The 211,891-nt window shown below is 38.7% G+C and overlaps 2 protein-coding genes across 2 annotated transcripts; one reads left to right on the forward strand and one right to left on the reverse strand.

Annotated features, from left to right (window-relative positions):
• Positions 1-13,711: 13,711 nt before the first annotated feature.
• ldlrad3 (low density lipoprotein receptor class A domain containing 3) lies at positions 13,712-183,392 on the reverse strand. The gene is made up of 6 exons (XM_020935200.2): positions 183,106-183,392; positions 123,029-123,175; positions 92,938-93,063; positions 90,350-90,484; positions 17,294-17,660; positions 13,712-15,729 (listed from the first exon to the last, which is right to left on the reverse strand). The coding sequence occupies exons 1-6, from the start codon at positions 183,221-183,223 to the stop codon at positions 15,534-15,536; spliced, it is 1,089 nt and encodes a 362-aa protein (XP_020790859.1). The 5' UTR covers positions 183,224-183,392; the 3' UTR covers positions 13,712-15,533.
• LOC129409455 (ornithine decarboxylase-like) lies at positions 63,522-65,126 on the forward strand. The gene is made up of 5 exons (XM_055155581.1): positions 63,522-63,583; positions 63,667-63,883; positions 63,993-64,064; positions 64,287-64,452; positions 64,893-65,126. Exons 1-5 carry the CDS (start codon positions 63,522-63,524, stop codon positions 65,063-65,065), a joined length of 690 nt encoding a protein of 229 aa, XP_055011556.1. The 3' UTR covers positions 65,066-65,126.
• Positions 183,393-211,891: the final 28,499 nt, after the last annotated feature.

A 211,891-nucleotide genomic window follows, 5' to 3' on the forward strand; every position in this document is an offset into this window, starting at 1 on the left:
GTTACAGAGTATATCAACATACTATTGCACTCCAGAAAAAACTAAAACTGTGCTAAAAGAAATAAGTAATTAAAGGAAACAAAAAGTAGACATAATTATACAAAATTAACTTTTATGATTTTTATTTATTTATATTTTATATTGATGCATGCATGTTTGAGTAATTCTGTATTGTCTTGTATCTAAGTCTTGGGCGCTGAAAATTTCTGTTTTAATGTTTTTAAACTTACCCCTTATGAGCCCAGTGCTCCATACTTGTGATTATTCAAAAGAATTGACATTCTTTTCCCAGGTCATACATACTGGCTTCAAAAGTTACTTTTCCAGTTGTTTTTAAAAACCAAAAAAATGTAAATTTGTTGTCTTTTGGATAAGCTAGTCTATTTTAAAAACATTGTTGCTTCACATGTAAAGTGTGAGGATACACAACTAATCATCAAAAGTCTCAGGGGGTGTCCATGACTATAAAAAGTTTGGGCACTGCCAGAGTCCTAATAAAATGTTCTGAGGCTTCAGAAACTCCAGAGAATACAGCATTACTGCAAAACTTTGTAAATGAAATTAAACTCAACTTTGGGCATGTTTTTGATTTGATGAAAACTTCATTGTAACTTCTTAGAAAGCTCAATGAGTGTTTGAGTGTTGACTTGCATAATAAACACGGCCCCTGCAAGCTTTGTGAAAACATTGCTTTTGACTCAAATCTCCTTGCGTTTGATATGTACTGTTCCACTTCAAAACGCACCCACATATCTGTGAGCCTTCCTCCTATGGTGTCCAATAGCCCCTGTACTGGAGGGCACAGGGGGTGTTCCGGGACAGCCCCGTATGACAGCTCTACACATGGTTTCTGCTGGTGACCAGGGGGCCTTCAAGGGGGCCACACTATCCCGCTTTAGATAGCACCACACCCATCTCCACCCCCAGTCTCCCCCAGTGCAGTGGGTGTGTTTGCCCAGCCGAAGAACACCGAACAAAAGACTACGCACTGTTCTGCATGGTAGCGGCCATACTCTTTTTTTCTTTTATTTTTTCTCTTGGGTGCTTTTGTGGAGATGTGATGATGCCTGGAGGGGGGCAGATATGATGGATGAAACCAGGGGGCACGGAGAAGCCGACAGGAGCATGGGGTCGTCGGCACAAAGGGAGGCGTCCACCAAGGGTCCCCCTGAGTCGTGCTCCCGGGCGCGAGGCGTAGGGGTGGCGGAGGCGGGCGGGCGGGTGCACTCGTGGAGCTCTGGATCATGACAAAGTGTGCATAGAAATGAGGGTTCAAGGGGGTACGCGTTGAAAACCCATGTGAGGTGTGGGGCACTGAGTTTAAGGCTCTGTGCCAACTTTTGAAATATGATATGATATGCACAGAAGATTTAATGTTCAAACACAACTTCAATAAACTGCACAATCTAACTTAAACTTATCTCTCTTTATATTAGTAATTCAGGAAAATAAAGCTTTTTATACTATACTCTTATATATTGTGTTATACAGTATTCTCTATACATTGCTGTAAAAGGAACTATTTGTGGAAATAAAATCGAATGATGAGTGAATGATAATGCCTTACAATATAAAAGGATTTTTGTTGGATGAGGACAATGTAGAATCAACTGCCGAAAACAATTTGATGCAAACCAAATATTGCTGGATGCAAACCATGTGGACACAGTTGTTTCTCTGACATGGTTCAACATCAGCGTTAAAAAAATGTCTACATGTGCGGCTCTTACACTTAATTCTGAAGACGCTAGAACATCCCAATTTTTCCCATTATTTATTGCAATTCAAGTCATGCAAGTCCAATGAAGAGCTTGAAATGGTACAAAAGTAAGTACTGAACAGACAGAGGTTAAGGAAAAGATAAAAGATAACAAAACACAAGTCCAAGCTCTGCCAAAACTACCTCAGGAAAAAAGAACAAGATGGTAAACTTGAAAACATGGAGTGTCTAGCACAGTCTCCAGACTTAAACCCTATTGAGCTGGTTTTGGATGAGCTGGACACAAGAGTAAAAGCCAAGCAACCTACAAGTGCCACACATTTATGGGAACTTCTGCAACAGATTTGGGAAGAACTTTCTGACAAATATTTGATTTCTATTGTAAAAAGAACGAGCCACAAGTGTGTTCAGCTGTTATATCTGCCAAAGGTGGACACTTTCATGAATCAAAAGTTTAGAATACCTTTTGGTCAACAGTAAACTATAAAAAATGGAAAAAGTGTGGTGTTCTAAAACGTTTGACCGGTAGTGTATGTTCTTCACTCATGGCTCAAAATGGGGTAAAGGTCCTTTAAAAAGAATGCATATGCATACAGTTACCCTTTTAGATCTGCTGATGATAAAGGTGCTTCTTCATTTTTTCAGTATTTGCAAAATGTGCTGGCATTATCTAAATTCAGATGAGCAATATATTAAAGTTGTTTTATTAACCTGTGAGACAAGAAACAATTAAACCATAGTTTCTAAAAAAAAGAAAAAAAAAGTGCACAATTAAATAAAAGAAAGATTAAATAAATATGTTGTCAGTCATATTTTGTCTGGAGTAAAAGTCAACTTTTCATCGATCACAGCTAGAAAACTTTAGAAGTTAGTTGCATTTTGGGCTCTGAAAGTTTTCAAAAACAACATAATTTACAACAAAAACATAATTTAATCAGTGGATGCCATTTTCAGCCAAGGGCATCCAAAATAGTTCACCAATTGCACTTCGAACTTATGATCCTACTCCAGTCCCAGCGCCCCGTGCATGCTTTCTTTGCCCACATATTCTGGGTGCTGCTGGCGAATATGGAGCTCAGTTCTCTGGGGGTAAGCCAAGACGAATGAGAGCGCACTTTTGGGATAGGGCCACCATCTTTCATCATAGACAGTATAGAACCAGGGCTAGACAAATTCTTTAAAATAATCATCTTACTGTACACCTTCGCTGGAAAAAACAGACATACCACACGCAAGCAACGCCCAGAGCTCCATCCATTCTCCAACCTCTCTCCCATCGTCTCTCTTGATCTCATCCCATCGTGAGGATTACACTTACCCCCATGAGATTAGCTTCGCCTGCCTCCTGTGTTGCCTCTTTACTGCACCTTGCACTGTGGAATGTCCTTTTAGCCTTATGCACCCCCAGGCCCACCTTGCACCACGGAATGCCCTAAAATCCTTACCACAGCAGGGGCAAATCTATTGGCGACTTCCATTTAACAGAGAAAATCATTGAACTCCCATTCAACATGTTTCCACTGGCTTTTTTCATGTGGTTTTAACAGGTAATTGCTAAAATGGATTAAGATGACTTGTGTCCGGCTTTACAATTTCAAAACACGTAACCCAATTATTCACGTTTTTCTATTTAAATTGCATACAGAGGTTAACAGGGGTCTCAAAAGGCTAACAGTAACAGAACAACCTCATGCCATTCCTACTGTAGTCCATAAGATTCAATAGAAGGCATTGTTGACCCTGTGGACCACCTGCTGCATGACAAATACACACACTTTTACACCCAGCACACAAAGCAGAAGGACATAGCATACCTCCAGCAGTGCATCACAGTGAAAGAAAGGGAAAAAGACCCAAAAACAAAGTGTGGCATGGAGAAACGCCAATCTAAAGCTCATCAAATGCCTATCAGGCCCTGGCAACCCGCTGCTATCCAGAAGGCAAAGGCTGAAAGATCAGTATCTGGCAAACTCACAGGCAGTCCATGGTAGCTGTCACCCAGAGCCCAGAGAGTTAGAGGGACAGCCCGGGACAAAGGTGGCTTGCTCCTCAGGGATTAGCCATTAGCATGCTAGTCTGTGTGCTTAACGCTAGTCTGAATGGGGCAGGACAAGAGGCATTGGCCCGGTCTATTCTTAAAAAGGGAAGTGTTTGTGTTTCAGCTGCTAATGCCACTGGCTTATGCATAGAGAACATACATGCATAAATATTAGATGTCTCTTAGGGTCTACTGGTATGTTGACACGCATAGCTACAAGATATGGGTGTTCTGCAGACAAATTAAAAAATTAAACTGTCAAAATACGAAACCACAATACACCAAGTCTAAATATTAAAGCTGGTGTATCTGAATTTCAACCCATGAAAGGAGAAAGTAGTAAAAATCTGTCTACATTTTCTAGTTGTGGCAAACTATTTGGCACATTGCTAGAATTCACAGCATTTGGCCAGCACAAGGTTAGAACTGAGTTTTTACATGACAACGTGAAGCAGACAGGACCTAGCCTCATTCATCAGCCGGTTTCACTTCATGGAAACCATCTGACCTCACAGCATTAGGATTCATTCGCTTGACAGTAGGCGGGTCCTTTTTTTATTTAACCATTCACTGCTATTTGGCCGTCATGTATGTAATGCACCAAATTCTGTAGGCAAGAAGGGCAGTAACATTTTTCCCCTAGATAAAATTCACCAAACATTCTCTTTGTTCTGGCTTTAAATCCTTGACCTCGAAAATTGTTGCCAACACAGAATGTATGGCTTCGTCTACATCCATCTCGACCGCTTTGTTTACTGTTGTGCTGTACCACAAAAGGGACCCAGACAGGTGCTTGAGTTTGATGTCAGGGCTTCACAGCTCTTCGCTGATTGGCCAGTAAGCGGTCTACAACTTCTGGGGTTCTTGCAAACCATCTAGTGTATTCCGATTCCTGACCTAGTCACAGGAGAGAAATGAAACTGAGCAGAGGCACTAGGTGGCGCCAGCCTGGCTAGACTGGACCATCCTCTCATCCCAAAGCATCATACTGGTGGTTATCAGATTCTTGAATGTGATTATGTCATACTCCCAAACAGTTTTAATTAGAATTAATTAAAAAGAATAAGGGCAGACTATGGGCAGAGGTATACAGCCTTTTTCAGATCTGTGATGTAGGCAGGAGCCTGGCCACGTAGGGCCCTAAATGTCAGCAAAGTGAACACAAAAAAGAACAGGGAGCTAATATAAGGACTGGATATAAGGATAGAAGGTTTGTGATATACAAATGGTTAGATGAAGATCCGCTTTCACAAAACTCATTGTGGGGGAAAACAAAATTTGGTGATTTATGAAAAGTTGGCTAACTGAGCTTAAAGATCATAGTTACACAGACGCAATAAATAGTCCTTCACGCTGCTCAATAGGTGTTCTGTTACAAAGTCTCAATCAAATAGAAGACATTTCTGCTTGTATATGTGCAACGACTGCCACCCATGATTTGTCGCATGTCGTGAAACATGTTAGAAGTCCATTGATTTCAGTGCCAAGAAATGTGTTTTACTTTCCTCCTCTGCAGAATTCAGTTTGAATGGGAAGGAACAAACATGAGCTGCACTTGTGTATTCCTGTATTTAGCGACAGAAAATCACCATGACAACATACTCTCTCCTAATGTCCTCACAAACAATGGCAGTTTAAATTAAAGACAAAACCCAAGGCTAAACAATACACAAGGAACTGTTCACTTAACTCTGTTTAAGTGGATAAAAGGAAGTAAACTGGTTCCTCATACTAACTTGTATATTAATGGTGTTGTGTCTTAAAACTGTACCTGATTTTCTCTTATTCACTGCAATGAGCTTATAAGCTCTCAAATACCAGAGTGGTGTTTTACTGTGACAGTAAAGCTAACAACTAGCAAGCTAATGCACACCTCCTGATCATCGGACAATAAATCACTTATGCAGACAGGTCACATCTTACTTATTATGATCTCTTATATTTTCTATATATATACCTCTATATATTTTATCAAGCTCTAATAAAATATTAACCAGGCTGGCACCACCTAGTGCCTCTGCTCAATTTAATTTCTCTCCAGTGACTAGGTCAGGAATCAGAATACACTAGACGGTTTGCAAGAACCCCGGAAGTTGTAGATCGCGCACTGGCCAATCAGCGAAGAGCTGAACCAACCCGAATTGCGATAGTAGATTGCATATGCTATCTTCCTTTGGACTTCCTTTTGTCAAATACAAACTTCACATTTTTTATTGCACCTTTAATTCGCAAGTTCATCTCGCAGAAACGACAATGATCCTTGACAGACTTGTTCACTCTCTGCTTTGTTTGTTATTGTGCCGGCAATTACTTGGACACCACCACGCGTTCTGGTGCATTACAGACGTCATGACCAAATAGCAACGACTGGTTAAATTAAAAAAAGTACCCACCTACCATCAAGCAAACAAATCCTAATGCTGCGAGGTCAGACGATTTACACGAAGTGAAACTGGCTGATGAATCAGGCTAATAAAATATATCTGTACTGAGGACAAATATTGTTCAAATACATGAGGAAAAATCTAAACCTGTCATGTCATGTTACTAACAGTCGTCTTCTTGAATGTTTTTCTTGTGATTTTCTGGTAAGTGGAGCTTCAAACTTCCAGAAACATTTGGTCTATTTCAATAACAATATCACCTTGTTTATCAGGTGGTTATTCACTCAGTAGAATCAACATCTGTAACTGTAAACTGTAAACTATAAACTGTAAACTGTAGTGTTGAAGTATTTGAACAACACCACAGAGTTTGGTTAGAGGAAGTTTGGTTAAACCACAGTCTGACATATGCAAATTATGCATGACAAAAAGAGGAATGTTTGTGTGTGCTGGTATGTTTACTGTTCTAATGGTAATGCAGGGAAGAAATAATACACCAACTTCACATTTAGATTCGAGTATTTGGGTGGTGTTGATTCTAACTTGTCTCCAAATCTACATGATAAATGCTGTTCAAAACAATATTTATTTATGGTGACAAAGCATAATATAAACCACAAAACACAAAAACAGTTAATTTGGGCTGCCATGTTTGTGTGTGGGTTTTAAAGGGCCACTGAGTTTGGTTAAAAGCTTTAGTTTACATGATGGATGACAAACAGACCAAACATCACAAAAGAAGTAAACATGTCTATTCATAATAATACACAAACTGTATTTTAATCATTTTGTCCGTCCATTTGATGTGTTAACCAAATTAAACAGGACTCTTGTTACAGAATTCTTTTTATGGTTTGTAGGCACCTGCTTCAAGCAAAGAGCATGAGGCAAATAGCATTTAACATTATGGTAATCAGTTAACCAATTAGTCTAATCTACTAATTGATATTATGGCTTCTTGAAATGTTAAGCCTCCCTGGTAAGGTCTAGTCCAGGGTACTGGAGAGGAGAATCCAACCAATAGTTGAACCCCGGATCTAGGAGGAGCAGTGTGTTTTTCGTCCTAATTGTGGAACACTGAACCAGCTCTACACTCTCCATCAGGTGCTCAAGGCTTCATGGGAGTTTGCCAAACCAGTCCACATGTGCTTTGTGGATCTGGAGAAGGCATTTGACCGTGTCCCTTGCGGTGTCCTGTGGGAGGCGCTCTGGGAGTACAGGGTACAGGGGCCTTTGCTGAGGGCTGTCCGGTCCCTGTATGACCGAAGCAGGAGCTGTGTTCACATTGCCGGCAGTAAGTCAGACCTGTTCCTGATGCATGTTGGACTCCGCCAGGGCTGCCCTTTGTCACCGGTTCTGTTCATTGTATTTATGGAGAGAATGTCTAGGTGCAGTCAGGGGCCACAGGGGGTCCAGTTTGGGGACTATAGGGTCTCATCTCTGCTGTTCGCAGAAGATGTTGTCCTGTGGGTTTCATCAGGCCGCCAGGACCTGCAATGCTCCGGGGCGATTGGCAGCTGAGTGTGAAGTGGCTGGGACGAAGATCAGCTCCTCCAAATCTGAGGCCATGGTTCTCGACCATCGAAATGTTAAATAATGTATGTAGTGCAAACATGATTTTTTTTTTCATCTAGTTTATTTACATGCCCTGAATTGTGAACTTTGTGCTTTTCCATCTTTACAACCAAATTACAAATTGCAAACACCATATACTTTTCTGAAGGTGACACAACACCAGCATGAAAATCGAAAGTTTAAACCATACGTCAAAGTTATGTTTTATAGAAGATTATAGCCACAGAAACAACATTTCTGTGGAAATAAGTAGGAAAAGACCCCCTACCAGGCCAAAAAAGAGTCAGCTTCATGGAAATGCAAACCCTCTTAGAGAAAGGAACACGTGTTCTTCAGTTCAATACACACAAAATGAAAAAGCATTATTTTATTTGTATTTATTTATTTTTGGCTAAAAGGTTACATGATGGGACTTCAAAAACAGACCTGGAGTTGTGCTTTGTTTCATTTACACGTCTGACACACAAACCCTGCATATTTAGAGTTCTCAAACACCTTGTGATATCATTTGGTAATACAGGAAGTGCTCCTCTGTGTTTTTTAAACTCCATACTACTTCACTAGAATCATTTGGATGATTTTAGACCTGGATTTGCCTATCACACTGCAAAAAAACTAAATCTAGCTAAGTTAAGATGACTTGAATTAAGAATGTTTTATTATGATTTGAGCAAATTTCACTTGACAAGTAAAATGATCTGCCAGTGGAACAAAACTTTTTGCACTTAAAATATGAAAATACATCTTGCTACACTTAAAATAAAAAAAACAACAACTCTTTGCACTTAAAATAAGAAACAATCGAATCGAATATTGCTTGAATTAAGAAAAACACATGGATTCCACTATTAGATCATTTTACTTGTCAAGTTGAATCTACTCAAATAAAGTAAAATGTTCTTAACTAAGTCATTTTAATTTAACTGGATGTAGTTTTTTCCGGTGCTCTTCTGAACAAAAAGTAAAAAGTAGCTGTTGACCTGAAAACTACCACTACATGACATCACAAGGTGGAATAGAGCATTACTCAAAGGTGTGAATGAAACAAAACACAACTCCATGTACGTTTTTGATGAGATAACAACATTATGACATCACTAAAAGTTACATTTTCAAGTCAATTTTGCTTTAATATTGGACCATTAAATAACTTTCAACAAATCTCAGTAAAGTAACGCATCTTATTTTGCTTGTCAACCTAATGTTATGTAAAGACGGCTGTATGGAAATGTCTGTTTGTCAAACCTTGCTCTCATAGATTACATTTAGAGTCCGATTGTCGCTCCGTTTCCATTCTCTTCCTCTCTCCTCTCCTCTTTCTCTCTCTATTGCGTGTGTGTGATTATGTGCTCAGACCCTGGCGACTGGCTGATAAAACACTAGAAGCCTGTGTCTGTTTGTGGATTTCTTTGGAGGAGGAGATTCCCACCGTGCCTGCTTGGTCTGGCCCCTCCATGTTTTGCTCCCTGCACGCGTGACTCAGGACAGCTGCTCCATTCTACCGCCCCGACCCGTCATCTCCTCTCCCCTCATCTGATAAGGCCGTAGGGGGGGTCCAAACACTGGGCAGATCTCCTCCATAGCGCCTAGCGGACTAACAAAGCGCCCTCCTCACACACAGGGAGCAGGGCATTACCATGTGAAAACAGCAGGTCTTATCTGCACTGCACTGAGAGATGGACTCAGAGGGAGTTATTGAGGTGTTAGGAGCGAGAGCGAAAGAGTGAGAGGGATAAACTTGAGAGACTTCAGGCAAAAGAATATATAATAGAAGCAGAAGTGGTACTAGAGTCAAAAGTATAGAGTTTTGCTGCTTTTTCAAAATATTAGGGCTCAACTTAAAGTAAGAAGTTGTTTTTTTAGTCTATCTGATCAATGCTATAACATTGGTTCCTCATCAAAAACATACCTGAGTTGTGTTTTGTTTCATTCATACATGTTTAAAACAGAAACTCTGCGAATGTTTTCTATCAAATGCTAAACTCTCATTACACCTTCACTAGAATCATTTGGATTTCAACATCTCTACCGAACCGAAGTTAAAACTTGTACCGGTTATCTTGAAAACTAACTAACTTCACAAAATGGAGCAGAGAATTTTGAGCTTTGGAGATGTAGGCAGACTAATAATGTAGGATTACTCAAACATTAAAACACAACTCCGGGTATGTTTTTCTTGAGGTAACAGCGTCATAACGTGGCTTAAATCTCAAATCATGTCAAAGTTGAGAAAGAAAAGAAAGATATATTTGACCATGGAGGAATAAATAAGCAATGAGAGAAAAAAAAGTATGTTGGGAATACACAAAAAATGAGTAAAATACAAATTACAGGCATATAATTTGAAAAGTAATTCAACCACAATGCATTTAACAGTCTTTTGGGCAAAAAGTTGATTATTTTCTTTGGCATTTTTGACCACCACAAATCACACAATAACGCCAAAATTTCAGTCCGACAGGTGTCAAGGTGTTTTTCTCAAGGGCACAACATTGTATAAAACCTGTGGAGGAACTAGTCAGCTGGCCCTGGGAACACCTTGGGGAGGAGCTGAAGGAAGTGTCCAGGGTGAAGGAAGTCTGGCAGTCCCTGTTTAGACTGCTGCCCCCGTGACCCGCCCCTGGATAAACGGAAGAAAATGGATGGATGGGAAATACCAAGCTTTTCATTGGCAATATTGAGAAGTTCCTGAAGAAAGGAAAGGTCAAAAGACATGTTAACTCCAGAACACCTCCACATCTGCAACGTGACATGAGGAAAACAACATGTGACAACAAAATACGTCCATGTTGAAAAAGTTAAAAGCTCAACTCGGTCTCTAAAAACCCTGATAAGACATTTCTGATGAGATTCTTACACCTGTTGCTGTAAGAATTAGACAACTGATTCCAAAGGTGAAGGTCACAAGTCACTGAGCTGGAGGTCGTGAGATGAATTGGACAATACCATTTTAAAATTATTTGTTCATTTAAAGATTTTTTAAACTGACAACAATAGCTTCGGAGAAATTTGGTCAAGCAACACAAATCTAAATCTGATTTGAAAAGATTTGCAAACTGAAATCAATAGGCTACAGATGTCAGTGTCATTTTGCAGTGGGGGTGGGCTGCGTGGATATTTGAGGGGAGTATTATTACCATACAGATCATACTATTGCACGACTTCAATATAACTTCAAACAGTCTGAACTGGTGACCACTCTCAATTCATTGCTTTATATAATTCGCCATTTTCCAGATAATCACCAGTCCACCATCTGGCATGAGAGAGACAAAGTGTGGAGCGTGCAGCCTTTTAATTAAAACCGTGTATAGTGAAGGGCCCGGGCTAAGCAAACACGGGCCTCCACATCAGAACTGAGATGAAGGAGAGGAGCAAGGGGCACCCACCAGTAGACAGTGGGTGGGGGTGGGTGTCATAAAAGACTGTGGGTGCTATAATGCTTTGGTGGGAGAGAGGAGACAGGTAGAGTGATGAGGAGAAGGCCACTAAGATTGTATCTGGCGGTATCTGATGGATCGTAACGTCATGCGGATATTACGGTGGGAGGGACGGGCCAAAAGGTTATTACGTTTAACTGGGAAGACATTTGTTACAGAGATAGAGAATAGTGGTAAACGTGGACGATGAAACTGACAATGAATACATGAACGAATGATTTCTTACATGAATGTTTATTGTTGGTGTTGTTATGGGTAATTCAGGGGAGTAGAAGGGGGTGTGCTTCATTTAGTAGGGGTAGGGTGACATCTGTTGGTGAAAACTGAAACTGCAGCTATGATTACTGTAAATTTGAACGTAAACTTCCGGAAGCTTGGGGGATTTGGATTATCAGAAGCAATAAAATGCAAAGTGAAAAATATGTAGACTAAATTGCAAGTCTCAATGACAATGATTTCACCCCACGCTTTTGTGAATAGATTAATTTCTCCCATGGGACATTATAACTCAATTAAAACTCTTCTTTTTAAGTACGTGGAGATTAGGGCTGGGTATCATTCAGAAGTTGCCGGTACGATACATATCTCAATACATAAGCCACGATATGATACATATGTCGATACAGTGGGCTTTCTATTCAAAACAATATATTTCAAATCGATTCGATACGGTTCATTAAAAAATAAAGGGTAAATCATGGCTGTGATACTAAAAGTATTTGTTAAACTAGGGTGACCATATTTCCGTTTGTGAAAACCCGGACACCTTGAGGCGCTTTGCGCGATCGGGCAACTGCAGAGTTTACCGCAGTGAGGTGCGGAGCTGAGCCGATCCATTCTCCTGCGTCACCTCAAAGCCCGTTCTGACGGTGAGTCCTGTTTCAGTTCTGGTTTAGTCCTGTTTTAGTTCTAGTTCAGTCGTGGATTAGTCCTCCCCTTCAGTCCTGGGTTAGTCCTGGGTTAGTCTTGGTTCAGTCTGTGGCGTAGGCAGGGCAAAAGTTTGATATAATCTCGGGTGAACGGGCAGGTGCGGTCCTGTACTACGTGGGTGCGGTGTTGTACTGCGGGTCTCCAAAAATGGACCCGTGCGGGACTCTGCGCTGTTGGGCTCCATTATGGAATAAATGAATCTTCAGTTTGTTACATAAAGAAGGAGGAAAATAACACAAGGACGACAGCAGCAATAAGTTTTAAGAAGGAAGTAAAAAGGGTTGCACCTGTCCTGTCTGAGAAAAGTGTATAAAGTTTGTGCTGAGGGGTTTTACAGCCTTAACACAGATAGAATAATTGTAAAATATAAAGTTGACTACTTCGCGGATTTCACCTATCGCGGGTTATTTTTAGAACATAACCCTCTCGATAAACGAGGGACACTGTACTCTCACCTCGCAACCTGTGCACATGTCCTCCCACTTGTCCTGACCGGGACGGAAAACGGAGAATTTCTTGTACAAGTCATTTTTAATGCGCATTTGTGCTTCGGTATGTTGCAGACTGACCGACTGTTTGTGTTTGTGTTTGCTCCTTCTGAGTCACAGACGCTACGAGAGACGCTCAGTTTAATGAACGGTACTGAAAACCCGGACATTTTGCATCACTTTATAAAAAAAAAAAAAAACCCGGACGCCCCGGACATGACGCAAAATACGGACATGTCCGGGGAAAAACGGACGTTTGGTGACCCTAGTTAAACCACTTCCTGTGCAAATTACTATGAAACATGAACATTTTAATTTTCAAAACAGTGAAAATCTCAAATGTGTCACATAATCAAATTTCCTTCCTCTAAACACGCAAGAAAACTGCAGCTATAACAAAATAATTTAGTAAAATATACCAAAAAATCCTATTGGTGATATAACAGTACAGCAGCCCACGATATCAATACTGTATCACTACATTAAACTATATGATATATCATTATCTCCATACTTTTGCACAAACCTAATGAAGATACTAACTTGAACATTTTTAAACAAATACGTGTTCAAAAAGATTTCTCACACTGACCAATGATGGAAATAGTTGTTGTGTCACTTGGCAAGGCACTTTAGCTAAGGCACTGGCAGCTATGGTTAAAGAAGCAATAAACTAACACAAAATAGTTTGAATAGTTCAATGGAGATGGATGAATAATACATTGTGAAGCACTTTGAGTATCTGGAGGCGATATATAAATCAAAGGCATTTGTACTTTTCTTAAAGGGCCCATATTATGCTAATATGCTTTTTTTTTCATCTGTTATAATGTTGTTGTTTTTTTCATTCACACATGATTAACAGAAAGCCCCCTTCACTAAAATCATATGGAGGATTTCAGCCCTGGAAATGTCAAACTCTACTAAACAAATAGGTAAAAGGAGCTGTTAACATAAAAAAACTACCACTACATAGCATCACAATGTAGAACAGAGTATTTTGAGCTTTGAGATGTAGAAAGACTAATAATAATTAAAAAAAATAAAACAAACAAAAAACAAAAACAAAAATCCTCAAATATGTATGAATAAAAAAAAAAAAAAAAAAACACCTCCAGGCATGTTTTTGAGGAGGTGACATTATAAGGATTATAACATTACACTAATATTTTTTGCATAATATAGGACCTTAAATTATGTTTCTTTCTTTTTTTGTTTGTTTGTTTGTTTTTGTTATTTTTAATACTGTAAATCTTGTTATCATAAATCTAACAATATCCACTGGATGCTTCACTGTACACACACCTTCTCAGTAAATGAAACACATGGACAAATGACAGATGAATAATTTTATATTACTTTAAATGTACAATACAGAAACTTTGAACATAATATTTTGGAAAAAATTATTGCATGTTTTGACAGAGCAAAACAGGTCCTGATGCTGTTTTCCAGTTTACCGCTGAAGAGATGATATGAAAACTGCGACACAGTGATTTGAAATGATCAGACAAGATTATCTTTGGTGTGATTGTTTAGCAGAAACAGCTATCACTAATATAAAATCATATTTACAATGATAGACATTCATTCTATTAAATACATCTCTTGACCCGCACGCTAGCTTCTATTTACAGTGTTGAACAAAAACAGTCACAAACACAGTTCCTTCAGATAAAGGCATCAGTCAGTTTTCTGTACTCTAAAGGCTGCACAGGGAAATAAACAACAGAAGTCAGTGGTTTAAAAGACCAATGTGAAACTCACCAAATCTCCCGAATATAATATCCATCAAAATGAAGGCACTTGAGGTTAGACCAGTACATAAATATCTCAAATGTCTTCTACAAAATGTAATAGGTTTGTGGCCAATACAATACAGACTATAGGAATGATAACAGATACAAACGTATCTGTATGTTACAAGAGGGTATCCCTAAATGTAGGTAAAAATAAGATACTAACTGCAACCACAAGAGGTCAGTAAAGTGACACATTTATGTAGTTATAATCTTACATCATTAGTATGTTCACATGACCCTTCTATTATAAAGTTAGTATAAAGTAAAGGCACATTTAAATTGGGTTGCATATGCATTTGCAAACAAAATTTGAGCATTTTTGTAACAAAACATCCCCTAAGATTGACATAGCATTTAAAAGGATTTAGTTCAATACTCGGTACTATAAATTGATATGTATTTCAACATAAGCTGCTCTTGTACCTCAAAGTGTTACAAAACGAGAAATAATTGATCTATTACAGTCAAAGAGGGCTAAAGATCATCATATACAAATCTGAATAAGTAACATTGGGTATAAATCACTCACAGAAAAGAGAGGCTCATTAATACAGAAATGTGAAGTTCTTCTAATTATGCTAAGTATAATTTGTTCTACAATGTTTTACTGTACTCTTATAATTAAACACTCAATTTACTCTGATGGTTTATATCAAGAATACATTCTTGTATAGTCACATCGATTCTCAGGAAGAACATGAAGAAATGCTGACCTAAGTATTGCTGTATTTGAACCATGGAAGATACGATTTGAAAAAGTGACATATTTAGAACAAATATGTAGATTCAGTCTTATATCACACTGAGTATTTTCTTCAGTAAAAGATTGTTTTTAGTAACAGTTACAATTTCTACTAGATTTTTCTTAAATAACAACATTTCTCCATACACTTTACATAGCGCTATGCTACTCAAATGTATAAGGAACAATAATGACAGGTATAGGAGACATGTTTCTGTAGATGTTTTGTAATTCTGCCTCACCTCCAGAAGAGGGCGCCATCACACCACTTCAGTCTTGCATATTGAGTCCAGTGCTTCTCAGAGCCATACAATAACACTCATTCTTCTCAGTCATTTTTTTTTTGTTCCACAATGCCCAGTCTATGGTCCTCAGTCTAACATATGTTTTTTTTTATGTATTTATTTACAATGTCTATGGCTGCTGGGCCTCTTGTCTGGAGTCAGTCCTTGTGTCCGTGGGCATGGAGACAGTCCTGGATGTGCATGGGGCAGACTCCGGCGATGAGTTGGGGTCCTGGGACGCCTCATACTGGGGAAGCTCACTCTCCGATGGGACCTCTCCGTCTGGGTTGTATGGAGGAGGGGGCAGGTCAAACCATGGGGGTCGGCTATGGGAAAGAAAATAAAATCAGGATACAGTAAAATAGTTTTTCACTTATAAGAGACTATTTTAACTTCAAAGTAATGTTTTCAATTGAGTTTGATGTTTACAACACTCTGGCCTTTGTATTCAAGGTTAATGGCACTTTTTATGTTCAATTGTGTGTAAATACTGTCATTTTCAGTTGTAATCAAGGCTCATTTTAGTTCCAAAATAGAAAACCATTATAAAGAACATCAACATGTTTGACAGATTCATTGAATTGTGTGATGAAAAAATAAATGGTTTTAAAAGGACCTATTGACTGCTGGCCGCAAAAGCACATCTATAGAAGAAGAGACATAATGGGGTGCATCAGAGCTATTGCACAGTTTGCACTTTAGGTTGGATTTGAGAGTGGAGTCATTACTGTGAATGGGGCCAAGCCATTAAAAACTGTACTTCTGGTATAATTACAATGTATTAGTTACAGTCGGCATTGTTCCTGTAGCTACTGCGAGCTATTTTTCATCTGCACTAGTGGAAAACAGCACAAAGATGTATGACTGTACAACACTTATATTTTTCATGTACTGTTGTACTGATTAATTAATAGATTGATTAATTTTACTGTGTGTGGAGGGTCTGGCACCTGCTTGTTTCCATGGAGATGTGCCCAAAATGTTCTGTGACATGGGACGAAGTACATTTCATGGATTTAACTGCTTAGTTTTTTCTGGTGTGTTTAAGGCTACATTGCCACGTTTACATCATGTTTTTTAAATTTGGAATTAATTGTGCTGAATATTCTCCTTCAAGTTTACATGGAAATAATAATTCCAAATTGAGGTTTACATGGAAAACACGTTAAATCGCCTTTATTTTATTCGCCTCAAAGTCTGTGGTTCGGGAAGGGTTCTGATTGGACAGAGACACAAACGTATTTACATCGACCGGAAGAAAATACACACACAAACTTTTACACTCAAATACAAACTTTTTTCGCAGTCGTTCCGATGATAATTAAGCAGCAGCTCCAGAATTGTCTAATCACGCTTTACGTCTGTCAACTGAGGAGGAGAAGGGAAGAGTGTCGGAGAAGGGAGGAAGAAGACAAACTGAGTCAACGGCTGCTCTACCTCAACCCACTCCTGCATCCCACTCGCAAATCCAAAGAGCAGTTGATCAAAGTCCGAAAGGCAACGCAACGAGCATGCGCTGAATGACCGGAATAATTTTTAAGAAGAATAAATGTTTAATTAATTCTGCTTTTAAATCTGAATAAGTCACACATTTACTTAGATATTTAATATTTTTCATAAGGAATTAAGTGTTAACATGGTGTTTTTAAAGCAGAATTAATTTTTATGCAGAGTTAAATAATTTTTATTCGGAATTAAGCTTTTCACGTAAACGTAGTGAATGAAATTTAAATTCCTGGACTAATACTAATAGTGCTGTATTAGCTTAAATGTAATTACTCAAGAATCGATTCATACCATTTAATAGTCTAGTGTGAAATGTTAGAACAACTGATCTAGATGTATGCCAACAGACAATATAAACTGGCAGTATTATATCTCTAGAGTCACCTGGCGTCCAGAACAGCCTGTGAGTACGACGGAGGAGAGTCCAGTGAGATTCCTGATGGGTAGAGCGTCCCTGACAGCAGCTGCAGGGCCTGGGGCGTGGAGCTGTACTGGCCCACGGCTGCACCACTGCTCGGGGACATGCGGTCCAAGATCACCAGACGAGACAGGAGCAGGGGCTGGTGGTGATGGGAGCTGCCTCGTACTCCTCTGGGAAGCAGCACGCTCCTCTTCCTCTGGTGATGAAGGACCAGAGCGAGTAAAGCCACAACCAGGACGAAGATGACAGCACTGCCAATGACTGCGTACGTGATGCTGGGGTAGTAACGCAGGCGGTAGTCCAGAGTCACAAAGTCCTGTCCTGGAGCCTCTGAAAGAAAGAAAATCAAAAGAGGTAAGTTATATTAGGTATCCAGAAAAACATATTACACAATGGAGTAACCAAGCAAAGGACATGGTGACATTATAAACTGAAACAGAGATCTAGTTATGAGATAATCACTCCCACTTTTGGTGCTGTCTTATTAATTTAAATTATTCATATATTGTATTGTTAAGGTTTATTGAAACAGCCATAAGCAATCACCATTATCTCTTATATTGACCATTTAGTCCATTCTAATGCACACTGGAGATGGATTCATTGGGCAGGTGTAACAAAATGTTCTTTTAGCCATTTTAATTCAAAATGGTCACTGAGTTTCGCTTAATTTGCCTCTTAATTAGACACTATAGTTATTAGCCTAAAATATTCAGGTTCATTTAAAAAAGAGGCCATTGCAGTCTACATAATAGTTTAACAAAGTAATTTATAGAGTCATCTGCTCTTTACTCATAATAAATGACTAATTCCACTGTACAATAATTAGTCACAGTTGGTGCTGGGAATGTATTTCAGAAAGGCCAGGTAGGGTAAATGTCTCGCCCTCACTGCACAATAACTGAACCAACGTTTGGATTACAGTTCAGACGCCACATTTCGGTGACAGTAGCTCAGTTCAGTGTGAGTGTTTGTCCACATCATTGGTTGAGCGGTCAAATCCACTGACCCACATGTTGGCGATTCCAGCTCCCACAGATGAATGCTGTTGTTGTCTCCTTGGGTAAGACACTTAACCACCCTTGCTTAAAGTGTTTGTGTACACTGGAGTATGAATATCTGTGTGAATGGGTGAGTGATGTGTCTTGAGTAAAGATGTAGTCAAGACCGTGCTAATCAAGACCAAGGCCAGTCCGAGACCACATGTTTCCAAGACCAGGACAAGACCAAGACCTCTGAGGGTCAAGACTGAAACAAGACTGAGACTTTTAAAAGCCGAGACCGAGACAAGACCGAGACCACGGTTCATCAAGACCAAATCAAGACCATCTTTGTAATTTTTGACATTTATTTGTATTTTCAGATATTTTGGCACACACTATATCAATATTTTTATAGATCTATCTCCATTTTGTTGTAGTTTTCAGCTTGTCCAAGAAAGGGTGGAAATAAAAGGCTGGAGACCAACTGGATGTCTTAAGCAGGAGAAGTTTATCTACCATCAATATTACAGACCCGGGGTAGCTGAAAAGTCAATATAGTATGATTTCAAAAGTGAACATTGTATGATCTTTGAGTGTTCAAGCCCCTTGACTAAGCTTCCAAACAAGGAGGTTTATAAAGCAAGTGTGGTGAGATTATGAAGGCCAGTAGGCACCAGTTAGACAGCAATATGCCACAATTTAGATAGTGATATGCCAGTGGTATGCCAAGGGAAGATCATGGTGTAAGTTTAGCTATTGTGAGTCAATGTTAAACTGAGATGTACGTGGAAGATAAATTACTTAAATTCTCTTACACATTTTATCACTCGTCAAGTGTCAGACCTCGTGACCAAGACTAGACCAAGTTCAAGCGCTTTCAAGCCCGAGACAAGACCGAATCCAAGCGCTTTCAAGCCTGAGACAAGACCGAGACAAAACCGAGTCCAAGCGCTTTCAAGCCCGAGACAAGACTGAGTCCAAGCGCTTTAAAGGCCAAGACAAGACCGAATCCAAGCCTTTCAAGCCCGAGACAAGACCGAATCGAAGCGCTTTCAAGCCCGAGACAAGACCGAGTCCAAGAGCTTTCAAGACCGAGACAAGTCTGAGTCCAAGCTCTTTCAAGGCCAAGACAAGACCGAATCCAAGCCTTTCAAGCCCGAGACAAGACCGAATCGAAGTGCTTTCAAGCCCGAGACAAGACCGAGTCCAAGAGCTTTCAAGACCGAGACAAGTCTGAGTCCAAGCTCTTTCAAAGCCAAGACAAGACCGAATCCAAGCGCTTTCAAGCCCGAGACAAGACCGAGTCCAAACATTTTCAAGATTGAGACAAGACCGAGTCCAAGTGCGTTCAAGACCAAGACAAGACCGAGTCCAAACGTTTTCAAGACTGAGACAAGACCAAGTCCAAATGCGGTCGAGTCTGAGATGAGATCAAGATCGCAAAACAAACAAACAAACAAACAAAAAAAAAGCCCAAACTGGAGTACTACGACACTAGTCTTGAGGGTGAAAAAGCGCTATATAAAACGATGACCATTTACTTTTTACCATCTTTGCCCTTTCTGTGTTTATAATAAAACATAAGCATGCCATTTAATTTAATCTGCACTTTTGCACAGGATTAGTTTCTCTGTCACTGTGCAACAAACACTAAATGGGGAGAGTCCACAGATCAAACTTGACTATGTTCCTCAATCACGGTTCAAACTCTGCTACAGCGCCTTTAATCTAAACACACGTGTGAAGCCATCATAATTTAGAGAGAATTGCAGCGGAGGGAAGATTGGAGGATGAGTTGTTGCACTGGAATGAGATTGGAATGAAGATGGAGGAGCCGGCGAAAGACATAAATAGTCCATAATAAATAGTTTTCAGGTTCATTTTTGGTGAAGTGTGCTTTGATTTAACACACACAGCTGCTCCGAGATGAGAGCAAGGGAGCGGTGGCACTTTACTCGACGACTACAAGGAGCAAAGGTTACTTGAGGGACCTTGCGATTTAACAAGCCCCAGCACTTTTAATACAAAAGAGGCAAAGCGGCGCAGACAGTGGGGGCTAAATAATTCCGTATGAGGCCAGGACAGTTTGCAGCCGATTGAGATAAAATGCGACAAGGAGCTGTTTCATTGGAGATGAGAGGAGGCGGAGTAGAGACCAGGGGCTGTGGCGGATTACAATGTTTGTCACAGGAAGGGCCCAGGGACAGCCATGATGAAAGCAAGCTGTGCCGTAAAAACACTGTGTGGATGTGGAGTCGAGGCAAGAGAAGGGACCACTGACTACAAGGGAGAGCTTATTATTCCAGATGGGAGCAGGGAATGGCACTTAAAGATTTGTGCTGACTGGTGATGCACAGTGGGAGAATTTCAATCAGGGAAGGCGATACACAACATGTAAATGTGTTTCACTTGTTTACAGCGCGAAACATTCTGAACATGATATGGAGATGAGATCCCAGAGTACAGATACAAGATATAGCAACATACATAACTTCAATCATGGCAACAACCAGGCAAAATGTTACAGCAAGCATGTTTTAATTACACTTACACACAGATTTGAACTATTTTATAATATTGTCAAGAGTTCATTTGCAAAAACAGTTTAGTGCCATTTGAAAAAGTAATTGGAGGCTTGCAGTTAACGTATTGCAGTTTAAGTACTGTAATATTTTCAAAAGCTGTGCAAAATTTGAAAAACAGACCCGCATCTGTTTTTGCTTCTACATAGTTTTTGTCTTTGGTCCCAACACACAGTTGCAACTTTTACTGGATGTGCATATCTTAAGGCTGTGCAATTAATTTAATTTTGATCACGATTTCATTTATTTTGGGATATTTTTTTATATAAACAAGTATATTTATTATATTTTTTTAAATACAGAGATTGTAGAATAGCTGGATATATAGTTTATTTTGGATACATTTATGTTTTTCTATGCCTTATTTCATGTACAGTACAAGTATATTTTATTCATTTTATGTTTTATACATGGCAAAACTGCTCTAAGGTACATATTTGTAGCCTATATTATTTTAATATTTATTTATTTATTTTATTTATTCATTTTCTGAGAAATAAATGCTGAATAAATGCATTGTGTAACTAAAATTACAGTACAGTATTGGTCATATCGGCTTGTCAAAGCCTGATCCCATCAGGTCTCAGAAGCTCAGCAGGGCTGGGCCTGGTTAGTGCTTGGATGGGAGGCCGCTGGGAAAATCAGGTGCCACAGGGGGGCGCCAGTCACAAAAACCGTCACTGTGTCCTTAATTAGGCCAGACACTTCACCCACATTGTGTATGCATGAGTGTTGGTGGTGGTCAGAGGGGCTGATGATGCAAATTGGCAGCCTTGCTTCTGTCAGTCTGTCCCAGGGCAGCTGTAGCTACAGTAGTAACTAGTAGCTTACTACCACCAAGTGTGAAGTGAATGAATAATGAAATGTAAAGTGCTTTTGGTATATTGAAAGGTGCTATATAAATGCAATAATTAATTAATAAAAAAATAATAATTGTTTGAATATTGACCAAAATGATCACGATAATAATTTTTTAATATCGCTATCTACCAATATTTTCAAAAGCCAAATCCATTTTACTGGTATTAAAATATAATTCCATCCCTTCTTGATAAAATCCATCAAACATTAATGTCATTGCTAATATCTCTAAAAATGGTATCAGAAAGAAAAACTTCTTTTGGCAATTTCTCAAAGCGTAGATATTGTTTTTTTGCTATTGGACTCATACTTTTGAACTCAAAAACATACTTTGAGTTTTATTCATTCAGGCAGTGATTGTTAATTCTCAGTATCCTTCTTAAGAATGCACTTTTGGCCAATAATATTTAATACAAACAAGAGAAGCTGAAATAAATTTGATTACAGTTCTTTGGTCTAGTCACTAAAAGAAATCAGACCAGGTTCAACATTTGTGATATTTCTTATGAGAATACAAAGTAAGAAATGCATCAAATTGACTCTTATTCCCCATCTGAGAGAATCATACACATTACTTCAAGTTATATAAAGTAAAATGCAGATACTATGGCTGTGAATTCAAAAGCCATATCGTTTTCCTTTCTGAGTAGCCCTTCCTCTCTCCAGGCAGTGTGAGGGTTAAGGAGGTGGAGCAATAACAAAGCGGAGAGCTGCTATTTATTAAAACACTGTAGTGAGTCTGTGCTAATGAGGAACTAGAAACATAAAAGTACAACTCAAATTACACCAACGCTTCAGGGCCCTGTAAACATCAAATCTCTGCGTGCCTCATAAAAGTTCAAAATGATCTGGATGTTGTCTGCATTTCCTTTTTACACGCTTCGGTTTAAAGGAGGACATGAGGCTTTTTTGAAGCCCTGTGTAACTTTTCGGTTGGAGGTCCGTCACCTTCTTGTTTCTATGGGTATGTCATTGCTCTGCTTAGAATGTTCCACAATATGACATTAAACAGATCTCATTTATGTAATTACATGAGGTTTTATAGCCCAAAATTACCTAGATAAACAGGCAATCTGACTGTATGTAGGGTTGCCTCTCCACATCTGACCTGTATCTTGGTCTGGTTTGGTCTCCATGAAGATAGAAAACAATAACATCTCCATAAAGAAAAGCATTTGATTGACCCTCAACCAAAAAAGTTACACAGTGCATCTTTAAGAGTTGATGTCAGTGCTTCATAGATTTGACAGAGCCAAATGCAGGTTTAAATAAATGAAACAAAATGTGACTCTACTGTAGGTATGTAAGCGCACTGTATAACTTCTCTAATTATCTCCATGTGATTTGCCTGGAATGTTTCACAGCATGGCATTTAACTTATCTACATCCGTGGGGAAAAGAAGGAGACACTGCATGGACAGAGTTACAGGCCAGGTCTGTTACAGCTCACAGTAAGAATGTATGTTTCTCAAGGCCATTTTGAAAGAGTTTAGTGTGAAGTTTACTGCCAAGCTTCAAATCAGAAAAGTTACGCAGGAAAAGTTACACAGGGCAGCTTTAAACACCCTATATTACACAAAAATGACTCATGAGCTTTTAGTCATGTTAAAAAGTTGCTACCTCATCAAAACATACCTGGAGTTGTGTTTTGTTTCATTCAGTTTTCAAGTTAACAGCTTTTACCTTTAGTTCAGTACAGATTGGCAATTCCAGATCTGAAATTATCTAAATGATTCTAGTGAAATTATATGGAGTTTAAAAACGCAGTGGAGTACTTCCTCTTATCACATGACTGAGTGTTTTCTGTTTGAGAGAAGAACACAGCCTAAATATGCAGGATTTGTGTGTTAAACATGTGTGAAAGAAACAAAACACAGCTCCAGGTATGTTTGTGATGAGGCAAACAATATCTGATCAGAAAATGGTGTAATATGCCCTTTAAGAAACAGCAATGTAACATGGCAGAAAGCTAAAAATATGCCTTTACTTTGAATGTACTTTGACAAATGTAATTTTATCTAAAGCAATATAAAGACTTGCTTCCAGGAAACAACATCTGAGGAGAAAAAAAGACTCTGCCAGAAAACCTCTTTCTAAGTGCTATCACAGAGTTCAATCAATAGTCTGTATACTGGTATCTATAAGAGTTAGACTTTCCAGAAAAAGCATCGGTGCTTAGCATTCGAAACATTTCTGAAGTATTTTGAGTCTCACAGCTCTTGGGGGATATCAGGTTTAGCCCAATGGAGGGATTACTGCGGCGTATACAAGTCAAGACCTTGAAAGCTTAGAGAGAAATAAACCAAAGTGAAAGTTATGGATTTCTACTTTGTATCCAATAACATGACAACAAATAGCGTGTTGTAATTATGGATTAAGTTGGTTAAAATTAAACCGTAACTGACAGTGAACCATTCTCTCCCTCATTTCACCAGTCTTCCCCAATATAGTCTTAAAATTGTTAGAATTAAAACACATATTCCTGCCTGCTTGAGTGTTCCTGTATTATCTGACTCTGAGTTTCTGAAGCTTTGAGTGCTTTTTGTGAGTTTTAAACCACGTTAGAATCGTAGCGCTGACAAAAAGCAAGTCGACAATATCCATGTGACTGAACGAAAAACAAAGCTGTGTATTTTCACCGATTCTAACAGAGCACAAAAAGAACTGCACTTAGACTTAGACAAACTTTATTGATCCACAAGGGAAATTATTTGGACACAGAACTGCCCTTTGTTCGCCCCTGCCCCTGGTTATATATGACACCAGTAAAGTACCTATTGAAAATGTCCTTTACAATACACAAGGGCTGACCACAAACAACTCACAAACATACACACAGAACTAAATTTAACTCCAATGCGTCAAGGAGGGTGCACTTTGTAACAATTCTGCTGCAGGGCATTTCTTTTGGTTGCCATGGAGATGTTACTTTTTCTAGAATGTTCCACAGTAAGGGATTAAATGTATTTACCTTGAAAAAACCTTGAAAAAACTCTCTTACTCAAAATTGACTCTTGTGAGCATCAAAAACATACAATGAGCTGTGTTTTGTTTCATTCACATATGTTTGAGTGGCCCTTTATTATTAGTCTGTCTGCATCTCTAAGGCCAAAATGCTCTGTTCCACCTTGTGATGTCATGCAGTGGTAGTTTTCAAGTTAACAGCTTCCTTTTGCCTTTTGTTCAATAGAGATGAATAATTCTAGTTATGAAATCATCCAAATTATTCTAGTGAAGGTGTATAGAGTTTAGGGTTGCCAGCTCCCTGAAAAATAAATAAGGGGCACCTCATTGGCAGGGCCGGTGTCCTGTTGATTTGAGCTTCCCGTTGATTTGAGCTATACAGCCCTACTGCACATGCCCACTCTCCCCAAGCGCTGTTCCAGTTTAAATGCTGCCAATTTGAGCTCTTGAGGCAGAAGTGGACTAACAAGTCACATTTCAAAAGAATATTGGTTTTATTGTATGTTTTGACCAGTTAAGCACATAAGCATGGACATGTCCGTGTTAGATTTGCAGCAGAATACCTATGTTAGGCTGCAGGTAGCTCATTTTGATGGGACAGCCCATTTCGACAGACCACCATAAAGCACTGTCTGCGCCACTGTCGTCCATGCTGCTTTGTTGTTTTCTGGTATCTTCTTCGCAACGCAAGCATCCTCGACCAGTGAGATCATGAGAGGGATGTGAGTGTACTGTCAGCTCACTGGTCACAGAACAGGAGAGGCTGAGAATACGTTTACTGTAAATTTTTTTATAAAGCGCCATTCCATTTACCACACACTATTTTTGATTCTCACAGTAATCTGGGACAAAGTGCATCCTTTTTCAGCTCAATAAAGAATGCGTACTTTTGTTTCTGAAGACGGGACGATTCCATTTTTCAAGGGGCGGTTGGCAACCCTAATAGAGTTTAAAAACACAGTGGAGCACATCCCGTATTACCTCATGGCATCACAAGGTGGAACAGAGAGAAGAACTCAGCCTAAATATGCAGGATTTTTGCATTAAACGTGTGAATGAAACAAAACCCAACTCCAGGTATGTTTTTGATGAGGAAACAACATTATAACAGATCAGAATATAGTATAATATGGCCCCTTTAATGCCATAGTGTGTAACATTACAGGCAAAAAAAAAAAAAAAAATCCTTCGTACTTTAAATGAGACTTCTTATGCTACAGACAGTTACTTAATCCATTAGTGGTTTTTTTGCGTCTCTTTCATTACTGTATCATATCTTGACATACCACGCCCCATGTTCCTCTTTGAGTCCCTGACCTTCAAGGCCTGGGGGAATATTTTGCAGCGCGCACTTTGAATCTACAACAAGAGGCGTCCTGGAACACAGCCCATTGATATGTAACTGTAGTGTGTAGTCCGAGCGGGGGCCCACGCCTTAATTAAATCTAATCTAATTCAGACGCTCCTCTCTCCTAGTGCTCCGGACCTGCCACTAGCCAATAAAACAAGCCCCCATAACCCCTCCCCAGTGGGTTTAAATTGGCCGAGTCCTTCACGCTACCAATTAATTATAAACTGGACGCGCTGCAGAGAGTAGCCAAAACAAAGAAGAATTATTTTACATAATTACCAAGCAAAAAGAAGCGCAAAAAGATACCAGTGCTGTGCCAGCCTTTGCCACAGAGACTCTTTGGGGATAGAGAAACTAAAGTAACTGCTATGTCTTTTGAGTGTCCTAGTACTAGTGGCAGTAATGGTGCATTGTGTATATAAGGGTGTAACGATATCCAAGTGCCACGATACGATATCATCACGGCATGAACCTCACGCTACGATATTTATTGTGATATCATGGGAAAGCTCACGATATAGTGGTTAGGCTCACGGTTAGGGATGTAACAATATCCAAATCTCTCTGTAAAATATTTTCATGATATACATCTCACGGAATTTATTGCGATATTTGTGGCGGTTAAGAAAGCTGTTAACATGCTACTTTTTCCTCTTAAAATGCCTTGACAAGACTTAATCCAAAGATCTAAGACTTAAAAGTGCTTAGAACTGTTATTTCTTATTGTAGTCTGAAATGGAGCAAAGGATCGTGGTCTATGTAGTTCCCTCTGTCTTTTTTAGCTATTGCATCTAGTGTATCTGAATACACTAGATGGTTTGTAAGAACCTCGGAAGTTGTAGACCGTGCACCGGCCAATCAGAGAAGAGCTGTGAAGCCATGATGTCAAACTCACGTGCCTGTCTCGGTCCCTTTTGTGGTACAGCACAACAGTAAACAAAGCGGTCAAGATGGATGTAGAGGAAGCCATACATTCTGTGTTGGCAACGATTCCTGAGATCGAGCTTAATATACCAGTTTGCCCTGTTAGCGGTGCATTACATATGTCATGACCAAATAGCAGCAATTGGTTAAATAAAAAAAGCACCCGCCCACCATCAAGCGAACGAATCCTTATGTTGCGAGGTCAGATGGTTTCAAAGAAATGAAACCGACTGATGAATCAGGCTAGATCAAAAATATTATTGTGAGAACTTTGACGATGATATCGATGATATCACGATATTTTGGTTATTGTTACAACCCTAATTGTGTAACTTTTCTGATGGAGGGTCCATCAAGTTCTTTTCTCCATGGAGATGTTATTGCTTTGTCTGGAATGTATCACAGTATGGTCTTAAACCTTTCTATCTCTATATGTATCTAAATAAATGTAAGAGCTGTTTGACGTCATCAGGCAGATGAATAACATGAATAGAAACAACCCCCAACCAAAAAGTGACACAGTGCACCTTCATACTCAAAAAGATGAAATGTAATGGGGAAAAAAATACACGTCTAGTTCTCAGTTGGGTGTTGGCTTGCCTGCTGGGCTGATGATTGAGTCCTGGGTTTGCTATGTGAGCTCACTCCCTGTTGTCAGATGTGGTGAGGTGTAATCATGCAAAAACTGTTCTTGACAATAGAAGTAAAGCATATGGAAAGTGCTGTACAATCCAGAAATGACAGAAGAGAAAAGACGTCATGCTGAGGAGAACTGAAAGATGATCTGTAATGTATGCGCAGTAAGAGCGTGGGCTTGTGAGACTATGGTATACTAAATTGAAAAAGGCATAGTATACATTTTGTTGATTTCTATTTGTAATTTTAAGCACCTGGTTTGGAGGGTAAGCCACCTTTTTCCATGGAGATAGTATTTCCACCATGACCAGACAAGAAAGCAATAATCAAATCGTTTAGATGGTTCAGAGAGTTTGAGACATCGATTTCACACATGGATTTGACACCACAGCCAGTACACAATTTTACAGTACATGCAGTGATTAAATCATATAAAAATGTTTTTGTTGAGCTGAAACACACACAACACACAAGTCTAAAGGGATAAACACCTAAACTCTGCCTACAACCACATTTCAAATAGGCTGCGTTTCTCTTTCCTCGCTTTCTTCTCCTTGATTCTTCTCCTTGACTCTCCTCCTTGATTCTACAGGAAATGGGTGAAGAAGTCCCACTCACAGAGGAGACACAAGGAGAAGAGAAGATGTAAACTCCTCACTGAGATCAATAAAGTTTGATTCTTTTATCTGATGTCTGCCTTCTGAAGCCTCTCTCATGTTTACTCCTTCCTTCCGTGGTTTTCTTTGGGACACCACTTAAAGGGACAGTTTGGAATTTTGGACATAGAGCCTCATCAGCAAGAGTGTTAGACGTGTGGAGACACTTTTTAAAATATTCCATCCAGTCCTTGTATTTGCAGAGGTCACTGGTGCTAGGCTAGTGCATGTCAATGGTCATAGTTAGTCTGCCGTTAAAAACAGTCTTACCCACTCCACAAAACACCAGAATCAAAGCAATTATTACCCCGGACTATCGATGTAAATGTCTGTGTTGATAGAATAACTTTTGAAATCGCATGAATCGTTGCATGTTGAGGGACTATTTTCTCATATATCAGTCCGCCACTGCCAAGCTTTCTATCAGGAAGTACAACTCGCTGCTGCTGCTCAGACCTAACTCCATCAGATGCAAGGTTGGTTTTACTTCTAAAATTATTCTATCGACACAGACATTCACATCGACAGCCTGGTGCTATAATTGTTTTGCCTCGGGTGCTTTGTGGATTAGAATATAAAGATTAATTTTATCTTATAGGTGTTTAATTTGTGAAATCGAAATCTTAAATCAGTGCAATATAAAATAAAGTCCCTGTCTGTGTGTCTCCACTCTGTCCTCCAATCCTCTAATTCATTCACACCTGTTTGAGTAACCCTGTGTCATTCGTCTCTAAAGCTGAAAATGCTCTGTTCCACCTTGTGATGTCATGAGAAGAACAGCTTAAATATAGAGGTTTGTGTGTTAAACATGTGTGAATGAAACAAGAAACAACTCCAGTGGCATGTTTTTGATGAGGAAACAACACTGTAACATAAATCAGAAAATAGCATAATATGGGAAAGTAAAAAAAAATCTGCTTCTACACATATAATGGCATAGATTCTTGGAAAACACTGTGACCATCCCTTTGCAGAGGGCTTTATGTGTATAGTCCAAACCAACAGTCCTTGAAGATAGCGCGCCTCCTCAGACACTGTTGCTCTAGAGTCATTTGATGTGGCGATCAAAGATAAGCATCAAAGTTCACTGGGGATATTCTGTCCACTGGGCCCAACATGAAAGACTCCTGTTTTAATACTGGGGAGTTGGTGTGACATGGCTGACCTCACAAGGGCAAAGTTCAAAGTGAGGAGGAAGCATTCGTTTTAACTCTGTCCAATTATCGCAGTCTTCGGGGAGCATGAAGAACAGCTTGTTCCTTGAGGCAGGTAGTAATGACTTTCGATGAATAATGGTGAATATGGATAAGGGCAGCGGTGGAAGTTTTTAGGTACTGTGCTTTTCTTAAGTGCATTTTACAGTGGATACTTTTTACTTTTACTTCACTACATTTGAGAACATGTATCTATATTTTCTACTCCACTACATTTTAGCTCTGGACTGAAAAGTAAAAAGTATATTTTTCTTTATAGTGTGAGACCTGTTGAAATGGCTAAGACTTATTTTTAGCACATTTAATTTGAGTTAACAGCCCCACTTTGATCCTCCATGTTTTTAAAGTTCATTATATATTAGATATATCCAGGCATGTGGCGAAGGGCTTGACCAACGCATTTAAAGCTGCAACAACTCATCGATGTAATCGAGGACGTCGACTCGGGAAGTTCGTCAATGGCTGTAGAGCGTGTCAATGTGTCACCTTTAGAGCTGAGTCTTTGATTAAAGTGTCAGATATAATAGGAACAAGTGTGCTGGATTTCTAACAAATGCTTATGAGCTAATTTCTGCACAATATAGAATCAAACTTAAAAATGGCTAAGGACCAGATATACCCATACACCTGACCAGCAAAAAAATAAAAACATTTTTAAGCATGGCTGCTCAACCATAAAAAAGGGGGGTGGGGAACGACATAAGGCGAACTGAGAAACTGCACAGATTTTTAACAGAAAACAAGAAACTATTACTTATTTCTGTAAAATAAGTTAAATATTTAGTTCAGAATGTTAGTAGGACTTCAGAGAGGCGATATCTTCCACATCTGAGGCTATGGTTGGATCGTTTCAAGATTTTTCAAATTTTAAAGTCCAATTCTATTCCTTCTGGATTGTAGAAGAGACTTGCTGGTCAGGCTACTCAGCGCTGAATTAAAAGGACCATCCATGTTGAATTGGAAGAAAACATATTACTAACAGATTATAGCTAACATAAAGTGAAAAGAGTTCATCATGTGTTGGGGCTGTTTAGCAACTAACATCCCATAAAACCATTCTCACAGCTCAGAAGCAAAATGACCAATTCCAAATCAGGGTCCAGGGGAATTGCACACTGCCATTGTTGTACAGGCCCGCCACTCATTTCCAATGTCTCCCAAAATGAAAATAAAACTGGTTACATTACATTATATCCAACTATTTGCTGTCATTGCTTTCTGGGAAATGTAAAACTGTCTCTGAAACTTCCCCCCCAGGCTGTTTCTGGCACAGTTGCGAGAGTTGCGACAGTCTCTACACTGCAAAAAGCAATATCTAGTTAAGTTAAAATGCTTAAAGTTTAAACATTTTACTTTATTTGTGTAGTTTCTACTTGACAAGTAAAATGATCTACCTATGGAATAAGTCTGTATTTCTTAATTCAAGCAGTATTAGATTTGTTGTTTCTGTTTAAAGGTTGTATGGAGGATTTTTTTTGTTTCAAGTTGTCAATGATAGCATTATAGAGGTGCAGTAGCCTTGTAATTATGATGACCAAAAAAAAGAGAATAAAAATTCATCAACTCTGGACGTGGTGGGGCTAAACATTTGCCAATAGATAACGACACTGCCTCGTTATCTGTTAGCTGACAGGCTGTCAATCAATCTCCCTACGTTTCTAGCGTAACTGACTTGCCTGCGCGCCGCCGGTACGTGGTTTACGTACGCCTGTCACGCAGTCCACAGACGCAAGCCGCACAGACGCTGTTTACTCCACCAACGCAACAGTTCTTAGCGGCTTTTTTTGACCTATATCTTCCTCGCAGTTAGCACAAAGTTTGTTGCAATGGCAGACAAGAATCCAGGAGCAGTTAGCCGCAAAAGAAAGTCCGTTTTTGAGGTCGCTGAAAGAAGAAGACAAGGGGAAAAGCAGCGAAGCCAAACTAAGGTGATTCTTATAGATTCATTCCAGCGATGGCGCGACTGAAGCAGACGCAGGGTCTAAAGACTGACGCATTGGTCGCCAAATTACTCCTGGACAGGAAACTTCTGCTTATTATGAAAACGTACTTTATTTCCAAGAGCTAGTCAAACGTTTTTCAGGACACGAAAGCGATATCCTATGTCTGAAAACGTAATTTTCAAGGCAAAGAAAGAGTCCGCTTGCTGCTGCGTGTTGTAGCTAGTTCATTCGCACGGAATCTCCGCGCAACCTTCTCTGCACCCCTTTCCTGCTCCTGTCCCCGCTGCCCGTTCCGCTCTTCCCCCTGCTCCTCACTTCTCCGGGCACGGAATCTCCGCGCACCGCTCCCTCTCCTCTCTCCTCTCTCTCTCTCTCTCTCTCTCTCCCTGCTCCGCTCTTCTCCCTGCTCCTCCCTTCTCGTCCGCGAACGAAATGTCCGCACACCCGCTCCCCCCGCTCCTCACTTCTCCGTCTTGCCTAACCAACACTGTAGTTAGTTGTTTACAAGTCATGTGCAGCGCACCGGCTGTAAACAAACCTGTTTCTGGCGTAAGGAGGAGGCGGGAGGAGGCGTTTCTACGTAGGGAGCTGTAGGGGAGGGGGGGTGGTTTCACGCATGCGCAACATTTGAAAAAGGACAAACAGTCGCTGGATTTCTCGTTCCTTGGAAAATCCTCTATACAACCTTTAAGTGCAAAGAGTTGTTTTTTCACATCTGTGTGGAGCTAAATGTATTTTCATATTTTAAAAAGCTACTTACTTGTGAAGGTACATTTACTCAGATCATGACGGTGCACTATTTAACTTTTTGGTTGGGGGCCACCTGCTTGTTTCTATGTCATTGTTCTTCCTGGAATGTTCCACACCTCTACTTTACATTTATTCAATTAGGTGCTTTTATAGCTCAAATTCTGACTGTGAACGGGGTTACCTCTCCACATATCTGACCTGTAACTTGGTCTGGTTTGGTCTCCATGAAGATAGAAAGGTTTAATACCATACTGAAATTAGGGATGTAACGATATCCAAATCTCATGGATATTATCATAATATGCCTCTCACGGTATGATAATTATTGCGATATTTTGGAGGGATTAACAGAATTGTACATACACTATTTTTAACTTTTTAAATACCGTGACCAGTCTTCAGAGTGAATCATGACTGCAATATTCCAAAGAAATACGATTTAAAGTGCTTAATGAAGTTCCCTCTTTTTTAATACTTTTAAGTGAAAAACCTTGCAATTTGATATATTGTCATGGACCACGATATTATTATGAGAGTTCTGACGATACGATATCACAATATTTCGGTTATTGTTACATTTCTATGTGAAACTTTCCAGAAAAAGTAATAACCTCTCCATGGAGAAAAGCATTTGGAGGGCGCTGCACCAAGAAAGTTACACAATACAGCTTGAATTTGAGTCATTTTAACTTGGCTAGATTTTAGTTTTTTGCAGTGTATCCGCTAACACTGGCACCTCTTCTCTGCTCCCATACTCAACATGCAGCATTCATAAAGTGTCCATATGGTCCAGATTGGAAATGGGGTTTGGTCTTTCAACTTGGGCACTTTAATTACAGCCAAGTGCCTTCTCTGCGCAGCTCCGGGGCTTTTGTTCGGCCTCTTGTTTATTCTCCCAGTGTTGGATCTGTCTCCCTCCCCCTTTAGCATGGAGCGCTCTTTCCTTTATCCATGCTTCATTGTGTACAGCTATCCCCTTGTTGGTAATTTTCTGTCATGGAGAGGGCATGTAGCATCCTTTTATGATCTATAATGGCACTCCCAGGATTAGAGGCTGCATTAGCAAAGAGAGAAAACTAAATAGAGAAAAAAATCAGTTCTGGTTTATGTTTGATGGATTTTGGGTGAGCCACTTTTCTGTTACATTAGCTCATTAAACATATCGTATTTGCAATAAAGGGAGAGGACATAGAACGGTTAGTGACGGAAAGGTAGAGAAGAATAAAACTGTGCATGAAATTAGCCTGTGAGTGTGCATAGAAGCTGTTTCAAAATCCATTAAGCAAACCATTATGTTTTCATCTGGGATATTCCACAGTGTCTCATTATATTGAATTGGAAGTGTTTTTTATTGCTGGAAAAATGAAATCAAAACAAGATTTGTAACTTGGCCTGGCAGCGTCACCGTGTATCTGTGGATATTCAAAATGGACTCTCGAGCTTTAAGCCATATTTATAATGCTGTTACCTCATCAAAAACAGACATGGAGTTGTGTTTTGTTTCATTCACACAAATGTATTCTTTGTCTATCTACATATCCAAAGCCCAAAATGCTCTATTCCACCTTGTGATGTCATAGTGGTAGCCAGGCTGGCACCACCAAGTGCCTCCGCTTAATTTCATTTCTCTCCAGTGATTAGGTCAGGAATCAGAATACATCAGACAGTTTGCAAGAACCCTGGAAGTTGTAGACCGCGCACTGGCCAATCAGCGAAGAGCTGTGAAGCCATGATGTCAAACTCAAGCGCCTGTCTGGGTCCCTTTTGTGGTACAGCACAACAGTAAACGAAGTGGTCAAGATGGATGTAGATGAAGCCAGACATTCTGTGTTGGCAACAATTCACGAGATCGAGGATTTAAGGTGGGAACAAAGAGAATGTTTGGTGAATTTTATCAACAGGAAAGACATTATTGCCCTTCTTCCTACGAGATTTGGCACTTTACATACGTCACGACCAAATAGCAGCAACTGGTTAAATAAAAAAGTACACGCCTACCATCGAGCGAATGGTTCCCACGTCCTCATCATTTCCCTCATTAGACAATTTCCACGAAGTGGCTGATAAATCAGGCTAATATAGTGGTACTTTCCAGCTACCTTTTTACCTTTTGATCTGTAGAGATTGCAATTCCAGGGCTGAAATTATCCAAATGATTCTTGTGAAGGTGCATAGAGTTTAAAAACACAGTGGAGCACTTCTTGTATTACCACATGACATCACAAGGTGGAACAGAGTGTTTAAAGTTTGAGAGAAGAACTCAGCCTAAATATGCAGGTTTGAGTGTTAAACATTTGTGAATGAAGCAAAACACAACTCCAGGTATGTTTGTGATGAGGAAACAATGTGGCCTAGATCAGACAATAGCACAGTATGGGACTTTTAATGTCATACAGTGGAACATTCCAGTCAAAGCAATAACATTGACAGAGCCAAGCAGGTGGTGTGCCCTTAAACAGAAGAATTACATCACTTTCATGTTTAGCTTTAACAAAGAAAAAGAGCTTATATTGATAGACAGTGAAAACTAGAAGGCAATTTAACTCCACTTCTCATTTCTTGCTTAAGACATCCACTTAAATTACATTACATTCAACATATCCTTTTATAATTTCTTTGACTTCTCCCAAGATATATTGCCTGGGATATGTCTAGACCGTATACATGGACTCTGATGTACGATTTTCATCAGAGCAAACTTCATAAGAGGGCCTTCGAATGAAAATATTTCCTATTTGAAATGAAAGACAACTCCATGGAGAGATCTGGTAGAACAAGATGAGACAGAATATTAGTGTACCCCTGCATGCCCCCGTCGCATTTCAAAATTTCTGTTACTGAAGCAAATCTGAGGGGCTACTGTGAGCAAACAATAGACCAGTGAGCAGTAATTAAAACAAGCACAAGCACTTCTTTGTCTCATTTTAATCAACAGTACCTAGTTGCCGAGAAACACGCTTTTTTTCCCCCCAATTCCCCGCTCCCTCATTGGCTACTGGCAACTGAATTATGCAAAGTAGCAACTGTCACAAAAGCGCATAGATGAATAGGCAAAGAAATCCCACTAATAAAAGCCCCCACATATCTTAATTGCCGCTCTTAAAGGGAACGGGCATAAAAGGGACGGAGAGATATTCGCCTTCCCCTGCAGTTTTCTCCTCGGGGGGATGATATGGCGTGTGCAGATGTGCTGTGAAGACTCATTCCACATTCACAAAGTGCCATCTTTAAAAGAGTCCAAAATGGAAACGGGAAAGAACGAGGAAGAGCTAATCATCCCGCTGCGCCACCTCGGTCCCAGAGTTGTATTTTTATCTAGTGAGAAGTTTTGTGGTTGTGTCGGAGGTAGTCATGGGAATGGAGCTGATACTGGGGAGTGATGTTGTGCCATAAAAGCCAACAGTGAATGAAATATGACCTGGTTAGATAATCAAATGGTAACTGAATTTCATGTTTATTCAGAACTCTATAAACAACTTGGAGATTTTTTTCAGGGAACGATGGCCGTTTAGACCGAGGCGAGGTGAAATAGTAACTTTACTGCAGTGAGAGTTAAAGGAATATCTATAGCAATTCATCCACTTCCAAATTTTATGTTTGTACTTTTTTTGCTCTAGTCTCTAGGCAGTAAAACATTTCATAATATATATATATATATCTATATATATCACGGTGGCTGAGTGGCTAGCACTCATGCCTCACAGCAAGAAGGTTCCGGGTTCGATCCTTGGGTCACCCGGGCCTTTCTGTGTGGAGTTTGCATGTTTCTCCCCGTGTCTGGATGGGTTTCCTCCGGGCACTCCGGTTTCCCCCATCAACCCAAAACATGCTACAGGTCTCCATGAACAGTTGAGTGTCAAGGTCAGTTAAATACAATCAATCAATGAATCTGTCCAGGGACTACAGGCGGAAATTAGCACTGATGCTACAACCTGATGTACAATGCATCTCTCCTGTTAAGGTAAAATGCTAAAATTGTGTGCTGTCCCTGTCTCAAATAAAATAAAATAAAATAAAATATATATATATCTATCTATCTATCTATATCAATATATCTATCTATCTCTCTCTCTCTCTCTATATATATATATATATATATATAGATTCAGTTCAAATATTAAGTAATGTTTAATACGTTTAAAGCAGGGGTCACCAACCTTTTTGTAAATGAGATCTACTTCATGGGCACTGAGTCATACGAAGGGCTACCAGTTTGATACGCTCTTCAGAAATGAAACTTAAAACCACATGACTCATTTGCATAAACCGTATGTGCAAAAAAAAAAAAACAGAAAAAAAAACTGCTTGCTCATCTAAATCGCTTATCTAAACTTCATGTATAATAACATATTTTTAAGATATTGTCATTTTTAAATCTATATAAATGCAAGGATGAAAAGAATAGCAACAGAATAAAATTTAATTTTAGATGCAGCGCACTAGTGAGTTATGCTATATTTAGAACCGGCCTGCGGGCAACTCATGTAGTCCTTGGGGGTGACCTGGTGCTCGCGGGCGCCGTGTTGGTGACCCCTGGTTTAAAGAGTGGGTATTTTACTTCAAAGAGGTATTAACTGCTATCACATACTATACTTAGATCACCACGTACCTTTTGTTGTTTTGAAAATGCTACATTCACCAGAAACAACATATTAAGTTAATATGTAAACATAAGTTTTACTTTTGTTTTCTACCCTCCCTTTACCCTCTAAGTTACTCTCCCTTCAGAGCTGTTGTGTACTGTTGTATCATGCTTTTGTTTATTTCTGAAGAACCCGTGTAGGAGCATGGATGATGTAGGGTAAAGAGGGTTTGAATAAGGCCCGGGAGAGATCGCTAAATTATTTAAACATGCATGGATGTCATCTAAAACCTCTTCAGACATGTTTTTTTGATGAGGAAACAGCACTATAACATTGTAGAAAGCAAAGAGTTAACACTAAGTAAGCAAGTAATGTTTATCGGTTTTGTTCATTCATTCAATATAAACTGTAAATAACCCATGCAGCACATTGCTATTAGAGCTAAACAAATATGTTCCATTTCATGCTCACAAAGCACAGGCCTGTAATCTGGACAGTAGATTATATTGCACTGTTCTTCGGCCCATTCTTCTCCTGTGTTTAGATTGAGAGGTGACCACAAGGGGGCAGACATCTCACATGTTTCCCTCCTCCTGTCTGCTCCTCTATCTTTCACACACACAGATCCCATCGCACACGCGCACACACACACACACACACTGACACACACAAAAACACACACAGTTGTCATTAGACTTGGCAGACTGTCCAGAGAAAAGGAGGGAATGCATTAGCTGCGTGTTGGAAGTGACGAGCCATCTGGCCTCTGGTACATGCCATTAACACAGAACCACACTTAGGACACACGCTTGCTTTAGGCCCTGGGATCACACACAAGTTGAAAGAAAACCAGAGCGTATACAAGTTCAAACAGACTACTCTGACGTCCAAATAAAAAAAATCACACACACAACATTCTTTAATCGGTTTCCAAAGCCGCCGTACTAAAAATGCTACCACATGGGGAATAAGTGTGTGAAAAATTGGAAAAGGTTGGAGTGATGCTAGATTGAAAGCTCAAGTAGAACTAAAAAACAGAAAAATATTTTGGTCAGCGTCAGATTTTCAAATATGAATTCTACAAAAGTTTATCTCTATTACACAAGCTTTAAGTTCAATTTCAAGACGCAGAACCAATGAGAGACGACACACCACAGATTTGACCTGAACTTGACCAATTAGCGTCCCCTGCATGTTTTCATGAGATAGATATGATTAATGCCCAACTGTGGAACATTCCAAGCAAACCACATGTCCATAGAGGCATATGGAAAAGCTGAAGATCCAAGTATCACCGAAGATTTTGTTTTTGATTCCTTTACTTTTGTTCTTTTCATGCTAAATTGTCAAAATCCAATAAAAAACAGCAGGACAAAAAACATCTCCATGGACACTATTTCTTACTGATCAGTATAGAAATGTTGAAATATGTCATAGATATGCAATAGTTTCATAACAAAATTGATGACATAGCTTTACTAGTACATCAGAGAATACAATGAGCTCAAATAATGGGCACATGTTTGCAGATATAATCCTTAATAGAGTTTCTTTTGCTTATTTCCTAAACCTAAAAATAACATGCAAAATCACTAATATTACAGTCAGAAAAAGTATCTGCTTTTTTTAGTATAAAATGTTCAGTTTGCTTGTTCTTTTTGTTTTGGCTTGTGTATAGAAATGATTCAGAAGCTTCTAAAAAATCAGGTTGCCACTGTGATATTTTGTGCTTTTTAAAATCTGATCAGTTCTTTGTAATAACATTTGTGTGCAAGGAGCTGTATGCTAAAAACATCTCCTGTAGGTGTGTAGGTGGGAGGTCATATCATTGTTTGCACAGAAAAAACTGCCTTAAGCATAGAAATGGAGTTTTATCCTTATAAAAAAAAAAAAAAAACACACACACTGCAAAAAGTAATATCTGAATAAGTTCCCATTACTCAAATTAACATGATTTGAGTATTATAAATAAATTATCTACTAATGGAATAAGTCTTTTTTGTTCCACTGGTAGATAATTTGACTTTTCATGGGAAATTGACTCAAATCAGTATAAGACGTTCTTAATTCAGGTCATTTTAACTTAGCAATTCCTATTTCTACATCACCATCAGATACCGTTTGATACAATCGCTGGAGGGGTCTTGCATGATCTGGTCACATGCTTTTAGCTCTGCACTTTCCCATTACCATAGCCGCCTCTCCATCGAGATAAAACAGCCAGCCGATAACTATCAGCCCTTAATCCTGTGTGTAAATGAAATCTATGGTCTGCTCTGGCCTTGCACATGTATCCACCCCTGCACCCAGAGCGATGTATAGCCAATGCTAGTCGCACTGGACCTTATAGTGAAACATGTCCAGCCATGCTAATAAATATAAAGAAGGATATAGGTTGTGCTCAGAGCGTCGCAGTGGGCTTTATCTAACAATGAAGTGGAACGCTAGATGTTGTCGCTGCATGAGGCACAGAGATTACTGCTGTTACCGTGGAAATGGTCTGTTTTATTACAGCTACAACCACCATATGTGTGTTAAGCTTATGGCCTTGAACTAGAAAGGAACAGTGAATGTAATTGGGACTATAGGCGGTAAAGGAGCTGGCTGTTTAAAGTGTGAGTTCATACTGACGTATTTAATACTGTGGGCAACATTTTAATAGGAGATTTTTTCATGTAGGATTAGCTATCACGTAGGTATTCTATAAATGCAATTGGTACTCTGCATTGACATCACACTGGAGGTATTCTATATGTATCTGTATGGTGGATTGTCCAGCAGTTACCATGGAGACATTAGCAAACACTGTGGAAAAGATTTACGATAGTCTGAAAAGGGAATGTTGAAGACATCAGCTGCAAACTCAGCAAACTTCATCAAATAACTTTTTTAAAGAATAAATGGAATCTATATGTAACCATATGTAATACTGCTATAGGTCCCAATAATTGTATTTCTCACCCCATAGTGAAACCACAGTGCTAGCCTTAGTTTGTTAGAAGGTGTCAGCGCTAGAAGAAAGGTTGGATATGTTTCTGGTGTGGAGAGAGAGACTGCTTAATCCCATGTCAAATGAGATGTTCCATGTTTCCATAAAGTTACGCCCACCGCGGCCATGAAGAAAACCACAGTGCAAGTGTTCAGCTCTTTCTAGTTTTTATCTCTCACTCGCCTCTTCTGTATGTGACCCAGTCTGAGATGATGCTTGTAGCCTGGCCAGTGACAACGCCTGTGTCCATGACCCATGTCCGTGACCCAGCCCGAGACAACGCCTGTGCTCGTGCCTGTAACCTGTACCATAACGTCCTCGAGATCCACTCTGGTGACAGAGATTCAGCCAGTACCCTGCTTTGGAGTAATCCTGACCTTTCATGCTGGCTCACTCAGAAGAACTGATCACTCTGTTGACCAAGACAACCCACGCATCTGCCAGTAAGAGATCTGACCCAAGCAGTAACCTTATTTTGCAGAGCTTGGCACATTACAGTTGATTTTTTTAGTTCAAAAACGCCTATGAAAACATGCATTCTGGCCAGATTGCCTCTCCACAGATCTGGTGTTGTCTCCGTGAAGATAAAAAGGTTTACTACCATGCTTTGAAACATTCCAGCCAAAGCAATAACCTCTCCATGGAGAAAAGCATTTGACAGACCCTCCACCAGAAAAGTTACACAATGCACCTTTAAGTGTTGCATCAGGGCTTCAGATGCAGATTTGCACCTCTCCTTTGACTGCACTGTTGTCCTGTGCTGTGAGTTAGTGCTCTGAAAGGCGCTCTCCCTTGGTGGCACATCAAACACTGATTGATTGAATGCTGCTCTGCCAAACCACACTGAAAAGCAAAGAGCTCCATGACCTTATTTATATATATATCATTTTTATTTTGATCCCAGATGCACTCATATTAATATTCATGTCCTCTGCTGTTGCTCTGTCCCCAGTGCTCCACCCTGTCATGTCATAAACGTCTGTTCTAGTTAGCATGCATGTGGACAGTGGTAGATGAGGTGCTCAGCTCTGTTACTTAAGTTAAAGTACAAATACAGGGGCAAAAGATTCAAGTATGAAAAAATCAACTTCAGTAAAAGTATTGATGTAGCTGTTTAAATATGTACTTTAAGAGTAAAAAGTACAGGAATTTTACAGAGATTTTTTTAGAAAATCAAAACATCAAATATAGTGATTTTGGGTAAAAAATGCTTTTATTCTAAGTGATTCAACTTATTGCTCAAAATGTCTGTCTGTTTCTGTGTATTTGTGTATTTGGTTTGCTCAAAACTGGGCCGTTAACTCAAATTAAATGTACTAAAAATAAGTCTCAGCCTCTTCAGCAGGTCTCACAAGATAAAGAAAAGTACTTTTTACTTTTCAGTCCAGATCTAAAATGTACTGGAGGATTAGCTATTATGTAGGTAGTCTATAAATGCAATTGGTACTCTGCACTGGCACCACACTGGAGGTGTTCTATATGTATCTGTATGGTGGATTGTTCAGCAGTTACCATGGAGACATCATGCAGACATTAGCAAACACTGTGGAAAAGATTTAAGATAGTCTGAAAAGGGAATGTTGAGGACATCAGCCGCAAACTTATCAAACCTCATCAAACTACTTTTGTAAGGAAAAATGGAATCTAGATTTAACCATATGTAATACTGCTATGGGTTCCAATAATTGTATTTCTCACCCCATAGTGAAACCACAGCACTTGAATTAGAGTTTGTTAGAAGGTGCAAACACTAGAAGCAGGGTTGGATCTGTTCCAAAAGAGAGACTGTCGATCCCATGTCAAATGCGATGAAAAAAAAAAAAAAAAAGCTTTAATTATAAGTGATTCAACTGATTTCTCAAAATTTCTATCTGTTTCTGTGTATTTGGTTTGCTCAAAACTGGGCCATTAACTCAAATGAAATGTACTAAAAATAAGTCTCAGCCTTTTCAGCAGGTCTCACAAGATAAAGAAAAGTACTTTTTACTTTTCAGTCCAGATCTAAAATGTACTGGAGTAGAAAGTGCAGATATATGGTCTAAAATGTAGTGTAGTAAAAATACAAAGTATCCTCTGTACAAGTACAGAAACCTAAAACATTGTAGTGAAGTATTGCACTGTTACTTTTGTACTTTGTTACCGTCCACCACTACATGTGGATAGGCTGAATTAATCTGCAGCCAGTGTATGTTTTAGCCTATCTATTTCCTTTTACAAACTTGTACATTGACTTTGACTGTGTTTTCGTGTCTGTATGCGCCGAAAGGAGAAAGGCGCTTAGGGAATAGAAGGTTTTTATGCTTCATCGGCTCCCTATTTGACTGTCCTGTAATAACTTGTTCGCTCCATTGCACGCTGCTATCAGGCCTCACCAAAAACTGTGGGTTTCTGTGTGTACTGTGGCCAGCCAAAATGACCCGAGGAGACAAGAAATGGATTAATGGATGATTGGAGCATCTGGTAAACTTCCAGATAAAAAAGGAAAGCCCAGAAGCAGAGGATATGCCAAAAACAGGGAAGAGAAGAGAGGTAGATGTTCCTAGAGCCAGTAATTCATGCATTTGCTCATGTGGTACTGTAAACCTTCTGTAACTGGAAAACATATTTCAAGCCCTTCAAATCAGTGCTCTCCATTTACCTTTTTTGCTTTTCTATTTTATTTTTTCACCAATTTCAAACATTGACATGACAAAAAAACAAAACAAAACAAAACAAAATTCCGAATGCCTAAAAAACACTGGGAAAACAAACATTAGTTGTCCTTCATTTGCCTTACTGTCATTATATTGTTTTACTCAGGTACACAAGCTTATAAAGAACAACTATAACAAGAAAAAAATAATAATAATACTAAAATTAAATCATTCATGCTCTCTTGACTGCATTTATTATAATATCTATGGTGTTGTAACAGAACTAAAAATATAAAAAGACTAATTCCCGCACACTGTCTCACTCTTGATTTTTCCTTTCTCGGAGCAGATGAAGGTCTGAGGGACCGAAACATCATACCAATATTTACACATACAGTGGAATATTAATATTCAACTTACAACATTTTTGTTGTAGTAGTAGTAGTAGTAGTAGTAGTAGTAGTAGTAGTAGTTTATTTGGTCATTTGACAGCACTATAAAAAACATAGACCCCATTTGGATCATGACATGACCGAAACAGTTTAGACTGATATAAAATGTACTTTTTAATACCTCATCCTGTTCAACAATAACATAATTCCAAAAAAGAAAAGCAGCAATTGAACCACAAGTTTGTGTTTTCAATTTCACTTACGACTTACTGTATATCTATTGTAAGTGATAAAATAAAAACAAACAAAACTGAATGCATAGTTTAATTCATTCCAGTGCTCCATAGCTTTCAAAACAATACTTACTTTTCTTCCACAGAGTTGGCGTTTTAAGGTTATACTGACCCTCTCTCTGCTAAAATAACTTCTACGGAGGGAGCATGATTAGTGCTTAGGTCAACAAGATCAAAAAAACTTAAGTATACTGGAAGTTTCTTTGTTCATGTGGTCTTATATCTGTTCTGATAAAGGTCAAGACCATTTCAAAATGATTCAGGAAAGGTCCAGTGTTGTCCTGTTACCTGCTAAAATCAGTCTTGATACAAACCTGAGTCTTGTTTAGAATTTAGGTATCACTGTTTTTGACAACTCTACTCTCTGTATACAATCAAAAATATATCTTATGCAAACCTTAATTTACCAAACAAAGTGAACATGTCAAAATAGTGAGTCTACCCTCTAAAGCTGAGTGCGGGACCAAAGAGGAGCCAATGCTGCACAGTTGGCACAGTTGGCAGGTATGCTCATGACCAAAGGGCTTTAGATGGTGGATGCTACAAAGACTCGGGCTATGAATATCTTTGCATGCACCCCAGTAAAGCTCGCTCAGTGGGAGTCGGAGCAACAAAGAAATATCATCCATCTCTTCTCTCTTAAACGCCTTTCACCCTTCAGGAGTGGGACTTCCTACTTTTTTTTTTTTAAAGCATTTTCACTGCTCCAGCACAGATGAGAGAGACAGGCCTATTCTGTCCTGAAGGAGGAAGAAGAATGGAGAGGTGAGTGGTAGATGTGGCTGAAGGCTGCTAAAGACGCTTTTGAGTAGGCTCGCCCCGAAAGAACAATGCCAGGTTTGGTCGCCATGGCAACTGTTCCTTTTGGGTTCAGAGGTGAGCTGGCGAAGGGTTCAGGGCTAAGCTTAAAGTGGGCCAAAGACAATGTCCATTTACTGCATTTATACAGACTGACAGACAGAAACAGTGCCCAAAGACAGAATGGAAAAGAAGTAGAGATTTTGAAGCTCTCAATTGACAGAATTACGTCAAACTTACAGCACACTACAGCACAAACAACTCAGCACTAAAAAACACTTCACATATTTGACCACTGTGAAGAAATTTATATTTTACAGGCTATTTCAGAAACTCTAGCCTGTGTTGCTCATGATTGTAAACATGCATTTTCGTCCAGACACAGCAGGGGGAGAGTCGGAGCAATAATTTGAATATCCTGACAAAGAACCAAATCCACAGAGACAGATTGTACTGTTATTCACATTGACAATAGCAGAATATATGTACATTTACTATAGACAATCATCGAAATTGAGTTGTGCAAAAATCTAACCAAAGAGGCAGCAATTATTTAGATGTCATCTGCAAAGTACAAAATCACTTTGTACAGAAGAACTTGTTGTACCTGTAGTTTAAACCTCTACAAATATGCTCTGGGATTCTTATATTAGTTTATCATATTATATCATATTATACACCAGTCTTTGCTCAAATGTTAATTCACCTGAAGTTGTTTGCAATGTGCACTTTCAACAGAAAACTACTACTTTTTAAAGACATATCATAAAAAATATTGCAATTGCAGAAACACAGTAATTTATTATTTTTCTAAGTTGTGCAGTCCTAACTTCTAATAGCTTTTCTTATACAGATGAGAGCGGACCAGCGCTGATGTGATACAAATAATACACTGAGATTTTCACTGATAGCTGTGTAAGTTAGGGGTGTAATGATATCCAAGTCTTCCAATACAATATTGTCACGGTATGAACCTCACGGTACAATATTTATTGCGATATCGTGGGAAAGCTCACAATTAGGAATGTAACAATATCCAAATCTATCTGTATGATATTTTCACAATATACATCTCATGGTACAATATTTATTGCAATATTTTGTGGAGGTTAACAAAACTGTTAATATGCTACTTTTCCTTCTTAAAATGCCTTGACAAGATTTAATCCAAAGATCTAAGACTTAAAAGTGCTTAGAACTGTAATTTCTTCTTGTAGTCTGCTCTGAAATGGAGCAAAGGCTCATGGTCTCCTTTGTATTGTTGTAGCTATTGCTGCACCATAACTCTTCATTTAAGCAAAGAGACTTGTGATTCGATATATTGTGATGGTCCACGAAATTATTTTGAGAACTTTGACGATACAATATCACAATTTTTAGTTTTTAGTTATTGTTACATCCCTATGTGTAAGTGTAGAACCTTCTCATAGAGCAGCTTCCTTAAAGACATTTAAAAACCATCACAGGCAGAATCACCAACAATAGAAAAGCAAGTAACTCAAACAACAATAGAAAAGCAAGTAACTCAAACAACAATAGAAAAGCAAGTAACTCTCACAGCGGAAACATGATATGAAACTGTACAAAAATACACTTGTGCAAAAATATCAATGTTGTTATCATGGGTTGCCATACTGATAGATCACCAAGACTATTTTTTGGTATCTTTTATAATTTTTCTTATAACCTCATTACATATTACATATTGTTTATGCAATACTCATGTCATGGACATGTTCACTGTTTTGATGATTAGAATAAATGTATTTCATATTAACTTTTCACAAGTAATAGTTTAACAAAGAAATAATTGTAGCTAAAATGTATTTGGTTCTTAAAAAACAGCAACATATCACAGAGTATCCTGTGTGATATATCGATTATCACATGTATCACCATATAATATTGTACCACGGGCCATGTATCGTGTACTATATCAAATCGTGAGAGATATGACATATTCACTTGACATATTCATTGTTTTGATGATTAAAATAGATGTATTTCAAATAAACTTTGCATAAGTAGTGGCTTAACAAATAAATATAGTTGCTAAAATGTATTTGGTTCTTAAAAAACAGCAATATATCAGAGTATCCTGTGCAATGTATCGCCATACTATGATAATATCGTATCGTGGGCCATGTATCGTGTACTGTATCAAATCATGAGACACCCTGTGATTCCCCAGTCTTAAAATACACCGATGAGTTTGAAAGCTTCCAACACACATCCAAGTATTCTGAACGCCAAAAAACGCAAACAATTGGACGGCCTAATTTAGACAATGTTAATGGGCTATCATCAGCCTAATTTGCGCAGTGCTAAATCATTTTCTAAAGTGATTCATAGACAATGTATATATCTATAATCATCACATTATGCACGATGGGGAAAGCTGGTTGAAATCGTGCCTGGAAAATCCTCCGCACACCTGGTCTTTAGTGACAAGCTGTAAATTCCACTTCTCATTTGCATGTGTCCCGGTGAGGATTTATGGTGGAGCTATGGGAGCGCCTACACACATGCAGATGTTTGACCTTTGCCGAGAAAAGGTTACGCGTATTACACTTGATTTTGTGAGGGGACTGTGACCTTGACCTTCAGATGTGGAAATGTTACAAACAGGCTTCAGAGGGATACGGCAAAATCTGTGTATTTATAATGGTTTGAAGCAAATGTTGACATATCATTTCTTCTAAATCTAATCGATCTTCTGAAACAGCTGGGAAAATAATTCATCGTTCTTTTCTTTCCTTGCATTTTTTTTTATTTTTTATGTCATTTAAAGGTGCACTATGTAACTTTTCTGGTGGAGGGTTCATCACCTGCTTGTTTCTGTGGATATGTCATTGATCTGCCTGGAATGTTCCACAGTATGACATTAAACAGCGCTACCTCACATTTATTCTTTTACAGGTGGTTTTATAGCACAGGCTTTCTGACTGAGCAGGGTCGCCTCTCCACAGATCTGACTTGTAACTTGGTCTGGTTTGGTCTCCATGAAGATAAAAACAAGATTTAATACCACACTGTGAAGCATTCCAGACAAAGCAAAAACATCTCCATGGAGAAAAGCATTTGATGGACACTCCACCTAAACATAAACAGGGAGACCATTGTTTTTTCAGTGCAGTGGAAGTTATCTAAAGACAAATAAATAAATAAATGTATCTGTATCTGAAATTGTCAATGTTATTTTCAAAAGTAGGCAGGTGTATTAGGTGTTTTTATCAGTGAAAGTTATAGAAAAGGCGTTACTATGTGTTTAAACAGATGGTTTCGTTCTCACCAGATGGGCAGTTCTGTGAATGAAGTAGCAGAATTCAAGTTTGTTTACAGACTCCAGAAGGCTTCCATAGATAATCATACGAGAAGTAAACACAAGAAGAGTCAGTAAGTTATTCCAAACAAAACTTGCTGCACTTTTAGCAGGCATTTTAGTATTTTTTTCTTTATTAAAGAGAGGGTTTTATGCAAAATCGATTTTTTTATTCCTCATCAAAAACATGCCTTAAGAGGTTTTTAGATGCCATCCATGCATATTTCAGTAATTTAACAATCCCCCCATTCAAACCCTCCTTATGATTAGCTGACTCTATTGTTATAGTGCTCTCAACAGGGAGTGACCATAACAAAAGAGAAACTTATAAAATTAATTGTTTTCAGCAAATATAGCATTTTCAAAACAATAAAGCAGTGATACTCCTATTTTTTTTCTCAAGAGCCACATTAAAAGAGCAAAATCAAGAGGAGAGCCACTTATACCCAACATACACCAACATACCAAGTCACCTTTGCAAATGTGCATTTCTACATATAAATTGGACATCCCACAAAAAAGAAACACAGCCAATACATTTTCAGTTAAAATCATATTGACCAGATAGTAGATTTATATAGTAAATTTTCTTAATCGATCATCGGGAGAATAAAATTTTTTCGATTAATCATGAACGTTTTTAATCTGCATAAATAAACTCAACTTTACAACATATAAACCATAACCACTATAGAGCCACATCAACCCGTTTGAGATTATAATGTGTTTAATGCAGTTTTGACACATTTGTTACGTTTTATAGAAACAAAACTTAAAATTGCATGGCTAATTTCCATAAACTGTTAACGCAGGAATAAAACAGATCTTTCCTTGTGCACTGATGCGTCAGCTTCTGTCAGACTAAAGGGCACGACTCAGTGCAGTATGAGTGTTCTCTGTGTGACAGAGGGATGTGATGCTCATGGTGAATCTGTTCTGTGTGTATATCGCGTTGGAGATGGTTTATGTTTTCAGAGATCATACGTGTGCAGGTTTATGCAGGTCATTTCGCTCACTATGTATGTTGGTCACTTTCTTTAGATGGTGTTAATCAAGAGCTGAACTACTTTTTAAAATGTGGGTCAGGCAATGTGTTAGGTACAATATTTTCAAATATTTTTCTGCAATCGGAATTAAGGCTGGGTTAGTTGAAAATGTCAGTCGGTGGGCTCTCTCTCCACAGATCTGACCTGTAACTTGGCCTGGTGGTGTATCACATATTTATCTTCATGGGAAAGAGATGGAGATAATTGCCATACTGTGAAAAATCTTGATGAAGCAAATGGTGGACCCTCCAGAAAATGTACACAGAGCACCTTTAAGTAACTCACATTCTACCAATTTACCACACAATTTATTACAAAGTAGAGCCACAAGATTTAAATTGATTTATGCCTTCTCCCATTTGGACAACCTTTAGTGATGCCTTTCCTTCTTTTGTTTTTCAAAACAATCCGCAGCCTTATTAAACTCCCCTGAAGTGGTCTGTTTTCAGCTTTATTAAAACATGTAGCCTGCCTGTGTCTGTCAGTCCTATCGATCGCATCAGTTTGAGTTAAAGCATCAATCACTCGTCCGTCACTCATCGCCCCTCCCCCCTCGCTCCCCTCGCCGTCCCTGGCCCCAGCAGCCTGTCAGATCTGTGGAGCAGATACAGGCCAGCTGAGAAGACTGCAGCAGCCATCTTGTTTTATCGACCGGTGGATGATGCGGAGGTGCATATGCAGGTGCACGGTATGGCGGTGTCACGCTGAAATTCATAAAGACCACGGTGATAAATGAGGAGCTTATCTCAGGCTGTGGTGATTGGTTATGGAGTTATATATAAACCAAAATAACGTGTAAGATAAAGAGGTTTAACAAGGTATCAAATGTGTAGTAACATTATAACAACCCTTCCCATGCTTTATTGGTAAAAAAGAAAAAATATTGGCATCAACTAGGGGTGTGCATTGCCATGAATCTGGCGACACGATACATATCACGATATACATGTCACGATTCAGTATATCAGGATATATCCCAATACTAAAACACAGGGCGACACACTGTGATTCATCAATAATTACATATATTTTTGATCGTGTACACCTTCAACAAAACTAGATGAAATACAAATAGTTTAATGTTTAAATAATGAGAACAGTCAAAGCATTTTTCATGAAAAATGATTCAGATGCACTGCCTGCCAGAGGAGCTCAGGGCTGCAGAGAACGTTCATGTTTTTAAGAGTAGGCTCAAGACCCACCTTTTTAGCTTAGCTTTTGAATGAAATATCATATTTTTTTACTTGTTTCTACTATACACATTTTAATTATATTTATTTATTTTAAACTTATTTTTAGGATATGCAGTGTTTCCTCTGTAGGAGCCCTCTGCATCAGGAGCAGAGGTCGGCTGTAGCTGTCGGGTCTGTCCCGTGGGCTCCTGGTGGAGAGTTGGTGCTTGGGCTTCATCTCTCCCCTGGCTCCTGTGGTGGTTCCTGGTGGTGGTGGACGTCTCTCTGCTCCTGGTGTAGACGGCTCCTCTGATGGTGCTTTCTCAACTGGTTCGCCTGTATTCAGCCTCACATTTTACTATGTGTCGTTTTATGTATTTTAGCAGGTTAATGTGTGTGTGTGTGTGTGTGTGTGTGTGGGGGGTGGGTGGGTGTGTGTGTGTTTGTGTGTCTGTGATGTTTGGTTGTGTCGAGTCGGGCAGCTGTGGGGGTTGGGTTAGTGGGTGGGGTGGAAATGTGGGATTGTTTTTAATCTGTGTAAAGCACTTTGTGTTACATTTTTGTATGAAAAGTGCTTTATAAATAAAGTTTGATTGATTGATTGATTGATTTTGAAACGATATGAGAATCATGCAATGAAGTATCGCGATATATCACTGAATCGATTTTTTGATGCTAACTGTAGGCACTGCTCTGTTATTCAAGTTAGGTTTTAATAATTGTTTTAACACAATCTGACCGAAAAGAACTGACTAAACTCTCAAATAACATTACAGTCACAAGTTACGGTAGCTAGCATTAGTATTTCACTTTTTTGGTTGAAAATCAAACACAGAAACAAGACCACGAATGTTTATATTGATCACAGGCTCCTAAATACAGACTACTTAAATACATTTTCTATTTTTTCTTGAGTTTTCAGACTATCTTAAGAGTTTTTTGGCAGTGATTGCTAATGTGAGCATTGTGTCACCATGGTAACTGCTGAACATACCACTATAGAGATACATGTGGAACACCCCATAGCATGATGCCGCTGCAAAGTATCAACTGTTGTTTTTTTTTTTTTTTGTTTTTGTTTTTGACATTCTTGACCCCAGAAGTAGCAATATTACAGTACTATTTTTAACAATATTTGCTGCCCTGTAATAAACTGTAATAACTATTGGTGACCTGATCCCGATTCTCTCTTACCTGGGTTTAAAAAGGTAGGGTTTTTTTTTTGTTTTGTTTTTTTGGTATTCACATCTCTGGATCATTCTCCAACAAGGATCTCAGTCAGGATTAAAAATTAATTATAACACACTTGTCCCTCGAAACATGTGAGGGTCTATTCATGGCCTCAGGTGTATGGATTCTTCCAATACATTTCAGCGACTTCATGTGATATGGATTTACTTTACCCCCTAAACACCTTCTGTGTTTGTTTGTGTGAGTACATAAACATGCAGAGCGCCTGGTGAATGGCGTTAAAGGTCAAAGGGCGGCGCGTGAACCTGCTGGAGCTTATCTATTAAAGGTACAGTGATCTGCAGCCCCTCTCAGCTCTACTCCACACAACCACGTAATCCCAGCCGGCCACGCTACACTGAGTCTGAGCCCGAGACGAGCACTTAAGTCAAGAACCATTCTACTTTCAGATCAAATGGGATCACACACTACACACATGGTATTTACATATTGTTAAGTAGACACGTGCATTGAAATGAATTTAAAATCATACTTACAAACCTCTCTTTCTATTAGTGTCAGAAAATGCAGTTACTCACATTTATCCTTCAGCGAAAATTGCCATTAATGGTCCTATATTACACAAAACTGTCTCTTGTGATCTGTGAGCCATGTTAGAATGTTTTGCCTCTTCAAAAACAAACCCGGGGTCGTGTTTTGTTTCATTCACACATGCTTTGAGTAATCCTTTGTTATTGGTCTGTCTGTATCTCCAAAGCTCAAAATGCTCTGTTCCACCTTGTGATGTTATCAAGTTTCTAGTTAACAGCTAACTTTGACTTTTAGTTCAGTAGAGATTGGAAATTCCAGGGCTGAAATCATCCAAATGATTCTAGTAAATATGTATGGAGTTTAAAAACACAGTGTAGCACTTCCTGTATTATTGTTATACTGAGAAGAACTCAGCCTAAATATGCAGGAATGTCTGAATGAAACAAAACACCGCTCCAGGTAGGTAATAGTGTAATATCAGCCCCTTAATGCAGCAGCAGAACAAAATTTATCCTGAAAATATGGAGAATATTTCTATGTATCTCCTGAATGAATTAAACTTTTATTGCCTCAGAGGTAATTTGTCTTGCACACGAGAGCACATAAAATCACTACACAAAGGAAAGAGAAGATATACAGTAGATACCACAGAAAAGGAGATGTTAAAATACAGTCCATGCATCAGAGCATAGTAGTAGTTTTATGCAGTCATAGTCAAAATAACGTCACGACTGTGCATTTGTTTTCCAGAGATACTTACTTCCTAGTACCACAATCTCATCTAGTTTTTTTGTTTTTGTTTGTTTTGTTCTGCAGAAACAAAACTCCACCACGCCATTTTGTGCAGAAATTAAAATACACGTAATAAAACTTTAATTAAAAATTTAACAAAATTTGTCACAACTTTTAGAGATCAGAGCGGAGTTTTGCAAACAACAATTAGTAGGCTAATGTGCACTTCCTGATTATGAGACAATAAAGCACTTTACAGACAGCACACAAAGGACATATTCTGTTCTGGAACAAAACACTCAAATACTATTATTAAGATGGTGGGTTTAAAAATTATTATTTAAAAATAAGAAAATTGTGATCTGTAAATCTTATATGGATACTGTGCTTTCTCAATAACACTAATTATATTAAAATTCTACCTTCTTCAATTTGGACACAAGCTCCAAACTAGCCGCCACAAAATATAATCTTCCCCAAAACGCATAGAAACGTTTACCTTTCCCTTTGGCTTTTATCACCACCTCCAGAACATAGTGGTCAGTGGTCAATGCTCAGTGTTCTGCCCCGTGACAGCAGCAGCAGAATCAATGGGCACTGTCTGAACCACAGAGTGGCGTGATGGTCGGCCAGGGGCATCAGAGAGAGTGAAGGTTCAGAGATATTGAGCGCTGTCAGAGGAGGCGCCTTGTATCTCACGGTAATGGAAAAACCAGGACACAAACAGCTGTGGAGCTTGACCTTTTGCATTTTAAGGGGAGAAATGTTTGCTGAGAAACAAAGCGAAAAAAACACACAACACAAAAAGTATAGACATATATAATTACTGGTTGAATACATACATTTATATATATATCTTGATTCTTTCGAGCTTTAAGCCATGATATAATGTTGTTTCCTCATCCAAAACATACCTGGAGTTGTGTTGTGTTTCATTCACACATGTTTGAGCTCAAAATGTTCTGTTCCACCTTGTGATGTCATGAAGCGGCGGTTTTCAAGTTACCTTTTGTTTTGTAGAGATTTGATTTGATGGAAATTTCAGGACTTAAATTATCCAAATGATTCTATTAATGGTGTATGGAGTTTAAGAACACAGTGGAGCACTTCCTGTATTACCACATGACATCACAAGGTGGAACAGAGAGTTTTCTGTTTGAGAGAAGAACTCTATTTGCAGGGTTTGTGTGTTAAACGTGAATGAAACAAAACACTACTCCACTTATGTTTTTGAGGTGGAAACAACATTCTAACATGGATCAGGAAAAAGCGTAAAATCTGCCCTTTGAAGTAGAACGGCTTTGAGTTTTTTATGTGTGATTATCAAAAAGCCAAATTAACAACAACTGGAAACAGCAAGAAGCAAGTAGCAAGTGCAATCAGAGCTACAAATGATTTAGTTTAGCAGGTAAGCGGACGTCTGGGTTGGCCGCTCAGTTAGCTTTTTCTTCATTTTCAACATTTTGGATCAGCCAAACCTCACAGATGGGTGAAAGTCTCTACAGAAGCCAGCTGAAATGCATCCACAGAAGAAAGTAGATATAGAAGCAAAGAAATACATGAACAAAATTCTGCTGTAGGCATGTTTAGCTCTGAGACTGTCCACGCTTATTCTATAAAAAAAAAAAAAAAAAAAATACCATTTGATCTCAGCCGGATGCTTCAGAGGCCTGTTGAATTCAAAAAGACCAAATGCATGTGGTGAGTGCCCATCCCCACTTACTGTATTTCTCCCATGGCTTTTAACACTGCGAGGCCTCATTATAACTCCCCTGCTCCTGGGGGCAAAGGCTACTAAACAACGCAGCCAATTAGGAGCACAACATTAATTTCCCATGTCCTATATTTACCGTACACAGCAGAGTACACAGGGCAGTGACCTGTTGGCCTGATTGAGAAGGGGAGTGGTATAAGGTTTAAGACTGACTCCACACGGCACTGATAAACAACAGGCTCACGGTAAACCCAGTCTCAAAATGTCACTCTCTTTGGACATCAGAAGAGTTTTTTTCTTCCTGCTGCCGTATTTGATGTATATTTTTGCTGAAGACCAAGTGCTTAAAGGGACAGTCCGGAATTTTGGACAGAGGGCCTCATTTCCTAGTTAGCCAGAGTAATGGAGACGTGTGGAGACACTTTTTAAATATTCCTTCCAGTCCTTGTATTTGCAGAGGTCGCTGGTGCTAGACTAGTGCATGTCAATGGCCATAGTTATCCTGCCACTAAAAACAGTCTTACCCACTTCACAAAACACCTGAAGCAAATCTATTATTATGCCAGATTATCAGTGTGAATGTCTGTGTTGATAGAATAATGTTTGAAATAAAACTAACCTTACATCACATGAATAGTCGCATATTGAGGGACTATTTTCTAAGCAGAATTTTACTTTGCCGGTGAGGTAGGTTGCTGCTCAGACATAAATCCTTCAAATGCAAGGTTGGTTTTACTTCTAAGGGCCTGTTTACACGAGATACTTACACTTTATTTGATCGGAAGTGCCTTTCGTATAGACGGTGATGGCGTTTTGGCTTAAAAATGCAAAAATCTGAAACCACCCTCCAGAGTGGAAAAGTTGAATATGCTCCACCGTAATGTTTCCGTCTACACTGCCCAAGATGCAAAACTCTGGTCAGATCTGCTCACGTCGCATATGTGTTTACGTCACATACGTCACCGACTAGCGTCACCACCTAGCCGCCTGACATGCATACCCAATCGAATTCCACACACTTATGCGTCACCGTATGCACGCAGATTTCCTCCCAAAAATGCTCGTCTAAACGCAGAATAAAAAGTAAAGACGTGACACCACTTTTGCGTCTTCTGCTCAGACTGTCATCATATAAACATAGCCTAAAATTATTCTATCGACACAAACATTTACATCGACAGTCTGGCGTTATAACTGTTTTGCTTCGGGTGTTTTGTGGAGTGGGTAAGACTGTTTTCAGTGGCAGGATAACTATGGCAATTGACATGCACTAGCCTAGCACCAGCGACCTCTGCAAATACAAAGACTGGAGGGAATATTTTAAAAAGTGTCTTCACACGTCTCCAACACTCTGGCTCACTACTGAGGTCCTATGTCCAAAATTACGGACTGTTCCTTTAACAACCATATACAAAGCAAGAAACCGATTCATAGCATAATTATGTTGTTTCCCCCATCACAAACATACCCAGAGTTGTGTTTTGTTTCATGCACACATGTTTAACACACAAGCCCTGCAAATTTAGGCTGAGTTCTGAGTTCTTAGGTCTAACACTAATCGACAAAATCCATCTTTAGACCGGTGTATTATATTTTAACCATCTGTATTCACTCTTCACACTTTGGCAAACAATTTCCCCGTGCTCTATTTGATCCTAAAAGCTTCCTGATATCCTGTTTACTTCTTCTGCTCGGTACCTGGGTCTCGCCTCTTTTATCAGACTATCAAGACTTCCTGCCTGTTGATCCTCCGATGGCGGCGTCTTCACAGCGGGGCCTCCTTTTAATAGCTCAGACGGCAGCCCCTGTAATGACCCCTTTCAAATCAATGCTCCATGTATGCTAACGTACCACTGAATCATTTATAATGCAATTGATCCTGGCCCGTGCCATCACACATGCACGCACTCATCCCTCTATGTAATTAATGGTCCCTTTATTGACAACGGTGGGCAGGCTTTCTCACGCGAGGATGGATTCGGTAACATAGGAGCGTACCCCCCCAACCCCACCTCTCCGCCTCACTCCCCCTCTCCCCGCTAGAGCGCTTTACACAGACCACACATTGAGTCATGGCACAGGGGGTCAACTTTACCGTACACAAGTCTAATTAATAATGTAGAAGCCAGCCGTGCATCATGGCCGCCCGGGGGAGTGATCCGATACAGCACCAGGGAGTAGTGTTGTATAGCAGCTCTCTGGAGGGAGGGAGTCTGCACTTATAATGTACAGTAAATAAGAAGCAGCTACTTTTGATTAGCGTAACTGCAGACTTGTTTGGATGAGCCTAAGGCAGTGTTTTTTTATCTTGAGTGCACAGTTTTGTTAAAACTAAGTCAGGTACAAGGCAAATAAATCTGCTTACTACTCCAGTATATTTTCAGTTTTGTTTTAATGGTATTGAGACTCCAAAATTCTCATGGGCTAAAATGTAGTGCTGTAGTACTTGAGACCGGTCTTGGTCTCGAGACAGGCCTTGAGACCGTTTTTTCGTGATCTTGGTTTTGTCTCGGACTCAACCGTGTTTGGACGAGTGATAAAATGGAGATAGATTTTTTTTTTTTAAACTGATATACATGTGCCAAAATAACTGTAAAATACAAATAAATGTTGAAAATTACAAAAAAAGTTCTAGATTTGGTCTTAGTCTTGTCTCGGTCTTGGCCTTGGCCTTTAAAAGTCTCAGTCTTGTCTCAATCTCGACTCTCAGAGGTCTTGGTCTTGTCTCGTTCTCGGTACCCCGTGGTCTCGGACTGGTCTCGGTCTCGACTAGTGCAGTCTTGACTACAACACTACACATTTTTGTACTACTAAGAACTTTTTAAAATTCAAATACTATCCACTTTCACCTTGTTGAAAGGTTTTATATTACACAAAATTGACTCTTGTGAGCTTTAAGCCATGTGATAATGCTGTTGCCTCATCAAAAACATACCTGGAGTGGTATTTTGTTTCATTCACACATGCTTTAGTAATCATTTATTATTAGTCTGTCTACAACTCCAAAGCTCAAAATGCTTTGATGCACCTTGTGATATTATCAAGTTGTAGTTTTCAAGTTAACAGATACCTTCTACCTTTTTAGTAGAGATATGCAATTTGAAGGAATTTTTGTTTGAGAAAAGAACTCAGCCTAAATATGCAGTGTTTGTCTGTTAAACACAACCAACTCCAGGTATGCTGTTGATGAGGAAACAACATTGAAACATAGATCGGAAAATAGTAAAACGGGCACTTTAAATGATGCCTTCTAATATTATCTTAAACATAAACACAATAACATGTCAGTCAAAATATACTTAATGTCAGATAGATTTCTGTCTCGTTGTAATCTAATATTTTGTCTTTGTCAAACTTCGACCAAACAAAAGCAAGGTCGGACCGTGTGAATGTGAGACTCTTACATCTGGAGTACTGTAATGTACTGTACATATTTGAGCACACACGTAGTATTTATATCAGTATTACAGTAGTACAATTGGATGATAGATCTTAATATCATATGAGTTATTACACATCTGATGCTCTCAGTAGCTGCCCTTTGTGAATATTGTCTCAGTGAACGCAACAGATTGCCTAAAAATAACTATCATACGTTCAGTTTGATTAATGAGTTTCAGTCTTCGAATATTTTTTTCCAACATAATTTCTTAAGTGCCAGTAATTGCTTTAATTCCCGAGCAGAAGATGAAAATGCATTGATTTATGTTTTCGCAGTCGACTTGTGGGAGCTATAATTATCAATTAGAAGAATAATTGTTCACTATAGCGAAATATAGAATTGTTCTGAACACATCATAAGCTGAATTACATTTAGGAAAAAGCAATATGGATCTGACTCTTGAGTAATTGACCTGTGTATAATATGATTATACCAACTTCAACCACAGAGGGTCAGTAATCAAACAAATTGTTTTTTAAAGGAGACATAAATATGATGGAAGTATAGATCACCATTTTATCCAGGCTTTTTTTTTGTTTTCTGATTCTGAAGACGTAGTGTACTTTAACTGTAAATGTTTAAAAGGTCCTATATTACGCAAAATTGACTGATGCAAGATTTAAGACATGTTATAATGTTCTTACCACGTCAAAAACATAACTGGAATTGTTTGTTTCATTTACACATGTTTAAGTAACTTTGTTTTATTAGTCCGTCTAATCTCAAAATGCTCTGTTCCACCTTATGATGTCATGAAGAGGTATTTTTCAAGTTAACATTTACCTTTAGTTCAGTAGACATGGGCAATTCCAGGACTGAAATCATCCAAATGATTCTAGTGAAGGTATATGGTGGTTTAAAAAACAGTGGAGCACTTCCTGTATTACTACATGACATCACAAGGTGGAACAGTGTGTAAAGTCCCTCAGTCGTTCAGGTAGAATCCACGGCAAAAGGAGAAATTCAATTTGTCAACTGGACAAAAGTTTATTTGGTTGAATGTGTTTTGCAGTTTATCTAAGCTGCTTCTTCAGTTCTGGTCAGATGATGGTGGACACTTCATTATATCTGTCTGAAGGGAGGAGCTAACGACAATGAAACTGCTCTGAATCTAACACATCTACTTGTTTACAGTTTCTGTTAGTTAATTAGGCCTATTGAACTGCACTGAGTGTGTGTGGTCATATTAGCATAATCATTCAGGGCCATAACGGGTGCCTTCACACCTCTGGAGCTGACTTAGCCATCTCTATTGTTTTCTTGTTTGTTTTGATTTAGGTTTGAGGATGGAGTTATAAATTGGAGATAAATGGTGTCTGAGTTCCCTATTTCTGTTCAAAGATGGATTGTCTTTCTTAACAAAAATAGCTTCTTTAACTCCCCCCTCAAACCAATTCTTTTCTCTGGCTAAGATCTGTACCTCACTATCCTCATGACCCCACACTCTAACAGAAACTGTGAACAAGTAGATGTTTCAGAGTAGTTTCAGTGCAGTTAGCTCCTCCCTTCAGACAGATATAAGGAAGTGTCCACCAGCATCTGATGAGCTGCGAAACTTATTCGACCAAATAAACTTTTGCCCAGTTGACAAATTAAATGTCTCCTTTTGCCAAGGTAAAACAGTGTTTTAAGCTTGAGACAAAAAATGCCTAAATATGCAGGTTTTGTGTGATAAAATGTGTGAATGAAACAAAAAAAAAAAACTACTCCAGGTATGTTTGTGATGAGGAAACAACATTAGAACATAGATGAGAAGACAGTGCGATATGAGCCCTTTAAGCGTGTTCCTATTTGGATAAAATGCATATAAAAATATCCTGAGTGCTTGGTATTCGTGAGCCGTTTCCCTCCAGACCGGATGAGTAGAAGACAGGGCTTTCAGGAACTAGGCTAGCTTCTATAAAACATCACTTGAAAAGCATCCCTCTGGAATACACTGTGAATTTATACATCGTGTGCGCGAGTCTACAAGGGAACAATACTGCTTTATGCCTCATATACGTACACAGCCAGGTGCATACAAAGCAAAGGATTAAGAAACACACATTTAGAACTGTAAATCAACATGCATTATGGATTTTACATAATACATTTTCACTGGTAAGGACTGTTCTAGGCCACATATTATATGCTTTGCGCCATTGTATTGTAAGAACTACTTTTAGGCTTTTGTTACATTGTTGTGGTGTGAAAGGAGGAGAAAGAGAGGTAGAAATATGTGTGTTGAGAGTTGTGAGTTGACTTTTTGGCATCTGTTTTGGATTTGGAGCACTAATTTCACTCATGGTTTTATAAAAAGGCAATTGCAAGATGAAAAACAAATGGTTGATTATGTGGTTTTGTGCATTTTTAAATTGGATAAAAGAATTTGGCACTTCCCACTGATTGATACTTTGCAGCGACGTAACGCCGAAGACAAAAACACCATAACTTCTAAATATAACATTACTTCCTGTTAAAAAAAAAGGACTAAAAGTTGCCAGACGGATACCAAAACACAGCGGTTAGAGAGTGATGAGGGCAGACAGGACGGCCATGCGCGAGGAGGCGAAACGGGAAAGGGAGATGACATGAGGGAATAGCAGATGGAGCGGGAGAACGGGGAAGGGTCAGGATCAGGTTAACTTTATCCATGGGGTTCAGATTCAGAATGATGAAAAACTAGGATCGTTGCCATAGCAATTAAAAACATTCTGTCTTTTAAATGATGAAGTCCTGAAAATTTTACCTACAACAGGAAGCTGAAGTATACAACTCAGAAAAACATGAATTACTCTAATTTATGTAATTAATGTCTCTCTCTTTTGAATTTTTTTTATTTGAATTTTTAATTTTATGATGATTATTTATGTTTTGATTTGTTTTTATTGTGATTTGAATGTTTTTTTTTTATTCTGTAAAGCATTTTGAATTACTTTGTGTATGAATTGTGCTATACAAATAAACTTGCCTTGCCTTGTTTAACTTGAATATAAAATTTAAAATGCCAAATTATTCACATTTTGTTTACTCATTATTCATTGAAATGTATATTATAATGGCCACAATTAGCAGTGATATAATTATGTGTGTAACTTTTCTAGATCGAACTGCTTCCTTGAATGCTCCACAGTATGGCATAAAACTTTTCTATGTCAAAAAAATCCATTCCAGACTAGACGCCAATTTACAGGGTGAAAATCACCTGTAAATTAATAGATCAAACAAAGATATGTTTAATGCCATACTGTGGAACATTTCTGCAAATACAAAAACATCAAAGAGACCAAAAAAGTTACTTGGTTGACCTTTAAAATCTTGAAACTGGATTTTCTTTGAAGGCGTGAGTGTAAATATCAGATAAACCAGATGAAATATGTTCAACCAACAAGAGTAAAAGAAATGTAGCAGCTCTAATCTGGGACCTTGTTTCATGCCCTGGCTCTCCGGCAATACCCAACTGTGCTTCTGTCCTTGTTAGCTCCTCTCATCCTTCTTTGCCTCCTTTGTCTCCTTGTTGCTACCTTCCTGCTCTGGCTGTACTTCAATCCGCTCACTCCTGCCTTTGCTCTGTTTTCCCCAGCGTCCTTTGGCATTCTTCTATACAGCTCCGATAACCTCAATTCCCATCTTATATTTCCTCCAACCTGAACCTGGAGATGGTTAGAGCTGTTAGAAGAGCGCACAGTGGAACCAGGGAAAAAATTGTTCCTTTGACAAACTGGTGAGTAACAAGAGGCTTCGGCGTTCTTGACCTATATTCACCCAGTTGTGGTTATTGTTGTGTTCTGTGGTACTGTGCTACTTGTGCACAGCTCAGTGGTGCCATTCAGTGTATTTCAAAACACAATACAATATTATCCATTGGCTATTTTATATGTAAAACTTTGTAAAATAATGTGTGTTTATGGATAAAAAATTCACAAAAAGAGCATGTGAATATAATATCAGGACTTAAAGGGAGAGTTTGGATTTTTACATGAATCTGTATGACATCCCCGTGAGCAGTGTCGTGCATCCACACTGACTTACCCCCAAAAGCGTCCGGTGAGCCGAGATACTGGTTGTTTTCGGTGCTGACGAAAGTAGTCCACCTGGCGGCACTGCGCAGTGATACGAACGAAGAGAAAACAGTGCCAAGCGATTATGAGGTCTGACTTTTTAGAGGACGATGGTTTTGTGATGCAAACATATCACTCTTTTGAACACATATTTTTTTGAGAAGAAAAACGCTTTATTTTAATGTCCCAGCCAACTTGCCGGAATACTTTCATCAGCACCGAAAACGGCCAGTATCTCGGCTCACCGGACGCTTTCGGGGGTAAGTCAGTGTGGATGCTCGACACTGCTCACGGGGATGCCATACAGATTAATGTCAAAAAATCTGAACTATCTCTTTAAGACTTCATAATATATTATCAGACATTTAGAAAAATGTTATAGGTAAACTTATTTCAGCTGTTGAAAAGGGGATAATAAAGGAGGGTTCAAATTAGGGCTGGGCGATATGGGAAAGAAAAGACTCAAGATTTTTCTTTCCCCCATACTGATCGATCTTGATTTTTTATTCAATCTCCATCCATCTTATTAAAAACACAGCCATATAGACTTCAGGCATAAAGAACAGGGTGTCAGGATCACTGCAGTTTTTATTTCATGTAGCTAGAAACAATAGAAGAAGAAATTCATAGTTAAAGTTTGGAATGAGCTTGTATAATATATTAAGCCTAAAAGCATGTGTGCACTACCATTAGCGGCAGACACAGGTGCATGCGCTCGCTACAGCTATCAACAGAAACACGTGCCATGTCCGAGCGCTAAATGAAGTCTTAAGTTTCACTCATAAATGGTGATAAAACAGTTCTTTATTTTCTGTAACTTGCATTATAATGATAAGAAGCATTAGAGGAGTGAAAGAGGCGAAAAAATGAGGAGCTGTGCCTGGATCAGGGAGGGACAGAGCGACGGGGGAGCGGCAGAGGGAGAGAGATAATAGACTTTTACCCAAATTGTGCAGATTTAAGTAAAAACTTGTGAAATGTGAAGACACGTGAGAAGATATAAGGAGACACGAAGAGACACACTGTGGCTCAGCTGCTTTTTCCTAAACAAAACAGCATTGATCTCGTCCTCACCACGCACACTTACTACCACACGTTTGGCTGTAGACTAGACGATTAAAATGCGCATGCCTTAGAGTCGAGATAGACCAAAGATTTTTTGCACAGCCCTAGGTCAAATATTGTGAGAGATCATAAGATTACTCTTGCACAAATGATTCAGCAAAACATGTTTTTTGATGAGGGAACATTATAACGTGGCAGAAAGATAAACAATTGATTTAGCATAATACCTCCTTTGATATTATTGTCACAAAGTCCAATGAGGTTCAAACAAATGTGTCAATGCATCATGGTAGTAGATATCAAGTTTGCATATGCTTCCACACAAGGAGGTTTAAATAGTAAGAAGACCAGCCTGGAGACAAGTGAATAGCATATGGCTTCTGTCAAGTGAGTTAACCAAGGAAACGCATGGGAGGGACGAAATCCTGTATAAATCAAATTCTGTATGAGCACATAGGAATGTCAACACTGAAAGAACTGATGGTGTCCTTGTTATGACTATGCAGGGGATGAGAAATTCCACACCATAATTTAGTCTTTCACTATTCCTACTTAATGTTTGTAGAGATCTGCACACTATGGAAATCTCTGGCATTGGGATATTGGATAGCAGCAAAGAAGTTGAATCTTTTATTGATAACAAAATCAACGATCACAACTTATTGGTATGTAAAGCTTTACCTACATTTTCCATAGTTTTAACATTTGTCCCTCCTATTAATTTTCAGTAGTGCTTGGACAGAGCCTTCTGTTCTCATGCTTCTCTACTATAACGCTTTTCATATTGTGACTTTTTACCTTATATCTAATATGAATATGTTTTGCTCTATCATATTATACTCCATTATTATTCATTAGACATGCTCCCCACTTGGGAAAGGATTCCCCTGAAAATAAGATTTCAAATCTTAGGGGAATTAAAGATAAATAAACTGCATGATGTATTTATCCATTCTGCAAATGGCATATGAACAGTAAAAACGTTCAAAATAATATTTGCATTTATTTTATTTTCAAGGGCAGTGAAATTCCTTTTTATGTAGCAAATCTGGACATAGTTTTTGAAAACCTCCAGAGATGGCAGACTCTTCTGCCCAGAGTGACCCCTTTCTATGCTGTCAAGTGTAACAACACAGCGGCCGTGCTTCAGCTGCTTGGTGCTCTGGGAACAGGGTTTGACTGTGCTAGCAAAGTGAGTTCAAATCAAAGAGCAGCAGTCCATACTGCCCCCTTACTGTTCTTACTGTACACATACACTTCTGATCTGTGACAGAGGGAGATAGAGATGGTCCTGTCTTCTGGAGTGACACCAGATAGAATCATTTACGCACATACAACAAAACCCCAGGCCCACATCAGGTACGCTTGTGCTCATGGAGTGGACATGATGACGTTTGACAATGAGGAAGAGCTCCTCAAGATCTCCAAATATCATCCCACATCAAAGTAACACGTCTTATATCTATTTTATTTTCTCCCCTTCTTTGCAATAAAATTATAATGATTATTTTTTGTTTATTTTTTACCAGGCTATTGTTGCGTATTGCAGTGGATGACTCCAAGTCACTGTTAAAACTGAGCACAAAGTTTGGAGCCAAACTCCAGACTGTGGGCGTCCTACTGCTGAGAGCTCAGGAGCTGCACTTGAACATCATTGGAGTCAGTTTCCATGTGGGGTGTCTGTGCACTGACAACACTGCCTATAAGAAGGCCATAGCAGACGCCAGACACGTCTTTGACCAAGCTGTAAGCTCCCTCAATCTGTATCTGCAACAATAAATATGTCAATTAATTTCTTTATTTTTTGCCATTTCTCAAAAGTACAATACATTATACTTCAATTACATCTTTTTAGAATCTGAGTGGATTTCAGATGAAAATTCTGAACATAGGTGGAGGATTCTATGGAGATGAAGAATTTCAAATGGTATGAAACACCACAAGGGTATGGGTCATTGACGCAGGTTAGTTATTACAGGTAACTACAGATGTGAAATCTAGGAGAACAAAATAAGTTGACTTTATTACTAAATATAACAATAGGACACATTTGTTTTTGGCTTTTGTTGTGAACTGTATTATTGCATATCTGAATAGTCATCTGTTGAAGGGTTTACCCCTGTTAATTGTACTGTTGAAAACATTGTAGGTGTCAAAAGGAATAAATGAGGCACTGGATGAGTTCTTTCCTGCTGACTGTGGAGTGAGAATCATCGCCGAACCTGGACGCTACTTTGTGGAGTCTGCTTTTACACTCGCTATGAATGTCTTTGCCAAAAGACAAGTTCAGGGTGATCCAATGATCAGCAGCAAAGGTACATTTGAAGATCTTTAACCAAGAATCTACGCAGTCTAGTCGTAATGAGCTACAGTTATGCCTGTCACAATTACAAATATTGAAGCACGAAATATATCTACAGAAACATAAAGGGGCAAACAATAACACTGAAGCTGCTTTATGCCTCAGACACAATAGCAAAAACACAGGATAATCCCAGGAAACCATTTTTAAATAGACACTATCATTAAAAGGCTTGAGCTACAAGTAACTAGCTAAATTAATTGATAATAATTAGCTTTAAAAGTTATTACAGCTCAAATTTTATTGAGTTACAACAAAAATACCCCAAAATATATTGTTCCAGCTATCATATACTGAATGAGTCGCTATTGTAGTTATTGTGACAAGCCTAACTACAGTAATAAACCAAACACAACAAAGAGTGCTACATGTTTTAAATGCTTGTGTTTACAGATGGGAATGGCTTAAACAAATTGATGATGTATTACGTAACAGATGGGGTTTATGGTTCATTTGCGGACAACAGGTTCTACCTTGAGATAAGACCTTATGACCTGCGCCCCCACAGGGTAAAGGGGTATACTGTTTTATTTTATATGAAATGTTTGTCATTAAAGTGCAACTAAATATTTTTCAAATCTTCCTACAGCCAGTGGACAGCAGTGAGCCCCTGTACCAGTCTATTATCTGGGGTCCGTCCTGTGACAGTAACGACAGAATCTGTAAGATGCAGATGCCAGAGCTCCAGGTCGGGGAGTGGATTCTCGCTCACAATATTGGGGCTTACTCAATGACGATTTCAACCAACTTTAATGGATTTGAAAATGCAAATATTTACCTGGTTGCAACACGAAATATCTGGAAAATGTTAAACAATTCTGTCCTTGGGGTTTAGGCTCTGTGCTGCTCTCTGCTTCATGAAACCAGTTTGTTGAATGTTTCTCGCTGCTCTTTACCCCTTATATATGTCCTAATAAAGCTGAATAAAGCTGATGGTCAAAACAATCTTTAAAATGTGAAATCTTTCTTTTTAAAACCTAAAAGTATAAATCATGATGTAATCTCTTTTACATTTGTATTTTTTTCTTGAATTCTTAGTTTTCAATAAAATAACAATAGCATTTGAATAAAATCAGTGAAATTATTTATTGATTTGTTTTTATTTTGAGTTTGTGCCAAGAGAGAAACAATAATCATGCATGCTACATATACACTGTAGACAACTGAAAAGCACATTTTCTGAAAAGGAGTTGGAAGAAAAACTTAAATTAACTCACAAATGATGTGGTTCGTTATGGACACTGATCACGGAACTTAAAAATAAACTAAATAAAATAAAATAAATTACATACTATATGTACAAAATATAATTTTAACCCAAAACCTTTTTTTAAGTATGAAAACAGCCTCATGTCTCACTTTTTACGTGTTCTGGGACATCATACATCCTGTCATCCAAATTTGACAAACACACACATACACACACACGCGCACAGGCACACACGACTGATCTTAACTTTATCCATAGTCACTACTTGTCACCTTCACCAAAACCCTAACCTTAACCGTAACCTATTTCAACCCATACCAAAATCATGTTTCAATCTAAGAAAGGTCCTGTGTAAATTGACTCTTGTGAGCTTTAAGAATCTGTGTATCATTCATTCATTCATTTTTCAAAATAAAACCATTATTTGTCTCCAAAACCAAAATGAAAAAAACAGATGACAATTAGTTTTTTCAGTTTTTGATTTTGTGTTTAAATGAAGAATTGAAAAAACGGTTAACAGCCGTTTCCATGACTTAAACCACGATGCCGGACTTTTGCGCCACATACGGACTAAACCAGGTCTAAACCAAGACTGAACCAGGACAGAGTGTTGGGACAGGCCCGAAGTTGCGCCCGCGTAGACTGTCGGGTGATCAGGACTGAGACCGGGACCAGACCAAGACTGAGACCAGGACCGAGACCAGACTGGGACCAGGATTGGGACCTGGACTCAGACCAGTTTAGTCCTGTTTTTGTCCTGGTTCGCAGTTTAAGTCACGTAAATGGGAAACGGCCATTATCCGTTTTTTCCATTATTCATTTAAACACAAAATCAAAAACTGAAAAAAAGAATCGTTATCCATTTTTAAATTTTTTTTCATTTTCTTATTTTTGGTTTTATTTTGAAAAATGAATGAACGAATGATGCACAAATTTTAAGCCATGTTATAATGTTGTTACCTCATCAAGAGACGTTTTATTTCATTCACACGTTTGAGTAATCCGTTATTATTAGTCTCTTTAAATTTATAAAGAAAATACAGAATATTGGCCCTTTAATAAACAGTGTGTCATGGGGACCTAATATTTGTCCCCATAAAGGAGGTACTTCCCCATGATTTGACTGTGTATAATGATTTCAGTCCGCAGAATGTTATAAATACCCGGTCACTCCCCACACTCTTCATGCTTTCTCCGCTGCACTCATGACCCCATCCAGAGCCTCTTTTCCTGCCAGTGCTCCCTCTGGATCCTTGTCGCCCCACACTCATCCTCCACATGGCTCTATCTTCTTTTCCCAATAGCTTTGCCATTTTCCCTAATCCCCTGTCTCCATCCGTTTGCCATCCCCTCCTCCTCCTCCTCTTCCCATCCCTTCACTTCCTCTTCCATCTCTGCCTTTGTTTTGCCTCAGTTTTATTTTATATTTCCAATGTCTTGCGCCTTCTTGCTTCTCTCGTTTCTATCTCTGACAAGCAATCCCTCTTTCTTCTCTCCGGGGCACTCTCCTTCTCAGCTGTAATCCGTGATTCTTTTGTCTTGCCTAACGTTATACCATCAAATCCAGAGTATGTACGAATGGACTGGTACCCCAACACCGCCGCGATATTTTCTGTGTCTATCCAGTAACACCTTCAATAATACTGGCGGAGTATGCTGGGAGGAAAAGCATGTGCAGAAAATAGCCTGTGGTCCATTATAGTGAGAGCTTACTGACAGCTAATGTATCATATAAGGGGTGTATGGTGTAGTCCTGGTGACTGCACTCTATTTGGGGCTCGTAGTACTCCGGTCTGTGGTAGAAGAAGTAACGCATTACTTGACGCGTCCTTTACGGAAAAGCATTAAAGTATTGAGCTGCCGAGAGCTTTGACCCTTTTAAAAACATCTCTCCTGGTCACCTTCTAAGTCAGAGACAATCAGTGCGAGAAGAAGTATATCCATCAGACAGACGGGAACAGCATCACTCACTATAATGTATTACCAACTGTCCTCAAGCTATGCATCTGAATACTGTGCACCAGTGCAGTGCTTTCCCCTGTCTGCCGTGGGTTTCAGGATGATGATAAATTAGCACAGTTTGTTCCCATAGCAATTAAATTCCTATTTTGGACTCGAAATGGACTCTTGTGAACTTTAAGCTATGTAATAATGTTGTTACCTAATCAAAAACATACCTGGAGTTGTGTTTTGTTTCATTCACACATGCATCTCCATATCTTAAAATGCTCTATTCCAACTTGTGATGTCATAAAGTGGTAGTTTTCAAGTTACCTTTTACCTTTTGATCAGTAGAGATTTGCAATTCCAGAGCTCATATTATCCAAATGATTCTAGGGTAGGTGTATGGAGTTTAAAAACACAGTGGAGCCCGTCCTGTACAACATGACATCACAAGGTGGAACAGAGTGTTTTCTGTCTGAGAGAAGAACTCAAGTCTATATATGCATGGTTTGTGTAATAAACTCCAGGTATATTTGTGATGAGGAATCAACATTATAACATAGATCAGAAAATAGCAAATTAACCTTTAACGACCTTTGAAAGTCCTCAAAATGTTTAAAGATGCCAAAAAAAAAAAAAAACAAGGCACTCACTGGTTCAAAATAAAATGCCTTTATTAATTTACACATGTCATAAATTAATAAAGGCATTTTATTTTAACCAGTGAGTGCCTTGGGTTTTTTGTCATCTTTTAACTGACTTCCCTTCCCAAAGAGCACCACTGAGTTTTATCTACTGTGTATTATCCTCTGGAGGTCCAGAAAGCGCTTCTTTTGAAACCTTTTTTATCCTCAAAATGTTTCCTTAAAACCATAAATAGTTTTCCTCTAGTTTACCTCCCATCTTTCCATCTAGGTAGTTATTAACCATGTACTATAATGACAACTAAAGCTGTTTGTTTCTTGTCACGAAATGTCACCAAATACCTGAAATTGGCAGAGGCCACTGGAGCAAGGACAGACCTATTTTTATACTTTTTTTTTTTTTTTTTTACCACAAAGCAGCTGCAAATACTAACTAGTTTGTTCCAAAATTGCCAAAAGGGACTTGAAACAGTAGACAATACTCTTCTAATACCATATGCATAGTTTAGTACCAAAAAAGTGTGATTAAAGGTGCACTATGGAACTTTTTGGTTGGGTGTCCACCACCTGCTTGTTTATTGTGGAGATGTCATTGTTCTGCCTGGAATATTACAAAATATAACATTAAACAGTGCAACCTTACATTTTTAAAATTTTAGATAGTTTTATAGATCAAAAATACCTACAATAACATATATTTTGATTGTGTGTGGGGTCGCCTCTCCACAGATCTGACTTGCAACTTGGTCTGGTTTGGTCTCCATGAAGATAGAAAGGTTACCAAACTATGAAACATTCAAGACAAAGCAATAACATTTCCAAAAGACCTCAACAGCAGGATGCATTTATATAGCCAATAAAAACCTGACAACTAGAATAATCAGATAACCCCATAATGAAGTCTGATTTTTTTTTATCTGTTTACAGGCCTAAGAGAAAATTGAACATAATGTCCCTTGCCAAAATATGCACAGGTGTTAATAAACAAACTCTCATCACTCACATCAGATGGAATTGTTTACTTGACATTTCAGTAATCTGATAACTCCTGAAATCAGATAATGATCAGTCTTGGGTGTGCATGAAAACATAACCATTGTTCAAATGAAGAAGAAGCAATTCCTGGCTCCACTTGCCCCATCTAAGGCCAGAGCAGACTGACTAATTACACATCTCTATCTCCTTTGGTGCACCTCCCCAGTCTATTATTACTGTGGCATGACTCACTATAGATAAAAGAGTATTGAACCACTTGTATGCTTGCACACAATGTGGACTGCTGTCTGAAAAAGTCAGTGTGGATGGAGGAGAGCAGAGGCAGTTTTGAAAGACAATGATTTAAAAACAGAGATGGAAAGAAAGGGTCTCACTGGAGGGCACTTTTCATAGTGATCACACCTCCTCTGAGCAGTTTGGAAACAAAAACGAGAACACTTAAAACATAGAGGCACTCATGTCTGCAGCTAAGTGTTACCGGACCAGGGACGTGCTTCTATTCAGGGCTTCGTCCATTATTCAAATGCAAATCTCAGGCTCAAATAGCCCAACTAATGAGGTTATATTCTATTTGTAGGGTAGAGCTTTTTATGATGTTAATAATAGTAACAGCACCAATGCAGTAAGTAAAGTCCCATTTAAAATCATCTGGGAAATCTACATTACACAAACAGACACTTGTGAGCTTTTGTGAGCCATATTATAATGTACCTCCTCCTCAAAAACATACCTAGAATTAAGGCTGTGCAATTAATCGAATTTTGATTGCGATTTGAATTTGTGTGTCAAATGATCTCCAAACTCTTATAATCAAGTTGAAACGATTTAAAGCTTAGCAAAGTTTATTTTGGGATATTTTTTATATAAATAAGTATATTTATTTAATTGTTTAAATATAGAGATTGTAGAACAGCTGGATATATAGTTTATTTTGGATACATTTATGTTTTCTATGCCTTATTTCATGTTCAAAGTATATTTTATTCATCGCCAAACTGCCCTAAGGTATGTATTGTAGCCTGTATCAATAACAAAGTGTTTTTTTGAAAAAGAAATGCTGAATAAATGCATTGTGTAACTAAAAAATAATCGTTTGAATAATCGTGATTTCAATATTGGCCAAAATAATCGTGATAATGATTTTTTCCATAATCGAGCAGCCCTGCCTAGAGCTGTGTTTTGTTTCATTCACACATGTTTTGAGTAACCATTATTATTAGTCTGTCTACATCTCCAACGCTAAAATACTCTGTTCCACCTAGTTTGTAGTTTTTCAAGTTAACAGCTACCTTTTACCTTTGTTTTGTAGAGATGGGACAATTCCAGGTCTGAATCAGAAATAGAATCATCCAAATAATTCTAATGAAGATGTATGGAGTTTCAAAAATACAATGGAGCACTTCTTGTATTACCACATGACATCACATCAAGTCTAAATACGCAGGTGTTGTGAGTTACACATGTGGTAAGAAACAAAACACTCCAAATTCCCAGATGCAAATGAGATGTGTCTTCTGCAGCTGACCAGTGCGTGCAATCCAAAAACTACTTCAACTTGGATGAAACAAAATGCTACCATGTGTTTAAAGTTCAAATATTACAGTTTCAGAAGGTGCACAGAATAAAAGTTTAATTATGGTATGCTTTTCTCGTGCTATTCCCTGACACAATAATAATAAAAAAAAATGCATTTGAACGTAGAGAGTTATTAAAGCATGTGAAAAGTCTTTTGGCTATATCTCAATCTGAAAATCCAGTGTTCAAAAACTAGATGTTTTCCAGTTGCGTCTGATTACAACTATCTTTAGTTCAGTCCTCCCCCGCTCACGTACTGACACAGACTCAAGTACGAGCTGTGGGTGCAGGTCGCCACTAGACTGCCATCGCCATGACAACCAAAACACAGATAATTTTGAAGGTTGTTCATTTGAAAAAGCACCACAGCTCAGCACTATTGCATGTCCTAGTTTAGGGAAGGATATTGTTCACATTACGGCACTGGGAGTAGTGACAAGCTGCATTAAAGCACTTGGAAATAAGGATTTGTCTGGGGAAGGATAGCCATTGAATAATTTATCTTTATAAGGCGGACTCAATGGTAACTTTTTAATGTATTTCTTTCACAAATGCAGGCTAGTGTGAAAGCTTGGGGCGAAACTAAAAATTGTATTCGGAGTTGGAATCCATGAGAGCTCACATGAGAGCTCACATTCGTAACTTTCTTTTTCCCTGAGACATCATACTGCAGTCCTGTCAATAGAATTGTACAAAACTTTAATAAGTTTTGGACCGAAAGTTTCTGGTCCATCACCACACCGCCGTCTGTTGAACCATATGTTTTCCAAAATGCTTGTTCCTGGAATGTTTTCTCTCATTTATCAAAATAAATAGGACACGTTATTATTTATTTTTTGGATCAGCATGGTACAAAATCATCTGAAGCGAGCTGAATATAGGCTGATCCTCGAGGTAGGACTGAGAAATAGTCACATTGTACGAGCATTGTTACCTAGCCAGCCAGAACCACACGCTTTGACAAAACTTTACAAAGACGTGTAGATCTGAAGCTGTATCCTGTCTCCGATTTTAGAGAGCATGATTGACAGGTGGATTAACCAATCAGAGAGACGCATGCTTCGTTCACTGCTTACATGTGAAAGAAAACAACATATAAGACTAAAAAACAACACAGATTTTCTCAGGATCAACAATCAAAGCACCAAACTATTACGTATCTCAGGTAAAAGTTATATATTTTGTTTTGAATGATGAATAATACAATAATTTGGGAGATATATCTTCCACGTTTCAGAGACACGTGCAACAAATAAGCAGCTGTGGTTGGATCGTCTCAAATTTGGAAGAAGGTTTTTCATGCTCTGTGGTCCAGTTCCAGTCCCTTCTGGATGTTTTTCTTATATTGTCTTAACTTTACACCCTTTGTATATTTATCACAAGTTTGCAATATAAAAAAAAAGTGACTAGGGCAAAAACAATGTGATTAACAATTGAAAATAAAAGTAAATCCTGTTGATGTACTATTTTCTACAAGGAACTAGCTTTAGGCAAACTCAAAACTTTTCTTCCCGAGTTTGAATCCTTGGGCGCTGACATGCTGAACCTTCCCTCTCGCAGCCTGTCAAGTGTGCGTTGGCCCTGATAAACTGGCACCATTACACCGACCTCCTCCACTCCAGTCTGCTGCGTTATACCAGGCCCACGCCATTTCACACCGCCTCCCACTCTCACTCTCCCTGCCCGTCTGAAAGCTCTCGGCAGCAGGGACCAATATCTCAAAGACTTTTCATTCACAACAAAATATGGCTACGTTGATTAACTTGTCTATTTTCTATTATGCAATTTCTCCCTTTATGACTCTGGGCCCTCTAACTCATCAATGCAGGACAGTGTGAGAAGCCATTAGTATAAGCAATAGGACTCTCCTCCACAGTGGGTGTGTGGGTTTACAAAATCTGTTCTGACTAATGATAAAACGCTGTTGTAAATGGTTATAGTCGGGAAATCACTGGAAATAATGGCTAACTTGCTTGGTTACTGACACCAGAGTACTCTTATATGCACATAGGCCCATATACATAATGTGCATATACAGTAGACAATATTAGTCAAGTGAAAGGGACAGTCCAGAATTTTAGACATAGACCTCATTTCCTAGTGAGCGAGAGTGTTGGAGCTGTGTGGAGATACTTTTTGAAATATTCCATCCAGTCCTTGATGCGAGACTAGCGCAGGTCCCTGATGCGAGACTAGCGCATGTCAATGGCCATACTTGCCACTAAAAAAGGTCTTACCCCCTACACAAAGCACCCGAAGCCAATCTATTATCACTCCAGACTGTCGATATAAATGCCTGTATTGACAGAATAATGTTTGAAATAAAACTAACCTTGCATTGCATGAATCATCGCATGTTGAGGGACTATTTTCTCAGCAGCAGCAGAATTTATCTTTGCCGGTAAGAAAGGTGCTAGGTGAAATCAAAAATACAACTTGCTGCTACTGTTCAGACATAAATCCTTGAAATGCAAGGTTGGTTTTACTTCTAAAATTATTCTATCGACTCAGTCATTCAAATCGACAGTTTGGTGTTATAATAGTTTTGCTTCGAGTACTTTGTGGAGTGGGTAAGACTGTTTTTAGTGGCTGGCTAACTATGGCCATTGACATGCACTAGCCTAGCACCAGCGACCTCTGCAAATACAAGGACTGGATGGACTATTTTAAAAAAAGTATCTTCACATGTCTCCAACACTCTGGCTCACTAGGAAATAAGGTCCTATGTCAAAAATTCCTGACTGTCCTTTTAATAGTAAAGTTGAAAGTAAATAACAACAAAGATAAGCCTTGGTAAATAATCACATTTTTATATAGCTTTCAATCAAAGCGCTTTACATCAAGGACCACTCATCCATTCATACAGACACCAGGGGCGGGATGGGTTAAGTGTCTTGCTCAAGGCCATAGCAACAACATGCATCTGTAGGAGTCAGAATTGCACCATCACTGAGTGCACAACCAAATATGTTTTCGATGTAGATAGCAGGGTTCGACTCACCAACCTCAGGATTAGTGGACAAATCTTCTACCAACTGAACTACTATTGCCCAAACCTTCTTCAACCACATCTTCAGCCACCTCAGACTCTCCATCTCCTACACACTCCAAAAACGCATTAAAATACTGCAGTAATTACATTAGTAACAACTCAACCTTAGAGCCAACACTTAACTCGTCAACATCAGAATACTGGCTGCCTGCGTGGAAATGTTTTGCTCCACTCTGCTCTGTTTCACTCTGCTTTCCCCATAACTGTCCGTTCTGGGCTGTCCAATAAACCTTGAAACCATCCATTGTTCAGATGAATTAAACAACTACACTTTTAACTGGACGTTTATTTTAAAAGCTATGCAAACACACTGAGAAAAATGTGCCTGTAGGGTATAACCTTAATCTATATCTCTTATTATTGTGGACCCCCACTCTCTGGCAGTAATCAATGCGAACCAATGTAAAAATCCATTAGGCAGCTAAAAGGATAACAACAGGGAACAGAAAGCGAAAGGGGCTCTCACTCCAGCCGATGTCCTTTGTTCTCTCTGTGTATATCTCAGTGACATGGGGCATTACTGTCTTGTTTCCTGGCATTGCTAATGGAGAGGCAGGAGTTACAGTTTGGTGTCACTACCAATACGCCGCACTCTGAATTAGACTGGGTTATTAGCTTTGTGCCTAGCGACAGCCTGCTGAATACACAGTACTTATGCAAAACAGAAAATACAGGAGAATTTCAGAGCTGTTGTTTGTACATCGTGTTAATTAAAGGTGCACTGTGTAACTTTTCCTGTGGAGGGCCTGTCAAATAGGTTTCTCCCTGGAGATTTATGATGTTATTGCTAAGTCTACAATGTTCCACAGTACAGATTAAACCTAAATAAATCTATGACAAGGAAGACGAGCAGGTTATAGCACCAGGCTACATTACAATTCAGATCTGTGAATCAGAGAATGAGAGTTGCTCCATTCACAAAAGGAATTAATGTATTTTTTAGCAATAGAAACACTCATAATGAATAAATGCTAGATGGATATGTTTAATGTCGTATCATGGAACAGAATACCGGCTGGAGCATCCCTCTGGCTTGAAAGTCCCAGCTCGAGCATCCCATTCTCTCAGGAGGAATGTCCCCCTCCTCCCTCCAGGCGCCCTCTTCTCTTGAGAGGCACATGGGTAACTGCTGTGCCCAGGACAGGGGGAATATTCTCGTCATGCACTGTGATGTATTGAGTTAGAAAATCAGCATTCTATATCCCAAAGCAGCACACATTTTTTCAGTATGTAATGTCAATATAATCCTCGTTTGCTCACAGAAGTTTACAATGAAATCGTATTTTAAATAATTGTTTCTTATTCACCGTGTTCTAGAGCATCTGTAACTGCTGATTTGGGAAGAAATATTAATTATTTCCTTACCTGTTTGCCATGAACATAATCACCTCATGTCAGGTGTCATGTCATCCAAAAGCAAGGCGCTCATCCTTCCCAAATCAGAACACTTCCTTATGCTCAACATGAACAGATGTGTTGAGATATACTGTAACTTGCATGTGTAATTACTACAATATATGTAATCAAAACAATTTTGTTGTTTTTTTCTTATTTATATGTATATAGATTAACTAACTTACTTTCATAAAGGGTACAATTCAGGGGGAGTTTCCAGCTTGCGGGCCTTCCAGCCAGGGCACATTTCCAGCTGAACATTCCATGCAAAGTAATAACATCTCCATGAAGACAAGTAGGTACCGGTAAATGCCTTACATTTATTCAATTACAACTGGTTTTATAGCTGAAAAATACTTAGAAAAACCAGCATTCTAACTGTGAGCGTAGTTGCCTCTCCACAGATCTGACCTGCAACTTGGTCTGGTTTGGTCTCCATGCAGATAGAAAGGTTTAATACCATACTGCAAAACATAAAGATAAAGTCATAACATCTCAACAGATAAAAGCATTAGACAAACCTGCCACCAGAAAAGTTACACAATACACTTTTAAGTACAGTACTTTACTACTTTTACTTTGTTACGTTCCACCACTCTGAATTAGACTGGGGTATTACCTGATAGTCATGTCATTGTGCTTATGCAAAAACCACAAGTACAGTAGAATTTCAGAGCTCTTGTTTCTACAGCACCTTAAGAAAGAAAGAAAAAAATATAAAGCTGCAGATTGCTTGCTGTGGGAGGGGAGCGTCCCAGGAGGTTAGACGATTTGTCTTTTTTAAGAGAAGATATACCCGGCTGCTACATAAACTACAATGATGTAATACTACAGATTAGAGAATTAACAGTGGGGAATAATGCAGGGTAATGGTGGCCCGGTGTGGTAAGTGGAATACATTTGTTGACAAAACCAAACAAATACTGAAACAAAAAGAAATTTACAAGGATAAAAACTACACCTGCTTTGATATATTGTCAACTAATACAATCTACATAAAGGGTAAAAGGGAAAAGATAAAATCACATGAAACTAGTAGGATTCATTTTCAATACAACTGTCCCATATCAGTCCATATACAAACTTAAAGGTCCTGTATTTAGCCATATTAGAATGCTATTATTAGCCTGATTCATCAGCGGCAGCATTAGGATTCGTTTGCTTGACGGTAGGTGGGTACTTTTTTTTAATTTAACCAATAGCTGCTATTTGGTCGTGTCATATGTAAAGCGCCAGAACGCTCAGTGGTGTTCGAGAAATTGCCGGTAAAAGCAGCACACAAAGCAGAAAATGAACATGTCTGTCAACGATCATTGTTGTTTCTGCAAGATGGACTTGGGAATTAAAAGTACAATAACAAACAAGTACCAGCTCAAACAAATGCTAAGTTGGTATTTGACAAAGGACATCCAAAGGAGGATAGCGTATGCAGTCTGCTATCACAACTCGGGTTGGTTCAGCTCTTCACTTGATTGGCCGGTGCAGGGTCTACAACTTCTGGGGTTCTTGCAAATCGTCTAGTGCAGGGGTGTCCAAATTCATCAAGGGCCACATCTCGAAACACAGATGAAGCAAAGGGCCGATTAAGGGCCGAAGACTGGTGCTCAGTACAGTAAATAATTTAAATATGTGCATGTTTAACACGTTAGAATGAGCCATCAGTCCTTTATTCATGCTAAGATACTCAAATCCACACACTAAATATTAAATATCAGCTTTATCAAGGCAGATTTTCAAAAAACTTGCGGTAAAAAGTGAATATTTCATTCATGCAAGGTAATTTGGGCCAATTCTCCAGGAAGCCTGAGGGCCAAGAAAAATTTGTCTGAGGGCCACATTTGGCTCACAGGCCATAGTTTGGACATGCCTGGTCTAGTGTATTCCAATTCCTGACCTAGTCGCTAGAGAGAAATGAAACTGAGTGGAGGCACTAGGTGGCACGAGCCTGGCTACACTATTACCTCCTCTAAAACATACCTGGATTTGTCTTTTGTTTCATTCACACACACTAATCCTTTATTATTATTAGTCTGTCTACATCTCCAAGGCTCAAAATGCTCTGTTCCACCTTGAGATGTCATGAAGGGGTAGTTTTCAAGTTAACAGGTACCGTTTACTCTTAGTTCAGTACAAATTGGTAAATCCAGGGTTGAAATCATCCAAATGATTCTAGTGAAGGTGTGTGGAGTTTAAAACCACAGTGAAGTACTTGTATTACCACATGACATCATAAGGTGGAACAGATGTTTCTGTTTGAGAGAAGAACTCAGCCTAAACATGCAGGATTTGTGTGTTAAACATGTGTGTTTAACATGTGTGAAACAGCTCACAACTCCAGGTCTGTTATTAATGAGGAAACAACATTATATCAGAAAATCGCCTATGGGCCCTTTAATCAAACTGACTCCATGATGAGTTTTTGCATAACTTACACCATGCCTCACGGCTGAGTTGCTTTCATCAAACCAATCAGGTTGAGGGCTGCTGATCGCTGACAGTGTACTCATGTCGCTAATTGTCAGCTGACTGTTCTTACACCCATGTTCTTTTGTGATTGGCATTTCTCTGAGGGCTTCTAAACCAGTGAGAAGGTCTCCCATAAAAGCATGATGAAACAAAAAAGTGTTGACAGTTCATTGTTGGGCCTCGCCATTAGAGTACCGAGGGGTTTCCTGGTTGCCTTTGTGAAAATCTGCAAACTACGAAATGTGTGCTTCTTATAGCCCATACCTAGAGACTGAATGTAAACAAAAGAATACTCATGAGTATACTTCGAACAATGCATGAGAAAGAACATCACAATATCTATAAATAATGTGGTTTGCGGTGAATACATTTGAATTAAGCAACCAACATCGTAAACACTGTAAAGACGTTCTAAACAGAAATGTACTCATATATTTTACTGGGGTTTGTACAAAATACCAATGAAGATACTTTTATATCATCTACATCGTTACGTCCGCCCTCTGGCATACTGAAGCTAATTCCTCTATAGGTGTCTAAGGCGTGTAAAGAGGCATAGAGCGTCTTTCAAAACAATAGTCTTACAATACAAAGCAATGAAACGAATCAAACACAAATCTGTCTATGTGATGGTGTAATCCCTCATTTGTTCAGGAGTGGTTCGACGTAGATGGAGTTTCAGTGGTGAGCATTTGGACATTGTTTTTGCGATCAAGACATTTCAGCTCCCAACACAATGTATAATGATGTCAAGAAGTAAACAATGACAAGTCAGTTTCCCTTTGGGGCTAGAATATAGACTGTAAAGAATAAAGAAGTGGACAAAGGGACTGTGACATTACCCATAATGTTTGGATCCAGTCAAATGAAGCTCACGAGGCTTGCAGTTCCATATTCGGAATAGGAATTTATTTATGGACAAAATAGCAAAATAAAAACACCAAGATCATGCACTGCGGGTTCATACGGACATTTCAAGACCAAAATGAGGAGCCTGACAGTAGTAGTTACAGAGACATTTGAGGTGTTTTTTCAGTGCAAAGTGAATTGAAGCTGGAGTCGATGAAATCGGAATTACGCTCATGGTCACTTCCTATTTGGAACGTGGCAGCTCGAGGGTTAGCTATGTCCATTACAGTCTATGTGCTAGAAACACAGGTTAGTATAAAGCCCAGTGCTTCAAACCAGTTCCATCAAATGTAAAATGGCCTCTGGATGAGAGCTGAAATGTCTTGATCGTAAAAACAATGTCCAAATGACCACAGCTGAAACCGTCTCTCCACATATCTGTCTATGTTTTTGTCACAACAGAGGCAAGACAGATACAGCAGTTCCACATCCAGTAATCTTATGTGTTCATCTCCAAATCTGTAAAGCCATCTGAGGATATTTTGTTTTCACAGACCATTTCTACATGAATCCATGTAGAAATCTGTTTAAATGTTTACTTACAATTGCAAAGAAAACAGTATTTTGTTCAAACAAGTCCTCCAGAGACTGTGCTCAAATTGAGGCATGATTACACTTCTCCTCCAGCTCTGCTTAGGGCAGTGGAAGCTATTCATATTTTGGAAATAAGAAAGTGCCTTTCTCTGAGTTTGGTGGAGATTTTAAAGCTTATTTAACATTTGATAGTGAAATGAGTTAGGACAAATGTGCTGCATTTGCTTAACAACATTTAACATTTAACACACTGCTTGTTTAATTGTCCCAATTATCACCAATAAACAAAATTATGTGCCGTTTTCTGTACAGCTGCTTTTTACAGCAATATAGCACTACTTGCAAAACTGTTGATGCATTTGCCCTTATTATAAACGTGACCTCAGTTATATTTGCCAGTCCTTGCACATACTAACTAATTTACCTTACGCTATATATGCCTGAGGAAAAGATTTTATCCAAATTAAACGTAAAGGTCATTTAAGGTCAAACTATATTACCGTATACTAGAGCAAAGAGAAAAAAACAGGGCTTTTCAATCTAATAGTTGCCCCCTGGCTGCAGGGCAAATGGGACCAGATGCTATAGGAGCTTCTGCAGCAGCATTAACATATGGATGTTAATATTTGAGCTCATCAAACACAAAACATAACAGCAGTCTTACTCATAAAAATGTATATTAGAACAACAGACTGCCACATCTTTAATTTACCTAAATGATTTTTATAGACGTAGCATTAGACAACACAGGGATAATCATTAGCACATATTACCAATGTCAAAAAAGGTTTCAGGCTGAAATTTGTAATAATTGAAGCTATTCAAAGAGTAAGCGTAAAAGAGTGACACAATGATGCGATGTGAAGGTCAAATGGGCCAAAGCCAAAGCGTGTATCCAGACAGCTTCAAACAGCCTCCCTCAGCTTTGTGTTGCATTGATGATAAGGTGTGCTATAAATGGATTCAAGCATCAAAGACATTCTTTTGGTATTATGCAGGAAATTGTGCTCACGTAACAGTCAATTACTAATACTTTGGGTTATTCAAGGGCTGTCAAAAGTATCGAAAATCGGATACTAATCAATACTAAAACTAGTATAGAAACTAGATACTAATTTGAGCTGGTATCGAGACGACAAAGACACATTCACAGGGCAGAAATGAACCTTTCCTGAATATTTAAATAAAAGACAGTGGTAAAAAGAAAAAAAGAATCGGTACTGAATATAAAGTTTATTCCTTACTCCTTTTTTTAAATTCGACATTGAAATGTTTATATCATGGCAACACAACGTTGTTTACTCTGTATTTGTGTGGATTTGCACTGAAGCCTGCAGCATTCTAAAGATTTATGCCTCCTTATGGCCACTACTGAACAGCCCATTTATTTTCATATCAGGACGATAATTGGGATGATAACATGCAAACAACTACATTAAATCATGAAACATTAATGTCTGGTTTTATGAACACATTTAAAGCAATAAGCAAAGCCATTGTCAGGAGTTCAAATCTGTGGCACAGTTAAATAGTACAATAATACATCTTTATTTTTAGTTTAGGTAAAAAACTACATTTGTAATATGTTGATAGTTGTATTGGGAAAAACTAAACTTTACCTTTATTTAAATGAATTGATTCCTTTTCCTTTTGGTTGTTTTTTTTGTTTGTTTTGTTTTGTTTTCGATTATGCTTTAGGTTGAAATTGTGGAGCAGTGTTTCTCAAACTATGTATAATTTCTGGTATGTAAGTTCCTTCTTTTGGTATGCGGATTCCTGTGCAGATCAAATATTTGCTGAATTATGAGTCAACACAATCCACATTTGCCCTCTTTTGGAGTTAGTGATGGTTTACTGTGTAGTCCTTTATCAGACCTGGTTAAGAAAATAATCACCTGGTAGGAAATAATGGCCAAATGTGTTTTTTTAGGTACTACAAGTTGGAGAACCATGTACATTTGTGTTACTGCTTCAAGCTGAAAAAAAATAAATAAATAAAATAAAAAAATAATTTGTAAACTTGGTGCCCATTTGAAAGGGGAAAAAAGTGTTGTAAGTGTATAACAATGTTCTGTTATTTTGTCATGAATTGATATGGTCGCGAGCAAATTAATAAAGGAAATGAATGAAAAATGAAAAACTGAAAAATTAAAAATGAGAAACTGGCAAATTGGTAACTTGTCTCCTGACTTGAAATTGTGTTATTATTTTCCCCCAAATAGTATTCAGTATTATCACCTGTTTAGAAATAATTTTCATCAAACTCTACCTCATTGAAGAATTCTGAAACAGTGAGATACAGGGCTACATTTATACCATACTCCATTCAACTGTACAACTACTGTACAACTACTTCTTTGCACTGTTTCTCCTGACCCACCTCTTGTATATAGCCGAGATATATTTTGTATTATTATATTTCTATATTTTTTACTTGTACACTGCCATATTTGACACCAGTCTCTTGCTATTTTTCCTACTTATTTAGAATTTATTATTACCAGTTATTTTTTTGCTCTTTGTTATTATAATATACTGTGATGTGCAAGCTACTGTATCCAATAAAGTTTGTCTAGGTCTAAGACAGAATTAGGGTGTCTGTCAGTTAGGAGTTCTCGCATGTGTCTGAGCCTTCAGGTCCAGGAGGATCTTCTGTTCTAACACCACTAAAGAAGAATAGCTTTGTGGAGCTTTCATGCCATTTCCTTCTAGACCTCTTCCACATCAGATGGAGTAGCCTTCATCCTCTCTTGTCTTATCAGCAGCATTCTTTCACTACCCAAACGCTACTCTTTCCCACTGCAAATCGCCTGTCTCCTCAATCTCCTTCTCCCATTGCTATTCCAAGCCACTCGTGATCCCCTTCTCGTTCACTTTATTATGTTTATGCAGTGTACTTTCCATTTCTTTATCTCTCAGATCCGTTCCAGGCTTGCGTCTCCCACTCCTTCTATCTCACCATGCTATGATTGCGCCATTGCATTTATAGAAGATTGAATAGCTGTTACCCCGCACAGTTTGTCTGTTTGCCACTTCTCAGCCATTGGAGGAAATCAATTACCTATCACCTAAAACGATGAGCGGAAAATGTGGCTCTGCTGTGTTTCATGAAGGTGTATTGTTTAAGGTTTTGGTTTCAATAAATAAAAGTGTGATTCACATAAACTGACAATAGATTGTTGTGGAAAATATGGGCTATTACAGCTAAAAGGCATCAGTTTTTTCAGTTTTTCAAATAGAAACAAATATAAATACCTCAAATTCTGCAAGGCAAGGTTGGTGCTCAGTTATGTTTCTACTATACAAGCACTTCTCCAGCACACACATTTCTTATTATATGGAGCCTGCTTGTCTTTCCCATATTACATGCTGGGTTTCGTCAATATCAAACATCCTTCCAATACCGAACAGCATACAAGCAGTGAATTGAAGACTTTACATTTTCCTGAGAGACTGAGAAGTACAGTGCATGGTTGACAGTGAGTGTATCCACCATTCTTAAAGTTACTGGGAGTGGTAAATTGTCAGTCCATGAGAAACCTTATTGCAATATATGCCTTTGCTTTTATTTTGGTAATACCCGTAGACTGTATAAAGAAGTGGACTAAAGGAGTGTGACACCACCCGACTCCAGTCAAATGAAGCTCACGGTGCTAGGGTTACAGGGGTGAATTTGGAGCCGAGTTCCATATTAGGAATAGGAATTTATTTACGGACAAAATAGCAAATTAAAAATATCAAGATCATGTAGAGCAGACACAAACATTTGTAAACTAAAATGACAAGGCTCACAGCAGCAGTTACAGAGAGAAAAGTGGCAATTTTTCAATGTAAGGTCAATTGGAATCATAAAAGATGGAGTCGGAAACGCTCCATGCTCAGTTTCTATTCGGAATGCAGTGGCTAGTGCCAGTGTTTACTGCAGCACTTTATAGTTAGTATAGACAACAAGTGGCCCCTGCCTTGAGTACGTCCCTTCAAACACGCTACATAGGTCTCCAGGAAGAACAGCTGATAGATAAGGTCAATTAAATACAATCAACCCATGAACCTGCCCAGGGGACTACAGGTGGAAAGTAGCTGTAGTGTTACAACCTGGTACAATGCATCTCTCCTGTTAAGGTTAATGTAAATTGTGCACTGTCCTTGTCTCATTAAATAAATAAATAAACAAACCACGTGAATCCTCGCAAAACTATGGTCGTTGCACGGAAAGTCCTCGCACCCCCCTGCTCCTCACTTCTTCTCCGTGCACAGATTCTCTGCACAGCCCTCCCCGCTCCTCACGTTTATGGCAGCACCGCCTTGCCTAACCAATTTTCTGTGGGAAACACTAAATACTAAAACTTAGAAAAAAGTAACTGATGGCAACTCATCTTACTATGAGCAAGCACAACACAAGTGATAAAAGTTGATATGAAAAGTTGAAAAGTCTGATTCTAGCAACTCCTGCAATTAATCATATATCTACTCATCTTTAATAAGGACTCACAAACCAAGAAGATGTTTGGAAAGATGTGATGACAACTTCTGGTGTAGTTACCGACACTGGGCTCACCTACCGACCATGGTTCTATTGAAATAACGATAAAACGCACTGAAGTAAATGTCATCAGTGGTAAAATGAAGATTGCATACGTATGTGCTGTTTGGAATCATCTTGAATTTGGTGCCTCAGCTCTTCTAATCACATGTTCCCAGTTCGCTCGAAGTTGTGTGTCAGTGGAGAAATCATGAAAATTGAGGTATGGTTGTAATTGTTGATTATGGAACACTACAATGACATTTAGATGAAGAAAACTTGGCCATTTTCTCATTTTTCCTAGAACAGCGCCCCTGGAAATTGTAATCGCATCTTTCCAAACGTTTTTCTGGTTTGTGACATAAGCGTAAATAGAGCCTCTTGGAAGATGATTAATAATTATAATGTCACTTTCCTATCAGCACAGTGTATGGTGCATCCTAACATGACTTTCGATTTTACCCTGTATAAACCTGCTTGGATAGGACGAAACTAAATAAACCACGGAACCGGGAGGAGGAGTGAGAGAAGGACAGAGGCGCTCAGGTGACGGTGGGGCGGATATTGTGTCTCTTATCTGTCAACGCAGGTCTGGGCTTATTACGCGCAGAGCAAAAGTCCAAAAGCATCTCCTCTGTGAAAAAGAACAAACGCCAGACTGCGGAGACGTGTTCACTCAGCTGATACTAAAAACAAATCCCTCCAAAACAAAAAATGATGAGCCATTTTTATCGGCTGTAACAAGGCCCATTTGGAGTTTGGAAGAAGATAAATCACTCCAAGAGTCAGTAAACAAGACAGAGTTTTCAGATGCAATCATAACTATAGCGTCAGCACCCATAAAGATTCTCTGCAGTTTCTGATGACAATAGATAAGGAATGCATTTGGGAAAGATAACAATCAAATGGTCTATCGCTCATAGAGTCTACAGTCTGGGCTTCTTATCAAGTTTATATAAATATTTGGGAAAAGACACCTACTCACACCATTGCTTAATGACTTTCCATCATGATTATTAGTGCTGCGAATCACAGGATCCCTCATGATTCAATTCATACACGATATGTGATATATTGCTGTTTTTAAAGAACCAAATACATTTTAGAAACAATACTTATTTGTTAAACCACTATGAGTACAAAGTTAATATGAAATACATCTATTTACTCATCAAAATGGTGCATATGTGAAGTGTAATAAGCAAAAAAATGGTAGTGCGATCACAAAAAAACTGCTAAAAGATACCAAAAAAAATACTCTTAATTGTATATCGATACAGCAGCTCACAATAACAACACTATATCATCAAATTTGGAATTATGATATACAGATATTTTGAGATTTTTGCACACAATAAGCAAAATATGTGAAAATCTTTTGGCCATGCTGTTCTACACACATGACAAAATTCTAAATAGCAAATTGGCAGCCAAACAAAATCTACAATCTAATGGACAACATCATATGACAGGTTTGACCTTTGACCTGAATTTTGGCAGTTCAATTCTCACTTCAACCTACTGCATATAGCTGTGATCTTGGGGAAAACACTTTAACCCTCTTACAGAGAGAAAAGTGTTGAGGTGATTGGTAGTTAGAGGACATAGGTGTAGAACAATTTTGACAAATTTGAGATTACAAGCATTATAATAAATCAAACTAATTCCACATTATTTCGCCTAATAAACAATACTTTGCTGTTAATTGCTAATGCTATTATGCGATTGTGATTTCAATTAGATTCGTCATTTCTTTTTGCACCTTGCTTCTCTTAATCAAAGCATTTCCTTTCCAAATGAAAGTATTACAGTTGCCAGTGGGCTTAGGTGCTAGCAGCTGTGAAAATACTGAATTAATTGCTCTTTTTCCATTCTATAATTAGTTTCTGTTCAGTTAAACTAGGAAATAATTTAATTTTAGTAGTGACACTTTCACATGCCTGCTACAGTTTTGAAACCTTTGGTACTTAGTGACAGATTACTCGAAAATACTAGCCAGGCTGGCGCTACCTAGTGCCTCAATTTCATTTTTCTCCAGCGACTAGGCTAGGAATTAGAATACATCAGACAGTTTGCAAGAACCATGGAAGTTATAGACTGCACACCAGACAATCAGCGAAGAGCTGTGAAGCCATGACGTCAAACTCAAGTGTCTGTCTGGGTCCCTTTTGTGGTACAGCACAACAGTAAACAAAGCGGTCGAGATGGATGTAGATGAACCCATACATTCTGTGTTGGCAATGATTCCCGAGATCGAGGATTTAAAGCCGGAACAAACTCATAACACATTTTGTACTATGGAACCCTCCATGCCAATCACAGGCAGGTGCTTCCATATAATTCTAATCCAACAAAATTATTTCATTAGCATATAGGCAATATCATTCATTGTAATTTGTTCACAAATAATGATACTCAGCTAAAGCAGCCCATGGTGATGATGGCCCTCACCCTGGCACGCACTCTCCCCTCAAATGACTGCCCAGCATAATATTGTCCCTTCCCAACAGCTGTCCAGGCCCATAGATCCTCCATCAGAAAAATGACACAGTGCACCTTGAAATGTTTTTTTTTTTCCACTCCTGCTGGTCAATGTCACATGTCCATAATACAATTTTTCTTTTGCTTGCAGTCATTCATAGAATTGAATTCCCGAATTTGGTACACATTCGATAATGTTGACATTTCATGTCTATGGTAGGGGGCGCTACAGTGTACAAATGTCATACGCTTAAAACTATATCATATTCAGGCCAAGATTATGCATTAGTGATTTCAGCACAATCAAACTAAGCATGTCAAGTGTAAGACTTTTATTGGGGGGAGATTTTGCTCTCCTGCTGGCCAACAGCTAAAAATGCCCCATGTCCATAATATATTTTTATGCTTGTAGTCACACATAGAATGTAATCCCGAAATTTATTACAAATTCGATGTTATTTCAGACCTAGAAGCATATTACAACGTATTGTAGAAGACAGCTAAAGAAGCTATTGCACTTTCATCAAAACCCTTAAAAATTTCCAGTAGTGCTACTTCCTTTTATAGTCATACTTCCCTAACTCCACTACTGATATTGTGCATGACATTTAGTTTAGTCCCCTTTTTGGTATTTGTTTGGAGAGTTTTTGTTTGCACCATTCTTTCTGACAGTAGAGAGCCTTGAGACCAAAGCCCCTCCACAGCGCAGTGAGAGGGGCTGCAGTGATGTGTGCGTCACAGTGCAGTCTGGCAGGTGTCTTGTCAGCTCTCCACTCTTCAGACAACTGTGTGTTGACAGGAAGCACAGCCTGAGGAGGTGGTCTACGCAAGAGAGGAATGAGAATGGTATACAGCTTGCATATGATATTCTATAGGAGCCGGTATCACAGACATAGCCACTGATTTTATGCAACTGTGTAAAAGTTTAATTTTAGGGAGGACAAGGAAAAGAAAATAATAGAGGCTGCAACGTAGTCAACAACAATAGCGCAAGCAAAAATCAAAGAAAAGTAAAGATTATCAAGTCATCTATGCAAGTGTGCAGACCGCCACCAAGGCATTGAATATATTTTGCAATTGACATTTAAATGGTACCAACTGAGCAATTCAATTTTCATTAAAAACACGACAGATGAATCAACTGGACCACCAACACCACCGAGCACCAGAGAAAATATTAACTCTTTGAAAGATATTAAGTAAATGATAATATAAAAAGAATCATCACTACTAGATGTACCCTTAAAATGTCATATACAAAAATACCAAATGTGTGAATACTTTGCCTTTCTGTGGCTTTAATCAAATTTTAAACATGCATTTGGTCACCTTGGGATAACTTAAATAATGTCTCCATCATGGATTTATAATAAAAACTGGATAAGGCATTCCCCCCTCTGTCCCGGTTTGAGACCAACTAGTGGCAGCTCCAGGTACTGCAGCTCACGGGAGCTTGGGCCCAGGAAGAATTCTCTCATATACATGCATTTTTTGTGAATTCAAACTGTCCGTGTTTGGCTGACAGGGCATCCACAACTTACACAAAGGTTGGATTTTGTAGAGATTATTTTCTATTTTTACAACATAAACTTTTTAAAATGTTTAAGTCCTCAAAGCGCCCAAAAGTTAGCTTTGTAAGAGTTAGTCTAGCCCTGTTCTGAACTCTTAGCTCTTGCTTTGATTGGTCCAAAAGCTCCACGCTGTGGAGCCCATGCACCAATGAGCTCTGGTCATTGAAAACAATATGGCGTCATTTTGGATTCATCTTCCAAATTTTATTATAGTTCTGTGGTCTACATTTGGAAAAACAAACTTAGTGAACTTCTTCTCTGTTTTCAATGAGGCGTATAGGTATTGGAGCTCCCTCTGCTATCAGCAAAGGGAATTAACAATGGCAACATAAACAAATGTCCTTAGACCCCATGAATGTATTCTGAACAAAGTTTGACCACAGAACCAGTCCACAGATGATTTATAGAATTAAAAACTGTGCAGGTTAAGTCTATATCTTTACTTGTGATTTTTATATGTGAGGCAACACTAACTTTTGAGTGCTCAGAGAAGACAACTTTAGATTAATGGACCAATTAAAACAAGCAAGAATATAGCTCCAAAATGTCAATTTGTGTCCTTTAAGACTAGAATCAAAATTCCTCCAAACAAAGCAACGTGTCATTTCATCGTTAATAAGAATATTAAGTAAAAGAAAGTTCAGAAAAGTCTAAGATGGAGAAACTAGGGAAATTACACAAGGCCATGTTGTAAAATCATAAATCTCCACTGCCCAGGCTAACATATGATTCATTACCTGAGTTAATTAAGATCTGATGAATTCTCTTTTGATATTAACTTTGGCAAGGGGCTGTATTATCAGGATAGATTTTTCATCAAATACCAAGTGTTTGGAGAATTGCCTCAGAAGCGCTGGGCACTGAGACAAGGCCTTGCAGAAAAGGAGCCGTACATTTTGTCTTCTTATAAATGTTGTGTGTGTTACCAGACAAACCCAGATGAGCTCATTTATCTTGTCATGGATGGATGTATCCCGAGTCAGCACATTCTCTGCCTAAATTACCTCTCTAGGGTATTAGACTAAGTATTGTTCACTTTTAAATAAAATGTCCATGGAAATGTATAGTCAGAGATGGGATGTTGGGGAGTAGCATAAAAGTGAAAATGTATGAGACATCAGATTGGGTACTGGATGGCTTTTCTGGCTTTGGGCTTGCAGTAAAAAGAGATATTATTTAGATTTGGTTTCTGAGCTTATGGTGTAGAAAGTACTTTTTATTTATGTTTTATATTATGTTGGTGTCAAGGCTGCAAGAGAGCAAACTAAAGACTATTTTTGCATATGAATAGACAACAAGCTTGGGGAGTAAACACAAAACAGACAAACACATACAAACTGCACTGGCATAGAGGTGTTTCTGTAATGTATTTTACTGAAGATTCACAGTGCCCTTTGTAATGTCCTAATGTGATGTGTTATCATTTGTGCCAATATTAATCATGGGTACTTTTGTACTTTCTGTTCTATTTATGAACTTCTGCAACTCATTATAGATACAAACTGACTACTTAAGTGTAATTTGTACATTTACTTTACTTTAATAGAATACATTTTGGGGGATAATTCTGCTTCGTTATTGTCTATATTTACTTCAGCAACATATCACACTTCAACATTTGTTATTGTGACAAGCCTACCCTCAATCTATAAACAACATCTTCCAAAAACTTTATCAACGCTCTACTGACCATGTTCATATTGTAGTGGCATTGTGGGTAGGTAGGACCAAGATGTCATTTTGCAAGTCTCAAGTAAGTCTCAAGTTTTTGACCTCAAGTCCCAAGTCAGATACAGGCAAGTCCCAGTCGAGTCTCGAGTCACTCACCCATAAGTCCAAGTCATTTCAAGTCTTTAAACCAAAGTACCAAATATAGCTTTGTTTTTTGCAATTGAATTGCAATGAATTTTAAGATAAATTGTCCTTAAAAAGTCATAGTATATTTATATTTGAGTAAGAGATCTTAGAGTGAATCATTACAGTCAGAAGAGAAAGAATTCAGATTTAAAAGTGCTTCTCAAGTCTTCACAAGTCACAGGCCTCAAGTCCGAGACAAGTCCCAAGTCACTGACCTTCAAGTCCAAGTCGAGTCCCAAGTCTTAGCCCATTTTATCGAGTCAAGTCTCAAGTCCTAAAAATAGTGACTCAAGTCTGACTCGAGTCCAAGTCACGACTTGCAAGTCCCCACCTCTGTGGGTAACTTCCAGTACATTACTAAGGTTGGGCAAAATGAAAATAGTCACATAAAACCACAATCTGTTTTTGGTGATTATTGATTCCATGCTTTGTTTTAATGCAGCAACATGCTCAAGTACAAACAGACCTCCATTTAGTCATTTTCTGTATTCTAAGTGGAGTGCACCAATCACAGTGAAGTGTGAACTATCAGAGGAAGTAATAGTTAAGCATTTAGTTCATTTTAAAGACAACCTTTAGAAGTGTCCCTAAATCGTGATCAAACCATAACTGTGACTGCAAAGGAAATCATGATGTGCAGCTTTTGTTCACTCTCCCACATCCCCCCTGCGTCTGATGTTAGAGTGTGTGTTACCTGCAGTGGTGAGGCAGAGCTCCTCGTCACTGTTGTCCTGACAGTTGTCCTGACCGTTACACAGGAAGCTGCGGTCCACACAGCGGCCATTGCGGCATTTGAAGCGCGCTTCGGTGCACACCAGAGGGTTTCCTGCTGTGGGGCAAAAACACAAGGTCCTAACAAGTTCTGTTTGAAAGCGTATTCTGATGAAATATGAACACTATGCTATTTATTTGCTATCTTTGTTAACCAATAACTGAACAATTCACGGAAAATGGTTTTGTTTAGTTTGGATTAATATTTTTACTACACAAACCAAACATTCCAAAAGTACTCAAGGTTCAAGGTCCTGTATTACACAAAACTGATTCTTGTGAGCTTTAAGCCATGTTATAATGTTGTTGCCTCCACAGAAACAAAAACTCCTTATTATTAGTCTTTCTACATCTCCAAAGCTCAAAATGCTTATTTATATATTAATTTATTTATTTAGCAGGGACTATGCAATCAGACATAGTTATACAACAAAGCTGCAGCTAATCAGATGTACACACTATAGCAAATGCCAATTTTCAATTCCCATCCTTGGTTGACCTTTTCTACATGAAAAAGCATAATACCAGACAGATCCGTCCACATACGTGCTCTGTTCCACCGTATGATGTTATATAGAGATAGTCTTCAAGCTGACAGCTACTTTTACCTTTTGTTCAGTAGAGACCGGCAATTCCAGGGATGAAATAATCCAAATGACTCTAGTGAAAGTGTATGGGAACTCTTCTTATATTACCATATGACATCACAAGGTGGAATGGAGTGTTTTCAGTTTGAGAGAAGAACTCTAATAACTCTAAATATGCAGAATTTGTGTGTTAAACATGCATTAAATGAAAACTCTTTTAAGGCCCTTTAACCTTATCCTATACTTATGATATGAACATACGTTTTACCAAGATTCCAATAATTGAATACCTGAACTTTGTATTTGCTAAAGCATTGATGGAAATTCTCTAGAGAGACACCCTGGGTCATTATACAGTCCTGTGGGCGTACAGTTAAGCCTCCTTCAAAATGGACAGATTAGATTTGTGAACACAGGGCCCTGAAGGGGAGGGGCAGAGCGTTTGACAGAGAAAAGTGATTGGCTCAAAGCTACGGGCTGAACAAGGACAAGGTAACACCAGGACAAGCTACCACACATTATGAAGTACACCTACAGTCTACCTTTTGTACACAGTGAAGTGCTGTGATATTAGAGTTTACTGCAGGGAAAGCCACAACAACACAAGTATAAGCTATCACACTGACCTAATCACTTAAGAGGCAGCCTTCACATATACACTTTTTTTTTTCTTAAACTCATTCAAACTTTAAACACAAACTTTTTTTGCTAGTGATATAAGTCAAGATGTATAAGACTGTTATAATTTTATTGTTTTTGACTACAAAGGAGTAAGAAAAATGTCCTTTGTGATTAGGGCAGATGAGTATTTTCATTTGACCGTGCATGGCTTAGATATAAGACAAGTATCTACATAATAATATCTAAATAAACTATAATTTACTTTGAGAACAAGCATCTTTACATAATCGCTATAAACAATAATGTCCAATGATATTTGTCCCTTGTTACCAGTTTGGCTACTTTTTTTTTTTTTTGCACTGGATGCCCTAACTGTGACAACAAACCATGTAGCTGTAACTGAAGTGTACAATGGGAGTGAAATTTAGGACCTTTTAAAAGATTTGCTTGGGTCAGAATCAAACCAGCAACTCACCACACCCAGGTAGGTCAATAATTACTTCATCAACTTACTGTTCACTGAGTTTTTAAATGATACTGCATGATCTTGCATTTTTGTTACTGTGTCAGTGATATAAAGTAGATTCAATATTATTGTCATGGTTCATGTTCTGTAGTTGTTGTTTTTGCTCATTTTGGTGTATCTTTTCCTGTCGTGTTGTGTGCCCTTGGTGCTTTATTATGACATTTGCCCTGTCTGCTTGTAGTTTGAGTTTTACTTCCTGTCTGTTGATTGCTTGCCCTGCCCTGATGTGTTTTACCTGTGTCTGTGTGCATTTAAACCCTGTGTTCTCCTCTGCCCTTTGTTGGTCCATTGTCACTGCCAGAGTCTCATCTTGTCTCATGTCATGGCAGTTTAGTTTCGAGTTTTGGATTTTTTGGATTTATGGATTTGTTATTAAATACTTTAAAGCAGTCCTGCATTTTGGATATTCCCTCTGTTTCTACATGACAATTATATCATATTACCGGTATACAATTTATCGCAGTATATTCAAAATTCTGATAGGCCTTCACCCAGGCTGCCCACACATCTTCTACAAAACATAAAGTAAATAAACTACATACATGGCTGTGCATACTTACTTACAGACAATATTAGAACAAGGGCATTTTTTTTTATCCCAGGAACAGCCAATAAACACATAGACTACTCTAGACTGGAGTATTGCACAGAGCTGTGAGTAGGAGATGAATGCCTGCAGTGTAAACAGTGACCCCGGTGGGACAGTACATTACAGAGCAGCCCCTGGCCTCTTGTGACCGCCGCACACAGATACAGGACATCATGTCAGAGACTTACTGCAGTTCTCCTCATCGCTGCCGTCCGGACAGTCGCTGAAGCCGTTACAGCGGAAACGTCCGATGATGCAGTGTCCGCCCGTAGAGCAAGCGAAGAAAGTGGGGGCGCATTTGGGCTTGACCTTGGCTGTGGAGAGATGAGAGAGAAAGAAAGTATAATGGGTTAGACCACAGACGACGCCAGCACTTTTCGTTGCAATATGTCACGTTTTATGATAGAATTATCCTTGAGATGCATCAAAGACAGGAATCTTTTGTCAATAAGGACGCAGTGTTTTGGAGCATAGCAGCGCGTAAGAGGCATGGAGGTAGTTTTTGATGGCACGCTTTGTCCTTGATTCAAAGACTCTTTTATGCTCAGTTTTATGCAGCAATTACTTTCAAACATTTTCTTAGATTTTACAGAGACATAAAATGGTCCTTTGTGAGGAGAAATTAAAATAAAGCAAAACTATGATTAAATTGTCTTCTTTGTAAACGTTTTCTTTTATATTATTGCAATACCAATAAATCACTGTAAACATGTGATTTCGATTTACAATTTGTGCAATTTTGTTCTTTTCAAGCAGTAAATGCTGATAAATGCTTCTCTATATCACTTCAAGATGGGCCTCTGGTGTCCTTATGGTTTTGGAGACTCCACCAAGGCTATGGCTTTAGATTACATATTAAAGGAGGGGGGCCGGTCACCTAGCCAGGCTGGCGCCACCTAGTGCCTCCACTCAATTTCATTTCTCTCCAGCAACTAGGTCAGGAATTGGAATACACTAAATGGTTTGCAAGAACCCTGGAAGTGCGAGTTCGGGCACGAGCCAATCAGTGAAGAGCCATACATTCTGTGTTGGCAACGATTCCCACGATCGAGCATTTAAAGCGGGAATAAAGAGAATGTTTCATGAATTTTATCAAGGGGAAAGACGTTATTGCCCTTCTTCCTAAGGGATTTAGGAAAAGCTTAATATACCAGTTAGCCCTGTTAGCGACGCATTACATACGTCACAACCAAATAGCAGCAACTGGTTAAATTTTTAAAAAGTACCCGCCTACTGTCGAGCAAACAAATTCTAATGCTGTAAAGTCAGACAGTCTGCCACTTTGTGGAAACCAGCTGATGAATCAGGCTATCCTCCACCTGCGTGTCTCCATGAAAATGTTGTTGATTTGTCTAGAACAGACCTGGGCATTGTACAGCTCCCAGGCCACATACGGCCCTTTGGTTGACTCTGACTGGCCCCTTTAAGATAACTTGGAATTACAAAATAAACATGTGTTATAATTTTATCTCATGCATGGATTAAAGCTGCATTGCTTTTATTTTAGAGGTGTTTTTTTAAAATGACATTTTTTGTAAGGCAACCTCACTTTTTACATAAACTCTTACCAGCTTGTCAGAACAATACTGTTTACTGTTTTTTATACAGAAATACAATTAATATTATGCAGAATTGAGTTAAGCATTTTTGCCCGGCCCTCCACAATATTTTTTGTTTCTCATGTGGCCCCATGGGAAAAATAATTGCCCACGCCTGGTCTAGAATGTTCCACAGTATAGATTAAGCCTATCTATAACAAGACAATCTGGTTACAGCATTATGTTATTTATATTACAGTTCAGATCTGTGGAGAGTGACCCCTATTCATAGAAGGAATTATTGTGTTTTTGAGCAACAGAAACACCCGTAATGAATAAATGCTAGATGAAAATGTTTAATAAATATTGTACCATGGACCATTCCAGGAAAAGCAATAACAACCATCTCCCTGGAAACTAATTTATGGCATAGTATGACAGTATGGCATAGTAATAAGACATGATCACAGGTAATTTGAGTACTCCAAAAAGTACAAAATAGGAAAAAAAATAAGTGGACAATATTTCCTCCTCATGGTCAGAAAATATTAAAATACAGTACCTTTTAGTAATCTTGTTTCGAAAATGTGTGTATCTCGCAAAGTACAAAGCAAGAAAAAGATAAGTGGACAATATTTCCTCATTATGGTAAAAAAAAAAAAAAAGTCAAAATACTGTATCTTTTATGAAAATGAATACAAGTTTTGGCTATACAACATTTTCTATTCACTGTGAATTATGTGATTGTAAGGAAACTATCAGCATAGAATTTGTGAATGGTGGTCACTGCGGTGCTCTTTTATCTTGGTTTCAATTTGGACAAAGTCTGTTTTGTGTAATGGCTCTGTTTTGGGAACAAAGCAGCCTGTACGGATAAAAGAATAGACTGCGCTCCTCACTCAGTAGCCTTTGAGCTTGTCCAAACAGTGAAACCACCAATGTATTCTACAAAACATTTAATTATTCAGCCCCTTATGTTCTCCTGGCCTTATCTCGGCTACTACATGAAACAACTAAGATCCCAGACTCCCAGTTGCTGATAGTGAAGAAAACAGGCTAATGACAGAGACAAAGAAGCGTGCTCTTGTATGGATGGAACAATTGATCATGGAGCAGGTTCGCGTGGTCTTATCTCACAGGACAGGCCTCAAAAGGAGTGACTGTGAGGAAGGCTAGGCTGTCCAGTGCAGAAGCCCCAACCCTTTCTCTTCAAAGTAAACCCTGCTTAAAACTCGGATGCATTGATCTTCTCCAGCCGGAGTAGAAAAACAAGATTACAGGTACATGCAAGTGGAGGAAAAAAGGAATGACCCAGGTTTACCCCTCTGCTGTGAAGTTTAAGTTGCCATGCCCGTTGGAGAGACGTTCAAAAGTCCTTGTAGAAGCTGTCTATTTCTAGCTGTTGTAACTATATGTGGTGAAGGAGCTGCTGATGCAAATAGAGAATTTTGTTGCAGGTGATTTGTATTGCTCAGAAATACCTTAAAAACATGCGTTCTTACTGTGAGCGGACTCGACTCTCCACAGACCTGACATGTATCCTGGCCTGGAGGCATCATGTGCTTGTCCCCATGGAAAAAGTCATATAATGAACCTTTAAAGACCTCATATGATGCTATTTATATTCTGATCTATGTTATAATGCTATTTCCTTATTAAAAACAAACCATTCACACATGTTTAACACACAAACTCTGCAAACAGGCTGTTCATCTTTCAAACAGAAAACACTCTGTTCCACCTTGTGACACCACTGTGTTTTTAAAGGAACAGTCCAGAATTTTGGACATAGGACCTCATTTTCTTATTAACCAGAGTATTGGAGACATGTGGAGAAACTTTTTACATATTCCATTCAGTCTTGTATTTGCAGAGGTCGCTGGTGCTAGGCTAGTGCATGTCAATGGCCATAGTTATCCTGCCACTAAAAACAGTCTTACCCACTCCACAAAACACCCAAAGCAAGTCTATTATTACGCCAGACTATTGTTATATATATGTCTGTGTTGACAGAATAATTTTTAAAATAAAACTAACTTTGCATCGCATTAATCATCACACGTTGAGGGATTATTTTCTCAGCAGCAGTTTAATTTTACTTTGCCTTTACGATTGGTGCTAGGTGATATCAGTCCACCGCTGCCAAGCGTTCTATCAGGAAATACAACTCACTGCTGCTGCTCAGACATAAATGCTTCAAATGCAAGGTTGGTTTTACTTCTAAAATTATTCTTTTGACACAGACGTTCACATCAACAGTCTGGAATGATAAATGTTTTGTTCAGGTGCTTTGTGGAGTGGGTAACACAGTTTTTAGTGACAGACTAACTATGGCCATTGACATGCACTAGCCTAGCACCAGTGACATCTGCAAATACAAGGACTGGATGGACTATTTTAAAAAATGTACCCACATGTCTCCAACACTCTGGTTAACTAGGAAATGAGGTCCTATGCCCGAAATTCTGGGCTGTCCTTTTAAACTGCATACACCTTCACTACAATCATTTGGATAAGTTCAGCCCTGGAGTTCCCAGTCTCTACTGAACTAAAGCGTGACTGAAACAAAACACAACTCCAGGTTTTTGATGTAACAGAACCTTTAAGATAAACCAGCCAGATACAATTTCGTGAAAGGCAAGCTTTGAAAAACTACAGAATATAACACTACATAACACTTCCACAAAGAGGAGTGTGAGCCTGCCCAAGGACTCTGCTTCTGATCACACCAACTGAAAAACAGCTCACATGCCAAGTTGCCAACACACTTGAGTGAGAAAAACGTCATTGCACTTACAATGAAAAACTCACATCTTTCAAACAGCGTGCTTTGACAGTGAATGCTAAATACCACTGGAATGAAGATCGAAATTCACCACGCTCTCTTGAAATCCTAAGCATCCGCAGTATGTATTGTATAATTAGTCACACATTCTTAGCACAAAATCTATTTGCATCATAATGTGTGACGGTTGGTGTCTACTGTCTACTATTCTTAATTATTTGTGCTATATTTGCAATGGTTCAGACCTTGAGACTTTGTTAGGCTCAAAAAGTAGATAGTAGGGATGTAACAATAACTGAAATATCGTGATATCATATCGTCAAAAGTCACAGTAATACTGTGGGCTGTCACAATATATCGAATTACAAGTTCCTTTGCTTAAATGCATTGTTTTATAGTAGCAATAGTTTATAAACTTCAGGAACTACATATCCCATCTCAGTCTGCCATACATCTTCACTTAAAAGCCATGGGCCACTCATTTGAGGACAGCGAGGTACAGATTTTAGCCAGAGAAAAGAATTGGTTTGAGAGGGGAGTGAAAGAAGTCATTTTTGTTAAGAAAGAGAATCCTTCTCTAAACAGAAATGGAGCCCTCAGACACCATGTCTCCTATTTACAACTCCATCCTCAAAAGTAATTCAAAACAAACAAGAAAACAATAGATGTAACCAGGTCAGGTCCAAAGGTGAGGTAGCACCCATTATGGCCATGAATTATTATGCTAATTAGATCCCACACCCAGTACAGGTCAATAGGCCTAACTAACAGAAACTGTAAACAGGTAGGTGTGTTAGTTTCAGAATAGTTAGTTAGCTCCTTCCTGCAGACAGATATAAGGAAGTGTCTACCAGCATTCCAACTTGAAGCTCGAATGAGCTGCGAAACATCTTCAACCAAACTAACTTTTATCCAGTCGACAAACTGAGTTTTCTCCTCACCGTACATATCCCATGGTTCATTTCCGCACAGACAACATGTTTTTACTTCAATTCTTGCGATTATGACAGTAATAATTCACATCAAAATCTTGTCAGGGTATTTAAAAAGCAAAAAGTGTCCCATCTACAATTACATCAGCCTCTCCAAAATATCGGAATAAATATCGTACCGTGAGTTGCATATCGTGATAATATCGTACTGAGAGATTTGGATATCATTACATCCCTAGTAGATAGATCAAGATAAATACTGTATCAATTTATTGTTTAAAGGTGCATCGTAACTTTTGTTTAGAGGGTCTCCTTGCTTGTCTCCATGGAAATGTCATTGGTTTGTCTAGAATGTTCCACAGCACAGATTCAGTATATCTAGATAAGCAGTTTACAGCACTACGCTACATTACAATTCAGGTCTGCGGAGAGTCATCCCCATTCACAGAAAGAATGATTGTGTTTTTGCGCAATAGAAACACACATAATGAATAAATGCTGGATAGATATGCTTAATGTCATAACATGGAACATTCCAGACAACGCAATAACATCCCCATGAAGACAAGCAGGTAGCGGGCCCTCCACTGGAAAAGTTACACAATGCACCTTTAATAAATCATAGTTGAAACAATAATTTTGGGGGGGTCAATATTTATCATGTGCACTTTTCCTTTGTGCTTATGGAAAACTGTTATTTTTCCGAACTTGAGTTGTAAAGAGTTGAATAAATAACTCAAAATAAGTATTTGATTGTGCAATTTATTGCAGCTCATGTTTTTTTTTCTAATATTGTACATTTAGAGTAGGTTTTCCTTAGATAATCCTGCCTCAGTGTTATTGCGTCAGTCATAAAAATTAGTTTCAATATTAATGTTTATCATCTATATTATCTTCAGCAATTTATCACACTTCAAATTCTGTAGCCATGACAGGACAAATAGTGGGAAGTCACCCGTTCAAAAACATATCCACCAAAAAACAAAGAAGTTACTGGCACTAACTGGCACGGTGCCACATCTAATGCCATGGGCGCACTTTCCCTTTTTCTACAACATTGTGGTAGACTGATTTATGAGCTCTTTCAAGCCTCTGCGATTATATGTTGCAATTGGGGAGGGCCCGGCATAACAAAACCACCAGACGAGATGTAATGTAATCCGGGAGGAAGCTGGGGGTAGTACGCGATCTGTGCTGTCTGCAGCCAACCAAAGCCTTTGTTTACCTGGACAGCAGAGGCTTCTGACTGTCCAAACCTCATTCTACACTGGGCTATCGCTTTCATTACAGTCCAGGGAGAGGAGCTCAAAGCCTCTGCCGCGTTTCAAAGGAGGATTGTGTGGGGTAAAGTGAAACCAAACAAAGGAATTTTATGATGCAAAGTTCGAAATTGGCTGACTGCTGCAGCGTTGCTAGAAGTTGCTTTTCAGTTTTTCTTCTCAGCGGGGCATCTAAATGTGTCTTTTTAAGCTAAAACAGCAGAGCTACCCCTACAACATTCTACTGTTTGGAGAGAGGAAGGAGGAGAATGTCCAAAAGGATAAACACTGGGTGGGTCAAGACGCCCTTTGTTTTTAAATACATTTTTTCATGACACCATAAGCACTACAACAATTGCTATGAGTCAGTATTTCAAGGGACACAACTTTGGTAAAACTCAGAAACTGACTTTTAAAAACATATTTTTCTCCCAATTTAAGTTTCTCCCAATTGAGAAGAAATAAAACTACTGCATTCTAATTAACTGACCACAATATACCAACTTCTTGCAAGACCTGATGTTCCAGTAAGAGGAAAAGGTCAACACAACTCTGTTTCTGTTTCTCCCACAGAGGCAACAAGCCATTTAATTTAAACAATAAACCTGTTTTGAAATAATGAACTGAAGTTTCAAATGTTAGCAGTTTTTTTTTTTTTTTTTTTAAGAAAACATATATAAAACTAAATGAAAAGAAACTGTAGGTTGGTAGGTCACGATACACATTATATCAACCATAGACTGTATAAAAAACACATAAAATCTAGCATATCGACTTATTGTTCAATAAATTTGTTGCAACAATAATTTTGGGGTCAATATTTATCATGGGTACTTTTCCTATGTATTTGTACAGTTATTTTTTCCATACTACGATAAGATTTGAGTTGTAGAGACTGGGTTGCTATCCTTAAGTGGGTCGCAAGATTTTATTTTATTTTTTGGGGGGAGGGGTCACCTAATGTGCGTGTTGCGCTCTCCTCCTGCACCCCAGACTGAAACGCTCTACAAAAACACAGACAGGCCCACCTACCTCATTACAAATGTTGACATATTCTGTATAATTTCTAATCTTCTTGTAATTATTTTATTGACTATTTTGTTCCCAAAACAGTATTGCTGGTTCAATTGAATGTTGAAAAGAAAAATAAATGGTCCAAATATGGATATCCTTTATTGCTGGTTTTTCATTGTTTAAATCTTGATTAATACTAATTGTTCAGAGGGACACGATGACTCAGTCAACAATAAAATATCCTCCTTAATGTTCAATAATGGTCAAATCCACCTTTATCCTGTGAATATGTGAATGTCTATTGACAAGGGCTGCAAAGGTTTGTGACATTGAAAATATGGGAAACACTGCTGTAGAGGGTTGAATAAATGACTTCTATGACTCATAATATACTCCAAATAACTACTACAATTGCAGCTCATATTTTTTGGTTTGGAATTATTGTGTCAGTGGTATAAGTATTATTCCAATTTTGTTCATCGTCAATATTTTCTTCAGCAGTATAGCACACTTGTTTTTTTTTTATTGTGGCACTCATTCAAAACATATCCAAATCCACTTTAGTAGAGAAGCTGTTTTCCTCTCCTCCACCTCTGCATGAAACTAGACCCTAAACGCCTGTCTTCATTTTGGGGACAGAAACAGAGCTGCTATCACTCTGGCAGTCTCCAGCTCATTATCACTTACCTCTGGCAGGATTTGTGTAGCTGTGTCTGTGTTCAAAATGAGCTCTGAAGTCACATGAAGGACAGGCTCACAAAGAAGAGAGGGAAAAGCGGATGTACTTGAGAATGCATGTTTACAGCCCTGGATTGCACCTCCACAAATATGAAAACAAAATATTAAATAGGACAGCGTCAAGGGGCTTTCAAGCTGAAGTCATTCCTTCCATCTTTGTAGCGTCTGTCATTACTCACTTCCTTAGTTTGAAGCTTTTGCCAAATATTCCTTTTGTTCTTTTTACTTCAATCTCTGTGGAAGTTGTTTACCAAAAAGCGAGGCAAGCAATGCTGGATGGGCTCCAAAGATCGAGTCAGCTGTGAGGCGCAAATGGAAACAAATGGAGTAACAGTCCAAGGTGATTTCTGCAGGTAAAGCAATCTCAAGATGAAAAAAATATAAAAATGTAACAGGACTTCTATTCTAGAAGTTGCCGTGGGTGCCTCCATTGTCACTGAGGTTGTATTCTTTTACATGGGGCTGCCAATATTGTGAACAAATACTTTCTATGTGGACTACAAAGTTGTTTTAAAGCCTCCTAGAGAATTGATGCATCATTGACTTGTTGGTGCACATGAACTTTGAACATTTTAAACAACCAGCTTTATAAGATATTTTAGTTGGGGGTCAATATTTATTGTTTGTAGGGAACATTTTGGTTACCTTCAGACTTAATGGGCTTAAGGCTCAATTCGGAATTTTTATGTGAAATTTTTTTTTTTTTGCAAGGTCGTTCACTTTTCCAATTAAATGCGACTTGTATGTGATCTCCAGTGTGAACTTTAAATGCCTCAAAAGTGTCCTGCATGGGCATTGGAGTTCACAACGATGTCACACGCTGGGCTTGTCTCCCAGAATACGGTCCAGTTCTTCGTAAAATGGACAGGTTACACGTCCATAGCCGCTTCATTTGAGTCTTTAGCTCGCAAGCTCTTTTATTTTTTTGTTGACACTGGAGCCAGGACCACCTGTAGCCATCCATTTCTTTGGAGATAATTTCAAAAACTGCTCGATAAAACCCCCCATTTTAGCCTGAATACAGCAATCTCCCCAAATATTAATAAACTCACTAACCTCGCCTTCCCGCCATTGACTAGACTCTGAGCCTGACCTGTAGGTCGCATGAATGTGATCTGGCCGTTCAGACTGAAGTCGCATGTCAAAAGATCAGATATTTATCAGTTTTAGGACCACATATCCAAGTGGCCTGGGTCGCATTTGAAACAATTGGATTTGTGTTGTTCAGACACTCATTAAAAGATCAAATAAAGGTTGCATAGGGGCGAAAAAATCAGATTTGGGTCACTTCAGGCTCCAGTCTGAACGTAGCCTTTGTTATGTTTTTGTACTACGATAAGATTTGAGTTGTAGAAGATTGATTAAATAACTTCTATGACTCATTATATACTCTAACTAACTACTACAACTATTCCCCTATTTATTGCAGCTCATTTGAAACGATATTGTACATTTAAAATTGCATTTTTAGATAATTCTGCCTCACTGTCATTGACCTACTTTATATCATATTTTAGTGGAGAAACATTTCCCAAATTCTCCTTTGAAATAAATGAGATTCAAGTTTAACCGAAAGTGTCACTATCTAGAAATAACGGTCACATTTATGATAAAAGTGGGCAGGGAGGAATAAGGTCAATAGAAAGAGTTTTAATATGATATGTGATATCGGGTGGACTTTTAATCTGCCATTTGCAATTATATATATATCATGAATAGCAATAGTTTTTTATCACCAGTTAATTAAATTCACACAAGGTGAGCCAAGTGTCTTTCCCAAAGACACAATAGTCATATTTTGCAATGGTCATAAAGCAAAGCACAGTAAAAGTCCTCACACTGATCTCATATCTCCAGTCAGTCATCCTATTTTCTTTAACAACTCATATCTTTTTGTGTGTTTTTTTAATCTATTGATCAAAGCACTCACTGTATATATAAATGGGCACAGCTAACCCGCCAGCCGCTGCGTTCGAAATAGGAAGTGACCTTGGGCAAGCTTCAGGCTCCATCGAATCTAACTCCAATTCACTTTGTATTGAAAAAGCCTCTCTCTCTGTAACTGTCAGTCTTAAAATGTTCGTATTAACCCGCTCTACATGATTCTAGTGTAATATGGAAATCGGCTCCAATTTTACTTGTATAAATGCTAGCCTCGTGATTTGACTGAAGCTGAATGCTGTGGGTGAAGTCACGCTCCATTAGTCCACTTCTTTATACAGTCTATGGATCACAATAACTTTTGTAAGAGTAACTATAAGGCAGTGGTTAGAATCCTTGTTGAATCCAAACCAGAACTAAATCCATGGGAAATTGCTTGGGTAGATTTCAAAATACATTTGTCCATCACTATAACGTGGTTCACCTTTCGTGGACTTGCTGTTTCACAGATATTGCATGTTTTATTTTACAGCGTATGATTGCACATTGTGTTCCTCCCCCTGCATCCTGATTGGCTAAGGGACTGTAGACTATTGTCGATCAATCTCCTTCGTGCTGTGTCTCCTGTACAGAATGCGTTCAGCTCGCCAAATTTACATAAATGTTCAGTCACTAGCAGTGTGATTCTGAAGTGCTGTATGTTTGCAAGTTTTCTCCCTGACAAAACCCACAACATCAATGAAACGTTCTGCACTCACAAAGGTACCGCGCCGGTGAGGTTGCACCCAAAAGGCAGAGGAAGATGCTGACCATTGCACAAAAATGTGGATTTCTGGACATGCTCAAAGAAGATAGAAGTTATGCGGCTGTAGGACGCCATTACAGAATAAATTCATCTTTGGTTCATTACATAAAGAAGAAGGAAAATGATATAAAGACGACAGTAGCAATAAGTTTTAAGAAAGATGGAAAAAAGGTTGTAACTGTCCTGTCTGAGAAAAGTGTATAAAGTGTGTGGTGAGGGGTTTTAGAGCCTTAAAACAGATATAATAACTGTAAAAAATAAAGCTGAATACTTCACAGATTTCATCTATTGTAGGTTATTTTTAGAATATAACAGTCGTGATAAAAGAGGGACCACTGTATTATAAAAGAAAAAGACATAAGTTTAATGCCACACTGTGCTACATTGTACACAATGCAATAATATCTCATGGAGACAAAAAGATGGCAGACACTCCACCAGAAAAGTTACACAATGCACCTTTAAATTCAGGATTCCTGTGAGACACTTGTCCAAGTGCACTTCATATTGAGGCTTCAAACTTATGATACAGAGTACAATTACAGCATTTCATTTTTAGATAATTGAACAGCTCTCAAGAATCCAAATTTTGTTTTTTTGTTTTTTTTTTTCCTTTTTTTTTTTCAGCTGTTCCTTTTTTTTATGGTATCTTCAGTATTCATGTCAGGTACACTTCACCAGCATCACTCCTCTTGTAAATCTACTGTACTCTATTGCCCTTCTCATCACTTCTTACCCCTTTTCTCCTCCTTTGCACTTTTCCCCTGAGAGTAGAGCCACTGTTCCAGGTAGAGCCAGTTCGTGATGTGCATGCATGATTGACAGGACAGAGAGGAGCCAGACAAGGACTTTGGAAGGTAGGAAAGATGACTAACAAGGAGGAAAACAAGGGCAGAGTGCGCTGAACAAGAAGAGAGGCCGCAGAGGAGAGAGGGAGACAGGGAGAGAGGGAGGTAGGGAGAAAAAGTGTACAGACGACTGACGACTTCAAAAGGTTCCCTCGACCTTGCTGAGTGGTCCTGACAGGAGGAAATCAATAGGTAATGGACTCGAAGTGTAAAAAAAACAAGGGCAAGGGTACTTTGAGAGTGGAGGGCATACTGGGAGAGGGGGCCACTATGTAGTTCAGCTCTGTGTTACATGTTGAAAGGATATTTTATGATTTACAAAAATGTAGGGTTTATACACTAGCTTTGTTCCTATGAAGTCTACTAGTTTTGCACTTTCAAAGGCTTTGATTATTTTATTTTACTTACAGATAAATATGAACATATCGGGTGATGACCGAAAGGACAAGATCATGGATACCAGCGGTTGAAATGACTTTCCTCCGCAGAGTGGCTGGCCGCTCTTTATGAGACAGGGTGAGGAGCTCAGTCACACGGGAGGAGCTCGGAGTAGAGTTGCTGCTCCTTCATGTGAGAGGAGCCGGTGAAGTGGCTCGGACATCTGTTTTAGATGCCCGGAACACCACTCCTTTCTAGAGAGGTGTTCCAGGCGCATCCCCCCGTGAGGACGCCTCCAGAGAAGACCCAGGACAAGATGGAGGAAGTGTGGATGGAAAGGGAAGTCTGGGCCTCCCTGCTCAGACTGCTACCCTCACGACCTGGCCCAGGATAAAGTGGAAGATAATGGATGGATAAAGATCCCTTAGTGATGAAAACAATTTTTGAATGGTCAAAACCCACCTTTACTAGGAAACTGAAATCCATGACTAAGCCTTCCCAACCAAAATCTATTACATTATCACATTCATACAGGTGATGTGCTTACACGGACGTAACGACAATATCCAAAGTCTGTAACAGGTATTGAAGCGCTAATCTGTGGGTCATGGACAAACCTATTTTCACTAACAGATAATGGCAACGGTTGGCTGCTTTTGTGGCTACCTGACTCACACAGGGTTTTTAGCACATTTTTTACATCATAGCATGGTATTTTAACACAGTAAGTGTAACAGGTGCAGTTCTAAGGACACAAGTAAGAGACTGTTGGATTTTCTGAAATAAACTGTTTGTTTTGCCTGTACCCATGGAGACTATGCAAAAGGGTAGCTAAGGACCTAGCTATGGACATTTCAGATGCTACAGGCTTTTACACCACATGTAACAGCAAATGTGGCAGAAGATCTTCAGAGGAAATACTAGACAACGTGAAAGAACAAGGCCTTTCCTGTTGTGTTCACCTGGCTCCCCCTGGATACTGCTGTGATGCTGCAGGATACAGAGGAGGGACACTTTTGGCTCTTCCTCTCTTCAAACTGCCCTGACCTTACCTGACCAGTTCTTCTGTTAAATTGCACTGAGACCTTTGACTGAGCCACAAAGGTGAAAAGTGCAGTGTAAATGTTGCTGCAGCAAAACTTGAAAGTATCTCTCCCTCTCCCTCCCTCTCTCATAATAACCACATGTCGATTTGATTCTAATTTGAAAATAGTGACATTTTATCTCTAAATGATCTTATGACTTTCCATTAAGAAGCGGAACATGTGTCGTACAATATCCGCCACTGCAATATTCATCCCACAAATTCAAAGCACTGCAAAAGCTGCCATATTTGAACTGGCAGTGACCCCAAAATCACCATTACAAAGTGACAAAACTGAATCTTGTCAGAGAACATTTTTGTCGCTATCATTCATATAGCCGTATAATCCTTCATTAATGACATGACTAGCAACATACTTTGCTCTATAAATGGAGAGGCAGATCTGGAATAATTTAAGATGCTGATCAATATTGCAGCAGCTCTGATATAAGTATTAATTATACATATTACAGGGGCATTAATTAGACAGAGTGACACTTCTGACAACCATCTCATCTCTAACCCCTTATGTCACGAGAATATTATGAAAATGCAAACGAAAGAAATAAAAGCCCAAGAATTAAGCATATCTGTCATGCTTCTGTTTCTCAGTGGTAAAGATGAATAGAGGGAAGGTGAGATAGAGCTGCTATAGGAATAACCTGTGACTAAGTGACTACTCAAAAAATATAATGACATTTTGATAATCATATTCATGACAGACTTTAAAAAACATGTCAAAAGAGCAACAAGGAAAGTAGCATAGTTAAATCCAAATTTCAAAAAGGTATAAACAATTTCAGATTTTCATCAATTTTACTGGAAGCCTTTAGTCCCTACCTGTATTTGGTTTGAAGTTTATTTGGGGAAATAATCTCAATGTACAATATAAATCGTCATTAGACTAATCAACCAATTGGAAAACATACAGCTGGCTATAATTGACTTAAATAATTGTTAGTTGCAGCTATAGACTGTATAGATAAATGGACAAGTTTGGGTGGTACTGCGGCTTATACTCCGGTGCGACTTATATATGAAAATTTTCACACTGACAGCCACGAGAGGGCGCTCTAGGCTTGTGTCCCAGTCTCTGCTACTCCAATTACTCCTGTACCACTGTCACTTTGAGCTCTACTGTGCATGTCTCCCACAGAAAGAGCTGCTGTCCTGCTGCAAGTAGTAAAATTTGCTGGCGAAAATGGTAATCGAGCAGCAGAAAGAAAGTTTGGAGTGAGCGAGAAACTTGTGAAAACCAGGAGGGTGCACCATGCAAATTTTCTAATAGTCATTGGAAGGATCGTCAAAGCCTGGACTTCAGTGACAACTGAAACCATCCTGTTGGGATTCAGAAAGGCCGAAATAATTCTAACTGTAACTGATGCTGAGTCTGACGACAGCTATACAGAAGAGGAAGTGGCGCTACATTTACCTCCAGGGGTCATGGAATTGCTCAGAAGTGACACCGAGTATGAATAATTCAATGGACTTAGTGAGTTGGAGTGACATGGAGAGTTTGGCAAACTTGTTATGTTATGATGTTTATGCTGTAGTTATTTGAATCTGAGTTATCCCTATTCTATTGTTATTACTATAACTTGCCTTTCTACATGAAATGACAGTTTCTGGTTTCTGATTTTATAAAATAAATTTCCCCCAAAAAGTGTGACTTATATATGTTTTTTCTTCTTCATTACACATTTTGAGCTGGTGCAACTCCGGAGCGACTTATAGTCCAAAAAATATGGTATGTGCATATATATCTAAAAATACACAAAATGCCAAAGGATCGGTTAATAGATTAATAAACAATTCTGATCTTATTCAGGTAACATCATTTGGCACAAGTCTGGATCAAATTCACCTGCAAAGACCAAAACAGCAGGTATGGGCAGGTTCAGTCAGCAGCAGATCATGTTGTGGTCAGTACTCCCCTCACATAGACACACACAGAGCTCAGTCTGAGGTCAGTGGTTATTAAAAAGTGAAGTTGTGTCCTCCTTTATAAATCCACAGCCCAAGAGCATCCACAGTCCTTGTTTGTTGCCATTGAAAAGGGATTGTTGAAGCAGACCTTGCAATCAAATCACCGACAACAAATGAAATGGAATAAATTTGTCTAGACTTAAAAATGTGATATGTGCCTCCCATTCTTAAGACTTACTCAGTTTATGAGCAAATACACACTTAATCAAGGGAGAAAAGAATTTAAACAACATTGTAGTTTCAGAAAGAACTTTCCACTACCAGAAAAAACAAACAAAACATTTAAATAAGACAAAATCGCATGATAACTAGATGATCTCCTGTGATTGCTAAATACACTGTTAATGAGTCTAATAATTCAGATCAGATTTAAAGGTGCATTGTGTAATGTTTCTTGTGGAGGGTCCGTCAGATGCTTTTCTCTGTTGAAATGTTATTGTTTTGTTTTGTCTGGAATGTTTCACAGTATGGTTTTAAACCTTTTTATCTTCATGGAGACCAAACCAGACCAAGGTAACCCAGTGTTTCTAGCAAAAAATTGGTTAGTCAAGGTGGTGACCAGGGATGGAGGTGGCAGAGATACCGTGCTGGCGAAAGGCGAAAGTGAGGACCGGCAACTCACGTGATTCGGAGTGACGTACTCAAGGCGGGGCATTTGTTGTCAAGGTGGCCACCCTAATTATAAAGTGCTGCAGGAAACACTGAGTAACCAGATTCACAGCCAGAATGCTTATTTTTCTAGGTATTTTTGAGCTATAAAACCGCCTGTAATTCAATAAATATAAAGTAGAGCTGTTTAAAGTCATACTGTGGAAAACTGCAGGCAGAGCAATGACATATCCATAGAAACAAGCAGGTGATGGACCCCCAACCAAAATATTACATAGTGCATCTTTAAATATGAGTTATTTTTAAGAGAAAGAGCATGGAGTAAACACAGAGTAAACACATCTCATTGTCTTTGTTGTGTGTGTTGTGTGGGTCTCTGGCTCTGCTCCCTCGTCCTTCTGTAGTGTAGAGCAGAGACCTGCCCTGGAGAGGCCACACAGGCTAATCCTGGCTCTAAGGCCCAGCACTCACTCTGCCTCTCTCCTCTGCCACTTTCACTCTGTCCACAAACACTGGTCACAACAAGTATGCACGCCACTTATAATACTCCTGAAAGCAAAAATACAATGTTCATGACAATACAAACTGGCCTACAAATACTGTCATTTTCTCCATCATCAAGATTCAAGGATTTATTCGCATTGTCACAGATAACAACAAAATTTAATTAAGAGTGTGAAACAGTAGTGTGGCCATTGCAGAACAGTATCATTGCAGTCCATAAAGGGCAAATATTGGAATGTAAACCTGTGCAATATTGATGCATTTAAAGGTGCACTGTATAACTTTTCTGGTGGAGGGTCCATCAAATGCTTTTCTCCATGGAAATGTTATTGCTTTGTCTGGAATGTTTCACAGTATGGTGTTCTTCTCTCTAATTTAATGTGTCTCTCTCTTAATTTTATGTTTATTTATGCTTTGTTTGTTTTATTGTTATTTTAATGTATTTCTTATTCGGCAAAGCACTTCGAATTACTCTCTGTACGGACTGTGCTATACAAATAAACTTGCCTTGCCTTAAACCTTTCTATCATGAAGACCAGGTCAGATCTGTGGAAAGGCGACCCCACTCACAGTCTGAATACCTGATTTTCTACGTGTTTTTTGAGCTATAAAAATACCTATAATTGAATAAATATAAGGTAGATCTGTTTGATGGAACATACCAGGCAGAGCAATGACTAGGGATGTAACAATAACCGAAATATCGTGATATCGTATCGTCAAAGTTCTCACAATAATATCGTGGACCATCACAATATATCGAATTCTCTTTGCTTAAATTAAGAGTTATGGTGCAGTATTAGTTAAAAAAAAAGGACAGAGGGAACTACATAGACCATGATCCTTTGCTCCATTTCAGTGTAGACTATAATAGATAATAGAAATAACAGTTCTAAGCACTTTTAGTTCTTTGGATTAAATCTTGACGAGGCATTTTAAGAGGAAAAAGTAGCATATTCACAGTTTTGGTAGCCTCCACAAAATATTGCAATAAATATACTGTGAGATGTATATTGTGAAAATATCGTACCGAGAGATTTGGATATTGTTATATTGTGAGTTTTCTACGCTCTTTATGTGTCTCTAACCCAATTTAGCAGTGAGTGTAACTGTTGTTTGAAACATACGCAGACTCAGGATCTAGCTGTTCATAGCTCCAATTTATTTCTCCACAGAGATGGTTCCAAAAACAGAATAAAACTGCAAAACAGAAAAAAATTTACTTAGCACAGTGCAAAATATAAGTTGAACTGAAGGATATTATAATTCTTATCTGTATAAAGCACAACTTACAGACAGTGAGGTCAAAGGCACGAACAAAAAGGCAGATGTCAGAGAATGAACACATGTGCTACTGAGAGCAAACAAAAACAACATATGGCTGACTTCCTGTCATAACTTCCTGTCTCTAATCGGGCCTTCAATATAAAAGACTGACAGCAGTAAATGCAATCTACTGCAAAAACGACTATATAGAACACATTTTAACATATTTGGGGCAAAACAGTGAGCTTCCCCATGGTATCGCAATAAATATCATACCGTGAGGTTCATAGCGTGACAATATCGTATTGTGAGACCTTGGATATCGTTACACCCCTACCAATGACATCCATAGAAACAAGTAGGTGGCTGACACTCCACCAGAAAAGTTACACAGCGCACCTTTAAATTAATGCCATTCTGTAGAATATTTCAGGAAAAACAACACGGAGTCAAGCTGATGATGGACCCTCTACCAGAAAAGTTAAACAGTGCATCTTAAACACAACAATATGACGTAAAGGCAGAGGCAGATGTCGCAGTATAAGGTGCAGATTATTTTTTGTAGCTTCAATACAGAGTCCAGTTCACTGTTGTGGCAGATGTGGGGAGTGGAGGGTTATGGGGGACCTAGGTGAGAGGAAGGGAGAGAGGGAGACATACAGTAGCTGCCTCAATGCCGATGGCCTATTATAGGGTTATGTGTTCACCACTAATTACCACAGTGTCACTACCAGGATCACTCAGGATGAAGTTGGTGTTAGTCCTTGTCTAGACCTGTCAGGATAACAAATTTAGAAGCATTACAGAGAAATATTGCCATAAACCATAACACTGAAACTACATTATGGCACTCACACAAAGCAAGATAATGCCAGTAAATCTAGTTTTAAGTATACTGTATTGTTAAAAGATGAATTTCTCAATTAACGGAGATATTACTTCACCAGACAGTCATATAGACCCTGTATTTTAGTACTTTTACAAATCTCAACACTTTAATAGGACATATTATATTATTATCCACTTAAACCAATATTGGTTCTCTTCTGGTGTTTGACTTGTCTGGAACGTGTCTCTGTTAATGCATTATTAAATTGAGTATTATGCTGTCTGGTGATTCTGACCTCTTTTTATGAGGACTCGTGACTACCAATCACTCACTGGGCCATAGACAAAAACAATGTTATCTAATACAGTGGGATGATTTGATAAACGACAGTCTGGCCCCTCACAGCTGGACAGTAACGCAATAAAGCCTATCTTTAATGCAATAATAAGCACAGTGGAGATATTACCTGGCCATTTCAGCTGAGGCGGCAGAACAGGCTTCATATAGAGACTCAGCCTGACCCCTGACACACTGGTACAGGTGGGCGAGGAAGGATTGCAATCTCCGGAAGCTACTGTACAAGGGAAAACTAAGCTAGGGAAGGATACAGAGGCTTCATTCAAGTAGTAAACACAACTATAAATGAAAGTAAATGCTTGTTATTGTATCTTATTTTATTAACCTTTAAATTGCATTAAATAAATTGTGTTCTAGCTAGAGGTGGGCAATATATTGAATCAACAATATATATATTTTTGAAGATATGCAAAATAAAACAATTGCATGTCAAATGGAAGTACTTCGCTCTGTTTTTAAACTCCATGCACCTTCACGAGAATCATTTGGATCAGCCCTGGAATTGCCTGAAGAAAAGGTTAAAGGGAGCTGTTAACTTGGAATGTACCTCTTGATGACATCACAAGGTGGAACAGAGCATGTTGAGTTTGAGGATGCAGACAGACTAATAATAAAGAGTTACTCAAACTTGTATGAATGGAATAAAACACAACTCCAGGTATCATTTTAAGATGGCTTAAAGCTCACAAGAGTTAATTTTGCATCATATAGGACCTTTAAGTCACGAGAAACAAATTGATGTGGCTGAAGTTATAATCACATTATTTTGTTAATAGTTCTATTTCAATATGTTACTTCTTGGCATGTAAAACATTGAAATGGAACAAAATCAGGTTGTAATGTATTTTTCAAACAAGGGTATTTCTGCACATGTGGGGGTCTTTTTTCTGTCCTTTCCAGTGTTGGGAGTAACTCGTTATAAAAGTAACAAATTACTGTACTGTATATTGCTTTTTGCTGTAACGCAGTAATGTAAGGCATCACAGAGAAAAAATTTTAATATTTTACTCAGTACAAATGTCAGTAACCTGTGTCACAATGCATTTTTAACCTGGACTGAAGTGGTGGGTTTTTTGTTTTTCTTCATACAAATTTGCTAAAATCACTGCGATATCAACAGCAGTGAAATGCCATTGTTACGGTTCCGAATGCCTGGATGGGCCCGAAGGTGCGACCGCGGAGGCCATCAGCTCACCGCGGGCGAAAGGACCGGTGCAGAGCTCCGTGCTCCACAGGGCTATTCGCAGCTGACACCCAAACGCACTTTGCAGACACCCTGCTCCATGGGCTCAGGGTTCTCGCAGGGGCAGTCCTAGATTCCAAGTCCTAGTCCAAGATTAGTCCTGGTTTGGTCCTGGATTAATCCTGGTTAAGACCTGGTTTAGTATTGGTTTAGTCTTGGTTTAGACCTGGTTTGGTCCTGGTTCATTTCTGGTTTATACCTGGTTTAGTCCTGGTTTAGACCTGGTTTAGACCTGGCTGAGACCTGGTTTAGTCCTGGTTTAGACCTGGTTTAGACCAGGTCTCAGCCAGGCCAGACACCGTGCTCCACGGGTTTAGGGTTCTCGCAGGGGCGGTCCTAGATTCCAAGTCCTAGTCCAAGATTAGTCCTGGTTTGTTCCTGGATTAATCCTGGTTTAGTATTGGTTTAGTCTTGGTTTAGACCTGGTTTAGTCCTGGATTAGTCCTTATTTAGTTCTGGTTTAGACCTGATTTAGACCTGGTTCAGTCCTAGTTTGGTCCTGATTTAGTGCTGGTTCTGTCCATATACGACGCAAAAGTTTGGCATCCTCGCTCGCAGATTGTTATTTTCGTGAGAGTAACTTATATTAATGCAATAGTTGTGTAATGCCTTACATTTTAAATACAGTAATATTGTAATGTAACAAATTACTTTGTTTCTTTGTTAGTCTTAAACCTAAAACACCTCTTAAAAACAGTTTTCACCTTTTTGTTGGACTGAAAAATACCTGAATTTCTGTCATCAGAATACTCCAAATGATTACCAAGATTTTCATTTTCGCCAATATTACTCACTCCAAGTTGTGACGGCCATTTCAAATTGAAAAAAATGAAGCATAAATTGGGAGAATGAAAATGTCAGATTGGATAAACCATCTGTGAGTCTATAGCCCGTAACGGGGGGCTACACCAGGCCACTATATGGGAACTGTAATTGCAACCTATTATAACAGGTTTCTCACCATTCACAAACAAAGGCTCAGGTGGGCGCCAGCATCATAAACCGTGGGTTGTTTTTTCACTACGACAGTTTAGATAATTCAGGTTGACTTTGTGCTGCAGGGAGCGCAAACAAACAAAAACAACGGGGACGCGGTGAGCTGAGAGGAAGAGAGAGAGAGAAAGAGAGAGGGAGAGAGGGAGAGACCTGTCATTGTTTAAGAGGTGAATAGACCCGACCATCTGAGACCAAAACATTCAGTCACAGAGGAGAAAAAGCAAAACAAAAAAAGAAAGAAACATGAAGTGGTAGAGGTGGAAGGTATATTAAAAAGTAGATAGTTGATATTGCAATTGTTGTTTACAAAATTAAAATATCGAGTGCCTTTGATCAAATGTATTGAAGACTGCACTTTCAAAGTCAAAATAAAAGAATGTAATCTCTAAAATCTGTACTTTTGTGGTTAACTTTACTTTTTTTTTTAAACTGTATACAGCGCAAATTTGATGGACTACCTGTCTGAATTTTAAGGATGTAACAATACCCAAATCTCTCGGTACGATATTATCACGATATGCATTTCAAAATTCACGGTACGATATTTATTGCAATATTTTAAAGAGGTTCATATAATTGTAGATAGGACACGTTTCTGCTTTTAAAATACCTTCACTAGATTTTGGTGTGAATTATTTCCCTCATAATCCCAAGAATTCACATAAAAAACATTTCTCTTCATGTTGTTTGCACTGAAATGAATCATGGAATATGTAGTTCCCGAACCATGCATTTAAGCAAAAGGAACTTGTAATTCAATATACTGTGATAGCCAACAATATAATTGTGAGACTTTTGACGATACGATATCACCATATTTCGGTTATTGCTACATCCCTACTGAATAAATCAACATAAGCCCAAAAATACTAGAGAAATTTTTCGGTCAATATCATCCATCCCAATGAGGCGATATAGTGAAATTAAAAGCCAGCTTAGTACAATTGTTAGTATTTTTAAAGGGTTATTACGCTATGTTTTGCTGATCTATGTTATAATGCTGTTTCCTCATCACAAACACACCTGGAGTTGTGTTTCGTTTCATTCACACATGTTTAAATCACAAATCCTGCATATTCAGGTTGAGTTCTTCTCTCAAACAGAAAACACTTCCATCTTGTGATGTTATGTGGTAATACAGGAAGTGATCCACTGTGTTTTTAAACTCCATACACCTCCACTGGACCCTCCACAATCATCTGGATAATTTGGAATTTTGAGTCTAGATAGAAAGTAGCCATTAACTTGAAAACTATCACTTCCTGACATCACAAGTTGGAACAGAGCATTTTGAGCTTTGGAAATGTAGACAGACCAATAATTCAGAGTTGCTCAAACAAGTGTGAATGAAACACAACACAACTCTGAGTATGTTTTTGATGAGGTACCAACATTCTAACACGGCTTAAAGCTCATCAGAGTCCCTTTTAATATAGGACCTTTAAGCCTGGATGATTGTCTATATGCAAATTACAATTCTTATTCATTTACAAGGGTAAAAAAAACAACACACACCTAAGCTTATATTTGTTATCTCTTGTTTGGACCATCAGAAACCCATTTAGAAAAAAAAAAAATCTCATTAAAAGAACATGGAGGAGTTATCAGCACATGTGACCTTTTCCTCGGGCTGTGCATACATTTGAGTGCTGTGCTGGCTCAACACTGTCCACAGAATCCACTTTACAAACTTCTCACAGCACAGGCTCTGCAGAGTGAAAAACAGCCAAAGACCGTGGTTAAAAATAGCTTCGGTTGGAAAAGCGTTCACTTTTACTGAGAGAACCTGAAAAATCAATAGGAAGGAGGAATACTGAAATATTGAAGAAGTTGTTGTTTGGAAAATACGCTAGATTGATTGTATTGTTTTTAACAAGAAAAAGTTAAGAAAAAGAGCTGATTAAAAATAAAAATCACTTTTTGTGCCATACCTGAACCTTAAAAATAATAGGAATGAGATTTTTTTTTTTTTTTTTCAATCTGAATGCACAGATTATTGTTAAAGAAGAGTTACTGTGCTTGTGTCTGCTTAAAACCATAATCCATTACACCAGTGGATCATTACTGTATGTTATAATTCCATCCATACATTTTCTTCTGCTTATCCGGGGCTGGGTCACGAGGGCAGCAGTCTGAGCAGGGACTCCCAGACTTCCTTTACCCCGGACTCTTCCTCCAGCTCCTCCAGTGGGACCCCAAGGCGTTCCCAGGCCAGCCGAGAGACATAGCCCTTCCAGAGTGTGTCTGAGTCTTCCCTGGGGCTTCTTTCCAGTGGAACATGTCCAGAACACATCGCCCAGGAGGATGTTATAATTTGTACATTTTAAATTGCAATATTTATCTAAAACGACGTCTGTGTTATAAAACTGCTGTGTCCAGTGGGAGCTGACATCACTGTAAACACCATCACAGCAAAGATGACCTCCGATGAGAAACTACAGTTCATAATAGCGTTTTAGCAAAATGTCTACAGCTCTGCCGAATCCTAAGAAAATAGACTTAATAGATGAAAGAAGAGATCCAAGGCAGTCCAATATGCTTAGCTATAATTTTATTTCATGTCAAATGCCAACACGTTTCAACTTGCGTCTTCATCAGGGCATGTAACGCCATAAGCATATCAGAATGCCTCGGATCTCTTCTTTCATCTAGTAAGTTTATCTGTCCACTTGGGATCTCCGAAGAGCACCTGATCGTTACGATACTTAGCTGTGATCCAGCGAGCGCACTAAATACTTATATATTTTTGCCTGAGAAAATAAAATTGGAGAACGAAGCAAATACAAAGCATTGGGTGTATACCGGTGTAAACAAGGATTGATCAGCAAAATGGCATTTTGAAAATAAGCAATTACAGATTGAGCAAACATCCACGAATCACTCCAAATCCCATTTATTCACTTGAAGTTGTGAAGGGAAACTACTATTACATGGTTAAAAACTGTAGTAAGTCTAATAAGAATGCATTGGATTTATTTAGCGTCTCAAGACATCCAATGTGCCAACTATGCACAAATTGAAAGCTTCTGTACTTTTCTGCTGTATGAAATCTGATCATGTGTACATACAGTGTAGCTCCAAAAACAAAAGCAGATGTTCAAAATCTCATTCCAGTTTGACAATATTAAAAACGTGTTTTCGATTCTGGTTAGTTTCACGTGTCACTTTTTATATTCCATGTATACACTATTCTAATGTTTATTTGTATACATAATGAATGGATAAGTCCACTGAAAAGCCTTCAAAACAACACAAAACAAACAATTTTTTATTATTTTCACCAGCTCAGAAAGACAAAATCAACAAACTGTCATCATTACCATCCAATTTACCGCTACCTACACCGCAATAAATAGAATAACTTTTAATTATACAACTCAACTGTACAATTTCTGACGCATTGTTTTTGTACACAATAGACGAGTGGCTAATGAGAACTCTGCCTCCCTTTTCCCAGAATGCATTGTTCCCAGTCTGTGTGTCCCCGTGGCGGCCGTAATGAAGCCAGACAGTCGGCGGGGGCTCTGTGAAGTGATATCGACTCACGGCTAACCCTCTATTACAGATATAATAAGACGTACTTAGAGCAGAGTACATGTTGACAATTTACATGAAAAGCAACATTGTCTACACCTCTGCCTGAGAAGTAGGTCCTATTTTGAAATACAGGTGCCAGTCTGACATTGACGCGTTGTTCTGACACATGAAAAACCTGGTTAGCGTTAATGTAGGCAGCCATGACGCAATAACAGTGCAATGTTCCTTTTTGGGAAACAGCTAATGGGATGTTGAATGATGTATCGCCCCAGGGAAATACATCACTCAATATTTGATAAGAGCTGGTTGCTGTTTATTTGCTATCCTCATAACATCGTAATCAGTATTAATATTTGAAATTTTAAAAGGGCTCATATTTTCTCAACTGCGTGATAATGTTGTTTCCTCATCAAAAACATACCCGGAGTTGTGTTTTGCTTTGTTTTCATTCATTCACACATGTTTAATACACAAATCCTGCATATTTGGGTTGAGTTCTTCTCTCTGAAGCTAAAAGCGCTCTTTTCCAGCTTGTGATGTCGTGTGGTAATACAGGAAGTGCTCCAATGTATTCACACATCTTCATTAGAATCATTTGGATCATTTCAGCCTGGAATTTCCAATCTCTACTGAGCAAAAGGTAAAAGGTAGCTGTTAATTAGAAAACTACAACTTAATGGCATCACAAGGTAGAGAACAGAGCGTTTTGAGCTTTGGAGATGTAGACAGACTATTGATTAAGGGTTATTCAAACATTTGTGAATGAAACAAAACACTCTCTCCAGCATCTAGGTCAGGAATTGGAATATACTAGACGGTTTGCAAGAACCCCCGAAGTGCAAGTCCAGGCACCAGCCAATCACCGAAGAGCCATACATTCTGTGTTGGCAACGATTCTGGAGATCGAGGATTTAAAGCCAGAATAAAGAGAATGTTTGGGGAATTTTGTCAAGGGGAAAGACGTTATTGCTCTTCTTCCTAGGATATTTGGGAAAAGCTTAATATATCAGTTAGCCCCATTAGCGGTGCATTACATAAGTCACGATCAAATAGCAGCGATTGGTTAAATAAAAAAAAGTACCCGCTTACTGTCGAGCAAACAAATTCTAATGCTGTGAGGATGATGAACAGAACTACAGCTATGTTTTTGATGAGGTAACAACATTATAACATGGCTTAAAGGTCAAGAAAAAGTCAATTTTCCATAATATAGGACCTTTAAGTGTTTTGCCAAAATTCTCTTGCATCTTCTCATCTTAGCGACCTTCTCATCTTGTCTTGTGACAAAATACTATCTCAATTGCCGTGGTTACATGATGTTTTTTAATTCCGAATTAACTGTTCTGAATTAAACTGTTCGGGATTAAAATATTGTCCTTTGAGTTTGCATGGAAATAATAATTCCGAATTGAGGTTTACATGGGAAACATGTTAAATCACCTTTATTTAATTCTGCTAAACATCTGGGGGTCAGGAAGGGTTCTGACTGGACAGTGGTGCATGAACGTATTTACATCGACTGGAAGAAAACACACACTTCAGCTACTACCAGCTTTTTGTCATCTCGGTTTGTTGTTACGCCACAGACATAAACGTGATACAAACTTTTTCCGCAGTCATTCTGATGATAATTAAGCTGCATCATGCTTTACGTTTGTCAGCTGAGGAGGAGAAGGGAGGAAGAAGACAAACTGAGTCAACAGCTGCTCTACCTCAGCCCACTGCTGGATCCTGCTCGCAAATCCAAAGAGCAGTGGATGAAAGTCAGAAGTGAGGACTGGTGGAGCCGGATCGTCCAGATTGAGTCAGATGGGGGACCCAACAAGCATGCACTGAACGACCGGAATTATTTTTAAGAAGAACGCTTACATGATTGAGGAATAAATTAATTCGGCTTAAAAATCGGAATACACCACACACTTACTCACTTAATCATTTTCATTAGGAATTAAATATTTAATTTCACACAAGACAGTGTAATTTTTATTCTGAATTAAAGCTCTCATGTGAACGTGGCAAATGTGGTAAAAAGCTCTAAACCATTTCCATCCCGCTTCACTCTTTCCTGTAGGCTATTGCTGGTGACAGAATCCAACCCCAGCAAATGTAAAAATGGGCTATTTGTATCACAAGGTCAGCCATTCATGCATGTGGAGGAATGATGAAGTACAAATGCAGGAGCACGGACCTCTTTGAGACCAGGCCCCTGCATAAATGAACAGAAACATGTGCTTGTTAAAGTACCATATAAAGCAACTGTGATTAATAGTTGTGTTTTCTCAGTAGGTTAATATAGTAGAGTGTCCTACATCTGAGGTTATAATGATTAATTCTGGTTACTTCAGGTTGGTACAATTACATTAGATAACTAAAATGGCAAGGGCAAAGTGACTGCAAAATCATTTCACAAGATTTAGGCTATCGTAATTTCCACACTATTGAGCGCACCTGAATATAAGCAGCATCAACTCAGTTTTAAAAGAAAAAAAAGTGTACATATATAGACCTCACCTGTCTATAGGCCACAGGTGTCCATGTCTTCAAGAATGTTTTCAAGTTTTTGGCATCTGCTTTTATTGCCTCTGAAAGCTTTTGTCGTCTTTTTGCGTTGAGTCAGTTCATCACGCTGCCGTCGCCAAAATCTCACCATCGACTCATTGATGCCAAGCTCACGTGCAGCAGCTCTATTTCCTTCTGCGACAGCCACATCAATTGCCTTTATCTTAAAAGCTGCATCATCTGCATTTCTTCGTGTGTTTTCCATGAGGAGAATGTGTGCATGAACTGCAAAATTACTGTTCAAAACACAATCAAATGAGCATCTTTCCTCCCACCCTGGAGGCCTTAGAGAGGGATTATCAGACTACGTCACTTCGCATTCAACTACATATGTCTCCGGCAGAAAGACCCAGAAAGAGAGAGTGAGGATTTCAGCAGATTTCAGTCTCTCCCGGTGGAGGGGCTAGTTGTTTCGATCAGGTATGAGTGGATGTCCGGCTACTCAAGTTTGAGATATTTATTCCTGTGATTTACGCACTCACCTGCATTTAACGCATATGGACCATTAAGATCCCACTCACTAATATTCGTTTAGCATCACATGGTCATAAACTGTTTTAGTGCTGACAACAGCGCTAGCTAATGTTGCAATGTTAACCGCACAGACAGCAGCGCTTTCTGCACTTAGGCTGTGAGCGCATCCACTGAGCTGATAAACAAATAATCCATCTATATATTAGCAGCATCATTGTATAAGCCAGAGGGTTCAAAGTGAGAGAAAAAGTAGCGGCTTATGGTCCGGAAATGACGGTAATAGCTTTTGTTAAATGAGCTCAAAAAAGTCAGTTTTATTTGTTTTACTGATTATGATACTTCAATTATTAAAGTTTAGGCTTGGCGAAGAGTATATTTAGGATCAAACATGTTGAAATGGTAAAATATTATTAACTATTACAGCCACATATATGGTTCTACATAAAGGACTCATATTACACTATTTTCTGATAGATGTTATAATGTTGTTTCATTTATACGTTACATCTTCACTAGAATAAATTTGATCATTTCAGTCCTGGAATTGTCAGTCATGAAAACCACTACATCATGACATCACAAGGTGGAACAGAGCTTTTTTAGCTCTGGAGATGTAGACAGACTAATAACACAGAATAACTCAAACGTGTGAATGAAACTAATCACAACTCCAGGTATGTTTTTGAGGAGGTAACAGCATTCTAACATGACTTAAATCTCACAAGAATCCACTTTGTAAAATATAGGACCTCTAATACATAGCAGGTGGATAACTGACTTCACATTGCTCTGGATTTCTATACATGTTAATGTTGCTCCTATCTACTAACAATTTGTCTCAGTCTATTGACCAGGCTCAGACGTGTTTGCATTCTATCACTGGAGTATTTGTCAAATTGTTTTTCCTTGCTAAAATGAGCTGAGAAGAAAGAAAATGGCGGAGAGCTTAGGGGAAATTGAAAGCTTTCGAATCCTTGGGCACTGCAGTTATAATTGAAAACAAGCCTCTATGAAGTGATTTAGCAACCCAACTCCAAAGATCATCAGATAAGAGAGAAAAAAACATAAGAAAGAAAGAAGGATATGAATGTCAGACCGATTTATCAGTATTTGATATTTTCATTCACACCCACCGAGCCGATCTGTATTAGCAACAGCATCTATGCAAGGAAATGAGGTGGAGGAAGCGGTTGGGGAGAGGGGAGGAGCAGGAGTCCAAAAGATCAAAGTCTCTTAAACCTTGGATCAGGACTACACTATTACTCTGGCCCTATAGTAGAATTATGCATGCACTCGCTGTAGCCACAAGTAATCGGGCGCTTCCTTTGATAGTATTACACGCGACCCTGGTGTTAAAGTGTGTCCGGGGGTCTGAGAAATTAGCAGCAAAGTTCACACGAGAACAGAGATTTTGGGGTTTTACAAAGTTTCCCACAGGTTTGTACTGAGATTATGGAGGCCCAGGCAATCCCTATTTTATTTAGAAAAACTTTTAGTTGACTGGGATGTAATTTGTTTTATCTATTTGGATCTTTGGATTTTTATTTTAACTTATTCATGCAATACATTTTGTGATTTTTATCTATGAAAAGCAATAAAGTGTACTTTTCAATTTTACTGAAAACTATTTTTGGAGTAACTACGCCAATTATTGCTACTACTAATCAAAGATGACTAAGATTAATTAAAATAACTTCTATTTATAATCAAGCAACAAGCAAAATGTTATATTTTTAGTGCCACTTGATATTCAGATTGTTTAAAACTGGAAAAATGACCATAGTTTTAACAAGTAAAGGGTTAGGGTTATGCACCGTTTGATTTTTCTCTATATCGGTTCATAGACAGTTCCTTTTTTGGTGCCTATTTTTTTGAAGACATAAAATAATGGCCAAGGCTATTATGAAAATATTTTTTCAATCCTTTAATTATGTTGTTATTATGTTAACTTATATTTTAAAACATACTAGGCTATATGATGTTACGAACAATGAAACAAATGAACCAGAGCACCTCAAGTGGACCGACACAAGTTTCACTTTTGTTTTTCAAACATTCAAAACTTTATGTCAAAGGCAGTGCTGCGGAGCACATAAATAACTTTATGCTTTTACTTTGTGGTTATGTGAGCAGAGGAGGAGGATTATGGAGAACTTTATGCAGACTTGCTTGGATACATCTTTAAGCACACCGGATATATTTACTACACCACATTTTGGAATTATGCTTTTACCAGGACCCATGAGGGGGAGGATGTTGGCAGAGTTTGGTTCATATTCTCTATTTGGCTTCAGCTTTATGCTGACACTGCAGACTGTGACTGGATGTGGATTTATTGTAATGCACAACACTTTGACTCTGACTCTGTAAAAGCCAAACACTGGCGTCTTCATGTGTTTTCAGGTGGATACATGTGCACATTGTGCAGAGCAGAGTCAGGATGTGTGAGCACCTGCCCTGCTGATAAATCAGTACAGTGCATTTATTGACTAACAGACACTTACAATTAAGCCAAGGAGCTGAAAGTTGGCACCAAACAAACTGTGATGTTTGGGTACCAGTCCTTACCAAATCTTTTTGGTTGGTTCTTTCTGTTGCATTTTGGTGCCCAGCACTATAAAGGGTTATAAATAAGATCATAAAAGGGTGAGACTTACGACAGCCTTTCTCGTCACTCTTGTCGAAGCAGTCGGGGAGCCCGTCACACTGCCACCCGCCCGGGACACACTTGCCATCGCCGCACATGAAGTTCCCGGGAATGTTACACTCTGTGGTGAAGTTATTCCCCGGGAGCAGCTGGGCCTCTGTGGGAGAAGGGAAGACATACTTTAACACAAAATAACCCCAGTATTTTTATTTTTTTTTTTTTCATTTTAATACATTCAAGTGGGAAGAAGCTTGAAATCAGATGTGAGAAATCTATAATTAAACTGTAATGTTTGTAACATACATAGTTTACACAAATAATGCATTGTATTTCTCTAATGTCCCAAATCCTTGGCCCAGACTCTGTCTTCCTCTCTGTCACCACACATTTGTACACCAGTGCCACACATGTGAGCTGATCAAAGTGTTTTGCCAAATGGCACAACAAGGTTACAAAAGCAGGTTCATACAACGAGGCTAAGGAAACTTAACCAGCAACTAATCCGAAAGCTTGTTGTTTTACACATAGCATTTTCAGATGCAGGTGGTTTTGCAGGAGGTGAAATGTTTTGCTTAAGGATACAACAGGAATATGTAATGCCTGCAGGAATCAAACTTCCAACTTCCCTCGCAGTTGCTTAAATAAGAATCTAACCTGTATACACCTTTCTGCCTCCTAGATTCCAGGCTAATTCAGGCTGTGAAAATGTCTGCATATTCTCATTGCAATGCTATCTTGTTTCTCTAAATACAGCAATATCAGAGGTGCAGAAGCCTGTATCATTCTCTGCAAATAAACAGTGCTCTGGCATGAATACAAATGCAAAGAGGGTCATTGAGTGTTACCAGTGCTGTGGGCGCTAGTGTCAAGTTAAGTCTGCTCATATCACACTACAGCACAAGATAAGGGTGCAGGCTCCATAGGCCGCTCGTAAACAAAAACATTTCAGTATATTTATGTCTTGATTTACTGATATTTGTACAACGCGTAAGGTGGAATAGCCTGTAAAATGGGTCGGAGTGTGAGGCAAGGTCTATAAGCTGAGGTTTGACACAGTGCAGTGACAATTTTTGGTCGTAAAAAGTACTATAGAAGGTAATAAGGAAAATGCAGCTGGTGGAACACTTTCTGTTTGGAGAAGAGAAGCCAGAGAGCCACTCAAGGTAAAGAGTGCACCTGCTGCTATAAGGCATTGGAGTCTGAGTATAAAATGGTGAAGGGGATGGGGAAGTAGCCAAAATAACATACTGGACTGTCACGAGTATTATAAATGAATCACAACAATTTTGAGAAAAGCTGTGTTTAAAATGTGTGTGTGAATGAGTGAGTGGTTCCTTGATGTAAAGCGCTTTCAGTGTATAAAAGGTGGTCAAATGCTATATAAAAAAAAGTGAAAAAATTAGATTAGTGCTTCACCTGATTGACAGAGAAGTGGCTATTAATCTGCACCAATGGCATCGTTTAGCCACCACACGTCTCTCACTCTGATGGGTTGGTGAATGTTCCAGCACAGTGAGTATGCACTTATTTAAAGGTCCTATATAGTGCAAAATTCTTGCTCTGATGAACTTTAAGAAATGTTATAATGCTGTTACCCCCTGAAAAACATACAGTACCTGTCAAAAGTTTTAGAACACCAGACTTTTTCCAGTTTTTTTACTGTTTAATGTTGACCAAAACATATTCTAAACTTTTGATTCATCAAAGTGTCCACCTTTGGCAGATTTAACAGATGAACACACTCTCACATGCATTCTTTTTAAAATAGAAATCAAATATTCTTCAGAAAGTTCTTCCCAAGTCTGTTGCAGAAGTTCCCATAAATGTGTGGCACTTGTAGGTTGCTTGGCTTCTGCTCTTCTGTTGAGTTCATCCCAAACCAGCTCGATGGGTTTTAAGTCTGGAGACTGTGCTGGCCACTCCATGTTTTCAAGCTTATCATCTTGTTCTTTTTTCCTGAGGTAGTTTTGGGAGAGCTTGGACTTGTGTTTTTTATCTTTTATCTTTTTTTTTTAACCTCTGGTTGTTCAGTACTTACTTTTGTTCCATTTCAAGCTGTTCATTGGACTTGCATGACTTCAATTGCAATAAATAATTGGAAAAATTACAGTGTTCTAAAACTTTTAACTGGTGGTGTACTAGGGGTTGTGTTTGTTTCATTCACACATATTTGAGTGGCCCTTTTATTAGTAGCCTACATCTCCAAAGCTCAACATGCTCTGTTCCACCTTGTGATATCATGAAGTGGCAGTTTTTAAGTTAACAGCAACCTTTTACCTTTAGTTCATTAGAAATTGGCAATTCCAGGGCTGAAATTATCCAAATGATTCTAGTGAAGGCATATGGGATTTAAATGCACAGTGGAGCACTTCCTGTATTACCACGTGACATCACAACGTCTCACAGAGTGCTATCTATCTAGGAAGAACTAAAGAACCTAAATATGCAGTGTCTCTGTGTTAAACATGAGTGAATGAAACAAAACACAACATGAGAAACCAACATTATTATCATGATCATTATGATTATTATTATAACATTAACATAGGCCAGAAAATGGCGTGATATGGGCTCTTTAACCTGAGCCACTACTCTCTATATACTGTATATAACATCATATAGGCAACAACACTACATTATACTCTTATGTTGAACTGGTGAAATAGTTACAGCATCTCGTCTTATGTCTGCAATATAAAACATCCTTGTTCAATGTCATTCTGACTGAAATATGTTTTATTTCTTTCCTTTTTCCCCCCACATTATTTCTCCACAATGGATTATCTTCTCAAATCTCTCTTCTCTCATGCTATTTTTCCACCACAGCAAAGTAATTACACTCTTAACTGTTGAGAGCAGGATTTTGCTATGCACCGAAGCAGAGCGCCTGACAGACATCACCTGTTCTTACATCACACTAGCCTTGCCCCACAGCTGGATGAATACACCTTGTTGAAGTTCTCTTTATTTCAACGTCACAGCCTTCTTATTCTCCACAGAGCTGATGCAAGCCTCTTTTGTCTCTTGCAATATACAACGCTTCTAGTAATTTATGGAGAAAACATAGCAAAGAATATTTTCTATCACTGGTGGGAGGGCTGGGGCCAAGAGATCAAAACAACAACAAAAAAGCTCAGCAGTGACCTCTGACTTCCATGGATATTTCATGGGTAAAACAGCATTTGATGTTTGAGGAGTACACAAGCTTAAGCCATGCTCTCTCTCCTGCCATAGTTCTGCCCTTCCTCGTCGTGTTTGCTCGGTTTGACAAAGAAACCTCTCAAACAGCACATTCACACGAGGCCAAACAGAGTGGGAGACAGAATTATTTGACTATTCTACATTTACGAAACCCAGAGTGGCTTGCAGAATTATTCTTCCATCAAATGTTTTTCTTCAAGGAGAAGTTTTTGCTTTGTCTGTAATGTTTCACCGTATGGAATTAAACCTTTCTATCTTCATGGCGACCAAACTAGACCAAGTTAAAGGTCTGTGGAGAGGCAAGCCCACTCACATTCAGAATGCCTGTTTATCTAGGTATATTTTAGCAATAATACCACCTGTAATTGAATAAATATAAGGTAGATTTGTTTAATATCATCTTAAGGAAAATTCTAAAGTAAAGGATGACAGTGAAGGTGTCTTAGACAAATTATTATTTACATCGACTTTACAAGGACAACAGTAAAGAAGGCAAGCAGTAAATTAGCTTGGTCTTTGACAGTGACATTTTTCCTTTAATAATAATAAATAATACATCTTTATTTTTAAAGCACTTTTAAAGACAAGGTTTACAAAGTGCTGAACAAGCAACAAAGAATGATACAAAAAGCATAAAAATAGCATGCAAGAAGGCAGAATGACACAATGACAACAAAATGATGCAAACAATCCAATAAATTATAACAAATAAATAAAAAGAAATATAATGAAAATAAATATGGAATAAAATCAAGCTAAAACCAGTTAAAGGAAAGCCGACTGATAAAAATTAGTCATTTAAAAGATGATACTGATGGTGTGAGCCTTATTTCCTCAAGCAGGTTGTTCCAAAGCCGAGGTGCCCGGACTGAAAAGACTCGACCAGCCTTCATCCGCAGCCTCGACTTTGAAACAGCCACAGGGACCTGCCTGAAGATCTGTGGCTGCGGGAGGCTCGTACGGGGTTAAAAAGTTCTGAAATGTAACTTGGTGCAAGACCTAAACAAGCTTTAAAAGTGATCAGTAAAATCTTAAAATCAATTCTAAAACACACAGGCAGCCAGTGAAGGGAAGATAAAACAGATGCTGTACTAGAACTTACCTGTACACATAGTCGTTTTTTTTCTCCAATAATTCTAATAGTTCCTCATTAAGTCAACCAGTTCTACTAAGTAAAATATTTAAATCCAGGCCCAAAACAGTTCTGTTTAGCTGTGCATATGACTGAAAGGTTTTTATTCTGCACTCTTCTTTAAATATTTCAGGATGATTATTTATGCTTTGATTTGTTTGTATTGTGATTTTAATATCTTTCTTATTCTGTAAAACACTTTAAATTACTTTTGTACGAATGTGCTATACAAATAAACTTGCCTTGCTTTCCCTTCACTCAATATAACTCTGTGAACTATTCATTAATTCTGAACAAACATATTGAGGTAAAGTAATGCCATCACTGTTTATTTGATGAGAGATTCTAAAATATTTGTGCAGTAATTACAGCAGAACGTTTGTAGAACAACAAAACAACTAATCTATGAACCACACAAAAAATAAAGTAGAACACCTTTCCACAATTCTAAGCTGGTAGCATGCTGGTATATTGTGTGAAAATGTGTCCATGGTCAGTGTAATTTGGCTGTAATTTGTAGCACAAAATTTCAAAAATCCATTCAAAAAACATAGCAGCAATTTTCTGTTCTTCCAAAACTAACACCTCTCTTTGCTTGTCCTCTACCACTGCAGGAAAATAAACTCCTTAAAACAGATCCACCATAACTACAGGCAGTTTTATAGCTCGAAAATACCAAGAGAAACGTGCATTCTGACTGTGAACGGGGTTGCTTCGACACAGATAAGAACTATAACTTGGTCTGGTTTGGTCTCCATGAAGATAGAAATTTCAGACAAAGAAATAAGATCTCCAAGAAGAAAAGTATTTGACGCACCCTCCAGAATAAAAACTGTCTTTACAATCACTGATGAGGACCTTGCTTTGGTGGAGAGCTCCTTTTGAAATGACTGTAAGAAGCTTGTGGACCCATCAGGTTAATTGGACAGTTGCTTTGAGCACAGAGATTACTGATTTTGTGTGTGTGGGTGTGTGTGGGTGAGTGTGTGCATTTGACAGACAGCCAATGAAGCTATGCAAAAATGGCTGACCAAGGACTCATCTTGTCCCATGAGTTTCTGACACTGCCAACTGCAAATCTCTTCTCTCAACAAGTCCGTGAGCGTGACTTCGGTAATGGAGCTTTCTAACTGCACTGTGGAGGCTATCGCACAAACAAGCCCACCTCGTTACCATAGTGAATGCAGGTCCGCCGCTTATTACCGGCCGCATTGTGAGCTTGTTAACTCAATAATAACTCTGGTGCGGAGCTTGTTGGGCATCGTGCCACTCCCAAGGTGACCTCAGTGTACTTTAATGGACATGCCGGTACCCGTGCACTTCCATTCATCTGCTTTTAGCGTTATGGACACAGAGGACAGAGGGTACATGTGTAACAACAGCTGTGGGAGAGAGGGAAAGGGGATACAGGACATAAGCTAGGATAACTGTGGATACCTGCACGGCTCACTGGGAAGAGAGAGAGGGGCAATTACTGCAGGTAAATATTGACAGCAGCATCCTTGTGTCTCTGGTCCAATGCAATCTCCTGTCTTTACCTTGTGTCCACTGTAGCTGTTGAACTACGCAGGGCTGAAATTGGGATTCAATTAATGTTAGAAAATATTTATTTAAATGAAGCTGTAACACGAAGGAAAATACATTTTTCAAAGATAAAAGTCACACACAGGTACACCAGTGTACACAAAGACTGGGCGTGAGATGAGTTAAGTGTTTTGCCCAAGGACACAACAGCAGCATTTATCTGTGGGAGCTGGAATCGTACTGCCAATCTGTAGGTCAAAGGATCTGACGTCTCTACCAGTGATGTTGAGAGCAGGATTCGAACCGCCAAACGTCGGATCAATGGACGAACACTCAACTGAGCCACTCTCGATAACAGGGCTGTGTATCATTAAGAAGTTGCCGATACAGTACATACCTCGATACACAGGCCACGATACAATACAAATCTCGATACAGCGCCCTTTCGATTTGATTCAGTATATTTCAAAACAATTCAATACAGTTCAATAAAAAATAAAGGCTAAATCATGGCTGTGATACTGATGCTACATTTAGACTGCAGCCTGAAGTGACCCAAATCAGATTTTTTCGCCCCTATGGGACCTGCCTCTGATCTTTTAATGACAGTCTGAATGACACAAATCAGATTTTTTTAAATGCGACCCAGGCCACTTGGATATGTGGTCCTAAAACTGATACATATCCGATCTTTTGACATGCGACTTCAGTCTGAACGGCCAGGTCGCATTCATCACACCTCCAGGCTCGGAGTCTAGTCAATGGAGGGAAAGTGAGGTTAGCAAGTTAATTAAAATTTGGGGGGGGGGTCGCTGTATTCAGGCCAAATTGGAGGGGTCTTGGAGTAAACTGGACGGTTTTAGAAATTACTGCCAAAGAAATGGCTGAGCGCAGCTACAGGTGGTCCTGGCTTCTTTGTCAACAAAAAATAAAGAGCCTGCGAGTCAAAAATAAGGAGGCTAAAAACTCAAACGGACGAACCAGCCGTGGACATGTAACCTGTCCATTTTACAATGAGTTGGAGCGTATTTTGGGGAGACAAGTCCAGCATTTAGGATACTTTCGTAAACACTGAGCATGCTTGCTGCATGTGACGTCGTCGTGTCCTCCAATGCACATGCGGGACACTTTTGGAGCGTTTAAAGTTCACACTGGAGATCACATACAAATTGCATTTAATTGGAAATGTGAACAACCTCACAAAAAAATTGGATTTCACAAAAAAAAAAAAAAAAAAAAATCTGAATTGAGCATTAAGCCCTGCAGTTTGAACGTAGCCTAAAAGTCTTTGTTGAACCATTTCTTGTGCAAAGTTCATATGAAAAAAGCCCATTTTACTCATCAAAACAGCGAAAATGTCAAATGTGTTGCATGAACGAATTTCTTTCCTCTAAACAAGCAACAAAACTGTAGCGCTGTAACAAAATAATTTAGTAAAATAAACCAAAAAATACTCTTGGCAATATATCAATGCAGCCCATGATACTGATACTGTATCATCATATTAAACAATACGATATAACGATATTTCAATATTTTTGCACACCCATAGTTGATAATAAGGCCAAGTTATTCAGGTAGAGTTGAGCTGGTGGCCATGGGGAATAAAAACTGAATTGTGATCTGATCCCTGTGAGAATATGTTATTTTGGTGAAACTGTCATATTGTGATTGATACATTTATTCATTTCTATGCTCAAATACAGACACATTTTGTCACCTACTTGTTCTGTTAGTCATGCCCTGACAGGTGGATTTAACCAGTCACAATGAAGTGTGAACCCTCAGACGCAGCAGATGACTTTATTTAGCCCTTAATGGCAAATAAAAAGATACTATTGCATGAATAATGATAGAAAAATTGTGATCTCAGCTGTTTTTTTTTCTGCATACTGACTACCACTTTTAGAGAATGGGGTCACAATAAGGTTAGGTGACAATAATTTAAGTAGGGCTAGTACAAAAGCTTTGTCGTCTTGATACAGTGCTATGACGTACTATTGAAAACTTGGTAAACTTTAACATATAGGCATACAGAAAAGCAATGCAAGTGTTAATCCATTCACCTTAAATAGCTGGAAGCCATTAATTTTAATTGTGCTATTACCATACAAGATTTAGACATACTTTTATTATACACATTTTAAGCGGTAAGAGTATGAATATAGAATGTGCTTCTCCTACCTTAATTAGAATTTTTTTAAATAAAAAAATAACTCCCAGCATAATCACAAGCCTAATTTCCCAGCGGTTTTGAATAATACCAAGGAATTTAATTTAACATGTGGTGTACAATACTTTCTCTAGGCATAATCAGCCTGTGTTCTCTCATTGCCTTAAAGTTTGCAGATATATTTAAGGTGCTATGGTAGACATGTTGTAATACATTTTCTATTCTTTTATAAATACAGACCTATCCAAACTAAAAAAAAAAAAAAAAAAAGGAAAGAGCATGGATACATATATTTTAACAGAAACATTAAAGCTATCATGTTAATTCAGTTTTTTGATTAATCTGATCTGCCTTACATTCATTTCACTGTCTCAGTTGCTCAAAATGCCTCTCGTCTTTGCATAGATCTGACCTGTAACTTGGCCTTTTAGTGTCACCTGCTAGTCTCCATGAAGCTAGATTAGTTAAATACCATATTATGGAATATTCCTGGCAGAAAAGTTACATAGTGTAATTTGAAAGGTGCATTGGGAAACTTTTCTGGATTTTCTGGTCTTTTCTGGCCTCCATGGAGATGCTATTGCTTTGCTTGGAAAGTTCCACAGTCATTATGAGTGTTTCTATTGCGCAAAAATACAGTAATTCTTTCTGTTAACAGGGGCGACTCTCCAAATTTTTTTAAGTGGGGGTACGCGATTCGTGACATCATTGTTCCCGAACTCACTTTCACTACAAATATAAAGGCGACAGCCCAGTAAAAATCTGTAATATTTTATGTTTTATTACTCAAAATTATGCATAATCATATTATTAACATTAATTACAGGACTAAACCAGGACTAAACCAGGTCTAAACCAGGACTAAACCAGGTCTAAACCAGAACTAACCTTGGTCTTGAGAGCGAGAGGGAGAACCCTGAGCCCATGAAGCAGGGTGTCCGCAAAGTGTGATTGGGCGACGGCTGCGCTTAGCCAAGTGGGGCGCAGAGCCCTGTGCCGGTTCTTTCGCCTGCGGTCATCTGATGGTCTACACAGACACACATCCGGGCCCATCCCGACACTTCACTTCTGGTTTAGTACCGTTTTAGTCCTGGTTCAGTCCAGGTTTAGTCCTGGTTCAGCCTTTGGTTTATTCCTTGTCCAGTCCAGCCCTGAGATCCCCTCATGTTGCAGGTCACTGTAGGACAGTACTGCAGATATCATGAGCCTATGCAGGTTGTTTTCACCATTGCCAATAGCTCCAGTTTGACATTTAAGTTGTAGCTATTTTATATTTGTCATTTTTTTTATATCTCACATCGGGATAAGTGGGTGGACAGCGTATCCACCTGTACCACGCCCACTACACTCCTGAGCGTAGTGCTGACACCGGCATGTCTCCCTTGTGATAGACATGTTTAATCTATACTGTGGGACATTCTAGACAAAGCAATAACATTTCCAGGGAGACAAAAAGTGGCAGGTCCTCCACTAAAAATGTTACGCAGTGGACTTCAAAAATGACACAAAAAAGCTTGACAAAACCACAACTTTTTGCTTAGAAATACCTCCACTGCCCTCTAAGCTATTCACATGGGCTAAGAAAGGTCAGACATATAAATCTGTGCGCCATGACTTTTTCTGCCTCCACACCACTCTATTCCTCCAGCCTTAAATACCTGACCCTCACTGATTAACCCGGGGTGAGAGGTGCAGACGTGGACTGAGAAGGCTCTGGGAGACTGATGGGACTCTGCACACTAGAGCTGAAGAGGAGGAGATACTGAGGTGAAAGAGATAACAAGCGATGAGAAAATTGATTCTTTGGCGACAGCATATACTTTCAGAGCAAGTCGGGAAAATAAGGTTATAAATAACAAGTTTTTACTTAATAAAGGAAGGGTGGTGGTCAGTGTTTTGTATGAGAAAAATAGCTAATTTTGGTTTTAGAAAAAATGTGTGATTACAAAGATATTAATAACAAGGCAAATTAAGCATATTGTTCCATTAAATTGTGATGTAATTCATGTTAATTTGAATTACTGACAATTTCAAACATCTAGAGACAATGTAGAAACATATTTATCATGTAAACTGTGTAATACTGTGTGATGACTACACAACTAACATGGGCTCAGCAAAATTCTATAGCACTAGATGTTTCATAAAATATTAACTCCAACCACAAGCGAGAGGTAAACAAAGCTTTGTAAGTTACTATTACTATAGTATTTACACAAAAAAAGACTATCTTCTTTTCTATGGTACTTTATTAGTAGTAGTAGTATTCATCAGCCGGTTTCACTTCATGGAAACCGTCTGACCTCACAGCAATAGGGTTTGTTCGTTCAACCATAGGGGAATACTTTTTTAATTTAACCAATCACTGCTATTTGGTCGTGATGTATGTAATGTGCCACTAACAAGGCATCCTGGTATATTAAGCTTTAACCAAATCCCGTAGGAAGAAGGGCAATAACATCTTTTCCCTTGATAAAATTCACCAAACATTCTCTTTGTTCCAGCTTGATCTCAGGAATCATTGCCAACACAGAATGTCTGGCTTCATCTACATCCATCTCGACCACTTAGTTTACTGTTGTGCTGTACCACAAAAGGGACCCAGTCATGGCTTCACAGCTCTTTGCTGATTGGCCAGTGCACGGTCTACAGCTTCTGGGGTTCTTGCAAACTGTCTAGTGTATTCCGATTCCTGACCTAGTCACTGGGAGAGAAATTAAATTAAGTCAATTAAGAAGAGGCACTAGGTGGTGCCAGACTGGATACTTTATTGGTGCACTGTATAACTTTTTGATGGAAGGTCTGCCACCTGCTTGTCTCTATGAAGACACCCTTGCCTGGAATGTCCCATCATATGGCATTATGTATCTTGCATTCATTCAATTAAAGGTTTTATATTGCTCAAAAATCTCTTGGAAAACATTCTTAGTGAGAGTGGGCTCATCCCTCTGTAGATTTGACCTGTAACTTAGCCTTGCAGTGGCACGTTTATCTCATGAAGATAGATCAGTTTAAACATGTCCTAGGCAAAAACATCTCAGTCATGTGGCTGTCCTCAGGAAATCAGCTGGAAAGTCCCCTTGGCTGGAAAGTCAACCTGAATTGAACCCTTCATGAAGCTAAGTTAGTTCATCCATATACATATACATATAAATAAAAAAATAACAACACAAGTTGCATTAGATCTCAACACATTTGTTCATGCTGAGCATAAACAAGTATTCTGATTTGGGAAGAATGAGCACCCTGCTTTTATCCCCTGTTGCATGACATGACACCTGACATGAGTTGCTTATGTTCATGGCAGGCAGGTAAGGAAATAATTCATATTTCTTCCCAAATCAACAATCATAGATGCTAGAGGACAGGGGGAACAAGAAAAATGTATTTAAAATACAATTTCATAGTAAACTTCTGCGAGCAAATGAGGAATATATTGATATTACATATTTTAAAAAGTGTGTGCCGCTTTGGGAAAATCTATAAAACGACATAAACAAGGCCCAGCATTTGGTCCTACAACATCTTATGTGGTTTTAGTCTGGTAAGTATTTAGCAGTATGGGGTTGAGTAGACCCTAAAAGAAATAAGATATGGTCCAGCATGGAGCATCATCTTTATTTAACCAGCAGAGGTTATCCATGTCTGATGCTGTGTCCCACTGGGCATCTGGTCTCATGTTAGTAAAATACTGGTGAGCTGAGAGGAGAGGCTCATATTCAGGGCCTATCACTGCAGTGTACACTGAAATACAGTCATGCAACATTTACCTCCAGCTGTTCATTATGGAGTCTGCCAGATTCACTTGAACAAGTTAATGAGCAAATCAGCTACTGTTAAGAGCACACACTCAAAAGTACTTCTGATCAAAATGTCATCCAGGTTAGTTACTTTTCTACCAAACTAAGATCAGAAAACAAAGAATTGAAATTTAACAGTTAATCTTGTTAAAATCACTTATTGTATTATTACTCTAGTAGTGACATTTAACTTAAGATTTTGTACTTTTATGTTTGATAACTCTACTACTTTGTCTGTGCTTGAAAATTCAACTATGCATGTAGGATTTTTCCACTATAACCGTACAATCAGCCTGCGTGCCGCTAATGAAACTACTGCACAGGCTTGTTGAGTACAGTTTTATATCATCTTTTGTATATTTATGGAGAACTGTCATGTGGGAGCATATATGGTCCCACATTGGACATGATCATACATTTAAATATGCTGGAAAGTCCCCCTGGCTGGTAGGTCCCCAAGTTGGAAAGTCCCCCTGAATTATAACCTTTATGAAACTTAGTCATGAATACCAGATCCAGTGTCCCGTTCTCTCGGTGGGAATGTCCCCCTCCTCCCTCCAGGCACCCACTTCTCTTGGGTGGCACACAGGTAACTGCTGTGCTCGGGAGAGAGGGACGTTCTCGCCGGCCTTTGGTAGGCCACGTCACGCACTGTGAAGCATTGAGTTAGAAAATCATAATATATCATAATAAAATGAAATGCGAATGTGGTGAGACCAAATGTTAGGCCTTGTTTATGTCATTTTATCGATCTTCCTGAAGCAGCACAATGTTGTTTTTTTATGTATATGTATATAGATTACCTAACTTAGTTTCATAAAGGGTACAATTCAGGGGGACTTTTCAGCCAGGGGGACTTTCCAGCTGATTTCCGTTAACTACATACATATAAATGAAAATTTTAAAGTGCGAAAATTATGTGGTCTCAAAACCATACGGATGGTAAAAATAACTGAACCATGCATGGATGGCATCTAAAATCTCTTCAAGCATGTTTTTTGATGAGGGGACATTATGACATTGTAGAAAGCTAAAAAAAACGATCTGTAGCATGCTAGTCTCCATGTAGATGTACTTGTAATAGTTCATAGTACGGCTTTAAAGTTATCTCTCTTCATGGAGACAAGCCGGCCAAGGCACAAATTAGTTAGGTAAAGGTATTTCTGAACAATAAAATGTACTCTAATGAAACAAAGGCTGAATCCACCTTTAATGCCATACTGTGGAACATACCAAGCCAAGAAATCTCTAAAGACAAAAACCATGACATACCCTCCACCAGTGAAGTTACACAATGCACCTTTAAGATTAAAATAAATAAAAGTACTAAATCATCTAAATTACTGAAAAAACTGGTCACACCAATCTGTATAAAAGTAGAAAATCTCTCCCTTGCACCTTCATTAGGCCCAGGTCCAACCCTTTTCCATGCCTGCCAGTGCAAACCATTCAACATAGCTTCAGAGCCTTGACGACGCCATTGAGCCAAACTGCCTCATATTAATTAAAAATGAAACACTGTTAGACGGTGATAAAATGCCGACTTACATTCCTGCCAACGTAAACACAAGGAACTCTTCGGGTTGGAGGTGGAGAGTCGAGAATCAATATAAGCAGCCTCTCTTATAGCTAAACCACTTTTCAAACACACATTTTTCAATTACACACTAGTCTTAATGCTCTACCATCATGTTCGGGTGCTCAGCGGGGTGCAAGGGTGATTTGGCTTCTTCATTCGTACCATTTGTAATCCCTGATGCTTTTGGTTGCCAGTTTCCATGTGCAAAATGGCACCCAACAGCTATAGACTATCAAGGCAACACACAGGCAGAGACAGAATATACAGACCAGCCAAGCAAGCAGGCCCCTAATAGGGAGAGATACAGCGAAGGGCACTCATGCATAGACAGAGACAGCTCCGTAAGAATAATGTGACACTGGCTACATTTAATACTACATCCAGCGGTGAGGATTCGCACAGTCCCTAATGGCCACGCCGGAGCTATTTGCAGGCAAAAGGTTGACATGCCAAGATGGCTTTTTTATGTGCGTCTTGGGGTAGCCGATAATGAGACCCCAGACCAGAGAGTGTTTCGGATTGCAGACAATATTTACGCAGGTCCGAAAAACTGAATTTATTTGCAGTTTAGCGGGTTTTTTATTCATAGCAGTGCATTAGGTGTAAGGACTGTGTGAAGAGGATTGTTGATGTGATGAGTTTAAGAGGGGATTTCCAAAAATAGAGCTAGACAGGAGAGGTAAGAGTCGAGGGATTTATGTACAGTGTTAGTGTTCCTCTAATACAACAGAACAAATGGCAAAAGGGATTCAAAAATTCTTACAATAACACAATTAGTGTCAAAATTACCCTGTAGAGAAATTATAGACCTGATAAAATGAATTAGTATCTTTGCTTCAGGCTTTGGGCGTGACAATGGTTCTGAACTGAAGGTAACTAATTGCAGTTTCAATAACATTGTTTTAATTAAATAGAGTAATACTTGAAATTATAATAATAAATCGGACTAATTGCACAGCGCTAGTCTTATTTTAGTCTTGGACATGCCACATCATTTAAATATGTGAGAGAGTTCTGCATCTGTATTGAAGATTTGCAGTGGCATTACGCTGGATGTATTCTACATGTATTTCTATGGTGGGATGTTCAGTAGTTACCATGGTGACACTATGTAGACATTAGCAAGCACTGCCAAATAAGTTTTAATACAGTCAGAAAACTCAAGAAAAAATACAAAATGGATTCAAATAACACATTTTCAGGAGCCTGTGATAATAGCATTCATGGTCCTGCTTAAGTGTTTTGATTTTCAGCAAAAGGCGAGAGTGATTTACTGAAAAAACTGAAAAACTAGCTTGTGATTGAAATTTTACATCTGAGAGATTTGTTAAAGGTCACAAATCATCTCAAGCTGTTATAGTTCCAACTAAGTCAGATCCTTATGGTCTTAACGTGTTAAAACAAAGCTCAGATTAAAGTTTAAAAGGGACAGTTTGGAATTTTGGACATAGGACCTAATTTCCTAGTGAGTCAGAGTGTTGGAGACATGTGGAGACACTTTTTAAAATATTCCATCCAGTTGTATTTGCAGAGGTCGCTGGTGCTAGGTTAGTGCAAGTCAATGGCCATAGTTAGTCTGCCACTAAAAACAGTCTTCCTCCACAAAACACCCAAAGCAAAACATTTATAACACCAGAATGTCAATGTAAATGTCGTGTTGATAGAATAATATTTGAAATAAAACTAACCATGCATCGCCTGAATCAACGCATGTTGAGGGACTGTTTTCTTAGCAGCAGCAGAGTTTTACTTTGCCAGTAAGATAGGTGTTAGGTGATATCACTCCGCCGCTGCCAAACTTTCTATCAGGAAGTTCAACTCGCTGCTGCTGCTCAGACATAAATCCTTCAATATTCTATTGACACAGACATTCACATTGACAGTCTGGCATTATAGATTTGCTTCGGGTGTTTTGTTGAGTGGGTAAGACTGTTTTTAGTGGCAGGATAACTATGCCCATTGACATGCACTAGCCTAGCACCAGCGACCTCTGCAAATACACAGACTGGATGGAATTTTTTTTTTTTAAGTGTCTCCACACGTCTCCAACACTCTGGCTAAGTAGGTAATGAGGTCCTGTGTCCAAAATTCCGAACTGTCCCTTTAACTTGAACCAGAGAGCTTCAGAGTGAATAGTACCTTCAGTCAGCATCACACCCCTGAGGAATGACATCAGCTGCAAAGTATCAACAGCAAAAGGACCCATTTGGGAACTAATTACAGCTATACAGTGTTTAGAATCAGCTATTACTATAAAAATAAAATAAAAATAACACTAGCCTAGTATGCGCTTTGTTGACAAGTACTACTATGTGACTGAAAGCACTCTTCTCTCTCATTTAATATCTCTCTCTTTTTAATTTTATGATGATTATTTATGTTTTCATAAGTGCTTTACATCTGAGAGTTCTCAATTGTTTACCAGACAAGAAATGTGTGACACTGAATACCAAAATTATGTGAAAATGTGAAAATAATTTAAAGTGACATCTACTGTCAATGAAAGTCACAACAACAAAGTTTCTCCTCAGAGGAAAAAGGTTGTACCTGATGCAACTGGTGGAAAAGTGGTGTTTTTATGGTTATGAATATTTTAAAACTACAACAAAATACAATAATTCCCTATACTCTAATTACCTGATGCAATGTTATGATTTCCTTTTCCAATATTGGATTAAACCTTTTCCAAAACAGTGAATTCTCCGGTGTGGTGTTAAAGTCAAACCAGGTGAGTGCTGCTGATACAAATCACATTTTGGTTTGTGTGAATGCTCCCTGCTGATGCTGCTGATGCCACTGTACCAGATTCTCAGCGCTTAGATTCTCCTCTCTTTTGTCTGATACAGCAGCACCACGAGCCTTTGAAATGGAAATCCGAGTTACTCCTCGTGCATTTTTGTTCTGCCGGAGCACAATGCATATGCACACAGTCACACAGCGATATGTACAGAGGAGAGAGAGGCGTTTGGGGCAAAGTTAAACAAATGCCAGAATACCATCTCCCCAGCTTCAGACTTTTCCATTATTTCAAATGTTACAGACTCATGCATGTCATAATCTCGAAATAGAAAACAGAAAATGGTGGAGGCTGCAAGTCGCTCTCACTCTAATAATAACTAATAAGAAATCAATATAGTGTGAATCAAACTGTTATGAAAGTATGCAGCGTTTACAATCAATTAATCTGCTATCACAGTGCGTAAAATGACTCTTTTATTTGCTCCTTTACAGTATTTTTTTTTTACATCAAATCACATAGACATTATTTTGAAGGTTATTTAATATTTTATTTATTTTTAGAGGTTATTTTCCCAACATTCATGTATAGTAGAGATGCACTGATACTGAAAATTTTGCGACATCGGATATCGGCATCTAAATTTCGATTTAGACGATATCCTATTTCGACAGTTTTCGTATAGTCAGCCCAGAAAGTTTTATCATGTTTGAATGACTATTTTATGCAAAATCTGAAGTTACTTGAGATATCTGGATCAATTTTGTCTTATTTTATTTTTGTTTAAAGGAAATAAATGCTGGTTTCAGTCTCTGCACTGGTATCTGAAACTTGGAACTGAAAATGCTGGATAAGTGGATCCCAAACATAGCACAAGTTAATAAACTAAGCTGATCTAGGTTAGCTTTTAAGTTTTAGACCAAAATCCCAGATAGAATAATACAAGATGACAGGTGTAGGCAGGACATAAAAGAAAGCAACACCTCCAGATATTTCTTCATTTACACTTGTGAAGTTAGATATTTTTAATGACTGAACTTTAGACTTTATTAAAAAGAGCAAACATGTACAAGCTTCCTTTGCCAGTTTCCACATTTAAAGGTGTATTGTGTAACTTATCTGGTGGAGGGTCTATCACCTGCTTTTTTTCTCTGGATATGTCATTGCTCTGCCTGGAATGTTCCACAGTATGACTTTAAACAGCTCTACCTTACATTTATTCAATTACAGGTGGTTTTATAGCTCAAAAATACCTATAAAAACAGGCATTCTGACATTGAGCGGGGTTGCTTCTCCACAGATCTGATCTGTAACTTGGTCTGATTTGGTCTCATGAAGATAGAAAAGTTTAATGCCATACTGTGAAACATTTGAAGACAAGGCAATAACATCTCCATGGAGAAAAAGCATTTGACAGATGTTCCACAAGAAAAGTTACACAATGCTCCTTTATACATTTTACAGTACAGTACAACAGGGAATACTTTTACTGAAGTAGACTTTTGATGACACTTTTACTTGAGTCATTGTTTTGCTCTGATATCTGTACTTTTAATTAGTATACACTTTAGCACTTCTTCCACCACTGGACCATTACTTCTTGGAAAATGTCCAATGTATTTTTATTTTTTTCAGTATTGATGCCTATTTGAATAAGTAATCAAGGGTGTTGATGTAGTTTTTCCTTTAAAGCAGAGTTTGAGTTATATTCCTATTGACATCCTACATTGTACTGTCTCATTACTGATGTTTATACAGTTGGCCAATAAAAAAGTGTGATATGAAAAATGTGTATGCTTCAGTCTGTTTATGTATTAATAATAATGCATGTACATTTACTAAAAATTGAGTCAGTACTGGTTAAAAAAGGTTGTAGTAAATAATTAATCATTTTGTGTGAAAGGCACCAAAAGTTTTGTGTACTAGTTATGTTTTGTCGAAAAAGATGTAAAATATTAATTACAAACTACTTAAACTTTTAGGGTATGTACTACTTAAAGATAGTTTGTTAACTCAAAAATGGTAGAATTTTTAATGTAATCAGTTTTATTAGTTTTGTTTTTGTTGAATAGTCCTAATTTGTTAGGTTTTACAGTGCAGAAAAACATGCATTCTGACAGTGAGTGGTTCCACAGATCTGGCCTGTAACTCGGTCTGGTTTGGTGTCCATGAAGATAAAAAGGTTTAATACCATACTGTGAAACATTCCAGACAAAGCAATAACATCTCCATGGAGAAAAGCGTTTGACGGACCCTGAACCAGAAAAGTTACACAATGCACCTTTAGGAGCTAAAATCAGCCTTTCTCATGAATAACATCGTGTGGGGTTGGCTTTGGGTCACACATTCAAAAGAGTTACCATTTTCTAAACAAAAGCTGCTCAAGGAACGGCTTTGACACACGACTGTAGAGGTCCAACTGTGAGTGCCATGGGAACGGAAGACAAAAGAATAAGCTTTTCTTCAGTAGGATACAGAGGGATTACGAACCACCCAGGCAAAAACACAGCTTTTGGCAGCAGAAATAAAGAGAATTTTAAGTAAAGACACCAGCGCCCTACACCCAGTTCAGTAATAAAAATAAAATAAGAGGAAATTATTACTGTAATTAAATAATAAGAAAGTCTAATGCCAAATTGTAGTGCAATAAAGCGAAAAACCATCTCTCCATGGACACAACCAGATGCTCTACTCTTGCCAAAAAAGTTACAGTTAAAGTTAAAGTTATACGACACCCCATACAACCCCACCATTTTAGCCAAACAAAGACTTTTTAAAATAGTTTTGGAACAGAAAAAAACATCCTTTCTGTGAGCATTCTTGCATTTTCACAACCTGACTCTTACATGGCCTGCAGGAGGACCTCTTCCTGCTTATTTGAATGGAAATGTTATTTTGACTTTATCTTCCACAGTCACAAACTCATCTATCACCATGGAAAATTTGAAGTATAGTTTCGTGTTTTGTTTGCATTTCTGTTTGTTTTTTTCAGACTCTATCATTTCTATATTTCGCCAGTCAGTGTGTATTAAGTCGAGTTTTTTTAGGGCACCTTTAGCTCCCGGCATCAGCCCTGACAGTGAGGGATAGCTGTGATTTTCAGTTCCCAAAACAAACTATGTATTTCCTCCGGACCTTTAAATAAGCGGGGCGTACACAGAGATAGAGAGAATGAAGAATGGTGCGCCGCGTGGGCTTTGTGGTGGAGGCGTGAAAAGTGCAGCCTGAAGCCGTCTGGGGCTCCGAGCTGTACACGAAATGCAAACAAACTATGCACAGTACGAAAGAGTTCACTGTTCACACTCTCATCCGCTTCTCACTTTGTGTACTTTCCTTTTCCCCATGGCTACATGATAGAAAGTATCGCTCAGCTTTGGCAAAGTTCACAAAACAACCAATACTCTCATGAATAATAAATATGAAAGGGGTTATGGTGAGTTTTCAAGCCTTTCTCTATTGAGTGCTCTAAATGGATGCATTAGAGATGTTCTATGTGCAGAAGTGGAAGAGGTACTCCTTGCTCCAGAATGCTCAATAATCACATACTTTTTATTTTATTTAATAGGAACATTAAAAATAAAATTAAATCGAAAGAAACAAACATCTTTACATTGATAATGTTCTGAAGGTTGTTTTGAAGATCTGCCAAATTTGAACATTGGTAACCTATTGTATGATCTCAAAAACATCTCAAGAGACTTCAGAAAGAGCTAAAAATTGAACAAATGTATGCTCTTGACTTTCAGGTATAAAAAGATATTTTGAGTTTTTTTGAGGGTAATTTTTCTCTAAATTAAAGGTGCACTTTGTAACTTTTCTGGTGGAGTGTTCGCTGCATGCTTGTCTATATGGAGATATTATTGTTTGCCTTGATTATTCCACAGTATGGAAACGGGGGTGTAATGATATTCAAGTTTCACGATACGATATCACGGTATAAACCTCACAGTAAGATATTTATGCGATATTTTGTGGAGGCTAAAAAAACTGTTAATATGCTGCATTTTCTTCTTAAAATGCCTTGACAAGACTTAATCAAAAAAAAACTAAAACTTAACAGTGCTTTGAACTGTTATTTTTTCTTGTAGTCTGCACTGAAATGGAGCAATGGATCATGGTCTATGTAGTTCCATCTGTCTTTTTTGCTGCACCATAACTCTTAATTTAAGCAAAGAGACTTGTAATTCGATATGTTGTGATGGTCCACGATATTATTGTAAGAAATCTGACAATACGGTATCACGATATTTCGGTTATTGTTACATCTTAACTTGGTGATCCCAATGGAGACAGAATAATGGTAAGATCTATGTAGAAGCAAGCCTGTACATGTTTTTTAAGATATTTTTGAGCTATAAAACACCTGAAGTTGAACAACTACCCTACTGTGGAACATTCCAGGCAAAGAAATAGCATCTCCATGGTCAGTGTTGGGAAGGTTACTTTTAAAATGTATTCCCCTACAGATTACAGATTACATACCCTAAAATGTAGTTTGTAACGTAATCCATTAAATTACTTAAAGTGAGTAACTTAATCTGAATACTTTGGATTACTTGATATTGTTATGCTTTTGAAAACAACATGAATGTAACAACCACATCCTGAAAATTCTTGTTTGTTCTCTTCAAATTGTCTGTTGACCCCAAGTCTCCATGAACAGACAACTGTTTACTGTAGAGAAGCAAAGACCAGGAAATCTTAACATGAGATATTTGTTTTGTCTGCTAAAAGAAAATAAAAAGCCCTGTCTTTACTTAAGCATTTAAAAAATATTATTGATAGAGAAATGATTTCTATATGAAATCACTGCTGCCTTAAATTATGTCCACCCTACTGTTAGTGTCATATTGTCTAGACCAGGTTTAGTCCTGCTTTTAGACCTGGTTCAGTCCTGGTTTAGACCTGGTGTAGTCCTGGTTTAGACCTGGTGTAGTCCTGGTTTAGTCCTGGTTTTAGTCCTGGTTTTTAGTCCTGGTTTTAGTCCTGGTTTAGTCTTGGTTTAGACCTGGTTTAGCCCAAAATGTGAAAACAGGAAAATATCGCCGTGTAATCCATTTATTTCAACAAAGTAACTGTAATCCAATTACCACTCACTGAAACAGTAACTGTAACTGAATACAGTTACTCATAAATTGTACTCTGATTACGTAATACCAGTTACATGTAATCCGTTACTCCCCAACACTGTCCATGGTGATAATCAAGTAGCAGACCCATCACCTCGTGCACCTTTAACATCTGTCTGATATTTAAACCTCATATATTTATAGACACATATTATGCCTTTTAGTTTGATTGCTGAAATATAATTTAATTAACATTATTGACATGCAAAAATAGAGAGGTTTTTATTTTTATTAATATTGTCCATTTACATGTTTGTTTTTGTTTCAAGACCAAAACAAAGCAAGATTTTCCTGTTCTTTGAGTTTCACTTCAATTGTTTCTTTGTGGTCCCATATAGTGCTGTAAACTTTAAGCACTAGAATTACACTGTGGATACTGTACACATTTTTATTGAAGTGTGGTTTTAATGTTGTTTCTAGAGGGAAATCAAGGTTATCCAGGCTATTAACTTTTCCCACAAAACCAAAGTAGATGCTTTTATTAGGCCCGAGCCCCGACAGGGCGTAGGGCCTATTGCTTCCGCTCAGCGGAGCGAATGGGAAGGGACGTGCGCATGTCCGAATGCGACAAGACGACATGCAACTATGTCCACGGTCGCCCCCGGCACGAACAGCAGTATCCCAGTAACCCACGCCCAAGGCCTGGCTCATATTTACTACTGCTAAAATGAATGGAAGTCAATGGAAGGCGATGGGTGACCTCGACGAGATGGCGAATGACGAGCGCGTCAGTGCCCGTCACTCACCAATGACCCCACGGTGACGTGGGGAAGGTCGAGAGCTTTCAAAAAACGTATAATATGTTGTTCTAAAGTTTTCGGATATATTGTTTTTGCTCGAATTATTATTATTATTATTATTATTATTATTATTCTGCTCTTTGAGCTCTAATTTGACCCCCTAAACACGTTCAAAAACTCACCAAACTTTGCCCAAAATTCAGAAGTGGCGAAAAATTCGATAAAATATAGGTTTCGTGCACGGGCATAAAAAAATGGCGACACAGCGCCACCTCGAAAAGTCAAAATACATTGCGCCTATGGGAGACGTCCCGACGTCAACTTTGTCGTAGAGCCACGAAATTCGGTACACACATTCAGCATGTGAAGACAAACAAAAAATGTTATTATGGCCACGCCCCCTGACAAACCAGAAGGCGGCCATATTGGATTGAAATTTGAGTCCGCATTTTCGTTCACATTGCGTTTGAACGAACTCCTCTGAAGGTGCTTCACCCACAGGGCTGAAAATCACCGTACATCATCTAGACAAGTGGAACATCTAAAGTTAGCTGATTTTTTTTGATAACTGTCACGGTTTTCGTGCGGCGAAGCCGCAAAATTTGGTCAAACTTTTGGCGAATTTCAAGGTGACATTATTTGCTCCTGTTCGCACAGACTTAGTCCGATCGTGTTGAAATTTGAATCACTAATGTGTGATCTCAGTCTGAATATAATACACTATAAAACATATGAAAAAACACTATAGCGCCCCCTAGCATAGACATGAAACGTCAACATTATCAGATCTGCACCAAATTTGGGAATTACATTCTATCCATAATTACGAGCAAAAAAGTATATTATGGACATGGCGAATTTTTCACTGTTGGCCAGCAGGGGCGCTAAAACTTCTCCCAAAAATAGAAAAAAATATATTACACGCACATGCTTAGTCCCATCATGCTGAAATTTGAATCACTAATGTGTGATCTCAGTCTGAATATAATACACTATAAAACATATGAAAAGTGAACACTATAGCGCCCCCTACCATAGACATGAAAAGTCAACATGGTCAGATCTGCACCAAATTCGGGAATTAAATTCTATGCATAATAACGAGCAAAAAATTATATTATGGACATGATACCATTTTCACTGTTGGCCAGCAGGGGCGCAAAGACTCAAAAATTTGGCGCCTATGGGAGACGTCCCCGTCATCTTTGTCATAGAGCCACGAAATTCGGTACACACATTCGTCATGTCAAGACAAACAAAAAATGTTATTATGGCCACGCCCCCTGACAAACCAGAAGGCGGCCATATTGGATTGAAATTTGAGTCCGCATTTTCGTTGACTTTGCATTTGAACGAACTCCTCTGAAGGCGCTTCACCCACAGGGCTGAAAATCACCGTACATCATCTAGACAAGTGGAACATCTAAAGTTAGCTGATTTTTTTTGATAACTGTCACGGTTTACGTGCGGCGAAGCTGCAAAATATGGTCAAAGTTTTGGCGAATTTCAAAGTGACATTTGCTCCTGTTCGCACAGGCTTAGTCCGATCGTACTGAAATTTGAATCACTAATGTGTGATCTCAGTCTGAATATAATACACTATAAAACATATGAAAAAACACTATAGCGCCCCCTACCATAGACATGCAACATCAACATTGTCGGATCTGCACCAAATTTGGGAATTAAATTCTATTAATGACTAGAAGAAAAAACATATATTACTGACATGGGAATTTTTCAAGGTTGGCCAGTAGGGGGTGCAAAGAACATCTAAAGGCGTACTATGTCATTTTGCCATTTGCAGGCACAGAGTTTGCGGACACGGCGTTTACGGTATGGTGTTGGCGGGGCACACTATTTGCGGGCACGACGTTCGCGGGCGCGGCGTTCGCGGGCGCGGCGGGCGAGGGCCGTTCGACGCCGCTTGCGGCTTTAATTTTAGTTTCTTTTTGGCATATTTTCCACAGCGGGGCTTTATTAATACTTCTACTGCGACATCTTTCATCTAAGCCTCTAATACTATTACATTTAAGGTGAAGCCAAAGTGTTTTATTTGTCACACACACAAGTTGTTTCACAAAATCTGTTTTTTTTGTTTTTGTTTAGTTTTTTTAAATATAGCCAGGCTCAAACATGGCCATCCAATCAGATTTGTTTATTTCAGTGATGCACATGAAACAAAGGAGCTTATTGGTCATCTATCATTTTGACAAAAAAGAAAACACACACACACACTTCTCTCACCTCAGATTAACAGACCTTTGCTCACTGATAGTGCAGGAATCAGTAGTGGGAACTTGCAAGTCGTGACTTTGACTCGAGGCAGACTTGAGTCACTATTTTTTAGGACTTGAGAGCTGACTTGATAAAATGGACTAAGATTTGAGGGAGTCCTACCGACTCGATAGGACCTGACTTGGACTCAAAGATCAGGGACTCTGGACTTGACTCGGACTTGAGCTCTGTGACTTGAGAGGACTTGATGCTTCTCCTAAAAATGTTTTTAGAAAATACTTTTCTCTTTGCAATTGATAAATGTGGTGCTGAATTTTAAAGGAACAAACTGGAACATGTCCATCCCACTTCTGTATTTGTTACTATGGCAACAATGACTGAAGTACTGTGATGTGGTATCCTCAAATGTACTACAGTAATATACAGTACAACACAGTACAATACAATACAGTAAAACAGAAAGAACTACATAGAACATGATCCTTCTATTTCAGTGCAGACTTCATGTCAAAAATAATTGTTAATAAGCACTTTTAAATCTGAATTCTTTCTGTTGTGACTGTAATGATTCACACTAAGATCTTGTCAAGACATTTAAAAAGGAAAAACTGGTATCTCTACAACTATATGAATACTCATCTGTAAATATACCATAACTTTTTAAATGCAATTTAGGTTAAAATTAATATAAATTGCAAAAATCTAAGCTATATTTGGTACTTAGATTTAAAGTCTTGAAATGACTTGAAACAGACGACTTGGCCTTGACTTGGACTTATGGGCCAGTGACTCGAGACTCAACTTGGACTTGCCTGTATTTAACTTGGGACTTGACTCAGACTTTAGGTCAAAGTTTTGAGACTTACTTGTGACGTGCAAAACAACAACTTGGTCCCACCTCTGGCAGGAATCCACACTGATATTTTTAGCCCCCACTGATATATATATATATATATATATATATATATATTTTTTTTTTTTTTTTTTTTTTTTTACCGTTGGCATCTGTTTTAATACAGATGGATAATGTGCGTCCCTGATTGGCTAATTCATCTGTCAATTTCTTTGTGAGATTTGGTGAGATTTGCACCAAATCTCTGATCAAACTCACATTTTCATAAAGCACTGGAGAAGAGAATATTCTGAAACCCAGGCAAAATACTGCTCCATTTTAGTATGATTTTACTGCATACCTCAGTCTACTTCTGGGGGAATAGTTATTTAACATTCAACATTGAGTCAAAAGTAAATAACTCCTATAAAAGAGTATGCTTCCCCCTTCCTGAGAACTTAGCTTTTAGTTTATCCATAAAACACAATTCACCCTCACACACACACATTCATTTGGGGACTTTTGGAAGGCATGAAATATAAATGAGAAACCACAGCAGAGACTGGCAGTAAACAGTGTGTGGGGTAGAGCTGTAAAAGTGCCTATTCCTTTCAGCTGTTTCTGGGGGCAACATATGGAAACAAAAAAGGTTAATGAAAATATAAAGAATGACACAAACTGGCCGCTCATAAGTGCAGAACTGATTGTTTCATTAGCGGCTGCCGTACTGCTCTTTTCATTTAGCGGCCTTCTTGTACTGCACTGATTGGGTTTCATTGAAATGGAGAATGGTCAAAGGACACGGTGTTCAGGTCCCATTTATCACCAGCCTAAGCTTATACTCAGTTTATAATAAGTTAAATCATTTGGTTGTGCATGTAAAAAGGAACATTTACAATGATAATGGAATCTTTAACACAGAGAAGATCATGTGAGTTTATATGTTTGATGTAAATAACAAAAGCAACAGAATCTAATTTGCTTGAAATATTTCAGACTTCTTTTGCAAGAAAGCAGAGCATAAATAATGATGATTCAGATGCATGCGGTAACAATAACAAGAGACACGCTGTTATTTAAAGGTCCTACATTACACAAAATGACTCTTTAAGCCGTGTAAGAATGCTGCTACCTCATCAAAAACATAACCAGAGCTGTGTTTTGTTTCATTCACACATGTTTGAGTAATTCTTTATTATTAAGACTGTCTACATCTCCAAAGCTCAAAATGCTAAAGTTAACAGCTCCTTTTACCTTTTGTTTAATACAAATTGGCAATTCCAGCGCTTAATTTTTCCAAATGGTTCAAGTGAAGGTGTATGAAGTTTAAAAGCTCAGTGTGTTAACACATGACATCACAAGGTGGAACACAGGTTTTTCAGTTTGAGAGAAGAACTAAAGTGGTGTCCACATGACAACGTTTCTATTCATTTTGGCCTTTCGTCCACTCGGGTGGGCGAAAATGGTGCTTTTTGAAAATGGGTTCCAGAGTGGAGAAATCTGAGAATGTCGGTATTGCGTTGTCATGTGGACAAGCAAACCACAGCTTTTGGAAAAAGATGACGTTGCGACTCTGTCATCACCACATGTGTTTGTTTATTGAGGAAGAGGAAGGACTTTATTCGTGCGCGCTCTGTGTAGTATTGTGTGTCCATTGGCTCTGGCTGTATCCTGTTTACAGCACCACATACAGGTGTGGCATATGTATTACATCATTTTCATTCAGTGCTCCGTTGTCATCCGGATGTGAATATTTATTGCTCTGACACGCGTGTGGGGGATACATTTTTTTCAACCCGCAAAGAAAAAAAAAAAAAAAGGGAGGGGGGTTAGTAGAAGCAGGACGTAGTCTAAATGTGCAGGGTTTGTGTGTTAAACGTGTGAATTAATCAAAACACAACTCCTGGTACTTTTGTGATGAGGAACACAACATTATAAATGACCAGAAAAAACATAAGATGAGCCCTCTAATCTCAGAATTTGGTTTTGTTTCATTGAGGTACAAGGACATTCACAGACTAAAATAATATATACATTGATTTGAACAGTACATGAAGGTAATGAAATGGGTAAATGTTGAGTTGTGTGCTCATTATCATTATGCATGCATGTAACAGAAGACACAACTGAATGCTAGGAATAATAATTTGATATACTTCTAGCAGAGAATGAATTTATACTGGAGCTGTTTTCTATCTTAAGGACTACTCCTGTTTTTCAGAGACAGAACCAATTGTCCGACTAATCCTCTCTGAGTTGACAGTGTCATTTTCGACAGCCTCCCGCCTATTAACATCACCTTGGGATTACCTTCACAGATAAGAGCTGGAGGGCCCAAGAACAGGAGTGCCGGTCCTCAGAATGAGATTTTGATGTCACTACTGCAGAAAGCACAAAGATATGTTACTGCTGTAGGAATATGATGTTCACGGCCCAGGAGAACATATTTAGCCCAATTAAACAATATCAAAATGCACTGATCTATGTAGCATTTCATTACCTCAAATTGTACCCATATAATTTCACATAAACAAACCCTTCATGCAGAATTAATTTAGTAGCTCAAAGAGTACAAATTAGTGGCGGCAGGGACTGAATTTTGTGAAATCTGCTCTATTCGACAATCTGTTTTAACTTCTCACCTGTACTGCCACGATCTATACATCCAATCTGTTTTCTCTCAACTAAAATTTAAATTATGTGCGACAGAAAATGTATAGGGCTATAGGAATGGAGACACGCTTCCTTATATGTGCCTGTACTTACATAAACAACTCTGTCATACCGGTGAAAGCGTAACTCAAAAGAAACATGGGATAACACAGGCAATGTAATAACTCTTGGTGAAACACATAAATAGACACAGGGATGGGCAGGTATGTAGGTGCAAGCACTGATCCATGCCGAATCATCCTGGATAGAAGCCCCTGCTGTCAGACAAACACAGCTCTCATTAATGCCACAGGCTGTACGTTGGCCCATCTCGGCACCAAACAAAATGTCAACACTCCCCGGTGCCTCTTTCATCACGGACTGTCGCGAAACACGCCGGTAAACAGCGCCCGCCCCTTTATCCTCACCACGATTCAGCCAGAACCCTCGCTGTGTAAATTGGTATTTCAACAGAAGCATCCAGATTGGGAGAAATAATGCTGGAGCTAGGATATGCAAAGATTGACCTTATATTCCATCTGCCTCCGAGTCAGAGCACTTGAGCTTCAACATCGAATAAAGCATCGCAAAGGCTTTCAAGTCTAAAGAAGGAGTATTTTACATCTATGGGGTATTAACTACTAACGCATAACATATTTAGATCATCATTAGAGCTGGGTATCATTAAGAAGTTGGTGATAAGATACAAACCTTGATACATCAGCCACGATACAATACGTATCTCGATACACTGCACTTTTGGTTTGATACAATATATTTCAAATCGATTCGATACAGTTCAATAAAAAATAAAGGCTAAATCATGGCTGTGATAATAAATGTTTTTGTGCAAAGAAAATATGAAACACAAACATTTTAATCATTAAAATTGTGAAAATGCCAAATATGTTGCATAAACACATTTCCTTCCTCTAAACAAGCAACAAAACTGTAGCTGTAACAAAATAATTTAGTAAAATATACATTAGTATATAGTAAAAAATACTCTTGCCGATATATATCGATATGACATCCCACGATATCGATACTGTATCATCATATTAAATGATACGATATCGATATTTCAATATTTTGGCACACCCCTAATCATCATGTTACCTTTTACTGTTTTGAAAAAACTATATTTGTTATATTAATTTTTTCTATATTTTCATTTTAAATGCTCTGAGTCTCCCCTCCATGTTAAGTCACTCCCCCTTCAGAGCGCTATCACTAAAATATCAGTGTGCTTCCCCCATTTATGGACAACTGTCGAATGGAGGCATGGATGACGTAGGCTTGTGGGCTGCATTGGACAGAATCGTACTGCTAACCGTAACAAGGATTCGCCTAGGGCCAGGAGGAAATCGCTAGATTCCTCAAACATACATGGATGACATCTAAAACCTTTTCTTCATGCTTTTGATGATGTTATAACATGGTAGCAAAAGAAAAATTAATTCTGCCAACCATTATAGTATGGTAGAAAACAGTGTTGGGGACCTGCAAGCCGTGACTTGGACTCGAGTCAGACTTGAGCAACTATTTTTAGGACTTGAGACTTGATTTGATAAAATGGACTAAGACTTGGGACTTGACTTGGACTTGAGGGTCAGTGACTTGGGACTTGACTAGGACTTGAGGCCTGTGACTTTGAGAAGACTTGATGTTTCTCCTTAAAAAATTATGTTTTTAATCATATTTTTCTTTTCACAGTTGATACATGCAGTAATTAATTTTACAGGAGCAAACAGGAACATGTCCCTCCCACTTCTTTGTTACTTTGGATAAAACTGAAGTACTGCGACATGGTACCTCAAATGTACTACAGGAATATACAGTATAATTCAGTAAAACAGAGGGAACTACAGAGAACATGATCCTTCCATTTCAGTGCAGACTACATGACAAAATAAATGTTATTAAGCTCTTTTAAATCTGAATTCTTTCTGTTCTGATTGTAATGATTCACTCTAAGATTTTGTCAAGAGATTTATAATGGAAAAATTTGATTTTTAAGTACAACTTAGTTTAAAATTCATATAAATAGCAAAAATCTAAGCTATATTTGGTACTTGACTAGACCTGAAATGAGTTGAAGCTCAAAGCAGACGAATTGGACTTGACTTATGAGCCAGTGACTTGAGACTTGACTGGGACATGAGGTCAAACACTTGAGACTTACTTGAGACTTGCAAAATGTCGACTTAGTCCCAGTCTGGTTTAAAAAAATAAATTAATAAAAATAATCACCCTCTATAAGATAAAATAGTTTGTAGATGTTTCAAAAAGCAGAAATTGGAAAGCAGAAAATGTATATGCGGCTAGACCAGGTTGCTTAATTCTATAAGAGAAACAAATGCTTGGAAGACAGACATCTGACTATTAATTTGTCTTTGCTCGGCAGCTTCATTATGCAGCGAAGAAGAAAAGACATACAGCACAGGGGGACTGAGAGAAGAGGAGGATGAAAAACAGCGTCTGTAAAAAGTACTGAGGAAAGGAGAGATAAAATGATTGGCAACTGAAATTGACTGCAAAAAATAAGTCTTTGTAGGTGTTGAAATAATGAGCTCTTAATTGCAAAACCGGGGCCAGAGAGGTTGAAACGCTGTGGCATTATACGGTATCTTGCCATAGCACCACAGGGAAGTCAAAGCAAGAGGTTAGCCAAGGAAGAAATATTTGAAAAGCGAGACAGGATATTAAGAAGTAAGGTTGACGGGGGCATTACAACGTGCATGTTTATACTGACAGACTACAAATGAGAAAAAGAACGCCAATGGCCTTTACGACTTTATGTCTACTCTGATTGTCCAACATAATATCCATCTGCTCAAGTGTATGGAAATAACCACCTGAGATGACAAGTTACACCTATGTGTCTTGTTTTTTTTAAATAGGGAACCTGAAGTATGAGGAGTTGTCAAAATGGTGGCCTGCGTTGTAAGTAAAGGTCATCCCAATAAGATTCCAGACAGCGCAGCGTGTCGGAAAGGCCAGCGGACATGACAGGAGGAGACGTGTGATGATGTGAAAGGGCACGAGACAAGGGGAAGAGTTTATTTAGACAAGCGATCAGTAAAAACAGGACAGGTCATGAATTCAAGTGAGGCGGGAGATGAGATGGTGTATTCCCATATTCATCCATGACTCGTCCATGCTTGATAGAAAACATTTCGCAGGTCGTCATGGCAACTTTTTTTGAAATGGAGCGGTATAAATTCTAGCTTCGCAGGTCAGTACCTTCAGATTGAAAATAACTCTTGGCTGGCAGTCAAAACATCTCGATTTCACACACTTGACTACGTTTGAAACCTTCAATATGACACAAGTTTACAGAACAGATATACAAACATTTAAATGGCCTATATTATCCTATTTTCTGATCTATGTTATACTGTTGTATCCTCATCCAAAGCACACCCGTGGTTGTGTTTAGTTTCATTCACATGTTTATCACAAACCCTGGATATTTAGGGTGTGTTCTTCTCTCACACTGAGTGCGTTTACATGCACATCAGTTTTCCAGTTATGATCAGGTTTTATGAGTATCCCGGTTTCGTCGTGGTGCATGTATACGCAGTATCCCAGTTTCAGTCTCCCAAATAAGGCAGTATCCCGGTTATGAGAAACCAGGATACTGTAGTTGGTATATTTTGATAGTAACCAGGATACTGTGGCATGTATATGCAGTATCCCAGTTACTGCAACATAAGGTTGAGTGCGCACGCGTCCATAAGACAAACACTTTTCAGTCTTTTCACCACAACAGTAGCGACATCAATAAAGTGACCAACATAAATAAAGTGACCATACATCAGTGAAATGACTGTAGAATAAAGAGCTGTGCTAAACCTGCACACATACAGTCTGCACTCATATGACCTGCACATGTATGATCGCTGAAAAGTTAAACATGGACCATGTCCTATGCGATATACACAGAACAGACTCACTATTATCAGCAACTTCTCTGTCACAGAAAAAAAGACATATAATCCACTGAGTCGTTTCCTTTAGTCCGACAGAAGCTGACCACATCAGGGCACAAGGAAAGAGCTGTTTTTATCAGCTCTAACAGTTTATGCAAATTAGCCATGCGGTTTTAAGTTTACGTAAAACGTAAACAAATTTGCATTATATTATCAAATGGGCTGATGTGGCTCTATAGTGGTTATGTTGTAAAGTTGAGTTTATTTATGCAGAAGATTTTATTTAAGAATCTGCTGCAGTGTTGAACTTGTTTAGAAACTTTGGGTTTCCCAGTTATCCCAGTTTCTCAGCGCGCATGTATATGCAGTATCCTGAATACTGCCATAACTGGGATATGGCTAATAACCGATACTTATGTGCATGTATATGCACTCACTGAAAACACTTTGTTCCACCTTGTGAGGTCATGTATTAATACAGACGTGTTCCACTGTGTTTTTAAACTCAGCCCTGGAATTGCCTATCTCTACTGAACTAAAGTTAAAAGGTAGCTCTTAACTTGAAAACTACCTCTACATGACATTACAAGGTGGAACAGAGCATTTTGAGCTTTGGAGATGTGAACCGACAAATAATAAAGGATTACTCACACGTGTGAATGAAACAAAACTCCAGGTGTGTTTTTGAGGAGGCGCCAGCATTATAAGATGGTTTAAAGCTCAAGTTAAAGCTCAATTTTGCGTAATATGGGCCTTTTAAAATATGTTAAGGTCAAATTTGTTTTTCAAGGCATTGGTCGTACTATCCAGTATATATTTCTTTTACTGATTGATTTCTCAGTAGCTTTAAGCTTACAAGACAAAAAAGCAAGTGCATAAATACATTCACCAGAGGCTTGGTGAAAGAGTCTGTATGTGATGTAGATGATACATGGTCTCATATGTGATATCATGAAAAGCTACAGATTGTAGAAGTGATGGGGTCACTTCTTTCATGTTGATAAGCCTCCAATATGCTCCACTACGGAGATTATGGCTCACTTACAGGGCTATACAAAAAGCCTTAAATCACGTTGTCATGGCAATGGTTGAAAATAGCCATATTTGTAAGCCTCCTTTTGAATATAAAACTGGTATGCTATTGCTTTTTGTTGGCTAGATGACTGAACATTCTCATTCTGCACCAATGATTAGCACCATCTAGCTCATTTCTCCTCACTCCTGAAGCACAAATAATATAGGTTGTAATAGGAGACAGGGTGGAGGTGGGGGGCGGCTGGTCTGACAAAGACACACTGCTCCAAGTGCACCGTGCGGCACCAGTAAAGACACCAACCCAAATGAGAACAAATGGCCCACGGTGAAGGAGCTCCCACTTCGCCCTGGTTTTTCCAAGTTTTCTTTCCTTCACATAGCAGCTGTATATTTGCTTTCATGTGAGGTTGTGGAGACTTAATTGGGTTTGGTTCAGGATGCTTAGAGCTACTGATAAGAGCTGACCTGTGAAAGGGTCTATGGCAAATAACTCCACAATGTTCTTTGAGAATACAAGCAAGTTAATTAACGTGGAAAAAAACATTCAAAGATTATAGCAACGTCATTTGTCATCGCTTCTTTAGCTATTTAGTTACCCGACTAAAGTGTACTGATAAAGTAAGATAAAGATGAATTTTTAGTATAACACGGTTGAGAAAAGAGTTGGACAGAGTTCTTGCTGATGAGATCAAACCACATATACATATATATATATAAATTAAAGGAATATGCAACGTTTCTAGTGAAGGGTCAGTCATCTGCTTGTCTCCCTAGAGATGTAATTGCTTGGCCTGGAATGTCACACAGTATCACAAAAATACAATAAACATATCTATCTTTCATTTGTTGAAATGGGTGTACTAATTTACATCTAAAATGATCTCTGCTCCCTTTGACCTGTAACATGGTTTGGTAGCATCATCTCCTTATCTCCTTCGAGATATACACGTGTAATGCTATAGATTAGAGGTGGGCTTTTTTTTTTTCCATGGGGCCACATGAGAAACAGAAAATATTGTGGAAGCCCAGGCCAAATGCATGACCCAATTCTGCTTAATATTAATTGTATTTCTTTATAAAAAGCAGTAAATAGCATTGTTTTGACAAGCTGGTAAGACTGGTGAGTTTATGTTATCACTAAGCAATGATAATGTGAGGTTGCCTTACAGAAAATCTCATAAACACCTCTAAAATAAAAGCAATGCAGCTTTAGTCCATGCATGAGGTAAAATTATAAAATATGTTTATTTTGTAATTCCAAAGGAGCTTAAACGGGACTGTCAAAGCCAACCAAAGGGCAGTATGTGGCCTGGGAGCTGTACACTGCCCAGGTCTGCTATAGATGGATTATTTGTTTGTGCCTGAGTGCAGAAAGCACCACTGTCTGTGCAGTTAACATGAAGTTGCAACGTTAGTTAGCGCTGTTGTCAGCACTATAACAGTTTATTGCCATGTGATAAAATACATTATGATGCTCAATTAACATGAGTGAGTGGGATACGTTTTAATGGCCAATTTGTGTTAAATGCAGGTGAGTTTGTAATTGACGAGAATAAATATCTCAAACTTCAGTAGCCGGACATCCACTCATAGCCTGATCGACACACCTAGTACCCGGGAGAGCTTGAAATCTGCTGAAATCCGACAAGACACTGGCATTATACCAGCCAGCACAGCGGATCTTTCTGCAGGAGACAGTAAAGCACGAAGCGATGTAGTGTGATAATTCTTCTATGCGGTGGAACATTTCAGGCACAGCAATGGCATCTTCACCAAGACAAGTAGATGGTGGACCCTCCAGCAGAAAAGTTACACAGTGCACCTTTAACTTTTTCTAACCAGGCTTTGTGGATACCAACTTTAGTAATAAACTGACAACAAAAATCGCATACAACTCTGCTTTCCTCTGACAACTTGTAATAAATATGCTCTGAATGACTTCGTGCCAGGTGGTGTATATCCTGGCACATATGTCCTTGTATCACTCCATGCCATTTTCTCTTCTGCCTGAACAGGTGTAGCCATCTTTTATATGAGCCTTTATGAGTTTGTTTACACTTGCCTGCTTTGCGTTAAATCCCTCCATCAAGGTATCTAACTACAGTGAAGAATGAGTCAATGTCTAGAGAAGAGGTCAGTCAAGGAGGAATTCATCATAATTCATCATAATCATGAACGCGGCTGTTCCTTCAGGACAGATGAGCTCCTGACCCATGGCGGACACTGGAGATGAGAATCAGAGCAGGGTAAAATGTGATGTTTACTGGCTTCAATGCCTTCACTCACATACCTTTTAACTCCATCACTGGAGGGGGACAGACTGGCAACAAAGAAAAAAAAGTCCTCCGTGGCATTACATAGATTGTCAAATTATGTTTTTGGTATTTCTAAAGGCCAGTAATGGGCTGTGAAATGTGTGAATATCAGATCTTCACAGAATCACAAAAAGATGCTTCTAAATGGTGCTTGGGTGACACTTCTTGAACGCTTCTTAGTCATGGTCATATTTTTATTTAGCGCTTTTCCATGTTCAAGACACTCAAATCGCTTTACATGAAGAAGCCCCTCGCCCATTCACACACACATTCAGACACCAGTGTACGCAGACACTGGGCTGTCTTTTCCCCATGGACACAATGACAGCATTCATCTGTAGGAGCTGGTATCTCACCTCCAACCTGTGGGTCAGTCGATCCAATCATTCAGCAATGATGTTTATGTAGAGAAGAAGAATAGCCTGCATCTGTGAGTCAGAACATTTGAAGCATTTTTAAGCATGATATATTTCTACTAGGGATGTAATGATCAAAATCCTTTGATACGGTATTTTGACGATATGCATCTCACAGTACGATATTTATTGCAATATTTTGTGGAAGTTTATACAATTGTGAATATGCCAATTTTTCCTTTTAAAAGCCTTAAACAGCTTTTGGTACTGTTATAATAGAAAGAATTAAGATTTAAATGTACTTAATACATTATTTCTTCATGTAGTCTGCACTGACAACACCAAAGGATCATGGTCTATGTAGTTCTCTCTGGTTTTTAGCTATTTCTGCGCCATGGCAAAGCAAGGCAAGGCAAGTTTATTTTTATAGCATCATTTGCACACAAAGTAATTCAATGCACTTTATAGAATAAGAAAGACATTAAAATCACAAAGAAAGACACTAGAATCACCATAACTAGAAATTTAAGCAAGCACTTGTAATTCAATATATTGTGATGCTCCATGACGAGACTTTTGACGATACGATATCACGATATTTTGGTTATTGTTACATCCCTAAATACTGCAGAAGAATCTCATAATAAACGATAATACTGAAACTACTTTATGCCAATGACGCAAAAACAATAAATCAGGATAATCCAAGTGAACTTTTTTTTTTTTTTTTTTTTTTTTACTGTATTATTAAAGGCCTGAGCTGCAACTATGCTTTCATCCATCTAAAGCTCAAATCTTATCGTATTACATAAAAATAGCAGAAACTTCTCCACTATTGCAATAAAAATATATACACAATCAGGGCAGTAGACGGGGCGACAAAGGGGTCTGTTGTCTTGGGCCCCAGGGTTTTAGGGGCCCAGAATTGGACCCTCTTCCTATTAAATTATATTAAAGGGGAGCCAATGTGCCCCGGTTTTCCAATTTTCTGCCAACAAGCCTGCACACAATAAATATTGAGCCGCAAAAACATACTGGTCCAGCTATCATATATCAAAAGATAAGTCAGTATATTAATTTTTGAGACAGGCCTATATGTAAGGCAATTTATTTCTTTATTTTTGATCGGGAATGACTTATTGTAGTCAGGAATGCTGAATAAGAACCTCAAGACAAAAAAATCCTGTTATGTGGTTCTTAGCCACAAAGTATTAAAAGAAAATTGGCCCACAAGAAAATTCAGCAGAGGTTTATTAGAAATTCTATGAAGCGGCTAAGCAGAGTGATTGCTCTGCTTAAATTAGGTAGCTCGCAGTTTTATCCAATTCTGCTAAGATGTTGGTAATGCCGCCAAGAAATCAAATCCACAGAGACCCAACTAAATCTGGTTCTGTCTAAAAAAAAATGGAAGTCCTCACGTAACATTGTAGTGATCTTCTATTTTTGGTTTGATCTTTAGAGAACTGGAGGTCAGCAAATATTTTAAAGAGTGTGCATCATCAATACATGCGACTCAAGGGCCTTTTTGAAAACTTGCAAATGCTTCCAGTTGAGTACAGAGACTAGGAAAGGTTCTCTGAAGACAGCATGTGGTCTCCCATTACCCAGCTAACTCGATTGAGTATCACCACTATAAGTTCTAGACTATGGTACATTATAAATTCTCTTTTCTGAAACATTTTCCCTTAGTCAAGAGCATACGCAACTACCAAAAAATAAATATAAAACTCTCTTTTGATCAGAAGCGCAGTAGCGTGTATTCGGGACATCAAAAAGCTTTGTATCATGACAGGCTTATCCATAGTGCAATATGTGTAATCAATATCAAAGTATCTTCAATATAGACAACATATCTAAATAAAACTGGTATTATCAAAGCCTACACAATCAAAGACAGAGCTTAAAGGTGCAATGTCCTTCAAACGCTTTTTTCATGGTATTAAAGCTTTCTGTCTTCATGGAGACCAAACTAACGTCGCTCACAGTCAGAATGTCTGTTTTTATGTGTTAGGCTTAGCTATAAAATCATCTGTAATTGAATAAATGTAACACAGAGCTGTTTAATGTCATACTGTGGAACATTTTGAGCAATGACATGTCCATAGATAGAAGGACCCTGTAAACAAAAAGTTGCAGAGTGCACCTTTAAGTCTAAAATCTGACCAATTCTTCAACTGAATGACAAGAGGAAAAAAAAAAAAAAAAACTAGAGCTATTCAATTCAACATCCCTGTCCCCAGTAGTGGAAGAAGTACTCAGTTTTGTTAAGTAAAAGTACAGATACAGAAGCGAAAAATACAGTATCACATGAAAAATTCTAGTTAAGTAAAAGCACAGTACATCAAAAAGCTTCTGTCATCACATGGCTCTCTGGAGTGCACAGCCTATTGAAGTACGTTAATGGAAAACTCTATTCAAGTCTTTGGAAATCCAGCAATCCTTCATTAAGTATTTGGAGTTATTAAGGGTCTAGAATGACGGCGCTTCCATATCGTTCAAGGCGTAGTAGAAATGACTCAAATCTGGGCCTGCAGCTTCTCATTAGAGCCGGCCGTTCAGAGATGGACTCCATTACCATCTCTGACACTCTAGGCCCTGCAAGACTAATGGTTCTGGACAATAATGACCCAGGCAAGGTGTGGACTTCGTGCCCTTTCACACTCTGCACAATGGTCTGATCTGCACTGCCATTTTCACTCTGGTGTTATAAATATGAGAGGTTTAAAGCGCTTTATCGCACTATTTTCTAGAAGTGGGACCAAGTCGTTGTTTTGCAAGTCTCAAGTCTCAAGTCTTTCACCTCTAGTCTGAGTCAAGTTCCAAGTCAAGACCAGTCCAAGTTGACTCTCAAGTCACTGGCCCATAAGTCTAAGTCAAGTCCACGTCATCTAGTTTGAGCTTCAAGTCATTTCAAGTCTTTAAACCAAAGTATCCAATATAGCTTAGATTTTTGCAATTTATATTACTTTTAAGATTAATTTTACTTATAAAGTCATAGTATATTTATATATGAGTACCGTATTTTCCACACTATAGGGCACACGGAAGAGCCTCTAACCCCATCAAAAAACGACTGCGCGCCCCACAATCCAGAGCGCCCTATACACGAATCCACTTGGGTGTCCCAGAACAACTTCAGTAAACTACATTGCCGCAGCGCAAGCAAACACGCACAGAGCAGACAGCGACTGCGCAGCGAAAAACACCCGCAGCCACACTCATCACTCCACGCGGACGAGGAATGGAACGGAGGACCGAACCGAAAAAGAGAGTGCAATGTGCCACTTCTAGACACAACTGAACAACTGAGTCACTGCGAACACGCCAACAATCAAGCGGTCCCAGACAGCATCCTCCCTACACGCCACAACTGAACAAAGCAGAGAGTCACCGTGAACGCGCCAAACAAAGTCTGACTGATCCATCTAACTGTTGTGTTTTGTATAAAGTCCGGTGCGGTTTATTTGTGAAAAAAGTTAGAAAATAGACCATTCAATGACAGTGCGCCTTATAATCCAGAGCGCCAAGAGTCGTAGAAATGCAAACCTTTTCTTTTTAAATGTCTTGACAAGACAGTCAGAATAGAAAGATTTCAGATTTAAAAATGCTTCTCAAGTCACAGGCCTCCGTCCGAGTAAAGCCCCAAGTCATTGACCTTTAAGTCCAAGTCGAGTCCCAAGTCTTACTCCATTTTATCAAGTCAAGTCTCAAGTCCTAAAAATAGTGACTCAAGTCTGATTCGAGTCCAAGTCACGACTTGCAAGTCCCCACCTCTGCTATTTTCTGATCTGTCATAATGTTATTTCCTCATCAAAAACATGAAGTTGTGTTTTGTTTCATTCACACACAAAACCCTGTATATTTAGGCTCAGTTCTTCTCTCAAACTGAAAACACACTGTTCCAACTTGAGATGTCATGTAATAATACAAGAAGTGCTCCACTGTGTTTTTAAACTCCGTACACTAGAATCACGAGAATAATTTGGATAATTTCAGCTCTGGAATGGCCAAACTCTACTAAACAAAAGATAAAAGGTAGATATTAACTTGAAAATTACCGCTTCCTGATTTTGAGGTTTGGAGATGTAGACAGACTATAATGCAGGATCACTTTAATATGTGTGAATGAAACAAAACCCAACTCCGGATATGTTTTTAAGGAGGTACCGACATTCTAACATGGCTTAAATGGCACAAGAGTCAATTTTGTCTAATACACTGTGCGACCTTTAAAACCCATAATTTGTGTATTACTGATTTTCTCTGCAAAGATCCCTTCTTGATGTGTCCTTGAGGTTGGAGACAGCACAGACGAAAAGCAGTAGTAATGTAATTAACAGGGCTTTATACGCTTGATTTGGGTTTGCCTTTTGAAACTGCAGGAAGCATCAGGCGATTAGTTCCTGTGAAGATGAGCACCTTGCCTGATCTTCGGCCAAGAGAGGATTAGCCATGGAGTGCATACAGACAGCATACACACAGCAGGCTAACATGCATGGAAATAAAGGAGCTATGGGGAATCTGAGTCGAGACAGATTGTAGCAAATGTAAAAAGCAACACTGAGCACTCATTTGAACTTTCGCTATGAAGAAATGAATCGATTTGTCTGAAGGGCATTGTTGTGTTTACCTGTATGACATTGCAATACAGTATGCTTTTCTTCTTTAGGTCCACAGTGAAATCTGTGCAAAGAATATAAAAATGTATGCAGGAAAATTGTCTAGATATAACTGATAGTAGCCAATCCCACACAAAAAGAGATCTCAAGTCTGAAATCTGACACCTGCTTCAACTGAATGACAACAGGAAAGACTGGAGATATTCAAATGTCTCTGTCCCCAGTGGTGGAAGAATACTCCATTCTGGTATATAAAGATGCATTGTGGAAATTTTCTGGTGGAGAGTCCGTCAAATGCTTTTCTCAGTTGCTTTGTCTGGACCAAATCAGACCAAGTTATAGGTCAGGTCTGTGGAGAGGCAACTCCGCTCACAGTCAGAATGCCTGTTTTCTAGGCATTTTTGAGCAATAAAACCACCTGTAATTGAATAAATGTAAGGTAGAGATTGTTAATGTCATACTGTGGAACATTTCAGGCAGAGTAATGACATATCCATAGAAACAAGCTGGTGATGGACCCCCAACCAAAAAGTAAAACACCTTTAAGTAAAAATACAGATACAGGTGCAAAAATATAAATAAATAAATAAAAATACTCAATTAAAAGTAAAACATAAAAAATTCTGCTCAAGTAAAAGTATTTAAGTACCCATTTAAGGATGTATTTAAAGAGTAAAATGTATTTTGCACACATTTTGAGGTTTTATAAGGCTTCAAATGTTTTGATATTCATGAAGATTTGTGCTGAATATTGTTCTGCAGAAACAACTGAATCACTCATTGTCTGTAGTGAATTTCTGTTTGCTCAAACTTTGAACTTCTTAAAAGCAAACCACTCAGCTTTTTCAGCAGGTCTCACACAATAATAAAAAATACTTTTACTTTTTGGTCCTGTTCAGAAATGTAGTGGAATCGAAAACACAGAGATCTGCTCTCGTATGTAGTGAAGTAAAAGTAAAAAGTATCAACTTTAAAATTTGCAGATACATAACATTACTTAAAGGTGCATCAGGTGTAACTTTTTTGGTGGAGGGTCCGTCAAATTTTTCTTTTCTTCATGAAGATGTTTTTGCGTTGGCTGGATTGTTCCACAGTATGGCGTTGAACTTTTCTATCTTCACAGAGATCAAATCAGACCAAGTTACAGGTCAGGTCTGTGGGGAGGCAACCCCGCACACAGTCAGAATAACTGTTTTTCTAGGTATTTTTAATGATAAAACCACATGTAATTAAATAAATGTAAGTTAGATCTGTTTAATGTTACACTGTGGAACATTCTAGGCAGTGACATATAAACAGAAACAAGCAGGTGACGGACCCCCGAATAAAAAGTTACATAGTGCACCTTTAAGTAGTCTAAGTAGTCGAGACAACTCAAATTTAGTTTAATTTTTAAGTGCAGTACTACTTTTACTTTGTGTTCAACCTCTGCCAATCCAACTGTCGACTTGGTCTATTTTCACAATAAGAACAAGAAGGCATGAGAACAGTGTCCCAGTGCTGCTCATTTGAATGTATGACCCACACGCAACTGGCAAATGACAGTGCAACTAGGGTTACATAGCCTCCATTTGCCCGCCTTAAAACAGCCAGGCACATTAACGGCGGCCATCTTGACCCTTTTAGCAGCCGTTGAGCACAAGCTAATTCTTTAGATTTACCTCCCTTTAATGAGGTGCATTTCAGGTGTGTCATAATGGGGGACTCTCTATCAATAGGTCTGATGTCAACACTAGATTAATTGTGACAAATAGGCAATTATTTCATGTCAAACGCGTTTAGATTGTTTTTGTATTTGTGTGTACGGGGGAGCAGCATTGAGTGTATAATGGCTTTCAGCTTCTCAGATTGAAATTTCAGCGGAGAGGTTTCTAAATCAAATGTGCATCCATCAGAAGGAGCAGGTGGTGACAGGTGACCAGGATTGTGGGCTTACCGCCAATTGGAGTGAAATAATGGATCGCTGATAGCATGAGTCTATACAGCATGACAAATAAGAGTGTATGCTGAGAGGTCAAAAAAGATTATCAATAACGTAGAGGATTAGGGATGGTCGGATATGGATTTTTTTTTCCAGACAATACCAATATCTGACTTTCCTCTTGCTGTTGTGGTAAAAACATGCCGCTACCAATATCAAGATTTTAAAATCTATAGTGAGGCACAAGTTGAGTAAAAGCTGTAATAAGATTTCATGTTGTAAACAAGGTAATAAATAATACACAGTCATGCAACAGCTAGGCGCACCCAAATCTCAACAGGCCCACCCAAAACCCCCCAAAAAACGTTCCATAATATATTGTGACGTTCAATGCGTGAAGAATTTGTGGAAACAGGCTCACTCATATTTCAGCTTTATTTAGCACCATTCAAACAACAAAAAGTGCAGGGTTAAGTCTCCAACACGTCTGCCTCACTCAAGGTTCGAACACACCTACTTAAAGTTACTCCTGTCACTAGCCCCAAAGAACACCTTCCCATAAAGCATTGTGGCCAAGTTTATAGGTCGATACAGTATTTTAATTTTGTCAAGTATTATTACAAATCGGAAAATAATCACATAATTTGTACTAAAATAGTCGAAATATGTATTACCTCACAGCTTCTAGACCCTCTGTTTGCGAGGTGTGTTGGCCGCCACATTTGGTACATTTAGACATGCGGTCAGAAAAGGCAGGTGAGTTAGTTAACTCACTGCGTTAAGTTGTTCGTCTCTAATGCAGGTGCTCCGCCTTCAAGACCCTAATGTGCTATTTACATTTTTATTTTGTTCTTTTTTCCGTTTTGTGTGTCAGCAACATAATTTATTAAAACTCAAGTGTTTTTATTAATGTGATTTTTGTTTGTTTGTAAAGAAAAGCTACTCTGAACGCACATTTCTGAGCCTTTGCCCCTCCCCAGGTACACTACGCGCTGTGCATAGTGTGCGTAATGGGGAGCTATGGTACTGAATGGTGGGCCAGTCCAGAGGAAAAATGCCAGGGCCGAATTTTGTTCCCAGTCCGACCCTGGTCACATTTTTATTTGGCACTTTTCCACCTTCAAGGCTCACAAAGAGCTTTACATCAGGGAACCACTCATCCATTCACGCACACACATTCACAGAAAAATTTGTACGCTGACACTAGGGACAAGGTGGGTTGAATGTCTTGCCCAAGGACACAATGAGAGCATTAATCTGTGGGAGCTAGAATGTTACCAACCAATGGATCTGACCACTGAACTACTGTCGTCTGAAATGCTGTTATATTTCCCTTGTATCTTACCATTTTGTTTATAAAGACGAATCTGATGCACTGAGGACAAACTAGGAAGGACACATGGGCAGAGAGACTGGGGCAACATAGAACAAAAATACTGGTGCCAAATATTGCGTTGACAATCCCCATAGAGAATATTGGTATTTTGGTAGGTTTCATGATTTGCCTGTAAAAAAAAAAACAAAAACATAATATTCTCAAAGGATCTCAAAGTTCATGTGAAGTAGGGGTCTGTAACCTGTAATCTCTGTCTGTCTGTAATCTCATAATAGTATTGATTGGTCTCATTATATAAGAATCTTGAGGTAAAAATATCTTCAATCAGCAGCAGTTTCGCAACACCAATAAAAATCCACATTGGACATAAGTTATAATGGGGCACATTCTGGTACAAATTCATACTGATATGTCACACTTCACCATTTTGTATCCATTAGTCGCCTGGAAAAGACTAAAATTGCCATAATGGTTTTATGATTGTGGCTTTCACCTCAGGAAATGGCTTATTACAAGATTCTCAAAAGCATTTCTTTTTGTGCCTGGGTCTGAGTTGCAATGTTTATGTCGATCCAATTCAGCACTGCTAAGTTGTAGATGGATTTGCTATTCAGCCGTCCATTTAAAAAGATTTATTTCGTTCCTGAGGATAAATATATTAGCGAGGACAGTGAAAAACAAGTTCTACCTCAGATGATACCAGAAAGAATAGAGAATTCATCATTTCCAAAAAGTGAGTCTAATACAAGGCGACGTTTAGAAGAACAGAACAGAGCAACAACTGTGGGTGTGACAGAGATCAAAACAACATCTATTCAACGCAGCCATTACATTTATGATTAGAAGTTTTGGAAAATAACTTCAAATTATAGCCGCTATAGCCAGAAGAACAATACAGGACATTTTCATGGAGGAACAAAACTGCTGATGCTAAGCAATTACCAACAGTTAAACAAAAGAGAGACAGACCAGCTGCTATGATGTCGCCTTTACAGGAATACAAGAGGAGCCTATAGAAATATTCTTTAAAGTGCCTATGACAGGTTAGACATCAAATTTTACTAAAACACAGTTAAGATCATTATATTTAAGATTTTGGCAAACACATTCACACTTGTTTTCCTAATTTGGCCATTTAGGTTGGCTATTTAGGTTTAAAATGCTACTTCCTCGTTGGTAATTGTGGCGTAACACTAAGGGATTCCATAACTCTTACTAGGGGTGTAACGGTACACTAAAACACTTCGGTACATACCTCAGTTTAGAGTTTTGCGATCAAAGTTCGGTTCATTTTTGGTTCAGTATGGGAACAAAATGTAAAACCATTTGCTTGTTGTTTATTTGTGTTTTTATTAAACCAACATGTTGTTTTTTTTATTGTTTTTAACATTACATAATCGGGAAAATAAAATAAATGTAAAGTTCTGCTTGGTAATACTAATACGTTCAATAAAATATTCTCAAATAAGCAACAAATGTATGAAATATTATAAAAAATAAATTCCTTGTAAAAGGTAAACAAAACTTTTCAAAAAGTAAAGTGCAGCACTAACCGTTACAGCATGAAGTTTTACTCAGTCCTAATATTTTTGGCCAGAAAAAACAACTTTCTACCACTTTTGTTCACATTGTCTGCAGTAAGAGCAGATCTGCTGCAGTTACAATGTCATTGTGGGGAATGGAGATTCTGTGCCGGCGAAAGACGACATGACAACCGTAGTTTTGCGAGGATTCACGTGGTTTGGAGGAACGTAATCAAGGCGGGGGGCAATTATTGTCAAGGTGGCCACCCTAACTATAAAGTGCTGTGGGAAACACTGCCACCCCAATCACGGATAAGTTCCCTCATGAATATTAAAGTGCCCAGCCTTCCGTGTAGCTGCTAAACAAACTCAAATTGCCCAAATTCACTCGTGCACAGCCCTGCACCGAACGTCCTGTACTGAAACACTTCGGCATGAATACATGTACCGTTACACTCCTAACCGTTACCTAGCAAAAAATTATCTGACATATACAAAAATAAGAAAACACCTTTATTTAGTTGAACCATGTTCAAAGTATGTTAATGTTTCTCTACTTCCTGTTATCTTCAATATATTTTTTAACTCTTCTTCGTAAATAGCTTTTAGTTTGGTATAAAAGTATCATTTTTTTATATTTACAATAGTTATAACCCCACCATATTAAGTCAAAATTAGAGAATCATAAAAATCTGTCATACACGCTTTAATTATTTCACAAGAGTGTTCAACCAGTCACAGGATTTTACGGTGAATGCCCCATTAAAAGTGTCAACGACATTGTCTACAGTCACTTGGAGCAGATCTACATCAAGCATAAAGCCCTTTCACATAGTTATTATTATTTATGATATTGGCAGAACCCGGTCTTGTTCATTTAGTTGAGAGGTAAATGCTGTACGTCATTGTCATTGTAAAACTGTTATTACATAAAGCACAAAACCATTTTTCTTCTCTGATAGATTTTTGTTCCAATTCTTTTCTCAAACATACTCAAAGCCACACTAAAATTGATTTCTTACTTTCCTGGCTTTTATGTCCCTTCACCAAAAACTGCTTAGATTCTTTACGATATTGGCTGCACTCGCTCATTTAGCTGATGGGTGAATGCTCTAATTTATCAGTCATCGTCATGGTAACCTTAAATTATGCACCCATTTTTCTTACACACCAATACATCTCCATTCATTTATTTTGACTCGTTTCTAAGCCTGTCAAGATAACAAATTTTGAAGCCCAATATTGTTCTACAGGGGAGTATAACAATAAACGACAATATTGAAACTACTTTATGACACTGATACAATAAAAATGAAGCAGGATAATCTCAGTAAACCACATTTTTTAACTACCTAAAGGCCTGAGAGAGTCAAATAATTAGTTTTGGAAGTTTCTTTTCTACTTTCAACAACTGAAATCTTACCATGTTACATAAAAATAGCAGAAAACACCCCATTACTGCAACAAAAATATACACACAATACATACTGAGCACAAAAATACTATATATTGTTGCAGCAATATGCCGATATGGTAACTATTGTGACAGACAGGCGTACTTATACTTATTATTCCCCAATTCTTTCTACTAAAATGGATGACTTTCTTAGCCTTCGCTTTTTACTTCTTTCCTCCTAAAAATATAATAAAAATCCAATATACGAGAGACTTGGGATTGAAACATTGCCTTTGGATGAAATATCAAGTTGGAGTTTGCCAAGTTTTGACAGTAGGGAGCTGAGGGAATTTCTGAGCCTGAAATTGTCTGTTGTCCACACGAACCGGGACAGTGGCTGGAAGTCATCGTACAGCAAATGATTCAGGCTAACAGGGGAACGCCAGGCTGCCAACTGTCAGTGTGCCCGGGGCTGTTTCACCTCGTGACAGACACAGAGGGCGTCAGGGCATTCACAGAGGATGCAGCGTGGATAGACCTGTATGCCCAAAGTGACTGGACACCGTAAAGTGTTCAGTAATCTATAACTGTACACACCTTTCATGGATCAGTGGTTTAGTGTAGTAAAGTTCACACATAAACATTTAATTTAATGTATGTGTATGTGCATATAAATAATACACTATCGTGCAACAGCCAGAAGGGTAAATGGTCACATTTTTATACAGCGCTTTTCCACCTTCGAGCAACTCAAAACACTTTATATCAAGGTAGGGCTGTTCAATTATGGAAAAAAAATCATTATCACCATTATTTTGGTTGATACTGAAATCAAGATTATTCAAACGATTTTTTTTTTTTTTTAGTTACACGATGCATTTATTCAGCATTTCTCTCTCTAACAAAGTGTTGTTGTTTTTTTTGTTTTTGTTTTTTGTTTTATAGATAATTTACGTAAAACTTCCAAACTGAAAGTAAATATAGGCTACAAATATGTACCGTAGAGCAGTTTTGTGATGTATAAAACATAAAATGAATAAAATATACTTTGAACATGAAATAAGTCATAGAAAAACATAAACGTATCCAAAATAAACTTTACATCCTGCTGTTTTACAATCTCTATATTTAAAAAACAAAATAAATATACTTATTTATATAGCAAATATCCCAAAATGAACTTTGTTAAGCTTTAATTGTTTCAACTGGATTATATGAGTTTGGAGATCATTGAAAACAAATCAAAATCGTGATCAAAATTCAATTAATTGCACATCCTTACATCAAGGAACCACTCACCCATTCACACACACATTGGACACAGACACTAGGGTTTAATGTCTTGCCCAAAGACACAACATCAGCATTCATCTGTGGGAGCTGGAATTGCACTGCCAATCTGTGGTTCAGTGGATCTGCTAAGTGAGCTCCTGTCACCTAAACTGCTCTTTTATTTCTCTTTAATCGGTGGTTAACTGGATTTTGTACTTCCATTGTGTGAGGTTTAAAGGATCAATACGTAACTTTTCTAGTAGAGGGTCCATCACCTGTTGGTCTCCACGGAGATGTTAGTGGTTTGCCTATAATGTTCCACAGTCTGGCATTTCAATTATTTATCAAGTTACATTAAATTAACAATACAAGTTTTTCAACACATATAATTGAAGGAATGCAAAATAGATAAGTTTAATAATAAAGTGTGTAACATTTCTCACAAACAAGTTAGCAGACTCCACACCAGAAAAGTTACATAATGCACCTTTAAACTCTATAAATAGTTGTATCTAATTCCTTTGGAGGCTTCATGTGAAGTCATTAGAGGCAGCAGAACATATGAGGCAACATCGCAATCTATTTTTGATTAAACAGAAGAACAGACAGTACAAATTGGGTGAGATAGTGGATGGACTATAATTTGTACCATCACTGTGGTCTAAAATGGGTGAGCAAACCTCTGTAAATATGTCTAATATTTTCCAGACGGTTTCTTGCCCAGTGGAGTTTAATGGGCCCATATTACGCTATTTTCGGATCTGTTATAATGTTGTTTACCCATCAAAAACATCTCCGGAGTTGTGTTTTCTTTCATTCACACATCCTGCAGAGTTTTTCCCTCAAACTCTGTTGTACCTTGTGATGTCATGTACTAATACAAGAAGTGTTCCTCTGTGTTGTCTATACACCTCCACTAGAATGATTTGGATGATTTCAGGCCTGGAATTGTCAATCTCTGTTAGCTGTTAATTTGAAAACTACCGCTTCATGACATCACAAGGTGGAACTGAGCATTTGGAGCTTGAGATGTAGACAGACTAATAATAAAGGGATGCTCAGACATGTGTGAATTAAACAAAACAAAGCTACAGGCATGTTTTTGATGAGGTAACAGCATTATAACATGACTCAAAGCCCACAAGAGTTCATTTTGTGTAATATAGTACCTAATATTTCTGCCAGTGTGCTCAAAGTACACTTTATTCAAGAGTCAAAATTATGGCCCCCTGATTGGAGTCCCTATTAATATGCGTTTTACTTTTACAATGGGAATAGGCCAGTAATTTGTTTTTCCCTGCATGCATGTACACACAGTGATTGCTTGCTTTTACTCATGCAGTGACAAACTGCTTTTATACTAGCTGTGATTTCTCAAGTGAAAAGATTAAATAAAATCAAAGCCAGCTTTCAGTCACTACTACAAAATACCAAGTTCTGTTAAAGGCCATAGATGACACAAAATTGACTCTTGTGAGATTTTAGCCATGTTAAAATGCTGTTACCTCCTCAAAAACATACCTGGAGTTGTGTTTTATTTCATTTAAAAATGTTTTATTAATCCTGAATTATTAGTCTGTCAAATTAACAGCTACTTTTTCTCAGTAGAGATTGGGTTTTCCAAGACTAAGTAAAAGTGTATGGAGTTTAAAAACACAGTGGAACACTTACTGTATTGCCAAAAATGCGGGCTTTGTGTGTGAATGAAACAAAACAAAACTCCAGGTATGTTTGTGACGAGAAAACAACAAAATAAAATCAGAAAATAACATAATATGGGCTCTTTAAGTTGATAGCACATCCATAACTCCAAGGTTGCACATCTCAAGGCCTCAGTGTGCTACTGTCAGACAAATTGGCAGTATTAACTTCTATATTTATTCTACTTTCTCTGTTACAGTCTCTAAATAACAACATAATTAACATTCATAGTGTCCATTTACCGTTGTTTTACTGGCAGGCTACTCCTATATGATTTCATGTCCTTATAGACTGTTAATCAAGTCAAACGCCTGTGAAGCAAACACGAGGAGGTGGCAGAGTGTTTAGGGCTGATTATTTAAATCAATTAATGGGATCAGTCATGCAAGTTAGTGCGTAACTGCAATTACCAATGATAGACATCTGCTCAAAAGCAATATCCGAAAGCACTGGATAAAGAAATAATTCACCACAGAGAAATTCATCTACTTTTCCACAGCTATTTGATCTAGATTTGTGTTTTATTTATTCATTTAGTTATTTATTTTCTAACATAGTCTTAGTTGTGAAATTGTTATTGGTCTAAAGTTCAATTAAAGTCTAAAAAGCAAATAAGGACCTCTGCTGTTGTGGGTAGTGTAGTTGTAAATGCGTGGTTGACAGGAAAGGTACGCGGGTAATCCTGGGCGTAGTTTTATTACTTTTGGTCTTGAGTTCTACAGCTGTCCAAAGAGAGCACTGCTGGAGGGAAGCAGGGCACAGCTGTTAGTGAATCCTAAAAGGGACTGCTGCAGGCTTTGAAACTGAAGGCTCAAATTTGTTCCCAGAAGTCACCAAAAAGCCAAACTACTTCAGACAGTTAAAGTTTACTTCACTAGATGTAACGAAAAGAAAATGTACTGACTATAATGGATTGGACAAGATCTTCTGCCACAAGACTGTGACATTTTTGTCTGTGGTAAGTTTTATTTCTTCAAAAGCCATAGTTAAAAAAGCAGTATTAGATTGACAGCAATATAAAATAAAACAAATTAACATGTTTGAAGTCAAAGTTGAAACTATTTTTAATGATATACCAAGTCAAAATCTCATCTTACCTCATTTTAAAGGACCCAGTGAATATACAAGAATCTCAGGTTACGTTTACACTGAAACGAATCACCGTATCACCGTATCAGACATGTCGTTTCATGTCCGAAAGCCTTCCCTATCCACACAGCTTTGAGCATATTTGTTTAGTTTTAGAGAAACAAAACTTAAAACCACATGGCTAATATGCATAAACGAAGTGCTCAAAAAACAGCTCACTATTGTGTGCTGATACGGGTCTGCTTCTGTTGGATTAAAGGACATGACTCAGTGGAATATGAGTGTTCTTTCTGTGACAGAGGGGTGTTCTGCTAAGGGTGAGTCTGTTCTGTACTTCTATCGCGTCGGAGATGATTCATGTTAAACTTTTCAGAGATTATACGTCTGCAGGTCATACGCACAGATTGTATATATGAATGGACATATATTCTAGCCTCTTAGTGTTTTGGTGATGAATTACTTAGCGGCGCATAGACCTACATCAGCGTTTCAGCGTTTTCAGGTGTCCACACAGGGCCGGATCAGATCTGTACTCAGATGACTTTGTGGGAGCTGGCGGCACCAGATCTGGAGTTGTTTTCCATCGGATTAGTGTGGACGAACACTGTATCCGCAATGAAAACGATTCAAATATGTACTAGTGTGAATGGTGCCTTAGAAAACTACAGAATTTGTTCAAAAATCATTCAGAATCACTTTTAGGAAGGTCTAACTATGTGGATCATCTGTGTGTACCTCTTGGTTTCTGTATCTGTATCTGCTACATGAAACACACTTCAGGGCTTGATGAAATCCTGGAACAACAGCCTGACAGCATCCTGAGTATGAAGAAACTCCTGGTACATCAATAGTTGAAGATGTTAATTGATGTGAACTGTTCTATTCTAATTCTGATTTGGGAAGGATGAGCACCCTGTTTTTCAGCCAGGGGGAATTTGCAGCTAATTTCCAACCCAATCTCAAGTCTCATCTCATCTTGTGGGAATTATCTCGCTCACTCCTATTGACTACATATATTACTCACCAAGGCCAAAAACTAAAATGTTCATCTGCATTAAAAAAAAAAAAAAAGGCTTACCCCTGCAATTTCAACACAACCTTGGCCGTGTCAAGTTGATCTTTGAATTCTGTGTGGTCAAAACAAGCTTATCTTTACACAGTATTGACAACCAACACAAAAAAAAAAAAGTTTCTGCAAACCAAACTTCATACTGTTACTTACATTAGTGCTCTCTTCTGTGAATAAAATGAATTGTCCAAGGCCAAAGCCTGATCTTAGCAGCCAAGGACGTGCTAAATCAATAGAAAGCAACCAGCAGGGATTAACAAATCTTCTGCAACGCTGCATGGGAAATTAGCACAGATCAATTCAAAATCAATATGTAATGAGCTGTCTGCGTGCTTTTTAGTGCAGCATAATCCTCCCTATTTGTCTTTCTCTCCACCAACGTATCCTGGGGTTCGTGAATCATTCAGCTTCGTGAGTAATAGATCACACAGGTTCAGTGAGAATGGACTGAAAGACTACACCCAACAAAGGCAGAGGTAGCAGGGCTTTCACCTGTGTACAAAGAAAAGAAATCTCATTCATTTAGTATTGCGTATGAGCTCAAAACACACAAAAACGCTTGCCCAGACAATTGTTTTATTGCTACTTAAATGGCCCCAGACACGCTATATTCAATGTTATGATCTTTGTTTTTTCAACTCTCTGTAGTTTAGATATTAAAGATGTATATTTTTGTTTCTGGTTCATTTCATATATTTGAGTAAAATTCATAGACACTATTGTATAGACAGTACTTATGTCTTTTGCCAACCTCTGCTGAATAAAAGGTAAAAAGGAGCTGCTAACTTGAATACTACAAGTACATGACATCACAAAATGGAGCAGAGCAATTTTTTTTTGAGAGACATAGACAGACTAACAATAAGGGATTACTCCAACTCAATGTGTCAAAGAATCAAAACACAAGTCCGGGTATGTTTTTGATATTGTAACACCATTATAACATGATTTAAAGCACACAAAAGTCAATTTAGTGTAATATAGGACCTTTTCATTTCGTGGAAACCATCTGATTCGTTCGCTCAACGGTAGGTGGGGAATTTTTTATTTAACTGATTGCTGCAATTTGGTCATGATGTATGTAATGCGACGGAACATTCAGTGGTGTCCACGTAAGTGTCGGCACAACAGCAAACAAAGCAGAGAGTGAACATATCTGTCAACGATCATTGTCGTTTCTGTGAGATGAACTTGTGAATTAAAGGTGCAATAATATAATAAAATGCAAAGTTTGTATTTGGCACAGGAAGTTTGACAAAGGAGGATAGCGTATGCAGTCTGCTTTCGCAACTTGGGTTGGTTCAGCTTTTTGCTGATTGGCCGGTGCACGGTCTACAACTTCCAAGGTTTTTGCAAACCGTCTACTGTATTCAAATTCCTGACCTAGTGGCTGGAGAGAAATTAAATTGAGCAGAGGCACTAGGTGGCGCCAGCCTGGCTACCGTGACCTACTTGTCTCCATGCAGATGTTACTGCTTTGACTAGAATGTTCTATGGTATGACATTAAACATATCCATCTAGTATTTATTCATTATGGGTGTTTCTATTGTTCAAAAATACATAAATTCCTTCAGTGAATAGAGGCGACTCTCCACAGATCTGAATTGTAATGTAGCGTTGTGTTGTTGTAACCTGCTTGTCTCCCTGTTGATAGATTTCTAGACAAATCAATAAAAGTTCCAAGGAGACAAGCAGGTGACCACTAGGAACCTTAAGCAGTTCACCTTTAAGCATTTTACAACACATCACCAGGGAACAGTTTCACTTAGTTCAAAGTGAGTTATGGCCTGCTAGTGTATATCTTAACCAAAACCAGAAGAGTCAGAGAGGCAGTAGGGCTCTGAATGCATTCTGGATATGGAACAATTTGTTGATTTCTTCTCGGTTTTGTGTTTTGCTTAAATGATGAATGGCTGAAATTGAAACCGTGGCTTTTGCATGGATAGAGTCGTACAAGCTGCAGCATTACCCAGACCTGTAACGTGACTCCGATCATGTGGCTTTGTTTAACAACTCTGGGAACTCAACTTTGGCCCCTCCGTCCCCACGCCTCTCTCTAAGTACCGCTCAGTCCTAGAAGCATGTCAGCTATGTCGCCCAAACCGAGAGATCATCCCTGTCCCTCTCTCTTAAGCAACCCCCCTTTTCACTGTGATAAACGCTGAAAGCATTGAGCCAGCTGGACTGCATCAGAGAAGCGACTGCCAGTGAACACAAAAAATAACACCGATTGTCATTCGTACAGGAAAGAATGACCAAAATAGCTGGCCAATCCTACCACCTGGCAACACGTGTGGACTACGGCAACGCGAGGGCAGATGCAGGGTTTTTTAGTCTGGTTGCATTGGTCAATGAGAGTGGAACATCTCACTTACACTAGCCAATGAAGTCATGTGATATCAAGTTACAGCTTCCAGTCACAGCATGGGTTTTTAAGCACTCTTCATCTACTGGTATTAGCGTCGGTATTTTAGAGTCAATGATCCGCAAAGGCCTGTCACGATAACAAATTTTGAAGCATTTGAAGATATAGATAGATACTTCACTATCCCAAAGGAAATTTTTTTATCAGGCAGCATACAATACATAATACAATTAATAATATAATACATCAATTTATATAAATTTCTCAAGTTATAATGAAGCGTTGTACAGCTGTATGGCGTGTGGTACAAATACAAAATATACAGTAGACATATTGCTGAAGTAAATATAGACAATAACTGATTTAAACTGCAAAAAAAATGTCTAAATGTTCAATATTGTTAAAAAATCAAGAGCTGCAATAAATAAATAGCAAAATGAAACACTTAAGTACTTAGCTTGCATCTGTAATGAGTCCTAGAAGTTATTTATTCAAACTTTTATAGATTATTTGAGCTTATTTGTCTGTCAAATGCTTTTCTCCATGGAGCCGTTTGTCTGGAATGTTTCACAATGTGGCATTAAGCCTTTCTATCTTCCTGGAGACCAAACCAGACAGTAGGCAACCCCACTCACAGTCACAATACCTGCTTTCTAGGTATTTTTGAGCTATAAAACCACACGTAATTGAACAAAATATAAAGGAGAGCAGTTTAAAGTCATACTGAGGAACATTCGAAGTAGAGCAGGAACATATCCATAGAAACCAGCAGGTGATGGACCCCTAACCAAAACATTACACAGTGCACCTTTAAATCTTATCAAATAACCAAAAAATAACCAACAGTCTCCCACTGATGCAAAGACAAAGTACACGCGATAAATATTTACTTAAAAAATATTGTTCCAGCTTTCATATACTGAATGATAAGTCAATATAGAACTTATCATGACATCCACATTACAACTTCACTGATCAACACACCCAAAATATCAGGCTAGTGTCCAATCATTAACATAGCCTTGTACTGAGATATAACAGGAAGTACTTTTCTATATTTTGCAATAGCCTCCACACAGTTCTTGACAAATAATCTGTCCATTGAACAGGAGTAAAGAATGGACTCCTAAAATTAACAAACCAATGCCACTAAAAATCAATGTGTCTGAAATAGTATGTAGCCATATAAAGCAAAATAAAACAGAATATTCAATGGATGGACATCAGTGTTAATATAAAAAAAAGTTTAAGAGCAACCATTACCCATAATTTGATTTGTATTTTGAACTATGACCAGCTGGTTTTCACAACTCGAACTGTGTTTACTACATTTAGCTTGTGCGCAGTCTATATGATTAAACTAAATGGGGGAATATGCAGGGGAATTGGGTAAGCCTGTAATATCTCAACCACTATACAGTAATGATATTTACATTGAACTCTGACATGAGCAGATGCTGCATGGTTAAACAGACCACAGAATGGAAAGAAATTCTACTACAAGTTTATAGCTGTAATAATCTTTTGAGGTTGTAACGTAAGGTTTATTTTCCATCCCATGAACCATTTACGGCGATTTTGTTATCTCATAAACTCTCAAAAGGATATATGCTTTTGTTTAGTTTTTCTTTTGGTGTTATAAATCCATATAATTAGCATTTTCCTTTGTGCATAGTTTCAAAAGCTTGCTTAAAGGCAGTTTATTATTTGCCAGAAACATGGCTAGTCCCAGTTATGCCGATAGACAGGCATAATTTTGGTTCCAATATAGTCAAACGCAGTTGGCATTTATCATTGTTTTCATTTTTAACAAGCAATCATCATCCCCAGCAGTAGGGAGAAACAACCAATCCAAAGTCAATTCATCTTTCTGACATTTTCTTCAATTTATTAATATCGATAAATTCCCAGTGGCTGTGGGCTGAGTAGACTGGCTAAACAGCTACAATATATCTTCAGGCAGCACAGCAGAATGTAATGGCCGTACCACAACGATTCATTGTCAGTGGATTGTGTGGGTAAATCTAACATTACACAACAATCTCTTATGTAGTATCGTGGGCGAACACTGGGCTGCAGGGCTACAAGGCCGCCTTGTTTGATTAAATAGTCTGTATTCTACGTTCAAGTGGTTTTCAATGGATTTCATATGTCACTTTCACAATAGTGCGACGCCACACTGCCACAGGATGCACAAACATGACAAAAATAGGCTCTCCTGCATGGTCTTGAAATGTTGCCCTCTGGGTTTTATGTATTTATTTCATCTGCAGGTCTTATTGACATGGGAATCCAATTCTTAATATTTTCCTGAGTGGATAATTACAGACTTAAAATACACAAAACATTTTCAAATGAGTAAAATACATACAAACATAAAAAAGTTATATGAGAGTGTTCCAGAATTGGGATAATATGCAAATTACTACACCTTTGGCATACAGATATATATAGATTGGTGTAAACATTGACTCAGCCTAATGTATCCAGCTTGTGTGGGTGATGTCAATATCTCCAAAATGTTATCTTATTGGAATCTCTTGTGTTCAACACTGCTAAAGCTACTCTTGACTCTTCACTGTAGGCACTGCACCGTAATGGGCCTCAGTTCTTTTGTCCCAGAAGCCTTTATGGTTGAGTTGGTACAGTATTTTGATATGCATGATGGAGACCTTGTGTAAACCATAAATCATCTTCTCTCACCTGTAAATTTGATCCAAATATGGCCAGTGACATTCTTCAAATGTCAACATTTGATTATCATATAAATGCAAAGGATTTAAGTAGCTAAATGGATGAGGCATTTACTAATATGAGGGCTGGATGTCAAATTTAAATCTAAAAGTAAGTCAGGAAATGTCACATGGCCCAGGCGTAACTGGTTCAATATGTGTGCGTAGAATACTAATAGAATCGTAAACCTCCTGATGCTACAGTTTCTATAGCATGAAGACTGTTAGCAAACAGTATACATTACATGGGAAATACTACGAACGAGGGGAATAGTAAGCATAATGTCTCATTCCCTTCACATATTTACAGAGCACTGACAGCAGCAGATGGTGCATGCTAAAGACGGCCATAGAGAAAGAAAAAGTATGCTCCATTGTGTAAATTCAGAGGCAACAATGAAACATCTTTGCACCATCTTTGCACACCACAGACCACAGCAGTTAATTGCAGGTCTGAAGCACTATTTGAAAACAGGATGGTATTTATGTGTGTTTGTGCATCTAAGAGTTTGTAGAGAAATCAATCAGTTTCTTGGCAGAGACTAATTAAGATCAGCAGTCTAATTTAAGATGTTTAAAGACATAAAATTATACTTTCAGTCACTGAAAAGAATGTTCTATAATTACTCAAAAGACTATCCAAGTTTCTTTAACATTTATAGGCAACAAGTCACAACACATTCCAGATGACACTTTGAACTATTGTTACCAAATACTGAGCACATTGATTTTTCACTCTTCACTCCACAGACGCCATGATGCTTGGCGCTATCCTCCATTATTGGTTTAACGGTGCATTGTGTTCATGTGTTGCTTTGCCTGGAAAGTTTCCCAGTGTGCCATTAAGCCTTTTTATCTTCATGGAAACCAAACCAGACCAAGTTACAGGTCAGATCTGTGGAGAGGCAACCTCGCTCAGACAGAATGCATGTTTTTCTCTGTATTTTTGAGCTATAAAACCACGTGTAATTGAATAAATGTTAGGCAGAGAGCTGTTTAATGTCATATTATGGAACATTCCAGGCAGATCAAGGACATAACCATAGAAACAAACATTCACAGCATTTCTGAGCCTCACTAGTAGGTTATAGGTCTTTGGTTACAGCGCTAATCACCATTCTTGATCATATTAAGCAATGTTAGATGTGTTGAAACTAAATAAAAATTATAAAAGCAGCACTGTTTCATGTGACTTAATTTATATTAGATGTTTTTAGTTATTCGTATTAGCAACAAGTTGTCTGTGTAATTCTTCAGTCATTCAGACAGGTATGATCCATAGCAAAAGAAAAATCCAATTCTGTCAACTTGTCAAAAGTTTCAAAGTGAAGATATTTCGCCACTCATCCAGCAATCTGACCAGAACTGAAGAAGTGGCTTGGGGTGAGAGGCGAAAAGTTTTCACTGAAAAACCTTTGTCCAGTTGACAGAATTGAACTTTCTTGGAGGGCTTTTATCCATAGCTAAAGACAGACAGCCTAAAATTTACTGTGAATACAAGTTTCAGCTTTAGACATCCTATAATATGCAAAATTGCCTCTTGTGAACTGTAAGACATGCTATAATGCAGTTACCTCATCAAAAACAGACCTGGAGCTGTGTTTTGTTTGCTCTGTTCCACCTTGTGATGTAATGTAGTGGTAGTTTCCAAGTTAAAGGAACAGTCCGGAATTTTGGACATAGGACTTCATTTCCTAGTGAGACAGAGTGTCCGAGACATGTGGATACACTTTATTAAATATTCCTTCCAGTCCGTGTATTTGCAGAGGTCTCTGCTGCTATGGCGATAGTTATCCTGTCACTAAAAACAATTTTACCCACACCACAAAGCACACGAAGCAAAACAGCCATAACACCAGACTGTCGATGTGAATGTCTGTGTTGATAGAATAATGTCTGAAATAAAACTAAACTTGCATCTCATGAATCGTTGCTTGTTGAGGGACTATTTTCTCAGCAGCAGCGGAATTTTGCTTTGCCGGTGAGATAGGTGCTAGGGCTTTTAAATGCTACAGCAGTCCCAGAATGTTTTTTTTTTTTTGTTTTGTTTTTTTATGTATATAGACAAGGGTCTCCAACCTTTTTTATCCGGTGAGCTACTTTTAAAAAACGATAATGCCAGAGAGCTACTAGTTTTAGCGGTTACAGGAAATTGAATATATATAAGAGCCACAGTGAGCCTTAGATGAGGTACAGTTAGATACTTATAAAACATAAACCATTATCCATTTATTTGTGCACAAAGTTTGGCATCAACATGATACATGCACAATGGTAAAAGGCATTTAATTAATCAAATTTTACTTATTCAGCACTCTATGTGTAATTCAGAAATCCCTTGTCGAGCTACTTGGAAGGGAGTTGTGAGTTACTGGTAGCTCCCAAGCTACAAGTTGTAGACCCCTGTATATAGATTAACTAACTTAATTTCATAGAGGGTACAATTCAGGGAGGATTTCCCAGCTGATTTGCATGCTAGGTGATATCAGTCCGCCGCTGCCGAGCTTTCTATCAGGAAGTACAACTCTGCTGCTGCTCAGACATAAATCCTTCAAATGGAAGGTTAGTTTTATTTCAAACATTGTTCTATCATCACAGACATTCACATCAATACTCTGGCGTTATAATAGATTTGCTTCAGGTGTTTTGTGGAGTGGGTAAGACTGTTTTTAGTGGCAGGCTAACTGTGGCCATTGACATGCCCTACCCTAGCACCAGTAACCTTTGTAAACACAAGGTCTGGATGTAATACTTTAAAAAGTGTCTCTGCACGTCTCCAACACTCTGGCTCACGAGGAAATGAGGTCCTACATCCAAAATTCCGGACTGTCCCTTTAACATCTAGCTTTTACCTTAGTTCAGTTGCGATGGGGAATTCTAGGACTGATATTATCCAAATGATTCTAGTGAAGGTGTTTGGAGCACTTCCTGTACTATTACCACATGACAGCACAAGGTGGAACAGAGTGTTTTCTGTTAGAGAGAAGAACTCACCTTAAATATGCAGCTTTATGTTTTAAACTGTGAATGAAACAAAACAACTCTGGGTGTGTTTTTGATGAGGAAACAAGATTATAAGATTAGAAAATAGTGTAATATGAGCCATTTAAGTCACTGTTACAGGCCATTAGACTAACATTACAAATCGTAGCCAGCCAAACAGGTACAGGCCTTCAAGTCCCCTACTCATGTGTAAACTAAAACTCTCCTCCACGGGGCCCCACACTGCAGCTGCCATGGCGGGATACAACCAAAGGGAGAAGGGCGAAAAAAGATTGACTTGTCAACATTGCCCTGTCAACAACCTCTCGGTAATAACTTAGCCCGGAGAGGAGACCATAACCCCATCTCTGCTGGCCCCCAAAACGCACACGTTGGATGGATATGGCGCGGCGGAGGCTGTCTGGATACTATTTACTTTCAGATGTGGGAGGGCATGCGTGCACGGAAGATTCAGAAGCCAATAGATAAGAGACCACGCTGACTGACCAAGGCAACAATCTCATTCCTCCTGACACATCAGCTAAAAAGTGTTGCGCAAACTCGTGCAAGGACAAAAAAGTTGGCGTACAATACTTCAAACGCGTTCTTTCAGCCCCCTCCCTCCTGGAAACCCATCTGGAAGCTACACTCAAGCGTGTCCGCGCCGTGACAACACTATTACTTTTTGTGCGTAAAAACTTACCCACGCTTCTCGAGCTCGAACCAAGCAGAAGATACCAAATCCACATCATACGTCCTGTCGTCCTCCACCGGCCTGCCTCGTCTGTGTACCCACCACGGGGCAAAAAAACTACATACATTTAGAAAAAAAACTTATCCGATTTGGTTACGCGTTCTCCTTTGATTTTTGTTGGTATCCGAGTGGCGAAACTCCACGAGGTACGGGTTAAAGAGGTAGGCATTCGTAAAGTCCAGTTGATAGTCCGGTTCAGGGGACAGGACAGGGGGGAGGTTAGCCAACAGGCTGCAGCAGGAGCTAAGGGGCTTCGGGCGGAGGCAGGCTGTGTCGGTGTCTCGCTGTGGAGCTCGGGGAGAGGCGGAGCGTGGAGCGGGAGAGGTCGGACTGTCCCGGGATAAGCAGCGCTCCTCCGGCATGGCCCCACTATGGACTTACAATGTTTTGTAATCACAATAACTGAATAATAAGTGAGTATTTTAGTCACTAAATTCCAAATTAAAATATGACTAGGCTAAACATTTCAATAGACTGTGATGACAATTGCTTCTTATTATCTTACTTGGCCTTGATTGTTTTAGTAAGACAATTGAGTTATTTCTCACTCTCTTGGTGGCACTCAAACAAAATGAGCCCATATTAATGACTAACCGACAGTGTTGGGAAGGTTACTTTTAAAACGTATTCCCCTACAGATTACAGATTACATATCCCAAAATGTAGTTTGTAACCAGTGTTGGGGAGTAACAGATTACATGTACTGGAGTTACGTAATCAGAGTACAAATTATGAGTAACTGTATTCAGTTACAGTTACAGTTTCAGTGAGTGGTAATTGGATTGCAGTTACTTTGTTGAAATAAATGGATTACACGGTGGTGTTTTCCTGTTTTCACATTTTGGGCATTTTCTTTCTAAACCAGGTCTAAACCAGGACAAAAAACAGGTCTAAACTAGATCTAAACCAGGACTAAAATCAGGTCTAAACTATCTAAACCAGGTCTAAACCAGGACTAAACCATCCTAGTCTTTGTTTCTCTACAGCAAATCAAGTAATCCAAAGTATTCAGATTACGTTTTTCACCTTAAGTAACTTAATGGATTCCGTTACAAACTACATTTTGGTGTATGTAATCTGTAATCTGTAGGGGAATACATTTTAAGAGTAACCTTCCCAACACTGTTTGTAACGTAATCCATTAAATTACTTAAAGTGAGTAACGTAATCTGAATACTTTGGATTACTTGATATCGTCAGGCTTTTTAAAACTACATGAATGTACCAACCACATCCTGCAAATTCTTGTTTACTCTCTTCAAATTGGCAGCTCAAGTCTCCATGAATAGGTTTGCTGTAGAGTAGCAAAGACTAGGATATCTTAACATAAAGTGTTTTGTCTGCTAAAAGACAATAAAAAGCCCAGTTTCTCCTTAACCGTATTAAAAATATTATTGATAGAGAAATGATTTTTATATGAGATCACTGTTGTCTTAAATTATGTCCACCCTACTGTTAGGTATCATATTGTTTAGACCTGGTTTAGTCCTGGTTTAGTCCTGGTTTGGTCCTGTTTTTTTCCTGGTTTAGCCCAAAATGTGAAAACAGGAAAGTACCGCCCTGTAATCCAATTATTTCAACAAAGTAACTGCAATCCAATTACCACTCATTGAAACAGTAACTGTAACTGAATATAGTTACTCATAATTTGTACTCTGATTACGTAACGCCGGTACATGTAATCCGTTACTCCCCAACATTGCTAAACTGATCTAATAATAACGGATCTGCTACTAGATTGAGTGGTATAGATCTATAGGAATACGCTTAGACCATAGCTTGGAGAACTAATGAACCTAAAACAAGTCCACTGATCCAATCACTAAGCTTAATTTATCTGCAGCCTATTAGACGCACTTTAATGGAGCTATATAACGCTATTTTCTGATCTGGAATTGCCAATCTCTTCTAAACAAATGGTAAAAAGTAACTTTTAATTTGAAAACTACCACTTCATGACATCACAAGGTGGAAAAAAGCATTTTCTGCTTTGGAGTTGAGTTGTCAGACTCAGACATCTGTGAATGAAACAAAACACAACTCCCAAGTATGTTTTTGATGAGGTAACAGCATTATAGCATGGCTTCAAGCTCACAAGAGTACAAGAGTATAACACCTTTAATTGGAATAGTGTAGACCTCTTCTTTATTTGTTGGAAAGGTTAAAATAAAACAAATAGCCTATATAACCCAACAGGGATTATAGGACTATAGGTTAGGCTTTAACCAATTGATGCCTTTAAGCACTTTTTTATCTGTACTAACTATATTTTAGTTCTTTTCTTTCGCTATGCTTTGTTATGGTAATCCATCCATTAGATACTATCAGTGTGTTTACCATTAGCAGGGTAATTAGCAGTAGCAGCACATTGTTAGGTATAGGACCTCCTGCCGTTCTCACAGATGGTGAGAGAAAAGAACACAATCTATTCCACTTTAAGAGAGGAAAACTTCAGTCATCAATATTAATGCAATTCCACATTTATCGGTGCAGTAAAAATATGTCATCCATCCTCTTGTGAGTGTGAGGAATGCTACAGAACCTATGCTGGGGGAGCAGATGGCGCATGGGGAAAAGATTTAGAGTTATCCGCTAACAGATGGTTTACTTTGATGAGAGTTGAAGATGTAATTAGTAGGATTTCCATTAAAAGTGAAATTCAGGCACAGGCTCGGGAATCCATCTTTTTTTAGACTCCCTGAATATGATTTGAAATTGCTCACTTTTTGCCTGCTATGGCACCTAATTGCTAATGGTCTATTCATTATTGTAGTGTTTACCAAAGACTGTGTCCCGACCCTCAGGTGGGTCACAAGAGATTTATTTTTGGTCGCCTTGTCACGACCTCATGTAGGTCTTCAATATACAGTTCTCACACTGATATGTGTGTTGTGCTCTCCTAAACCACGGACTGGAACGTGCTACAAAAGAGTAGACAGGCCCACCGATCTCATTAGAAATGTTGAAATGTTAAGACGTTTTGTATCATTTCTAATCTGTTTGTAATCATTTTATTGACAATTTTATTCCAGTATTGCTGATTCAGTTGAATGTTGAAAAGAAAAAGAAATGGGCTGCATTTAATGTTGACTTATGGATACCTTTTATTGCTCATTCAATTACTGTTTTTCATTGTTTAAAAATTGTTCAGAGAGACACGATCACTCAGTCAACAATAAAATATCCTCATTAATGTTCAGTAATGGTCAAGTCCACCTTTATTTTGTGATTTACGAATAATGTCTATTGACTTGACCACGGAGGTTTGTGACTTTTAAAATATGGGCCCCCAGAAAACAAGTTTGGGAAACACTGGTTTATTGTAATTAGGCCTACTTAAAGGTGCACTGCTCAGCTTTTCTGGTAGAGGGTCCACCACCTACTTGTCTCTATGCAGATGGTATTGCTTCCCCTGGAATGTTCCTTGGTATGACATTAAACACATGTGGGTGTTTCTATTGCTCAAAAATACAATCATTCCTTCTGTGAAAAGGGGCGACTCCACAGATTTGAATTGTAAAGTAGCATCGTGCTGTAACCTGCTTGTCTCTCTTGTGATAGATATACCGTGGAATATTTTAGACAAGGCAAAAGCATCTCCATGGAGACAAGCTGGTAGCGGACCCTCCACCAGAAAAGTTGCACAGTGTATGTTTAATATGATTTAATGCTAACATACTTTGGAACCAGAAGAAAACAGAAAAAAAAAAAACAACTTCAAAACTCAGCGTAATTACTCGCCGACACTGTCATGACCTAACATCAAGAGTAAGAACATTATGCAGACTCTGTAAAAAGCCTAATCTTTGCTCCCAGGAGGACTATTCTGTCAGCAATCTCGTGTCTCATCAAGCAGCAGCGCGTATGTCCATACTAATAACAACAACTGGGTCGAAGAGAACATATCTTTACACTTGTTTCTTCCTTCTCCCAATTTAAACCGAAAAACAACTCAGCAAATGGAAAGACACAAGGCCTCACCTGTCAGGCCGCTCTTTACTTTATCACAGAACTGCAGCTGTGCAAAAAACACACAACCTTCCTTTAAACCAGCTTTCTTTCAGATAGCCTCACTAACCCGCAGGCTTATACGCTCGTACGCTGCCATCCACGCATGTTTGTTTTCCAGCTGACGCGCGTACATCACAAACTTATCAAACCCAAAAGTCCCACGCAGACATCACCTCGGGGCTGAGGGGTCGTGACTTTTTGGCAGATCTTTCAAAACCGATTTAAAGGTGCACTGTGAGGGTCCGCTACTTTGAGATGTGATTTTTTTTGTTTGGAATGTTCCACAGTAGGGCATTAAACATATCTCCCTCGCATTTGTTCAAGTATAGATGTTTTATAGCGCAAAACATTCTTTAAAAACGTGAATTCTTATCATGTGCAGGCTTGCTTCTTCATATATCTGACCATTTAAAGGTGCAAATGTGAGGGTCCGCTACTTGTCTACTTTCATGGAGATGTGATTTTTTTGCCTAGAATGTTCCACAGTAGGGCATTAAACTTATCTCCCTTGCATTTGTTCAAGAAAAGATGTTTTATAGCGTGAAAAATTCTTTAAAAAAACGTGAATTCTTATCATGTGCAGGCTTGCTTCTTCATATATCTGACCATTTAAAGGTGCAAATGTGAGGGTCCGCTATTTGCTCGTTTCTATGGAGATGTGATTTCTGTGCTTGGAATGTTCCACAGTAGGGCACTGAACATATCTTCATTGCATTTATTCAAGTACAGATGTTTAATAGCACAAAAAAATCTTTAAAAAACGTGAATTCTTACCATGTGCAGGCTTGCTTCTTCGGCTTCTTCATATATTTGACCATTTAAATGTGAAATGTGAGGGTCTGCTACTTTCTTATTTCCATGGAGATGTGATTTCTTTGCCTGGAATGTTCCACAGTAGGGCATTAAACATATTTCCCTCGCATTTGTTCAAGTACAAATGTTTTGTAGCGCAAAAAATTATTTAAAAAACATGAATTCTTACCATGTGCAGGCTTGCTTCTTCAGCTTCTTCATATATTTGACCATTTAAAGGTGCACTGTGAGGGTTCAATACTTGCTTTTTTCCATGGAGATGTGATTTCTTTGCCAGGAATGTTCCACAGTAGGGCATTAAACATATCTTCATTTCATTTGTTCATCTACAGATGTTTTATAGCTCAAAAGAAATCTTTAAAAAACTTGAATTCTTACCATGTTCAGGCTTGCTTTTTCGTATACCTGACCATTTAAAGGTGCAAAGGTGAGGGTCTGCTACTTTCTTATTTCCATGAAGATGTGATTTCGTTGCCTGGAATGTTCCACAGTAGGGCATTAAACATATCTCCTTTGCATTTGTTCAAGAACAGATATTTCATAGTTCAGAAAAAAATCTTCAAAAAAACATGAATTCTTACCATGTGCAGGCTTGTTTTTTCATATATCTGACCATTTAAAAGTGCAATGTGAGGGTCGATACTTGCTTATTTCCATGGAGATGTGATTTCTTTGCTTGGAATGTTCCACAGTAGGGCATTAAACATATCTCTATTTAATTTGTTAAAGTACAAATGTTTTATAGCTCATACTGTGGAATAATCAAGGTAAAATGGTAATATCTCCATGGAGACAAGCAGAAAAGTTGCACAGTGCACCTTTAATGGCAGCGATGATGTCCTCAAATTCCCCTTATTTTTCTTATTTTGTTGTTGTCTTTCTGTCAGACAATAAGAATCATGATGCTAAATCGTGCACGTTTTGTTCTTAATAGTTTTGGAAATGACGTGCGTTAACGAAAAAAACAGAATATAATCAACGGTAATAAAACAAAATGTGCCCACTGAGGAGTAAGCACATGTGTCAGTCAGTGTTAAATGGGCTTTTCTGCCTCCTCTGAGCTATCATTAACATTTAGGGCTGTTATACAAATTACACAGACAGATGCATGAAGCTGCTGAGTCTTGTTTAGCTAAAGGTGCATTGTGTAACTTTTCTGGTAGAGGGGCCACCACCTGCTGAAATGTTCCGCAGTACAGTATAACATTTAAAGACGCAGTGTGTAACTTTTTGGTTGCAGTCTGTCCCCTTCTTGTTTCTATGAATATGCCATTGTTCTGCCTGACATGTTCCGTAGTATGACATTAAACAGCTCTACGTTACATTTATTCAATTACAGGTGGGTTTATAGCTCAAAAATACCCCAGAAAAAACATGCATTCTGTCTAACACTGTAGAAGCCTTTAAAAAAAAAGAGTATAAAGCATCATGTTTCGAAAAGCATTCATTTATATTTTGTCTCTTATATATACAGTAATTCGTAAGTGAAATTGTAAATGCAAACTTGCTGTCCATACGATGTTTTCTTTCTTGGAATTCTGTCATTGTTAAATAAGGTTAGACATTACCTTTTACTTCAGCCTAAAGCCTTTCGGTCATGATCCATGAGGTGTTAGTCTATGTTTTGTTTCGTTTTGCTTTGTAGTGCTGCAAATTGACCAAATAAAACTACTAATTCTATCTTCAGAGACAAGTAGGCCACATCACCAGGCCAAGTTACTGGTCCGATCTGTGGAGAAATGTACCCACTGACAGAAATATTCATGTTTTTGCTGTAGTTTTGAGAAATAAAAACACCTGTAATTGAATAAATGTGAGATAGATTTGTTTAAAGCCATACCGTGGAACTTCCTGGGCAAAGCAATAAGGTCGATGTGGAGACAAGCAGATGGCAAACCCTCCACTGGAAAAGTTACACAGCGCACCTTAACATCTCAAAGTTAAACATTATACCTACTCCTCATGTTTTTCGTTTTTTTAGTAAATGACTTACAGTGTTACGCTAATGCTCGTCAATTATCCAGCCTATCTATAAACACGCATTGACGTAATTAGCTACTGGCCCACAAATGGACTCATTACACCACATTAAACTCTAATATGAAGGTTGTTTTTGACTTAATCACAGGAGAAAACCAATTAGTGGCCCATTTTGGAACATGACTCAGAGGGAGAGACACAGATCTGATATCTGATTGGACGAGAGACAGGAAGGGCAGTGAAAACCATGGGCTGACTTTGCCAAGGGCTTCTTTATTGGCAGGGACAGTGAGCAAGGAGAGGAAGATAGTGTTAGAAAGAGTTTGCGTGACAATATTTAATCTAATTTGTTGGGGGGAGGTAGATAAATATTAGTTGACCTATTCTAAAATATTCTTCCCTTTTGCGGAGAAATGTGCGACTTTGCAACAACATCGAGCAAGCAGCCAACAATGGATGACCCCCCTCTGCCTTTTCCTTATTAAATTTGCAATTCATTAAAGCTACCACCGCTAACTTTATTTTATTTTTAAAACCTCTTCCCCTTCCTCCCTCCTTATCACGTGATCTTTGTGTACGGAAAAAACCTAAAGTAAAAAAACAAATAAAACTTGAAGGTATAGGACTTGGAATCACAATTCTGTATGACTATAGGCTATAATACTTAAACTAAAGATATGAAATGAGTTTTGTTTCATTCACACATGTTTAACATACAGTTCAATTTTAATCTATTTTATTACGCTGTTTTGGAAAAATCGTGTGTTTTTTGTGATCTTAGCCAAGTGTGATGAATGAATTGAATTAATTATTTATGGAACAAGCAGTGGAGCACTGTAACACTTTATTTTGTAATTGTGTTTTTATACGTGTTTATTGTAGATAATGTGGATGAATGAAATGTGAAATGTGGGACCAGCCACTCAAATCTGCAAAACAAATTTACCTACGGGTACTAATAAAGCAACCTAACCTAACTGTTCCTGCATATTACAAGTTCTTCTTTGGAACAGAAAACACTCTGTTCCATCTTGTCATGTCAAATGGAAGTGCTACACGGTGTTTTTAAATAAACTCCATGCACCTTCACCAGAATCATTTGGATCATTTCAGCCCTGGAACTGCCATTTTCGACTGAACAAAAGGTGACTGTTAATTCGAAAAGTACCTCTTGATGACATCACAAGGTGGAACAGAGCATGCTGAGTTTGGGGATGCAGACAGACTAATAATAAAGGGTTACTCAGGCTACGTTTACACATAGCCGGGTGTGTTGAGAAACAAATATTTTCCTCCCTTCGTTTTCCAAAATAGCATCATGCACACAGCATCATTTTCAAAAAAAAGTTTTAGTTTACATCAACCCGCATAAATACGCCATCAAGCGCCATCATAACTATGCAAGGCCTGTGGCGGCACCTGGATTAGATTCAAACCTGTAGCATGTATTTCATTACAGTTGTAAGTATTACTCAAACTCATACCTTGAAAAATGTGCATCACTGAGCTGGCTCGCCTCCCCACAGATATGTTAAAGAGGTGGTAAAATTGCTGACCTCCGAGCTCATTCATCTCTGGTCACAGATATGATACATCAGCTCTGTGTGCAAATGCAAACACATGAAAAGTGTTTGCACCAGAAGAAATGCGACTCCTGCTCTGAATGCTTCATCATCATCATCATAGTAAAAGGTGAACTCTAGTCGCACTTCTGACGCGTCAGCTCCTAAATCTCCATTTATCTCACTTTACACACAAATGTGAAACCATAGTTTTCCAGAATCTCCAATGTAACCGGAGTTTTTAGAAAGATTCATTTTCAGATGCAAATTTGCCATTTGTGTGTAAAAGATGGGTACAAACAAAAGGAAGTGTCTCTGTTTTTAAAAATACCTGTGTACCTGTAAACGGGGCCTCAAACATGTACGAATGAAATAAAACACAACTCCAGGTATCATTTAATGTGGCTTAAAGCTCACAAGAGTTAATTTTGTTTAATATGGGATGAGAAACAAACTGATGTAGCTGAAATTATAGTCACATTATTTTGTTAATAGTTTTATTCAATATGTTACTTCTTTTACACATACACTCTTGCATCTTGGCACTCTTAGTAGCACTGCGAAGACTTTGAAGAGAACAGTAATTTAATTTATGTAACTAAGTATACAATTATCCTGACCCCACTCAGAGAGGCATGTAATGGGGGCACAGTGTAATCCACACCAACAGCTCGGGGATGACATGTCCTTGTCACGTTAGACTGCTGTTGAGGTACGTGTGAAATGCCAAGGCTCAGAGGACTGCTGCTGATGGCAGTTTGTCTCTCATGTGTGAGTCTCCTGGCGTCCATCCTACATTTAATAAGGCTGAATGTGAAGGACGTGTCCGCCGGGCGCGCCAGTCCAAAATAGTACGAGAAGAAACACCAGGGACAAATGTGTTAATGAATACTGTCCCAACGACTCTGTAGGACATAAAGATGATGAGACTGAAGAAGGATCAGGTCAGGTTGAAGAATCGTCATTAGAGGGCCCATGTTGCGAAAAAATTTTTTTATAATGTTGTTACCTCAGCAAAAACAGACCTGACAATCAACATTTAACAATTACAATAATCAGCATAAAGCAAAAGACAAAAGCATAAAGCAACACCCACAACAACAACAACAAAAGCCCCCATTTCCCCCAACCACACACACTAACACAAATCTGGCCAAATTAAACAAAAGTAATATGGTAGTGCAACATAAACACACCACTAGGTCACCCTACACTGACACACTGCGGCCAATTCACAACTGAAATTCCTTTTCTCTCTTTTCTTCCTTTTTTCCCCCCCTTTTTTTCTCCTTTGTGTTTTGTTTCATCCACACATGTTTAACACACAAATCTTGCACGTTTAGTTCTTCACGCAAACAGAAAACCTCTTTACACTTCCACCTTGTGATGTCATGTGGCAATACAGGAAGTGCTCCACTGTGTTTTTAAACTCCGTATACCTTCACTAGAATCATTTGGATTATATCACTCTATCTAATCTTAATAAAAATCTAATCTAAATAAAAAATCTAATAAAGGTAAAAGGTAGCTGTTAACTTGAAAACTACCACTTCATGACATCAGAAAGTGGAACAGAACATCTTGAGCTTTAGATATGTAGATAGACAAATAATGCAGGGTTACTCAAATATGTGCGAATATAACGAAACACAACATTATAACATGACTTCAAGCTCTCAAGAGTCAATTTTGTATAGTACAGGACCTTTAAAGCCAAACTATAAAACTTGTTTAATTTGCCTGATTTTCCCATATGGTGCTCCCCCTAGAGGCCATTTAGTACAGCAAAGCGGCACAGATAGTGATACCTACTTCATTGGTAGACTATCATTTGTACATAATAGTGATTTATGGATGGAGTCTTTCATGTCCACTTCAGTTTGGTTACATTTTAGACATGAATGATCAGAAAATAGCCGAGCAGGCAAAGCAACATCACAGGAATCTAATTGTTAGGCTAATTGCAATCCTAATTTTGCTAATGTGAATAACCAAGTCCATTAAATCTCATCTGTCGTACAGCCTACAGAACAAAACATCTCTGATTCAGCATGTGGTGAGCTTAATGGTTTAACAAGTTTTAAGTCTTTTGGGCACATGACTGAGAATTAAAGATAGAGGCCATGGCAAACTTGCCTTTGGGACTTTAAGAACTGAAATGCCCCCACATGTGCGATGACATAGCAGATGTTGCCTGTCACAAACAGCAGTCTTGCGGCTATCCTTGGTTGTTTCTCGTAACTAACTGCCATTTATATGTAATTTTATTCAATTACATGATCAAGGCTTTGTTCTTTTGCTGTTTTGCGTGAAATCATTATGTATCCATTTGTTTGTTTGTTTCATCATGTATGCCTAGTTATCTATCCATATCTGTCTATCGCTTTCACAAACAGGAGGTATTCTAGATCAGTTTCAAGTCAAATCAAATCAATATTTCCCAAACTTTTTTTCTGGGGACCCATATTTTAAAAGTCACAAGTCTTCATGACCCAAGTCAATAGACATTATTTGTAAATCACAAAATAAAGTCAGATTTGACCTTTATTGAACATAAATGAGGATATTTTATTGAGTGGTCGTGTCTTGCTGAACAATTAGTATTATTCAAGTTTTAAACAATGAAAAACAGTAACTGAACCAGCAATAAAAGGTCTTCATAAGTCGCCTATTTGGACATTAAATGTAGCCCATTTCTTTTTCTTTTCAACATTCAAAATAGTCAATAAAATAATTACAGACATATTAGAAATGATACAAAACATGTCTTAACATGTCTAAACATTTCAGCGTTTCTAATGAGATAGTTGGGCCTGTCTGTGTTTTTGTAGTGTGTTCCAGTCCGGGGTGCAGGGGGAAAGCGCAACACGCATATCACTGTCAGAACTGTATATTGCAGACCTACATGCACATCGTGACATGGCCAACCAAAAACAAATCTCTTGCAATGTTACAGTCTTACAAAAAAATCTTACAAAAACATCTTACAATGTTCTAGACTCAACATAAACCACAATAACAGTGTTAATACTACAATGAGTCCAATCGATGTTGTGTGTCACTTTTTGCTCATTTCATCTCTCTTTTTTAAACATGGATTCATCCTGCACCTCATTTCAACTGGATTAATTAAGGGTGTAATTGTTTATGCTCGAGGCATCTCTCTATTAAATTGTTATTGGCCACATCTAAAATCCTCAATCAATATCTCAAGCTCCTTGCTCAGTCTGGTCTATAATTGACAGCCCACACACACACGCACACATGCACACAACACACACACACATAATACGCTTCTTGATTACTCCTCAGGACAAACATTGCTTTTACAAACCGATGTGGAGGCGGAGGCCCTAATCGCTTTAATAGATTGATTAAACAATTACCACTTTCCCAGAACTTGAGGGAGCCTTCTGGTAAAACTGCAATTAACACATTCTGCAAGTTGAATTATTCTCATTTACGGCACTAGAAAATAGTAGACAGCTTCACCACGATGATTATATATTCAGTTTTGCCCACTAATAAGGGTCAGTGGTCAGCCCCCTCCCAACCCTGTCTGTGGCCAAACTCATGCAGAGCTAAAAGAATCAAGTTACACATAATATATTTAGATCACTATGTTACCTTTTATTGTTTTGAAAATACTGTATCTGCTGAAAACATTGTATTTACAAGATGTGTGTAAAATCCCTCTATCATCCAGGTAGAATCCACGGCAAAAGGAGAAATTAAATTTATCAACTGGACAAAAGTTTATTTGGTCGAATGTGTTTTGCAGCTCATCCAAGCTGCTTCTTCAGTTCTGGTCAAAATGCAGGTGGACACTGCCTTATATCTGTCTGAAGGGAGGAGCTAACAACACTGAAGCTACTCTGAAACTAACACCCTACTTACCTCACCTAATTACAGTTTCTGTTAGTTAGCTAAGTCTATTAATCTTGTACTGAGTGTGGGGTCTTAACATAATCATTCAGGGCCATAATGGGTGCTTTCACACCTCTGGGCCTGACCTGGCAAACTATTGTTTTCTTTTCTTGTTTTTGATTTAGCTTTGAGGATAGAGTTGTAAATTGGAGACAGATGGTGTCTGAGTCCCCCATTTTTGTTCAAAGATGGACTGTCGTTTCTAACAAACATAGCTTCTTTAACTCCTCTTCTTTTCTCTGGCTAAGATCTGGACCTCACTTTCCACAAAGGAGTGACCTGAGGCTTTTAGGTGGAGATGTACAGCAGACTGAGGTCCACTGCTGCTCTTTCATTTGTGTTGGTACATCCTCTTGTGAAGTGGCTGTTTCGTTTCTCCAATGTAGCACTCACTGCACTCAATGGAGTAGATCATTGCTTTGCTTGTGGCTCTGTGTTTTGTCCTTTGGGTGGATCAGTTTCTGTCTTAAAGTGTTTGTAGGTTTTAAATACACTGGGATTTCATGTTGTCTGAAAATCCTCTGTAATTTTTCAGAAACACCAGCCATGTAAGGAATAGTTACACCCTTGGATGAGCTGCGAAACCAAATAAACTTGTGTCCATTTGACAAATTGAATTTCTCCTTTTGGCTTTGTATTAACAAGCTTAGTTTTTCTTTTTCTCTCTTTCTCTGAGTACCCTTTCCCTTTGCTCTCTATACTACATCACTTCCCCTTCAGAGTGACATCAGAACATAATCAGGGACATCCAGCTAATGAAACTACTCCACATCCCATTAACTTTTTCAAATTGCAAGGGTATTGTTTTGTATTATGCTTTTGTCTATTTATGGAGAGTTGTCATGTGGGAGTATGGTTGACATAGGCTTGTGGATTGAGCATTGGACATAATTCTACTGCAAACTATATGGAGAGATCGCTAGATTACTCAAACATGCATGGATGACATCTAAAACCAGGCATGTTTTCGATGAGGGAACAACGTTACAACGTGGCAGAGAGCTCCAACAAGCCGATTTTGCGTAATACCCCCTCTTTAAACGCAAAAGGAAAATAATCCCCGTTCAATAATATATGGAAAGGCACGGGTCTCAAAATCTGTATTCCGCTACAACACTAAGCTCACACATTTTCAGCTCCTTCTAAGAGAAAATCTTCAAGTTGCAAAAGCCAAACCAGCAGCCACAGCAGTCATTTATCACTCCTCGTCTCCAAACAACAAGCGCTTCTGGCATTCCCAAATAGCTGTTTAAGCAGGGTCAAGTCTATCCTACTCAGCTGCAATCTTCTTTCACTTAGACATAATTAGTAGATTTGCTGCTCCATGGGCTCTCATCAGACATTTTAACGTCCGATTTTGCCTTTCTCCAGGGGGGGACGCTAACCTAAATAGAAATGCGCTGGTGATGGAAGGGCCAGGGTAAATGATGAAATGATTGTCAATAGAGTTGGCATGGCGGATGATGAGAGAGGAGCGCACCAGGGGAGGGCTGTGTTCAAAGAGACTGCCCACTGTGACCCCTCCACTTAAGTGTTTAACTATCAGCTTCAGTCTGGTCAGGACGGCCAAGACCGCTGGGAGTTTTGTGGAATTCAAATAAAAAAATTCCTTGATAGTTTAACCCTGGTAGAATTAAAGGAGACATTTTAAATTATTATTATTAGTGCTTCTTTTTTTAATTTTGGACATTTTGGACATTGGTATTTCATATTACATATTTCAAACATATTACAAAATTGCTTAGTATAACTCTAATTTCCTTAGTTAACTTATTTCATACACCCTCTGCTGGTCACATCACAGAGGGAGGCAGATTAAAGCCCCTGTATGTAACTTTATTGCCCCAAAATAGACAAAAATTCTGAATGTTTTTGTTATTTTGAAAATTTAAGAAACAAACATACGTCCTTACTGTGAGTGGGCTTGCATCTCCACAAACCTGACTCGTATTTGGTCTGGAGGAGGGCCTCGTCCTGCTTGTTTCTATGGAAATGATGTTCCTGTGGCTATGGTTTTAACTTTCTATTTCCATAGAACCATGCAGTTAACTTTCCACCTCCAGGAAGTATAATTCCACTTTATTTAAACACTAAATTATAAGTATTATGAAGAAGGAAACTTGAGTACTGAAATGAACTTTTCTTGTAAATTGGCCACTACCTGCTTGTTTCCATGGAGATACTACTACTACTACTACTACTACTACTACTACTACTAATAATAATAATAATAATAATAATAATAATAATAATAATAATGCATTAGTCAATAATAATGGCTGTGATACTGAAAGTCTTTGTTAAACCACTTCTTGTGCAAAGTTAATACGAAACACATCAATTTTACTCATCAAAACTGTGAAAATGTCAAATGTGTTGCAAAAATGAGTTTCCTTCCTCTAAACAAAACTGTAGCACTGTAACAAAATGCTTGAGTAAAATATACCAAAAATTACTCTTGGTGATACAGCAGCCCACGATATCGATACTGTGTCATCACATAAAGTGATAATATACGGAGTGTCTATTTGCACCCTGGGTGTTAATAGTTCAATGGACACGATTCTTCTGTTTACACCCATCTCAAGAAAAAAGGGAATGGTGACGTGTCTGCTTACGTTGTTTTCCGTTGAGAATTCAAAGAAATAAAATTCAAAATGAAGGTAAGATAAGGTAAAAGGTACATCAATGTTGCTACAAAATGTATTTGCAAAGCCTGTCTGACCATTACTATTTGGGTAATTAAATTGAAGGCATCACAGCATCATGGGCAGTTTATTTAGCTTGCGTGATGTATATCTAGCTGTTATGCTAGTTGATCTGTGTATTCAGCAGTTCAAGTACAGCCTTGAGTAAGATAATGGTAACATTAAAAGTGGTTCAAATGTAAGCATCTGGCCCTCGTAAGCACCATAACTACTATAGAGCAACATCAGCTCATTTTAGATTATAATGTATTTAATGCAGCTTTGTGCACAAAAACAAAACAAGGCTAATTTACATAAAATACCCACCGAAAAAAACAGTTTGCTTTGTGTCCTGATGCAGAGCTTCTGTCGGACAGATGCTGAGTCTGTTCTGGAGATGGTTAATGTTAAAGTTTCCAGAGATCATACGTGAGTAGATCGTATGTGTGCAGGTTCAGTGCATCTCTTTATTCAAAAGCATCATTTCACTAATGTACAGTCACTTCTTCTCCAGGCAAATTCTCCCTTGTGCGTGTGCTGTCCTCTTCATCACGCAGCAGTCCAGCTTTTCCAAACCCGTTGGTTATCGTGGATTTTTTCACATGGCTCCACGCTGTGCAATGCATGATATAGTGTCAGTACCGGTTCACTCAGTACGCACAGTATATTGCGTAGGACCCCACAAACCAATAGAGGCCCGTTACCTTGGCGTTACCCCTTCTTGCATACGCTGCGTAGACCCATAGATCATATGTCTCCTCCCGCTCCCGTACGCCGCATTTCCTCCCGTACACCGTATGGACTGTGCCTCTTCCCGTGCAGCTCTAAACTAAAGCCAGAACTTAAACCAGGACTGAAACAGGACTAAAACATCATAGGCAAAACAATTACATCTCCGCTAATATACATGTGGTGAACCCTCAAACAGTCTACAAATTCAGGTCAAAATTGCAACATGATTCTATGCTCAATAGTTAGAACAGCATAATGGGTCAGGTCACATACACTCTAACAAAATTATTCCAGCAGCCAAATGTCAGGGCCACTTTGAGTAACTGTCACATTGAATTGAACTGATGAATTGACGGAAGACCACCAACCAGGTAGTATGCCAATCAGTCTACTAAATTGGGTCATATTAGGGGATAATAGAAAATAGTGTCTGAGCAGAGACAGAGACAGCCTTGAGACAGAGTATGCATTTGAAATTCTACAAGGTTATTATTCAAAAGTTGTTTTAATATCAAGGCTTGGACAGACAAAGGGAAGAAGACCGTCAAAAGTGCCATTCCATCTTCCATTTTAGCACCTCCATTCACCTTTAGTGCTCACATTTGATGAAATCTGGTTAGTAATAAAAGATGAGAGGAAAGGAGAATTAGGAAAGCTGGATTGTTGAAGGATTAGTGGAGATACCATTTTGTCTGATTCTGAGTTTGCAGCGTAGACTGTATAAAGAAGTGGATTAAGGCAGTGTGACGTCACCCACAGCAGTCAAATGAAGCTCATGGGGCCGGCAGTTACAGGAGAAACATTGGAGCTGAGTTCTATATTTGGACTTTATTTATGGAAAAATTTGTGAAATAAAAATGCCAGGATCATGCAGAGTGGGATAATACAAACATTTAAAGATGAGGCTCACTGCAGCAGAGAGATAGGTGTTAAGTTGAGTACTAACTACTGTAATGCACTTTTCTCTGGCATTAGTCACCATGTACTTTCTCGCTTACAGTTGGTCCAAAATTCTGCTGCAAGCCTTTTAACTGGAGCCAAAAAAACGTGAGCACATTACCCCGATTTTAGCGTAATTGCACTGGCTTCCAATTTGTTTTAGGCAATGTTTATATGATGATGGTCTGAACAGAAGATGCAAAAGCAGAGTCATGTTTTCATTCTTTATTTCGCGTTTAGACAAGCGTTTTCAGAGGAAATGTGCATGCATACGGTGACACAAAAGTGTGCGGAATTTGACTGGGTATGCTTGTACTTAAATCAACAATGGCATCTTTGGACATACGGAAGTTTTCACGCTACGCATTTTCATCAGCTACACCTTCCACAAAGTTGTCCCACCATCGACTGGTTGTCCCAGGTCTCGTCCATAGCCGTCTGACTCGCCTGCAATGAACCAGTGCATCCAGAATTTGACAGAGGTAATTGGAGATCCTTCTCTGTTCATTAATAGTATCTCTGCACATTCTGTGTATTTGCTGGGATGCCTCCTGTAAGGTTATTAGAGCTGCCAAAGAAGCTTGTTGACATGTTTCAGTGTATGGTATGTATGTGATGTAAACACGTATGCGACATGAGCAGATCTGCGTCTTGGGCAGTGTAGACGGAAACGCTACGGCAGAGTGTATTTAACTTTTCCACTCTGAAGGGTGGTTTCAGATTTTTGCATTTTTAAGCCCCCCAAAATGCCGTCACTGTCTAAACGAAAAGCACCTCCGATTAAATATTTTTTTGTTTTTACCCGCAAGCGTTCTGGTGTAAACAGGCCCTTAGAGTTGATTTTAGGATTTTATTATTTGTTTTTAAAGCTTTGAATGGACTGGCCCCACAGTACGTCTCGGACCTCATCCAAATTTACACACCAGCAGCACTTTGGAAACTGTGTTGTTTGTAAAATGTGTTATAGAAATAAAGTGATTTTTGATTTGGATTTTGAAGTCAGTTAGAACCGCCTATAGGAAGTGCCCTATCCTCACTTCCTATTTGAAATACGGCAGCTAGCAGGTTATCTATGTCCATTTATATATACGGTTTATGGTTTGCAGACATATAGAGAAGAATTTGTCTTATGTCTATGTACCTCATCATTCTGTGCCTCTGGGGGGAAAGCTGTTGGGAGATGTGGCGTGTCCTATAAGTAGAACATATGTAGCGGCTTCATGCTGAGGCCATTTGTAAACATACACACTGCTTGGACATCAAGCTTCAACAGGCTCAGAAAAGACATAGCTGGCATGGTTAACCCCGGGTGTCAAGATGTCAAATTCTTCTTCTGTTTAGACCTGACAGAACTGAAAGGCATTTTCTGAGCAGACGTCTCCCAGCAGCACCATGGGCAAAACCAAGGCTCTCGTCCTGTGGAAAAAGTAAAACAGATTTTATTCGTCAACTCAACTTTCAAGCAAAAGCAGCACTGAAAGCTTGACCCTATCTTGCAATGGACCAAACTTCAATTTCTACTGAGGATGTGTAGAATTGTTGTTTCCTCATCACAAACAGACCTAGAGTGGTGTTTAGTTTCATTCACACAAACCTTGCATAGTTAGGCTGTGTTCTTCTGTCAGAGGGAAAATACTCTCTGCTCCACCTTGTGATGTAATGTGGTGATACAGGAAGTGCTTCACAGTGTTTTTAAACTCCAAACACCTTCACTAGATTCATCTGGATCATTTCAAACCCGGAATTTCCAATCTTTACTGAACTTTAAAACCGCACATACACTTAGGGAATATGCAATTAAAACTGTACATAGGCTTAGGGAGTGTACGATTATTAAAAAAATACAAGACTGTGAAGAGCTTGTTTGTACAGAGTGACTTAAAGATCCTGTTGGTGTATCACTCGTGGTCATACTTGGTCTCTTAAGCTATGCTCAGACTTGCAGGGTTTTGTGAAATACGATTTTTTTTGCGAGGCCGTTCACATTTCCAATTTAATGTGACTTGTATGTGATCTCCAGTGTGAACTTTAAATGGCCCAAAAGTGTCCAGCATGTCCATTGGAGGACACAGCGTCGTCACACACAGCGAGTGTGCTCAGTGTTTACGGAAGTCACCTAAACATGGACGCAGCATTGAGCACCTGGAGATTTTAGTTCCTGTCGTATTATGAGCCAAAACATGTACAGTTTATTTGTTTTAAGGAGGAGATTGAGAAGGAGAAGAACGAGGTTCTTGGCCATGGCGTTTTGTGGGGCAGCAGCAGCAACATCTGTAGAAAGGAACGTCTGGGTGTGGAGTTGCAGCCAAGAGCGGTAGGATTGTGATGCGCTTTGCTGTTTCACTGACACAGAGTTCATACACAATTTTCGTATGACTAGAAGAACATTTGTGAGCCCCTACTTGACCACTCTTGAGGGAGGAAACACGTCTACGGCTTGTTGATGACGTGTAGGTGGGATGAATGCAACCTGGCTGTTCAGACTGAAGTCGCATGTGAAAAGATCGGATATAAGGAGCACATATCCAAGTGATCTGGGTTGCATTTGAAAAAAACAGATCTGTGTCATTCAGATTGTCATTAAAAAATCAGATACAGGTCGCATAGGGGTGAAAAAATTGGATTTGGTTCACTTCAGGCTGCAGTCTGAAGTAGCCTTATTTATTTATGTTCTATGGTGGATGTTTGTATGGTGCTTATGCTTTTGCTGTGCTGTCTTGTCGTTGTGTTAAAGCATGCATCCTGTCCCAAAACAAATTACTTTCTTATTTCTTATCTTATTTTAATGGTAAAAGGAAAACTACTGCTCCATGACATCACAATGTGGAACAGAGCATTTTGAGTTTTGGGAATGTAAACATGTTACTCAGCCATGTGTGAATGAAACAAAACACAACTCCAGACATGTTTTGGATGAAATAACACCATTATAGCATGGATTAAAGATCACAAGAGTCAGTTTTGTGCAATATAGGATCTTTAAGAAAAAAATAGACAGCAGAAACATAGATTAAAGGAAAATGTAGTTTGGCATGCATCCATTCAACCTCTCAAATGAAGTCTGACAGCGCGGAGTACATTATGTTATTTGATTCACTCATCATTGCAACAGCACTAATCTCATTTTCCTGCACTCTCCACTGTCCACAACCGGATACAATCTAATGCAATTTCAAAGTCCGGGTTCGAATGAGAAGTCAGGGCAAAGAAACCAACACGGTACAAGCGAAACAAAAGTCAAGGAGGACACACCACAGTACATCTAGGCCAGAGGAACATGTGGTACGGAAGAAAGCAGTGAGTGATCATGGTTCCCAGCAGGTAGCCCTCTCTTAATAGCCATCATCTCAGCTCAGGGTTGCGTAAGCCCGCAGGCTGTCTTTATTTAGAGGACCACCGACTGTCACAGGTGTTTTCTATGAGTCAAAATGGGAATCTTATTTTTTTGCCTCTTGGCACGACCCAGCCCTGCCTCACTCTTTCATCAGACTACTCATTTCTCCAGGCGGTGGTTGAGATTTGTGGGTGGTACAGTGAATGTTAAAGTAACCTTGAGGATATTATACTGGTGCTGGCAAAATGGTGTAGTGCTGGTAGGAAACTGGCATGGGCATACAGGTTTGTTCAACAGTTTTGTGGCAAGACCTCGGAAGTGGAAATTGTTAGTTTCAAGGTAGATTAATATAATTCCCTAATTATGTGGACAAAATGAAGTAGTATTCACAAAAGCCAGTGAAATTTTAAAATAAACATGTACAATACTTTTGAGATGCTACAGGTTCATTACATCATATGTGGCAGCAAATATGGGAGAGAGGAAATACAATTTCTGTCAAGGTTAGCTCAGTCAGTAGAGCATTTTTTCCACTGATCCAAAGGTTGGTGGTTTGAATTCTGCTCTCGACATGAAAAAATCATTGGTTCAGCAGACAGATCCACTGACCCACAGGTTGGTGGTGTGATTCTAGCTCCCACAGATTAATGCTGTCGTGGTGTTCTTGAGCAAATCACTTAATCAACCTCGACCCTAGTGTCTGCTTACACTGGTGTATGAATGTGCGTGTGAATGGGTGAGTGGTTCCTTGTTGTAAAGCGCTTTGAGTGCCTCGAAGGTGGAAAAGTGCTTTATAAAAATGTGACTATTTACCATCACCAACTGAAACACCAGAGAGGAGGGAGACTGAAGCCTTCCCTGATGCTTCCCCGGACACTGTTGTGATGCTGTAAGCCACAGAGGAGGGACACTTTGGAATATTCCTCTCCTCAAATTGCCCTGACACAGACCTGCTGACCCTGCCTGACCCGTCCTCCTGTTAAACTGCACTGTGACTTTTGACTGAGACACAGCAGCAACAAAACTTAAATTTCCCTTAGGATCAATAAAATATGTCTCTCTGTCTTGCTCATTTTTATAAGCTATTGCACCTTATTGTTACTGACATGATGCCTGAGAAGCTACCGTTCATGTTCCATAGCAACACAGGTGCTGGTTTGACTCCCTTTCTGTGCAGAGTTTGCATGCTCTCCCTGTGTCTGGGTGAGTGTGCTCATTGGTTCAGTATAGCCTTAACCTTACTCTGTTATCAAAGACATTTTAACATACAGTTTATCATTTATTCTCGTTCACTCTTCAGAAACATAGCAGCAGGAATTGCCCAAGGTGATGGAAAGTGTCTTCAATACAACCACCTATCTGACACCAAAAGGACAAGCACTGCGACACATTCTAATAGACGATACACCACAGAATGTAATAAAGATAGCAGATTGACCCTTCAACTGACTAAGAAACTAAAGAAAAAATCCTGATGGGTGGGCAGTAGGAAACAATTGACACAAGTGCGTAAAATATATCCATGTAGAAAATGGAGCATGAAATAACCGGGCAACACTTAGAATTATGGGTATTGAGAGCTATTTTGTCAAGGGCATAATCGGCAGAGCAGTGTTTGAAGCAGTTTTGGTGAAGTCTTGTAGAAAATAAAAGTTTGAAGTCAGGCCAAAGAGGGCCCACAGTCAGGGGTGACCAGCTGGGTACACGGAGGAACAAGATGTGCCAGGCAATAAACACCTCTGCCCTTTGGCCATAACTCACGCCTGGGTGCCCGGGTGGGAGCCTGGGTGGTTGCTCCAGGCTATTGTTGTACTGTGGGAGAAGGGAGGGCCAACCAGAGGGGCCCCAAACGTGTTAGGGGAGCATGCTTTGCCCTTTGATCACGGGGTGAAAAATTACCAGGCAGCCACCCCACAGAAACACAGTCAATATCCAGGCCAAGTATACAAGCCTCTACTGGCACAAGTTTAAACAAATACTGTATCTTAGCATTGGCAGACAAAAACAAGTCAATCGCTTTGTTCAGATGCCCTGCCTTGGGGTAAATCTCATTAGAGCAACCAACTCTTGGACTGTTTTACACTTGCATATAATCGTTCACTGAGCAAATAATGGGAGAATGAAAACGGTGTGTTCTTTAGGGTATTGTTTGCGTGAATCTTGGTGATCAATGTGAATTATTGTTACTGCAGTGTAACAGGCATTTAGAGCTTTAGGATATGGACTATACAATTACACTATTTTCTGATCTATGTTATAATGTTGCTTCCTCATTACTAACATTCCCAGAGTTGCGTTTTGTTTCATTTACACTTATTGAACAGATTAACCCTGCATATTTAGTTCTCTCAAACAGAAAACACAGAAGTTTTTAAACTCTTCTAAACAGCTATTAACTTGAAAATTACCGCTTCATTACATAAGGTGGACCAGAGTATTTTGAGCTTTGGAGATGTAGACAGACTAATAATAAAGGAATAATCAAACATGTGAAAGAAACAAAACACAACTCCTGGTATGTTTTCGAGGAGGTAACACCATTCTGATATGGCTTAAAACTCACAAGAGTCAATTTTGTGTAATATAGGACCTTTAACTGTACATTACCCTGCTATTTGTTACACTAATATAGACTCTGTCATCCGAGACCCAACATTATAGGCAATGGCAGCACTGTGGGGCTATACTGCTTATGTCTAGTAAATACATCACTTTTATTTTGTCTGCTAAATTCTGCCCATTAGCTTCCAAATTATAGTACTTTTTGTGCCAGAAAAGCAGCAAGAAGTGCATTTGGCATTTAATGGCTACAAATTTGTAATTCTAGTTCGACTTCTAAAAGTATGCAGTCTGCATTTTAATGTCACGCATGGGCCAACAATAGTTATAAAAAAGTATAGGAGTAATAGGACACCAATACAATGTTTAAAGGTCCTACGTATAATTGACTCTTGTGAGCTTTAAGACATGTAAGAATGTTGTTACCTGTTCAAAAACATATCTGGAGTTGCGTTTTGTTTCATTCACACATATTTGGGTTACGTTTATATGATGACAGTCTGAACAGAATTGCCTTTCGTCTTCACTTTTTCGATTGGGTATGCATGCCATCCGACATGTTTGTTTCAGTGTACTGTATGTATGTGACGTAAACACGTGCGCAACGTGAGCAGAGTTTTGCGTCTTGGGCAGTGTGGACAGACACGCTACAGTGGAGCACATTCAACTTTTCCACTCTGGAGGATGGTTTCAGATTTTTCAATTTTTAAGCCCCAAAAATGCAGTCACCGTCTGAACAAAAGGCACTTCCGATAAAATATTTTGTCGTTTTTACCAGGAAGTTTTCTCGTGTAAACAGGCCCTTTATTATTTTTCATCTCCAGAGCTCAAAATGCTCCAGTAGAGATTGATACCAATTTCCAAGGCTGAAATCATTTAAATGAAATGTTTTAGAATTTAAAAACACAGTTGAGCACTTCCTGTATAACCAAGAACAAGAACTTAGCCTAAATATGCATGGTTTGTGTGTTAAACATGTGTGAAGGAAACAAAACGCCTTGTGATGAGGAGACAACATTATAACATACTAGCAGATCAGAAAATAGCGTAATATGGTCTCTTTAATCATGTAACATGCCCGAAAAACTGCAACGCCTAACAACAGAAAGTTCAGAAAAAGGACATTCTTTTGAAGTGGAGATGACACACAGAACATACTTGTTAGACCATAGATGTATTGTATGGTCACAAACACACAGAGTTCCCATGGGGAATTAAACTTCACAAAGTTGGTTAGCAGTTTTTGGCTGTGCTGTGCTGTTCTATACCCTCTCCAACACGCCTGAAGCGAACCCAACCTCTCCGCAGACATGTGGGGCCCAGGGGCTTTCCCGCCTGCTGCTCTGTGTGGAGCCGTGAACATGGCTTTGATCAAAGCTAATGCACAAGGGAGAGACAGTCAAAATCACAGACCAAGACTGAGGACTCCAGAGACAGTGTTGGAGGTCTGGGCAGAATTTAAAGGGATATGTTTAATGTTTAAATCTATTTGCTAAACCAGATTTTTTGACCGAACATGGAGGATCAACAGTGTTGGATGTGTGTCTCTGACTTCACATTGTTAAGAAACCACATTTAAATATCATCTGAAACATTTCCAATAAAAAAGCAGGTTAAAAAAGACCAGAAGGGGGCAGCAGAGAGAGATCTTGCTGTATTATTGTGACGTATGTACCATTAATTTGCATTATAAATTAACCAATCTGATTTAGAGAGTACATTATCATTATCATGGTAGAAAGCAAAGTTGATATTTAATAATAGGCTCTTGAAATTTAGAAGCTATGTTTTCCACTTTCAGAAATGCAAATATGTCTCAAATTATGATCAACTACTGTAGTCTAAAAATTTAAAGGGCCCATACTACACTATTTTTAATCTACAGTATGTTATAATGTTGTTTCCTCATCACAAACATACTGTACCTGGGGTTGTGTTGTGTTTCATTCGCTCATGTTTAACACACCAGTCCTGCTGAGTTCTCCTCTCAAACAGAAAACACCTTGTGGTAATACCATGGTTCTATAGTAAAAACTAGATAAGACGTTCTCCTAGGGTGACCAAACGTCCGTTTTTCCCCGGACATGTCCGTATTTTGCGTCATGTCCGGGGCGTCCGGGTTTTTTTTTTTTTATAAAGTGATGCAAATGTCCGGGTTTTCAGTACCGTTCATTAAACTGAGCGTCTCTCGTAGCGTCTGTGACTCAGAAGGAGCGAGTAACACAAACACCAACAGTCGGTCAGTCTGCAACATACCGAAGCACAAATGCGCATTTAACAATGACTTGTACAAGAAATTCTCCGTTTTCCGTCCCGGTCAGGACAAGTGGGAGGACATGTGCACAGGTTGTGAGGTGAGAGTACAGTGTCCCTCGTTTATTGAGAGGGTTATGTTCTAAAAATAAGGTAGGTGAAATCCGCGAAGTAGTCAACTTTATATTTTACAATTATTCTATCTGTGTTAAGGCTGTAAAACCCCTCACCACAAACTTTATACACTTTTCTCAGACAGGACAGGTGCAACCCTTTTTACTTCCTTCTTAAAACTTATTGCTGCTGTCGTCCTTGTGTTATTTTCCTCCTTCTTTATGTAACGAACTGAAGATTCATTTATTCCGTAATGGAGCCCAACAGTGCAGAGTCCCACACGGGTCCATTTTGGAGACCCCCAGTACAACACCGCACCCACGTAGTACAGGACCACACCTGCCCGTTAACCAGAGATTATATCAAACTTTTGCGCTGCCTATGCCACAGACTGAACCAAGACTAAACCAGGATTAATCCAGGACTGATTCCAGGACTGAAAAGGAGGACTAATCCATGACTGAACTAGCACTAAAACAGGACTAAACCAGGACTAAACCAGAACTGAAACAGGACTCACCGTCAGGACGGGCTCAGAGGTGACCACAGGAGAAAGGATCGGCTCAGCTCTGTACCTCACGGAGGTAAACGCGGCAATTGCCCGATCGTGCTTTGCGGACAAACTGCTCGGCATTCTCTCTCACTTAAGTCCAAGATTAGTCCTGGTTTAGACCTGGTTTAGTCCTGACCCACCCGTGTGTAATTACTACCCACCTGTAATACACAATACGCGTTCATACGCTGTAAAAAAAATTGCAAAATTGCACACGAAAAAAATCAGAGAAACGGTGAGACCCCCCCCCACCCTCCGCCCAAGGTGTCTGTGTTTTCACAAACGGAAATATGGTCACCCTACGTTCTCCCTCTGTCCCAGCTCGAGGCCGACTAGTGGCTGCTCCAGGTACTGCAGCTCCTGGGAGCTTGGGCCCAGAAAGAATTCTCCCACAGAAGCACAGTGGATTTTTGGGGAATTCAAACTGCCTGTGTTTGGCTGAGAGGGCATCAGCAACTTTCACAAAGGTCAGATTTTGTAGGGTTTCTTTTCTATTTTCATAACATAAACTTTTACATTTTTTTAAATCCTCAAAGCGCCTAAAAGTTAAATTTGTAAGACTTAGAGTAAACCCGCTTTGAGCCCGCGCTAGCTCCTCTCTAGCAGCTCTCGCTCTGTTTGGTCCCAACTAGGGATGGGCATTCGATGAAATTTTCTTAATCGATCGTCGGAAGAATTAACGATCGATTATCGATTAGTCATTAACGTTTTTATATTAAAATGATCATCATTATTATTACTATCTGCACTACTAATGTGCATAAATACATTCAACTTTACGACATATAAACCGTAACGACTCTAGAGCCACATCAATCCGTTTGAAATTATAATGTGTTTAATTCAGTTTTGCGCAACTCTCACAGAAACAAAACTTAAAACCGCATCGCTAATTTGCATAAACTCAGCGAAGATAAAACTACAGCTCTTGTGTCGCTGATGCGGTCAATTTCTGTCGGATTAAAAGACATGACTCAGGTGAATACAGGTTAGTGTGGCCATATTTGCGTTTGACAAAACCAGGACACCGTACGGGGGGTGGGAGGTGGGGCCTCGTCATCGACATTGCGCGACTCTCACCTGGCAAAACTTTTTCCCACTGGACACCGAAACATATGTGCTGCTTTGTTCACTGTTCACATGGACTCACACTTGTCCCGAACGCAACGGAAAGCGTGGAATTTCTTGTACAAATCATCGTTAAATACACATTTGTGCTTCGGTACGCTGCAGACTGACCTACTGTTTGTGTCTCGCTCCTTCTGAGTGCAGAGAGACACATGTACGGACCCCTGTTTGGTCACGCTACGCACAGCAACCTGCATTCGGTTTGTCCATTAAAATTAACGTAATCGATGAAATTCTTAATGATCAATTATCGATTAATCGATTAATCATGCCCATCCCTAGTCCCAACGCTCCAGAAGTGAAACATTTTTTTGGGGCCCATGCACCATTGAGCACAGGCCATTAAAAACAATACAGTGCCATTTTATTATAGTTCTATGGTTAATAGAAGAAGTGCTCCAATGTGTTTTTAAACTCCACACACCTTCACTAGAACCATTTGGATAATTTCAGCCCTGAAACTGCCAATCTTTACTGAACTAAAAGGTAGCTGTGAACTTGAAAACTTCCACTGCATGACATCACAAGGTGAAACAAAGCATTTTTAGTTCTGGAGAAGTAGACAGATGAATAAACCAGTATTACTCAAACGTGTGTGAATGAAACAAAACACAACTCCAGATATGTTTAACATGGCTTAACGCTCATAAGAGTAAATTTTATGTAATATGGGATCTTTAAGCACTTCTTCACTTTCATTTAGACTCACTTTTATTCATGTTTTAGCCGGACTATATATCGTACGGTGTTACTCTGAAGGGAGAACTTGGACGATAATGGCCCTATTATGAATCTTACGAGGCATGTTGTAAAATATTCACTACAATAGTTTTACTGCACAGAGAACATCCTTAAAGGCATTATTTATGTCTCGATGTTTATGCCTACAGTGTAGAACAGGCCTTCTCATCACATTTTGTCTGGGTTACAAAGTGCGTTCTGTTTCAAAAGTGGCCTAGGGATGCGACGCAGGCATGTCCTGTAAATGTCAGCATGCCTCTGTCTTTGTTCGCCCCTGGATGGTTTTATGGAGAGAATCACATTAAAGCGGGTTTGTGGCTGTGCTGGACGGGAACATGCTGAGAGTGACCTTTTCTCATTGAGCAATTAACATGAATGGGTGCACCTTTAATCAGCTGACATTTTATTATCATTATCGTAATGGTCAGGAGCATGGGAAAAGGCAGCAATGTTCTGGCTCCAAAAAGTGAGGCAGGTGATTTTAAAAAAGAGAATAGCTGCTATGTGATGACACTGGTAGAGGGTCTGTGTAATAGGCTCTATTCACGCTTATGTCACAGACTAGGAAGACGTTTGGAAAGATGCGATTATATCTTCCAGCGGGTTCTGTTCGCAGTGTAAGTCTGACAAAATCTACGAAAATGAGAAAATAGCCCACTTTTCTTCACCTATATGTCATTGCAGCGTTCTGTTATGTTCGGCTAATCAACAATTACAGCCATAACTCAGTTTTCATCATTTTCCCGCTGACACAACTCCAACTGGGTACACGCAATTAGAAGAGATGAAGACGCCAAATTCAAGATGATTTCAAACAGCACATACGTATGCAGTCTTCATTTTACCGCTGATGACATTACTTCAGTGGGTTTGATCAGTCTGTCAGCGAGCCCAGTGTGGGGAACTAGACTGGAAGTTGTCATGGCATCTTTACAAATGTTTTCCTGGTTTCTGGTGTAATGTGAATAGAGCCTATAGTGGTTAAAGGTTAGCCTGATTCATCAGCCGGTTTCACTTCGTGGAAACCGTCTGACCTCACAGCTTTAGAATTCATTCACGTGACAGTAGGTAGGTACTTTTTTCATTTAATCAATCGCTGTTATTTGGTCTTGACGTATGTAATGCGCTGCTAACGAGGCTAACTGATATATTAAGCTTTTCCCAAATCCCATATGAAGAAGGGCAATAACGTCTTTCCCCTTAATAAAATTCATCAAACATTCTCTTTGTTCCGGCTTAAAATCCTCGATCTCGGGAATCATTGCCAACACAGAATGTATGGCTCTTCGCTGATTGGCTGGTGCCCGAATTCGCACTTCCAGGGTTCTTGCAAACCATTTAGTGTATTCCAATTTCTGATCTAGTCGCTGGAGAGAAATGAAATTGAGCAGAGGCACTAGGT

Source organism: Boleophthalmus pectinirostris, unplaced genomic scaffold (genome assembly GCF_026225935.1).
Source record: "Boleophthalmus pectinirostris isolate CB_2022bp ecotype Guang Dong unplaced genomic scaffold, ASM2622593v1 HiC_scaffold_2, whole genome shotgun sequence".
In the NCBI taxonomy this organism is placed as follows: Eukaryota; Metazoa; Chordata; class Actinopteri; order Gobiiformes; family Gobiidae; genus Boleophthalmus; species Boleophthalmus pectinirostris.

Excerpts from the sequence above, each read along its gene's own strand:
- LOC129409455 (XM_055155581.1), top strand. The coding sequence starts at position 63,522 with ATGATGACGTTTGACAATGAGGAAGAGCTCCTCAAGATCTCCAAATAT. Across the intron at positions 63,884-63,992 it reads GACACGTCTTTGACCAAGCT|AATCTGAGTGGATTTCAGAT; the intron begins GTAAGCTCCCTC and ends ACATCTTTTTAG. Across the intron at positions 64,453-64,892 it reads TCCAATGATCAGCAGCAAAG|ATGGGAATGGCTTAAACAAA; the intron begins GTACATTTGAAG and ends TTGTGTTTACAG.
- ldlrad3 (XM_020935200.2), bottom strand. The coding sequence starts at position 183,223 with ATGTATGTAGTTTTTTTGCCCCGTGGTGGGTACACAGACGAGGCAGGC. Across the intron at positions 123,176-183,105 it reads TTCGAGCTCGAGAAGCGTGG|AGGCCCAGCTGCTCCCGGGG; the intron begins GTAAGTTTTTAC and ends CTTCTCCCACAG. Across the intron at positions 17,661-90,349 it reads GCTCTGCCTCACCACTGCAG|AGGCTCCAGGACAGGACTTT; the intron begins GTAACACACACT and ends TCTTTCTTTCAG.